This window comes from Antechinus flavipes, chromosome 2 (assembly GCF_016432865.1).
Source record: "Antechinus flavipes isolate AdamAnt ecotype Samford, QLD, Australia chromosome 2, AdamAnt_v2, whole genome shotgun sequence".
In the NCBI taxonomy this organism is placed as follows: domain Eukaryota; kingdom Metazoa; phylum Chordata; class Mammalia; order Dasyuromorphia; family Dasyuridae; genus Antechinus; species Antechinus flavipes.
The window spans coordinates 235,820,163-236,108,520 of record NC_067399.1 but is presented as its reverse complement, the minus strand read 5'-3'; the positions used below and the strand labels follow the sequence as shown (position 1 = coordinate 236,108,520).

Below are 288,358 nucleotides of genomic sequence, written 5' to 3'. Positions count from 1 at the left end.
GGAGACCTTGTCCCAGGGAAAAAGTACCAATCTCCTGGGACAAGCTTGTGCCTTTTCTAGTATTTCTATCAACACGCCCTCTTCAAAGAATCACAGCATCTCGGGATTGAAAGCATCCAGCCCAAACCCCTGGTTTTACATATGAGGAAACTGAGACTGAGAGGGAAGTGACTCATCCAACATAGTAAGTAACCAAGTTAGGGTTTGAAGGCTTGACCCCCCAAATCCAAGACTCCACTACAGAAAACTATGGGTTCAACTCCACTACCCCCCTAAAAATAATTACCACCATCATTTGTATAGCAATTCAAGGTGTACAAAGTACTTTCCTGAACCTTATGAGTCTGTGAATACGATTCATCCCCCTTGTGTAGCTGAGAAATCTAAGACCAGAATGGGGAAATCCCACAACCATTAGTCGGCAGAGCCAGGACTCCAGGCCTGTCCCTGGCCTTCCCAGCATCCCTTCAGCCTACAGGCAGGTAGTCAAGGAGGAAGGACAGCAGGAGGAGGAGGAAGAGGCACCAATATTAATAGACTTAACTTAAAGGAAACTCCTCCATCCCTTGCTGTCCAGTTCGAGTCCCTAGTTCCCATAGCCAGGAAATGGCAAATGATTTCGAAGCTTGATGAGCGTCATGGCCTCCCGTCAATGGAGGGGAGATGTGGAAACTCCACGGTGCTGTGGTTTGGCAGCCTTCCTAGTGTGAGAAGCAGGTATGTTGTGCAAGACACAATAGGGAGAGGCAGTGATGGAGCAACCCGAGGAACTTGCCCACTCGATGTTCCATATTCCAAGGACCCTTCCAGCTTGGACATTCTGTGCTCTAGATTCCAGCTCTTTTGCTGCAGTTGTCTTTCCCACATTCTGAGGTTCTTACTAACTCTAGCATTCTACAGCTGAGGACTCCTTGCAGATCTGACCGTGTCACTTTTTTGCACAAAAATCCTCACTGGCTCCCTATGACCTTTAGGATAAAATACAAAACCCTTTTTGGCATTTAAAGCTCCTCTGAGCTCATCCTACATTTCCTGGCTGATTATGGATTACTCCCCCACACATAGTCTGTGTTCCAACTGAACTGCCTCCCACCTGCTGTTCCCCTTACATGATGTTCCACAAATGTCCACTATACCTGGAAGGCTCTCTCTCTCTCCACCTCTGCCTTGTTCCCTCCAAGTGCCTTCTATAAGAGCTCCTACCAAATTCCCCAAATTGCTTCCTCTCCTCCCTTAAAACAAAATTTTATTAGTAAGGTTTTTGTGTTTATAGTTAGTGTTCATATAGTGCTTTAATGTTTATAAAGTGCTTTACAAATATGATCTCATTTTACCCTCATTACAATATTGGGAGATAGGTATTATTTATGCCCATTTTACAGCTAAGAAAACTGAGGCAGATAGGGATGAAGTGACTTGTCCCAGATCACACAGCTAGTCCATGTCTAAGGCAGGATTTACACTCGGGAATTGTTGACTCCTGGTCCAACACTTTACCCCTTGTGTTACCAGATACCTCCCTATTTACCTGCATAAATGTTGTTTTTCTGCAGTAGAATGAAAGTAAGCTCTCTGAAAGCATAAATTGTTTCATGTTCATCAATTCCCCAGCACCTAGCACAATGCCTGGCACACAGAGGTGTTTAATAAATGCCTGTCTAATTTGGTTGGATGAAATGTAATATATTATGCTCTATGTTCTAAGGTTCCTTCCAGTTCTGATTGCTGGTCAATCAACAAGCATTTACTAAGGGCGTGCGATGGGTCAGGCGGGTGGGAGATACAAAGAAAGGCAAAAACCGTCCTCTCTGACCTTGAGTCATGTTTAAAGGAAGAGACAACAGGTGAGTGTGGGGTTCCTGTTCGGGCCGCCAAAATGTGGTGTTTCTTTTTCTTCTAAATAAGTAGAATAGCTCTCTCTGGGGGAGAGGTGCAGGTTTCTCGGGGACGTTTTCTTGGAGGCAGCTTTAGTATCAGTTGAAAGTAATAATCATCTCAAAACGTAGCCAGGTGATAAAAGTTCAGATGTTTTATTGCCTCCAATATAGCCCGGTTAGCTTAGAGGTCTATCTCTCTGCTTGGTTCCAAGAGCTCCCTCCGAATGTCTCCAAATTCAAAGGTTCTGTCCTTCAGCCTCTGCCTCTGCTTTCTTCAGCCTCCAGCCAGCTCCACTCATCATGTAATTCTGGTGAAATCTCGACTCGTAGCTTCTTCCTCTGAAAACTCTTCTTCCACCACCAGCCAGCCAAGTGGAAAATATTCTCGATCTCTTCACTGGCCTTATATGTGACTCTTCTGAGAGAATGGGATTATGGGTTTTCTCCCAGAGTGCTCTCTGGCCCTAAGAGCTTCAAGGGAGGGGTGAATTCACAAAGTTGCAAAGTTTACTTTGTGAATCCCCCATACTTGTGAACTCCAATGAGTAAAGGTGTGAACACAAGCATTGTACTAATTAGTTCCACTTAGTATCTTGTTTCAGGTTCTGGCCCAAAACATCTTCTTGTAAGATCAGATCAATAATCTATAGCTCTAATGAGTTAGCAGTTTGTAAGGATTCCAACATCTCCCCCTTTCTTTTATTTTAGAACATAGGGTGGTCATGACCTCCCTGATTTCTCAAGGAGGTGAGAACCCCCAAAAAAGGTGATCACGCCTTCCCTGACACTTCAGGAAGGGAGATGAAAACACCAAAGGAAATAGGAAGTCAAATCAGATTAGCGGGTTTCTGAAGGGGCTCACTTGAAACAGGTACACATAAATCCATGAATATGGGCCAGAACTTTGAAACAGATATACATGGTATATGTAAATCCATCAATATGGGAGGCATTTACAAAGTTCACTCTGTGAAGCTGGCATACTTGTGAACTCCGATGAGTAAAGGTGTAAACACAAGCATTGTACTAATTAGTTCTACTTAGTACCTTGTTTCAGGTTCTGGCCCAAAACATCTTCTTGTAAGATCAGATCAATAATCTATCAACTCTAATGAGTTAGCAGTTTGTAAGGATTCCAACATACTGAATACACCCCAAACCTATGAGGTAGATGGGAGGCAGGCTGAGAAGGGAGGGCATTTTTAACGGGGAAGCCTGGGAACAGCCTCCTGCAGAAGGTGTAATTCGAGCTAAGTCTTGAAGAAACTCAGGAAACAGAAGGCAGGGGGTAGGGCCTTCCGGGCAGAGGGTCTAACACCCCGTTACAAGGGTTAGCTCATTTTAAATCGAAGGGCAATATAATGATCCCTAAGGTCCACTTGCTTTCTTTCTATTTGGTCATGGGCAGTTTATTGTAGATGAAAAATTCTGAGTTCAGTCACAATCACTCAGGAATCCTCAGATAGGAAAAATCCCCAACACCTAAAAAACACTCATCCCTCATTTACAATCCTCTGTAATGAATCCTCAATCTCCTTCTGGTCAAGACAAAATTTGGTTTACTGGGAACATTTGGGCAGTGAGACAGATCATGTTATAGTATCTGTGGGATAGATGAGCAATAGGGGAGAAGTGAGGGAAATTTTCTTGGAGCTTCACTCAACCCAGATCCTCCTGAAGGGTGGCCATAGAACCAAGGACTTTGGGACATCTTTCTCCGGCACAGTTCAGACGAGCCTCTCAAATCCAGATGCTCAAAACCCCTTCTTCCCAGATGCTGAGATATCCTGTCCCTTTCATTACAAAATAATGAGGAAGGGGCAGCTGGATGGCACAGTGGTTAGAATATAGGGCCTGAGGTCAGGAGGCCCTGAGTTCAAATTTGAGTTCAGACACTTAACACCTACTACCTGTGGGACCCTGGGCAAGTCATTTAACCCTAATTGTTTTGCCACCAAAAAAAAAAAAAAAAAAAAAAAATCCAACAACTAGGAAGTGACCCAGTTTACCAACAAATGGAGTAAGTGATTCAAAGAAATATACCAGCCATGTTCCCATTCAGTTCTAATTTTCTGATCTAATTATTTTAAAGTATTTGTACTAAAGTACCAAACCAAATATAGTGATTGTATCTAACCCTTTCAAGGGATGGTCAATGCAAAGGCTTGAAGGATGAAGATAGGGAAATGGAAAGTCATATTTGGGGAACTACAAGTAGAATTGTGCAGCTAAGGAGAGTCAAATGTAAGAAGACTAGAAAAGTAATCATAATAACAGCTAACATGTATATAGTGCTTACTAGTCAGTGGGCTAAATACTCTACAGATATGATCTTATTTCACCCTCATCCTATTGTTCCCATTTTACAGACAACGAAACTTAGGCAAACTGAGGTTAAGTGATTTGCCCAGTGTCATACAGCAAGTAAGTATGTGAGGTCTTCCTGAATTCTAAACCCAGCAATATATAGAGATACATTGTACCATCTCACTACCAAATAAAGGAAGAATCTGTGTTATAACGAGCTTTAAATGCCAAAAAAATAAATTTGGTTTTGATCCTAAAGGAATAGGGAGCCACAGGAACTCACTGAACAAGGAGACGACGTGGCCAGAACTTTACTTTAAAATTATCACTTTGTCAGATAAATGGAGGATGGATTGGAAGAGGAAGAGATTTAAAGCAAGGAGGATAGCTAGAAGACTATTACTATAGTCAAGAGGAGGAGTACCTGAACTAGATAATTATGGTTATGTGAATGAAGAAAAGAGACAATTTATGAGAGATGTTAACAAGATAAGAATGACAAAATTAATTCTAATATGTTCTAGTGCCTTCCTACTATTCATTCTTTCCTGTTTATCCTGTATATTCGTTGTTTTGCATATATTTGTTTGCATGTTGTAAGCAGGGTCTATCTTTTGCCTCTTTTTAAAAATCCCCAGTGCTTAGCCCAGTAACTGGCATTTAGTAGGTGCTTAACAGTTCATTTTTAATAGTATTTTATTTTTCCAAATACATGTAGATAGTTTTCAACATTCATTTTTTGCAAGACTTTGTATTCCAAATTTTTCTCCCTCTGTCCTTTATCTCCCCCCTCCCAAGACAGCAAGCAATCTGATATAGAATAAACATGTGTGTGATCCTTTTAAACATATTTCCATATTTGTCATGTTGTACAAGAAAAATTGGAAAAGGGGAAAACCACAAGAAAAAAAAATAAACACACAAAAAAAGTGAAAATACTATGCTTCAATCCACATTGTCTGTAGTTCTTTCTCTGGATGCAGATGGCATTTTTCCATCCCAAATCTATTGGAATTGTCCTGAATCACCTCATGGCTGAGAAGAGCCAACTCCATCACAGTTAATCTTGCTGTAACTGTGTACAATGTTCTCCTGGTTCTGCTCACTTCACTCAGTGTCAGTTCATGTAAATCTTTCCTGGCTTTTCTGAAATCAGCCTGCTCCTCATTTCTTATAGAACAATAATATAAACATACCATCACTTTAATAAATGTTTATTGATTGACAACAGATTGAGTTGGGGAAGAAATGAGTACAAATAAGGTGTTGATCCTGGTTGGATGGCAATGTCCTCAGTAGCAATAAGAAAGTTTGGAAGAAGGAAGGACTGAGGGAAAAAGATAATAAGTTTGGTTTAGAACATTTTGAGTTTCAGAAGTCTATGAGATGTCTACTTCTCTTGAGGCCATTGATAGTGTGGGATTGGTGTTGAGAATGGAGACTAAGATTGGATATATACATGCAGGAATTATCTACCTAAAGATGATAATTGAATCCAGAAGAACTTATGGAATCACCAAGGGACATAGTATAGAGGGAGAAGAGACAGTTCCGACGCTGGAGAGAGACTCACAGTAAGTGGGCATGAATAATATGAATGAAGAATCAGTTAAGTTAGCTAAGAAGGAGCATAAGATAAGATAAGATAATAATAATAGATACTAACATTTAGGATAGATAAGAAAACCAGAAGAGAGGATCAAAAAAAAAAAAAAAAAAAAAAGATGGTCAACAAAGCTGCAAACAGGTTAAGAATCCAGATTGAGGGAAAGTCCATTTGTTCTGGCAGTTAAGAGATCTTTGGTAATTTGGGAGATGACAGTCATTTCTAAGACATTTTATGTTCTAAATCAATAGCATTAAACTCAAATAGAAACAGGGGTCAATAAAGCTTGGATAACAATCTTTGCAAACTAAGTATTGACTTAGGAAACAACACATTAATATTATCTGTGTCTTATAGTATTTTTATTTATTTCATTAAATACTTCCCAATTACATTTTAAGCTGGTTTGGTCTACATTCCAGGAGTATTGCAGGCCTTATGTTTGACAAATCTGTGTGAAGCCACGGTCTCCCAGCAGCCGATGCTCTTATGCCCTAAAGTCCCATTTAGTTTCAACAATTCTATTTTTTTTAATAAATCAAATTATTTTTATTTCAGATGCACAAGTTGATCAGAGCTGTGATTTATTAAAGATTCAGAGTCCTTAGGGACATCAGGAACTGAATATCCCATAGATATCTTAAATTCAACACGTCCCAAACTGAACTTGTTATCCACTACCCCCACTCGCACCCCTTTCTCCTCCCTAACTTCCCTATGCCTGTGAAGGGTACCAATATGGTAGCCACAAGGATCCCCTCCGGCTCCCCAGCCTCCCCTCCAAGTCCAATCATTAGCTCTATTCCATCCTTTCTGCCTTCTCATCCTCTCTTCCCTCTTCTCCCATTGTCAGTGCCGTGAAACAGGTCCTCGTCACTTCTCACTCAGGTTATCGCTGGTGGGTCTCTGCCTCCAGTCTCTCCCCACTCCAGTCCATCTCTCTGCAGTTCTTGAATTAATCTTCCTGAAGCACAAGTCTGACTGTGTCCCTCCCCTTCTACTTTCCCTGTTCTATAAATTCCGCTGGCTCCTCCACATTCTGTTTTTTAAGGACCTTTCCAAGTTGAAGATTCTGCGGCCTGTGTTCTCAAGTCCTTAACAACTCTGCCATTTGACGTAGTTTCTAGGTTCTCCAGGGCTTTCACCGAGGGACTAGGATTAGAATCTCCCATATGGAAGCAACAGACCTGATAGTTTAGAAAGAGGCCCCCTGCCATAGGGCTGGAGAAAGGAGCCAAGACAGGGCTGGAGCGTTCTGGCTCTCCTGGGAAGAGGGTGTGGGGAACAGACCCTGGCCCGTGCAGCCTTAAAAGCATCCCAGTTTATAAGACACTGTGCTGCAGCCAGCTGATGAAATGAGACAGAACTGGTGGGAGCAGAGCCTGTTGAAATAACTCCAAGACAGAGCCAAGAGTGTAAACATAGGGAGGAAGTTTGGCTGCAATTAAAGCAAGTTTTTTTTTTTTTTCTCTCTTTTCATTTTTTCCCCCATATCACTTCTAGTCACAAGCTGGAATCCTTCTCTCTGTCTCTCTCTTTCTCTCTTTCTCTCTGTCTGTCTGTCTGTCTGTCTCTGTCTCTGTCTCTGTCTCTCTCTCTCTTTCTTTCTCTCTCTCTCTCTCCCCCCCTTCCTCCCTCTCTCCCCTCCCCCCCTCCTTCTCTCCCTTCTTCTCTTTCTCCCTCCATTCTCTCCTTCCTTCCCTCCTTCCCTCCCTCTATCCTTCTGTCTCTGTCTCTGTCTGTGACTCTCTGTCTTTCTCTGTCTCTGTTTCTGTCCCCCTGTCTCTGTCTGTCTCTCCCTCTCTGTCTCTCTCCTTATAAAAACACAGCAAAGATGGAAACCCTTCTCCTGGGGGCCCTGGAGTTGTTTTCTCTCTGGCTGATGTTCTCGGGTCCTGCTGTGGAAGGCAGGAAACATTCCATATGTCCTCAGAGCTACGTTGTCCCTGGAGGAAGGCCAGAACTATCAAAGCCCTCGGATCCCAGGGAGGAACAATTTGGGAAGGGAGAGAGGTGCTCCAGGAGCCCAGGAGGCTCTGTCCTGCTGGGTCGGGCGGCTTCCCTCTTTCCCAGTTTTCTCATTCTGACCCTTCTAACTACTGTGGAGGAAGGCAGCCCGACCTAGAGGGAGAAAGGAGGAAACAGCAGACACAGAGCAGAGTGAGGTCTTTAGTAGAGTGGGCCTTTTTCTAAGGAAAACACAGTTTCAGAATGAATACCTCTGGGAGGCGCGGGAGCCAGAATGCCTGGATTCACAAGGTGTAATGGAAAGGGGGGAACAGGAGGGCTGGTCTGTAGCCCTGGCTCTGCCATAGCCCTCCACCAGATCCCTCTTATCTAGAAACGAAGGGTGTAAACCGCCGCCTCCTACATTCTAGAACCTAAGTCCTCCAGCATTCCAAATTCTTTCAGCTCCGCCATGGGAACGAAGGGTCTCTGTGTCCTAGGGTCTCTCCCAGCTTTTTGCATTCAGGGAGTGCGGGCTGAGGAGGAGAGGGGATCCTGGCAAGAGATCTCATTTCCTGTCTCAGATAAAGCCCTGGGCAGGAGGAATTAGGGGTGTGGGGCCCCAGGAGCCTTTGCCAGATTTGTAGTTGAAGAGGATTTTTTTGTCCCTGAGAGCTCTTCCTCCCCCACCACTTTCTCCTCTCTGCCCACCCCCCCAGGCTTTTTTCTTCCCTCCTTCCTTCTCCCTCTAAGGCTTTATTCTTAACTTATTAAAATAGGCCCAGAGCTTTGGTGCAACTTCCTGTAAGAACCATCCATCCTGCTCCTTATCTCTCTGCACTGACAATTCCCACCAGGGTCTAAGGAGAGGGTGTTTGAGAAGAAGCAGAGGGAGTGCTCTCTCCCTGGGGGAGGAAAGGAAATGGAAGGTGACTGGGCAGGAGGGTGGGGGAAAGCCCCACTGAAAGGAGGGGGGCCGGGGTACCATAGAACAAGCAGGACCCTGGCCCAAAGCATCAGCAGTCTAGTTAGGGAGACAAACTCAGAGCCAGGATCTCAAGTCCAGTGCCCAGAACCGGAACGAGGTCAGTCCTGCTCTGCTCTGCTCAGTTTGGACCTCATCTACAGAACTTCGTCCGGGTCTGAGACCCATATTTTAGGAAGGACACTGGCAAGCCAGGGGACAGCTGGCTAGAGCACTGGACGGAGTCAGGAGGACTCATCTTCCTGAAGAAGTTCAAATCCAGCCCCAGACACTTACTAGCCATGTGACCCTGAGGAAGGCACTTCACCCTGCTTGCCTCAGTTTCCCCAATTGTAAAATGAGCTAGAGAAGGAAAGGACAAACCACTCCAGTATCTCTGGATAACCCCAGGAAAACCCCAAATAGGGTCACAAGTTAGACACAACTAAAAAACAATTGAATAATAATTGAGATGGGGAAGGTGAGAAAAGGGAATAAACATTCATACTCAACAAGTAGACAATATTATTATTATCCCCGTTTTACAGGTGAGAAAACTGAGGTACAGATAGAAAGTGATTTGTCCAGGGTCCGGGCAAATAAGTATCTGAGACTGGATTTCAACTTGGTTCTTCTTGAACCCAGAGCCAGAACACTGTTCTCTGTGTCGCTGCCTCAGGAGCTGAAGTTGCTTTGAGATTATATAATAGTATATATATGAGATTATATATATTTATATAGCATATGTTATAGTATATGGTCATATAATGTAATATTAATCCTCATATAATATTAAAGAATTAGGAATGTTGAGCTTGAAGAAGACAAAACTGTAAATTCACATCCCCGAGCTTCTTCATTTGAGATCTCACTGCAGACCCAGAGCACCAAGAACATGCCCTGGATCCTTGGGCAGCTGATTGACCTCACCCTTTATTTCTAGCCTCCCTCCCCCCATTCCCCAAGTGTCTTCCCACCATGTTTTCCCATGTGCAGCCTGTGAAACCCACTCCCAGTTTCTCTCCTTCCCTTCCATTTCTCAGTTTGGGAACAGCAATCCTCTGACACTGCCATTCTGGAAAAGCATGTGTCAGCTAATCAGCTCTGTGACTCCTGACTAAAACACCTCTCGCTACCCGCACATGTATCATCTTCTATTGAAATGGATGTTCCTTGAAGATAGGAACTATTTTGCTTGTTTCTGGTTGTACCCCCAGCACTTAGCAAAGTCTGGGGCAAATCATTTCACCAAACCCATCTGCCTCTGTTTCCTCTTCTCTAAAATGGAGATGATAATCATAGCACCTGCCTCCCATGGCTGTTAAAAGGACCCAATAAGATAGCTTTGCCAATAGTTAAATGCTAGCTAGTATTGTTATTGCTCATAATTCCAAGAAGCTCGTCCTAAGGTTACAGAAAACAGGACAAATAGTTAGGATTCAAAGTCTTTTTCTCCTGCATCTGACCTCCCCATAAAAAATACAAAAACCAAAGCCATCATCCCTTCCACCCAATGAAGTTCATCTCACCTGGATGTTGTAATTGGCAGTTGCCTAAAATGAATCAACAACAAAGTTTGCATTAGCCCACAGACTTTGCCCTTATAGAGGCTATCGACTTTTTACTAGAATTTCTAATTGGTAAAATACAAGCAGGGAGGTTGAAAAGGCTGGTCCTTTTCCTTGTTATTCCAAAGAGCACCTTTCAATCCACAAAGCAGTGGGTTTTGAGCCAAAGATTTGATTTTAGCTTTTTACCTGTGGGTCTGTGGGCAGCTTCATTTTCCTCATTTTGACCTCATTTTTCTCATTAGCAAAATGAAGGAATTTGAGTAAATTAAATTATCTCTCAGGTGCTTTCCAGCTGTGAAAGTTTATTAACGCGACCCTCTCTGGCCCAGGAGCTTGGAGGAGGGGGATCTCTGGGAGACCAGGTTCGGTCAGGGTAGGCTTCCCAGAGAAGGAAAATGAGGTATGCCTTAAGAAATGGAGACGATTTGGGTCAACACTAAGGAAGGGAGATGGAGATCAAGGCTGAAGAAAGCAGTATGTTGGGGGGACAGGGAGAAGCTCAGTCTGGCTAAAATGGGGAGGACACCAGAAGGGTAAATACCATAATAAATTCTCCAGTTACTTCTTATCCTTGGATTTCAAGCCTGGGCTAGCTGCACAGGAAGGTGTGAGCCCTTTTTATTGGGAGATGAAACAGAGGTGTCACACAATTAATATAATTAAATATTAATTATTATAATTAATGTTTATAATTTATGGTGCTATGTTTATATTATTTATAAATTATAAAGTTTATAATGAATATAATTAAATAATAGAGTAGGAACCAAAGTCTGGTGGAAGTGAAAAATCATATGTGAACTCATTAGAATCCTGTGACATAAGTAAGGTGAGAAGAGAGAATGAGGGCCCTGTTGGGTCCTTGGGAAAATCCATTGCCGGCTGGAAGAGAGGAGTTGGAGGGGACGAGCCCTTCCACCCAGCTCTGACACAGAGAGGTCCATCCGAGCGATCCCCTAAGATCCTAAGGGGCCAAGGACGCAGGAGGCCTTCCTCGTTCGCAGCTCCCTGGGATACAGGCCCTCCCAGCTCTGCTAGGCAAATGCATACCATTTGTCTGATATACACAGAGCCCTTAGAGAATCACAGAGTGTTGTTGCAGGCAGACTGAGCAAGGCAAGGGCTGCAAGGAAACTTAGAGGTCCCTCCACAGCCCCTAGTGTTACATGTGGGGAAACCGAGGCCCAGGAACAAGTGAGGTGTCCAAGGTCCTGCAGGTGGTCAGGCTCTCGGGAGGAGGCTCTGCCCACCGGGCCTCCCTTGAAGCCCTCCAGCTTGTGAGGGAGGAGGGGGTGGGGGGCCCCCTCCTCCTGGCTCCGTGGTGACTGCGGGCACATTTGTTATTGCTGTTAAGTCTCCCGGCTCCTCTGGCTCCTGCTGCTGCTGGGGGCTGTGGCTGGGGGGGGCGGGGGGTGTTGGGATTTAGGGGGAGGCAGAGTCCTGCTTCCTGTTAGCCTGAAAGGCCTGTTTGCAGAGAGGAATGTCTCCTCTCTTCCCTCTCCTCCCTTCCCCCTCCTTCCCATATGGGCTCAATCAGAAACCATCTGCTTTCCATTCCCATGTTTAAAAGCCAGTTTCCCTGGGCAGCCTCCCTCCTGCTAGGGTGTTAATTTTATATACCCCAGCCTGGAGCCGGCCGGCCTCCCTCTCCCCCTCCCTGCTGCTCCCCTTCCCTCAGCTCCCCAACTTCTCCCAGCTACTTATTTGATAAGGGATATTCCCAGGATTTCCAGCTTGGAAGAAGCACCTCAGCAACCAGTCTGCTCCCGTCCCCTCTTTTCTGCAAATGGAGAAACTGAGGCACTGAGGAAGGGCAGTGACCATTCCAAATCAAAACCAGGTCCTCTGGGGCTGGCAGCACACTGACCAACTCTGGTGGGTCACAGAATCTTGATGCCCTGAGAAATATGGATTAAGGGGATGCCTTGGGGAGAAGAAAAGGATGAGGGATTGCAGGCTGGGAGATGGGAAATAAGGAAGCAAAGATGGGCAGGGGGTCCTCCTCCCTTTCCCCGCTTCTCAGCCCCTCGCTAGGGCCTGCTGGGCCATCTGGCCTTCACCTGAGACCCCTGGACATCCGGGGGGATTTGGGCCTCCTGGCAGGGATGCAGGGGGCCTCTTTGCATGGCCCCTACCTGGGGAGCAGAAGGTGCCTTCTGAGGGACCAACCAACCCAGCCAACTTCTGGAAAGGGTCCTTGGCTCTGCGGGAGATGGCCTGGCTATGGAATCCTGAGCAAGATGACAATCCACCCCCTCGGTCTATTTTATCCATATGACAATCCCTGCCCTACTTTGTTCATAGGGATCAGATGAGGCAATGGAGGGAATCATAAAGCCTTTAAAAACATCAGCTACTATTGTGCACGTGCAATGGATAGAGCCCCGGATGGAAAGTCAAAAAGAAAAGTTTGAAACCCATCTCAGACACTTAGTAACTAGGCAAGTCACTTAATCTCCACCTTGATCTTCTCCCCTGTAAAATGGGAGTAATAATGGCACTTAACTCAAAGGGTAGTCCTAAAAATCAAACTCTAAATAAAACCACCCAAAAAGATAGGTAACATGCTTTATAAACTTAATGCTATCATCACTGCCGATTGTTGTTATTATTATTATTATTTTGGAACTCTCAGTAGGCAGAATTCCAATCCTGTCTTTCTCACTCCAGGCCTTTCTGGCAACACCAGAGTTCACCCCCACTGGGGAAGGCAGAATAATGTAGAAATAGAGCATCAGCTCTGGAATCAGAGGGTATGGGTTCAAATCCTGTCCTTGAGTCTTATGTAGACTTGGGGCAAATCATTTAATCTCCCTGAATACCTCTGTCCCTTATCCATAAAATGAGAAGATTATACTCGATGACCTGGAAAGTACTATATATAAATAAATATAAATATAGTTCTATACATAAATATATAATTAAATATAAATATAGTCCTATATATAAATATAAATATAGACATATATACTTTGACATAAGTGTATAGATGTGTGTATATTTATATCTCTACCTCTATCTCTATTTATCTATGTATATATCTATCTACATATATATCTATATATAGAAACACACACACAATAATCCATGATTTCCAGCTGGCTCTGCCCTGGGCCCAGATCCTTTTTCCTTTCACATAATTCATGTACTTCTTTTGTGCACGTAGTAGAAACTCAGAGCCAGGTGACTCAGTGGATAGTGCCTTGGCTTTGGAGTCAGATTAGAACTGAGTTGAAATCCAGCCTTTGTCATTTATTGTGTGTGATCCCAGGCAAGTCCCTTGACTGTTTGCCTCAGTTTTCTTATCTATAAAGTGAGCTGGAAAAGGAAAAGGCAAACCCCTCCAGTATCTTTGGAAGATTATTGATTGAGTTAATCACTGAAAACTCCCTAAGTCATTTATACACACACACACACACACACACACACACACACACACACACAATTTTATTTTGTTATTTTTTCATACTGAAAAAGTAGTTTTATTGATATTCTTTTGCAACATTCAATCAAATCTATTTCTGTGTTCCATGGGTTATTTATGTCTTATGTTAAGTATCTTCCACCGAGTTATTTAGGCCTTCGGTCACCTCCGTATCAGCGTTACCTGTCCTGGGACCTACCTGACGTCTGCAGGTGACTGATCGCACACATGATAGGGCGGCTCATAAGGTGGATCGGAGGACCCTGAGCTACGTGGAAGCAGGAGACCAGCTCCTTCCCCAGTGAATCAGAGCCGCCGTCATCACCTCCAGCAGCAGCCATACACACACTGGCCCTGGGGTTTTCCCAGCTAATCCGGGCCAAACTCCCAGCCCTTCCCCCCAAACCCAGAAGTCAGAGAGCAGTTCCAGGCTCCAGTCCCAGGGCTTAAACCGAGGGCCCTGGGCCACAGGCTTTTACAATGTGAGAGATTTCTCACCCTTCTGGCTCCTAGTTGGCTCCGGTCTATTTCCCTGCACTCCCCTAGCAGAACTTTGGTTTTCCCATCAAATTGGAAATAAACTTCCCTCAGCACTGGAGCCTGCGTGGGGGGAAGGGGAGGGAAATCCAACTTCTGAGGTCCCTCTTCTCTCCCTTTCCTCCTCCCAGCTAACCTCTTCCCTACTCTGGCTCCCAGCCCTGTAATCCCCAACAAAATTTTAATTAACACCCCCCACGCCATCCCGTTCCTTAACATAACATTGCTTTCCCCCTTGTGGGTAGGTCCTAATTAGGATTCCCACATCACTGCTAACCTTCCCTACCTCTGCAGCCCAAAGTTTCTCGGAGGAAAGCTCGCTGGTCTATCTGCCCACATAAAACACCTTTCCAGGCTTCCAAAAGGCCTGCGGATCTCATTTCTTTCAGGTCTCCGCTTCTTTGATTACAGGGAGCCCTAGCGGATCTCAGGAACCTGGGTTCTGTTCCCTCCCTTTTGGGGAAGGGGCTTCAGTTTGTGAAATGACAATAACTCCCTTTTTCCCTTTCCTGCTACCCTGAGCGACCCTCTTCTCTCCCTTTCCTCCTCCCAGCTAACCTCTTCCCTACTCTGGCTCCCAGTCCTATAACAGAAGAGCTGTTCAAGAGCTCTTAAAACTGAAACATCATGATTCCTCTTCAGAATGGCCGTGGGCTGGACACTTCTCTGGCCTCCATTTATAAAGTGATGGGCCCAGGCTCTGTGGCTCCTACTCTAGTTCTAAAGCTCCCACGTTCTGTATCCTGTGTTCCACGGGGCTTTGCCACTCTGTGGTTCAACGACTCTTCCAGGGGTGAAAGGCATTTTCCCAAAGAAATGGGAGGAAATTGTGTTTTCCCAGGAAGAAAAGGGCATCAGTATCATTGGGCGGAGGCAAAAAGTCCAGAGGTTTGGGGGAGGTCCTTGGGCTTGGAAGGAAGCGGGGAGCTAATTGAGTCATGACATAGCCCAGGCCCTCGCCCAGCTCCCCCACCCCCAGCTCCAGCCTCCGGGCCCCCCGCCGCCCGCCGCCTGCCCGCCTCCATCCAAGCATGCTGTCAGCCAGCGAGACGAATGTTCAACACGGCCGTCTTTATGGAGGGTACAGACAGCATGTCGCCGGGCTAACCCTGCGTGGAAAATTTGGAGGTGGAAGGAGAGGCGGGATAATTAGGCCAGAGCCTCGCTCAGAAATGTGAGCTGCTTCATAGGGGGCAGCCAGCGGCCTTGCTAATTCCCCAGGCCCTTTTCCTCACAAAGCAGCCCGCTTAGACTTCTGGGGGGGCCTCTACCTGCGGGGACCCACCAAAGGAGGGGCTTGGGGGGCAGAAGGCACTACAGCTCAGCCCCTCCCCCCGACTCTTGGGCATGAAGGGAAGCAACATGGGGTCCTTTCCTCCCTCCTGTCCTGCCCCCTTGCAGGAGAGCCTGGATGATTCTGGGGGTGAAGACCTGCTGAGACTGGGGTGCTGGGGGGGAGGGGGGACTCATCGGACACCCTGATAGAAGCCTCAGGGGAGGTCCCCGTATTGGGTCCTCAGTCCCCTCTGCCATCTCTGGGCCCCATTTGGCGTTTTCTTGGCAAGGAGACTGGAGGAGCTGCCATTTCCTTCTCCAGTTCACTTTAAGTTAAGCAGCTTACCCAGGTGGGAGGCTGGATCTGAACTCATGAAGATGGGGCTCCCTGATCCAAGCGCCGCCTCGGAGAAACCTGAGCATGTCTCAAGACAGCATGCTTCTAGTAGAAAGGACACTGAACCTGATGTCAGAAAAGCCTGGGTTCAGATGCTTCCTCTTAGTAGCTATGTAGCAGTTATGGAACGCTTCTCTGCCTCAGTCTCCCCATTTGTAAAATCCAACAATCTCTTAAGGTGCCTTCTAACTCCAGACCTATGATTCTGTGAAACAGGGTCAGACGGACAGAGAAACCGAGACAGATATGTGGACAGTCTCGTATTCCTGATCAGAGATAACCATTCATCCTGCGGCAATATTCAGGGAGATGACAAATTAGAACACAGAAGCAAGTAAGCTCCCTTAGAGGGGAGATATTTATTAAGGCAGGGAGAAGGGGCTGACATTGTTGGGCTAGACCCTAGGGCCAAGAGCCTGGGATGCCCGATGGGGAGATGCAGACCCCCTCCAGGATCTCCCCATTCCCTCGCCAATGGAATCTTGGCCACGGGGAAGACAGGATAGGGTGGGTAGCTGCGCTCCAGCAATCTACTCTGAGCATCCTGTTCCCTGGAAAGAATTTAAAGGTGGGTCTCTGGGAGCTATCTGGGAGCAATTTCCTTAATATTCCAAGGAGCCTTACAAATTATGGATGGCCAGAGGGCAGCTTCTCCCAGGAGAATCCTTTAGGCATCAAACCCCCAAAATGTGTAGGTGCTTTTGGGGGCAGAAGCGGAGAAGTGAAGGAAGGCGAACAAAGATGAGCTCCCTATCCCAAAAAACTTCTAGACTGGGGGAACAGAATCTGGATGTGAATAAGATTTAGGAAACTTCCAAGTCCAGATTTATTGCTGCTGTTTGATTGTTTCAGTCATGTTCCACTTTCTTTAAGACCTCATTTGGAGTTTTCTTGGCAAAGATACTGGAGGGATTTGCCATTTCTTTTTCCAGCTCATTTTACAGATGAGAAAACTGAGGAAAACAGGGTGAAGTGACTTAGTAGGGCCATACAACTAGTAAGTGCCTGAGGCTGAATTTGGACTCATGAAGATGAGTCTTTCTGATCTCAAGCCGGGCTAGCTACTGTGCCACCTAAATGCCCTAAACCCTGATTGACAGGCACAAATAAACCAAAAAGCACGATGGTTCAGTAAAAAGATCTCTGCAAGAGGTCAGAAGGGTCAGGAGACATGGGTTAGCTCAACAGCCATTAACTTACTGTATGACCTTAAATAATAACCATGGTGATAATAGTAACACATTTCTATAGTGCTTTCCAGAGCATTTTCAACTTCTCTGGGGCTCAGTTTCCCCTTTGGAAAACAAGAAATTGGGCTAAATTGGGAAAGAAAGAAAAAAAAACCTTTATTAAATACTTACTGTATATTTGGCACTGTGCTTTGCTAATATTTTCTCATTTGATCCACACAATAACCCTGAGAACTACATGCGATTATGATCCCCATTTTACAGCTGAAGAAACTGAGACAGAAGTTAAATGTTTTGTCTAAAATCACTTAGTAAGTGTCAAAGGTCAAATTTGAACTCATATTTTCCTAACTCCAAGCCAAACACTATTTACTGAGCCACCTAGCTGTCAATGTCTAAGGAACCTTTCTGTTCTGATATTCTCTGTTCTGCAGGCCCTCCTGCCTCTTCCTCTGATATTCTGTTCTTAGTTCTAAGACCAGAGTGGAAATGGTCCACTCTGTTTTTCCATGTACTATTTCCTGAGGGCTTTTCCAGCTCAAACATGTCATATTCTCAGATTCCTTCCAGCTCTAATGTTCTATGGCCCAAGGTCCCTACCTTCCAATTCCTGCATTCTGCCGTATTCTCTAATGTCCTTCCAGCTCTAACATTCTATGACTACTGTAATGTGATTACATCTGGATATAATTATTACATCTTCTTCCAGGTAATAAGGTTTGCTTAGGCCTCAGCCCTAGGACATTGCCTTTTCTTCCTCCCATACCAGGATGTGTTCAACAACATTATTTGCATGAACAAAATCAATGCAGCTAGAAAAAGAAGAGTAGTAACTAATTAGGGAAAAAAATCTGCCAAAAATAGATACAGGTTTAATGCCAAAGATATACAGGGAACTAATTCATGTGCATATATGCATGTATTTTATGTGATTCATATTTTAAATAATATATGTATATCACATATTTTATATATGAACTATAGTTTCTACATATGTATAGTATATAGTATATGTAAATTATAGGATATATGAAACTATAGTATATTTATTTATGTATATATACACACAGAGAAGAATCATTGGATAAGTAGTTAAAGAATATGAAGAGCAAGAATTTTCAGAAAATGATATAAAAACTCTCAACAACAACTAATAATAATAAAAGAAATGTAAGTTAAAATAGCTCTGCAGTTTTACCTCATAATCATATGGTCAAAAATGAGAAAAGAAAAAAAAAAATGCTGTGTTGGAAGATCTGTGGAAAGATGGCCATACATATATTTGGACTATGGGTGCATCTGGGTCCAGGTCCAATTATTCTAGAAATCAACTTTGAATTATAAGAACCCAATACTCCACAGTGCAGGGTAAAACCCATAAGAAATAGAAACATCATGGGGAGATGTGGCTGTGGATGTGAGGAGGGTGTTGAGGGACCCCAACATCTGGCAACACTACCAGCCGCAACAAGCTTTAGCCTCAGAGTCAAGATGCCCTCAGGCAAAATAGCATCCAACTCCCTACTGCCAGACTGCCTCTTCTTTCGTCTGTCTCTTGATCCAATAGGAACAGTGTAGGAATATTATCTGAATATCTAAATATGCATATGCATTCTTGAAGATTTATAATCATAGCAAACATAGTCTTTTAGGCTCCTCTTCCATTCTGACTGTGCTTCTTTTTTTTAGATTTAAATTTTAAATTTAAGTTTAAATATCAATCTCATTCCACACATTCATCGGTGAATTCATGATAGATGAAGACCTAATTTTTCATGATAGTTTCATATAGCATAAAACCAAAAGTGAGCAAAGTAATGCAATATCCAAAATGCCTCGAGCTTTGAATGGTAGCCAGGGAACAAATTGCTTTCTCTCCCACTCTTCCTTCTGTCAGATTGAGGAGGAAATAGGAAATGAATAGTCAGACAGGTCAAGGAAAGCCTGTCCATCTCTTCAAGGATGAAGGGGGATAGCAGATGGCACTGCAGCCAGGACTTAGTTCATCTCACTCGCCACGCTCTTGTTTTGGCCAGATCTGCTTCCTATTCCTCCAGCTGAACCAGCTCGTCCACCTCCCCATCACATCTGGTTAACAACTCTCCTCTTCTCCCCATCTGGTCCCTAGCTTATAGCCATCAGAAGAACAATTCTCTCATAGGACATCTCTCTGAACGGTCCAGAATAGGAGTTCTGGAGGAGGTGCCATCCTCACTCCCCCATCAGTCCCTCCTGACTCTCACCCTCTGTGGAGATCATTCAAGATCAAATGCTCAAGAACTTGGAGACTTCTATCATGTCTGACTACCCACTGGTAGGTACCTTTGGACCACCCTATCTACATGGTTATGTCTGGGTGACATGTGTCCACCATAGGGACTGCAACATAAAAATCAACAAAAAAAATGACTAAAAATTAAATACTTTTTGGCGTAGCAATACCACTGCTAGATACATATGCCATGGAGGGAACAATAAAAAGAACTCTTATGGATAAAAATGTTTCCAGAAGCTGTTTTTGTAGTAGCAAAGACATGGAATCAGCAGGAATGGATTGGGGAGCAGCTAAGCAAACTACAGCATATGAATTCAATCTATTATTATTCTGCTGTGAGAAATAATAAATATAATAGCTAACATTTACATAGTCCTTTAAGGTTTGAAAAGTACTTGACAAATAGCACATTTGACCCTAACAACTACCCTGTGAAATAAGATCTCTTATTATTCCCATTTTACAGATGAGTAAACCGAGGCAGACAGTAATTAAGTGACTTGCCACCAAACCCACTTGTTCCATAGGTAGTATCAGAGGGAGGCTAGATTTAAAGTGAGGTTTACCTGATTCCAGATCTAGTTCACTATCTACTACTACAGAGAAACTGACTTTCTGAATGACTTCAGAGAAGCAGGAAAGCAATGTGTACAATGTCCACGAGAATGCAAAGGAAAACATCACTGAATGATGTCAGAATGCTGATCAATACAACCAGAGATCATTTAATAGTGAAGTGTGCTTCCTACTTCCCAGAAAAGAGTTGATGAATAGTAAGATGGAATTGGAGATGGAAATGGCAAACCCCTCCAGTATCTCTGCCAAGAAAACTTCAAATGAGGCCATGAAGAATCAGACATGACTGAAAAATGACTGAATAATAAGTATGGAATTAAACTTATATTTTCAGACATGGCCAATGTGTAGATTTATTATTCTTGACTGCACTTACTTGTTACAAGGAAGAATTTTATTCAAAGGATTTTTTCTTTCTTTTTTTTCCCCCAATAGAGAGAGAAAGTATGGAGAAGGAAGGGAAAACATCTATTTTTATTCATAAAAAAATAAAATCTAATTTTAAAAAAACAAGGAAAAGTACTATGGAGGGAGAAAAAACTATCTTTTTGGAAGTAAGAGTGATATTTTAAAAGAGCCAAGTATAAATAATGTGATTTTTAAAAATAAACCCCTTCACAGAGATTTATTAAACACTTAGTAAGTGCAGGTGCTGGGCAGACATTACATACCCCTCAAATTGGACTACATACAGCTACCAGAATAATCCATACTTTCCTACATGTGGATCTTTGCACCCATAGTCACTTTATCTACCAAGTTTCTCCCCATAATCTCACTCTGGGAAATCTTACCTATGCTTCAAAATAGAACTTTGTAGGGAAGTTGCTGAATTATGGGACTCCACCGAGAGGAAAGCCATCTTTGAGGTCTTCAGTGACTTTATAAATGAGCTTTTCTAATTTGGAACACAAGATTTTGCAGAGGTAAATGTTGAAATATAAATCACATAAATACATGTATTTAGAAAAATAAAATACTCTTAAAAAAAAAAGAAAAAAAGAAATGAGCTTTTCTTCCATGGATGTCACATAGCTCTTCCTTCTCCTCTGAAGCATTTACTTAATATTGCCTATCTTCAGTCTCTGTAGTGTGTTATCTACTTTTAATATTTGATTCATTGAGTTGGATTGATTTCGGAGTCAAGCCTGAATGGGTAAATGAGACCTGATTGAATCAATCAGAGAGAGGTTGACCCACTTCCTCAAGGGAACTGGGAACTCCAGGCCTTCTCTTCAAATAGAAGTAGGGCTAGAATTCAGATACTGTGATAAAGCAAGAATCCTAATGAGACCTGAAGCTTAGCTACTCTATAAATACCATCAGGGCATTCCCAAGGATTCTAGGTCCTCCGATCTGACCCTGTGGATTGCTCCAGACTCTTGTCCCTCTTGCCCTACTGCAATGTGACCTGGCCAGTTTCTAGCCAATGTAACACACATACCTGGTACTCTTTCCCAGCCCTAGCTAGCCCTATGCTTGTTCATTTATTTATATTGGTTTGTTTTTATTAGGTTAAACATGTGCAGTTCTTCTAAACGTATTTCCATATTTGTCATGTTGTGCAAAAAAAAAAAAAAAATCAGCTCAAAAGAGAAAAAAAAAACATAAAAGAGGGGAAAAAGGGAACAAAAAAAGGTGGAAATACTCTGTTCCACTCCACTTTCAGTGTCCATAACTCTCTCTGGATGTGGATGGCTCTCTCCATCACAATCTTTTGGAATTGACTTATATCACCCCATTGTTGGAAAGAGCCATCACAGTTGATCCCCACAGAATCTTGCTGCTATGTACAATGATCTCCTGGTTCTGCTCACTTCACTCAGCATCAGTTCATATTTAGAGTGCCCCCCTCTCTTTCCTTAGCTCCCAGCCATCCCAGAGCCCAGCTCAGGTCTCTGCTCCCTTCCTTGATCACGGCAGCCTTCAGCCATTCTCCAAAGCCTCTCTGCAGAGACAATATAAGATGAAGGAAAGCAGGTGTGACTTGGGACTTAAGACACCTGAGTTCACTCCAGGCTCGGCTTCCTGTCTGCTCTCTGACCTTAGGCAAGTACCTGACTCTCTGAAACTCAGTTTCCTCAGCTGTCAAATAAAGGTGTTGAGCCAGAAGTTCTCCAAGGTCCCTTCTAGAATCAAATCTTCTCTTCTGGCAATTATTTGGGTTACCTGCCTGACTTAATCCTCCAGTATCTCGTGACTATTGTTCTTTTTCTTATTCCTTTTTTGGGTTACTCTTATGTCCTTTGAGGTCCTTCAAGTATGTCTGAATCTGATTCTTTATGACCCTATTTGGGGTTTTCTTGGGGAGGACATTAGAGTGATTTGTCATTCCCTGCTCCCGCTCATTTTACATATGGGGAAACTGAGGCAAAGGGGAGTAAGTGACTCGCCCAGATTCAGACACTTAATTAGTGTCTCAGGTCAGACCTGATTCCAGACCTGGTACTCTATCCACTGAGCCCATGGGCAGGGGAGGTCTCCTTTCCTTCTCTCTGTGCTTACTTTCCTTAGCAAGAGAGTGGGGAGATTAATTCGGGACATCTCCAAATTACTCATAGCAATTGTCCTGGGCTCCTTCTTTGCACTCATCATGTTCTTCCTTGTATCTTAATCATATGAATGCCTTATTAGAAGCAACTAAGTGCCACAGGATAGAGAACACTAGGCCTGGAATGAGGAAAATATGAGTTCAAATCTGGCCCCAAATTTACCAGCCATGTGAGCGTAGGCTATTCATTTAACCTATGTTTGCCTGTTTCCTCTACTGAATGGGAACCTGCTAGGGTTGTTGTAATAAAGAAGTGACATAATATTTGTATTGTACTTAGTACAGTGCTTGGTACCATGTAGGAGCTTAATAATACTCATTTCCTTCCTTCTTTATTTCTTTTACCACACCCAACAGTTATACAGTAAGCTCCTTAATTATAAGTGAAATTTTTAAAATCTTTTTCCCCAGGCTCACCGAGGCTGACCCTTGAACATAGTAGGTGTTTAATCATTGTTTTATTTGATTCTTCATTTATTCTGCATCTACTGTATGCAGTGTTTGGGAGTGATAAGGGTTAGATAAGTTAAGGACTTTGCGCTAGAATTACAGAATAACAAATAAGTGGGTACCAGAGTATATCCCAGGGCAGCTAGATAACTTAGTGGCTAGAGCTCTGGATCTGGAGTCAGGAAGATCTGAATTCAAATCCTGCCTTTAATATTTACTAGTTATGGAGTAAGAATTTCTAGATCTGATCAAGGTCTTTGAAACTGTCTATCATGAGATCTTATAGAAAATTATGTTAAAATTTTATTGTCCAGAGAAGTTTTTTTAGTACCAATTTCATGATGGCATATTTGCCCAGATTCTGGACAATGGACAACGTTCTTGAGCTTTCCCAGTTTTCAGTGGAGTGACCCAAATCTGTGTACTTTTTAGCATGATGTTTGGTTCTTTTTTTCCAGCTATGTGATTCTAAGCAAGTCATTTAACATCAGTTTGCCTTAATCCACTGGAGAAATGACTTCATGGACAGTATGGCCCAAGGGGTCACAAAGAGTTGAATACCACTAAACAATAGACATACCCCAGAAGGGAGAAGTCTTTATGATTCATAAAAAAAAAAAAAAGTGTAAAAAGCCTTGGACAAGGGCAGTTCTTTGACAAGACACTATCTAATGTTATCTTGTACCTCAATTTAATTTTTCTAAATCCAGGCTGAGCATCATTACCTTGTAAAGGTCTTCATAGAACATAACTTTAAGGCCCTTTAAAACACTTAAATAGAAAGAATATCAACAAAACAATCAAAAGTGAATAATATAAAATTATAACGATCAATATACATCTCAAAAAAAGAGACATGGAAATCACCTTCTTATAAAGGATGGAGACTACATTCATAGAAAGTCAGTTTTTCAAAATGTTGGTTTTTTTGCTGAACTTTGCCCTCCTCTTTAAATTCTTTGTAATAAGGCTCTCTGGGAAGGGGAGAAGAAAATACTGTAACTCCTTGGGAAATGTAGGAGATATAAAAATAAAAGTTATCACCATTTCTGGATGTGTGAAGGTCAAAAGGGTGCTATCTGGATGTTCTGAGCCACTATAGTATACCTATCTCGCTTGCAATTCTCCAGTTTTCCAGTCTGAAGCTAAAGAAGCTCATTGCCTTTGGCAATGATGATGTAAATCCTGGTGATATCTTATTCTCTCATCGCCAGAAGAATAATTAATGATGCCATTGTGAAACCTCTCAGTGTTAGAGGTATGACAAATGAACAAGGAAGGCCAGTGATTTTCTTGCTTATCATTATCAAGGACAATATATTATGGAAAGATAGCATTCAGGTTCCAATTACAATGGGAGGTTTAGGTTTCGTAATCCTACTTTGCTCCAAAGCCTCAAACCAAAATTCAATAGATTTCTTCCTCTATTCATGAGTCTTATCTGCGTCCAATTGAGTTTCTTCTGGCTTAGAAAAAATCAAGTTCAGGATATCTGCTGGTATTAGAGCATCTTTTGTGAAGAAATCAACAGCAATTGCATTTTCTTCTTTTAACGTTTCAAAGGCTGAACTTGTCCCTCAAGATAAAACAAAGAGAAATTATTATATTTATGTTTGATACTATAAACTAGATATCTTGTCTTAAACTCAACATATATTAGAATGATATAAAGATCTGATGAAAAATACAAAAACTTTATTCCATCTTCACAAGAAATTTTCTTGGCACCATTAAAATAATGTTTTCCACAATGATATGCCATTCATGTAAAATCAACTCTTACTTCTTAGGATAATTTCTTTCTTTAATTTTAAGAGAAAAATTTTAGATATAATTAAAATAGTGAATAAAGTGATTGTTTTTCTTTCTTTCTTTTTTTTTAAACAACTGGTATTTGCAAATTTCCATTTTAGGAAAAGGCACTTCTAGTGAAGAGTTGTACATATAAATTCAGGAAGCTAGAATCTCTAAGCTGATAACCATTCCATCAAGGTGATGCTTTGAAACAATGCTGTAATTTAATTGTAGCTGTAACAGTCTGAGACTTTATGTAAGATTGTTTCCTAAATATGATTATGAAAAGAGTTGAAATAAATATTTTTCCTTCTAAAAAAAAAGCCATAACTTTTTAAAACAAGATAGGATGCTTTATAATGCCCCTTTATTGATCTCCTGATTTTGCATAATATTCATTTGTAAGATATCACTCTTTCCTTCTCTATCCAGCAAGCTATAATTTGTAACAAATATTTAAAAGGGGAAAAAATAGCAGCACAGTAAAACTAACCATTATCAATCCTTCATTTTTTTCCCTCCCTCTTACTTTCCCCTCTGCACTAGGGTGTGGGGGAGGGGGGAAAGATGATTTTTAAAATTAATTAATTACTCTAATTATTATCAAGCCCTATAAGCACAATCAGAAGGCAAAATAAATTCCTAATTGGTCCAATGTGTTTTCTTCTCTACATGCTGTTCCCATCACCTCTTCATTATCATGGTTGATTATTTAATTAATCATTTAATTCTCAAAAGTCTTTCAGAATTATTCTTTTTTTTACAATGATGTTATAGTAAAAATTGTTCTTCTGGCCTTGCTCACTTCCCTCTGTATTAGTTCATGCCGGTCTTTCCATTTTTCTTTGAAATCATCTTATTTCCTCATTTCTAATAGTATTACATCCCATTCAGATGGAGACAACCAGGTGGCAAAGTGAATAGGCCCCAGCAGGATCTGGAGTCAAGAAGACCTGAATTCAAAACTGGCCTTAGACACTAACTGGGCAACCACTAGGCAGATCATAGCTACAGCTTCCAAATCTGTAAATGAGGATAATAATAGCACTTGCCTCCCAGGTTTGTTCTATGAATCAGATGAGATAATATTTATAAAGGGCTTAGCTTGCCTAGCACATAGTGCTTACTCCTTTCCCTTCGTATAGAATTTGATCAGCCATTCCCCAGTGGATGAGTACTCCCTTAGTTTCCAGTTTTTTGCCATGATTTTTAAAAAATAAAGTAAAAAAGAACTGCTATAAATATTTTTATACAAAGGGGATTTTTTTCTTCTTCTTTTGAACTCTTTAAGGCATAGGGCTACCAATGGTACAGGGTAAAAGGGCATGTGGTTTTTTTTGTCATCTTTGCCAAGAAGATGAATATGGAATTGAACTTTAACATAACTTTATTCCACACGTCTCTAATTTGAAGCTATTGATAATCTGGGTTTCTTCCTTTAGGAAATGCCCATTCATAACCTTAAACTACTTGTCAATTGGGGAATGCCTCTTATTCCTATAAATTTGAATCAGGTTCCTTATATATTCAAGAAATGGGATCTCCGCAGAAAAATGTACTACAGATAACTTTCTTCCAATTTGGTTGTATTGGATTTTTTTTTTTTTTTGGTGCAAAAACTCTTTAATTTTACGTAATAGAAATTGTCCATTTTATTTTCTGTGATCCTATCTGTTCCTTGTTTGATCATATAGTCATTCCCTATGCATAGCCCTGAAAGATAATTTCTTCTCTGTTTCTCTAATTTATTGCTAATAGGACCTTGTATTTAGGTTGTGTATGCATTTGGAACCTTAGTCTAAGATCTTAGTATAAGATGTTCTAAAAGAAGAAATTAACATCATATGGGGAAAAGATAAAAGTACATTCCACCCCTTTAATTCTATCTGCTACTGGAGTTGCCTAAAAGATGGTTTGCAGTAATTCCTTGAATCCAAAACTTTTTTTCATTTCAGAAGCACTTTATCCACCTATGCAATAACATCATAGCAGCTTGTGCTCAGGATATTTCTATCTGAACTCTATAAAAAATGATGAGAACAAAATAATACATTATCCACTGGATTTTCAATCAATTAATCAACAAGCTCCTATAATGTGGCAAGCAATGTACAAAATAAAGACAAAAACAATGTCTGCTCTCGGGGAGTTTGTTTACATACTAATAGGATTGGAATCAAGAGTCCTAAAATCAAGGTCCTTAACTAACCATAATCCTGCATAATTTAATCACTAGTCTCAGTTTTTGGTAAAACCCCAGGAATTCTAAGTTCTCTCTTACCTCCAAATCTACTGAACTCTCAAGCAAGGCAAGAATTCTCAAGATAATGTATAAATTGAAAAGATGATGGACCAGAGAACTAAGTTATATGAGATTGATGATAAAGGGATTTTGAAAGCATCTGAATGGCAGGTGAACTTGGAGTTCAAATCCTAACTTGGTCATTAGCTGTGTGACTGACCATCACTTAACTGATTACCTCAGTTTTCTCATTTGTCAAATGGCAAACCACTCCAGAATCTTGCGGAGAAAATCCTCAATATCGTCACAAAGAGCGGTGACTGAAACAACTGAATAAAAACTACCTGGTAGGGTTATTTTGAGGATCAAATGAAATAACATTTGTAAAGTATTTTGCACAGTATCTGGCATGTAGCTTAATAAAACACCTGCTCCCTTCCCCTTCTCTGTAGCAATGTTATCAGGCAGGTAGCAATGAGAGTTGAGCCAATGGGATGGCAATGGGAATTAAAGGGGTGGATAGATTCCACAGCTATTATGGAGGAAGAAATGACAAGATAGGAGAGCTGATCGGATATAAAAAGTAAGGGAGGGTGTCTTGAGCCAAAGAAAATTAGTTGCATGAATGAATGCACTTACTAGATGCTAAGCATTGTACTCAATGTTGAGAGTATAAATACCAGATTGAAGACAGTTCTTGCCTTGGAAGAACTGAGCAGAAGATTCCCTTATAGGAGAGGGATGGTCTGGGAAGCATATTTTAGTTCACAAAGTTACAGGGATGAAAAGTAGAACAATAGGGGAATAGGGTGATACATCCTGAACCTTCTTGACTTCCCTGTAACCTTTAACATCCTCTTTTCTTTCAATTGCTATCTGGCTTTAATCACTGAATGGGGCAGTTTCAGTCAAACTGAGACCTGATAAAGATTTTAAATTTAAAAGGCTAAGGTCTCCCATTCTATCCAGGGCCATCTCCGGTATCCTGATCCCTATCTGGCCTTGGACCCAGATGGCTCTGAAGGGGAAACTGAGGAAGGGGACCTTGCCCAGCCCTCCCCGATTTAAGTCCAGCTCACTTGCAAGTCATGGCACCCCCTTTCCAATGTCATGCATAGAGAACAAAGGACAAACAACAATTCTTCTCTCTCTAGAGTTTCAGGAGGCTACTTTCTCCTGGTTCTTCTACCCCTCTGACTACTCCTTCTCAGTCTCCTTTGCTGGACCTTCAAGTACATTGGATTTAGCAGTAAAACTGGGCTCTGTTCTGGATTTTCTTCTCTCCCCCGTCTATGCTATTGCACTTGGTGGGATGCACGGAGTGCTCAGGGAGGGCTAGTACCTCGGGCGTGAGCCCTTTTTAGGACTGCTCATCCACCTTCGGAGTCCATCTCTCACTCAGCTTACACCTGTGTAAGCTGCAAGGGATATACTGAACCAGGTTAAGGGTAACTGGCTGTTGTTTTTTTAAGCTTTTAATTTACAGAACATGTGCATGGGTAATTCTTCAACATTAACTTTTGCAAAGCCTTCTGTTCCAAATTATCCCCTCCTTTTCCCCATCCCCTCTCCTACCTGGCAGATAGTCCAATATATTAAATATGTTAAAATATATTTTAAATCCAATATAAGTATGCATGTTTATACAGTTATCTTGCTGCATAAGAAAAATCAGATCAAGAAGGGAGAAAAACTGGGAAAGAAAACAAAATGCAAGAAAACATCAACAGAGGTAAGGGTGACTGTTAAGTGCCAGTTAGGGGGATGTTTACCCCAGGCGGGTGAAGCCTTCCGCTGACGGAATAAGCATTTGAGAATAATTTGTTCCATAGTCATGAGGGTGGTCGCCCTCGTGGGGGACTGAAGCAGGTGCTGAGGAGCTTGGTCAGACAGCAAAATCTTCCACTGCATCGTGGACCGTTTACACTTTCCTGATGACTCAGGAAAAGAGAGCAAGACTGCTGACTTTGCCCAACTCTTCCTCCCTTACAGCTAATTCACCCACAAGTCAAGACATCATCCATGAGGTCACTGATCTTCAAAAAAAAGCAAGGACAAACAACAATTTCACTTGGTCTTCCCATCAACTCCCATGGATTTGATTATTCTCTCAGTGCTGAGGACTCTCAGACTGCTTCTTTGATCAAGTCTCCCAAACATCTCAAACTAGAAGTCCCATAGAAGTCTTCAGCTCAGAATATAAAAATCTTAATTTTCGTTTCCTTCCAATGCACTTCTCTCAAGGGCACTGCCATGCTCACCACTAACTGCCCCCCTGGGCTCCTAACTCTCACCCCCACCCCTCCCCAGTTTTTACCTCTTCAAAACCTCTCATAAGCCCCCTTCTTTCTTTCCTCTGATACTTTCACCAGCCTGATAAAGGCCATAACCTCCTCACATCTAGACTATTGCAATAGCTCTGCCTGTCACAACTCTATTCCCATTCCTATCTATCCTTAACTCAGTGATTTTCCCAAAATGCAGGTCACCTCTCTCCTCAGTGGTTCCCTAGCCCTCTCCCAGGATCAAACACAGAATCCACTGTTGGACATTCAAAACCCTTCATAGCCTAGTCCTCCCACTCCCCACCTTTCTTGTCCTTTTGTGCCTTCTACCCCATCCCCTTATAATGTCTCTTGGATCCAATGATGCTGCTTTCCTTAGGGCTCCATTTTCTCTGGCTGCTGGTCCTGCCTGGATTGTTCTGCCTCCTCAACTTCCTCCAAGTACCACTTAGTCCAGGAAACCTTTTATATCCTATTCTTTTCTCTGCTGATTCCTTCCTATTTATCTTATCTATATTTATTTGTATGCCTTTGTCTCTATTAGACTGTGAATTCCTTCAAAGTAGGCAGTGTCTTTTGCCTTTCTTTGTAAACCCAGGCTTAAATACAGTATCCTAGGAGCTTAATAAATGACATCAATACTGGCTGATCCTTTCTAGGGGGAATGATGGTTAATTTGATCATGGGTCCAGAATGGAAGAAGAGGTGGAGGGCAGAGATTGATCAGGGTGGCGTGGCGGCCCGGAAGGGAAGTAAAAGGAACTAGCTTAGATGTACTCTGAGACTCACCATTCCCGACAACAAACAAGAGGGCCGGTGGCCAAAGAATGAGAGGGTCAAGTCCTGAATTAAAGACTAAACTAAGTGCTAATTAGTGATCTCGAGGCTGGAAATCAAGACAAAGTAGCCAAGTTACCAGTTTAACAGTCCTGGGATCTTGGGGGGCTGTGGCTGGGAATGGGAAATTACCTTCTACCAACCCGGTCCCTCAGTCCTTTCCTTGTAGAGTTTATACTCTCCAGTCCTGGGATCTTGGGGGGCTGTGGCTGGGAATGGGAAATTACCTTCTACCAACCCGGTCCCTCAGTCCTTTCCTTGTAGAGTTTATACTCTCCAGTCCTGGGATCTTGGGGGGCTGTGGCTGGGAATGGGAAATTACCTTCTACCAACCCGGTCCCTCAGTCCTTTCCTTGTAGAGTTTATACTCTCCAGAGCTGGGGGAGAATATATGGGGCTTGAGGGACTCCTGCTTGGAGGGAAGTCATATTTCCATCATCTCTGTTTCTCAGTACTCTCTGCCAAGTCCCTGGCATTCCAAGGCAGTGAGGTGACACGGGGGACTGGAAATAGGAAGATCTGACTTCAAATCTGGCTTCAGACACATATGAGCTGCGTCACTTAACCTCTGTTTGCCTCAGTTTCTGTAAAATGGGGATAATAATAGTACCTGCCCCGAAGGTTATTATGAAGATGAAATGATATAATATTGAGGATCAGATGAGATAATATTTTAAAGTGCTGAACATGGTATCTAGTATACAGTTGGAGCTTATTAAATTCTGTCTCTTCCTCCCTTCCAAAGTCAGAGTACCCCTACCCTCTTCCTACTTCCTTCATGTCCAGTCCCTAGGTTCATCAGCCCATTCTCTAGGAGGTCATTTGAAGAATTTCACCTTTGAGAGGGAATAGAATTCATGCAGGATCCGAACAGCCCCATTCCACTTTTGTGGATCTGATGGATAAGGCATCAGTTAGTGGTAATACGCTACTAAAAGTAGAGTTACCAGTTGGATAGGAGCCATCAAACTAGATGGTTTCTAAGGTCCATTGGGCCCTAAGCTTCTTTGTTCCAAGATTCTTTATAACGCTGATATTCCACGTTCTAGGGTCCCTTCCATCCCTCTCATTGCTTGAGTCTTTTTGTCCTGGTCTTTCTCCTGAGGTTCCCTTTGTTCCCTCTCCAAGGACCAACAGTAGCCTCTGGGCTGACTAGTCATTTTAATTAAATGCTTCAGTGGGGCCAGAGAAAGGTGGGGGTGGGGGGATTAGGACTTGGGGAGAGAGGAGGGATGCCCCTTTCCATTGGTCCTAGTTGTGCCTGGGACCTGGGGGAGAGATGTTTTGCTTAGCCCTGCAGACTCCAGGAGGCCCAGGCCCATCTTCCTCCTCCAGCCCCATTGAGTTTAGGGAACTGCAAGACCAAACAAAGCCATGGTGTGTCCCTAAGGTCACAGGATCCATCCCCCTCCTCCCCTTAGGGTCCAGGGCCCCTCCCTTTCTCTGGAGTCCAGCTGACTGAATGGGGGCTCGTGATTAGTGGGGCCGGCTAATCTGTTACAGATGTTCCCAGAGGTGGCCCACCACTCCAGCAAGGCAAGATTCCCCTCCTCTCTGCTCTGCTCCCAGCTCTACCTGCCTGGAACACCCAAGGATATGCTTTACAATCTGTTTATTTCCTGCACTTTTAAAAAGAAAAAGTAGGGAGGGGAAGAGAGGAGAGAGTGGCTATTTAATGGCCTCCCCCAGCCAGGACCCCCAACCTCTCCCCAGGCCCTTTGCCAAGACCATAGTCAGCCTTTAGCTATGAAAGACTCTTTAATAGGCTTCACCCTATTAAGTAATATTGGAAACTGCAGTCTAATTGCATTAAAAACCTGGATCCTGGGGTCAGAGAGAAAATAGGTTAGCTGTCAATAGGAACAGCTTATTAATTCCATGGTGGAAAATCCAGGACTGTATTTATTTATTTTTTAGTAAAGCATTTTATTTACAAAGCGTGTGCATGGGTAATTTTTCAGCACTGACAACTGCAAAAACCTTCTGTTCCAAATTTTCCCCTCCTTCCTCCACCCCCTTCCCTAGATGGCAGGTAGTCCCATACATGTTAAATATGTTAAAATATATAAGTATGCATATTTATAGTTATCTTGCTGCCCGAGGAATTCAGATCAAAAAGGAAGAAAAATGCAAAAGAAAACTAAATGCAAGCAAACAACAGCAGAAAGAGTGAAAAGACTATGTTGTGGCAGGACTGTAGTTATTGAAGGAATTGGGAATGTTCAACCTGGTGAAGAGAAGACCAAGAAGAAAATAATGACTGACTTTAAGTATCTGAAAGACTAACATGTGGAAGACGACTTATATTCTGTTTGACACAGGCAATGGGCAGAAGTTGCAAAGAGACAGATTTAGGCTTGATTACAGAAAAAGCTTCCTGTCTCAAACTGAAATGGTCTGCCCTGGGAGGTGGGGGAGACCCTAACTGCAGGCCTCAAAACAGAGTCCAAATAACGACTTGCTGAACACATCTTGGTGGTATTTTTCAGGCATGAATTGGACTCGATGGTTACAGAAGTTCCTTCCAACTTTAAAATTCTGTGATTCTGTGGTAGCCAAGAGCCCTTGGTTCTAGAGAGCTATTTATCAGCTGTGAGGCCATTTCTACTCTCTAGACTTTACTTTTTCCCATCTGTAACATGAGGGGACTTGGCCCAGAAATCAATGTTTTCAGCTGTTAACATTTTGTGTCCTATACTCTGGAATCCTTTCTAGATCTGAGTTTCAGTGTTCTAGAATCCCTCAAAGATTCTGTGTATTACAGATATAAAACCAAATGATAGAACATGGATCATAGAACTTTAGAGCTTAAACAAAATTGCTTTCTCCAAGGTAACCAAGTTTCCTTTTAATTGCTAAATCTAATGGTCTTTTTCTCAGTTTTCATGCTCTTGAATTCGTGTCAGCATCTGATATTGCCAAACACCATTTCCTCCTGGATATTCTCTCTTCCCATTTTTTTAAAAATATGAAACTGTGCTTTAAAAAAAATCAAGTCAATTTTTTTCAATTAGCGAAATTCTGTTTTTTCTTCCTTCCACTTTCATCTCTGTTATACACAAAAGAAAGGGAGAGAGAGAGAGAGAAGGAAGGAGGGAGAGAGGGAGGGAAAAGGGAGGAAGGAAGGGGAGAAAATCTTTGCAACAAATATATATAATGGAAGAAAACAAATTTCTCCATTGACCATATCCAAAAAATTTATGTCTCACTATGTATTCTAAATCCATCACCTCTGTGTCAGAAGGAAGATAACATTCTTAATCATCAGTCCTCTGTAATCATCTTAATTCTTTCGAAATTATTTGTTGTTTATGCTAATATGTTGTTGAATAACATAAATTATAAACATTAAATATTATAAACATATAAACATCAAAAATTAAACATTATAAATTGAAAACATTATAAATCGCTCTCCTAGTTCTGCTATTTTCATGATGTATCAGATAATGTGTCTTCTTAAGCCTCTCTAAAACTATTCATTCCATTAATTCATCATAATTTGTTCAGCCATTCTCCAAATAATTTATATTCCTTTAGTTTCTAGTTTTTACACACACATACATATAAAATATTTTTGTATGCATGGGTCCTTTCCCTCTTTCTTTGATTTTTTGTGTTATCATTGCATCAGAAGTTAATCACAGTTTAGTATCTTTTCAGGTATAGTTCCAAAATATTTTCCAAAATGGCCAGACCAATTTAATGATGAATGCACATTCATTAAAATGGTATTAATGTGCCTGATTTCCCCTATTCCCCCAATATTTGTTATTTTATTTTTTTTTTTTGGTCAATTTTTTTAACTTGATAATTATTTTCATTTCCATTTCTCTAATTATTGGGGATTTGAAGAATTTTTTTTCATATAGCTGAAGATAACATCCTTTGAAAGCTGCCTATTCATATTCACTTATCAATAAGAAAGTGACTCTTATTTTTGAGAAACTTGCTCCAAAGATTTTTTCCTGGTTACCTGTTTCCTTTCTCAGCTGCCCTGCCCACAGATTGCTGGTTAGTACAGTGAAAAGAACACTGGGCCTTCGAATCAGGAAATCTGGAATTCAAATTCAGCCTCAGATATTTAATATGTGATTTTAGGCAAGTTACTTAATCTCCGTTTCCTCAAATTTTAAATGGGGTTAATAGCAGCCCCTACCTCACAGAATTGTTGTATCAAATGAGGTCATATCTTTAAAGTAGTGCCTTAAAACATAGTGTTTTAAAATATTTGTTTTTTTCCTCCTAATTTCAACTGCATTGTTTTAATTTATTCAAGAATGTCATAATTTTATTATAACCAAAGTTGTCCATTTGATCTTCCTCAATTCTTTTAATCCCTTGTCTGGTCATGAATTTTTTTTCTCCTATTTTTGAATTAATAAGTAATTTTTTCCTTGCTTTTCTAATTTATTTAGGATGTATCCTTTATGTCAAAGTCACATATCCATTTGGAGACTTTCTTCATAGAAGAAACATAGATGTTTGTCTAGTTTCTGCATTGTGTATTTCCAGTTTTTTCTGCAGATTTTGTCAAATAGTGAGGTTTTATCCCAGTAACTGGAGTCTTTGTGTTTATCAAACACTAGAGCATTATGATATTTACTTCTATAAATTGTAAATCTAATCTGTTCCCCTCACATCCTCCAACTAGAGAGTTTGATTGGGTTATTGAAAGTTCTTGGAAGGGGATTGTGGAATAGAGGGCAGGGTAGGAAGATGATTTTGGCAGATTAGTGGAGGATTGGAGAAGAAAGCCTAAAAGAAGTAGGTAGGAGGAGGCTGAAGCAATAGTCCATGCAAGAGGTGATGGGGCAGTACAAATCACTTTGATGATTATTGCTTTGTAATTTAGGTTGGGATATGATATTTTTCTTTTTTTTTTTCATCATTCCCCTTGAGAATCATTAATCAAGATAAATGTCATTATCTTTCTAGGCCTATAAAGTAATCCTTTGATAGTTTAATTGGTATTGTACTAAATAAGTAAATCAATTTAGGTAGTATTGCCATTTTATTACATTGCCCTGACCCACTCATGAACAATTAATGTTTCTCCAATTATTTAAGCTTTAAATTTGTGTAAAGAGTATTTTGTAATTCATTTAGTTCTTATGTGTGTCTTAATAGACACCCAGGTATCTCATATATTTTGTGGTTATTTTAAATGGAATTTCTCTATCTGTACCTGATGAGCTTTATAGAGATACAAAGAAGTGCTGATGATAAATATGGGTTTATTTTGTAACCTACAACTTTCCTGAAATTGTTAATTATTCCAATTAATTTTTTAATTGACACTCTAGGTTTCTCTAACTAAAGTATCATTTAATCTACAAGTCTAGTTTTCTCTTTGCTATTACTTTTTCCTCTATTTCTTTTTTTAATGTTATTTCTAGAGTTAGCATTTCTAGCACTAAAAAATAGTAGTTGTTATAGTGATAATCCTTTATTCTTATTTCAAAAGTTTCTAGTTTATTTTGATTACATGTAATGCTAACTTTGTTTTTAGATAAGTACTACTTACATTAAGGTTCATTTATTCCTGTTTGTTTTTTAGCACTTTTAATAGGAATGAATTAATAGCTTTTTCTACATCTATTAATCATATGATTTTTGTTGGTTTTCTTATCAATGTTGTCTATTCCATCTGTAATTTTCCTAATATTGAACCAACCCTGCCTTTCAGGTATAAATGCAACTTGGTCATAGCATGACAATGTATTTTCCTAGTTCTCTTCCTACCTACATGATCGCTCTCAGTCTCCTTTACTGGATCATCATACATTTGCCATTTGCTTACCATGGTCAAGATTCTGTCCCTTGACGTCTTATCTTCTCCCTCACTCCAGTACTCTCACTTGATGATCTGTTGATTCAGTTATCATCTCTACTACATGTAACTCCCTAATATATTTATCCAGCTCTAACTTCCCACTTGAGCTTGAGTGTTGAACATTTCCCATTGGATGTCCCATAATCTTCTCAAATTGCATCTGTCCAAAACAGAATGCATCAGATTCCTTTTTACGAGCCCAAGTTCATAACCTTGGAGCCTTCCACTCTCCCCCTCTTTCATCTTCCAGATCCAAGCAGTTGCCAAGTCTTATTGCGGCTATCTTTCCAACATATCTCATACCCCTCCTCTTCTATCAAATCACATAGACAATTCCTCCATTTAGAGCCCCATCACCTCTTGCATGGACTATTGCTTCAGCCTCCTCCTACCTACTTCTTTTAGGCTTTCTTCTCCAATCCTCCACTAATCTGCCAAAATCATCTTCCTACCCTGCCCTCTATTCCACAATCCCCTTCCAAGAACTTTCAATAACCCAATCAAACTCTCTAGTTGGGCAATTAACACTCTTCATTGTCTAACTCTAACCTCATTTTCCAGGTTTATTTCACATTTCTTCCCTCTCCCTCCCTCCCCCCAACTCCCTGCCCTTTCAGATACACTATAATCCAGCCAAACCAGTGTTTTCTTTCCTATCTCTGTGTTTTTACATACCTACAAGGTGCTCCTCACCTTTGCCTCTTAGAATTCCTGTTCTACCACCTGCGAGGAGCCTGTCCAGATTTTCCTTTTGTCAATGATTTCAATCTCTCTCTCTCTCCTCTCTCCTCTCTCTCTCTTTCTCTCTCTCTTCTCTTCTCTTCTCTTCTCTTCTCTTCTCTTCTTTTCTCTTCTCTTCTCTTCTCTTCTCTTCTCTTCTCTTCTCTCTCTCTCTCTCTCTCTCTCTCTCTCTCTCTCTCTCTCTCTCCCTTTCCCTGCCCTCCCCCATCTCCATCTCTCTCTCCCTCCATCTCTCTCTTCTCTCTTTCTCCTCTCTCTCTCTCTTTCTCCTCAAATTACTATATATACTTATGTTGACTTGTTTCATTCATGAGACCATCTCAGGGTGTTTTTGACATTTCCTTCTCCGTCCCATTTTACAGATGAGGAAACTGAGGCAAACAGGATTAAGTGACTTGCCCAGGATCACAAGACTAGTATCTGAGACTAGATTTATCATGCTGACACCAAGCCCAGTGTTCTAGCCATTGTGCCGCATATCTGCCCACAAATATATACTTACCTATTTATGTATCCTATCCATTCAGTTTAATGTAAGTTCCTTGAGGGCAGTCCTGGAATTCATCTCCAATTTTTTAGCCCTTAATATTGTCTTATATGAAGCAGATACTTTCATTTTGTCTTTGTATCCCTAGCTCCCAGCTTAGTGTTTGTTACTTAGTAAATGTTTATTGATTGATAAATGCTTTTTGGATTGTTTTGGGTTGAAATGGATAGGACTTTGGATCATACAGTTTGAGAAATGATAGGGACCTTAATGATCATCTGATTTAATTATTTTAATTTGTAGCTGACCCAAATTATTTTGAATTGTCCCAGATCACAACAGGGAATTAGTGGTACAGTCAGAAGTATAAATCAGGACTCCTCACTGAATGTGTGACAAAATGAAAAGCATTTCTCTAATTATAAATTATTTAAAGCATTTTTTTCATATCATTATAGTTTGGGTTTCTTCCCTTAAGAACTGCCTATTTGTGTCTTTAAGTCATTTAACTTTTTTTTTAGGATATATATATGTATATTCATTCTTTATATGTTTCCATATGAGTCGTGTGGGAAGAAAAAAATCAGAACAAAAGGGAAAACACACAAGGGGGGAAAAAAAGAAAGAAAGGGCTAAAATAGTATATTTCGATCTGGATTCAATCTCCATAGTTCTCTCTCTGGATGCAGATCATATTTCACATCCAAAAATTATTGGAATTGCCTTGGATCGCTGAATTTCTTTATTCTTATTCTTATTATTATAGCTTTTTATTGACAAAACATATGCATGGGTAATTTTTCAACATTGATCCTTGCAAAAACTTCTGTTCCAACTTTTCCCTTCCTTCCCTCCATCCCCCTTCCCCTAGATGGCAGGTAGTCCAATACATGTTAAATATGTTAAAGTATATGTTAAATATAATATATGTATACATGTTTATACAGTTATCTTGTTGTACAGGAAAAATCAGATTTAGAAAGAAGGTAAAAATAACCTGGGAAGAAAAACAAAAAGGTAAGGGGACAAAAACAGAAAGAGTGTAAATGCTATGTAGTGGTCCACACTCATTTCCCAGTGTTCTTTCACTGGCTATAGCTGGTTCTGTTCATTATTGATCAATTGGAATTGATTTGGATCCTCTCATTGCCGAAAAGAGTCACTTCCATGAGAATTGGATCACTGAATTTCTGAGAAGAGCCTACTCTATCATAATTAATCATCACACAATCTTTCTGTTGCTGTGTCCAATGTTTTCCTGGTTCTGCTTTCTTCACTCAGCATCAGTTCATCTAAATCATTCCAGGCTTTTCTAAAATTAGCCTGTTCATCATTTCTTCTCCCTCCATCTCTCTCTTCTCTCTTTCTCCTCTCTCTCTCTCTTTCTCCTCAAATTACTATATATACTTATGTTGACTTGTTTCATTCATGAGACCATTTCAGGGTGTTTTTGACATTTCCTTCTCCGTCCCATTTTACAGATGAGGAAACTGAGGCAAACAGGATTAAGTGACTTGCCCAGGATCACAAGACTAGTATCTGAGACTAGATTTATCATGCTGACACCAAGCCCAGTGCTCTAGCCATTGTGCCGCATATCTGCCCACAAATATATACTTACCTATTTATGTATCCTATCCATTCAGTTTAATGTAAGTTCCTTGAGGGCAGTCCTGGAATTCATCTCCAATTTTTTAGCCCTTAATATTGTCTTATATGAAGCAGATACTTTCATTTTGTCTTTGTATCCCTAGCTCCCAGCTTAGTGTTTGTTACTTAGTAAATGTTTATTGATTGATAAATGCTTTTTGGATTGTTTTGGGTTGAAATGGATAGGACTTTGGATCATACAGTTTGAGAAATGATAGGGACCTTAATGATCATCTGATTTAATTATTTTAATTTGTAGCTGACCCAAATTATTTTGAATTGTCCCAGATCACAACAGGGAATTAGTGGTACAGTCAGAAGTATAAATCAGGACTCCTCACTGAATGTGTGACAAAATGAAAAGCATTTCTCTAATTATAAATTATTTAAAGCATTTTTTTCATATCATTATAGTTTGGGTTTCTTCCCTTAAGAACTGCCTATTTGTGTCTTTAAGTCATTTAACTTTTTTTTTAGGATATATATATGTATATTCATTCTTTATATGTTTCCATATGAGTCGTGTGGGAAGAAAAAAATCAGAACAAAAGGGAAAACACACAAGGGGGAAAAAAAAGAAAGAAAGGGCTAAAATAGTATATTTCGATCTGGATTCAATCTCCATAGTTCTCTCTCTGGATGCAGATCATATTTCACATCCAAAAATTATTGGAATTGCCTTGGATCGCTGAATTTCTTTATTCTTATTCTTATTCTTATTATTATTGCTTTTTATTGACAAAACATATGCATGGGTAATTTTTCAACATTGATCCTTGCAAAAACTTCTGTTCCAACTTTTCCCTTCCTTCCCTCCATCCCCCTTCCCCTAGATGGCAGGTAGTCCAATACATGTTAAATATGTTAAAGTATATGTTAAATATAATATATGTATACATGTTTATACAGTTATCTTGTTGTACAGGAAAAATCAGATTTAGAAAGAAGGTAAAAATAACCTGGGAAGAAAAACAAAAAGGTAAGGGGACAAAAACAGAAAGAGTGTAAATGCTATGTAGTGGTCCACACTCATTTCCCAGTGTTCTTTCACTGGCTATAGCTGGTTCTGTTCATTATTGATCAATTGGAATTGATTTGGATCCTCTCATTGCCGAAAAGAGTCACTTCCATGAGAATTGGATCACTGAATTTCTGAGAAGAGCCTACTCTATCATAATTAATCATCACACAATCTTTCTGTTGCTGTGTCCAATGTTTTCCTGGTTCTGCTTTCTTCACTCAGCATCAGTTCATTTAAATCATTCCAGGCTTTTCTAAAATTAGCCTGTTCATCATTTCTTATAAATCAATTCTATTTCATTACTTTCATATACCACATCTTATTCAGCCATTCCCCAACTGATTTTCCAATTCTTTGATTGGCTCTTATTCTTATTAATATGAATCAGTTCTTTATACACAGTATTCCCCAAAGTCTTACTACAGTTTTAAGCTACTAAAATTTAAAACTTTAGTAACCTTAGGAAACATTGTACATTTTGAAAATGAGACCTTTATCAGAGAAATTTGCTGCAAAGATTTTCCCCCTAGTTAATTGTTTCCCTTTAAACTTAGTTTGTTGGATTTGTTTATGTAAACCCTTTTGAACTTTAAGTAATTAAAATTATCTATTTTATTTTCTGTGATCTTTTCTATCTCTTGTTTGGTCATGATTTTTTCTTCAATACACAAATCTGGGAGGTAATTTTCTTTCACTTGTTTATCTAATTTGTTTATGAAATAACCATTTATTTCTAGGTCACAAAAATTAGAGTGACTGTGGGAAAACAGAAATAATGATGCACTCTTCATGCATATACCCAAGAAAGGAAGAAAAATTCCTATATTTGCTGAGTGAAATGAGCAGAACCAGGAGATCATTATACACTTCAACAACAATACTGTATAGGATGTATTCTGATGGAAGTGGATTTCTTTGACAAAGAGATCTAATTCAGTTCCAGTGGATCAGTGATAGACAGAAGCAGTTACACCCAAAGAAAGAATACTGGGAAATGAGTGTAAATTGTTTGCATTTTTGTTTTTCTTCCCAGGTTATTTTTACCTTCTGAATCCAATTCTTCCTGTGCAACAAGAGAACTGTTTGATTCTGAACACATATATTGTATCTAAGATATACTATAATATATTTAACATGTATAAGACTGCTTGCCATCTAGGGAAGGAGGTGGAGGGAGGAAAGGGAAAAGTTAGAACAGAAGTGAGTGCAAGGGATAATGTTGTAAAAAATTACCCATATGTACTATCAATAAAAAGTTATAATAAAAAAAGAAAAAATCATATATTACACAAATATCTATAGATCTTTTTGTGATGGCAAAAAGAAACAAAAATGGAAATGAATATGGGCCCATGCATTGGGAAATGTCAGAATAAATTGCAGTATATACATGTTATGGAATATTATTGTGCTACAAAAACTGGGGAAACACTTGATTTCAATAAGATATGAAAAGACATATATAAACTGATGCAGAGTGAAGTAAACAGAACCAGATTTTTTTCTAAACAAAAACAATGTAAAAACAAACAACTTTGAAAGCTGTAAGAATTCATATATGTATATTTATTACCAGGATTTGGGTTGTTTTTATTTTTCCAAATTAGGTATAGAATGGGAGAGAAAATAGATTTCTGTTAAATAAATTCTTTTTTTTTTTTTTTAAACACGAAGTCAGAGCATACGGTCATTTTTTTCTGTAAAACAAGTGCACTTCTCCCCAGTTGAACTTTAAGGTTTTTGAAGGACAATTAGGTAGTACAATGCATAGGGACTGGACCTAAAGTCAGGAAGACTCATTTTCCTGAATTGAAATCAGCTTCAGACACTTACTAGCTGTATGACCCTAGGCAAGTCATTTAATCCTGTTTACCTCAGTTTCTTCATCTGTAAAATGGGCCAGAGAAGGAAATGGCAAACCACTCTGATATATAAATTGCCAAGGAAACTCCAAATGGATCATGAAGAATTGGATGTGACCAAAAATATTGAATAACAACAAAAAGTCCTTGAAAGTTCTGACACCTTCTGGTTGAAAAACACTGATAGTGAAGTTTAATTTAGTTCAATTTAATGCAATCAGTAATATTTAATCATCTACCTACAGCTATGCATTGTTCTCAGGCGCTGGGGATAAAAGACAAGAGGAAAAAGTCTCTGCTGTCAGAGAATCTACATTCTAATAGGACTTTAGCAGACCTGTATAATTTGAGGAGGGAAAGAGTATGATTTATGAAGAGAAGCAATGGCTTCCAGTAGGAGGACTGACATTCTCCCTCCTCCGGGTTTGACGCTCTCTGTTCTAAGGTCCCAGGTAGCTTTGACCTTTTGGAGCAGGGACAGGATCTTGCTGGGCCTGCCCAGACTGGGCGCCCTGGACAGGAGGAAGTCACCTGAGCTCTTGGTCAGAGGTCCCCCTCAGCTCTCTCTCCTCCCTGGAGTGACTTCTCCCCAAAGAAGCTCGTTCACCAGTTGCCGGGGCTTGGGAATCAGGGGGCTTTAATGGATGAAATGTGCAAGTCATTAAGATCTACTTCTTCCCTTCGTTTCACCATTTCCTGTTTTAAGAAGGGGAAAAAAAAAAACATCTCCCCTCCCCTTTCTAAATACTAAAGGTTGGGGGATGGGAAAAGGAGACTCCCAGGAGAGGATTGGTTTGAACTGGGTGGGCCCTTCGTGAGCATTCCGGTTTCGTTGGTGCAGACTCTGAACCGAAAGGATACGGTACCTGGGCTTCTAGTTTCTAGAGTCGAAACAGACCTCAGCAAACGTGATCACAGATTTAGAAACCCTTAAAGAACCCCTCTAGCATTCTAGCAAAGCCTGTGAACCCCTTCTCGTGTTATGTTTTTCCATTCATAGAATAAAATGCATATAGGATGACAAAGGAAGCCAAACATATAGAAATTCAGTTATCCAAAATTTGTATTTTTTGTTTTACTTTTTGTATACAATCAGGGTTAATTGACTTGGCCAGGGTGTCTCACAGCTGGTAAGTGTCTGAGGCAAATTTGAATTCAGAGCCTCCTGACATTAGGGCTGATAGTCTGGCCACTGCATTACTTTGCTGCTCCCAAAATATTTTTTAGAAACAAATTCATGAATCCCAGGTTAAGAACTTCTGATCTTCAACTCTGATGGACGGGGCTCTTTTCAACAATGAGGTGGTTCAGACCAATTCTAATAGATTTGTGATGGAGAGGACCATGGGAACTGAATGGATTTTATAATGTTTGCTTGCTTGTTTTTTCCCTTCATTTTTCCTCTTTTGATCTGATTTTTTTTTGTGTGCAACATAATAATTGTGGAAATATGTATAGAGGATTTGTACATGTTTAACATATATTGGATTGTCTAGGGAAAGAAGGAGATGGGGAGGGAGGGAGAAAAATTTGGAACACAAGCTTTTGCAAGGATGAATGTTGAAAAATATCTTTGCATATATTTTTTTGGGAAAAAAACTATCATTAAAAAAATTAAAATAAAACCAGAAAAAGCTCCTGCTCTTTTCCAACTCCACTCATTTTACAATAGAAAAAAACAAAATCTGGGGCTGACCTAAGTTCAAGTGGTAATTAGATTTGAGATCTGAACCATATCCTCTAATTCCCAATAGGATGCTCCTTCCCCTGTGCCATATATGTCATTGCTTCTATTTCTCTCTGTCACTGACTTATGTAATCTCTGACAACAAGCCTTTCAGAGCCTAGATTTCTTCCTCTGTAAAATGGGAGATTAAGACCTCTCAGGTTTCTTTCAGTTAAAAAAGAAAAAAAAATCTTCATTCTAGATTCACCCACTGTCTAGGTGGCAATTGCCATGATGTGAGCCAAAGAAGTTCTGGGTTTGTGGTAGATCACCTGGACCTGAAGGGCAGCTAAATAGCACAATGGATCAAGTACAGCCTTGGGATCAAGAAGATTCATCTTTCTGAGTTCACATCTGTCAAATGAGCTGGAGCCGGAGATGGCAGACCACTCTAGTATCTCTTGCCAAGAAAACCCCAAATGGGGTCAGACATGATTACCCAACAAGATGAGAATCCTGGTTGGACCTCTTTAGGCCCCAGTTTCTTCATCTAATAAGATGAAGGTACTGAATTGGATGATCTTTTCTAGCTCAAAATCCTATGGATTTAAGGAAAGGAGAAGGTTCAAGTCTATTAAAGGTAGATGAGGAGAGACGGCAACAAGATTGAGTGGGGAAGCTCTTGCAAGAAGCCCTTCATTTCCAGCAAGGAACAGCACAATCCTGGTGAGGACTCTGTAAAGTTGCCTTCTATTAATAGTAGCTAACACTTAGAATAACACTTTTTGATTCCAACACCCCAGTGAAGTAGGTAGGCTCAAGAATCCATCACCCCCATTTTATGGATATGGAAACTGTGATGAAACAGCTTACCCAAAGTAACAGCTAAAAGGCCCAGAGACAGAATTCAAATAGAGGTCTTCTGATCCCCAAATCCAATGTTTTCCCCTCCAAATTCTGCTACTATTGAATATTGGGTTCAATAATCACATATTATTAGGTGCCTGCAGGTTGAAGCTAGTTGAAGCTGCAAGGCACTTTGTAAGAAATAGTTAATCAATCAATAAGTATTAAGTGCCTACTAGGGAATAAACACTGTACCAACTGCTAGGGATACAAAGAAAGGGGGACAAGCAATCCTTGCCCTCAAGAAGCTTACAATCTGATAGGTGAAAAGACATTTTAAACAACTACTTACAAACAAGTCACTCAGGATGAATCAGAAATTATCTGAGGGAGGGTACTAGACAAGAGGGAAGGGAAAAATTTCCTGTAAAAGGTGGGAGTTTATGATGCTAAGTGAAATGAGTAGAACCAAAAAAACATTATTGCACAGAGCAACAAGATTATACAATGATCAATTCTGACCGACATGATTCTTTTTAACAATGGGGTGTTTCAGGCCAGTTCCAATGGTCTTTTGATGGAAAAAACCATCTTCACTCAGAGAAGACTGTGGGAACTGAGTGTGGAACACAATACAGTATTTTCACTTTTTTTGTTGTTTGCTTGCTTTTTTTCCCCTCATTTTTCTTTTTGATCTGATTTTTTTTGTGTGCAGCATGCTAATTGTGGTAATATATATACAATAATTGCACATGTTTAACATATATCAGATTACTGGGGGAAGGAAGGAAAAAAAACAATTTAGAACACTAGGTTTTGCATGGATGAATGCTGAAAACTATCCATGTACATGTTTTGAAAATAAAAAGTTTTAAAATTAAAAAAAAAAAAAAGTAGAAAACTATCAGTGAGGGAAAAAAAATGGGAGTTTAGCTGGGACTTGAAAACAGGAGCCTGAGAGGAGAAAGGAAAGGGTTGTGGGGTAAGATGGATAGCCAGTGAAAATGTCCAGAACCAAGAGAGTCAGCATGAGTCAAAACTACCACTATGACCTCAACCACCATACTTCCCTTTACATCCCAGTGGAGATAACCCAGGATCCAGAGCCTTGGAAATAATAATTCCCAAATAATAGCCATCACTTGAAGAGAGCAATCACTGTGGAGAAAGGTTCCGTTTCCCTGCCACCACCACCATTAACTGATGACCAAATGCCACTAACTAGCAGATAAGTCCATTAGTCCTGAACTTGAGAAATCTCCCAGATTAACACTTTTGATTGCAGTCCACTTCTCAAAGCCATCAGAATGGAGCAGCCCCTGCAAAAAAAGTAGTCTGACGAGTTCTTCTGAGAATGCTGCAGTCACGGCTGCGAAGGACCTAGGACCCCAAAGTCCATGGCACTAATTGTTGCAGCATCAGAAATTAATGTCTCATTTTTGGGTATACCTAGTACTCACACTGCTTTTCACATAGTAGGTGCTTAATAGATGCTTTCTTTATTAATTCATGTGTTTTTAAAGAATTGGAGATATAAAGACAAAATGGAAAAAAAAAAAATACATTCCATTGGTAGAGATAACCCTTTTCTCTTGACTTTGGAGACAGGAAACTGGGAGACTCTAGCCTCTGTAACTCAACCTTACTTCCTCCAAGGCACAAATCTCATCCAGTTTCCTCCCATCAAAAGACATTTTATGCTTATCACCACCCAGGAGGTGGGTCAGCCAGAGTATCCCCACAAGGAGCTCTTTCTGTATATGGGGGGGGAGATGGCAAAGAAAGCTTTCTGTCTTCCTCCTTCCTGGAAGACCACATTTCTACCCTGGATTTCAGGGAATAATAGACCTTTCTTCCCATTCCACCCCCAACCAACTCCATGCCTTCTAAAGACAAATTCCAGAAGGCCCAGAGTGAGATGTGGGTGGGGGCTGGGGAAGGGAAACTTTCCTGTATCCCAAAAGTCAAAAGTCAACAAGTCCGCTTTCCTTTCAAGGTAGATTAAGCTTCCTAGGCTTGTTGTTCTGGAGTAAAAGGGGAGGGTGGGTAGGGGGAGAGCAAATCTACTATATCCCATTTGGGAAACATATGCATGCACACAAGGCTCCATCATTGCTGATCCCATTTCCCCAGCCAACAAGGGGTTTGGGGAATGGGGGGAAGGGGAGAGTAGGACTAGAAGGTTAATGAAATTTGAATTTGACTAGACTCTAAGGGCTAATAGAGCCCTTGATCTATCCCTCTCATTAACAACTTCAAATTGGAATCTCTGAAATCGGGAAAATGACTCGCCGAGTTTACACTAAACCAAAAACTTTTGGGTTTGGGTTTTGATTTTTTTCCTGATTCGCGGGCCAGAATTCTTTCCTTCACCCTTCTGACCATTTCCAAACCGACAGGAAACGACAGAGAGGCAATCGAGGAAAAGATTTCTTCCACCAGCTGTCTCCACCCCTGCCCCCTACCCCAGACAATCCACATTCACTTGTCTTTTTAATCCTTGAAAGCATATTTCGAAATCAAAGCCAGATCATCCACAGGATTACTTATTTTTATAAATTAGGCACTTTATTGAATATCAATAAATTGTGTGTATATAATTATAAAAATGTTTCATCAGTACAAAATGTGGCATAAAAATATAAATACCAGTGTACCTTTGAAATGTAAACATCTTCTGAGTATGTGAAAAAAAAAAAAATAACAGGCAGAGATGCCTATTTGGTGCACCTGTCTGGCACCATAAATAGCTGAGGACACACCTGTCAGTGGGCCAGGCCCTGCACAGCCCCCTTATTGTATGGCTTGACAAGTGCTTACTATTAGTCACAGTTCTCTTGAAAAGCAGTTAAGAGTCATATTAACAGGTGCTCCAGCTCAAAACTACCCTAGAAATAGGGATTCAACTTGAAATGGCTCCTCAAGCTTCCTGGGGAGGTTGTCAACTGCCCTGGTATCCCAAGGGTCCATCTTTGTGGCCGGCCAGGTTACACCTTAGACCACGCAGCGGCTTCCTCCAGAAAGGAGCAGACAGACACCCCCCCACCCCGGAACCTTCTGAGAAAGGTTCACCGGGCCGCCCCGCCCCCCGTGGCTTTTTTGTCCTTCATCTTGGTGGAAGGGGTGGGGTGTTGAAATTTGTAGGATTCTGAATAGGAATAGTGACCAGCAGACTTGGCTTAAAAGCACCAAAAGAAGAAAAAGGAAAAAAAAAAATCACTCCCCCCCTCCACTTCCCCCTCCTCGGGGAAGGAGGGGCCGACAACACCCCCGTGGGACTGACTGTAAGCGACATTTCAGACACCAGCTGCAACTGTCACGGTTCAAATTGTAAACTACAGTCAGGAAATGCCGGAACGGCCTTTAAAAAAAAAGAAAAAAAAAGGCAAAGTCCAAAAGGGGGTGGGGGAGGGTTCGGTGAAAATCGTCACCAGCTCCTTTCATTAAGATCTGAAGCAGCAAGTTGGGGAGGGGGAGGTTGGAGGGAGGGGGAGGTTGGGAGGGAGAGGGGATTTTGCTCCACAGCTGGAGTTAACACAGAGGGAGCTATTTCCTATAGAAACCTGTTTTTTTTCCCCTTGAAAATCATAATGGCAAATATTCACTTGGCTCCTTCGGACCCGGGAAGGGTTCCCGGCAGGGGAATCCCGGCGGCAGCGGGCACCTTCTGCTCGGGACCGCCCTCGATCCGCAGTCTTTAGCGGGAGCCTGAACAGCCCGTCTCCTCGTGCTTGTGGAGCAGGGACATTCGGGAGAAAGTCCGGGAGCAGCTTTTACACTGGTACTTCTTGACGTCCGAGTGGGTCTGCAGGTGGGCCCGGAGGTTGGAGCGGTCGGCAAAGGCGCGGCTGCAGTGCGTGCAGGAGAAGGGCTTCTCCCCTGCGGAGAGACGGGCAGGGTGAGAGTCGGCAGCGGCCCCTCCCCCCAAGCCTTCCCGGGACGTCCCAGCCCCCCCTTCGCCGGGGCCCAGATAACCTCGCATGACCACTAAGCCCAGGAATCCCAGCTATTGTGCCTCTCTGCACTATCTTTAAGACATTAGAGAAACACTGATTAAACTCGGAGCTTGGTTTTCCAGGACTGAGGGCTGGGAGGGGCTCGGGGACCCATCCAGGCCACAAAGAATGTGCCCGGATGTCGGAGACCCCGAGTTCCAGGCCCACTTCTGGGGCCGGGTCACAGCCTCTGGAGCCCAGTTTCCTCATCCACTGAAAGGAGAGAGCGTGGAAACAGATGGCGAGGAAGGCCCCACTACCTCGGGGAGTCGCACAGAGAAGGGAAGGGAGGTGTCCAAGCACAGAGGCAATGAATGGGAGAGCCAGAGAGGAAATGGAGAGTTCTGACCTCACATCCTGGGCCTCTGCACTGGGGCACCCCACCCGCTGGAGGTGGCCCCTCTCGCCTTTACTAAGTTACCAGAGGCCTTTCCCCTCCTGCTTAAAATGGGCACTTCCTAAATCTCAAAGTTCTCTAGAAAATGTATTGTCCATCATCAGAGAAACATAAAACAAGTGAAAGCCAGTGAAAAGTCTTGTAACCCAAAGAGGGTTTAAACTAGCCACCAAAGGAGGGGCAGCCATGATTTGGTGATAAGAGCCCGTGAGATTCTGTCCTGAGTTCAAGTTACTCCACCTGCTACTTTAAGCCCATCATCATCATCACTTGCTTAGACTATAATGACCTCCTTAATTGGTTTCCTTTGCCCAAAGTCTTGATCCCTTCTAATCTTTTACAAAGTACTTACTCGACCAAAGAACTGTAAGCTTTACACCTTCAAGGAGAAGATTCTACTAGGATAAAAATCTAACACTGCCCTTCCTATGGTACTCAAAAACTTTTAGTGGCTCCCTTTGACCCTTGAGATAAAAATACAGACTCCTAGCTCTTTGCCTTAGTACATTTTTGTGTTTTTTTTCCCTGGCCCTCCTTTGAGGGTCATTATCCTCATTCATTGCCAGATCAAGTGCCACCTCCCGTCTCAAAAACCTCTCCTAATCACCTTCATCAGAAGGTGTTCTCCTTATGAAAGATTCTGGAGTACTTTGTTTTGATTGTTTCCTTTGCCCCATCCCAACCCTGCTTTGAATTATACAGGTCTTTGTATATAAGTGCTTATCTTATCCCTTCACACCCCAGTAAAATGTGATTTCTATGCTATCCAATGCCAAATAAAGTGACTTGCACCCAAATTTTGTTGAATGAATGAATCCTAACAGAGCTGCTAACTTGAATTGATCAGACTCCAAGACTTTCCATCTCAGGAAAATGAAAGGGTTGGACTAAAAGATCTTTAAGGTCTCTTCTAGTTCTAAATTTTATAGGAGTATGGAATTTTCCAGGAATTAGGAGGGGATATAACTAGAATGAGAGAATATCTGGAGAGCCATAATAACAATCCAAGTGGCTCTTTTATAGTTGCCATGGACTTTCCTAAGCAAAATTCATTCTGAAAGACCTAAAAAAAAAAAAAAAGCCGCTTTTTTGGGGGAGAGGGAGGGAAGGAGAACCTTTTTGAGGCCTTCCAGCCTTATGCCCCAGTGGACTGTCTCCGCCTCTCTACCAACTTCCTTCAGACATCTTTATACCATGCTAAGCAAGTGTGAAATCAGCACCGGCAAGGCTGCCCCAGCCCTGTATTGGAGTATAAAGGCAGGGGAAGCCTGCATTGTATATGTGATACTTCTTGGATTAAAAGGGGAAGGCACCCTGGGCCCAGCAGCTGCCCGGCCCACAGTAACAGGTGCACAGACATTGCTCCATCACAGCACCTGCTCACCCTTCCTTCCACCAGCCCTCTCTGTTTCCCCCCCAAACACACACCCTCCTAAAGCTGCCATTAAAGGAGACAATGAAAATCAAGGTTTGAAACTGGGCATTTCAACAGCAGCTTTTGCAGTAAGATTTTTGGCTTCTAGCTTGCATTAATGTTTGTATACACATGTATATATGTATACATACACACTAACATATATACTCATGCATACAGACATCCACGTATAGGAGAAATCTGGGGGATGAATAGGCTCCATCAGAACTGACAGGCAGTGAGCAGGGGGCTTAGATTCTTTCCCAAGATACTTAATAGGATAGGGGGCCTTCTGAAGCCATCTGGTCCAACTGCCTCATTTTACAAGTTGAGGAATCTTGAGTCCCAGAGAAAGGAAAATTATTTATCCAAGGTCACTCTGCTACTAGATTTACAGATGCAATATCGGATTTGTATCCCAGATCAAGCAGCTCTTTCCCCTTCCCCAAGTGGGCCGATGCTGGAATGGGTGAGGCCTCTTTGCATATAAAAGCCCTAGTGAGGGGGATGGGTGAGAGAAGGGAGAAGCTGGAACAATGAGGGGAAACTTCCTGGTCTGGGCCTTGCACCTATACCGGAGTTTGGGCCAGGTGGCTAACAACTCAGTCTCCCTAAAAGAGCTCTCTCCCAATCCAAACCCCATTTTCCCATTTGGTTGGGATGGGAAGAGAATGTGGTTACCCAAAGGAGGTTTCTCCCAGAGCAAAATGGCAAATTAATCGATGATGCAATGAGACAATATCTCCCTAGCCACCAGCATGAAATTCAGTACACACTAAGTACTTCATAAGTGTTTGTTGTTGCTAACAATATCAAGCCTATTTTCAATAGCCTCTCTTCTCTCTAGGTACTTTAGCACAATGTTCTCTCAGAAGACCTGGATACTAGTCACATTACTAAAATCTGTCGTGATTGAATGAATGAATCAATGAGCATAATTGACTTAGGCATTAAGTTTCATGACCTTAGGCAAGCCATCCCCCACCCCATACACATTAATAGGGCTAACATCACCTGTTCCACTGGTAACAGCATGAAACTTGCCCCATATGTAAAAATTAAAAATGGAGTTATTAATGGATCTCTAAGAGTCCTCCTATTCCCAAGAATCTGGTTGTGTTTCAAGACTATCTGAAATCCTATAACCCAAAACATGCGTGTGAAGGAGAAGAATATGGGACTATATGGATCACTCACCTGTGTGGGTTCTGATGTGACCCTGCAACAGCCAGGGCCGGGAGAAGGCCTTCCCACAGATCTTGCAGACACAGGGAAGGGTATGGCTTCGGATGTGCATTTTGAGAGCACCGAGGCTCACATACTCCTTCTCACACACCTTGCAGATGAAGGACTTCCTAGGCTGGGTGTCTTCACTGTGCTGGAGCGGCTGGTGTTTGGAGGGACTAGGCAAAGTGGTGTAGGATTCAGGGCATTGGTCACAGGAGAACTTCTCTGTCTCCTCTTCTAAGGAGACTGGGCTTGGGGGATCCGATCCCTTGCCACTGTCATAATCATCACTGGACAGAGAAGTCAGGTCCAGGGCCTTGGGCTCTTCTGGGGGTCCAGGAGCAGCCACTGGCATGGGAGTAAAGAAGCTAGAGAGCAGCCCACTATCCCAGACCAGGGGAGGATAACATATTGCTGGACTGAGGACCTCTGGTGCTGGAATTGCCAACATCGGATAGGATTGGTCATACAAGTGGGGAGACACAATCACTGCAAGTGTGAGAAAGAAGAGGGTTAGACAGGACACATCCTCCCCAAATTAAAGGACCTTTCCTTCCAGATCTAGTTCCCATCTCTCTAGCTCTTCGCTGTCCTAGACTTCTCTTAAATGATCCTTCCCCCATAGGCTGAATGATACACTAGCTACAAAAATTTCAGGGAACCCATTGCCACTTGGTATTTTGGCAAAAACAAAAACCAACCCCCCCCAAAAAAAAGCCCTAATAACTCCAAACTCTCCTACTCCCAAGGCCCTTTTTCCCATTCCCAAATCACTCATCCCGCCCGGATCCAGAGCTCATTCAGCTGTGCCCCACTAGATTCAGGAGTTCCCGGGGGTTGGTCCTTCCTCCTCCCCAACCTCGCCCATTCCGTCTACCTAAGGTTGGTCCTATTCCTCTCCCACTGGCCACCGCAGCTGGGCTCTTACCTGTCTGACTCTCCAGTTCGCTGTAGTTGGGTTTCTTGCTGGTGGAGAAATGCTTTTTGACTAGAAAAGAACGAGGCATGGTGATTCCGGGGCTGGGGCTCGATCGCTGACCGCTGCGTCTGGGAGACGGCGCTGGAAACTCAAGCTACTCCGCTCTCGCACGCCAGTCTGAAATTGCCAGCCCCGGGAACTTCCTAATAAAGGGGATCTGAGCCCGGAGTGGCAGGAGGAGGGACCGCCCCACCCACTTGTCACCTCTAGGCCAATCAGCAACCGAGTCATCCCCAGGCCCCGCCCTCAGAGCCTCAGAGGCAGGTGATCAGTTGGGACTTTCAAGGGTCCGCGTGGCTCCTGACTCAACACCGGTCCTATAACCCGGGCCACATCCCAGCCTCTAACCAGACTGGACCTTGCGTGGTGGAACAGGTGCTCAATGAAAGCTTGGTTCTCTTAGTGCTCGTTCTTGGGGTAAAACTGCCTTCCGAGTTCACAAGTTTCCTGCGGGCCGGGACACGTGGCGGCTGTCTCTTCTCCCTCCTCCTCCCACCCCCAGCCGGCAACCTCTCTAGCACCTGAGGCCGGCAGGTGTAGGCGGAGGAAGGATGCGTGGGCCAGTTCTGCCCCGGGGTGTGGGAGGGGCGACTAGTCCGACTCGCACCTTCTGGGGGCTTCTTTTATCCCATAAACTGACTGCTAGGGACTCAGATCCGTGACCTAATTAAATATTGCAGCGGGAGCCGGCGGGAGTCCAGAAAAGTCCTCGCTGCCTTGCGTGGAGCCAGAGTTTAATTTTCAACGATTCGGGTGCGCCCTCTGGCGATTCTAGCTCAAGCCCGGGCGACTTCTTCGTTCTATTCGGCTTTTATTATAGCGCTTTGTTTTACAAAACACTTCCAGTGCAATTGCCGTAGTAAACAGTAAAAGTATGATGACTCCTTTTTACAGACGAAGAAACGAATATTCAGAGAAGTCAAAGTACAAGCTCCAGGTCACACAGCTAGTAAGTGTTAGGGCGGGGATACAAAGTCAGAGGCCCGGACTTCCAAGTCCAGGGAGCTTTCCCCCGACTCAAGTGAGTCATTACAATTCCATCCCTCCCTCAATCCACAGGGACCCCCCTCTCCTAGCCCTGGGGACTGACACCTGAAATTCCGGCTTCTGCTCTTAGCACCTCCTTAATTGGGCCTTTGATCTTCTCCGGGAGGGGAAGGAGAAAGGGGGGCCCAGAAGGTGGCAGGAAACTTTCCTTCCCCTCACCTCCCCACCCCCCTTACCTAAACACAAGCACACAGCACCCAGAATCTGAATGCTAAAGTCGAAGCTGGAAGGACCCTTGGAACATAGAGTCCCAGCCCCTCTGATAGTTATGGACGTGGGATAGAACAACCAGAAGCCGAGAATGGAAGTAACTTGTCCTAAGTCATGCATTTAGCCCCAATAACACGTTACGCTTGTATACTAATTGTTCAGGTGGGGAGCGCATCATATAGCGGAATAGTGAAAAGTGAAACAGGAGACTGACTGGGTTCAGAGTCTTAACTCTGACTCTTGCTTTCCTATGACTCCAGGGAAGTCACTTTCCTACCCCGTAAACGGAGATGATGATAATTGCCCTCCTTAAGAGTCAAGGGCTGCTGGGAGGGGATAACCTTAAAGGGCTATCAAAATGTGAGCGTTTCGTTTCCTATAGCCCCCTCACGTTTACAATGGTCTTTCTCACATCTGGTCTTCATCTTCACCACACACCGAGGAAGCCCGCAAGGAAGGATACACACATCCCATTCCCCACCCCACCCCCACCCCCTAGGGGAAGAAACAGGCTCAGAGAAATATCTAAAGGGAGTCCAAACTGGGAAGCGTACACTTCGAACTCTAAAGCCAAAGAGGTTTTTTGAGCTAACCTACCACGTCTTACTTGCGGAGGTTCGGGGGAGGGCACGGGTGACCTGATTAAGCAGGTCCTCTAACTGGGAAGTTAGACCAGATGACCTCCAAGGTCCTTTCCAGATTCCAAGAGTCTAAAATTCTAGGTTCTATAAGCTCGGGATTCACTGGATGGCCGTGAGGCGTGGGGGGAGTGGAGGAAATGAGTGGCAATTGTCCGGTGTCCCACACCCAGAAACAAGGCAGGTGCCAAACCGAGATTTCTCCAAACCCAGAGCAAGACTCCCTCTCACGTACTTCGCAGAAGTTTTCAGCGTCCTGGAAAGAGCAATCTGAGATTTGAAATCAGACCAAGTTGGTTCCGCTGCCGTTCGCATACACACACCCCACACCCCACACCCCACACATCCCAAGCCAAGTAACCTGAAAGGGCTCTTAGATGATCGATCAATCTCCGTCTTTTACAGAGGAAAGAGAGCTAGCAAGTAGCAAGGGTGGGATAACGTAACGAATAATTCATAATAATAATGTAATGGCTATGAATGGGCACTTGTAGAGTTCGGTAGCTTGAGGTATATTAACTATAATTAAATTATAAGCACTAGAACAAAATTTTATTCAGAATCCACACACATCCCCTTAAGATAACACTAAAGTTCCTTCCTTTTTAACCTATATATTTTTGGACAAACGACTCATGATAGTCCTATATAAATGTGAGAGGCTACTACTACTCCCTGTGTGATCTTGGCCAAGTGCTTCCCCAATCCCTGACCCCAATACCCTGTAAATTTTTTAGCTTAGAAAGGATCTTTTTGATCATCTCGAATATATTGGGGGGAGAGGGGAAGATGGATACTCAGAAAGAAAAATGATATTCCTAGAGCCACACAGGTGGGTGAGTGGGTGTGGGTAAAGTCTTTAATGCTTTCTACTATATTTCAGGTGGTGGGTCAGATTTCAAAGACTATCCTGTCCTTGGGATTACAAATGAGTTGTAAAGTCAGCACACCTCAAATTATCTGATAACTCTGAAAGAGTTCATTTATTAGTGCTTCCCTATCCCATTCTGGTCACTTACTAGCTGGGTGATCTTTAGCAAGTTGTTCAGCTTCTCTGGGCCTCAATTTACTCCTTTGCAAAAAGAGAAGGTTGGACTGGATGTTTTTGGAAGAGCCCTTTGGGATCCAGATCCATGAGCCCCTAATTAGTAGAACTCAGGTGTTACCAAATGTTAGGTGTAAATTCAAACTCTTTTAAAAACTAGCTGCGAGTACCCCCACACCCTCCTGGCTAACACTCCACCTTAGGAGCTCTTTGAAGTCTGGAACAGGAGATTCTCTTTTGATTGAATCATTGAAAAACCAATTATCTCCCCAAATGCTCTGAAGTTCACAAGACCTAGATCTAGGGAGTGGACAGCTTGTAAAGTAACCTTAGGGGCTGATAAGATTAGATACCTGAGCAAAAAGCTTAAGCCCCTTCGGTCTTTTGATTGAATACTTGTAAAGTAGCCCCTAACAAAGGACCTAGTTCACAACTTCCTGGGAAAAAGGAAAGGGCCATTTGACTTTCTTTCAAGGTGAATCCACTAGAGGGGGCGGGTCATTTGTCGTGGATGTCCAAGGACAGGAAATGAATTACTTCCCAGAGCTGGGGGAGGAGAAGGAGTCCAGCCACTAATTTTTAAGTTCTGACCTTGGTCCAATCTAGGCATATGTCAGTTCTTCCAACAACAATACGCTCCTGGAGCATCCTGAGAACCTAGTGGTCAAGGAGGCAGGTGTCTTTTAAGATAGGATCAGACTACCACCCAATCTCTACATATGGGATGGCTAAACATTCTCAGTAATGCTGTATTGCCCTCTGCTGGTTTTTCGGTATTCAACACCTTCAGGTCCTAAAATTAAAAAAAAAAAAATCAATAAAACATGTTTTATTTTATATACATGTTTTCTTGAAGTATTTTATGCCACTTATATTTCTCAATATGTCCCTCTTCCTTTCTATTTCCTAAGTCAAGCACTTATTAAGTACTTAGAAAATAGTTGGAAAAAATAAAAATAAAAAAAAGAAACATGATCTTCCTGAGTTCAAATTTGACTGGAGACACTTATCTACTAGTTCTGTGACCCCGGTCAAGTCACTATATCTGTTTGCCTCAGTTTCCTCGTCTGTAAAATGAGCTGGAAAAAGAAATGGCAAACCACTTCAGTATCTCTGCCAAGAAAATCCCAAATGGGGGTCACCACTAAAAACAACTGAACAACAACAAAGTAGTTGAGAATTACATACAAAGAAAAGTCTCTGTCCCCAAGAAACTGACATTCTAAAGGGAAAGATAAAAGGAAGATGAAAAGTGACTGGGGTTAGGAGGTGAGATACTACTATTCCCCCATGGTAAAGACCAGAGAGGTAAGAGGAGCTAGGAGAGGAGTGGGAAAGTAAGCAAGACTGGGCAGAGCACTTCCTCAAAATGGAGATTGTGGAAAGAAATTCACCCATCAGAGAGAGAACTGTTAAGGCAGAGAGATCTTGCAGAGTGAGAAGGCTGCTGAGAAATGATGGTGAGGTCTAAAGAATCAGGATGGGAACTTAAAAAGGAGAACCATAACTTATAACAAAGAATAAAAAAGTGGAAAACAATTCTTCAGCATAACTGAGATGGGAAGAAATTGATATTATGTGGGGTATCTTAGACCTATAGTCTCCCACCCCTACAAAGAAATGTCTTCTCATATCTCTTCTTTGGGGTCAAGCTTGTTCATTATAAATTCACAGCATTCAGTTTTTATTATAAAATATTCATCTGAAAGAGACATAGAGACAGAGTGTGAGTCTGGGGAGTTTACTCTCAATCTCTATTATCTTACTTGTAAAATGAAAAAAAAAAAAAAACCAGAATAGATTCCCTCCAACACTTCATTTTAATCTGACATTTTATGATATAAGATGCTTTCCAATTTTTGATTCCATGAGTTTCTCCACTGGAAGTCACTCCTCTAATTTTCATTTTTCATTTGAGATCCTTTCTAGGTCTCCTAGTCTGGTCATGCTTACCTGTCCCGGAAGAAAGATACATCATTGCAGTGCTCCTTCCACCTATCTGCCTGCTGGGAAGGACTGAAAAGCTAAACATACCTTTTATAGACAACCTGCCAAAATTTGCTTCATATGGATACCTCCTCTCCACCTTCCAGGTATTTAATACTGCCTAACCCTTAGGGATGTTAAAAATCTACCTGAATTCATTTTTTTCCTCAGTTTTCTTTTTATTTATTTAATATTATCCCCCAGTTACATTTAAAATAAAACTTTTTTACATTTGTTGTGTTTTTTTTTTTTTTTTTAACATTTTTGAGTTCTGGGTTCTCTTTCTTACTCCCACCCACACCTTCCACACATAGAACCAGCAGTCAAGCAAATGGAGAAATATTGAATACTATGGATAAATTCATTTATCTTGGAATATACTTTCCAGGGATATCCACATAGATGATGAGATTGAGATACACATTGCCAGAGCCAACTCAGTATTTGAAAAATAGCAAAGTAGGAGAGAGAAGAGGTATTAGATTGCCCATCAAAATGAAATTCTACAGAGGGATTGTGCTGACCTCATTGTTGTATGTTTATGAAACCTGTACAATCTACCACTGCCAGACCTGGAAATGAATCACCTCCATTTGATTTGGTTTAGGAAGATTCTGAAGATCATCTGGTAAGATAAGGTACCAGACACTGAGATCACTTCTTGAACTAAACTGCCAAGCATTTCAACTCTGCTGCAAAAAGTGCAACTCCAATGGGCTGGCCGTGTTGTGGGAATGCCGAATGTACATTTGGAGAACTCATACAAGGCAGGCACTCACATGGTAGTCAGAAGAAGCAACATAAGCACACTCTCAAGGTCTCTCTGAAGAAATTTGGAATAACTTGCATGACATAGGAGACACTGGCAAAGGATCATTCACTACCTCATGGCATCCCAACATCCAAAAAGCTCTGTAGTCTAAGCGAAGCAGAATTGCAGTAGCTCCAAAGAAACTTGAGATGTACAAATTTAAAGCCATCTCCAATCTTAATGTTTTTGTGGGCTACTTGTACCTGACCTGTGGTAGAGTGATCTGAGTTCATATGGGTCTGATTAGCCAAACTTGGATATACTGTACCTTGACTCCAACATAGTGATGTTGTTTTGGTCCTTTTCAGGAAGAAAGACAACAACCGAACAACCAGCCATTTACCATCCAATCAAGATTCTGGTAGCTGTTATCTACTGACATCCCAGACACTCCCCTTCTTTCCTCAATAAATTCAATACCTGATAGTTTTTTCTTCCTCCTGCCCTCATACTAGGGGACTTTCAACATATGCAATCATATTCCTTTATACACTCTCCCAAAAGTCTTGGTATATTGTCTCATTTTTGCAATTTTCTTTGATGAAATTATCCATAGTTTATATGATGTTTAGTTTGTTAACCTTTAGGATTAAATGATTTAGTCTCTACTTGTTTGAATTGTATCTTTAAATGTTTATTATTAATTTTTTTTTGTATTTTGGTCTTTAAAAGGTGTATTTGATATTTTTGTTTTTCTCCATTTGTTTATGAGGTTTTTATGCACTAGTACAGTCAATTTTTAAAGATACCCTACAAAGTTGAGAAATATGTATGTGTATTCCTTTTTTTTTCCCATTCAGTAATTATCAGAGTTCAATCATATCTAATTTTCTAAAATCCTCTTTAGATATTTAGTTTCTCATTCATCTTTTTGTTAATTTTGTCTGAGTCTGAAATGAGCACATTAAGATCCACAACTGTTATAAGTTTTCTATTTTTCCTTGCAATTTAATTAACCTTTGTTTCAAGACCTTAGATCCAAAGTCATTCAGTTTATATATGAAGTATTAATATTATTTCATTATCTATGTAGCTTTAAGCAAAGTTTTCCTGCTTGTGTCTTTTAATCGTGCTATTTTCATATTGTCTGAAATAATAATTGCTACTCCTTTTTTGAATCCTGATGCATAATTGACCCACACTTAACACTATATAGCAAGATAAGGTCGAAATGGGTTCATGATTTAGACATAAAGAGTGATATTATAATCAAATTAGAAGAACAAAGGATAGTTTCTCTCTCAGATCTGTGGAGATGGAAAGAATTTGTGGCCAAAGAACAATTGGAGTTCATTATTGAACACAAAATAAATAATTTTGATTATATTAAGTTAAAAAGTTTTTGTTCAAACAAAGCTAATGGAGACAAGATTAGAAGGGAAATAATAAACTGGGAAAACATTTTTACATTCAAAGGTTCTGATAAAGGCCTAATTTCTAAAATATAAAGAGAATTGAGTCCAATTCAAGCCATTCTCCAATTGATAAATGGACATGAACAGATATGAACCGACAATTTTCAGATGAAGAAATTGAAACTATCTCCAGTTTTATGAAAAGGTGTTCTAAATCACGATTGGTCAGAGAAGTGCAAATTAGACAACTCTGAGGTATCACTACACACCTCTCAGATTGACTAAAATAACAGGAAAAGATAATGACAAATGTTGGCGGAGTGTGGGACACTGATACATTGTTGGTGGAGTTGTGAACTGATCCAACCATTGTGGAGAGCAATTTGGAATGATGCCCAAAGGGCTATCAAACTGTTCATATTCTTTGATCCAGCAGGGTTCCTACTGGGCTTGTATTCCAAAGAGATCTTAAAGGAGAGAAAAGTACCCAAATGTATAAAAATGTTTGTGGCAGCCCTTTTTGTAATGGCAAGAAACTATAAACTGAGTGGATGCCCATCAATTGGACAATGGCTGAATAAATTGTGGTATATGAATGTTATGGAATATCATTTTTCTGTAAGAAATGACTAGTAGGATGATTTCAGAGAGGCCTGGAGAGACTTACAGGAACTGATGTAAAGTGAAATGAGCAGAACCAGATCATTGTATATGGCAACAAAACGATTATATGATGATCAATTCTGATGGCATGGTTCTTTTCAATAATGAGGTGATTCAGGCCAGTTCCAATGATCTTGTGATGAAGAGATCCATCTGCACCCAGAAAGAGATCTATGGGAACTGAGTGTGGATCACAACATAGCATTTTCACTTATTTTGTTGTTGTTTGCACTTTATTTTCTTTCCCATTTTTTTCTTTTGATCTGATTTTTATTGTGCAAGATAACTGTATAAATATGTGTGCATATATTGGATTTTACATACATTTTTACCATATTTAATATATATTGGATTACTTGCCATTGAGGGGAGGAGGTGGAGGGAAGGTGTGGGGGGAATTGGAACACAAGGTTTTGCAAGGATCAATGTTGAAAAATTATCTATGCATATGTTTTGAAAATAAAAGCTTTAATAAAAAAAATTCTGAGACATAATAAATTTTTCCATATGCCATCATGCCTGAGTGAACCTTTATGTTTTAAGTGTTTTTCTTATGAACAACTTACTGTTGAATTCTACTTTCAAATCCATTTTGATGCTTTCCATCATTTATAGGTACATTGATCCCATTTATATTCACAATTATGTGTATATTTCACTTTATCAATTATTTATTTTTGTATATTTCACTCTATCCTCGTATATTTTTTCTTTCCTCCTTTTTACAAAGAAGGGAATTATTCTGTGTCATGTCCAGTGATTTAGGCTCCAGGGTTAAAACTCAATGAGGAATCCATAGTTCATGAAATGCAATAAAAATCAACTTTTCAACAGTAAGAAATTAGAAGAACATAACTTTCAAGGCTAAAAGGGGTATATAAGATGTAACTCCTCTCTTCCTCCACAGTTCCCAGGTCAAAAACTCAGGAAACCATTCCTCATAAATAATAGAAGTTCAACCTCCCCTATAGACTAGGCTGAGATGTATCAAATGTTCAAGGAGGATTAACAACTCTGGTATAAGGGCTTGCCTTTAATCCTTTAAAGATCTGCTTATCTACCTTTGGTGAGTGGCACTTAGGTCTCACCTGTGGCTCCAAGAAGCTATAGCAAAAGTAATGGCCACATTCAGTAAAGACCATCTCAGCAAATGGGCTAAATCAGGTTAAGGGTAATTAATAGGTCTCAAAATCATCAGTGAATTAAGGGACAATCTACCCCAAGAATGTGAAGATCTGTTCTCAGAAAAATGGGTGGCTGAGAACAATTTGTTCCAAAGATTATGAAGTCTGCTAAAGCAAGTGCTATGTTGGCTAGAGCTTGGTCAGACAACAAAGATACCAAGGTCATCCACCATCCCAGGCTATTGCCAATCATCTTGACTTCTGTCTTGCCAGTAGACTTGAAAGACTCTGGAAGAGAGAAGGAGGAGGATGACTTTCTGAAACTCTCAGTTAAATCCATTTCTCAAAGGAGTTAAGACATCACTTTGTGATGTCTTTGGTCCTCTTCTAAAACAACATATATACATATATGTATATATATAAACTTATTAGTCACATTACTTGTGTAATTCAAAATTGCTTTTCAAGGTGGTTGTATTGACAGATCCACAAACAATTCTCTAGATTATCTATTTTCCTGTAACCCCTCCAAAATTGACCATTCTATGTTTTGTCATTTTTGCCAATTTATTAGGTGTAAGATAAAATCTCAAGGTTGTTTTAATTTTCAATTATTTTGTTCTTAGTTATTTAGACTATTATTTTATGTTTGCTTTGTTTTAACATGTTTTTATTTATATTTACTGTTTCTTATAATATCATCATCTCACTCCTATGATAAACAGTAATTTTCAGAAAGGAAAACAAAAGTTAGCACAACTGACCAATATACGGAAAAAAGTCTTTAAACATGTGCAATGTATAACACCTGTGGACTCCCCACCTCCAAGAAGGGATAGATTAGGGATATCTTTTCATATCTCCTCATATGTAAGTCTTACTTGGTCTGTATAATTGTGTTGTAGTTACTTTTGATTTCTTTGGTGTATCATTGTTTTTTCACTTACCTTATTGTAATATATATTGTTTTCTTGACTGTTTATGTTTTCCATTATATTCATTTAATTCCATTATATTCCATTATATTTACAATTTGTTTAGCCATTCCCCAACTGGTGAGCATCTGCTTTATTTCCAAGTCTTTAACTATTGTAGAAAATGCTGTTATATTTTGGCAAATATGGAGACTTTTTTCTTGTTAATGGCTTCCTTGGGGTATAAGCTTAGTAATGGAGTTTCTGGTTGAAAACATATGGACATTCTAATTACTTTATTTACATAATTTCTAATTTCTTTCCAAAATGATGTACCATTTCAAAGTTCCATCAACAATGTGTTAATGTACCACAACCCCTCCAATATTATTGCCATTTTTTGGTCATTTTTGCCAAATTATAAGGTGTGAGGTGAAACCCTCAGGACTGTTTTAATCTGCATTTCTCTTAATATTAGTGATTTGGAGCATTTTTTCAAATGATTGTGAATACTTTAGAGTTTTTTTGAAAAATGTTCATATCTGTTCACAATTTATCTATTATTAGCTAATGGCTATTAGTCTCTATTTATTTATTTAGGAAACCAAACAGGATCCTAACAGAGAAATCGGACACATTGTATATGGTTCTTAGTAGTTTGCTACCCTGGGGCAGCTAGGTGGTGTAGCGGATAGAGTACCAGCCTTGAAGTCAGGAGGACCTGAGTTCTAATGTGACCTCCGACACTTAACACTTCCTAGCTGTGAGACCCTGGGCAAGTTACTTAGCTTCAATTGCCTCAGGGGAAAAAAAATAGTTTGCTATTCTTTTGAGAGCAGTTTGACCATTTTACCTATGGGGGAGAGGGAGGGAGTGTCTGTGTGTGTGTAATGCCAAACTTGTCAGAAATTTTTCCAATTGCTTTTCTTTTTATTATAGAAGTGTTCATTTTGAAGTTTTCAGCTTCAGGTAGTCAAAGTTCTTATTTTACATTTTATAATTGAATCTACCCTTTTTGGAGGTAAGAATATATCTATAAATATACATGAAAGGTATGATTTGCTTCTCCTAATTACTTTCTACTAAGATCTTTAATATTAAGGCCATGTATCCCTTTAGAATGGATTATGAATTATGGTTTAAGATGTTGATTCAAGGTTAATTTCTGCCAGACTGCTTCTTAGTTTTCCAAGCAGTTTTTATTAAATAGGAAATCATTTCCTAATTCATTAGGAAATTCTGATTGATTGAAAACTCCATTGTTTCTGATTCTCTTTTCTTTAGTACATTTTCCATTTATCTTTTTCTCCATTTTTTCAAACATCAAATGCTTTTTCACTACTCAAACTATAGTTTGAGTTCCAGAAGTGCTATTCATTCTCCATCCCTATCTCTTTTCAACATTTCCCTAGATATTCTACATCTTTTATTTTTTCACACAAATTTTATAATTTTACAAGTTCTATAAGATATTTTTTCTTTTCTTTTCTTTTTTTAATTTAAATAACTTTTTATTGACAGAACCCATACCAGGGTAATTTTTTACAGCATTATCCCTTGCACTCACTTCTGTTCCGATTTTTCCCCTCCCTTCCTCCCTCCACCCCCTCCCCCAGATGGCAAGCAGTCCTTTACATGTTGAATAGGTTACAGTATATCCTAGATACAATATATGTGTGCAGAACCGAACAGTTTTCTTGTTACACAGGGAGAATTGGATTCAGAAGGTATAAATAACCTGAGAAGAAAAACAAAAATGCAGTTTATATTCATTTCCCAGTGTTCTTTCTTTGGATGTAGCTGCTTCTGTATAAGACATTTTCTTGATAATTTTATTGGTTTGACATCAAAACTGTAAATTAGTTTTGGTAATATTTTTATTATATTGGCCTAGTGTAGCTTGAATATTCCTCTAGCTATTTAAGTTGTTCTTTATGTCTTTAAGGAACACTCTATCATTGAACTTAGATAAAAATTTTGCATGATTTGATAGATTTATCCCCTGATATTTTATGTATTTTATACTTATGTAAAATGAGATTTCCTTTTCTATTATTGCTCTTGCGTTTTTTTTTTAATTATATAGAAATGCTTAAGATTTATTTTATAGCCTGAGACTTTGCTAAGCTAATGTTTGTTAGTATCTTTGCTGGATCCCTAGGACTTTCTATCTAAACCATCATATCATTATTAAATAGGAATTATTTTATCTCCTCCTTATCTATTTATACTTATTTCTTCTCTTGCCTTATTGCTTCACTTGAATTTTCAGAATTATATCTTATCTCCTCCTTATCTATTTATATTTTCTTTCTTTCTCTTGCCTTATTGCTTTGCTTGAATTTTCAGAATTATATCAAATAATATCAAACTATAAAAATTGCTTTATTCCTAAATATACTATGAAAGCTTCCAGTATATCTCCACTGCAAATGATGCTACTTTTGGTTTTAGGCAGATACTTATATTTTTAAAAGGCCCGTCTATGTCTATATTTTGTAGAATTTTTGCTGTAATTGGGTTTTGGTTTTTGTTCTGTTTTGCATTCATTATTATCAAAGGCTTTTTCTGCATCTATTGAGATAACCAAGGAGCTTGGGATGTTTTAATTTTTAATATGATGAATTATGTTTAATTTTTTTTAATACTGAATCATTTTTGCATCTGTAATATAAATCCAAAGTGGACTTTGTTTTTGTTTTGTTTTGGTTATAACTCACTATAGCCTGTCAAGATTTTATCACATTTTAAAAATCTATATTCATTGATAATATCAGTTCATAATTCTCCCATGCTTTCAGTTCCTTTGTTTATGTATTAAGATTGCATTTATCTCAAAAAAAGCAATCAGATTTTCTCAGTTTTGAAAAATATGTATAATATTGGTGCTAACTTCTTTAAAAAATGTGTTAGAATTGTCTTGTAAATCTATCAGATCCAGAAATTTTTTAATAGTAGTTTATTTTTCCATATACATGCGAAGTTAGTTTTCAACATTCACCTTTGCAAAACTGTATGTTCCAAATTTTTCTCCCTCTCTCCCCTCTTCCCCATTCCCCAATATAGCAAGCAATTGGATATAGGTTAAACATGTGCTGTTCTTCTAACATATTTCCACATCTATCATGCTGCACAAGAGAAATCAGATCTAAAGGGAGGAAAATACGAGAAAGAAAAAAACAAGCAAACAGCAACAAAGAGAAAATACTCTGCTTTGATCCACATTTAATCTTCATAGTTCTCTCTTTGGATATGAATGGTTCTTTACATCACAAATTTACTGGCATTGCCTTAAATCACCTCTTGTTGAAAAGAGCCGTGTCCATCAGAATTCTGATTTATCAGTTCTGATGGACAACATATAGTCTTGTTGCCGTACATAATGATTTCCTGGTTCTGCTCATTTCACTTTGCATCAGTTCCTGTACGTCTCTCCAGGCCTTTCTGAAAGCATCCTGCTGGTCATTTCTTATAGAACAATAACATTCCATAACATTCATATCCCATAACTTACTCAGCCATTCTCCAACTGATGAGCATCCATTCAGTTTCCAGTTCCTTTTCACTATAAAGAGGGCTGCCACAAACATTTTGCACATGTGGGTCCCTTTCTCTCTTTAAGATCTCTTTGGGATATAGCTCAGTAGAAACATTGCTGGGTCTTATCCTGGAAAACCTCACAAGGGATCATGAAGATTCAACAAAACCAAAAGGACTAGACAAGAAAGTTTTGGAGGTCTGCAAACATGTTACTAGACTGTACCAGAGTGCAGAGGCATGGCAGAAAGCACGCTGTGTGTCCAAGGGTGGAGCAGCCCCATCCAGAGGTGCTTCCTCCAGAAACACAAGAAGAGAGCACATTACACACAGCTCCTCAAAAATGGAAAGTCTCCAATTATGTGCAGAAGGAGAGAAGTAAACAATGTTGTACTTTATCAGTGGTATAAACAAGTGAAGATAGATTAATCCTATTTTAAATTGTTATTCTGTCAGTTCAGCTGTGTCCAACTCTTGGTGACTGACTACTCATGGGGTTTTCTTGGAAAATATGCTGAAATGGTTTTGCCATTTCCTTCTCCAGCTCATTTTACAGATGGGGAAACTGAGCCAAATAGTTAAATGACTGGCCCAGAGTCACACAAGTACTAACTGTCTGTGACCAGATTTGGATTCAGGAAGAAGAGACTTCCAGATTCCAGGCCTTGCATTCTACCACACCATTTTAGCACTGTTAAAAAGGATAATTCCCCCCTTCAATGCTTTAATCAATGCTTTAAAAATAAAATGTTTACTTTGGACTATTTTTTTCAGGTTTCTAATTTGTCTCTTATATCTCTCCTTGTTTTTACTTTTTAATGACAATCTGCCCTTTGAATAAGCAGATATAATTCACCCTACTTTTTAGGAAAAAGTGACCATATTAGAGCAGCATTCAGGAGGTAGAGTAGAAAGCTATCTCCTCCCTAGCTCAACTCCAGTTTTCATGACATTCTCTGTTAAGCATCATCTAATAACAAACTAGTTCAAGATTTCTCAGGTGAAGTGCTCAGAATATAGATGAAGGTAATAATTTTTGATTTTGGTAGGATTATGTTAGGTGCAAGGAGACGCAAAAGGACTGGAGTTGAAAGAGAAGAATTTGCTAAAGGAGGAAAAGGAGTTGTGAAGATATGGAGGCTTCAAGATGTCACAGTAGACACCGCACTGATTCTGGACTCACGAGCCTGAGTCACTTACTAGCTGTGTGACCCCAGGTCACTTAGCTTGAAGGAAGAGGAGGAGAAATGAAGAATACTGGAATTGTGAAAGGCTTGATTATGGGAGGGACTTGAGGAGATGAAGGAGAAAAAGAAAAAGAGGCTTAAATAAAAGGAAGAAAGAGATTAGAGGACACCCAGCATTAGAATCCAAGGGGAAGGAAATGGAAGAGGAAGATGATAAGACAGAGTGGAGAAGACACATTGGAAAGAGAAGATAAGAAATTATCAAAACAAGGGTGCTTGGCTATCAAGGAACTAATGAGGTAAGAAGGTGCTAACAAGATTAAGACAGTAACAATTTCAGAGTGGAAACCTTTAGAAGCAGGTTGACAAGGCATTTCTCCAGGGCCCATAAAATAATAGGACTTTGTGTTTCAAGTTGAAAGTGACTGAGACTTTATTTAGTCCAATTTTACTTTACAAATGAGAAAACTGATACCCAGAGAGTAGGAAAGCAAGGGAAAATTGTGCAATGATCTTGGCTAAATAAATCACGTACTGGCTCTTCAAATATGGAGAGCAAGGAAAAATTTTGCAATTGCCTATAAAATATTTGTGACAGCCAAGTGATTAATGTTTATGCTCAAAGGGCGAGTTGATGTCATTCTAAGAAGAAAATTTGGTAAAGGAACTCCAGGAATATCTCCTCACTTTCTGAGTAATCAGGAAGAAATGAAGTGGGGGGGGGGGGTGTTGATTTGGGTTTGCTTTTTAAACAAACAAGGATCTGAAGAGCAGAGGGGAAATCTAGCCTATGTCAGAAGCCTGGAGGACAGAAAAAAAAAAAAAAACACACACACACACACACACACACACACACAAATGAGGAAAAAGAAAAAGAGGACCACTGAACACTTAGAGGTAAACATCAGATACTAGGATCTTTCTGAGAAGTTTGTTATTGTTCATCCTTTGTTCTCAAAGAAGACCAATGACATTGGGAAGGAGATGGCTTGACTTGCAAGTAAATTGAATTTAAGCGAGGCAGGCCTGAGCAGTCACTGGACTGACAGAGCAAAAAGCAGCTATTTGTCCTCCAAGGAAGGAGATATGTATCCACAAGTACCATTAGGACTATACAATATTAGTCAGAGGAAGAAAATATATTCTTCCGTAACAATTTCCTCCTGAGAGATAGTGAAATAGTGATTTGTCCTTTAAACATTAATAATAGAGAATTCTACTGTATTCTTGGGACATGAATCCAGAACGGAGAATTTTCAAAGACTTGTGAAAACCACAGGATTTCTGAATACTTCCTAGTCATTAATGATAGGAATACCTGATGTTGTCAAAATTTAGAAATTATTGGCAAGGAGTACAAAATCTTGGGGGAAAATTAAAGGCCTTAGTGGAAAAAGTGATGTTTTCATTATTGCTGCCAATCCAGAAAAGAGAGGAAGATTTGAGAAACAGACAGCTTATTAAGAAGATAAGATCTTCAAAAGTAACATTCTGTTTTAGAGATAGGAGAAAGGGAGGGAGGAAAGGAGAAAATTTGGAACCCAAAATTTTATAAAAAATGAATGTCAAAAAATATCTTTAAATGTAACTGGAAAAAAAATTCTATTTAAAAAACCCAAAAAGATAGTACCTTACAATCAAATTGAGATTTCTGAACCATGGCTAAAAATATAAAAGTGAAACATTCTTAAAATTATCTAACAAGGATTAATAAAAATGTACAAACTATTCCACTAAAGCTTAAAACTACACTAAGCCTTTTGGGACACTCAATATTTGTCTTAAGTCTTGCAAATCTTAAACAGACTTTAAACCAAAAAATGGAACCCACCTTTGCCATGCCCATCAATCACATTGCAATGGAAAATTAGAACACAGGAACTATTTATGGCAGAAGAAACCATTCAACTTGTCCGAGGTTCCTGTTCCCTTGCCCTGACCTTGGAGGAACTTCTGGGATGAGGAAGAAGAAAAATCTCAAGCAATTGTGTAAGACTCACCTGAAGAAGGGTCAGAAAAGGTCATTTGAGCAGAATGATGGGAAGGTGAAGGCAACTGGATCAGGAACACAGGATGAAATGGGACTTTCCTTACTAACCAGGTTTGAATCAGGACAACAAGATTGCAGAGACCCTTTTACCCCTCCATTTCTCCCTCTAGGGAAAAGCTAGAATATGTTAGTTTTGTTTTTTTCTATTTGTCAGCCAATACCTTCATTTTATTTTTTCCCCGAACCTTTCTGTGTGTTCGTGGATGCTTCCGCCAGCACTAGGAGTTTTCAATTCCCTATTTAATTTTATATTTCGACTATCTAACTGGTTGGTATTTTAAAAATCGGTAGTCGGCAAGCCTAAGCTGTTTGCACTGGTTACTGACTTTCCCAGATCAGGGATGGAGAGAGAAAGAATTCCATTTTTTTCAAAGGGGAAGACTATTTTCCCCTCCAGCACAGGCTGGGGAGTGGAGGTGGAGCTAAAGATAGAGAATGTTGTTCTCATTATTTTTAGAGTTCTAAAAACTGCACAAGTCTGCATTCTAACCCCTTGACTTAATTTCCTTTTTCACTTGTGTATACTTGAGTCAGGGGAATACAAAAAGCAAAACCACTAACCAAAAAGCTAAGCTAGAAAGCCCTCCGGCTTACTTGGGAAAGCAACCTAGGCCAAAGAGAGGAAACGGTGACTTTGCATACATCCCTGAATCTCGCAGGTGCCGCCAGCCAGCTCGGGAGGCTCCCCAGGTGCACCGGGGGAAGGCGGCTGGCTCCCTCACGCTGTCAGTCTCCTTGGCGGTTGGAAACAGGAGGAAAAACAGAGAGAAAAGTGCCTCCACTCCCAGGGCAGGCTGGAAACAGGCAGACCACGGGAGCCGTGTCCGGATTCGCGCCAGAGGTAAGGATTCCAAAGCAAAGGGGCAAATTTAACTGCACAGGTATCTTCTGAGTTAACACAGCAGACCACCAGTAAGCATTCTATGAGTTTAGTAGACCTCGATTTAACTAACATTTACCGTCTGTTAAGGAGACTTTTCCACCTCCCTCTTTCCTACCCTGTCAATTTGAGTAAGGTACACCCTTCCACAGTCTTAGTAAAGTCAAGGTCCAACAAGCTTCACTCATACCCATGATGTCCAATTTCCTTCTTTACTTTCCAACAGTTAGGTGGCACAGTGGATAGATTTAACAGGCCTGGAGTCAGGAAGATCTGAGTTCAAATCCAGCCTCACTTACTAGCTATGTGACCCTGGGCAAGTCACTTAACTTTGCCTGTCTTTTCATCTGGAAAATGAACCACTCCAGTATCCAAGAAACCAAAAAGACTCAGATATGATTAAAAGCAACTCGACAAGATCTATTCATGGGAAATCAATGAAGACCATTGTCATCTTATCTTTGTCATATTATCTTTCACTTGAAGAAATAATTTTTCTATTATTTCTTTTCTGAAATTTGAGGAACAAAGGCAGAGGTATTTAGTACATCAGTAGTTAAGAGGACTTTCAACTATCCAAGTTTTTTGCCTTATTGTTCATTCAAAACAGCCAAGAAATTCATGTCTTAATGTAAATGTCATCCTCCAAAAGGCGGGGGAAGCAATGAAAGAAACTGCTTTTCCTAATGTGATTCACATTCACGAGAAAAAACTGGATGCTCAGACAAAAATAACAGAAATCTTGGGGAGATATTTTAGGAGAGAGAAGCTTGACATTTAACCTATTAGCCCTCAGCACAACAGATTTTAAAAGGTTCAGCACAAAGATAGGTAGGGCCTCATGAATTAAAATGAAAGTAGCCCAGCTGAAATAGAAAGTTCTCTATCATAAAATTCTGACAATTCAGTGACAGAAACAGAAAGTAATCTAATGAAAATTGTGAACACAGAGGAAAGGAATCAGTAATTTGGATTAGATTATTTTATTTTGACCTTTCTATTCTTATTTTTGTGGAATCTTTCAGAAGCCTTTTATTTTGATATCATTTCATGATATCATATTCCTTGGATATTCTTGTGACAAATCAAAATAGTAAATGCAGCAATAACATTTGGCAGTATTTGCAATATTCTATAACCATATTCTCTTATATCTCCACTAAACAATCAATTTAGTTTTTATTTTGTTTTATATAAGTAAATTATGCTTTAATTTTATTAACTATATATATATATTTTTTCCTTTCCCTTTTAACTTTCAAAAATATTTCTTGGTCACCATTTCCAAATAAATCCTTCCTCCAACTCTCTATCCACTGAGTCAATGCTTTGTAAAAGCAAAAACAAAAGAAATTAAGTAGCATAGAAAAGCTAACTGGCACATCAACTGAATATGACAATACAGACACTGTTCCCAGTCATAGTCTCCCATAATCTACATATAAAGAAGGAGGATATAACCCTTGGCTGAGGTCAACCTTGGTCATATAATTACATTGGATTCAGTTGTTTTTTGTTTTTTAATATTTACAGTTTTGTAATCATTGTGCATACTGTTTTACTGATTCTTATTTTAATTATTAGTTCATATAAGTTTTCCTATACTTCTCTAAATCCTTCGTATTTATTTCTTATGTTGCCATAATATTCCATTACATTAAAACACCAGTGTGTTTATATACTCATTTTATGAGTATATATTTTATTTCAAGTTTTTTCTTACAAGAGTTGCTATGAAGATTTTCTTGTATATGAGACTTTTATATTGTTTACCTCCATGAGGTATATTTCCAGTAGTGATATCTCTGGGTATGAACATTTTTCTCACTTTTTAAGGATAATTCCAAATTGATTTCCAGAATGATGGGATCAATTCTCAATTTCACCAGTAGCATATCTGGAGTCTATCTGCAGTTTCTCCAATATTGTCTATTCCCATCTTTTGTCATCTTTTAAAAGAATAGCTAAGGGGCACACTGAATGGGGCAGTGGGCTGGGAGAAAAAAAAAAACTGAGTTCAAATACAACCTTTAATATTTTGCTAGTTATATAACCCTAGACAAGTCACTTAAACTCTATTCCAGTTTTTTTAATGGTAAAATAAATACATATTTTTATCTTATATAAAAAAGATATTTTAAAATAAAGATATAAAGATAACCTCAGGATTTTGGTTTTTCTTTTTTTAAAAGAGGGGGATGGAAGGGATAACAAAAGTTTCACTTTAAAAAAGATCTTGATCAAAGGATATGGCCAATTTTCAGATGAAGAAATTAAAGCCCTATACTCATGAAAAAATGTTCTAAGATTATTGATTATTGATTAGAGAAATACAAATTAAGAGAACTCTGAAGTACCACCTCACATCTCTCAGATTGGTTAAGATGATAGGTAAAAATAATGATAACTATTGGAAGGGATGTGGGAAAACTGGGACACTAATTCATTGTTAATACTTGTGAAGTGATCCAGTCATTCTGAAGAGCAATTTGGAATTATGCCCAAAGGGCTATCAAACAACCAAACTGATCCAGCAGTGTCACTCCTGGGTCTGCATTCCAAAGATATCATAAAAGAGGGAAAAGGACCCACATATACAAAAATGTTTGTAATGAACCTTTTTGAAGTAGCAAGGAATTGGAAATGATAGTGAAGGGCTTTGAGATAACTATACGAAGACTGGTTGGACCACTTGGGAATATTAAACCTCAAGATTTAAGGGAAACAAACCTTTGTAAAATGAGATCAGATAAAATAGCCTCTGAGATTGTTTCCAGAACTACATCTAGGATCTTAAACATATCAATCTTTAAATATTTGAAGGGCTGTCATATGGAAGAAGGATTACACTGAACCTATCTGGTACCAAAGCACAAGGAAGCTTCAGAAGGTAAATTTTAGCAAGATATAAGGAAATATTTCCCAACAATTAGAGCTATCCTATAATGGGAAGAACTTCTTTCATATTTGCCTATGGATCAGAACACCTCAGGCTCATTGATAAAAGAAAAATCTAACTTGGAAATCAGTTATTATTATCATAGAATGTTATCAAAGTCATGAAATAGAGGTAGCATGATGTTATAGATATTGTTAGATTTGATAGTTAGGAGACCTGGATTTAGATCAAGAACCTAACATAAATTATAGGGAACAAATCAATTTCCCAGAATCTCAGTTTCTTCCTCTGTAAATCAATCAATTAATAAGTATCAACACAGTACTTCTAATGGATCAGGAACTATTGAGTGCTGAAACACAAAAATGGCAATAATAATTGAAATATTTCATTGGATAGTTATGAGGGAAGAGCATTTTATAAAACTAAAAGTATCAACAGAAATACAAGTTGTAATTATTAAAATTGAAATATGCTTAGAATTCATAGCTATAGAGAATCTTAGAATATTAGAACTGGGGATCTTATTAGATATTACCTATTCTAATCCCTGAGACAAATGAGATAGTGGGAGGAAAATTCACTTGTTCTCCTCCAAATTCAGTTTACTATGCAAATGTAAGCTAAAATGTTGCCCATTTTAATATCTTAAATTGGCAAAAAAGATTTTTATATTTTAAGGTGCTATCAATTTTATATTATAATCTCCTTGAGCCCTGGAACCTTGTCCCATTCATTTTTCCATCTCCAGGATCTAAAAAATCCAATATTTTGGTGCTTAATAAATGTTTGTTAAATTAAATAATGCTTACCCTTACTCTGTGAGACAAACAAGTTAAATTGTGTGTTACACCTAAATTCTTTTGGTATTCAAGATCTGTATATTTACTATGTATATCTCTATGGACAGTCAAAAATGAAAACTTTTAATTTGGTTGGGTTGATCAAATTATTTTCCACATAATCCAACAATTCTATATCTTATTCAGTTCAATTTATCAAATATTGTTGATAATGAGGAAGATGCCAAGATCTTGCCTTCAAAGATCTTAAAATCTAGTGAAGAATGCCTTATATACAAAAACCACATTTCCATTAATTTACTCCTACTGCTTTTCCAGCCAGAAATGCCACTCATTTTTTATAAGTATTAACAGCTACATTTCCAAAGCATTTTTAACATATTATCGCAATTGAATTTACAATAATACTTTAAAATACTTGTGATAGGCGCCTGTTGTCTCCATCTTCTTGATAAGAAAACAAGCTGGGGTAAATTAGTACAACTTGATTTTAGGTTTTCCAGATTCCACTTTTCTTGGTGATGGAAAGACCTGTCCAGCTATCAGTGCTAGTATTCTTCCCTCTCTTCCTATTCTGCTCCTTCTCCCTCCCAGCCCCCAAGTTCCAAAATTTAAGAACCCATCAGGGATGGCCAGATTGCAGGAAGAACTACCATCACCAGAAGCATCCTCCCCACTTCCCACGATTTCTACAGTGCAGGATAGCTCAAGTACAATGCCAGAACCCATTCAAGATCCAAGACTGAAACGATTTGCCACCACCAGACACCTTCCCTTTTTTTGCCTTGTCTCCTTTCCTTCCCAAACAATCCCAGAACCACTGTGGTCCCATTCTGAGACTCACTTAGCTCCACATTTGGAATGATGTGGTGCAGCCTTTAGAAAGGATGTAGCAATAACCCCAAGACCTTGGGAGTGATGTAGTTAGAAATGATGTATTTCTTCTCCTGGGCTATCCTACCAGTTTACTCTATATAACCAGGATGCTAAGGCCACATATATGCCCATTGGTCAGTGATAACAATTTCTGAAACTAATGAGCAACAATAATGAGGTGCTTAAAGTTAATACAGGTGCAAAACAAAATTTGAGTGTCCACCACTTGACCTAATGGTGTTTCAGGCCTAAAAACACCTTCAGGCCCCCCCCATTCTTCCAGCTCTGCCCAGAGAACTATGGGTGTTGCATCTATGCACAAAATCAGAAGAACCAGACCACTCCTCAACTCTACTTCTAAGTTATAAAATCACTATAAAACCACTGATTTGAAATGCTTGGTATCTCTCACTTTTACTCATAAATTTACTAATCTTGCTCCTGGTTCTTTGCTAATTTCTCTTGGAACTTAACCCATTTTGATTGGCATTACAATTATAGAAAACATTGCCCTTTGCCTTGGAGATGGGTACAAGCCTGCAAATTGATTTGAGACACTGGTCTGGAAACCCAAAATTTTTAGGGTCCCCCTTGAATCCCTAATGAGCCATCTGCCCCAATTAACATGTGAGTTCCTTTTGGGGAACTGCATCCCATTTTTCAATGTAAGACGACTTTCTTTTTTAAAAATCTCTTCCAGAATTAAACACTTAATGGTTACTGGAGTAAATTTTACAAGTTCTTAGCTGCCTCACGAATTTGCTTTTTACAAATACACAGCAAATCACTCTAAATCATTCTTCTGAAGCTTTGGCTCACTTTTTTTTTTCTTAATAACTTTTAATTGATAGAATTTTTTACAGCATTATCCCTTCATTCACTTCTGTTCCAATTTTTCCCCTCCCTCCCTCCACCCCCTCCCCCAGATGGCAAGCAGTCCTTTACATGTTGAATAGGTTACAGTATATCCTAGATACAATATATGTGTGCAGAATTGAACAGTTTTCTTGTTGCACAGGGAGAATTGGATTCAGAAGGTGTAAATAACCCAGGAAGAAAAAAAAATGCAAGCAGTTTATATTCATTTCCCAGTGTTCTTTCTTTGGGTGTAGCTGCTTCTGTCCATCTTTGATCAATTGAAACTGAATTAGCTCTCTTTATCGAAGAGATCCACTTCCATCAGAATACATCCTCATACACAGTATCATTGTTGAGGTATATAATGATCTCCTGGTTCTGCTCATTTCACTTAGCATCAGTTCATGTAAGTCTCGCCAGTCCTCTGTTTTCATCCCGCTGGTCATTTCTTACAGAACAATAATATTCCATAACGTTCATATACCACAGTTTACTCAACCATTCTCCAATTGATGGGCATCCATTCATTTTCTAGCTTCTAGCCACTACAAACAGGGCTGCCACAAACATTTTGGCACATACAAGTCCTTTTCCCTTCTTTAGTATCTCTTTGGGGTATAAGCCCAGTAGAAACACTGTTGGATCAAAGGGTATGCACAGTTTGATAACTTTTTGAGCATAGTTCCAAATTGCTTTCCATTGGTTCACTTTTAAATTTGTGCTATCCTGCAATTTTAGCACTTAATATATCAAAGTACAGTGATGAAGTGCTAGATTTGGCATCAGATAGTCCTCAGACAAATCTCTTTACTTGCTAAAGAAGGGCCTATTTTTTCATCTATGAAAAGAAGATAAAAAAACTTATACTGCTTGCTTCAAGGTATTAGTAGCATACACCACATGTAAATGTTAATTATTCTTTTAGCAGCTCAAATACTGGCTAAGTTAATTATGGCTCCTTAGAATATAATCAGTTTGCTGGGAAAACATCTTCACAGTTAAAGGTTCTGATAAAGGCATTTCCAAAATATATGGAGAATTAATTCTAATTTATAAGAAATCAAGCCATTCTCCAATTGATAAATGGTCAAAGGATATGAACAGACAATTTTCAGAGGATGAAATTGAAACTATTTCCACTCATATGAAAGTGTTCCATATCCAGCCATTCTGGAGAGCAATTTGGAACTAAGCTCAAAAAGTTATCAATCTGTGCATACCCTTTGATCCAGCAGTGTTTCTACTGGGCTTATACCCCAAAGAGATACTAAAGAAGGGAAAGGGACCTGGATGTGCCAAAATGTTTGTGGCTAGAAGCTGGAAAATGAATGGATGCCCATCAATTGGAGAATGGTTGAGTAAACTGTGGTATATGAACGTTATGGAATATTATTGTTCTGTAAGAAATGACCAGCAGAATGAATACAGAGAGGACTGGTGAGACTTACATGAACTGATGCTAAGTGAAATGAGAAGAACCAGGAAATCATTATATATCTCAACAACGATACTGTGTGAAGATGTATTCTGATGGAAGTGGATTTTTTGACAAAGAGAAGATCTAACTCAGTTTCAATTGATCAAGGATGGACAGAAGCAGCTACACCCAAAGAAAGAACACTGGGAAATGAATGTAAACTGTTTGCATTTTTGTTTTTCTTCCCAGGTTATTTATACCTTCTGAATCCAATTCTCCCTGTGCAACAAGAGAACTGTTCGGTTCTGCACACATATATTGTATCTAGGATATACTGCAACATATCTAACATATACAGGACTGCTTGCCATCTAGGGGAGGGGATGGAGGGAGGGAGGGGGAAAATCGGAACAAAAGTGAGTGCAAAGGATAATGTTGTAAAAAATTACCCTAGCATGGGTTCTGTCAATAAAAAGTTATTTAAAAAAAGAAAGAAAGAAAGAAAGAAATCCCCAAATGGGGTTGCAAAGATTGAAAAAAATGAAGGGAAAAAAAAAAGACTATAATCAGTTTGTACAACATATGTCCCAATTCCCTTGAGCCTACTTCTGATCATCCTGGGGCTAAATGAACTTTCAGCCACTTTTCTTGAAAAAGTATCAAAATAATAAGCTATTAAAATATGATTTTTAGTTATGTTGTTGAAGGAAGAATCCCAACAGTTTGTGATAAGGACTGTAGAATAAAGTCAAAGTTGGTTAGAATCTTAGAATTTATCTAATTCAATACTCACTGTATATATGGGAAATCTAAGGGTTGGAGAGAAGACCAGTGATTTGTCCAAAATCACAGTGCTAGTCTTGGGTAGAACTTAGTATTCCTCTCATTGCACAATGCCTTATTAAGCTGCTGGCAAGACTTCCTCCAGCGTTCAACCACGAATCATTGTCAAATTAAAAAATTCAAACCAAATGACAAGGACTTTAAGATTTACTTCATGCTAGTTATCTATGCACTATACCAGAAAGACCTCAAGGAACAGGCCTATTAGTTTACTGTAAACTATGTGCTATGAAAAAATGAAGTCTCTGAGCACAATTGTTTAAAAAGTCAGGTCAATAACTCCTAGGTATTACAGAGCCAGGACATTAACTCTTAATATATTCTGCTTTAAGTTTAGTGAGAGCATTACACTTGGAAGCAGTGACATTTGGGAATGAGGGAAGGGGAAGAAAATTAATCAGAGTTAAGCTATTTGCCCAGGATCATGCAAAGTGTCTGCCATTAGATCTGAACTCAAGTCCTTTGGATTCCACCACACATACCTAGCTGCTCAAAGAGCACTGGACTTAGAAGTCACCAGAACTGGGTTCAAGTATGGCTGAATCTCTTACTAGCTTTATAATTTGGGTAAAGTTACTTCCTTAGTTTGCATTTCTTAAATAACAAACTGGGGAAAAGACTAATCACATGATAATTAGAGGAGATATTTATAGCACATTTGGCTCAGTGCCTGGCATTCAGCAGGCACTTGATAAGTGCTTATTTCTTCCCTTCCCCACAAAGATCCATCATAGGTTTGTTATATGGAAGGTGTAAGTTGTGACTATTTCTTCAAAAGTAAGCTCTGCAGTTTCAGCACAGTACCTGAGTGCAATAGTTTTCTATTGCTGATAAATCATTCTATGAATTAAGAGATGGAAAGGAAGATGATTTACTCCTTGGAGGCCAACCTCCTAAAGACAAGCTTCTCTGACCAGGTAGCTCTACAGACAGGGTTGCCAGAGCCCTTCTGCTGTACTGATGAGACTTTTGAAAAGGTCACCGCCATGTGTGAGGCATCAGAGGAAGAATAAGGATTGTTAAATCTTGTGTGGTTGGACAGAAAAATGGCATTAAGGCAGTGACATGGGGAAGTGAGTGATGGTCAAGAAAGCTCCAGCCTACCAGATTTCTGCCCCAAGAACTCCAACCCATTAAGTCAAAACAGCAGGTTGAAAATTTAATAAATTATTAAATTTATTTATATTTTGACTTTTAAAAGTCAGAACAAGATAAAGTTCTCATTTTCTGAAAGGTCTTCTTACAAGAAATATATGAAGTGCACTTAAGATTAATACAAGAAAATAACTGGAATCAAGTTGATCCCTTTACCCAGTGAGTCTGATAGGCTCTAGTCAAAACTTTCAAATTCCAAAGTTTGGACACATTTATTTTTTGTTAACCTCTAGAGAGTATAGCTCGCTGCAGTATTAAAGTGAAATTTCTCTAGAACTTATATTAATGTGCTTGACTCTGGAATCCAACTATAGTAAAGAAAGCCTAAAAAGCTACAACTAAACCACTAGTACTTGGAGTTATATGGGCTTTCAGGGATCAACTAGCATGTACAGATGCTACTTAAGCCCATCAGAAAAGGTAGGATAGCAGCATACAGGCCCAAAACATGTCTGGTTACCTGGAACATCAGTCACTGACTAGACTAGATCCAGCAGTCAGACATGGAATCTAAAGAACAAGATCAAAACCTGATCTAATTCCATCCTCCTTTTGCTCATTAGGAGGCAAGCAGAGCTCAGCTCTTACAGAAGAGACTCAAAGCACTTTGGCCTTGTGCTTATTAATATTAGCAAAGTATGCTGAACTTCAAGTTCCCTGAACAGTTTCCAAAGCAAGTTTCCTGGAATAAAAAAAGAAATATAAATCTCGAAATCCAGATGATTAATAAAACAACATTTCTATTTTGTGCAAAGAACATCTATTTACAATGTTCTGAATATCAGGGAATTTTTTTGTGTTTTTGTTTTCTGGGGAGTTTTTTTGTTTTTGTTTGTTTTGGTGAGGATAATAACACTTTGCTTCTGTTACCTCCAGATAATAGCATCTTCCTAAGGCCACTCTGATTTCCTACATGTTACAATGAATTAAAGATGGTATTTTAAACATGGATTTCTCTGTTGAAACTGATTCCACAAACTATTCAAGAAACAAAAAATTTGTTTATACAATCTTCTTCTAGAAAAAGGACCCAAGTATTCTGCTGTCATAAATCATAACTTAAAAATCTCTTTCTACCTCAGTTAGTTCTGAAATTTTTATTTTAATCCTTTGCTACATGAGCTATTAAGTCAAGAATGTAAGAAGACCCCAAATAAGGAAAGTTAATATCAGGCGACAACACCTGAAACACTAGTAGTCTGGGGGAGAATATGTTCCTGACCATTTACAAAGATTTAAAATTTTACTCTTCAAATCTAGAAACATTTCCTTTTGCCAATAAAAATACATTACATTTCATACTAAACAGTACCAACGAGGCATTGAACTCAAGACTATGAATCAGTTGGCATTCTAGAGGTATGCTTGAATTACATGGGAATATAATCAGAAATTATCATTTGTAACCCTATCAACACTACTAAACATCCTTTAAAAGGTTTTTAAAACCTTTACTGGAGAATTAATTCCAGCCTTAAGTAACTAGAGCCAAGGACTAGGGGCCATTCTAGCTCAAAGTCAGATCAAATATGAAATGCTTTCTCATAGTTCCATGGGTAAGAAATAAAGAAATTAAGACTTTTTGCCATCTTAATTTTGCTACAATGCCCTAGGATATATGACTCTAGCTTATAGGAAGTAAACAGTAAATACTGGAAAGGATGAAAACAAAAGCAGGAGAAATGAAAGAAAAAATAAACCAGTTATCACTGCAGGAAAAAAGATGCAGAAATTAGAAGTGCAATACAACAAAACCTGCCAAAAAGGAGGGTGACAAGATAGGGTTTTAGAGTTTTAAGGGACGAAAAAGAAAGCGGGCTCTGACCATGATCCTTGTTATAATCATGCCCATTAAAAAAAAAAATGCTGCTTCTTCTTCTACTTCTACGTAAACCTTGCAACTCTCAAATACAAGTTTTGAGCTCATTTATCTATCAAGGAGCGTAGCAAAGCCTGGTTCATCATGTCATCTTCATCCACATCATAATCCTAAGGACAAAAAGAGAATATTATGCAACATAAAATCTCAGTAACAAGATGGTAATAATTATGTAGTACTGATGAGGGATAGGAGGATGGGCATGATTATACTTAAAATGAAAATTATACAAATTTCCCTCATAAAGAGGCAAGTGAAATTTAAGAGTGTATTAACCAATGCAAGCATTTGTTAAGTGTCTACTAGAAGCACTGAAGAGACAAAAACAAAAGTGAAATATTCCTTACCCTCAAGCAGCTTACATCCTTTTGAAGGAAATAAACACATAACACATGCAAAGTGCTAGGTTAAGGTAAGGGAAGGATGGTGGATGAAGATTGAAAAAACACTAACTAGCATCACAACTTTTATAGAATTAGTAACATTAGCATGGCTTGCTCTACATAAGGCAAGAAAGGAAACTGAGACTTGGACAGGCAAAATACCAGGCATTCATCTAGTAAGGGAAGAAGCTGGGACTCAAACCAAAGTTTGACTCCTTTTTCACCGCTTTTTTCATTGCACCAGACCACCTGTGCTTATCCCATCTCATACCCCAAGTTATTAGCATGTAGTATTATGACAAAACAAAAGGCAAGTTTGCATTCATCTGGCTGTGTAAGTGAAGTTTTCAAGTCATGTTAAGTTCTTTTTTAAAAATCCAAATTTGTTTTTCTTGGCAAAGGTACTGGAGTGGTTTGCCATTTACTTCTCCTGCTTGATTTAAGTGATTTCAAATTTTCCTCCAACCTCTTATTTTAATCTAAGTATGAATCTTTATGCTTCAAGTAAATTTTTTGTAAAGAATATATTCTTAAATTCTCCTTTCTAATCCATTCTACGATTCTCTTCTATTTTATGAATTCACCTCATTCACATTTACTATGGTGATCATTCATTGTATATTTTCTTTCATTCTATACTTTCTAGACTTTTTTTTTTTTGCCTTGCTCCCTGACCATCTCTTTACCTCCTTTGATAGCTTTAGATCAAAATGACATTCAAGTGATAGCCTGGTCCCAACCTTCTCCTCCTTTCTGTAATGTAGTCTTTTAAGTGGAAAACAGTAAGTTACTTTATCTCTCCTTCTTCCTTCTTTAGTGTTTCCCCCTTTCCTAATAAATATAACAACCTCCACCCTAACCTACCCCACACCCCACCCTCTCTGTAATTTTAAAATTCTTTCTTGCTTATATTGTTAAGTTCCTAAAATTTCCCAATTTGGCTCAATAGGAAGACAAAAATTACTTATGATAAAAGCCAATTAATCACCCTTAAAGGTGACCAAATTCTTCCAGACTAGGGTAGCAATGTTCACTTTCAGATATTAAAATCAATAGAAGCTTTGCATATCAAAGGCACTGGACACCCAACTATGGAAGAATCAAGGGCAATTAATTTTTTTAAACATTCTTCCTGTTAATTGATTATATATTTCAGGTTCTGCTTCTCCTTTCTGGACTTAACCTGCTTTGTAACAGTTTAAACCTGCACCATATGGAATTAAAAAGAAAATTCAAATAATGTATTATATGAACTACAATTCTTAAAAGAGACAATAACAGAATATTTTCAAGGAAAGACACTGAATATACAACAATTCTGATGAATTTCTTGATTGTTTTCCTCAAAGAATACAGATGAGTCTGTAGAAAAGTTTCCAGCTTGGAAATAACACTCACCACAAAAGTGTCATAAGAAAACTGATGTCTACGCTGAATGTGATCCATGAAGTTAGCACTCCGGTAATTGGGATCTCCCCAGGGCATTGAAGCACAAATTGGACAAACCTTTAAATCAAGAAAAAAAGCAAAAAGAATCATAAAATTCCAGACCAGAGTTTGAAATAATCTTATCTAGTCTAGTCACCCATTTTATAGATAAGGAAACAAGGTTTTTTAACTATCATTCCAGTGCTAAATTATATAAGCCTCTCAAAATGTAACTTCTAAAATGTAAATAGCCATTTTGTCATGCTACATAACCAACACACTTACTTCCAACATCTAGCTTGTCTGGTATATAAAAGGTGCTTAATAAATGTCTGCAGATTAAGTAGCAACACAAGACAAAAAAATAAAGGAGATGCTATAAAGTTCTATATAATAATCTGCCAAACTGAGTATACAGATACTATGCATTGAAGTCACAAAACCAAGAAAAAAATCTATAGCTAGCATAGTTTTGGAAAGCTCCACAGAGAAGGAATAAGAGTTGAGCTTTGAAACATAGACAAGACTAAAGAAAAGGGGAGACCATCGATGGAGGATTGAGAATATAAGCAAAGAACAATCCTCCCCCAATATAGCTACATTCAAGAGAACCAACCCATTGTGAATTCAAGATAAAGCTGATGACATCATTCAATTAAGAGGTAAATTATCAATTATAATTTTAAAAGAAAGACTAATCTATAATGTCAATTTATTGTTGTTCATTTATGTTCATTTTTTCATGACCCCATTTAGGGGTTTTCTTGGTCAAGACACAAGAATGATTTGCCATTGCTTTCTCCAGCTCATTTTACATATGAGGAAATTGAGACAAACAAGATTAAGTGATCTGCTTGGGGATACACAGCTAGAAGCTGTCTGAGGCCAAAGTTGAATTCAAGAAGAGTCTTCCTGATTCCAGGTCTTGACACCCCATCCTATTTATCACCCTGCTGCCCATTCTGTAAATAAGATGGAGCAAATATGGACATCTGAAAAAAACTCAAAGGAACAATAACTGTCAGGGCAGTCTAATCCCCTCTGAATTATCTTTTATTAGCAGTCTAAATATTCATAATTGAGCACCTTTTCTTTTCTGAGCAACTTTTCCATAAACATAAATGCAATTTAAAGAAAATCTATATTACCACTGATTTAGTATCCGTGCTGTGGTACATTTTGCAGTGTTCAGCTAGTCCTTCCTGATCAAAGTTCTTCTCAGGACAGTAAGGACATGGAAAGGTAAATCGATTTGGGATATTCCTACTGAAAAGGAGGGGAAAATCACCTATACAAATCAACAATCACACGAATGAAAACTAAATTACACTTTTTTTTAAAAATAGGATTTTATTTTTTCCAATTACATATAAAAATAGTTCTCAACATTCATTTCTATAAGATTCTGAGTTCCAAATTTTTTCCTCCCTCTCCTCTCCCCAAGAAAGCAAGCAATCAGATAGAGGTTACAGTAAAATTATTTAAAACATATTTCCATACTAAGTTACATTTCAATAAATATTTATTAAAGTGCATATCATGTGAAAAATTCTATGCTAAGCATTTCAGAAAAATCATGTGCTATGAAATTTATTGAGACATGACAAAGATGATTTTTGAGAAGCAGAATGATATAACACAAAGAGTGTTATATGCTTGAAATGAACAGACAAATTCAAATTCAGATTAAGCATCCATGAACAAGTCAATTAATTTCTCTAAGCTTCAATTCCTTCATCTATAAAATAGGGATTACAATTCTGGCACTACCTACTTCAAAGATCGGTAATGAGGAAAAGTGTTCTACAAGTCTTAACAGGTTCGCACAGAAAAAATCTTAACAGATTATGTAAATGTGAGTTGTAGTTATGATTTCTGATGCTAAACACAGAGTACTCAGATGAAGCTTAGAAACTGAGCTTTTCAAGATATGGGTATCAAATTAAAAACAATTTAATAAACTCCTAAAGCACTAAGCCATCTAACCCTTCCTTCCTAATTTATGGATGAGAAAACTGAGGTCCACCAAAGGCATTTTGCTTAGGGTCAGCCAATTAGCTAATGAGAGAGAAAAAGCTAGTACCTAGGTCTCCTAATTATCAGTCCAATACCAAGTAAAATAGAATGATCACCTAAAACTAATAAAATGCTTACACTTCTACCTTCTTGAAGTTATTTAGACATTTGAAAATATTAACTTTCTAATACCTTTGGTTCATTTAAAATAATTCCCAGATAGAATATAAGATTTATAGAAACTATAAGGAACCAGAACCCTAAAATAGAAAATCAATAGTTGAGTGGTAACATATTTACCTTGGCTGATATGTCATATCCTTAGTGGTAGCCTTAACACCCTCCATTAAGTAGCTCTGATATTTGGAACAGGAAGCCACATGGTTACGCATTTTTGATAGGGCCAGCTAAAGAACCAACATAAAGAAGCTAGTTAGTATACTTAAACAAAGAAAAGGCTCACTCTTGTCCAAGGGGTTGAGATGCTTTAAAAAAAAAAAAAAAAAAAAAGAAGAAGAAGAAGCAGTTGAAGCTAAAAAGTCAAAAATAAAGGTGTCAGACACAAGTTTGGGTAAGCAACTCTTGCTTTTGGCTTACTCACAATTTTTACATGTTACTCATCAATTGAAAGTGCCCACCCTAGAATCACCATCCAATAGACCTTAAGAGAGATGAATTAATCCAAACCCTTTTCATTACATAGAAGAAAGTGATACCAAGAGAAATTAACTAACTTGCCTGATATCACAAGTCTAAGTCTTCTCTCTTTAGAAAAACCTTATTTCTCTCTTTGGTTGAATTGACCAAGTGGGTGACTATAAAAGACCCTGAAATGCCCAGTTGGTTAGAAAGTCAAATGTATAGCTCATTACTAAAATATATAGCATAAAGTATTGTGTTAAGTGACAGGCAGGAGAGAAAGAGTTGTGTTTAATTCATTATTCAAAACCATTAAGCACCAATACTGTATGTGAGGAGTTGTACAAAGGTGCTAATATAAAGCCTACTATAAAGAAAATTAATCTAATGGGGATGAGAGACACACACATATAATTATGATCTAAGGGAGCAATAAAAAAAAAAAAGATTCCAGGCAAAATGCTATGAGAAATTTGAGAGAAAGATCACTTTGATAAGTACACATGGGTATGTCAGGAGGTGTTTCACGGAGAAGTTGGCATCCACAGTGGGCCTTTGGAAGGTATGAATTCACTCTCTTGGGGAAAGGGAGGAAAGTCTCTTCACATTTGGGAGTGATTTAAGAAAAGCTCAGGAAAGGCAAGGTCATGTCAGACTGTGTTCTCAAGGGTTTCTAATCTAAAATAGAAAAAAGAATGTAGGTTCAAGTAAAGAACTAGAAAGAAATTTGAAAACTGAGAGCTACTACAGGACATGTGAGCAAAGTTAGGCCTCAAGGAAGGGAGAAAATTTCAACAGATGAAAACAGGAAGAAAGAATTAATCTATTTTAGGTCCTCTTGACTTCAGGGCCAGTGCTCTATCTATTGTGCCTCCTAGCTGTCCCAATTAATCCATTTTAGGAAAGGAGTAGCAGTAGTAAAATTAAGTCATTGCAAGAAATCAATAGGGGTAACCTAATCTTGCTGGAATGATGAAGATATGAAGTAGTAAGAAATCATACTGGAAAGGTTGTTAGAAAAAACTGTATTTTTGTCATGCCAGAACCTAGAATCTATATTTTAATTCAGGAATCATGAGAATTAAAAATTTTTGAGGAAACATGACCAGGTAAAGATTATACAGGCAGCCATGTAAAAAATGGATGTAAGAAGGGACAAACTAAAGCTAAGAAGACTAGTTAGACAATGATAATCTAGCTATGAGGTGACGGGACCTGAACAAGGTTGGTTTCTGTCAAAGTGGAAAAGAGAAAGAAGTAAAATAGTTTACAAATCTTGGCAATTGTATGAATGCAAGGAGTTTAGAAGAGTTATGGCACTGGCAGCAACATCAACAGAAAGAGAAAGGGATTTATTACAGGAGTGAAGGTGATAAGGAACTAAAGGCAATGAATGTAGACTATTCTTTCTGGAAGTTTGGCAGTAAGTAGATAAAAAATTATCTTGAGATAGCAACAAATAAAAGGGGAGGGGGGGAATTAAGGATAAAGATCTAATCATTGCAGGCTTAAAGGAAGGCCTCAATGAAGAAAAAAGCTATAACTAATTAAAGTCACAGAAGAGAAGGATGGGACGGAGGATGTAGGTGGAAATGTTAGTCTTAGCAAAAAACAATCCTTTCCCTCTAACACTGAAAAGAAACTATGTTGGAAAAAACAGGTTTAGTGTAAAAGAATGAAGAATAACAAATACAGCAGAAGGTAAAATTAACTAAGTGAAAAGACAATAGAATTTGGGGACTAATAGTAGAAAGTGAGGCCAGATTATTGAGAATAGAGAATAGGGAGGAATCAAAAAATTGGAGATCATGAAAAGTGTGAAGAGCAAAGTCCCAGGGGCAACTAAGTGGCACAGTGGTTAGAGCACCAGCCCTGGAATCAGGAGGACCTGAGTTCAAATCTTAACACTTCCTAGCTGTGTGAGCCTGGGCAAGTCACTTAACCCCAATTGTGTCAGCAAAAAAGAAAAAGAAAAGGAAAGTCCCAGGAAGGCCTGTGAGATCTCTTTACCATTTAAGTTGATTATCCTCTTATTAAACTAAAAACCCTGCCAGCCATAGGAGCTAACTGTGTGAACTGCAAGTTTTGCTGCCTCTTAAGAGTTAGTTTCCTCCTTTGTAATATGAAAACATTAGACTAGTTTGTTTCTAATTCTGAAGGTCATTCCAACTCTAATATTCTGGGACTATGCCAGGCAACGAGGAAACAGATTTTAGTTTATTAAAAAGCTTCAATTAATCACAAAACTTAAGTTTTACTGGACTGAAGAATTTTATTTAAATAGTTACTATGACAATATCAACTTAAAGAGGCTGCCCTGAAGATTATTTTTTTATTTTTAGTAGTTTTTAACTTGTAGATATACAATCTGACTTGGTAAATCTTTTAACTTTTCTAAACTTGGCCACTAAACACAAGAGACTGTATAGTTTGTGAAGTTCAAATCTAATTCTGACCTGACTTAAGACAAGACTACAAACTTGTAAAAATAATATGCTGTCAAAAAGGCAGATCTACAAAAATAAGACTCAATGCCAAACTGCCCTTTCTATAAAATCTGGGCATTACACTAAGAAGCCTAGGGAGACTTGAAAATATTTAATTATTTATTATAAGAAACTAACAGAACCAAAGATTCAAAGTGGTAAAAGAAACTTGAGAGTAAGACCAATCTTCCATTTGTAGATGTAAAAACTATAGGTTTGAAAAGTTTAAATATACAGCTATTCAAAGTGGCAAGACCAAGACTCAAGGCAAAGACTATGAGCTCCAAATTCATTATTCTTTTCATTACATAGAGCAAGAAAGAAGCAAGCAGTATAATGTAATAGGAAAAAGTACTAGCCTTGGAATGAGGAGAGTAGTCAAAATTTCTATTCTCATACTTACTAGGTGCCTGACCCTGGGAATTTCTGTCTCCTCTGCTAGATCCTCTTCCAGATCATGCTCTCTAACCCCAGGTGAACCTTAGGGTTTTTCCCCGGGCCCTCTTCTCTTCTCTTTATATACTACTTTTCTTATTTTCTTATTCTATATACTACTTCTTCATTGAGAATTTACTTATTCTTGTTTTCTTAACTCATTTCTCAGCTGATGATTCTCATATTTATCACTCCCCAGCTTCTCTGCTGACCTACAATCTCCCATCTCCAAGTGCATGCCAGACATTGTGAACTGGATGTCTAAAAGGCATCTTAAACTCAACATGTCTAAAATGAAACTTATCTCCTTCTCCCTTCTTTTCTTCCTCTCTATTCCCGTCAAAGACATCATCATCTTCCAGTCTCCAAGATTTCCAAACCAGGAGCCATTTTAAACTTTTCACTATCTCTCACTCCATATATATATATATATAAGCTATTGTCAAGGATTGTTGACTTCACTTCTATAACATTTCTCAAATATACTCCTATTTATAGTAAGGATGGATATACCATGATACTGTCCTCATATTGCCACCACACTGGTGCATCTGGACTATTTTTGTTTGTTTTGCTGAGGCAACTAAGGTTAAATGACTTGCTCAGGGTCAGTTAGTGTTATGTGTCAGAAGCCAAATTTGAACATAGATTCTCCTAACTCTATCCACTGCACCACCTAACTGTCCCTGGAGTTTTGTTACTAGCCTGGTGATGGCCTGCTTTTGTAAAGTCTCTCTTCACTCTACTTCAGCCTCCTTTCAGTCACTACAGTGATTTTCCTAAAGCAAAGGCCCAATCATATCACTCCCTTACTCAATAAATTCCAATGGTTCCTATCACCTTCAGAATCAAATACAAAATCCTCTGTTTGGTATTCAAAGTTCTTCATAACTCTTTTTAATTCTCATAACTTTTCAGTTCTTACATCTTATTCTTATTTTCAGTTCTTACATCTTATTCTCTCAATGTGTACTTTTTGATCCAGTGACACTGACCTTCTGACTATTCCACTTCTCTCTTAGCTCTGCATATATTCATTAAATATCGTCATCAAGTGAGGATAATTAAACTAACTAAAATAACTAAACTAACTAAACCATCAAGTGCCATATAAATATCATATTTTATTGTAGCAAATACTACGAATAAATTCTCTCACTTATTTACCAAATGAATTTCAAAAAGGTACAAATGATACCAGTGGAATGAATACTTGTATGCTTCCATCTTGATTGTTGCGCATACCTTTTTTTTGCAGCCACTACAAGTTGCCTCAGTTGCTTCAATTTGCTTTTCTAAGTCTACAGCTTTGGTCCCCAGAGATAAAGCACTCCGACATACTCCACAGACAGGTTTCTTCGGCTTTAGACACTGCTGCAGGCAAACAGCACAAAAACTAAAATAGAAACAAAATGATTTGATAAGAATGCATTATAAGGAAGGTACTCTGTGAATGTCCTCATCAGACAACCATCATGTTGTCAGCAAATAAAGATCTGATGACAGAAAACTACTTGTTATAAACAACAAACATACCACCAATAAATAGCAATTTATTATTCAATTTAGTGATTTAAGGTATTTCCAATAGAATTTATCAGAAAGCCTGCAAAGGTAATGTATTATTGACATTCTAACAAGAAGTACATTCCATCTGTATCACTTGTTTTACTACCCAAAGTTCCCCATAATATTTGGTAAACTGTCATTACAATTGTCCCCAGGCTTACTAAAACAGGATAATGCTTTTATGGGAAGAATATGTTGGATTTACATCGGCAATAACGACCAAACATGCTCACTGATACATGGATAGGCCATCAAAATAGTAATTTAAGTAATCCCTAGAAAACTTAATGAAAATAAAGACAAGCAAAAAAAAGTTCAAACAATAGCTGAGACTAGTATAGCATTTCACTTTCACTTCTAATCTCTTAATCTTAACAAATCCTGGAAAGTAGAAAGAGTTGGAATCATGATACCCATTTTTCAGATGAGAAAGCTGAGGCTCAGATTCGAGTGCCTCTAACTTCCTCAAAAAAATACAAATGAATTAGTGGCAGAAATGGGATTAGAAACCAAATTTTCTGATTCATAGCCCTGGGTAATTTCTATGTAGCAAACTACCTCTTCAAATTAACACAAAATTGTGTTCCAAATTCTTCAATCACATAAGGAGATATAGATTACATCCCAACTGTTACCGAGCACTATGGATGACTGTTATAAATCATAAATAACTAAAGCTATTTTAATTCCACGGTTATTTTTAAATGCTTTCAGTTTCTAAATAGGCTTTTGGTTTCGATTTCCTATCTTTTCTTCTCCCAGGCTATATACGATATCCCGCCCACTTTTTCTATTTTGACTGTTCAAGTTAATTTTGTCTCTATGATACTGACTAAACTAGTAAATCCTAAACACCAAACTCCTTTACATCATAAGCATCAAAAAAAGGGTGGGGGGGGGGAAGAGATATACATGTCTTGTCCTCTGTTCTCAAAGTTTAAAAATCTGACAGTATGGCAACTGTCTAAATTCACACTCAAATTTCAATAAATTGCAATCGAATTTCAAGTCAATTTAGTGACTTGAGGGCCAAGTAGGCAGCACTACCTAACTCTCCAGAGTTCATTTTGTGAACTATGCGTAAAGCCCTCAGCTGTTATGCGTTCCCATCCCGTTCCCCACCATTCCTCCCTCCCAAAACGCTGACTGCCTGGGTTTGCATCCTTCTGTCCCCGCTTGTCTTTCCCTTTCACATTTCTTTTCTGAGAATCCCAGAATATTAGACAAGGGCCTTAATATCTCATCCCTTCCCGTTCTCACCTGAATCCCGTCTATTCCCATTCCCACTCAGATCTACAGCCCGCCCCTACCTTTCATCTTTTCTCCCTTTCTCTCCCGCCCCAAGTTCTTTTCCCCAAGAACCCCACTCCCACTCCCCCTCCTATGGACACCTCTTATTCTGATTCCACCACATAGGAGACCTGCCTCTGGGGCGAAACCCCTCCCCCCCAACCGTGTTTTCCTGCCCTGCACCATAAGATCATATAACTTTAAAACTGGGACAGTCTCTAGGAGTCAATGAGCTCAATCCCCTTATTTTATGGGAAAAGAAACGGAGACCACAGAAGTTAATTTGCCTTAGCCCCAGGTCCCACAGCGAAGACCGTCGGACCTTAAGACCCACTTCCCATCCCCCTCCCTCCCCTCCACACCTGGGTCCCATTATTTCTTCATTCTTGTTCTCCCTTCGTTCCCATATTCTCCCGGCGGCTCTCCTTCACCTCTCTCCAGAAACCATTGCCTCCCGCCCAGCAACTCCTCTCAAAGACCCTTTCTCCCAGGTTCGGGCACTTAGGTGCCTGCCGTCCCTCCCTTTTCCGGAGTCTGTCTCTCAGTTCACAACTCGGTCAAGGGCGCCCCCAGCCCCCCGATTCAGACCCCGCCCGCGCCCCCAGGCCCCTCCCCGCTTACACGTGTCCGCAGGGCGCCCGCTCCGGCTTCTCGTACACTTCCAGGCACACCGGGCACGTGAAGCGGGACAGGGGGTTCATCGCAGCCGCGGCCCCGACCAGTCCCGAGCCGCCGTCCAGCGCCATCTTGTCCTCCGCCAGCGCTCCGCCGAGAACTGAGCGACGGCGGACGGGAAGTAGGGGCGAGGCGGGGGCGGGGAGGGGGTTGGAACGGGACGGGGAGGAGGAAGAGCAGCCAAAGAACGCTGGGGAAGGCGGGGGAGAGGAGAAGGGGAGAGGAGGGGGGTAGAAAAGGGGCGGGGACAAGAGCAAAGGGGCGGGAAGAGAAGGAGGAACGGGGCTTAACAATAATAGTTTTAAACGGGGTGTCTTAATAGTCTCAGGTCCTTTTCAACTTTAATTGTTTTAAGCTTTAATAAGTTAAAACTGCTCTGACTTTTGGGACACTATAGTGCAAATATTGTTTCATTTTATTCTTACAACAACCCGGGATGATACGTGCCATTATTATCCCTATTTTACAGATGAAGCAACTGAGGTAAAAGTGACAAACATCTGAATTTAAAGCAGGTTCAGCTTTCTATCCACTATCATCTAGCTGCTTAGGAGAATAGCTAGGAAATGAGTTTCCAAACCAAGAATCAGTAGTTTGAACTCTTTCCCTCTCTCCCCTCTCCTCTCCCTCTCCCTCTCTTTCCTCTCTCTCCTTATCCCTTCTATTGTTAAATAGAAAATCCTCTATCCTTTAACATATTGAACATGTATAAGACTGCGGGACATCTAGGGGAGAGGGTGAAGGGAGGGAAGGGAAAAGTCGAACAGAAGTGAGTGCAAGGGATAAAGTTGTAAAAAATTACCCATGCATATGTTCTGTCAATAAAAAGTTATAATAATAATTTAAAAATGGAAAATCCTCTTCTGCCCTTTATTTCAAAGCCCCTAACCTCCAACACACACACATATCCCTTTCTAGTCTTCTTAATCTAGAAATCTTATCCACCCCTACATCCATGGCAATCCAGTGACACTGGCCTTATTGTTCTCTTGATTCTATTGCTTTCCCTCTGATGATTATTTCAAATTTATCAATTGTTCATATTTGTTTTCATGTTGTCTCCTCCATTTAACTGTGATCTCCTTGAGGGCAAGGATGGTCTTTTGCTTTTCTCTGTATTATCAATAATTAGCAGAGGTCCTAGTCCATAATAAGCACTTAACATACAAGCTTGTTGACAGACTGACTGACATACCAGCCCTGTGACCCAGGGCCAGTATTTAATCTCTCAGTGTTTTAGGCAGCTCTCCTAAAGACTAAGATTTTCTGAGAAACTACTGACTTTCATTTCTTCATTTTGGGATTTTCCTGTCCGCAGTGAAATCACAGGTATATTCCCTAGCCCTAGTTGACTATTAAAACAATTTTACTTACTTCAACAAATCTAAATGTTATTTTTAACTTTTCAAGAGACACGTGGCTTATTTTGTTCCAATTTCCATTGGTTATACAGTGTTTTCAAATGTTTTGGTCTCAGAACTCCTTTACAATCTAAGAATTATTGAGCATCTCTCAAAGAGCTTTTTTTTTTTTTATGTAGGTTGTATTTATCAATACTTGTTACATTAAAAATGAAAACATTATTATTATTATGAAAATAGGGGATATATTTTGTCCCAATTTAAAAAGAATATGGATTCTGTGAATTAGAGGCTTGTAAGTTTGACTTTGATTCCTGTGCAATTCTAGTAGGAATGATTAAAGACAGTGAAACTCTGGATTGTAGTTTGTTCTTCCTTATCAAAGACAACCATGACATCAGGAAGGTGATGCCATGCCATGAAATGAATTGGATTTCAGGAAGGGAGGGCTTTGCAAAGCCACCATCTTCACTTTCTCCTCCCAGTGGCAAGATATAGATCAGGGTGACTGGAGATGAGTATTGAAATTCTGGTTGAGGAGAATACAAAAGAACCAGCATGGCTTCATTAAGAACATATCATCCCAAAGTAATCTTGTTGCCATTTTTGCATGGAGTTACTAAACTATTAGAGGAAGGAAATGTAATTGACATAATTTACACCTATGTTTAAAAAAGTAATAAAATATTTCATGTAGTTCTTATTGAAAATATGGGGAGAGAGATGGGTTAGATGAGTGCAAATTTCAGATTCAATGAAATGGCTGAATTGTGCCATTCATTTTGGAAGGAAATAGCCACTGAAGTGCCCCAGGGATCTGTGATGGATCTCATGTTGTTTCACATTATTATCGATGACCTAGTTAAAGGTACAGATGGCATCAAATTTTCAGGTGACCCAAAGTCAGGAGACATAATTAACAAGGTGAGGGATAGCCAGACTCTAAAAAGATCCTGACAAGATAGAAAATTAGAAGATTAAATGTAACAGGCATTTTAAAAATAATTTGGCTTGGCACATGGGTTTGAGAAATTAACTTCAACTAATTTATTTGAGAAATTAGTTTCCAAGATGTGGGACACCTTTGGAAAAGATCTGAGAGCATTATATTTCCCTGGACTGTGAGAAAACTGAATTCTCCCCAAGAAATGTCTCCCCTAGTTTCTAGGGCTGAGATGCTGCAGAAGTGGAATGATAGAGAATATTTAGAGGAACTGGAAAGGAAGTTCCAGGGGAGAGCACAGAATAATTGGACCTGGAAGTTACCTTTCTACTAAGCAGTGAAATGAGAACAAAAGGATTTTTTCTAGTCTCTAATATGCTGCTACAGAAACATCAAAGTCATTTCAAAAGTTATAAATATTGTTTAATGGCTTCAGAAGATGTGGATTAGGTTACATGATCTATTCAGGTGTGATCAGAATTTTGCTCCAGAAGTGACCTGCAAACAAACAATACAATATGTATGTACGAGTGTGTTCCCAAAGGATCTCTGACAGCTGCATAGAACCACAGATTTCCTCCTTTATGAAGAAACTATACCCAAAGAGATCCCCCTAACCAGCAAGAGTTAACAGATTTCCAGAATGAACTAATCAATACGAGGCACTTCCCAAGAAAATGTACCGGTGAGGCTTATTGTGATAAATTCTGAAAAGTGATACAACCTCAAAGCAACTTAAAAGTAGAAGTTCCTATCTGCCTACCAGAGACAATTGAAAGAGGCCAATGGGGAGGAGTTCTGAAAGTCTATGACATAAACACATTTACAGAAAATCCTTAGCCTGCACTTCCCAAAGGAAGTTGTGGACTTTGTCAACTCAAAGTTTATCATCCCCAAGGCATATACAGTCTTGATAAAGAAGGAATTTGACAATCTCATAGATAAATCCAAAGAATTTCCTCATTGAGTACAAATCAGCCATGAAATGTTTAGCCAGTTGGCCTAATTATTCAGACAAAGCGGCCCATGTAGAGTGTGAAAAAGATGTTTTTAAAACTACAGAAGATTATTACTGTCATGTGAAGGAACATCTGCTCACATTTTAGTTTTTTGATGCCTTTGTCAATGTACTGGGTTTGTTTTGGAAACAGAAAATGTTTTTTAATTTACAAAATATATTCATAGGTAATTTTTCAACATTGACCCTTGCAAAACCTTCTGTTCCAACTTTTTCCCTCTTTCCCCCTACCCCCTCCCCTAGTTGGCAGGTAGTCCCATACATGTTAAATATGTTAAAGTATATGTTAACTCCAATATATGTATACATATTTATACAGTTATCTTGCACAAGAAAAATCGGATCTAGAAAGAAAGGAAAAAACCTGAGAAGGAAAACAAAAATGCAAGCAATATTAATAGAAAGAATGAAAATGCTATGTTGTAGTCCACACTCATTTCTTATAGTTCTCTTTTTGGGTGTAGCTGATTCTCTTCATTGAACAATTGGAATTGGTTTGAATCATCTCACTGTTGAAGAGCCCCATCCATCAGAGTTGATCATCGTATAATCTTGTTGTTGCCATGTATAATAATCTCTTGGTTCTGCTCATTTCACTTAGCATCAATTCATGTCTTTCCAAACCTTTCTAAAATTATCCCCCTCATCATTTCTTATAGAACAATAATATTCCATAACATTCATATATCATAACTTGTTTAGCCATTCCGCAACTGATGGGCATCCATTCAGTTTCCAGTTTCTAGCCATTACAAAAAGGGCTGCTACAAACATTTTTGCACACATGGGTCCCTTTCCCTTATTTAAGATCTCTTTGGGATAGAAAGTTAGTAGTAATATTGCTGAATCAAAGGGTATGCATAGAAACAGAAGATTGTTATTGTTATTGCATCCTAACTTCTAAAAATCAGAGAAAGCTATCATTATTGATGAGGAGAACAGTGAAGATTTACTTAAACAAGATGCCACTCTTCTGTGATAACCTCAACAACTGTACTCTGATGGTTCAGATATTTTCACGTTAACATCCTATACTTCAAGGATGAAGTAGATTTGGATAACCTGTTAGCTACTAGGCTAGTGGTGACATTTCTGGTGAACATTTCTGATTCTGATGAATCATCAGAAGATCTTCTTCTTTGAAGAATTTGATAGAGAAGGAAATAGCCCATCTACAAAGGGTCCAGAAAAAATATGCAGGAGCAGATACTGATGCGACTATCTCTGCAGATTATTTCAAAAGAATTTTAATACTAAACCCTTGGCAACAGTATTGGAGGAAATTATCATGGATACTAAATACCCAGTGAAGAATAAAATGTAAAAAAAACTGAAATAGTTTCAGAAATCCTATCCTAAAGTCTATCAAGAATGATTTCTGACACCAAAAAGTGAAGTACTGGTATTTCCAGAAACTGACACCGAAGCTGCTAATATGGATTTTGAAAAAGCCTTTTCAGTCTTTTCAAAGAACTAGACATTTTTTGAATGTAGAATGTACCTAATTCTAAAGTCATTAGTGATCTCTTTTTGAGTGCATGGGCTTGAGGGGAAGGAAAATATATATTTTGACTACTGAAATTATTAAAAAGCTTACCTGAATTTTAAAAAACTATCTCACTTTCTATTTGTCTTTTTATATATGCTTGGATCTACAATTATAAGTCAAGTATTTTGACTTTGTTGGTGTTTTAAAGCCATGTAGAATGAAACTGAAAAATTTAAAAGTGATATTTTTCCCCTTAAAATGAAACTGGAAAATTTAAAAGTGATATTTTTCCCCTTAAAAAAAAAAAAAAAGACCTAAACTATACCCTCAATATGCGTCAACAGTGTGGAAGAGTACTCAAAAAATCTTATGGGATCTTGATTAGGCTGAATTAAGAAAGGAACAGATTTCAGTAATTAGAAGCGATAAATTTGCTGTAATCTGCTTGGTCAAACTACTTCTAAAATATTCATGGGCATCCACAGAACATTTTATTTGGGTGTGTACCCTGGGAATTTTTAAAAATGTGAATATTTATGGAATATTCAATAAGGGGCATTTTAGTCATCAAACTAAAGAAACCAAAACTTTCTTATTTTAAAAGAATTAAAAGTAAATCTGTAGTTGAAACATAACATTTTGCTAAAGATTATTTTTTTGCATCCTTATCTTTAATACAAATATCCCTCCTTGTTCAAAAGGCAAGAGTTGGCAGCCTTCTTCCTAGAAGATTTGTGATTGACGTACAAGGGAAGTGCTATGTGGGGCATTCATAGACATTCTGTAACTTGTTCTAGTCTACTGACCAGTAGTTTAGAAAAAGCTTTTATTATTTATTTACTTATTTGCTTCACTTGTGGTGGATCTCTTGGACTCTTTTACTGATGACATCTGGTGATGAAGACAATATTATGAGAGAAAAGACCTTAGGCCCTTCCCACTGAGGCCAGCATAGGACTTGTGAATATAGGGCTGCCTCTTTCCATTTGTTCTTTTCTGTTTGAGGTTGTAATAGAAAGAGAGAGGAATGATATCCTGTGTGGAGAAGCCTTTGACTCTAAAGAAAAATGATAAACTTTAGGAGCAATCAGTAATGATACCACTCAGATCCCTAGCTTACAGCAAGGTCTCATCTCAAGCCTCTAATCTAGCCTGCAGAAATAGAACCAGAGCAAGTATCACAGATGGAAGAGAAATCTGCCCTTCTGTCTTTCTGAATCAGCTGAGATTTCCAGCTGGCTGAAAGGGGTAGAGAAGAGCAGCAGTCTACTCTATTCTACTGGGGCACCAAACAGATTTGTCCCTGGATCGAATCGCTTTGGAAACACTGGAAGCTTGCAGACCCCCAACCTATCCCCAAGATCCTGGAAATAAAAAAGAACTCCATCATAACAGAGATACTTAAGACACAAAGAAAATGATGGCTTTAAAACACCAACAAGCAACAACAACTCAGAGAAAAATAGCTTAGGCTCAAACTCAACTAGAATTCCTAGAAGAAATAAAGAGCTTAAAAGTTTAAAAATATTTTTAAAAGTGGAATGAGAGAATTGGGAGGAGAAAAAATGGAAAATAAATGAGAACTATTAAAAAATTGAAAAAACAATTAATAGTTTAGTACAAGAAGTACAAAACCTTGCCCAAATAATCGACTCCCTAATAATTGGAATGGGCCAAAAAAAAAAAAAAAAAAAAAAAAAAGCCAGTGACTTCATGAGACAACAAGAAATATTAAAATAAAGTTTAAAAAGCTAGGAAAAAAAAAGAAAATGGAACATATCTGATAAGAAAAACAACTGACTTGGAAAATAAGTAGAAGAAAAAAATTAAAAATCACTGAACTAATATGAAAAGGTGCTTTAAATCACTATTGATCAGAGAAATGCAAATTAAGACAGCTCTGAGATACTACTACACACCTTTCAAATTGGCTAACATGACAGGAAAAGATGATGATGAATATTGGAGGGAATGTGGGAAAACTGGGATCCTAATATATTGTTAGTGGCACTGTGAATGGATCTAACCATTCTGAAAAGCAATTTGGAACTATGCTTTAATTAAAAAAAAAAAAAAGAATCACTATCTGAATGCTATGTTCAAAAAAAAAAAAAAAAAGATTTCATTTGAAGACATCTTAAACTTCTCAGAGCTATTAGAACCAGAAGAAAAAGATGAAATAGAAAGAATCTGGTAGTCACCTTCTGAAAACTTCCTGAAACTTAAAAATGAAAATTCCTGTGAATATCACAGTCTAAATCCATAGCTTCCAGGTTTAAAAAAAAATTATTGCACATAATAAGAAAGGATTCAAGTACCAAAGAGCCACAATCAAGATCACATACGCTTTAGCAGCAGCACAATAAAGGAGCAGAGAACTTGGAATATGATATTCTAGTAGCCAAAAAACATGGGTTTATAGCAAAGAATAATTTAGTCAAATGATTAAATGTTTTGCATGATTTCACATATATAATTGATATCACATTGCTTGCCTTCTCAGTGGAAGGGGAGGGACTAGAGAGAGGAAGAGAATTCAGAATTCAAAATTTTAAAAATGAATGCTAAAAACAAATAATAAATCTCACAAAGAGGACCAATACAGCTCCCTTCCTTTGAGAATGAAGGATAAACAACAGTAATAACAATGAGCTTAACAAAGGAAAGAGAATGGAGAAAGGAAAAGAAAGTTAAGGAAATTTTTCTCACATCATCAGGGTGCATAAGTTGGTATCATTACAAACAATGTAGAGGGAATTGATGAGGAATGGCTGACACCTCACTTTTATCTGAACTAGTTAAAAGAAGGAAGAATACACACACACACACACACACACACACACACACACACACACACACATTACAATAAAATTTGAGTATAATGCTAAAGGGGGAAAATGGATTTTTAATGAAATAGGTGACTTTTAAGCATCCCTAATAAAAAGACTAGAGCTCATAGAAACTGAAATTCATATGCACAAAGGGCTATAAAACAGCATAGTCTTTGATCTAGCAGTACCACTACTGGGTCTGTATACCAAGAAAATCATAAAGGAGGGGAAAGCATTTACATGTGCAAAAATGTTTGTAGCTACTGTATGTGTAGTAGCAAGGAATTGGAAAATTGGGGAATGACTAAAGTTATGATATATGAAAGTAATGAAATATTATTCTATAAAAAATTATGAACAAGCTGATTTTAGAAAGGCTTGGGAAGATTTACTATGAACTGCTGCTGAATGAAACAAACATAACCAGGAATACATTGTATACAATAATAGCAAGAATGTGTTATAATCAACTCAGCAGTTTGGTGATCCAGGGCAATCCCAATAAACTTTGGACAGAAAATGCCATCTACATTCAGAAAAAAAACTATGGAGAATGAATGTGGATCAATATATACTATGTTCACTTTTTAAAAATCGTTCTACATTTTTTCTCTCAGTTTTCCCTTTTATTCTGATTTTTCTCTCCAATATGATTCATAAAGAAATGTGTATTTTAAAAGATTAATGTACATGTATAATCAGAAAAAAAAAAAGATAAAACAATTTAAAAAAAGAAACCAAAGTTCAAACATAGGTGCAAAGTGAAATATATATTAAAAAAGGAATAAATCATGATAAAGAACTAAACAAGAATAAACTGCTTATAATGTAGGAAAATTATACATGTCTCCTCAAAAACCTATCTTCATCAAAGTTCAAGGAAGGATTCCAATTATACAAGACCTAGAAGTGGTTCTGTTATATTTTTAATGGCTTACTTGGATTGTGGGGAGGAGGGCGGTGCAAAGCCTCGCTTTCTCCTCTAGAGCCATCTGAGTCCAGTAGCCAGATAGAGATCAAAATGATTGGAGATGGCCCTTGATGCCGTGGGAAACCTGGGCCTTTATAAGCTAAGGTCTTTAACAGGTCTGTTTGACTGAGGCCACACTTATTCTGTGCTTAAGGCTAGGCAAGAAAGAAATGAGGCAAAGAATGGTCTTTTTAATCTAGTCAAAAATCAAAGCAAAACAAAAACACCAAAAAACAAACAAAAAAATTTATTTGAATTCCTGGCCAAAACAACAATTTCTATTTACCTTCACTCTGAAGGAAGAGAGAGAAAGAAAAAAAGAAGGAGAGAGGGAAGGAGGGAAAGGAAGAAGTAAGGAAGGAAGGGAGGGAGGGAGGAATGGATAATGTCATGGCATCATCTCTGTGATGTCATATTCATCTTTAAGGACAACTAACCATCTCTGTGAGTGGAAGCTCCCCCAAAGGACCAATACAGCTTCTTTTCTTTGAAGGCCAACAACAACAATGAGTTTAATAAAGGAAAAAGAGTGGAAAAGAAATACTTGGAAGGGAAAGGAAAGGAAAGTTAAAGAGAATTATCTCATATAATTAGGGTGCTCAAGTAGACACCATTACAAAATGGAGGGGATTGATGAGGAGCTGACATCTCATTTTTATATGAACTAGTTAAAAGAAGAGAGAATACACAACCATATATATGAATAGTGATAGTTTTATTCAAGAGGGAAATAGGAAAGGGAAGAAGGGAAGAAAGGGAACTGGAGGAAGGTAAATTAAGGGGGGAAGTAGGAAATACCAAAATATTTATATTTCTTTATAATGTGTCAGAGAATAGGAATCTGGGGAGATACTCATAAAATATGAGGCAGAGTTTCCAGCCAAAGGGAAACAGAAGGGAAGGATATGAGATGTTTAAAGAGATAAAATGGTTCAAAGAACTGCTGTGGTAAGTAGGATTGTGAATTAATGGGGGCTGGGGATAGAGGTGAGTATAAAAGGATTGCTTAGAAGCAATGAAAATCCAGTTGAGGTTATGAAACAAACTTGTAATGGACCCGATCCAAACAGTTATGTGATTTTCTCCATTTTTGTTTAGCAGCATATACTTAGTTGGGAAGACAACAGATGATGGGTTATGATCCAAGGCTGAGGCTTGACAAGAACTTTAAAGGACAATGAAGGGTTGAAATAGTTTGCCAAAGTGTGGAGATGAGGAAAAGAGGGGAGTATAGCTAGTGCAGGCCTAGTATCTGGGGAAGAACTGAGAAATTGAGCAATTGGAGGTTACAATGTGAATGAAGAACTGGATTTGGAATTGGAATGGAGAAGGAGAAGTAGAATGTCAATAGACTGATCAAACAAGGGAATTTCAGAGTCCATGAACATGGAGGATGTGCATCTGTGGGTAATGGCAAAATCAAGGATATGACCATTTTGGGGGGATGGAGAGGTCATGGGAAATGACTATGTTGAGGAACTGGGAGGTTAGGGTTTTGGAGAGAGTATTAATATGTATGCTGAAGGTATGAGAAATGAGTAAATTAAGGAATTGAGGGAATATCATCAATACATATGTTGAAGTATGGGAAATTAGTAAGTTAAGGAATTGAGGGAGTTTGAGGTAGTATCAATATGTATGTTTAAGTGCCCTAATATGAGGGCAGCAATTAGGAAGAAAAGAACGACTGTCAGCTGGGTACTCAGTGAAGAAGGAAGGATAATGTTCTTGAGATCTGTAGCAGTAGTTACCAGGATTTTGACTGGGTGGTAGATATGGACTGTGTAAATCTCAAAGAAGGAGAGGTTAATGAGACATAGTGATATCAGGATAGCCTGGAAATGGCAATGGGGAATAGAGTTTTTCAGTTCCTCCATTTCTACCAATAAGTTGGGGGATATGAATAAAAGAGCAATTGGAAAGGGTAGCCAGGGAAAGTATGGCATTAGAAAGGAGACAGGTTTCAGTGAGAGCCATAAGATAGGAGCAGGAAAGGAAAAGATTTAATATGAAAGCTAATTTGTACCACTACACACCCGTCAGATTGGCTAAGATGACAGGAAAAAATAATGATAATGTTGGAGGGGATGCGGGAAAACTGGGACACTAATGCATTGTTGGTGGAGTTGTGAACGAATCCAACCATTCTGGAGAGCAATCTGGAATTATGCCCAAAAAATTATCAAATTGTGCATACCCTTTGATCCAGCAGTGTTTCTATTGGGCTTATATCCCAAAGAAATACTAAAGAAGGGAAAGGGACCTGTATGTGCCAAAATGTTTGTAGCAGCCCTATTTGTAGTGGCTAGAAACTGGAAAATGAATGGATGCCCATCAATTGGAGAATGGCTGAGTAAATTGTGGTATATGAATGTTATGGAATATTATTGTTCTGTAAGGAACGACCAGCAGGATGAATACAGAGAGGACTGGCGAGACTTACATGAACTGATGCTAAGTGAAATGAGCAGAACCACGAGATCATTATACACTTTGACAACGATATTGTATGAGGACATATTTTGATGGAAGTGGATTTCTTTGACAAAGAGACCTAACTGAGTTTCAATTGATAAATGATGGACAAAAGCAGCTACACCCAAAGAAAGAACACTGGGAAACGAATGTGAACTATCTGCATTTTTGTTTTTCTTCCCGGATTATTTATACCTTCTGAATCCAATTCTCCCTACGCAACAAGAGAACTGTTCGGTTCTGCAAACATATATTGTATCTAGGATATACTGCAACATATCCAACATATAAAGGACTGCTTGCTATCTAGGGGAGGGGGTGGAGGGAGGAAGGGGAAAAAAAATTGGAACAGAAACGAGTGCAAAGGATAATGTTGTAAAAAAAAAAAAATTACCCTGGCATGGATTCTGTCAATATAAAATAATTATTAAATAAAAATTAAAAAAAAAAAAGAACCATGCCTTAAGCCCCCCCCCCCCAAAAAAAAAGAAAGCTAATTTGTTACCTATGGAGTACACATTCCAGAGGCACAATATAAAGGATGGACAGCTTTAGAATGGGATGTTGGAGATGATGATGAGAATGGGAACAAAGGAATGGGTGGACAGATGAGCAATAACAGTTGAAAGTATAGCTTTTTCTAGAAAGGGAGGCCAAAGAGGCTATCATCAAGAGGAAGCTGGGTCTTAGTGAAAGTCAAAAGATGAAAAGAGGAGAAAAAGAAAAGATTTAAGATGAAAACAAGTTTATTGTTTAAGGAACAATCATTCCAGAGGTCACACACTGAAGGATTGTGTAGTTTTGCGTTGGGACATTGTAGAGATCGTTGGGTGAAAGAGATAAATTGGGTTGAAAGGAATGGGAACAAAGAATTGGGCAAGAGGGAATGGGGTTTAAATGGTGATCTATGGTGTTCAGAATCACTAAAATGGGAAAAGTATAAGCAAGGGGAATGATGTTAGTCATTACTGGAAAATTTTAGAAAGATTTTCAATGTCAATGATGTTATGACTTCAGGATAGAGTCCTTTCAAATATTAGGGAAGTTCAGGTGAGGGAGCAAGAATTAAGAGTAAAAGGACTCTTCTTCCCCCAAAGCAGGGAATCAGTCTGGAAACTTAATGGAATGATTCCATTTCTCCTCACATCATCTGCAGGAGACAAGTATGATGAAATGATACTTTCCCTCTTCCCACAGGAAGCTTTAGATTCTATTAATAAAGTCCTAAACCCTTTGCATTTATGAGTGATAGCAACCATGTCCTTTGCAAACTTTAGCAGAAGAATTACAAAAGAACCACTAAGGTTTTGGCCAGTTCAGTTCCCAATGAGATAAATACTACTTCTATAGAATCTAAGAGAGAGTGGTTTCCTTGCCAATAATAATCAGATTATGAGAAGATCTCACAATGAATTGTGAGTTTTAAGAACCAGATCAGTTCCTGAGCTTCCCTAGTTTAAAGACAATGGAAAGGCAAACTCTTCTAGCACAAGAATATGATCACTGCAGGAAAAGTCCTTCCAAGACATGGAAATAAGTGCTATTGGTTACAAAATCTAGGGAGTCCATTCAGTAAATCATTTAAAATTTTTGCTTTGTGGAAGATACTGTGCTACTAATACTCTTTAATGAATACAAGGAATCCCAACTATTCTCTGCTTTCAAAGAACCTCTATTAAATTACAAACAATAAGTGAAAATCTTGTTTTCCAGAAAATACCACTCTTATTAATTGCCCAATTGCATATTCTTTCCAATATTTCAATTGAAGTTATTAACCTAAGCTTCTAGATTTGAAGTTTACAAAGAAAGGAAACAAGTATTTACTGAGTACCTTCTATGAGTCAAGAACTATGTACTAAGCACTTAAGATCTCATTTGATCCTCCCAATTACTCCAAGAAGTAGGTGCTATTATTACCCTCATTTTACAGTTGAGGAAACTAAGGCTAACTACAACTAAGCAAGTTGGGGCATGCACTCAGCTAGTAAGTATCTGAGCCCAGATTTGAAGTCATCTTCCTGATTCTAGGTCCAGCACCACACCAGCTGCCTCTAAGCAAGGGTCTAATTGCTCAGTAGCTATATAGTTACAGTAGTATCTCCATTTAGACAACTTTGTACTTCATCCTTCTTCAGAATACTGTTTGTAAGTGTAGAGCTTTTGAAGTACCGCTGATACATTATCTCTTTAAACAATGGTTTCATAAATAGGTCTTTCTTCTCCGTCCTCAGGTCGCCCCTCAGGTCCCCCCAAACAAATAAGGAATAAACTAATAGCTAAGTTTTTATTAAAAGTATGTAGATTTTTCATTTTATCAACTATACTAGGTAGGGGTACATAATTAGCATTGTGTGATAATTATATAATTTACTATTTGTAGTGTAATATATTGAGATGACTATATGGCTGAAAATTCATTTCTCAAAAAAGGAAATTACAGGTTTCTTTCCTTACTAGAGTTTCATAGATTGTACACATAGTTCTTGTTTTGTATACTATAGAAAACAATAAGAGGTGAGAAAATGCCATAATAATAACTCATTTTTTAAGTTATATTTTGAAACACAATCCATTACTGTATTTGATTCTTACAACTATGTGAAGTAGACATCAGAAATTTTTGTAAGAAGTCACATATTTAAAGCTACTTTAATACTTAAAAAGTCTGTGATTTTGTGGGTTTGGTGCTCTACCCACCTTGCAGATCACACCTATATAACTTGAAATATAATCTTTCTTGTGGCCTAAATATTACCTGATAGGCTACCTTCTGGAAGTGAGTATCACTAAAGGTAGGTTGGTCCACAGATGACAGTCATTGTCATCCATAAGTGGGTCTTTGCATATTGTGCTACACTGGCACAGCCTTCAAAAGTCCATGGCTATTCAACAATAGAGCATCAGAAGAGGTCTTCACTAGATGTCCAATGTCATGTGGCTGGTAAATCCTTATCACTTGAGGTATCATAGTATGGACTTAAATCTTAATTTTTTTTTTTTTTTTACTTATTAGCTATTGTATCTTTGAGCCCTCTCTCACTTTACCTTAGTTTCTTCAAACTCTAAAATGAGAACATAATACATTCACTGTTTACCTCATAAGGATGCTGTGAGGAAAGCACTTGTTAAATTAGAAATTTCTGTGTATATAAGTGCAATGATAATAATACCCTTTGGTTTGGCAGTCCAGAATGGAAATGCTACACACTTAATTCTGTTTCTGTCTGGTAAGTGCCAAGAATGAATGGTTGTAGAATCAGAATTTCAGAGATAGAAAGGATCTTAGAAGATCATCTAGACTTCAGTCCCTTCCCTTTACAGGGTAGTTAATTGAGACTAAGAGAAGGGAAATGGCTTCAATGATAATTTATTGAAATGGATAAATTTAGCTTCAGGGAAAATGTTTGTCCTATCTGGAATTTTTCTTTGAGCATTATTAATATAGGAAATCATATTACAAGAGTTTAAATCAAACTCTTTTTGAGTCAAAAGCACAACAATAATGAAAAGTTTGATTGCATAGCTCATTAGAGAAGCATCACTTGTTCTGAACTTTATGAATAGAAAAGCAACATGGTATATGTAGTAGAATGAAAATTTGATTTAGAATTGAGCTGGGTTTGAAATCTGAATACCACTTATAGAATCTATAACTTGTAGAAGGCTGGACTAGACCAAAAGTTCTTAATCTGGGTTCTATAAACTTAGTTTTCAAAAAAAAAAAAAATTCAGCAACTTGTATTTCAATATAATTGTTTTTCTTTGCAATCTCCTCCATGTTCTTTTATACATTTAAAAACATCACTCTGAAAGGAGGTGAATAGGCTTCTCCAGACTGCTCAAAGAGTCCATCACACAGAAAGAGTTGTAAACTCCTCATAATACTGATATAAAAAAAATCTCTTGCAGCTCTAAATCTAAGATCCTTACATGATACCAGAGGTGTCAGACAGGGAAGCATGTGACCTACAGCACTTCAAGTGGTTTCCATTTTTATTTGATTTTGACACAATTATCTTATACCATTCAGATGAGAATACACACAAGAAAACCATTTTGATAACTAGAATACAGTGGGTTCCTGTTTTTTACCAGTGTTCCCAGAAACCACTCAATAAAGAAAACAGGGATTTTCCCACAGGATCTCTTGGCTGGCCATTGTGTTCCTACCCTAAGCTTCAATATCAAATAAACCAGTAGGCCTCAACCTATAAAAGTATGAGGAATTCCCTTTAACTGAGTATTTTTTGATTTAGAAGAGACAACTATTATAAATTCAGTAATGTTTTAAAATAAATCTATTATTCACAATAGCACTTATATACATTTAAAATGTTTGAGACAGATATTCATTAAATACCTTATTTATTAATTTGTGGTTTTCTTAAGAAATTTAATAAAATGAATCTCTTGTAATAACACCATGACTACCATCCCCAAACCCATGGCCCATGGATTGGAAACCATTAAAAAAAAAAAAACTGATAAAATCAACAAAAATACAATGTGAAATCCAGGATATAACAAATATTTAAATTTTAGTTAGCATCCTATCAAGATCTTGGGAAATACAATAAAAAATATCAGAATTAGTAGGGAACTTTAGAAATTATCTAGTTCAATTACTCTAAACTCATTTTACAGAGGGGGCAAATGAACCCCAGAAGCCTCATTAGTAAGTTCCCATTATTAAATGTTAACATAGACTTATGTGCCAGGCAGAGAGGTAGTTTAGGGCTGTGAATAGTCTCTGAGCCAAAACGATTTACTGGTTGTTTGACTTTGAATACAAATCACTCAACTCTTCCACCATCTAGGCAACTCTAAAATCTAAGTTGCAGAGAAGGGGTCAACTTGAATTTGTAGATGGAGGGATATACCAATTTCATATTCCAATGAAATCACTGGTCTAGTTCCTATCTCTCTGGCACCTAAATTCCAGAGTAACCTCTTAAGGGCTAAAGGCATAAATGTAAAATGACAATGCCTGCTCTCAAAGATCATAATTGTTTTATATGTCAGTTTTAGGTGGATCATTTCATGTTTATTTGGAACTTTTGATATAATCATTTTAAAGAGTATCTAGAAGTAGATATGTGTGCATATACATATTATGTATATGCTTATCCTATCCTGTATTCTGAAGATTTTAAGGAAAATAGCTGCAATTTAGGGGAAAGAGCCCAAAACAGATCAGAAGATCTTTTTTTTTTTTTTTTTGCTGAGACAATCGGGGTTACGTGGCTTGCCCAGGGTCACACAGCTAGAATGTTAAGTGTTTGAGGTTACATTTGAATTCAGCTCTTCCTGCCTTCAGGGCTGGTGCTCTGTTCACTGCGCCACCTAGCGGCCCCTCTGAAGTAAACACTTTAAGATCTTATGCAAGCAGCATTCCCTCTCTAGGACCTAGTAACCCTGTGTGTGCAAGCAGGAACATACATTTAAAGCAGAAAGGGACTTTTACAGGCCATTACTTTCGATCTTTTCATTTTACAGACGAGGAAACGGAGGCACTGAGAAGTTGTTGTTGTTGTTTTTTTAATCTCTAAGATGCTGTCCTATCATATGAAATGAATTTTAATGTTCAGTGGAAGCCCTGGCAAAGGGATATAGAGAACAGTCGTGGACCCCATGGATCCAACATGGGAAATGGAACCAGGAGGACACTACTTCTTATTGACCCTGAGCCTGCTGTCTGGGGGAATCCTAAAGTGTCCGGTTTCCTTCCTGTCAGAGACAAATGGACATAAAAATGTCGACCAAGACATTTGCAAAAACTGAAATTATTTGCCGCAAGCAATGAATGGGAAAAGCTCCGCGGGTAGAAATAAATGTTGTGTTAAAAGAATAACCTAAGCTTCTGAGCTCCCCTCTTTAGGGCACAACCATCTGGGCTCCCCTCCTTAGGGCACCAAACCTTCGCCCTGCCTCACTCCGGCCGGTTTCCAAGGCAACTCATATAGCCACTACCTTAGGTCATCTCTCATAAACGTCACTTCCTTTCCATTGACTTCCGGGTCGTCACCCAGGCTCCCTGTCTCTTTGCCCCTTAGGACCCGACGGGCAAAAGGCCGCCGTTGTCTTCGCCTCATCTCCCATTTCCCAAGAGGGTGTGTTCGCCCCACTCCGGGCGGGGCTCAGGCCTTCCCCCTTTCTCCTATACACGCAGCCGCAGCCGCAGTAGCAGCTGATTTTTTTATCACTTCCGGTCTGTGTATTTCCGGGTCGTCTCCGTTCCTCAGGGTACGGGTCTCTCTCCTTTTGGGGTGGCTGGAGCAGCGAACGCCCCTGGCTCCGCTCCAGCTTTTCCACCACTTGCTATCTTCATGCCGGTTCTCGGGGCAGCAGCGGCTTCCTCTGTAAGTGTTACCCCTTGGCGTGAAGTGGCTTCAGGCGGAAATTCCCTTCTCGGAAAGCGGGGCTTCCTGGGGCTCGGGGCTTCGACCAGACCGGGCCCTGTAGAAAGGCCGGGTCTGGACGATCTGAGGAAGGGGCGGCCGTGAGCGAAGATCGGGGCGTGAGAGGAGAGTCGGACTCGACGACCTCTAAGATCTCTTTCGGAGCCAAGGAGATCTTAAGGTGGTCCTGAGAGGAGGAATGGTCTGGACTTCTGAGCAGGAGACCGAGGAGCGCGGCTTGGAGAAAGGAGGAATGGGAGCCGGGCCGGGAAGCTAGTGAGGGGAGAGAGGGAGAGAAGAGAGAGACCTGGGTGTAGAGGGGGAAGCTGAGGGGGAGGGGGAAAGGACCAGTCATTTACTTTGGTGATGCTGGATTTGAACCCTAAAATGAAGAGACAAATAGGAGTGAACTGAGATCTAGTCCCTGAGAAGTTCTGGAGCTGAAATTGCTGCAATGGGAGCTGGAGGGAGGAAAGGAGGGATGGCGGCGAGGAAAAGAGAAGTTTTTTTGAGGAAGATACTTGTGGGTCTGAGAGAACGTACCGGGACTTGGTTTTGTAAATCTTTTAGGTATGTATGAAAATTAGGATATGTGTCTGTATATCTCTGCCATACTTCAGTCGTTGGCGATCCTTTTACGTTGTACTCAATTGGCCTTGGAAGGTGCTTCATCTCATTTTTGTGGTTTTGTCTAAGTATAATTTTTCCGGAAGCGCCAGCAGTTAGTATCTTCTGGAGGGGAGATAAGGATGGTATAGAAAAACAAAGAAGTAAATAGAGGGGTATGCCTGTGGGTGAAAATGTAATACTAGGTGGCAAGATAAACTCCTACTCTGTGAGAAGAAGTAGATGAGGAATCTTTTTTGATCCCCATAGTTTGAAAGATATAACAGCATTGTAAACAACAAGGTGGTTTCCTTTTAAAGCAGGAAAACCAGAGATCTTGAGGTCTGAGACGTGGAAACCTTTGTATACATTATTAAGGCTGCTCTCTAAGGTCTGAAGGTTGGAGACGGAGATACCTTAGGCAATTTTTTCTCTTCTTTTCCATTCAAAGTGGCTTCAGGATCCCTCCAGTCTCACAAGGAGATAGCTGCTGTTAAAAAGGAAAAGGCCAACTTTTAGCAATGTAGATGTCATTCTGAGATTCTGAAATTTGGATGCTAGTACTTTGGATTCATTTTGAAAAGAAGTGAAATTGATGGGCTAAGATAAATTCAATCAACAGTGGAAAGGGCCTGTGGATTTTCTTGAGTTGTACTAGTTTCCTTTAGAGAATCTTATCCAAAAATGTAAGAACTGGTCCTTCTTCCATTGCATCTGTACTAAAGAAATGCCAATATGAAGTTGTTCTATCCTGTGGGCTTAGGGTGAAATGTAATAGAAATAACTATTCTCTTTTCTCTGTGGTTAATGATGTGTTTTCACCATGCTGCTTTGAAAATGTTTGTACTTGAATGAGCCTACTGAGCTGAAGGTGAGCTAATGCTTATTTGACCAGGATAATTACTTGAATTCATTTTGGCTTTTAACCAACATACCTTTCCATTGAGGTAATTTAAAAATCCTGGTAGAGCTGCTGAACCTCTAATTGGCATTTTGCTTTTTCAAAAGGAGATCTTATTTTGAAAAATTGTTTATGCTGACTGGGCACTTTACCTTCTTGCAGCTGTCTGCTTTAGGGATATTTACAGTTGAAGCTTTTGGGAAAGTGACAAGTGCTTGCATCCTGATGCTCAAATTGCTTTGATAAATTAACTGCTTACTGCAGCTGGGCTGCTTTAGTTTTCTATAAGTGTGCTGCATAGAGTATAATTTTGTTCTATTCTCAAAGTGCTGGGAATGAATAAAATGCAAACATTATGCTCAGAAAAAGCTTTTGCTATGACCAGGGACAATAATACAATCTTTATTCCCTTCATGATATGGAGGAACTAGCTGCCCAGTATAAATTCTGAATTAGTCTTAATAGTTCTCCTCTCATTGAGAAGAAGTACTAAAGGAATTTGGGAGGGGGGGGTTATTTTTCTACTTTTGTTCTGTGCCAGAAGGCAGAAATACTTTCATAAGGAATTTGGTTTTGGAATTTGACCATACCTGGGACTTTTCCAACGTAATAGACAGCTAAAACTTTGTAACCAGTATTGAATAGAATTACTAACTATAGAATCATAGCTTTGGAGCCAGACAGGGACTTTAAAAAATTCATATTCTCTCACTTGGTAGAAGAAAAAAGCTGCGGGGATGAGAAGAGTATATTTATGTTTATAGTGCCTTCTATGTGCCAGGAACTGTGTTAAAGGCTTTTTACAAATATTATCTTATTTGATCTTCATAACAACGCTGAGAAGGGGGGTGCAATTATTATCCTCCACTTACATTTGAGGAAACTGAAGCGTACAGAGTTAAGTGACTTGCTCAGGGTCACACACCTAAATGTCTGGGGCCAGATTTGAACTCCAAGGTGCAGGATATTATTATGCCACAAGCTGTCAGTTTCCTTCTTTGGCTCCAAATCTATACGTATTATAGTGTTCATGGACTGTTAAAATGAATTCACCTTAAATGGTAGATCTGTAAGAGCTCTTAGATTATCTCATCTAACTCTTTCATTTTATAGATAAGGAAATGGATCTAAAAAGGTTGCTCAAAGTCTCATAGCTAAATTAATAGCAGAAATAGTACTGGAATTCTGCTGCCCAGTCCAGCTTTTCTACTACTTTTTTTTTTTTTTAAACTCTCCCAAGGTATCTTGGGGTATACTGGCTAGACTTCTTTCTTAAGGATCATGCCTTGAACCAAAACAAACTGATTTTCATTGATTGGCCACCAGTATGTCTCATTTGGTCATTGTTTGGCTCCTGATTGATTCACATTGAATGTAAACAGCAATCATTTCTGCTTTGGCCAAAAACCCAAAGAGTCTTCCCCTCCTAGATTCATTCGTTCATTCATTTATTTTTTTAGATTTTTTTTTTTTTTTTTGGACTAGGTTAAAGAAAGGAGATTCTTTGCCTCTGTTGTTATCTATCCTTAATCACTGAATCACTCAAACTGAGCCCTGTTGAAGATCTCAGCTTAAAAAGGCCAAGGTCTCCCACTGCAGCCAGGGACATCTCCAGTCATCCTGATCTCTATCTGGCCACTGGACCCAGATGGCTCAGGAGAGGAAACTGAGGCAGGTGACCTTACACAGCCCTCCCTCATTTAAATCACTTGCATGTCACGGCATCACCCCCTCATATCATGGTCCTCTTCAAGAATGAAGGACAAACACGAAATCATGAATTATATGATTAAAAATGATAGTCAAAGACTGTGTTGTATGCTTTTGTATTATTATTTTTGATGTATATTATCTATAAATGTGGAATTAGCCTATGTAAAAAGCACAGATTTGTGAACTCAATTTGAAGAAGTCTGAGATTTTGCTTTTGGTTTTTTAAGCTATTTGGTTGAGTAAATAAAGCTTTAAGAAGAGGCTTAAGTGACTCTAGTAGGTTTTCAGTCCTCTAGTTAAAATGTATATAAATATATCAGAAAAAGTTGTCTGTTGGAGTTACTAATAGGCAGTTTATGACAACTTTTTTTAGATAAACTATTTAAATAAATAATTGCATTAATAGATTAATGTAATGTTTATGTCCTTTGGTAAATTTCATTCCAGAGGGCTTCCCAATGAGCTTTTTTTTGTTCTTTTGATGAATGAATTGTCAGTTATATCTTCCTATGGTTATCTGACCAGCCCTTCCTTTTTTTTCCCCCCCTTTCCCTTTTGGACTTGTATTTCTCTTATGACATTCTTTTAGGTCACTTCTCCTGAAATTGTTTTCAATCCCTTTGCAGTCTGGTTTCTGACTTCACTATTTATCTAAAGCCTCTTTCAATCTAATGGCCTTTTCTCAGTCCTCATTTTATTTTTACTTTTGTAGTTTTTTATATTGTCTACAACTTCCTTCTGAACACTTTCTCTTATGTTGGCATCAATGTCACTACTCTGTTCTTCTCTTAATCTATTCCACTTCTCCATCTCAGCATCCTTTGTTGCATCATCCACATTCTATCGCTTTACTGTGGATGTTCAGTATTTATCATAGTACTTACATAGCCTGTAACATACTAAAGTTCAATGTTTTTTGAATTGTAATGTCACAAGCCTGCTCATGCCTCTCATATATAATTGGGCAATTTCCATTGCCCTTTGGGGGTGATTCTTAACTCTTAGTTCACCAAAAATTGCAGCTGTCTAGCATCACAGAAGGACTATTGGTGTTAAAAAAAAGATGGACTGTTTCAGAAAGAGGCTTGGGCTTCATTAAAAGAAAGATGTAAAGTGCTTTGAGAAATTATTTTGATTGTTTAATTTTCTGAGATGAGGTCATTTTGTCCATTTGTTTTATCTGTCCAAGAAATGTACAGAGAGACAAGCTATATAAGTGGCCCATCCACCTGTATAGTATATAATCTGAACATTAGACATGTGTATTTATGTTTCAAATCTTATTTAGGATATTCTGCTTTTTTCTAGTTCATCCTGCAAAACCAGCACAGTGTCAGTTTAGGCTCTGTGCTAAGCATTGGGGATACAAAGAAAGGCAAAATTCAGTCCCTGCCCTCGAGGATTTTGCAATCTAATCAGGAAGACAACCACATATATAAGAGATATATATATATATAGAATAAATTTCAGATATTTCAGAGGGAAGGCACCAAGATTAAAGAGGAGACTGAGTAAAACAGGCTTCAAAAGGTTGGCTTCTAGCTGAGGATGAAATATTTGAGGAATCCCAAGAAGGCTGGTGTCATCGGATTACAGAGAATATAGAGGGGTATAAATAAGTGCAAGACCACCAGAAACATAAGAAAGATTACTAATGGCCTTGAAAGCTAAACAAATGATCTTATAGTTATCATCCTGGAGTTAATGGGGAGCCAGTGGAGTTTATCCAATAGAAGATTATTTAGTAAAATTTGCATTTTAGACTGGTTGGTTTGACAGCTGAGTGGAGGATGGATTAGGATTGGGAGAGACAAGGCAAGAGTACCAATCAGCAAACTATTACAGTAGTCCAGGCATGAGGCAGTGAAAGTCTATATAAGAGTAATAGAAATGTCAAAGTATAAAAGGAGGTATATATGAAAAATGTTGACTACTTGTTGTTCTTTACTGTTGCTGTTTGTCCTTCATTCTTGAAGAGAACCATGATATCAGGAGGGTGATGCCTGACCTGCAAGTGAATTGGATTTAAGGGAGGGAGGGCTGGGAAAGGTCTCCTGCCTCACTTTCCCCTCTAGAACCATCTGGGTCTAGGACCAGATAGAGATCAGGACAACTGGAGAGGCCCTGGATAGAATGGGAAACCTTGGCCTTTTTTAAGCTAAGGTTTTCAGCAGGTCTCAATTTGACTGAGGGCTGTACCCATTCATTGATTAAAGTTAGGTAGTAATTAAGGCAAAAATCTTCTCTTTAACCTAGTCCAAAAAAAAAAAAAAAAATGAATGAATGAATGAATCTGGGAGGGGAAGACTCTGGGTTTCTGGCCAAAGCAGAAATGTTTGCTATTTAACATTCAATCCGAGTCAAATCAGGATCTACACAATGACCAAATGGCATTTGGCCTGGGGGACATATTGGTGGTCAATCAATGAAAATCAGAGGTTGTTGGTTTAAGACATGATCCTTAAGAAAGAAATCTAGCCACTAACTCCAAGATATTTTGGGAGGAGGGTCAGAGATCCAACGAAGTAGAAAAGCTAAACTGAGCAGCAGGATTTCAGTACTCTTTCTGCTATTGATTTAACTATGTAACTGTGAACAACCTTTCTAGATCTACTGACACAATGGACAGAGCACTTGCCCTAAAGTCAGGAGGACCTGAGTTCAAATCCAAACTCAAGACACCTAATACTTTCTAGCCATGTGACCCTGGGCAAGTCATTTAAACCCAATTGTCCCCAAAATCAAACAGGTCACACTCATCTTCTATGCTACTAGGCTACTTAGACTAATTGGATATAGAAAGTGAGAGAGAAATTTTGGATGACATCCAAATAACTGGGAGAATTGTAGTAATAATTGTCAGTAATAACGAAGTTAGACATATATATTTTAACACAGTTAATGTATTGGATTACCTGCCATCCAGAGGAAGGAATGGGGGGAAGGAGGGGAAAATTTGGAACAGAATGTTTTTGCAAGGATCAGTGTTGAAAAATTATCCATGTCTTTGTTTTGTAAATATTTTAAAAGCTTTAATTTTAAAAAAAGTTGGGATTAGGGAAGGGTTGGTGAGATGAGTTCAGTTTTTCGCCATGTTGAATTTTTGAATCTGAGATATCCAACTCTAGATTTCTAATAGGAAAATGGAGATGTGATGGAGGTCTGGAGAGAGATTAGGGCTGGACAGTTAGATCTGAGAAACATTTGCGTAGAGATATTAACTGAATCATGGGAGTTTATGACAGATCATCAGTTGAAATAATAGAGATGAGAAGGGAACCCCCAGCACAGAACCTTGAAGGGACCTCCACCCTGATTAGTAAACATGACATGTATGCTAGATCCAGCAAAGAAGAAAGAGAAATAAGTAGAACTAGAAGAGAACAATGTCAAGAAAACAAGAGAAGAGAATATTAAGAAGAGCTTGATCAACAGGATCAGAGAATGCAGAAAGGTCAAGGATGAGAATTAAGAAAAGGCCACTAGATTTGGCTCTCTCCAACAATGAGATGATTCAGGTCAATTCCAATAGAGTTGTGATGAAGAGAGCCATCTACACCCAGAGAGAGGATTATGGGAACTGAGTGTGGACCACAACATAGTATTGTCACCTTTGTTGTTGTTTGCTTGCTTGGTTTTTTTTTTCCTTTTTGATCTTGTTTTTCTTGTACAGCATGATAAATGTAGAAATATGTTTAGAAGATTTGCACATGTTTAACCTATAGTGGATTGTTTACTATCTAGGGGAAGGGATAAGAGGGAGGGAGGGAGAAAGAAAAATTGGAACTCAAGATTTTGTAGGGCGGAATTGTTGAAAACTTATCTTTGCATATTTTGTTGTTGTTTGTTTGTTTTTGTTGAGGCAATTGGGATTAAGTGACTTCCCCAGGGTCACATACCTAAGAAGTATTAAGTGTCTGAGACCAGGTTTGAACTCAAGTCAGATTTCAGGGCTGGTACTCTTAACTACTGCACCACCTAACTGCCTGGTCTTTGCATGCATTTTGAAAAATAAAAAGCTTTTTTTTTTTTTAAAGAAAGAGAGAAAAGGACATTAGATTTGGCCATGAAAAGATCCTTGATAAGGAGCAGTTTAAGTTAAATGATGAGTTTGGAAGCCAAACTGTTAAGTCCTTTAAAGCAAGAAAGGAAATGGGAACATCAACTGTAGAAGGCCTTCTCAAGGAGTTTAACCAAAAAGGAGTTAGGATGATAGCTAGCGAGAATAGGCGGATGAAGGGAGGTTTTTTGTTTCTTTGTTTGTTTTGGAAAATGGGGAAGATAAGATGTTGGGCAGCCCATAGACAGAGAGAGATTGGAAATAAATGAGTGGTGATGGTAGAAAGGGTGACTTATTGAGGAAGATAGTATACAATAGAATCACTTGTGAATGCTGAGAGGTTTACCTGGGCAAGAAGGTCACCTTTTAATGTTAAACAGGTGAAGGAGAAACAGTGGCAGAAGGCATCTGAATGATGTGTGAGATAAGGAATGAGAGGAAAAAGGCCTCCATTTTTTTCAGTGAAAGAGGAAAGGCAAAGTTTTCAGCTTGAGGGACGCCCTCCGAAATCAAAGGACTTAAATTTAAATTCTCTGTAAATTGGGCAAGTCATTTATCCACACTGCCCCCATTTCCAGAGCTTTAGAATGAGGGGCTTGAAAGATTTATTTGACGGTGAACTGTGATGGACTTGGTTCTTTCCAATGAGATGATTCAGGTCAATTCCACTAGACTTATGATGGAGAGAACCAACTGCATACAGAAAGAAGATTATGGGGGCTGATCCCATATGTGGATCCCACCATAATATTTTCACCTTTGTTGTTATTTGCTTGTGTTTTTATTTTCTCATTTTTTCCCCATTTTGATCTGATTTTTCTTGTGCAGCATGATAAATGTGGAAATATGTTTAAAAGAATTGCACATAACAAGATTAGAAGGGAAGCAACAAACTGGGAAAACATCTTCACAGTTAAAGGTTCTGATAAAGGCCTCATTTCCAAAATATATAGAGAACTGACTCAAATTTATAAGAAATCAAGCCATTCTCCAATTGATAAATGGTCAAAGGATATGAACAGACAATTTTCAGAGGATGAAATTGAAACTATTACCACTCATATGAAAGAGTGTTCCAAATCATTATTGATCAGAGAAATGCAAATTAAGACAACTCTGAGATACCACTACACAACTAAGATGACTGGAAAAAATAATGATGAATGTTGGAGGGGATGAGGGAAAACTGGTTCACTGCTGCATTGTTGGTGGAGTTGTGAACGAATCCAACCATTCTGGAGAGCAATCTGGAATTATGCCCAAAAAATTATCAAATTGTGCATACCCTTTGATCCAGCAGTGTTTCTATTGGGCTTATATCCCAAAGAAATACTAAAGAAGGGAAAGGGACCTGTATGTGCCAAAATGTTTGTAGCAGCCCTGTTTGTAGTGGCTAGAAACTGGAAAATGAATGGATGCCCATCAATTGGAGAATGGCTGGGTAAATTGTGGTATATGAATATTATGGAATATTATTGTTCTGTAAGAAATGACCAGCAGGATGAATACAGAGAGGATTGGCGAGACTTACATGAACTGATGCTAAGTGAAATGAGAAGAACCAGGAGATCATTATACACTTCGACAAGGATATTGTATGAGGACATATTTTGATGGAAGTGGATTTCTTTGACAAAGAGATCTGAGTTTCAATTGATAAATGATGGACAGAAGCAGCTACACCCAAAGAAAGAACACTGGGAAACGAATGTGAACTATCTGCATTTTTGTTTTTCTTCCCGGGTTATTCGGTTCTGCAAACATATATTGTATCTAGGATATACTGCAACATATCTAACATATATAGGACTGCTTGCCATCTAGGGGAGGGGGTGGAAGGAGGGAGGAGAAAAATCGGAACAGAAATGAGTGCAAGGGATAATGTTGTAAAAAAATTACCCTGGCATGGATTCTGTCAATATAAAGTAATTATTAAATAAAAATTTAAAAGAATAAAAAAAAAAGAATTGCACATGGTTAACTTTTATTGGATTAGTTACTCTCTAGGGGAGGAGGGGCAGGAGGAGGAAAAATTTGGAACATGAGGTTTTGCAAGGGTAAATTTTGAAAAATAAAAATACTATTGAGAAAAAAAAGAATGAGAGGGTTGAGTCTAGTTAGCTCTAAGATCCCTTCTAGCTCTAGATCTGTGGGATATATGCGAAACTAATAAGGCTTGACAAGTGATTGGATTTAGTTGGGTGAATAATGACAGTATTAGAACCTCAGTAACAAGCAAAGTTGAAAACCCAAGTGACCTGGAGAATAGGGGTATCCTTTACCATAGGTAAATTTGGAAGAAAGTCAGGTATAGGAATGAATAATCTGTTTTGGTTTTGTACATACTATTTCAGATACAGGGGACCCAGTTGGAAATGTTAAAGGATACTTGGTGATAAAATAGAACTGAAACTCAAGGAGAGATTAGAAATGGACAGATAATCTGAGGTTTACCTGTGGAGATATGATAATTTAAACAATGGAAGGTGTTGAGATCAATGAGAGAATTTATATAAAGAGGAAATTAAGAGAGTCCAGGATAGAGACCCATAGTTAAAAGTAGGATATTAATTCATTATGAGCCAGTGAGAGGGACTGGCAAGCACAAGAACATCTATCTGAAGGTCCTTATCATCCAGAATTCCACTTTGACTTTTATTTCATAACTGTGATGAAAACTTTTGAAGAATATGCATTTCCCTGTTTTATGTCTTTCTTGAAATTAATAATAGGTTTGCTGAACAGAGTTATGTTATATTTTACAAGGAATATTATAGTATTTTGACATTGATAGACGATACTTTGCTTGGAAGCAACCCTGCAAAGTAGTACTCCATCAATTTTGATGTCTTTTTTTTTTTTTTTTTTTTTTTAAACTGTCTGTAAACAGTAATCATGGTGGAATTTTGTATTCGCTATACTTTTCAGTCAAATGTATGACTAAAAATTGACAGTTTTGGAATATTGTCAAAACCTGCCTATTCCCTTCTCATAGTTTTACCTAGGATGTGCTTGATGAATGTTTATTCTCACAAAAATTTTATACAGATGGAGGAAAAAAGAAGTATTTGAGTTGTTAGTTACTGATAATCTTTTTCTCCCAATCCTTCCCTCCTCCCTTCTTTTTGGTAATAGTCTATTATACCCACCCACCCAAAATTCTGGTGTCTTTTAGATCAGAATTGATCTCTTAACACCTTTATCAGTATGTCACTATTATGGATGGCAATATATACTTGTTTTTTCTAGCAGTTTTTCCCATCTTTATTTCTCTCGATGCCATTTCCATTTCTCTACTATATCTAGGATTGTGGTGTCAAAGTTCAGATATGGTGGCTTCATAGTCTATGACAGTGAAATGAGTTCATTATAAAAATTTTCACAGGTTTTTTTGTTTTCCCTCTTTCCCCCTGCCCTTCCCATTTCATGCTTTAGTGCCATTGGGATTGACTTTGCATAATTTAGGCTTTCTTTAAACTTTATTTTTTTCCTTTTATTAATATTTTTTATGAGTTGCTGCTGCATGTATCATCCTCCCTCCATAAGATTGGGGGCTGGGGAGCAGGGCAAAGCAGTCAGGGTTAAGTGACTTGCCTAGTGTCACAGTAAGTGTCAGGTGTCAGATGTCTGGGGAGGCTATATGTGAATTTAGATCCTCCTGATTCTGGGGCCAGTATTTTACCCACTACACCCTCTAACTGCCCATCTTCCATAAGATTTAAAAAATAATTTATATTCTAAACCTCCTTTCTCTCCACCCAATAAATCAAATATATGTAGGCTGAAGTGGGATTGTTTTTTGGCTTTTTGTTTCCTTATTATGACAATTGGTTAAATTGTTAGTTCTTTACAAAAATGGTTATAATTTGTGTCAATGGTCATTCATTTCTTCATTTGGGTCCCTAATATTTACATCCCATCTGGAGCTAATTTCAGTACTCAGATTAGAAATATTTTAATTGTATTTCATTTTTTGATATTTACTTGGGTGCTTGCCATGTTCAATGCCATTTGATACTTTTCTTGAAGAAAATACTTGAGGCTTCTATGTATATTATAAACTATTTATACTCTCATTTCTTATTCATCTAATTTACTTTCTTGCCATTTATTTTGGCTGTCTTTTTAGTGACCACTTTAGCATTAGACATCAAGTATCAAAGTAAGTTGATATTAATTTACAAGGTCTTAAGTTCTTTGTAGAAATTTTCTTTGTGTTCACCTTCAGCAAAAGAAAATGGCATGTGAAATGTGGTTATTTTTCTATGTATCTTTTTACAGATCCTAGTACAAGCATTCCAGCCAGAGATCATGACCAAATATCCCATGACATTTTCTTACTGATTCTGGATATGAGGCAAAACCAACTTCATCAATTTCTTTATTTGCTATCTTTGCATTTAGCTAATAACTTCATTTTAATGAGAATGACACAATTGATATGATTCAGTTCCTCTAGTAATTAAGTGTATTCATTGATTAGTGTATATGTTTCATATTTTCTATAGAAGTCAAGCTAATATCTCTAAAAATTATATTATTCTTAGAACCCTGTGCTCCATTTTCTGTTGCTGATAGTGTCTCTTTTTACTAATTGAAAGGAGGGGATCCACATAGGACAGACTTCCATTGTGTATTTTAGCTTTGAGTGGTCAGTCTCTTGCCAGTGAGCCTTTCTATCTTTGTCCAGACTGAACATTCAAATGGTCTGTTTAAACCATCCTTGAAGTCTTTGTAGCATGGAAGAGCCTGCCACAGAGCCTGGACTTCTTGATAAAGCCTTTGAGAACCTAAAACTATTTCTTATTACACAGTGTAACATTTCAATGTTACACAATTTCATTTCAGTGGAATAAATAAAAATAAGGAAATATAAACTTTTTTAAGTGATGTTGCTTTGAAGAATAAGAAAATTGGTATTGCATGGAAATTCAGAAAATAGGATTGGTTTGGTTAGGTTCTGCAGCAAATTAGGTTTGATTCTTATATTTATCCACTGTAAGACTATTTAATATACTTATTAAACCCAGTATAATTTTTAAAGTGTTTTGTAGTTCCCATCAAGGCAAGAAACCATTGGATTTGGAATTAGATCACTTATTTAGCTGTATAACTTTGGATAAGTCAGTTAGTTGAAATGATATATTTATATATTACTTTATGGTTAACAAACCACTTATAGGAAGAAAAAATAATTTATATTTGGATCAAATGCTATAATTTTAATTTTTAAGCAAAATAATTGTCTTAAATTATTTTAGAGATTTATTGCTTGGAATATAATTTTTGAAATTGTTTTCAAATTATTAAATTTTAAGTTTCATGAGGTAGCAGTAACTGATTAGAACTTTCTGCATTTCCTAGCAATATGCTGTATATAGAAGATACTTATAAATGTTTAAGTGAATATTATTATTAGCCATAATAACAATAGCTGATGTTGGAACAGGATGAGGGGAATCTTGGATTTATGAATGATCATATGGAAATAATACTAATATCTTTTTTTTTCTCTTCCAGAAACCATAATTGTTCAAGACAGGTAACATGCTAGTGCCCTTTAAGATTGCTATGCCCCCTGGAGAAAAGCCATGGAAGAGATGAGGTAGCTGCTACCTGGAAATATTTTAGGAAAGCTGATTTCAATGGATACAAAATATAAAGACGACTTATTTAGGAAGTACGTGCAGTTTCACGAGTCCAAAGTGGATGCTTCCAGCACTAAGCAACGACCTGTCAATGATGAGTACCTCCGGGTGGCGGCCTCGGCTGTACTCAGTCTACATAAGATCGAGCCCTTTTATAGATTCCGGTTGATCAAATTTTATGAAGTGGTTGAGAGTTCTCTTCGCTCACTGAGGTCCTCTAACTTGCGGGCTCTCCACAGCGCATTCAGCACACTGGAGACAATGGGAATCAACCTCTTCCTTTACCCTTGGAAGAAGGAATTCAAAAGTATTAAAGTAAGGCATACAGAAGTACTTTTCTATAGTTTTTAAATAAAGTAGGCTATAGAGAAGTTTCTTTTCTGGAACTACTTCTGTCTGTCCACTAATGTTTCACTAAAGCTATAGAGGCCTAGTATAGTGGAATATGGTTTAGGCTAGAAATCAGACAACCTAAATACTTGCCATAACCAGCATGGTGACCTTTTAGGTTACTTCCTCTCTCTGGGTCTCACTTATCAGTAAAATAAGTGTATTGGAATAGATAATCTCTTTCCAGCTCTAATGTTCTAGGTTTGCCATCCAAAGAATAGATTGCTTGAGGTTTTCTCTTTTTCTCCTTAGGCCCAATGATATGTAGTGAATGGAACTCTAGGTTTTTAATCAAGGGAACTGAGTTTGAATCTCACCTGTGTTATTTGTGTGATTTTAGGTAAGCCCCTTCCCTCTGTAGGACTTAAGTTTTCCCTCAATTTTTCAATAAGGGATTTAAACTAGTTGCCAGGCCCAATCCCCTGCAAGCTCTAATGAACATAAACTACATAGTCTAATAAACATAGATTACAAAGAATAAATAACTTTCAAATGTTTTCTCTTCCACTAGCCTTAAAGCCTGGCATAGATGTAGAACTAGCAATCATGGTATCCAGTGATTAGTATCATCTATATACTTTATGCCTTAGAATCTTTGTTGCTCTTAAACTAAAACTTTTGAATGGATGATTTAACTGGCATTGCTATAGTGCTTTAAGAATAACAGCAACTCTTTTGAGGTAAATAATGATGTAAGTACTATTATCCTCATTTTATAGATGAGGAAACTGAATATATGTATATATATATAGAGAGAGAGAGACAGAGAGAGAGAGAGAAATGACTTTTGAACTCAGAACTGCTTACTTCAAATAAAGTGTTCCACTTCTCCATGTTGTGATATCTATGATGGTGTACTGTACCAGATGGTTGGAATTCTGGGAGGAGAACTTAACTGGCCTGGCTAAGTAAAAGTTTGTGCCAGGGGCTTCTATGATTTGGATATTTGAAGGGGAGAATGAGGCATTTGTTTGTGGTAGTGGAGAAATTCTTTATGTCCCAATTCATTCAGGTTACTTAAAAGATTTATAGGAGGATAAAATTTAGTAATCTAGTCCCTACCCTCTCCTTTAACAGAAGAAAGTAACAGATTCCTAGAGGTTAAGTGTTTACACAGTAAAAAGAGCCAGGACTAAGAACTAAATTTTAATACGATATTCTGTCTATTGAACCAGATTTCTCAATTATAAAGGGCCCTAGTTCTCAAGAAATCTTCCTGAAGTGTAGCCCTAAGTTAGATGGTAATTCAGGTTCAAGGGAAGGTATTAAGGTATTCTATGAGATTATTCAGATAATTTTACCAGATGAATGGGTTAATTGTACTATTTCATATTAATGGAAACCAAGAAAGAATTGTCATTGGATTTTGTTCTCTGAATCTTTTCCTCTTTGTCATTCACCATGTGTTTTTCCTATTGGTAGAAAATCCCAGCACCACAAAATCATCAGCTTCCTTTCTGAGTTTTCAGAGTGGATGTAAAATTTAGTAAGCATTAATGTCAAGTCTGCTAGAGTGCGAGTTTAGTGAAGTAATTTTCCCCATATGATCTATATTATACCTAAATGGGAATTGTTTTCCATTTTGTGTATACTAAAGGGAAAATAATGGATTTTTTCTTCTGTTTTCTAGACCTACACAGGACCTTTTGTTTATTATGTGAAATCAACATTACTAGAAGAGGACATCAGAGTCATCCTAAATTACATGGGCTATGTCCAGGATCTTGGAAGTGCATATAGGCTCAAAGAACTAGTGGAAACTTTGCAGGTGAAAATGGTCTCTTTTGAGCTTTTTTTGGCCAAAGTAGAATGTGAGCAGTTGCTTGAAATACACTCCCAGGTAAAGGACAAAGGTTACTCAGAGCTGGACGTGGTGAATGAGCGTAAGCACAGCAGTGAAGATGTGAGGGGCTGTTCCGATGCCATGAAGCGACGGGTAGAGTGTAAAGAGAACCTCACGGCTTCTATGGCACGCATGGCTCTTCAGAAATCAGCCAGTGAGAGAGCAGCAAAAGAGTACTTCAAGCCCAAAGTGAATAAGCCTTCCAAGTCCATGGACACTTATGATAGTTACTGGGAAAGTAAGAAGCCACCACTGATGACTTCACTCAGCCTCAGGAAAGAGCCTGTAGTGATAGATGTGGAAGATGACATCAAAGATGAAATTATTCGACCATCTCCCTCTCTCTTGACCATGTCCAGCTCCCCACACAGCTGCTCTGATGATTTTGTGCCCCTTTCCTCAAATCCCAATGGCATGTTAAGAACCATCCCCCCTTATAACACCTATTTTTCTCCTCAAGATGACCTAGACCTTTACACAGATCCAGATTCCAGGGGTACATATAGGAGACCAGATTCTCTCAAGCCAGATGTGTGGCTCTTCCGAAATGACTCCACTCCCCTTTACCATAAGCGTACGCATCCCGCCAAAGAGACCGCCTCATCCAAGTGCCAAAGCTGTGGCCTCATGTGTGGCTCCTCGCTCTGCCAGCGGTGTGAAACTGTGCTCACTTGTCGGCAGGACTATCCCGTCACCAAACAGAACAGCTTCCCCGTCAAGTCAGGCTCCCATGACAGTTTGTCCCATGGGGCTGCTCTGAGGGAGAAGTCTCTGTACACAGCACAGACTCAGATGATCCCTGACAGGTCATCTCATCTCCACTCAAAATCCAAGGCTACAGCTGTATCTCGATGCGGTTTCTGCAACCGGTCAGGGGCCTCTAATACATGTGCAATCTGTTCAAAAGTCTCATGCGATACCTGCCTCACTGCTTACCACTACGACCCGTGCTGCAAAAAGAGTGAGCAACACAAATTCATGCCTAACAGTCAACTCAACTATAAGTCAACCCAGTTCTCCCATCTTGTGTATAGATAGACTCAGACTTGCATATTCTGCACAAAGGGCTAAAACTATACTTTGTGACTTCCTTGGTGAAGTCTTATGCTGACCTCGGAAGTGGAGCTATGCTTTCCTATGGGGAATGACATTTCACACCCTCCCCCTCTTGCTGGTGTGTTTGTGTCTTCATCCATGTTACACACACCTTGGGATCCACCCTGTCAGATCTTTCCAGCAACAGACACTTTGTGATTTAATAAGGGGGGGAGGACTAACCAGGCTTCCTTTTGAGTCCGACACTCAGACTTGCTGGTCTTCTTATCCAGCCCACCCCCACCCTCACTCAGTTTTGTTTTCTAAAGGAGTTTGATCCCTGGGGTTTCCAAACAATTCCCCAGATGCCCCACTGATGAGCTGCAGTGGACTGAGTAGGGACAGTCACAAAGACCCGTGGTTCCCAGTACGAGGACTAGTGAAAGATTTGTGAAAGGGAGTATTCTTTCACAGCAGCATCTCCTAGGAGTTCTAGTGCTGCCCACAGAGGTTTTGTTCTCCAAGTGCTTCCTGAACTATCCAACAACCTTCCCCTTTCCCCCTCCCCCACCATAGACACTGTTTTCAGTCATCACCGTGGCCTCTGAGGGGGTTCTCCTGGGCCCCTCACAGCTGGCTCTCTAGGTTTTAAAGTTTGAACAGAAGACAGTCTTATGCTTGATTTTTGTAGTGCTGCCGGTAGCTTCTTCTAGTGTACTGTACAGTATTAGTGGACTTGTTGACATGACATTTGCGTTGCATCCATCCAAAAGAGGCCCGATTTTAATTCCTTTCTGTTGCACACGTATTGACTTTCTTCTTTGTACTGTAAATAGGTGATTTGAAAAGTTTTATTTTTTAATAAATATATTCCTTGTTGTGTGCTTAAAGGTGGTAAAAATCATTATGTAGCTATTTATAACTTCTCGAGTTTTTGATTGTTTTTATCTTGAGGGAGGGGCTAGTGGTAATGGAAGCTTTTGTGTTGGTTTAGTTTGCCATTTAATTCTTAGCTTCATAAAGTTCCCTGCGTGAAGTAGGTAGTTAGTAGTGGGAAGGAACAATGAAAATGGGTTCCTTTTTTGAGTCAGTAGAGGTAACTAAGCTGTTGTTTTCCCTTTGAAAAACATATATACTGTGTACATATAGATACCTACCTCCCATTTGCACTTCTTGGGGGTTAGTGCAGACTTAGCAGTGAGGCTCTGCCCCTGTAGATGACTAGTACTACCCTCAAATTTAGAGGCCACACTAAGGGCCTTATCCTCAGGACTTCACTCACTATGCCCCTATAGTCTCTCTCTGGCACAAAAGTTGGATCTGACCCTCCTAATTGTCTAGGCCTTGTTTCCGAAGGAAATGTAACTTACTTAGTCATTCCTTTTAATTCTCTCTCCTCCTGCTTACCCCACTTATACTTCTACCATATCTTTATCCTCAATTTTCAGAAAATGAGAGAGTTTGAGATATCTTTTGCACTTAAAGTGGCCAGAAACTGACTACTTACTAGATATTTCTATGTATGCTTGGCCTGTCCTAAAAATTCTCTTCAACTGAAGGACACCTTTTACTCCAGATTCATGCAGTGATTGACCAACTAACTTACCTTTAAATTCTGCTTTGAGGTGAGGAGAGGGAATAGGGAAAGAGTAAGATATTTCAAATGGCTTATTTATGAACATGCAAAATTATTTTAGCCATAAGTATGTCAAATGTACAAATCTTTTGGGATTTTACCAAAAATATTTCTAAGAGCAAAGCAAAAAAGAAATGTTTAGCTTTTTTTTTTTTTTAAAGGGGGAAGGAAGCAAATTTGAATTTGACTGGATATATGTATATGGTGGTCACTGTTAACTTGCTGATCTCCAAGCTCAACTGGATGATTTTTTTCCCCCAATTGTTTGACTTTTGAAAAATCTTTCTACACACACACACACACACACACACACACACACACACACACACACTGTGTAGATCATGTAGTAGATAACACTGTATATAAAGCTGAATTTTAAAGAATTTCAATACTGAAATTAGTTACTTCATTCTGGAGTGTCTTGCCTATCCTACTTCTGAAGTCTCTATTTCTCTTATCCCCTGTCCAAACTGCCTACTGCAAATTTTGTAACAAGCTGTGAAGCCATGTGACTTAGAAGGTAAACCTTGGTCTGGATGACTGCATTAATAAAAGTCTGGTGTATAATACATATTGTCCTTGAAATACTGTTGTTCAAAGCTATTGAATTGCAAGTGCTCTGACCATGCACTCTTGGTGTATATCTTATTGTACCAGGTTGCTGTGTTTGAGACGACAGTAAAAATATATATCTGACTTTTAAATGGAGGTGTTCTGCATTTGATTTCTACCAAGATAGGTGAAGTGATAAGAGATGATTTTAAAAATAAAATGTCTTCCACTATTGTTAATGGAGGTTTCCCTCCTTTTTGGCTGGTTTTTTTTGTTTGTTTATTTTTTTGAGGGGGTTGGGAAAGATTGCTCCAGTTTAGATGTAGTTATAAAATCCCAGGGCACTATAAGTCAGTTTAACAAGCATTTATTTAAAGTGCAGTAGGACGTGGGGATACAAAAATAACAACAGTTCTGCCCCTTACAGTGCTTACATTTTGGGGAAGGGGGAAGAATAACAAATTAAATATAAATTCTTATACAAATTGGGGGAGTGGCAAAGGAACACTAATGGAGTGGGGCTTGAAAGGATCAGAAAATGTCTTTTTATAGAAGATAGGACTCCCAAGAGGCAGATGAAGAGGTTGGACATTCCAGAATTAAGGGACAGCCTAGGCAAAAGCAGAGGCACCAGATGGAATGTTTATAGAGATCAGCAAATAAATTAGGTTGTCAGGATCATTTAATTCAAAGGCAGCATTTAGATTAGTGTCAGAGGAAGTGCTGGATCTTAGGATCTGCAGTCAGGAAGACAGGTTCAAATCCCATTGACCTGAATGCCTCAGCTCACCTGTAAAAAGAGGGGATTGGACTTCCAAGGTCCCTTCCAGCTTTAAATCTGTGCCTACAATGAAGGAATATGAAATCTGTCTGGAAAATTAAATTAGAACCATGTTGGTTTTACATGCCAAACAAGAAGGCAATAAGAGACTACTGAAGCTTCTTGAGCAAAAAATTTTGTGACATGGTCAGGCCTGTGTTTTAGCAATATCAATTTGGTAACTGGAAGAGACAGAATGGAAGAGAGACAAAGCAAGGAGACCCATAAACACCTCAAATGGAATGATAGCTTTGTGAATGGAGAGAAGATGTAGAGGATGAAAGAGATGGTGGAAGTTCAGTTGATAAAACTTGGCAAATCGGAGTGAAGGAGACCAAAGAGTAAAGAACTGACTTGAGTGATTATTTGGATAGGGAACAGAGATGCTGTCAGTCCTGTGTAAGATGATCAGCTACAAGAAAAGGAAGAATGTTGAATTCTGTTTTGAATATTTAGGACACCGATGGGACATGCAAACAGAGAGGTACACTGCTAGCTGGGAGATGGCAGACTGAAGTTTTGGTGAGTTGGCTATGTAGATTTGGTTGAACCTGGTAAGAATTGATGAGATTGACAGAGAAAGCGAAAATGAGCCCAGAGGTATTCCTTCACAGAAGGGTAGGACATGGATGATAATCTTGCAAAAGAGATTGAGGAAGGCTCAGGTAGAACCACCAGGGAATGTCTTGAAAATCCACATAGGAAAGTATATGGAATGACAATGAGAAGTGTCAACACTGCAAGTTATTTTATTGTGCAGTTGTTTAAATCATGTATGGCTGTTTTCTTGGCAAAAATTCAGGAGTGGTTTTCCATTTCCTTCTCCAGGTCATATTAAAGATGAGGAACTGAGGCTGACTGGATTAAGTGACTAGTTCAAGGGTTATACTAGCCAGTAAGTATCTAAGGCCAGATATGAACTCAAGATAAGCTTTCCTGACTTCAGGCCCAGCAAACTTATCCACTTGGACACACCTAGTTCCCCGAGTACTGCATAGACATCAAGAAAAATGAGGCCTGAAAAAAGAATATTCAGCAAGAAGGGCCTGGATAACAAGGACCTGAGAGAGAAAGTGGCTTGCCCCAGGTCAGTGGCAGCATTGGGTTAATAATTCCTGCTTACCTAACTCAAGGTGAGGTTATTAGAATCAAATGATACCATGGATGTATATGAAAGGGCTTTGGAGGAGAAAAAAGGAATAAATGTGAAAGTGTTATTAATAAGACTTGTAAAATCAAAATATTAAAGCTGAAAGGAATTTTAAAAAAATTTTTTTTACACCACTCGCTTTCCAGTGACTCCTTTCCTCCAAAAGAGAACTCAGTATAAAGTCAGTATAAACAAAATGCACTGCCCATGTCTGAAATTATATGTAAAACACAATGAAGAAGGTAGGAATTCTTCACCATCAGGTCTCTAAAGTCACAGTGGGCATTGCAATGATTAAAGTTTTGAAGTTTTTAATTGTTTAGCTTTACTGTTGTGATTCTTATAAATTATTCCCCTAGCTGTTTATTTTGTTCATATAATTGCCTTCCCAATTTTCTCTCAATTCTTCATGTTCATCATTTCTCAGGGTGGAATACTCCATTATACTTATACCATTGTTTGTTCAACCCTTCCCCAACTGATGGTCACCTACTGTCTTCCTTCCTGCTATATTTTATACACATGGGACCTTTCCTGCCAATTTCTCTTTCTAGGCTATATGCCTATTAAATAGCATGAATGGAGAAATTGGTTTTTGTTTGTTTTGTGGTGTTTTTGAAGTATAATTTTAAATTCATTTTCCAGATTGGTTGGACCAATTTACCCTGAGAAACCTACTCCCTCATTTTCCTGATGAGAAAGCCAACATCCAGAGAGGATGAGTTACCTATTATTAGTAGGGGGCCATCAGTATGAGCCAGGTCTCCACACTCCTAGCCCAGTAATCTTTCCCTTCCCCTATGCTGCCTCTTTTCAGTGTCCAGGGTTCTGCCTTCATCCTACTTACTGATAGACTGTGTATCTTTAGCTCTTCTCCCTAGACAGGACTCTCCCTGAACCAACTTCCTCTAATCCTTTCTAGGACCATTTGCTTTATGTGGCTTTTGTAGTTCTATTCATGTAGCCCAGTAGGCCATCTTCAAGAAGATTTGCTTTGGGAGTTTGTGATGGAAAGCCCAGCAAATCCCACTGCTATCCTGTGGATATCAAGGCATGGCTTGTTGGATGCCTTTGCACCAGTTCAAAAGCAGATTGCTTGGTTTACATGTTTGAGATCTCAAAAAAACGCTAAAAGACCTGCATATTTAAACACTCTAGGGATTCAACAGCATAACATTTCCCTCTTCTGCCAGCTCATCTTTTCTGCCCATCTGTGAACTACATAGTAATGTGTGAACAAGAATTATTGGAGTTTAAGTCAAAAAGACCAAGGCTCAGCATCCAGCTCTTTCTACACCAGAGAAAATCAGTTCTGAGCTTTTTTCTTCATGTGAAATAAGAGATTGAATTGTGTGACCTTAAAAGTCCCATTTTTTTGGCAAGGTGGCTCCAGGTAAGTCATTTTGCCTTTCTGAGATTATTCCTTCATCTGTAAAATGGGGCTGTTAGAAATGATATAATAAGCCCTTTTGAAAAAAATGGCACAATCCCTTGAGCTTCCTCCCTTTCTCCCTTTTTTTAAACAAAATTTTATTAATATAGTTTCTTCCTACATTGCCTAAATTTCTTCCTCTTCCATTCCCCCAAAACCATCCCATATAACATTTTTAAAAGGAAAAAAAAAATAGTAAGAGAAAAAATCCTCAAAACTGATTATTACTATCAAAAAAGATCAAAGATAAATGCAGTGTTGCATACTTATGAACATCCCACTTCTGCAGAGGAATTAAGAGAGATTTATTTTCTCATATGTCTTCTTTGGGACCAAGCTTATTCTTTGAAATTTTGCAATATTTGCTTTACATTATTTCATGATGGGAGGTAGTTCTTTCAATTTACAATGTTGTACTTGTGATATTGTTTTCCTGGCCCTGCTTACTTCCCCAGTTCATTTAAATCTTTCCATGCTTTTCTATATTCATCATATGGTCTTTTTCCTCTTTAAATCATACTTTTTGGCTGCTGTTACTCAGCTGGTTGTCATCTTACAGGAAGCACAAAGTTGTCTGTAACATGGGTTATACCATGGCAGCCCAAGAGCTAGTTAAATCAGTGGGACAAAAGGTTCTTTTAAGGGTAAGGAAACTTGTAGTCAAGGCCCTGTCAACAGAAGGCCTCTGGTACAATACAACCAGGCAGTCTGAACTGAAAAGAATGCTGAATTTGGAAGTCAGGATACTTGCATATCAAACACTGGTTGTGCCAATTCCTTGCCTTGTGACTGTGAGCAAGTCACTTACGAACTATGAGTTGGAGTTTACTTACATGAAAAGAGGGAATAATAATACTTGTATTATCTAGCTCAGAATTAGTGGGGAAGGGGAAGCAGAGGAGAGACATTTTATAAATCTTAAAGTTCTATGCAAATGTTAACATGCTTATGTGGGCAGATTTATAGCTCATTGGCTGTCATGGGTCTCTGTGGTCTATACTGGATCATCTCTGGAGAAATTAACTTAATAGTACCAAATTTTGCAGAATTCCAAATAGGGAATGCTTGCCAAATAATTTGCAAATCACCCATGCAATTAGAATCCAGTAATGCACCTTACAGTTTGCCAACATTCAATTTTATTTCAAAATAAATAATCAGGCTCCTACACCATTGTTTCCTATATATTTCTGCAATATAAGGTGCATGGAAAAATTACAGCATAATGGCTATACAGCATATATATCTCCAACTTTCCTCCCATTTCAATCCCTCTTCACAAATCAATAATAAACAGACCCATAGTTTTACAGAAATCAGTTACTAATAACAAACAAAATCTATCACAGCTTATTTATTTGTAGGAAAGGAGGAAAGATAGGGAAAATAAACATAACTTTTACTTAGTTCCATATCCTTGTTTAAAATGTGTTACAAGAATTGAAAAGCAAACCACGACCTCCTTCCCTATACATTTAGAAAGCAAAGGACTAAAAATAATGAAAATAATAATCAAACCCCAAGAGAATCTAGCAGCCCTGGGCATGAAATACAACAGTGAAAATTTTGCAAAAGCTATCATGTAGAAGAAATAAAATTACTTTGGTATCAACAACAAACCAACCCAAACATGCAGATGGCAGCAAGGTGGTCAGGCCCTCATCATCAGAGAATTTCCCTCAGTGCCCAGAAAAGAATGCTAAAGAGCACCTTTCTTTGCATGTGAAATAATACAGGAAGGAATTCAGCATTGCATGCATTTGTTTTATAGCTACTGATCTAGATCTCGCTATTCTACTAGACTGTAAGTTTCATGAATGTGAAGACAACAAATTATCCAAATTACATCCTTCCCTAGCATCAGTATGAAGCTTTGTACAAAGCAAGTTGTTAACAAGTGGCAGCTCGATGTTTCCTTGTTGAATTCAGCTAAGTATCTTTTGTGAGACAACTCAAAGGTGCCATCTAATTGGCTGCACTTTTTTTTTTTTTTTTGGCTGAGTCTGTCATCAACCTTTCCATGTGAATATTGAAGACGCACTATGTCCAGCCCTGGCTGGCACTCCTGTGAAATGAAGTGCACTGAGCAGCTTTGCAGGCAGCTGCCAGACAAGGCCAACAGCAACTGATGGATATAAACCAGGGAGAACGGCTAACTTCCTTTCCACTTCTCTTGGGGAAGCCACAGATAGCAAACAGGAGAAGGGATGGGCCGGAATTGGGAAAGCCTCACTTGCTTAAACCTCCATTCACCACCACATCCAAAACTCAAGGAAGAGGATGTTTCTCCTTTCACTTCCTCGTCATGCTTCATACAAATTGTTATATTTGTGCCTTAATTCTGAGTGATTTCCCCCCCATTCTGAGTGATGTCACTCAACTCAAAGATACAGACCACAAGTTTCATTGGCATTAGTCATTGGTTAAAAAAGAGAAAAAAAATCCAGTTGGCAAGTTTCCTATATTGACAGCTGGCCAATGGTGATCTTGCTCTTGTTTCAAACTTCATTAGCATTTTTTATAAGTGACATTTTCTGCTTGTGAGGCTAACATTACTTGCTTAAGTTATTCCTATTCTATGGCACATAATTTCTCCTCTGTAAAATTAAGTGGTAGAAAGATCATCTTGAAGGCTACTTCTAGTTCTGAAAATTCTTTGAAAAAAGGCTTCCCAATTTTAAACTTCTCTCATTCCCTTAAGAAAAAGTTCAATCTTTTGTTTTATGGCTCTATTTAGTACACCGAATATAAGTAAGTCAGTTAGGAAAGTTGCATTCAGATTCATATTTATAATCTCCAATGTATTAACCTTTTCAAGAGCACTGCTTTCTGCATATTTTTGGTTATATATAAATATTTACATATATATAAAGAAATATATATTTTTTAAAATCCAACAAAAACTTGTCACTCTTTCCTTTTATATATGTAAGAAAATTCATTTTCTTCAAATAACTCACTTGCACGATCATTGCTTAAACTCTATGCAAATACTCTTCATAGTTGGAGCTAAATCTGTATTCCTCCAGCAGAGGGCAGGAAAGCTCCAATGGTGTTATATACAGATGTCCTCTTAGCTTTTAACAAAGGCTGCCTCTTATTAAATAAAAGGCTTTTAGAGCCTCTCCATTGGGCTTTATGTACATGAATTTGCTCCAGTATATATAATTTCCATTTAACAATAATGAAAGGTAGAGAATGGCTCAGTTACAGAATAGAGTTCTGGTGACTGAGGCAGGATTAGAATGGAGACATGGCTATCTCCTGGTATGCATGCAATCCTGATCATCATCACTGAAGCAACTAAATCTTTGTTTTTATTTTATTTATTTATTTTTTTAAATCTTTGTTTTTAAATGTTGCTATTACTCATAAACTTCAAAGTAGTACATGGTCAATAATGTTGGCAAGCTTTTAAAGTCAGCTAAATTTAGGACCAGGCAAATTCTGGGAGTAAAATTAAATAGCAAATCAGAGTAAGAAAATGTAGATAAAATTGTTTGCCAACTTCTGTATCATATAAATGTCAACCAAAATCATTATCAGAACTTATAATTCAAGGTCCCCAGCCATTACTCTGAGAATATCTCATAGACCATTTCTCATGGATTCAAATTCTACAGTAGTGAAGACAGTATAAAGTCATTAATTATTGATTCATCTCATTGTTAAAAAAAAAAATAAGAAAATGCCAGTATAATGGGATTTCAATCTTCAATATGCCAATCTTCCTTACTGGTGTACACCTTCTTACCTCTCTCCACCCCCATGCCCATGCCTCAGCTATTTTACCATTGTCATAAAAGTTAAAGCATGATGCTGGAATACTTGGTGTAATTTTGTGTAGGAAAAGTAAATCTTCGTTAAAAGCATAATTTAACTTTTCAATAATCAAAAAAAAAAAAAAAGATATGTAAAGCATTTCCTGGTTAAACTTTAAACTTGACAGTGTCAAGTACCAAGTCTAACTCTTTCCAGTACTACTTGATAATCATTAATATTCCCTCCTAATAAAGTGATCAATACAAAAAAGATCTAATTGTTCTTAATCAATCAATAGGATGAGTGTACCTGCCATTCCTTTTTGCACACTACCCTGAGTAAAGGACATTAATATGAACCAATCATCCCACTTGTGATAAATGTTTTGTTTTGTTTTTTTTTTTTTTTCCTAAAAAGCTAAATTAAATTAAATTGTGCTCAAGGCAACTAAGATATTAGTGACAAAGTAAGGCTTGTAAAGTGAGTTCCAGGCTAGTCTATAGGGGGAGCTTTGGGAATCTCACTTCACATTGATATGATTTATTTCTCCAAAGTGCAGAGGGTAATATGAAAGATTAACTGGTCACTGCCCCTGAAATTCAGAATACTGTGGTGTCAGAAGCTTTATTTAATATTTTATACTATTTTGAGAAAATAGGTGCAGGCCTGAGATTTCATCAGTAAAAAAGGACCCCCTGTGTAGAAATTCCTCCAACACCTGCAATCTGTAATGTTAGGGAGTTACTGGCTGGGACATTAAGTGGACACTTAGCAGTTCCATAACTTAACCCATGATCACACAGTTACTATGTATCAAAGGAAGGGCTTGACTCCAAATCTTCCTAAACCAGCTCTTTACCTACTCTGTCATGCAGCTTCTCACTATATAATAGATATTTTTTAAATGGATTACTGACCTTTTTATTTCTCAAGTGTAAGGATACCATAAGTAGAACACAGATTTCAAAAATATTTTAAATGCTTGTCTCTTTAAAGAACTACTTTTTGCATGAATTATAACACATCTATAGTGACTAGAAGAGGTGAGGTAATGCCCAGAACCTGTATGTACAGATGTTTGTTCAAGTCATGACTGCCCACACAGGTGGCAGGAAGGAAAGGGCACAGAGTGGTCCCAACAGCCTAGAGAAGATTTTCAGGTCCTCCTTCTTACAGGAATCTCAAGGTTATCAGAGTAGTGACCTTGGGATTTAAGTAAAGATTTGTACTGTTCAAATGCTCTTTTCAAGAGGAACCAGGTTCTGGATGTTACTTTCATTCACCAGATGATGATGATAATAAAAATGGTCATGGCTGTGATCACAGCGGTACTGGCTAAAGAGGGTTGATGGGAACAGCGATGAGAGTGGTGCTGTGATAGCCAGAAGCTTGTGACAGTAAGGCTTGGAAGAGCTTTGGTGAATTAGGAAAGAGCAGGAGGAGAAACGTGCAACAGAAGTGGCCAGAGGCCACACCGGCAAAATGACCAGAGAGCTGCCCTCCGGCACATCACCTCTGTCAGAAGTCGGTTATGAGGACTGGAAGGTTCTTTTTGCTTTTTAAAAGCATACATACATCAAAATATAGATGTTGGCCAATGATATCAGTCTGTCTGTTTGGCACTCTACAGAGGCAAAAACTAGAATTTCACTTTGACTCAGCTATATGAACAGCGTAGGAGAGGCACACTTCCTAATCCCATGTGAAGTAATGGGACTTGCATCTGGCTAAGGGTTTAAATGTAAACATTCAAAGTTTCCTGGGGAAACTAGCTGCCTGTTACTCTAAGATTCTGTACATGGTGTCAACATATGTTAAATAAAAAAGACATCGCCAATTTTTCTTTGGAGTGCTGAAAAAAATAGGTATCAAAACTAATATACTTGTGCTTTGTCTTTTCAACTAAAACTATCTTTTGGGGGATTGGAATACCTTAATATTTTGTAGTTTTGAGTTTTTGGTTGTTGTTGTTTTGAAGGGGAGGCCATCCAGTCTTACATGTGCAGATGTCTGCTCATGTCAGGACTCTGCCTGCCAACTCGGCAAGCACAATGAAAACACTTGTCCAGGAAAGGCTGAGACCATTTAAAAGTTACAGCCACACACTATTATCTATTCCTACCACTGTTTGCTGGTCACTTCTAATGTTCAGGGTCAGAAATGACAGATTCTTCTTTACAAAAAGTCACACAATTCACAGCTTGATCTATGAAAGTTCACAGCAGAGAAGCAATAATGAAAAATTCTACAGAGAATGTGCTACTCACTCTTGTAGAGTTATCAAACAAATAAGTATTGATGCAAAACATTTATGGCAGACATGTAAAATGGAAAATAAGAGGGAAAAAAACACATATTTCAAAGCAACCATCTTGGCTTGGAGGTCTGGGAAATTCTAGCTTAAAATCCATCATTCACTTTTTTTAAGCCACTTAGCTATTCTTACATACCACAGCAATTATAAACAAAACTAGTTCATCTAGAGGAGGTCATACTTAACAGTATCTGTATGTGCAGCATACTTACATACAGGGCTGCCTCCGGGGAGGCATAAGCTTCAAGGTTTCTTACAGCTTTTAGCATCAGACCTTGTACATGACTAAAAATCTCAATGGTGGTAATCTCATTTGTAATTGTCCTAGAGCCTCTTCTGCATTAGAGCAGTTCCTGCTCATCATCCTCTGAGCCAGATGGTCCCTGGCGCACTTCTTCATACCATTTGTTGGTAAGAGTTTTCATCTGAATTCGTCCATGATGCAAATCCTGAGAGAGAAAACAAAAGAACTGCTATAATAGCAGGATCAAATGCAGCAAATAAAACATTTTCCAGTTTTACAACTTAATGACTACATATGGTCATATTTGACCTCATGTTTGTGATGGGAAAAAATGACAAGGTACTGTTCAAAATTAAAATGGGGCCCTCAGGATTCAAGAAAATTGGAAAATACAGAAAAATACACACATCTCACCTAATGTCAACTTAACACAGTGCCTATTATACAGTAGGTGCTTAATACATATATAATTGACTGATTAACTGGTTTTATGAAAACACAATTATTAGGGAAAACAGTCTTATACAGGCATATTTATGCACACAGAGCAAAGGCAGTGACTGGTAAGATAGTAAGAATGGCCAAAACTAGCTCATATGGAGAGTGATAAGGCAAATGCTACTTACTATGTTGAAACTCAAATGATAATTTTGATCATTACCAACTATTCAATTTTTGCTTTGATGCTGACCCACAACTATAACTGATGAGGTTTTGAAGTGGTGTTTGTGTATGATATATTAAAGCCACTTATAAAATGAGATTAGTTGGAATAATGTTAGGCACGGTATGCCCGTATGATTTTTAAGTGTTACCAGGTCTTTATTTGAAAGCTTTTTTAGTTTAGTCTGAAGCTTGTCTGAAAGCAGGAAAAATCTAACTAGACTTTGCACTGTCTGTCATGATCAAGTGGTAGAGAAACTAAGATCCAAAAAGCTCTGGATCAATCTACTGTCAAGACTCCTGCATAACTGTTATATTAATATATATCTCCAGAGCTCAGATTTTACAATCAATTCATTACATTCTTTGCTAACTAAAAACAAAGTTAGCAAGTAAGATTGTCTATTATTAGCCCAGTAAAAAAACAGAAGTTAGAAAAAAATAGCAGATGCTGAATCTAACAAGCATTTCACACGATACCTTACAATCTTTCAAGTTCACTGTAAGAAAAAAACAAAATGAAAGTTGCTTGTTTTTCTACAGTTCAACTATAAACAGTCTACTTGAATGATCTCCAACTGCATCTCCATGCTGAGAAAGTACATGTGGGATAACCTCATGCCTAAGGGGAATGCTGGCCCAGCACATGTGGCTGAGTCACTCACACAAGCACAGAGCAGTGGAACTCACCTCTTGGGTGAGCCTCCGGGTGAGAAAAGGATTTAGGTATTTTGCATCAAACCACATGAAGCCCTTGAGATCCTGACGCTTGATGTAGTGAGCTTCATACTCTTCTTCTGTGAGCTCTGAAAGATGTTCAGACTCAATGGTGTTACCCTGGAAAAAAGGCAGCGCGCATTCTTCTTTAGATATCTTAATTAAAAGGACATCACAAAGAAAGGCACTATCACGTAGTCAGAAGAGTCCTGGAATTATAAGATCTGGTTCTAAGTGCTTTACCACTTTTTAGTTGTGGCATCCTAGACAAACTAATTCCCCTATGATCTGTAACATAAGGATAAGGATGCCCCCTGGCTATGTCACAGACTTTGGTGAGGGTCAAATGAAATAAATTCATGCAAAGAGTTTTATAAGTCTTGATATAGCTGTGGGAGAGTATGTCTTAGACTTTTGGGGATCAATATTTGAGCCAACCATTGTTACAAATCTACCTTACTAAATAACCATTTCTTTAGCTAAAAAAAAGTGCTTTATCAGTTATAAACCAATACATGAATCTAAGTTATGATACAACATAACATAAAGCTGGTCTGGAATAGGAGAGATTATAAGGGGAAATAGTATTGTACACTAAAACAATATTCCTCAGTGATTCCATTTAGATTCTCAATACAAACCATTTTTTCTGTTTTACTGAGATTGATATCCTTCTTATTTCTTTTTCGGGCTTTTGAATCTTCAATGTCAATCAGTCTAATAAGGGGCATTGTCCCTCCTCCGAGCAGCAGAATGGTGAAGAGCACAATGATAATGGTAGTTGTCCCAATGAGTTGCCGTTTCTCTATGGGTTCCAGGTCCAAATGAAGACTCAGGGCATATGGAATTGCTCCGCGTAAACCTATCCACAAATGATAAAACAATTTTAAAAAGAGAGGGAAAAACCCAAAGACTATCTTAGGTCTAAGATAGAGAGGCAATCTGCTATCATGGTGAAAGTACTAGGCTGCCAAAGGGCTATCAAACTGTGCACACCCTTTGATCCAGCAACGTTGCTATTGGGCTTGTATCCAAAGAGATTATAAAGAAGGGAAAGACAAGTACAAAAATATTTGTAGCACCTCTTTTTTATAGTGGCAAGGAACTGGAAACTGAGTGGATACCCATTAGTTGAGGAATGACTAAGTTATATATAGTATATGAATGTTATGGAATATAATTGTTCTACAAGAAATGATCAGCAGGATGATTTCAGAGAGACCTGAAGAGACATACGTGAATGATGCTAAGTGAAATGAGTAGAACCAGGAGATCGTTATTCACAGCAACAAGAAGGTTATGTGATGATCAATTCTGATGGACGTGGCTTTTCCCAATAATGAGATTACTCAAGCCAACTCCAATATACTTCTTTTTTTTTTTTAATAACTTTTTATTGATAGAACCCATGCCAGGGTAATTTTTTACAGCAGTATCCCTTGCACTCACTTCTGTTCCGATTTTTCCCCTCCCTCCCTCCACCCCCTCCCCTAGATGGCAAGCAGTCCTTTATATGTTAAATAGGTTACAGTATATCCTAGATACAATATATTTATGCAGAACTGAACAGTTTTCTTGTTGCACAGGGAGAATTGGATTCAGAAGGTAAAAATAACCCGAGAAGAAAAACAAAAATGCAAGCAGTTTATATTCATTTCCCAGTGTTCTTTCTCTGGGTGTAGCTGCTTCTGGCCATCTTTGATCAATTAAAGCTCTCTTTATCGAAGAGATCCACTTCCATCAGAATACATCCTCAAACAGTATCGTTGTTGAGGTATATTATGATCTCCTGGTTCTGCTCATTTCACTCAGCATCAATTCATGTAAGTCTCGCCAGTCCTCTCTGTATTCATCCTGCTGGTCATTCCTTACAGAACAATAATATTCCATAACGTTCATATACCACAATTTACCCAACCATTCTCCAATTGATGGGCATCCATTTATTTTCCAGCTTCTAGCCACTACAAACAGGGCTGCCCACAAACATTTTGGCACATACAAGTCCCTTTCCCTTCTTTAGTATCTCTTTGGGGTATAAGCCCAGTAGAAACACTCCTGGATCAAAAAGTATGCACAGTTTGATAACTTTTTGAGCATAGTTCCAAATTGCTCTCCAGAATGGCTGTTCCACCAACAATGTATCAGTGTCCCTGTTTTCCCATGTCCCCTCCAACATTCCACATTATCTTTCCCTGTCACTCTAGCCAATCCGACAGGTGTGTAGTGGTATCTCATAGTTGTCTTAATTTGCATTTCTCTGATTAATAATGATTTGGAGCATATTTTCATATGTCTATAAATAGTTTCAATTTCTTCATCTGAGAATTGTCTGTTCATATCCTTTGACCATTTATCAATCAGAGAATGGTTTGATTTCTTATAAATTAGAGTCAATTCTCTATATATTTTGGAAATGAGGCCTTTATCAGAACCAATGATTGTAAAGATGTTTTCGCAGTTTATTGTTTCCCTTCTAATCTTGTCTGCATTTGTTTTGTTTGTACAAAAACTTTTCACTCTGATATAATCAAAATTTTCTATTTTGTGGTCAATAGTGATCTCTAGTTCTTCTTTGGTCATAAATTCCTCCCTCTTCCACAGGTCTGAGAGGTAAACTATCCTATGCTCTTCCAATTTATTTATAATCTCATTCTTTATGCCTAGGTCATGAACCCATTTTGACCTTATCTTGGTGTACAGTGTTAAGTGTGGGTCAATGCCTAGTTTCTGCCATACTAATTTCCAATTTTTCCAGCAATTTTTGTCAAATAATGCATTCTTATCCCAAAAACTGGGGTCTTTGGGTTTGTCAAACACTATATTATTAAAGTTATTGGCTGTTTTGTCCTTTGAACCTAACTTATTCCATTGATCAACTAGTCTATTTCTTAGCCAATACCAGATGGTTTTAGTAACTGCTGCTTTATAATATAATTTTAGATCTGGTACAGCTAGGCCACCTTCATTTGATTTTTTTTTCATTAATTCCCTTGAAATTCTTGACCTTTTGTTTTTCCATATGAACTTTGTGGTTATTTTTTCTAGTTCATCAAAGTAGTTTTTTGGGAGTCTGGTATAGCGCTAAATAAATAGATTAATTTAGGTAGCATTGTCATCTTTATTATATTTGCTCGCCCAATCCAAGAGCATTTAATATTTTTCCAGTTGGTTAGATCAGACTTAATTTGTGTGGAAAGTATTTTGTTTTGCTCATAAAGTTTCTGATTTTCCCTTGGCAGATAGATTCCTAAATATTTTATACAATCAATAGTTACTTTAAATGGAATTTCTTTTTGTAACTCTAACTGTTGGGTTTTGTTAGTGACATATAAGAATGCTGATGACTTATGTGGGTTTATTTTGTATCCTGCAACTTTGCTGAAGGTGTGGATTGTTTCTACTAACTTTTTAGTAGAGTCTCTGGGGTTCTCTAAGTATACCATCATATCATCAGCAAAGAGTGATAATTTGGTTCCTCATTGCCTATTCTTATTCCATTCCAATATACTTCTAAAGGAGAGAACCGAGAGCAGCTAGAAAGAGGACTGTGGGGACTGAATGTAAACCACAACATAATATTTTCACCTTTTTTGTTGTTTGCTTACATTTTTTTCTTTCTTATTTCCTCCCCTTTTTGTGCTGATTTTTCTTGCGCTGTGTGATAAATGTGGAAATATGTATACAAGAATTGTACATGTTTAACCTATATTGGATTACTTGCTATCTGGGAGGAGGGGCAAAAGGGAAGGGAGAAAGAAAAATTTGGAACACAAGGTTTTGCAAGAGTAAATGTTGATTATTTTGTATTTAATTTATACTTTAATATATTTAACATGTACTGGTCATCCTGCCATCTAGGGGAGGGAGTGGGGGGAAGGAGGGGAAAAATGGGAACAAAAGGTTTGGCAATTGTCAATGCTGTAAAATTACACATGCATATAACTTGTAAATAAAAAGCTATAATTTAAAAAAAAAAGAGTAAATGTTGAAAACTATCTTGAAATGTATTTTGGAAATGAAGAGTTATTATTTTTAAGTGCTAAATAAACTTTAAAATTTTATAGAAAAGGAAAAAAGAGAATTGGTGAATAGCCTGTATTATATTACTTGTCTGGGGAGGATGGAGGAAGAAAAATTTGGAACACAAGATTTTGCAAGGGTGAATGTTGAAAACTATATATTTACATGGATTTTGAAAATTAAAACCATTATTATTATTTTTTTTATAATCTTTTTTTTTCTTTTTTAAATGTTTATTTAATAATTACTTTATATTGACACTCGTTTCTGTTCCGATTTTTTTTTTTTCCCTCCCTCCCTCTACCCCCTCCCCTAGATGGCAGGCAGTCCTTTATATGTTGGATATGTTGCAGTATATCCTAGATAAAATATATGTTTGCAGAACCGAACAGTTCTCTTGTTGCATAGGGAGAATTGGATTCAGAAGGTATAAATAACCCGGGAAGAAAAACAAAAATGCAGATAGTTCACATTCGTTTCCCAGTGTTCTTTCTTTGGGTGTAGCTGCTTTTGTCCATCGTTTATCAATTGAAACTCAGGTTTCTTTGTCAAAGAAATCCACTTCCATCAAAATATGTCCTCATACAATATCGTTGTCGAAGTGTATAATGATCTCCTGGTTCTGCTCATTTCACTTAGCATCAGTTCATGTAAGTCTCGCCAGTCCTCTCTGTATTCATCCTGCTGGTCATTTCTTACAGAACAATAATATTCCATAACATTCATATACCACAATTTACCCAGCCATTCTCCAATTGATGGGCATCCATTCATTTTCCAAAAACCATTATTATTAAAAAAAAAAAAGAAAAAAAAGAAAAAAGAAAAAAGAAAAAGAAAAAGAAAGTCAGGAGGCTCAGGTTCAAATCCTTGATCTGCCACTACTCACTGTGAGATCTAAGACAGCTCACTTCATTTTGATGGTAACTTGTCTTATTTATCTTTAAAAAACCAGGATAAAACTAGACAATCTCTAAAGAGCTAATCTTCCCAGTTCTTCTGACATCTCTGTTTCACCTTTCCAAGATGTATCATCCTAATAATGGCAACTCAGGGACTCAGTGCCTATCAGAAATAGAAAGAGGGAATATTTGTAATTATTCCCATTTTGTAATTAACAAAATTGAGACAGATTAAATGACTTTTTCAAGGTCACACAAGTAATAAGTCTCTGAGACCAAATTTGAACTCAAATCTTCCTGACTTCAGGCTCAGAGCTCCATCTGCTAAGCCACCTAGCTGCCTCTAGAGAATGAAGGTTTTCTGGTGCAGGTGATAATTGAGATGGACCTTAAAGTACAGATAAGATTTTAATTGATGAAAATGCTATACCATTAGAAAGACATTGAGTTGATATTAAAGTACAACCATAAACTTTTAGAACCAGAAGGAACCTTAGAATATAAGAAAAATTTTTGAGAAATATATGACACCTCAAAGAATGTCAGATACAGAAGAGATCTTAAAATCCATAATTCATAAAGTTAAGAGAGAGAGAATTAGTCTATTTATTTTGCAGATGAGGAAATTAAAGCACAGAGAAAAGCTATGACCTCTTCAAAAAAATAGTGGCAGGGCTTGGACTAGAACTCAAGTATTCTAATTCTTGACTAGTATTCTTTTTTATTATTAAAGCTTTTTATTTTCAAAACATGTACATAGATAATTTTCAACATTCACCTTTGCAAAATCTTGTGTTCCAATTTTTTCCCATCCCTTGCTACCATCCTCTACCCTAGATAGCAAATAATCCAATAAAGGTTAAACATGTGCCTTTCTTCTAGACTTATTTCCACAATTATGCTGCATAAGAAAAATCAGATCAAAAAGGAAAAAATGAGAAAGAAAACAAAATGTAAGCAAACAACAACAAAAAAGTGAAAATATTATGTTGTGATCTATACTCAGTCCACTCAGTCCCCTCAGTCAAGAGGGAAGCAGATGGTTCTCTTCATCAAAAGACCATTGGAACTGGCCTAAATCACACTGCTGTTGTAAAAAGCCATGTGCATCAGGATTGATCATCATATAATCTTGCTGTTGCTGTGAACACTGTTCTCTCAGTCCTCCTCACTTCACTTAGCATCAGTTCATATAAGTATCTCCAAGCCTTTCTGAAAATCATCCTGCTCATCATTTCTTATAGAACAATAATATTCCATAACATTCATATACCACAATTTATTCAGCCATTCTCCAACCGATGAGCATCCATTCAGTTTCCAGTTTCTTGACACTACAAAGAGGGCTGCCACAAACATTTTTGCACATGTGGATCCCTTTCCTTCCTTTAAGATCTCTTTGAGATATAAGCCTAGTAGAAATACTACTGGATCAAAGGGTATGCACAGTTTGAAAGCCCTTTGGGCATAGTTCCAAATTGCTCTCTAGAAAGGTTGAATCAGTTTACAACTCCACCAACAATGTATTAGTGTTATGGTTTTCCCATATCCCCTCCAACATTCACCATTATATTTTCCTTTGATTAATATTCTTTCTACTACACCATGGACTTCCTAGTTAACCTGTCATATTTTTTAAATTATTTTTTCAAATGCACTTATCTTCCCTCCCTACTATAAAAAAAGAGCAAAGCCCTTGAAAAATATGCATAGTCAAATAAAACTAATTTCTACATTGGTCATGCCCCCAAATGCCTACTACTTTGTTTTAGAAACAAAGAATTTCCAAAAGGCATTATGTACAAACTCTCTGAATCTTCTTAAAATACAGCAGAAGTGATATTTTTACAAGTAGTAGTTCTATGGAACATTAAGATATCACATTCTCTTCCTCAGAAGTAATAACAGCTAGTACTTTACAGAGATTATCTCCTTAGCTGTTATCCCCAATTTACAGATGAGGAAATTTAGAGTCAAAGACATTAAGTGACTTTTTCAAGGTTATGGAACTAGTAATTATCAGAGGCAATATCTGTAACTAGATTTTCCTGATGGTGCATTTCAGCACTCATATGAAAATCTTTAAAAACCAGGCTGAAGAGTTTTAATTAATTCAAGAGGCAATAGGGAGCCAATGAAGATTCTGTGTTTTAGGAATATCATTTGGCAGTTGTGTGAAAGACACATCAAAGAAATAAAAGACCAGAAAACTAATTAGGAAGCACATCTGATATGTTATTATGGAAAAACTATTCAAAAAACATTTACGAAGAACATATGTGCTAGGTACTGACAATACAAGGAAAAAAAAAGAAACAAACACTGCCTATGGCATTTATATTCTTCTACTACAGAATAAAACTTGAAAATTAATAAATATTTAATAAATGTTTGTAGTGGCCAGAAACTGGAAACTGAGTGGATGCCCATCAATTGGAAAATGGCTGAATAAACTGTGGTATATGAACGTTATGGAATATTATTGTTCTGTAAGGAATGACCAGCAGGATGAATACAGAGAGGACTGGCGAGACTTACATGAACTGATGCTAAGTGAAATGAGCAGAACCAGGAGATCATTATATACCTCAACAACGATACTGTATGAGGATGTATTCTGATGGAAGTGGATTTCTTCGACAAAGAGAAGATTTAATTCAGTCCCAGTTGATCAATGATAGACAGAAGCACCCAAAGAAAGAACACTGGGAAATGAATGTAAACTGCTTGCATTTTTGTTTTTCTTCCCAAGTTATTTTTACCTTTTGGATCCAACTCTTCCTGTGCAACAAGAGAACTGTTCAGTTCTGCACACATATATTGTATCTAGGATATACTGTGACATATTTAACATGTATAGGACTGCTTGCCATCTAGGGGAGGGAGGGGGTAGAGGAAGGGAAGGGAAAAATCGGAACAGAAGTGAGTGCAAGGGATAATGTTGTAAAAAATCACCCAGGTATATGTTCTGTCAATAAAAAGGTATAATTATTTAAAAAAAAAAAAAAAGAAAGAAAGAAAGAAAAATTACCCATGCATATGTACTGCCAATAAAAAAATTATAATTATTAAAAAAAGAAAAATTATCCATGCATATGTTTGAAAATAAAAAGTTTTAATAAAAAAAGAATGAATATCTTGGAAGTTTTGATTGCAAGAGGAATAAAGAGAAAAAAGAGAGAGAGAGAGAGAATGAGAACTGGTGATTAAAGAGGTCATTAATCAGAAAATAAGGGCCTAAGAGTAAACAAAAAGACAAGATAATGAGAGTGAGAGAAATCTTTTTTTGGAAAGGAATGTAAAAAAATTAAATTAAAAAAGCCTAATAAACAAGACTAGCTTACAGGAAAGAGAGAAAGGGGAAATTTACTTGATAAGAGAAAAAAAGAGGGAGAAGAAATATATAACCAGATAAAAGCAGGAGAGAAAAAGGAATTAATAAACAAAATCCTAAAGGGAAAAGAGTAACAAACAAGATGGAGGTATCAGAGATGAGAAGAATAGAGCCAATGTGAACAGGGAATAATGGGAACCTTAAAAAAAATTAAAGTTCCTTTAGTTGTTTCAGCAGAAGAAGAAAAAAACATAATCTGAAAAATATTTTAGAGACAGATGGAGGAAAATAAAAACCTAAATTTTATAACTTTAAATATGAATGCACCAAACAACCTAATAAAAATGAAAAAGAAACAGCTTGGCTGAGAAAACAAAATCTTACAACCTGTAGCTTATGAGAGATATATGTAAAAAATAAGGACATAAATAAAATAAAACTGAAAGGATGGGGGAAAAAATTACTATGTATCAAATGAATCCAAAAAAGTAAGAGTGGACAATCATGCTGTTAAGAAAGTAAAAATGAACATCTAAAAAAATAAAATGGGATAAACAAGGAAACTGTATTATGTTGAAAGGAATTATAGGCAGCAATCCAATATCAACAATAAATGTATATGTTTTAAGTGCTTTAATTTATAAAAAAAAATCTGAATTCTTCAAGAAGACATAGACAGCAACAGAATAATGACAGGAGACTTTAATGCTTCTATCAGTTTTGCATAAGTCTAACAGCAAATTAAACATAAGGGAAAATATGGAATTAATAAAATTACTGGAGAAACTGAAATTAAAAGACTTAGGGCATCTAAATAGAATGACAAAAGAATATAACTATTTCTCTGTACTACATGGAACTTTTATAAAAAAATGACTATGAATTTTCATTCCTTTTGTTGTTGCTTGCTGGCATTTTATTTTGCTTTTGCTTTTTACTGGTTTGATTTGATTTTTCTTGTGCAGCACAATAATTGTATAAATATGTATGCATACCTTAGATTTAACATAGATTTCTACCATGTTTAACATATATTGGACTACTTGCCATCTAGGGGATAGTGTGGGAGAGGGAGGGAAAATTGGAACACAAGGTTTTGCAAGGGCTAATGTTGAAGAACTGTCCACACATATGTTTTGAAAAACAAAAAGTTTTAATTTAAAAAAAAAGAAAAGAAAAAAATGATTATGTGCTGGGGCTAGATATATTGCAAACAAGTGTATAAAAAAAACAAACAATAGTTTAACATATCTTTTATAGCCCATAATGCGAAAAAAACAAAAACAAAAACAGAAATTGATTCAGGGACCATTACTAAAGATACAGACTCAAATGGAAACTTAATAATGAAATTTTAAATATTAAGTAGATCAAAGAACAAATCATAAAAACAATTAAGAACTATGTAAAAGAAAATATAATGATGAGACAACATCAAAATTTCTGAAACATACCTAAAGCCTCAGGGAGAAAATCATATACTTACAACTATACATTTAACAAAATAGAAAAAGAGACAACTAATGAACTAGATATTTTTTAAAATTAGAAAAGAAGTCCAAATAAACACAAAAGAGAAGATATTAAAAATTAAAGGAAAAATAGATGTTAGAAATAAGCAAAAAAAAAAAAAAACCTTAGAAATAATAAGTAAAACAACAAGTTTAGCTAATTTGATTAAAAAGAGAACAGAAAATTGAATCAGTAAAATAGCAAATGAGCAAGGTGAAATCACAACAAAACTAGAAGAAATAAAAAGAATAACTGGAATAAAAAGGGAAAGCTGCTCTAATTCTTAGTTTGTTTCTGTGGGTTTTGTTTCTTTGTTTGCCAAGGAAACAAACCTCTGAACTGGAAAGGCAAAATCAAAACAGCTAAAGAGGATTTGATGCCCATGAAAATTCAATAGTACTTTCTTTACTATTTATTTAGTTAAGTATTTAGTAATAAAGTATTTAGTTAGTATACTACCTTTGATAAATTCAAGTCACTTGGTCTGGATGAATTACATCCGCAGCTACTAAAAAAACTGTGATTACTGAGCTACTGTCAATGTTAAATGTAAGATTGTAGAAATGGTACATGGAGCAGAGAGTAGTATATGGAAGAGAGCTAGAAAAGGGAAAATCTCTTGATTTTCAAAACAGAGAACAGAAAAGGTTCTACAAACTATAGGCCAAAAAGTTTGACTTCAAGGACCAGCAAAATTCTAGAATGAATTATTAATGAGATAGTGAATGAAGAGAAAAGACAATGATTACAAAGAGGCAGCGCAATTTTAACAAGATCAGGTCTTGCTAGACTAACCGTATATTTTTTTAAAACAGAACTACTAAATTTTGGTAGATTAGAGAAATACTGTAAATTTCATTAATCTAAATTATAAAAGAAATATTCAAAGAAGTATCTTGTGCTCTTCTTGGAGAAAAGATGTGGGCTAGATGCTAGTACAACTAGTAGGATTCAGAATTGGTAGAACATCCTTACTCACAAATACTCATCAATGGTTAAATGATAACCAGGGTCATGGAGACCCTGCAGAGTCCTGTGTTTGGTCCTGTGCTATTAACATTTCTGTTAATAGTGAAGGTATTTGGCGAAGGTATATACTACATGCTCACCAAATATGCAGTTGGCACAAAGCTGAAAAGAAAAATCCAACATACTGCATCAAAAAAAATCTGACAGGCTACAACATGGGCTGAGTCTTATGACAGGATGAATTTAACAGAGATAAATATGAAATCTTATACTTATAAAAGCACCCAGGACAGAATCTTGGAGAACACATAATGCTACTGGATATAATTTGGATAAGAATCCAGCAGAGGAGACTGAGGAGTAGTTAGGTGGGAGAACCAGGGGAAACTAGTGTTGTGAAAACCTAGACAGAAGCAACTATCAAATAGAAAAGAATAGGTCAGTGGGGGACAGGGAACTGGGTTTGTACAGAGGACAGAAGAGAGGGGTGGTTCAGAATAACTGGGAATATGCCACTTATGGAGAAATTAATTCATGAGGTAATTAATACCTCATCTTCAAGTAGGAGTGGCAGTGAGGCTGGGCCGTTTCATAACACAGAGATTCCAGGCAGGGCCAATTCATTTGGCTTCAAGGTAGAATTGTGCCAAGGAGATCAGGAAGCAGAAAAGTTACTTTTCAAGCATATTGTGATAGAGATTCTTTTTGACTAAATGATCACTGAGGCCAAATCTAAAACTATGATAATGGTAATGTATTTACTGCCTTCGTAACAGTTATCATATCTCTCCCCTTCTGTCCATTCACACAGTTGTCATTCTTATTCAGACCCTCATAACCTATCACTTGGAACTACAAAATAGCTTCTTAATTGATGTTCCTACTTTTAGTATTTCCCCTCTCCAGTCTATTTTCTACACAGCTTTCCAAATAATCTTCCTAAAATACAGGTCTGTGTATATTATTCTCTATTCAATAAGAGCTAATGAAAAAATCTCAGAGGCAGGATATAGATGGTTGAGTGCAAAAAACAGCTAGTAGGCTACACCCAGATTTTACAATAGCCTCCTAATTAGTTTTCCTGCCTCTATTTTTTTACCTTTTCAATTTATCTTCCATCTAGCTGCCAAAATGATATCCCTAAAACAGAAATCTGACCATGTCATCTCCACTATTTTAAAATCTTCAGTGGCTCCTTATTGGAATACCAAAATATAACACTCGTTCCTATTTAAAACACTTGAAAGCATAAATAATAAGTGGAATTTTCCTTTAAAAAAAGCATAATTGATCAAGGATGGACAGAAGCAGCTACACCCAAAGAAAGAACACTGGGAAATTAATGTAAACTGTTTGCATTTTTGTTTTTCTTTCCAGGTTATTTTTTACCTTCTGAATCCAATTCTTCCTGTGCAACAAGAAAACTGTTCGGTTCTGCAAACATATATTGTATCTAGGATATGCGGTGACATATTCAACATGTATAGGACTGCTTGCCATCTTGCAGAGGAGATGAAGGGAAGGAGGGGAAAAGTCAGAATAGAAGTGAGTGCAAGGGATAATGTTGTTAAAAAAAATTACCCACGCATGGGTTCTGTCAATAAAAGTTATAATAATAAAAAAAATGATAAGAAGCATCTATCTAAAAGCATCAGCAAGTATTATCTGTAATATAACCTAGAAGCCTTCCCAATAAGACCAAGAATGAAAGAAGAATGCCCATCATCATCAATAACATTCAGTATTATATTAGAATTGCTAGCAAGAGCAATAAAAGAAATTAAAAGCATAAGAATGGGGAATGAGGTAATAGAATTATCTTTTTCCAAATGACATGATTTATAGTTGGAAAATCCTAGAGATTCAATTTAAAAGTTAATTGAAACAACTAATATTTTTAGCAAAGCAGAAGGATATAAAATAAACTCATCTGTACCTTGCATAACACATAAGTAATGTTATTCTTCCAAATTGCTTCCTTAAAGGAGGTTACTTACCACTAAACCACATGATAAACATCATTTTGGGAGTGATTTTATGATCACGGAAGAAATTTAGGAGGTAGGACAGAGGAAAAATGTTCACAGCTCTACCAAACAGCACAAGTACCTGTATATAAAGCAAGAAAATCATCTAAGTCTCCATTCAACATATCTGCTTCTAGCTTTAACTTGTTCATAGTTAATATAGCTCCTAGAACACATCCATTATAAATATAGCTTTTTCTTTGTAACAGTAGACCCTGACCAAACAATATTAATCAGCATCTAAGCATTATCTAAAACATAGGTGTATAATTTCCTATGTTCCTGGAAAAAAATATTAAAACAAATTTCAGAAGATGTTTATATAAAACAAGGATATTATTAATAACTTTTATTTTATTAATGACCACAGAATTGGAAGTCAAAAGAACATTCTGAAGTACCCAGAGACTAATCTAGGAGCCAGTTTTATTTATTTATATTATTCTCGTCTAGAGGATATACACAAATGGGAATAATTTTATTAGCAGAGCTCTGGGGGACAAATAAGTTGTTTCCACTTTCTAATAGGTCTAAAGGGGAGATCTAAAAGTCAAACAACTGATTCTCTATATATGGTGCCTATAAGCTGCTCTGCTTGGTTTGGACTCCACATATACCATACTTTCCCAAGATAAATAAAAAATCTCATCATCATGGAGACTGCTTTAACTGTTTCAACAGTCCTTCAGTACCCTCAGCTGCTGATCCATTCTGATCAAACGGCTGGAGGGTAAAGCAAAATACTCCTGGTTACTACTGAGGGGTGAGAAATTGCACTCTTCATTCTTAAGAGCTGGTCTGCTGTTTTAATTCCAGAAACATCATAACTAAGAAGGTACTTCTGACATCTCCCTCCACTACCTACCCCAATGGTTTTTTGTGTATAGTCTTCCCCCATTAGATTGCAAGCTCCTTGAGAGCAGAGACTTTCTTTTCTTCTTTGTAATCCTAGTCTTTAGATCAATACCTGGAATATAGTACACACCTAATAAATGTTTAATGACTGATATGCAAATGTCTTTCAAGTGTCCAAAGTCATGAAACCAAAACACAACCTGCCTAATAAATTTGCCATGGCTCACATGCAAACAATGGCTAAATGAATTTAAAGACAATGATCTTAACTAAAAATGTGCTATAAAGGCTAAATATCCTAAAGTACACTTCAGTTAGTTCTTAGGCCCATTCATTAGCTTAATTTTACTCTTTCTTCTGATCAAAAACTAACCTTCAAGAGGAATGTATGGTCCTTTTTACTAGAGAGAATACCAAATGGGAAGATCTATTGAAAATTTTAGGTGGTGTGTCCCAAATCACATTATCACAAGCACAGAACTTTTCAGAATCAAATAATTTTAGAATTGCAAAGGAACTAAGAAATCATCTAGTTTAACTTTCTTGTCCTAAGATATTGAAACTCACAAAGGGGAGATATACATGTTCAAGGCAACAATAATAGTGAGTGGCAAAACCTAAATTTAAACCCAGGTCATCTGAATCTTTTGTTTCACATACAAGGATATTTCCAATATTTCAAATTTCCTTGTACTACAAAGAAAGTTTTGTTCTTTGTGGAGGAAATGAGATTAAAGTAATAGCTATCTTTTGAATATCTCTTCTTATTCCATCCCCAAATACATTTCAAGATATTTAAATTTTACATAAGAATATTCAAAAATTTAATTCAACAAACATGTAGTAAGAGTCTAGGAATGTCTGCAAGTTATTATTTATATTCTAGCTCTGATTACTGACTAGTTATGTGAATGCTGAGAAGTACCTTTCACTGACCTGAGGTCCTCATTTTACAAATGGTGATGATAATATCTTTTGCTGACCACTAATATGAACAGTTCTGAGAAAAATGCTTTGTAAAATTAAACTGCTATAGAAATGCAAATAAATATTATTATGATGACTGTATGCCAGAAGAGAAATCTAGATTTTTCTTATTAAATGACTTTTACTTGCTCACAATCCAGAACACCCAGCCATCCATAAAGGATTTTGTTCTTTTAAAAGAAAAATGACAAGCAGCTATATAAAACATGATTATATACATTTTACTTATAATCAAGAATTTTAAAAGGAAAAATACTTACTATGCACCAGATGACAAAAGAAATTTCAAACTTGTGAGGAAAACTAAAAATGGACAGGCCAAGAAATGCGAACACACATGTTTCTGAAACAAGCAAAAAAGAAAAAAATTCAAAACTAACTTTTTAAAAACAGTATTAAATAGTTAAGCCACTGAATATATGCTCTCTGAGTAGGATAATAATCTTTGAGTAGAATAAAAACCAACAAAATAGTTTATCACTAGCACCAGCCCTGAAGTCAGGAGGACCTGAGTTCAAATCTAGCCTCAGACACTTAACATTTCCTGTGTGACCATGAGCAAGTCACTTAACCCCAACTGTCTAAGAAAAAAGAAAAAAAGTTTATCACTGAGCATGTTCTTCCTTACTTCATTCTGTGATGATGTATGTGATTTTATCCCTACAGATGTTCCCTTCATAGATACAAATTACAATTCTTTTTTCCCTTTCTCCCTAAAAAAAGGACATTTTTAATTGGTTTACTGAATTGGCATGGCCAAACCTCTTGGTGATGCCCTTCTTTGAACTTGATTAGGCTGGCCTTCAAAACTATAGATACATTGACCACTGCTGGCCTTATATAAGAAGCTTCCCAGGTATATGGTTTCTTCCAGAGTTTGTACTCCACTGACACAATCAACATTATATTGAAGTCTTGAAGGAAAATTAATAGAGGTTGTCATTAAGTCTTCTCTCATTACCTCTTTTACAACCTTGAACTCCAATCTACTAAACACACAAGAAACATGTATTTGCCATCCAGAGTATTCTAATTTGAAGAATCAGTTGTCTAAAAGGATATGTTTAAATGGCACTATATAAACCCAGGAAAAACAATAACTATATATAAATCTGTCATTTTACTGAACATGGGCCCTCATTTCAACAAGGCAATCCTTTTATTCCTTCTATATTGATTACCTATCTCACCCCCCAAGGAACTCTTTTAAAACTTCTTTTCCCTCACAAGACCCTCATATACCCCTCAGTTTTACTAAGAAAATTGAAGCAATTTGATCCCCCTCTTTCCTTTCTCTTTATCTCAAAACCCCTCAACATCATCCCCACTTTTTTCTTTTTTTCCAGACTCTGTCAAAGAGGTCATTTTTCTCCTTACCAACACCAGTCCCTTGTATGTGCCCTTGATCCCATCCTCTCCTGTCTACTCCAGTGGATTGCAGCCTCAATCATCTCCTCCCTCTTAAAGCTTCAATCTCTCCCTATCTATCAATTCCTTCTCTCTTGCCTTCAAACATCTCTCCCACCCTTAAAAAACTTTCATTAGACATGGTTATCCTCCTAAATCACTCCTCCATTTCTTGGACAAATGCCTACAAGATGTCTGCTCTTGCTGCCACCACTTCCTCTCCTCTCGCTCCTTAATTCTTGTCATCTGGCTTTTTACCTCATTATTCAACTAAATCTGCTCTCTCTATGTTGCATTCAACACTTGTAAAGGCCTTCTCTGGGACACTCCCTCTCTTTCCCTTTTCACCCAAATCTTACCCTCTTCCATGGAGGATATTCCCTCTATTTGTCAAAGAAACGACCACCTTTCCATCATCTGGGGTTCAAAACACAGGCATCATCCTTTGCTATTATTTCCCTTCACACCACGTTGCCAGTTCTTGCCATTTCTATCTTTATATCTCTTGCAAATGACAACTGACTTATACAACTACTACTTTAGTTCAATCCTTTATCTTCTCTTACCTGAACTTTTATAACATTCTGATCAGCCTTCTTCCCTCAAATCTCTCCCACATCAATCCAACCAAATCACTGATGTCAGAATGAGTTTCCGTAAGTAGGGGAGTGACATTATTAAATCTGATCATAAGAAAAAAGGATCTGAGCCTAAGGAAACCTCCCATGGAATATTTTCCTCCAAATTCTTCTAGGCTAAAACATAAATCTCTCAGTTTATTTTTAAGCCCTTTATCCTGGCTCCAAACTCTCTTTCCTGCCTCACTGGACATTACTTCCTTTCTCACATTCTGGGATCCAGCCAAACTGGCCTTTTTCTTTCTCACACATGACTCTCCATCTCATTTCTCCATGCCTTTATATTAACCAACTCTCATTCCTTTAACACATTCCATCCTCACCTCTACCACAAAATTTTTCTCTTCCCTTCATGAGTTCAAGTCTTATCTTCTAGATGAAACTTTTACTGATTTCCCTTAACTATCAGTGCCTTCCCTCTCAAACGACCTTATATTTAATTACTTTGTGCTTATTCTGTATATACTTATATATGTATTTATTATCTTCCCATTAGAGGACAAGATCCTTGAGAATTGGGATTATTTTATTCTTTTTATTTGCTCCAAGCAACTAGCAAAATGATTGGCATTTAATAGGGATTTAATAAATGTTTCTGAGTGACTGACAGATTGTAAAGTAACTGTCCCAAAGAACTCAACACTTTAATGGACACATTCATGCTCTACAAATGTGCAACTTACCACACATGAAGGCAACAGTTCGTAGGGTTTGCTGCATTAGGATCTGTGTAACTGGGGAAAGGTTGTGGTGTGTATAATGTGACATCACAATACCAGAGAATAGGATGGCCATGATACCTACAGAGAAATAACGAGGAACAGAACCAATAAATGAATATAACAATCATTCAATGGATTCAACAACCATTTATTGAATGCTATAGAAAGATGAATAGCACTCAAGTACCTGCCTTCAGGAAATTATAATTTGTATGAAAAATGAAGAATAAAAAAATTAATTAATCCCTGCCAAACAGATGATTAGTTCCAGAAATGAGTATATAACTGGTTCCTATAACATTGGATAATATAATAGGGAAAGTAAGACAAAAATAATCACAAGAAAGTAAGGCAACAAAAATTAAAAGTCTTCAGACATGGAAGGGTTTGTGGAGGGAATGGCACTTCAGCAAAGCTTTAAATGATCGATGAATGAAATTTAGATAGACAGAGGAATAAATATTATTTCTGTAGACAGTCGAATGAGATCCTGCAATCTCTCAAAAATTTAATTCTACTATGTAGCAATTCTTATTTCTAGAAAATTCTTCCTAAATCCCCCACATCCCAGTTTAAACTTATTTTCTCTTCTATCCAGAAAGGTGCAAGTAGTTAGGTGGTATAATTGATAGAACACTGGTAAGGAAGACCTAAGTTAAAATTTGGTCTGAGATACTAGAAATATGACCCCTGGCCAAGTCATTTAACTTTGATCTATTTCCTATTTCTCTGTAAAATGAAGATAACTATCTCCCAGCATTGTTGTGAGAATAAGATTATACATCTGTACTATGTATATGTACATATATATATATATATAGTACTCGGCAAAATTTATGGCACTCCATAAATACTAGTTTTTACCACTAAATTCTATTAACTGATCTTTGTTGTCTTTTGTGCAAAATTCAGACAAGAAATACCATAAAACTTTCTAATTTCCTAATGGGAATTTATAGCAGAGGATCAGAGAAACTTTGATAATAGAGTTGTAAGAAACACTAGAGATTAGTCATCTGGGCTAACCTTTGTTGTTCAATTGTTTTACAGTTGGTCTGACTCTCCATAACCCCACTTGTGGTTTTCTTGGCAAAGATATATGAGTGTTTTGCCATTTCCTTCTCCAACTCATTTTATAGATGAGAAAATTAAGGGCTAACCCTAACATTTTACAAATGAGGAAACTGAGACCCAGACATTAAGTAACTTGCCCAGAGTCACAAGGGTGGTAATTATCTGAGTTAAGTCAAACCAACAAGCATTTATACAGCTAATAATAATGATGATAATAAACATTTATGTGGTACTTACTATGTGCCAAGTATTGTGTTAATCATTAGTGAATACAAAGCAACCCCAAAACAGTCTGTTTTCAGGAAGCTCACAGTCTAATGGAAGAGATAACATGCAAATAACTATGAACAAATAAGATAAATACAGGGTAAATTGGAGATACTTAGAGGGAAAGCACTAGGAAAGGGATCAGGAAAGGACTTTTGCAGAAATGGGGTTTTAGTTGCTACTTAAAAGAAACCAGTTTCAATGGAGCAGTAATGAACTGAACCAGCTACACGCAGCGAAAGAACTCTGGGAGATGACTAAGAACCATTACATTGAATTCCCAATCCCTATATTTTTGCCTGCCTGCATTTTGGATTTCCTTCACAGGCTAATTGTACACTATTTCAGAGTCCGATTCTTTTTGTACAACAAAATAACGGTTTGGTCATGTATACTTATTGTGTATCTAATTTATACTTTAATATATTTAACACCTACTGGTCATCCTGCCATCTAGGGAGGAGGGAGTGGGGGGAAGAAGGGGAAAAATTGGAACAAAAGGTTTGGCAACTGTCAATGCTGTAAAATTACCCATTCATATAACTTGTAAATAAAAAGCTATTAAAAAAAAGAAGAAGGAACTATGCCTAACTTTATCCTGCTGTTCCCAGCAGCTGACATAAGGTTTTGTATGCAGTAGTTATAAATTCATATTTGTTTAATTATTTATACATTAAAAGAAATAAGAATGAAATAAAATATAGTCGGTGATCCAAAAAGAAAAAAGAAAAAAAGAAACCAGGAAGAATCATTTTAGGCATGGGGACAGCTTGTGAAAATGCCCAGAGTCTGAAATCAGTGTTTTGTGGGAGGAACAACATGGTTGTCAAAAGATTGTAAAGTACATGGAGGGGAGTAAGGTGAAAAAATAGAAAGGGGCCCAATTACAAAAACTTTAAAAGCCGAATAGGATTTTCTATTTGATCCAGGAGTTGAAAAGGCATTTACTGAATTGGGATAACATGGTCAAACTTTTGCTTTAGGAATATCATTTTTTCAGAAAGATGACCTGGAGTAGAGAGTGGAGAGAAATTTGAAGCAGAGAGGTCAACCAGAACTTTACTGCAATAGTCCAGAAATGAAGTGGAAAAGGACTACACTAGGATAGTTGCAGTATTAGAGAGAGAGAAGTGTACACCCATGAGGTTTTGTGAAGCTCAAATGAGATAATAGATATAAAGTACTTTGCAAACCTTAAAATACTGTAAAAGTTCTAGTTATTCTTATTACCATTATTAGCTTCTAGTTACCAAGTCTCCAGTCAGATAATGACTTAATTCCCTGAGTCTTCTGAAGCATTCCTGCTGAACTAAGCAATATTTTAGAGCATAACAGGGTTGTACAGGTAAATGTTTAACAATGGTGCTGAGAAGAGGGTAAAATTTATGTGCATGAATTTTAAGTTCAGTTTTCATTTTTAATACTTTCTTAAGTCTAGGTAATCAACAAAACAACAAATCAAGCCCTGCTTTGTAATGAATGCATTTCTGAAGTGTGATGCTCACACTGAAAATTTAAAAGCTGGTTAGCATTATCTCCAGCACATTCCTAGATGTACAAAAGATGTTGCCACAGAAGAATCAACAAGACTTAACAACAGATTGGATATGAGGATGAGAGAGAGTGGGAGAAAGATAAGGAGTTCAAATTTAGACATAGTGAATTTAGTATGTTTATAAAAGACATCTAATTTCACATCCAAAACTAGAGTTGTTTTTTTAAAGAAAGAAAGAAAGAAAGGAGAAAAAAAGAAGTTAGGACTACCTAAACAGATCTGAGATTCAAATGAATAAAAGTGCTAACTAAATCCATGAGAGATGGTAAGATCATCAAACTAAATAGTACATTACAAAAAGAACTCTTGGCAAATGATTCCAATTTTTTTTCAATTTAATATGAAGCAAGGTTCTCTTGAGAGAATAGTGGGAAGGGAAACATGGAAGACTTAAGGATGAAAAGATTTCAAAAATCCACTTTGATAGATGAATCAATTAAGGACATAAAAAAGATTGCCTTACAACAATGAGGACACCAACAATGAGAACCCAGAGCTGTGCCTTGAACTCAGATCCTCTGACTCCAATTGATTTTCTTTCCACTACACCATGCTGCTTCCAATATAGAAAATTTTCTACAAAGCTGCTGAGTTATATCCCTGTTGATATCATCAAAAACACATATGACCAGAAAAAGAAATAGTCTGGTTATAAAAGGAAGGTAAGGAATATAGAGGAATGGCCTGAATACTATGTTGGTATCCTATTGTGCTATTTAAAAACAAAACAAAACAAAACAAAACAGAAGAAATACTCTACCACGTTCAGTGGATAATTTATGAAAGATTTGTGGCAAAATATAGACTAGAATTATATAAAAAGGACATCATGGATTGTTGATGATCTGTATTGGCAGAGAGAACATTCACACTCATGCAACAACTGATTCATAGAATTATTAAGGTTAAGTTAGTGAATTAAAAAATCACAAGAAAAGGCAATAGCATAGAAAACAATACAGTTGCAGCTGGAATGTCTGTTTTTAAGATTTAATGATTTATGTTGGTTCTTTTTGCCATTCATAGGAATTCATTTTCCTTAACCTCTGTAATTTTGACTGCTGTTTTTCCCCCACACACTGTCACTTAGTGATCTCACTAACTTCTACTTATTAGCACTTCTAAGAAGATAATTCTTAGATGTATATATATCCAGTCCTAGTCTCTCTTGAGTTCCAGGATTATATCACTAAAAGCCTATTAGATATCCCTGAGGGATCTCAACCTCAACATTTCCAAAAGTGACTACACTACTTTTTTCCCTCTTGTATTTTCCTCTTACTGCTGTGGACACCAACATCCTTAGTCATCTAGGTTGGGTTCACATTTCACTGTCATCTTTGACTATTCATTCTCACTTACCCTATATAGCCAAGCAATTACCAAATCTTGTGACTCCTATATCCCTAATATGTCTTTCATATAGCCCCTCTTGTCTACTAATACAACTACTACCTTAACCTCACAGTAAGTGGAACCTCATCACTTTTTGCCTCCACTACTGCAAGCACCTTTTGCTTGCTCTTTCTGCTCCAAGGCCCTCTGTCCACATTGTAATGCACTTCTCACACAGCCACCAAAGTAATTTTCCAGAATCACGGGTCTGATCATGTTACCTGCTTTGCCCACTTCCACTGGACTCTAATGACTCATTGTTGCCTCAAATATCAAATTATCCATTTCTTTCTACATATCATCAAAGCTCTTTACAACCTGAACCTTCCAACCTTTCCAGTCTTCTTACACATTATTCCTCCCCATGAACTCTATAGTCCAACCGACATTCCATCTCCTGCCAATATGCACTTTCACTAGCTACTCACCATGCCTGGAATGCATGCCCTTTTCACCTAGATCTCTTGGAATCTGTTGGGTTTTTTTGGGTTTTTTTTCCCAAGACTGCTCCAGTGTTATGCTCCACATGAAATTTCTTCCTGATCCCCTCAGATGCCCTCAAATAACCCCAGGGGTCAGTATAAGCCAGTGTCCAAATTTTTTGATCTCTATTGTTTTGTTACATGATACTTTTAAATTGATACTATGTATAGAACTATGGTCTATAACTTTAAAATGGCTGAGTTACTCAGATTTGCCATTAGAATGCATTGAATGCATTTTCTAAGTTCAGGAAAATGGGGCATATTTTAGTACCTTTTTAAACCCAAAGGCATTTTCCTTGCCTGGGTAAAATACTTTCTAATAACCTTATATAGTCAACAAGAAAGAAACTAAAGGAGTTTTTAATTTTGTATCATTATTAATATTGTCTTTACTCATTTGTCCTAATTCATCATACATGCTAAAAGAATGAGAACTATTGGAACTCATCTTGATACAATAGGAACTGTGTCCCCTGATCAGGGAGGGGGGGTAGCCCTGGGTTGGAAAAACCCTAAATCTCAACCCCTTCCAACCTTTGGGAACACCCCCCACCTTCCTACTTGACTCCTAGGGGAAACTCCCACAATGATCCCCACCTACAATTCATTTGGAGATCTTGGCCTAATTACCACCCATAGTTGAATTCCTCAATTCATCTGGAGATCACTCCCTAGCCCCAGGCCATAGAAGGCTAAATAAAAATCAAAGCCCTGTATCCCAATTTGCTAATTCCTAATTAGGAACTGGCCCAGAGAGACTTCTAGTGTAAATAAACCCATTTCTGCCAAAGACCTCACTTTCAAACTGGGACTGCTAATTCTTTCCCAAAACCTGCAACATTGGCCTGGGGACCCCATTGCTGTTAGGGTATCCCCACCCCTCAACATTTGGTGGCCCATATGGGGATTCCTGAGGTTTTACATCTTCCTGGGCTAGGTAAGCCTCCTCTTGCCTCTGTTGTCTCTATTCTATACCAAAGGACGCCCAAATACCCGGGAAGGTTTGGGGCCATTGGGAGCTCTACACTAAGCAGAGCTGACTTCCTTGACTGGGGTTGCCTAGACTCAAGAGTTCCTGCATCTTTTAGCATAAGTACCCTTAACTAGGGGATTTCTGTCACCCTGTCTCCCTCTCAGGAACACCTGAGAAGCTGAGGTGCTATAGAATCTGGAAAATTTAAGACTTGTGACAAAATGGGACGATTCACCTCTGTGTCTCTCCCTAAGGATTCTCCTATAGGGTATCTCTTTAAAAAAGAGACACATTTGGCCTAAAATATCTCAAAATTAAGAAACTCATCTTCTTTTGCAATGCTTCCTGACCGCAATATATTTTGGGGAACCAGGAAAAATGGTCCATCAATGGCTCAATTAATACAGCACTATTCAGCAGCTTGATTTGTTTTGCCAAAGTTAAGGCAAGTAGAATGAAGTTCCCTATGTCCAAGTCTTCGTGGCCTTGTCTCCAGATGCTAAATTAACATAGCACTGCAGGATGCTGCTGGTAAAATTTACTGGAGGGAAATCAAAATTAGATACTAACCTTTTAAATAACCCCTTCCTTTCCACTCCTCTAGGGACAAAGAATGCCTCCTCTGCACCCCCAAGCAGTCCTTATCAGGAGGCCTGTGAATCCCTTTCAGAATCATCTCCTTATCAAAGACAGGACCTTGGGTCCAACAATATTTCTTTAACTCTGTCCCCCTCACTTCTTGAACCCGACCCTGAGACTTCCCAGCCCCCACTCCTCAATCCCTCTGATACAAGGAATGGGTCCCCTTTTTCTCCTCCTCAGGATCCCGATTCAGCCACCACTTCTAACCTCTGCCCCCTTAGAGAAGCAGCAGACTCTCGGGGGAGGCACTCAGGGTACAGGTGCCTTTTTCAATGCCAAATCTCTCCCAGATTTAGGAAAAATCTGGCTATTACTCTGAGGAGGCCACCAAGTTTATAGAGGGGTTTAAGGCCAATGCCCTCCAACTTGATCCTTCCTGGGGAGATGTTAATATTAAATAATATGCCCCAGATATGCGGAGGAAGCTGCAGAAGCCAGCTTTGAGCCCTCGAACTTCTCGGACTCAGCTGTTAGAAACAGCTTTTGGAGTCTTTAATAATAGGGAACAAACTGCAGCAGAGGAAAAAGACTGCAGAGTTAAAGCAAGAAATGGAGAACAGACCCATATCTGGGAACCACAGGAGTTTGTGCTTCATGTGTAATGGACAAGGCCATCAGGTCCAAATCTGTCCTTGGAGGAAATCCCTTGGTCCTTGCCCCAACTGCAACCAGGAGGGGCACTGGAAGAAAGACTGCTCACAGGGGACAAGCTGCCCCTCTCCCAATGCCCTGCCCTCCAATAGGAGTTTGGAGCTTGGTCAAGCTCCCCTTGGATCCACCAGGACAGCCTAATACCCGGATGTGGCCGGTAAGACCACGGAACTTCTTCTGTCTCACTTCAACACTATGGTCTTAACCACCCTTCCCCCATAGAATAATGGGATTAGAAGGGAAATTTAAGAAATGTTTTGAGACCTCTCCTCTGTCCTGTTTGGTGACCTCTTGTTTAAACATTCATTATTCCCTCCTGTCCTGTTCTCTTATTGGTGATTTAATGAAATTGGGAACCCAATTTTTTCTTCTCAGACCTCCAGATGATTTTTTTGTGTTGCTCTCAAAGCCCTCCCATATTCCCTCTGAAATCTGGGAGAAAATAAGATTCCTCTGTCTGGGATCAAGGAATCCCTGGACCCTTAAGTCCTTGTATTCCCTCATAAATGCCAATATCCAATAAAGGCAGAGATTAGGGAGGGATTACAACCCCTGATTGAGAAATGTCTTAAACACACACTTTTAGCATTAGTTAAATATTTAAGGGATTTTTTTGCTGCTTAACAGCAGTCTCATGTATGTGGATGCTATCTTGATCTACAGCCCCACCCAAGAGGCTTCCCTAGATGAAGCCATAAAAACTCTTAATTTTCTGGTCTCTAGAAGCTACAGGGTCTCCTTATCCAAAGCCCACATTGCCTGCCAGTCTGTCAAATATTTGGGCCATCACTTTACCCTCACTTCTCATTCTCTGACCCAGGAGAGAAAACAGACCATTTTATGCCTCCCAGGCGCTTCAAAGAAGCAGCTGAGCACTTTCCTGGGCATGGATGGTTTCTGCAGAATTTGGATACCTAATTTTGGGATTATTGCCAAGTCTCTCTACAATTCTATTCAAGCCCCTAACAATCCTCCCCTTGACCAGCCCTGATTAGGTCAAAGCTTTTAAGACCCTGAAAGCCAAACTGATTTCTGCCCCTGCCCTGGCTCTACCTAACTACATACTCTGTATGTAGATGAAAGGCAGGACCAGGCCCTGTCCTAATTCAGGCTCTTGGACCTGATCCCAGACTGGTTGCCTACTTCTCAAAGAAAATGGACTCAGTTTCCCTAGGATGGCCCTCGTGCCTTAAAGCAGTGGCTGCTACAACCCTTCTACTTGAAGAAGCCTCAAAACTCACCTTAGGGCAGCCACTGGAGGTTCTATCCCCTCACCAGGTTCAGAGCATTTTAGAAGCCAAACGGCATCAATGGCTGCTAGTACGAGGCTTACTAGATAACAGGCTCTCCTACTAGACACTCCTGGCCTGACTCTCTGGGTGTGTCACACTCTTAACCCTGCCACTCTGCTCCCTGACAGCACTCAGTCAGGTGACATCATTCATAATTGTGAGGAAGCTTTAGATTCTGTCTACTCTAGTGGACCTGACTTAAAGGACATTCCCTTTGACAACCCAGATGGTGAATGGTTTACAGATGGGTCGAGTTTTCTTGAAAATGGGGAAAGAAAGGCAGGTATTCTGTGGTGACTCTCAATAGCACCCTAGAAGCTAAGCCATTGCCCCCTGGAACTTCTGCCCAGAAAGCTGAACTCATTGCCCTAACCAGAGGTTTGGAACTAAGAAAGGGAATGAAAGTGAATATGCTTTTCATGTTTTGCATGCTCATGGGACTATATGGAAAGAAAAGGGACTTTTGACAGCAAAGAATAAATATAAGTATATTATATTATTTTATTATACTGTATTATATTATATATAATATTACATATGTAAAATATGTATTATTATATTAAATATACAGGAGAAATTCCACAGCTATTGTAAGTTATCCACAAACCCAGATAAGTTTCAGTCATATTTTGTAAAGGACATTGGAAGAAAGATTCACTTCAGGCCAAGGGGAATAGGTTTGCAGATTCAGCTGCTCGAGCACCTGCTGCCCATTTACCCCTGACTATGGCACCTTTAATCCCCCAGAACCCCAATCATGTAGCTCACATGAACAAGCCCTTGTAGAAGAAAGGGGATACACCCTTTCTCCTTCTGGCTGGTTTCAAACACCCTCAAGCCAACTTCTAATCCCAGAGGCAAGTCAGTGGAAACTTATTTTTGGTCTTCACCAAGCTACCCACTTGGGAAGAACTTCACAATCCCCTGTGAAACACATTTTCACTGGTCACAAACTGGGAGAAATGATTAGACAAGTCTGCCAGGCCTGCCCAGTTTGTCCCCAAGTAAATCCTGAAGGAGCTGTTAGACTTCCTCCACTCTTGAAGCCTGTTCAGAGAAGGGGCACATACCCAGAGTAAGACTGGCAAATAGACTTTACACAAATACCCCCCTGCAGAGGCTTCAAGTTGCTTTTAGTCTTCACTTCTCAGGTAACCCAAAATGTCGCCAAAGCACTCAAAATTACCTACCACCTCCACTCTGCCTGGCATCCTCAGGTCGAGAAAGTGGAGATGAATCACTCTCGCAAGTGAGCCCTTACTAACCTGTACAGAGACTAAAGAGCAGTGGGTGAAGAATCTCCCTTTAGGGCTTCTGAGAGCCTGCCTTGCACCTCAGAAGAACATTTAGATGAGCCCCTTTGAATTTCTGTATGGGAGGCCATTCCTAACCTCTGACATTCTTGTGAATCCAAAACAGCATTGGGTCACTCAGTTTGCCACATAGCTCAATGCAGTCCAGAAGGCCCTTTCTGAATACGCAACTGAGCATCTCCCTAAACCTACAAGGTGCTCATACCATGGCCTCCCCTGTAAAGCCAGGGAACATGGTAGAAAGGACCATATAAGGTCACCCTGACTTCTCCAATGTCAGTCAAACTGGAAGGGTTCCCCAGCTGGACTCATATTTCTAGGATTAAAAGTGCCCTTCTGTTACTTCTCTTTCAGATATTTCAGAATATTCCTGTGAACCCCTAGAGGACCTGAAACTCCTCTTCCGCAGGTCCCCTGAAACCACTCTGGAGAAAGAAGAGTGAAATTGTCTGTGTTCTTCTTTCTCTCACTCTAGTATTCTTCCTTTTTCCCACTCCAAGAATGAGAACTTTGCTCCTAGCTTTTTCTCTGGCTTTTCTGGATGTCATTCTGTGACCCCTGCCACTAAGGTGTTAACTCCTTCTTAGCCTTTCAGACTAGAGAGCTCCGTGGGCAGGATTTTTGGGCCAGCCATCAGCATCCTCAGGGGAGCCCACAGATGAGAGCCGATGCATTGTTTGCAAAGGCCCCATTTCCAAATGTCACCATCTCCACCCTGGATGTCACCCCACTTTTAACCTGCTCCTGAGATTTGTTTCCTCCAGGCTCCTAGTTACGAACTTCCAAGTACTTGTTCAGTCTGAAGATCATAGGACAAATGACTTGGACACTCAGCATCCCCTGGATGTTGCTCCTGCCACCTTCAGATCTCACACTTGCCTTCCCGGCCTGAACCCCATTGAGCATAGGGACAGCGCTATGATACTTGTCAGCTTGAAGCAGCTCCAGAAGATGAGACTTCCATCCCTTTGCTCCAAATGAATTTGGGGATGACAGCTCGAGGGAGTGAATGATGCAATAGGAACTGTCCCTATTACCACCCATTATTGAGTCCCTCAATTCCTAGCCCCAGGCCATAGAATTCTTTTGCAAAACCTGTGACACTAGCCTTGAACCCCTACTGCTGTTAGGGTATCCTCCTCACCCCTCAATCTTAGTCAGAAAGTGTTTATTAAATACTATGTACCAGATACTGTGCTAAGTATAAGGAATATAATAACAGAAAAATTGAAATGTATCAACTTAAGATTTTCAAAGTACTTTATATGTGTTTTATCATTTCATCTCCAAGAACCTTGAGAGGTAGGTGCTACAGTAACTTAGTTATCTTTTTTTCAAAATAAGAAAATCATAGAAATTAGGAAAAACTAAAAAAAAAAAAAAAAAGTGTAAGCATTTACACAGAACACCTACTTTATACCAGATACTATAACTAAGTACTTTTACAAATATTATCTCATTTGGTCCTCACAACAATCTTGCAAGGTGTTTTAGGACTGCCTAGCTGAAAAATACCTTAAAGAGCTTGAAAACTGTCTAATGTAATTTTCTAAGGATATATAAGCACTTTGAGGGCTGGGATTATTTGTTTCTTGACTAAGTCCACGTTTTCTACTGTATCATTCTACCGTACTTTAAAGTAGGTAATAAATATGATTATCCACAATTAAAGAAATTGAGATTAAGGGTTCAATTCAATAAATATTAAATGCTGATTTGGTATAAGACACTGTGCTCAGCACAAAAAAATTTAAGTGAGGGAAGTACTAATTATAAGGGGATGAGTAAAGTCTTATAGTATCTGCAATCAATGTTGAAGGAAGAAATTACATTCCAGAAAAAGATTGCAACTGAACGAGATGGAGTGAGATCTCTCAGACAATTGTGAAAATTGAGTAAGGCTTCATCTACCTCAGAATTGGAGTAGGCCTGAGATGGTCCTTGGGCATTGACCCCAGAACATACCTACTTCCTCTTCCTGATATTCTTCCGTGACATCATTATCTCCTTACCTCAATTAAATATGGACAGCTATGTACTTATTGGCCAAAGTTCAATTTCCTGGGTAGGTCTAGAATGTGAGACCCTCAGCCAATGAGGATGAGGGTCAGTGGTGGGAGGGGTATTTTTGTTAGGGACTATTTAAACTGTAAAACCTGTCCCAAAAGATGCCTCCTCTTTTAGATTGTTTGTTCAACTGGAGCAGGGGTCCTCAAACTATGTGGGCCAGATGCGACAGCTGAGGATGATTATCCCCCTCACCCAGGACTATGAAGTTTCTTTATTTAAAGGCCCACAAAACAAAGTTTTTGTTTTTACTATAGTCTGGCCCTCCAACAGTCTGAGGGACAGTGAACTGGCCCCCTATTTTAAAAGTTTGAGGACCCCTGAACTGGAGGAACATCTGCTTCTCATGAAAAAATATAATAAACCTTCATTTTGCTCCTAGAGATATCTCTAGCTTTTAACAAATTAATATGGTAGTTACTCACCATTCCGAGCCACACACAACCAATACAAGGGTACAGAAATGGGAGATGAAATAAATGCTGAATTTGGGGACCAGTTAGTAGGTCAATTTGGCTGGATTAAAGAGTATATGAAGAAAAGTAACATGAAATATCTAGACAGGTAATCAGCTGTTTTTGATGAGATTTGGGAGAACAATTAGCATCAAATGATGAGATTGGTGTAGGCATCAAATGATGAAATTTAGGAAAGGCACCCATCAGTAGCAAATTATATGAGAAGAATTCACAAGGGCCTTCTCATTGCCAAAAGGTACATTTATTTATGAGAAGACATTACAGACAAAATGAAGAGGTAAAATAGGTACCATGAATGGTAAATATGAAATAGATTTGGGAGAGCATATAAATAGCAAGGAAAGTTAAAGGAAGATTAATTGTTAACAATGGAAAAGATAAGTTCCCTAAAGGAAAGCACAATTAGCCAGGAGAAAGGGAGTATGCTACTGATGAGTAGAATAAATCCATAGAGGAGTTTAACTCTCTAAAACAGTTACTTATAGGAGGGAGAAAGATACCATGAGGGATGGGGGAGGAATGAGGGTAAAGAGAAAGACACCATGAGACAGAACACTGTGACAAACTAACCCAAAGCAATGGTGCAGCAATGATGGTGTAGGCTGGACAGATTTCTGGGGAAATTTACCCTTGGGGTTCGACATCTGATTGGATACAGTAGGACTGTAATTACCTAAGACCTCCACAGGGGATGGGAGCTGATCCCCATCATGCCCTTCCCTGCTTGCCTCAGGGGGCAATCTTATCAATATCTTAGGCTTTCTCTGCTAACCCTAGTGACTCCACCTAGTGATTTTAGAGCTGGCAGGGGCTTTAGAGGCCACTAAGTTCTATTCTCTCGTTTTTTACAGGTGGGAAAATTGAGGCACTAAAAGGCCCTCATCCCTTTTTATTTCTTTTTGTTACAAAGGATGGTTTAAATTGGGGGAGGGAATCATATGCAGCAAAATTTGTGCTCTACAATCAAAGGCATAAGTTGAAGCCAGATATATATGGCTTTACATGCTAAGTTGAAGAGTTCGTATTTTAGTTTGGAGGCAATAGGGAGTCCTCAAAGTTTAATTAGCAAGGGAATTTCATGGTGAAATTTGTACTTAGGAAAATTATTTGGGCATTTATGTGGAGGATGTTTTAGAGAAGCAAGCTTAGGATTAGAAGCAAGGAGATCAATTAAAAGGCTAATGAAATAGGCTAGTCACAAATGTTAATGAATGTGTGAATTAATGTGTTAGCAGTATACAGAATCACCAAGACTTGATAAGTGAGGGCAGTAATTAGGAAGAGTCAATAGTTTAGGATGGCTGTCAGTTGTAAACCAGAATGACTAGAAGGACAGTGATCCCTCACAAAAAATAGGGATGTTTAGACAAACATGTTTTGAGATACATATGGGACATTCAAATGAGGACATCTAGCAAGACAATAATGATACAGAATTATAGTTAAGGATAGAAATTAGGCATTTATATAGCTAAACATATGACAGAGCCTAGAGAGAGGGTATAACAGGAAAAAAGAGAACTCAAGTCAAGAGACTTAGAGGATATGCCTATGGCCAAAAAGAGGGACATGTAAGATGATGATATACAGGGCTTTGCACAAGTACCTGTATAGGCATAATAAAAATGTATCGATTGAATGATCTAGCAAAGAAGAATAAAAAGGGCAGATAGATTAAAAACAAACAAACAAACAAAAAAAAGATCTAGGAGATAGAAAATCAGAAAAGCTAAAGAAAAAAAAGAACATGCAGAAAAAGGGATGGTCAACAGTATCAAAAGCTCATACGCAGAGTTAAAATAAAACGCTGAAACAGACTCTATTATGCTTTAGTTGGAATAAAAAATACAGGAGTGGCAGTCATGATCTCAGACAAAGCAACAGCTGAAAGAAATCTAATTAAAAAAGATAATCAGGGAAACTATATTTTTCCAAAAGGTGCCACAGACAATAGAAAAAAAAATTACAGCAAATTTCTTTCATAAAGACCTCATTTCTCACATACAAAGAGAATTGAGCCAGATATCCAAAAATAAAAGCCATTCTCCATTTGATAATAGATTAAAGCAGTTTTCAGAAGAAATCAAAGTTACTAATAGTCATGTGAAGAAATGTTCTAAATTATTTCTGATTAAATAAATGCAAATTAAAACAACTCTGAGGTACCATGTAGATTGGCTTATAAAATGACAAAAAAGAAAAAAAGAAAATGATAAATGTTAGAGAGGATGTGGGAAAATAAAAAAACTGCTATATTTTTGTACATAAATGTCCTTTTCTTTTTGTTGGATCTCTTTGTGATACAGATCTAGCAGTGGTAATGTTGGATTAAACAGTACACAGTTTTATAGCCCTTTGGCATAGTTCCAAACAGTTCTCCAGAATGGAAAGCTAGAAATATGTCAAATAGAGTGAGGACTAAAAAATGGCCATTGAGATTTGTAATTAAAATATGCATAAGGATTCTGGCTTTCACATATTTACACAGCTATTAAGTGTTAAAACTAAAATTCAAACCTATATCTCTTGACCGCTAATTCTGTGATTTTTTCCACTGTAATGTATTCAACATATTTTATATTTCAGTGTTTGATGGATTTATTGTCAGTCTGTAAACACAGGATCATTGATTTAGAGACGGCAGGGGTTTTAGAAGCCACTAAGTCCAATTCTCTCATTTTTACAGAAGAGAAAACTGAGGCACCAAAAAAATGGCATGACCTGTCCAGGGTCACATAGCTAAAAAGTGTCTGATACAACCTAGAACTTTCTTACTCCAAGTGATGTGAACCCTAAACTAACAAGTCCAACCAGCTCCTTTACCAATTCTGTTAAGCACAGAATGATGAAAAGCTGGAGTTCATTCAGCTTTTCACTGTTAGTACTTCAATTTCTGAAGTCTTAGACAATTATGGGACCTGGTCAGCAAGTGGATTTCATCTAGTCTTTTCTTAATCTCTCCCAGATCCCTCTCCAACTCCTCCTTTATTTCTCCCCTTAGTCCTTAAATCCTGCCTCTGCTTCCCTGAGACTTTAAAGATTGGTTTCTTAAAAGCAAATTGCTTATTTATTTGACTCTGCCTTGCCTAATTGTATTTTCCTGAATCCAAGTGCTATTCACATAAAATAGCAAACCTTTGTAATTTGTGATTAATGTCTCAACATAATTTCTTTGTGTTGATTGAACAATATTATGTTCTCCCAAGTCTATTTTATATTACCTCTTATAACTTTGCATGTCCAGTGCCCTATCCTCTAAGTCAAATGCCTCTTCATCTTTTGCTTCTTTAAGTCTGTGAAAATATGAGCTTGAATGCCAAGAGACTTGGCTTTAAGTTTCAGTTCTGCCATTTACTAGCTCTGTGAGTATGAAAAAGTCATTTCACATCTCTGAACCTCAGTTTCCTCATATATAAAATGGAGATAATAATTTATCTATTATTTAATCCACAGGGCTATTTTGAAAATAGAACTTTGTAAACTTCAAATCACTACTAAGCAACTATTCCTACATTGTGCAGGTCCCCAAATCCATGAACCCCATAAGAAATTAGAAAGCACTGCTGCTCTGACTCAAGAAAAGCCAAAGACAGAACTCTCAAGTCACTATGAGAAAATCCAAACTGATATATATATTTTTCATGAAGTATCAATACTCATTCATAAATAAAAAATGAAATTGCTCAGAAAGAACCGTGGATTGGTTGGTTGGTTGGTTTTGTATCTTTAGCACTTTGCACATTGCATTTTGCATAAAGGTTTGATAAACATTTGCTATTGATGATAATAATGATGAGAGTGGTAGTGATGAACAGAAGCAAAAACAGCTAAGATGAAATTCAATGTTTTTGAACATCTGAGGGGCAAAGTACTTAAGTACTAAAATCTGGAAGGACAATATAGAAGGGCAGAAACTAGAATGAAAAAAATATATAGCAATGCCCAAAATAATAGAAATTTTGCAATCCTAATATGAAGTTAAAATATAAAATTTACAGTTTCCCAGTTTACTAAAATTAATACCTTTTATTTTTTTCCTTTGTAATAATAACAAATATGATGATGATGATGATGATGATGATGATGATGATAGCTAATATTTACATGATACTATGTGCCAGGCACTGTGCCAGACTAAGCAATTTTTCAAATATCTAATTTCATCTTCACTATAACCCTATGATGTGGTATAGGAGGGCAATTTCTGGTTCCAAATGATGTGTTTGAGGTTTAGCACCGAATGATGAGATCCCAGGCACCAGGCACCAAATGTTGGAGTTCAATCATGTGAAGCATTCACAATGGCCATTCTCTTTGGCAAAAGGTAGATTTATTTAGGAGAAGAGGTCACAGGCAAAATGAAGAGATACAATAGATATCAGGAATAGAAAATATGAAAGAACTGGGAGAGCATATAGTTAGCAATGAAAGGATTTTTAAGCATGAGGGGAGGGGGAATGGGAGGAGAGACAGCATGTGGCATGAGGGAAGGGTGAAGGGAAAAACACCACAAGGCAGTGTCATGGTGGACTACCCAAAAGGGGTTCAGCTAAGATGGCGTGAATCATGGACACATGTATTGGGGAAATTTAACCTCAGGGGTTTGACATAATTCTTATTTCTGACTGGACATAGCAAGGTAGGCTTGCCCAGACCTCCAGAGAGTGGAACTATGAAGTTAAAACTGATCCCATCATACCCTTCCCTCTCACCCAAGGGAGGGAAGAATTCCATCAATATTCTAATCCTCATATTTATCATTTCTGTTATCTATTATCTCTCCATTTTGTCTGTAATCTCTTCTAAAAAATCCATCTTTTGTCAAAGAGAATGGTCACCGTGAATTCTTCACATGATTGAACCAATGTTTGATGCTTACAATTTCATCACTTGGGGTGCTAAACCCCAAACACATCATTTGAAATTGGCAATGTTCTCCTAAATCACCATCACCTGGGAGGTAGATGCTATCATTAGTCCCATTTTACAGATATGGAAAAAGAAGCAAACATAAGTGACTTGCCCAGAGACTGATTTTTGAGCTCATGTTTTCCTGACTCCAGGCACAGTGTTCCATCTACTCTACCACTTAGCTGCCCAAACAGAATCCACATAACTATTCCCCTACTGCTTTTTGTCTTCATGCTTTCTGTATTTCTCTAATGAATTTACAAAGCCATATGTTATCTAGGTAATCATTAGACAATAAGCTTCACAAGATACAGTACTCTGCCCATAGTAGACATTTTCTGACTAATTTAATTGTTGAGAACTGTTGAAAGAGAGAAATTTGTTCATTATTATCTAAATGTGGCCCATGATCATCATGGAGCAGAATAAAAATCTCAAATGTCTGGCAATTGTAATAAAATAACCCTTATACACTTAACATTGGCACTTAATATTTTTTATGTGCTTTCTTTACAACCCTGTAAGATAGATGAGGAAGTTAAACTCTAGAAATACTAAGTAAATTGTCCATTGCACAGAGTTGGTAGGTGTCTAAGCAGAACTTAGGCCCAAATCCTCTAAACCCTAAGCCGAGTTAGTACTTTTTCCATAACATTAAATTATCCCACAAAATGACCAAAAAAAAAAAAAATATATATATATATATATATACATACACACACACACACACACACACACACACACACACACACACACAGAGCACTATGTTTGACACTCTCTAAAGTACATATAAAGTCATATTTGTTTTATATTATGTGTGTTCCATGAAGGCAGAAAAACAGTATCTTCCCTAGGCTCTCGTCAAAGAAGGCCCTAAATAGATAAAATTGTATTTTGTTGTACCTATCACCAATACTACTGAGAAAGGCAAAATAAGAGAATGATACAAATAGAGATTTACAGAAATTATATTCTGTTAAAATTCCTAAAATTATTTGGACTAGATCAAATTCTGGAATCCAAAATCTGGCTTTTAATCAGTTTTCTCTCATTAAGCTTGTCAATGATGACAGGAGCTCATTTGTTTTTGTATCACTTAGTAAACTTCTATCTAGACATAGTAAGAACATACTTAATGTATCCTAAGTGATTGTATGATCATGAGCAAGTTAATTAATCTCATTGAGCCTCAATTCACAACTTAGATGATCCCTAATATCTCTTTCCTGCTTAGATAGCTAAGTAGTTCTAGGTCTCAGGTCGAAATCTTATTAACCTTGTACAAAGCTCCCAACTATGCTCCAAATCCTAAAGGAGAATTATATAATCATCATTTGATGAAAAGGATGATAATTCTATTCCACCACCCCCTAGAAAGTCAATTCAGAGCTCATATGGTACTGACATGGGACCAGCACATTCTTATCATTTAATTTTCATTCATTCTAAAACCTACCTGAGAGGGAGATGCCTTCTGCAAGCCCATAAGGAAGATATGCAAAGATAATCATCATCCCAAACTCCAAGGAAGGTGTCTTCCTTAAATCAATATGCTTCAATACTTGAAACACCAAACATTATGGAAAAAGAACCCAGGAATAATGTATTACAATTTCAGAAAAGGTATAAAACTGTTCTTTTTCTCCACTGATAACTAGAAATTAAAGGTTTCAAAATATCCCTAGGTTACAGGTGAAAATGAGTGACTAACAATCATTTAATTTTGAAAGGAAACTAAATGTTAGAGAAAAGAATATAGAGAATACTGTTTATAAAACACTGGGATGTTTGAGAGGAAAGAAAGAGGGAGAGAGAGAAAAAGAAAGAAAGAAGAAAAGAGAAAGAAAAAGAAAAAAGAAAAAAAGAGAAAGGAAGGAAGGAGGAAGGAAGGAAGGAAGGAAGGAAGGAAGGAAGGAAGGAAGGAAGGAAGGAAGGAAAGAAGGAAGGAAGGAAGGGGAAAGAGAAAGGGAAGGGAAGGGAAGGAGGAAGGGAAGGGAAGGAGGAAGGAAGAAAGGAAGGAAAGAAATAAAGAAAAAAGTAAAGAAGGAAGGGAGAGGGAGGGAGGGAGAGAGGAAGCAAGTTAGGAAGGAAGAAAGGAGGGGAGGGAGGAAGCAAGGAAGGAAGGAAGAAAGGGAGGGAAGGAGGAGAGAGGAAGAGAGGGAGGGAAGAAGGAAGGGAGGAAAGGACGGACGGAGGGAGGATGGAAGAAAGGAAGGGAGAGAAGAAGAAAGGGAGAAAGGAAGGAAGGGAGGGAGGGAAGGAAGAAAGGGAGGGAGGGAGGAAGGAAAGAAAGGAGGGAGGAAGAGAGGGAGGGAGGAAATCTTATGAAATAAATAAGGCAGGCATTATTATTCCCTGCTTTACCAAAAAAAATACTGAGGCTCTGAGGAGTTAAGGGACAGAATTGGGTTTTTCTCACATAATTCATAGTTTGATATTCAACAATGGCTTTTCTCCTTATTCTTGGATATACTCTAAAACTAATCCTTTCTGATGGGATGGGGCTCATCTACATTAAAATACTCCATAGCCCCTATTCATACACATCTCTTTCTCTTTTTTTCCTTCCCACTTAACTCTTTTGGTTTCCATTTCTCTTCTCAAGTCTCTTTTTTTCCTCTGTCTTTTAGACACACAAATCCCCTTTAAATTTCTTTTATCTCCTAACATCCGGTTACTTAGCTTTAAAACAAATTTAGCTTTTTATCAAAAACAGTATGAAGAGAAGTATAGGAAGCTGGAAAAACTTTCTTTTTATCCATCTACTTCTACAGGTCCCAGGTCAGAAAAGAGTTGTGATCTATGTTGGTGGATGGCCTATCTACACTAACAAAATAACATAAACTTGAAATGATGAATTAAATTCAGACAATAGAAAATTTTCTAGATTTTTTTTAAAATTTCAAATTCATAGAAAAAAGCATAGGCATAATTATCTATGATGAAACAATCTGTTTCAACTACAAAACAAACTGGTAAGATGGCCTAAGTATCAGGAAGGTCTAGAAATGGACTGCCAATTGATTCTATTTTCAACACAATAAGCTTTATGTAAAGCAATGAAAGGACAAAAAAATGTCTTTTGTAAACAAATATCTCTCCTTCTCTGGACAGAACCCCAACAGTTTGTTTCTTAACCAAAATAATGAAAATGGTTTAAATATAATTTATTTTACAAACCCATTTCCATAGCTTAAAAGAGAGTATCACTTATTTAAAAAATAAACATAATATTTATTTTTAACTTTTTTTTTAATGTTGAGTTTCAAAGTGAGAGAATATTTCCAATGTAATGATTACTGAAAGAAATGACATTTTCAAGTAAGTTTAATTTTCTTTTTTATGGATATGAAAACTGGGATACATAAAAATTAATCATATCCCAAAGAGATCTTAAAAGAGAGAAAGGGACCCACATATGCAAAAATGTTTGTGGCAGCCCTTTTTTGTAGTGGCAAGAAACTGGAAATTGAATGGATGCCATCAATTGGAGAAGGGCTGAATAAATAAGAGTATATGAATGTTATGGAATATTATTGTTCTGTAAGAAATGACCAACAGGATGATTTCAGAGAGGTCTGGAGAAGCTTACACGAACTGATGCTAAATGAAATGAGAACCAGAAGATCATTATACATGGCAACAAGACTATAAGATGATCAAATCTGACGAATGGGGATCTCTTCAACACTAAGATGATTCAAACCAGTTCCAATTGTTCAGTGATAAAGAAAGCCATATACACCCAGAGAAAGGCCTGTGGGAACTGAGTGTGGAATACAAAATAGCATTTTCATACTTTCTATTGATGTTTTCCATCTCAGGATCTTTTTTCTCTATCTAGATCTGATTTTTCTTGTGCAGCAAGACAACTGTATAAATATGTATGCATATATTTGATTTAACACATATTTTAACATATCTAACATGTATTGGACTATCTGCCATCGAGGGGAGGGAGTGGGGGGAAGAAGGGAAAAATTTGGAAGACAAAGTTTTGCAAGGGTTAATGTTGAAAAATTACCCATGCATATGTTTTGTAAATAAAAAGCTTTAATAAAAATTAAAAAATTAATTACATCTAAAATGTAACAAGAATTGGGGTTTTATAATTTTCATAATTTCTAAATGGCATCCTAATTACGTTATAACTATTATCATACCATTTTTATACATCAATTTGTGGTTTATAAAGTACTTTACAACTACTGTCAATTTGATGCTCACAACTCCTCTATGTTGTATGTAGTACACATGTTATCTTCCCCATTTTATAGATGACAAAATTAAGTCTCAGAAAACTAAAGTGGCTTGCCCATAGTCACATTTCCTTTTTTTTTCACCTTAAAAGATCATTTATTCCAATGGCTTCATTATACAAATCAGAAAACTAAGATCTGTATTTGGAAAGTGACTCGTCCAGGATCACACAAGTAGTAAATATCAGAAATGTGATTTGAATGTGAGATCCCGACTTCATATTCAGTTTCCTTGCCACTGGACAAATAAGGCCAGCATCACACAGCACTTGGAACAAACCATGAAGTCACAAATGGATAAATGGAGATGTAGCAATCCCAACTGAAGGAGGGCCTTAAAAATCAGAAGATGTGGGGTAAAGTCCTGGCTTTGATAACATTGTGTCCTCACCTACTTCAGTGATCTAAGCAACCTTCAAACCACAATTTGTAGAAGAGCTGTAATCAGCATCAAAGAAGTAAGTTCTTACACTCTTGAAGTCCTCATAAATGACAGAATCACACATGTGGATCAAATAAAAATTTAGACATCAACATCTACTGGACTAATTTAGGAGTAGTCTCTTTTTTGGGGAGGAGGCTAGATTGGTGGAAAGGACCAAAGAAGGTAGAGTTGAAGTGGCAGAGACCAGGGTAACTACAAAGTTTGGAGCTGAATTTGCTGTTTGTCCTTTTTTCACGGATTCTCTGTGCTGAGCACACTGCGTGGCACACAGTAAGTACTTAATTAGGGTTGCTGGAGGGGAGGTAGATACACTCAGTAGGAAGAGCCTTTTGGAGGAGACTAAATGTAGCAATCATCTGTCCCACATCCTTTGGAGACAAGAAAGGTTTTGCTATCTGAAGTTGGCACCCGTTTCTTAGCACCAGAAACTGTTTCCTCTGGTTTGGCACAGGTTTCACCTAGCAGACATTGTGAAACACCGTGCAATGTAGGAACTGTCCCCACCTCCCTTACTTGTACATGAGGGCTCCTCTACTATGAGGAATTCTCTTCATTTGCAAGAGACACAGCAAAAGGCCTGTGTGCATCCTTCATGGCCATCCCTCAGGAGCCATTCATAAAAGAACTTGTAGTAAGACACAAGTCTGCCCAACTTCTCAGAAGCTCTGGTCTTTAACATAATTGCCAATCCCAAACCCAAGTACAGAAGTGAGCAGAGCTGCCTCATTGAGGGGGGGTGACTCCCTACCCTCTGTAATACCCCAGGGGCAGAGAATATCATAAAATTCAGTGTTCCTCCTACAGGCAAGGAAAGGGATCTGCAAAGAGTTCTGTTTCCTTTTGGAAGATCTGGAGAGAATTGCTCCAGCACCACAAAGTTCTAGGATTAGCCTTTGGAGGCATCCACTTACACATCTCCAAAAGTGTAGATGAACTGGACGATAAAACCTGGAGTTCTTCTAAAACCGCACTGGAGAACTTAAGTGGAAATAGGAGGAATCAGTGCGAAGTCCAGGGCAGAGGTTTAATCCTGACTGTGCCACTTGGGGCAGATTACCTTCCCCTGGGTCTGTTTCCAATTTCTAAAACATTAGTACTCAGAGTCCTTAGGGATCAGCTACTGACCAGGGTTGACTTTTGGGGGTATCACGAGCCCCATTAGCATTCCGATAAAACCTGTAGATCCCTTCTCAGAATATTTCCAGATGCACAAAGGGAAATAGTCATATTGAAATGCATTTCCCACGACATTCATGAAGACCCCAAGTTAGGAACCCCTGATCCAACTGGCCCCTTTCATTTTCCAATGCAGTGCGTGAAATTCAGAGAGGGGAAGGGAATTTCCCAAAGTTAGCCAGTGGCATGAATAAGCTGTCTAGACTTTGGGGGTACTTTTACTGATACCTCTCCCCCTCCTCTAGTGAGTCTGAGAATGGCTATAAAAATGCTGTCAACAGTTCAATGCTGTCCAGATGAATGGAAGATATTATTAAACCTGCTTTGCATTCTTGATTTTTCTTGCCCCACTTGGGGCCATCTAATGAGCTCGCGGTAAAGAGCAGGAGTTCCTTCAGCAGATCTGTCCAATGGTAAAGGGAGAAGGGAATTGACTGGAAAATGATATGACATACTGAGCTCCAATGAGTTGCAAGGTTTGTTTTATTTTCAGAAGGAGCTATTGTCACCATCTAAGGTACTATTTCTGAAGTCCCAGGGAATGAGTACCAAGTTCTCCTGGGCTTGGGTTGAACAGTAGGATTTAAAATCTTTCTTTAGCTCTCTCCTCCTATGGTTAAGTACTGAAGTCCTTTCTTCTACAGATTTGGAAGATTGAAGTGGGAAGGAGAGGACTTGACATCATTCTCCTTAATAGGTTCAATGATATGGCCCAGCTTGGTCACCACTTGGGGTGCAGTCAGCTTCTGAAAGGCCCTCTGTGTGTTCCATGTGGTTCCCACTGGTGTCTTGATGGTCTGTTCAAACTCATTTGGGTGGGTGAACGGGAATGGAAGCACATTAACCTGGTGGGCTGCTGCATGGATGTTCCGCTTCTCGGTGATGACCACATTTGGCAAGCACTTGTCTTTTCTTGGAGAAACTTTAGGGGCTTTGATAAGAAACCGGCGTCTCTTCCTGGCACTGATCACCAGGCCTGGACCACCCCACTGTCCCCAGCCTGGCAGACTCAGGTCAATATCTTTTGGTTCACTTGCTTTCTCAGTTTCTTGTTTCTCCCTCTGGAAGTCAGTGATGACATCGTCCCCAGCAAAGGCCTCCTTTATGAGCTGCTTTTGGGTTACGTCCTCATCACAGTCCTCCTGTTCTACAAAGGTAGGGATTGATAAAAAGGAGTTCTCAATGTGGGCCTTCATACTGATGATAGTGTGCAGGCCAGTCATGAGCTCCTCATTCATCTTCTGAGGATTCTTTTGGTTAAAGTGAGTCCAATGCTGCCTTTCCATTACCGGCTTCAGGAGCTCCTGTTCTTGGCCAACTTCCTCTGAAACCAAAGCCCCCAGATCCTCCTCCAATGTCCTGGCTGGCCTCTCATTTAGCAAGGCCTGCTCTTCTCTCTGGACACTTGGCTTACTGTGGGCAGCTGAAGGTGGGCTCACAGGCTGTATTCTATTTTGCCTCGTTTTCTTGACCTTCTGATTTAGCTGCTTAGAGAGGTCCCTCAATTGAACTAACACCTCCTCATCTTCCTCCATCTTCCTAGGTGCTGTTGTCATGGTCGTCATCTGTTTCTGCTTCTGTGACTCCTGTTCAACTTTTTTCGAGAAGGCCCGTCTCTCTTCTGCTTCTTGCAGCAGCAGCTCGTCTTCTGCCATGGCCTCTTCCATCTCAGACTCAGCCACTTCATTGGCAGCAGGCTTCTTCTGGGTGAGAGAATTCTTGGTGTCATTCAAATGCTGCTTCTGCACCCAGGGGTTTGGTCTGTCAATGCTCAGCTGCACTTCATTCACAATGGCAGGGATGAGCCCAGCATCTTCCTCATCCTCTTCATTGTGCTCACTGTCAGAAGGTACCTTCAGTTTCTGGGTCAATTCCCGGTTCTTGATCAACTGCTCCTGCATTGCCTTACGGGCCCCCAGATTATATTTGGCCATAACAGCCTTTGACTTGGCCCATTTGCCACTGTTCTGGTGCTTGAGGGTCATTCGTTCCTGTATTCTGGCATTTTCAATTTTTTTTAGCTTTTCCAAAGCCGCAGTGGGACTGATCTTATGCAATTGTTCAAACTGCTTCAGAACCTCTTTGGTTTTCTTTTTCTTTAGCATTTTGTGAAACCTTTTGCTTTTGACTTTCTTCTCTCTTCGAGCCCTGGCCTCATAGTAGGATTGCAGGGCCCGGGCTTTCTGGAGCTCTGCTCGGCGCTGCTTGGCTTCCTCCAGACTCATGGCTTTCAAAGAGGCCTTTTCCTCCGATGTCAAGAAAGCATTGGTCACAGGCCACTTGTTCTTGTGGAGGAGGCTAAAAATTTTCTTTTCTAGAGGAGTTGATACCTTCCAGCTCTCAAGCACCTCTTCGATAGGACTATCTAGAACTTGCTCCTGCTCCAGAGGAAAGACTAGCTGTGCTGCTTTTCGGTTCTTCATGACTATTGGGTCCCACTTGTTCATGTCTTGGGAAATTTTGTTGTAGGCAGCTTCCCTGAGACTCCGTTCATTCTCTTCTTTGCTAAGGGGTAACTCCACAGTCTTCTTGTTTTTGACATTCTTCAATTGCTTCTTCACAGTGCCCAGTGAGGAAGAAATCTTGATGGGTGCCAACAACTCTGTGAGTTCCAGCTTCTCCCTTGTCCCTTCAGTGCTGACATTGAACTCCGACACCTGTGGACTGGCCTCTGACCGCTCAGCTAATGTCAGCCTCTTCTTTTCACCCAGGCCACAAATAACATTCAGGAGCTTTTGATGTTTCCTCTCTTTGTTGTTGTCATCTTCATTGTTACCATTGTCACCGTCAATTCTGTCTACTTTGCTATCAACTTCACCCTCATATGCATCATTGTTGTTCTCATCTTCACTGGTACTCAGCTGGCAGTCTGTAAGTAAATCCACCACTTCTTCCTCATGGCTCAGTACCCGAAGGCTGCTATTTTCAGGAATCTTCCTCATAATGGTAAGCAGCTGGTATTCTCCCATAGTCACATTTCAAGGAAATCTCAGAGATGAATTTTGAACCAATGCTCTATTCATGATACCATGCCGCTTCTAGGTGACAAATTTAAAACAGCTCAGTCATTAATTTAAATCTTAATAAAACCATATAAAAGTATACCAAATATATCCCTTAAACAAAACTTTGATTTTTTTTTAAAAAAAGGCACACTTAAGGAACATTAAAAGATGGCTAAAGAAAATGAAAAAGAATTTATCTAATTATGCAATACACTGCTTTCAAAGGATATTAGTGCAGAAATTAGCCCTGTTAGAGTGCCAAGTGCAGCTGAGCCAAAGAACATCTTAAGGAAGTAACCAAGGGCTTGTAGAAAAGTCTGCCACCCACTGACATCGGACATATTTTTTCTTGTCAAGCCTTCGGCTGTGCTAGGAATTCAAAGGAAATGGGGAAAAAAAAGAAAGAAAGAAATTAGAAAGGTACTTTCCACAGGCACTAATGGAAAAAAAAAAAAGAATCTATAACAACATTTTAAAGCAAAATTTCAGAATTTCATAGAGTGGCAGGGATGAGGGAGACTTTAGGACTCTAAAATGACCTTTTTAAAAAGCTAAAAGCAGCATTAGAGGCCTAGTCTAACACTATTACTTTAAAGCTCAACTAGGTCACGTAATTTGCCCAAGATCAAAAAGATAATTACAAACTTTTCTTAATATAAATAAAATTCCTACATGGTACAAATTTACCTGGACAGGCCATCTCCTTACCCTTTCTGAGCCAATTTTTTTCCTACATTTATTTAATAATATTAGGATTCTCAATGCTTGAAGAATAAATCACAAGTCTGGAACAAAATTCATTCCAACATACTTAAATTGAGCTTTGGCTAGAGAATGAACCTTCATAATAACAAATCAAGGTTGGAAGGAATTTAATGATGAATTAATAAAAAAAAAAACCCTTGACATATCAATTAATTAAATACTACAAAGGAAACAAATATTGGCAACTTAATACTATCCAATGACATTTCATGTCAAAATTCAGCTTCGTATGAAATTAAATAACATCACTTGCCAGATTGCTATTTTATGAAATGTCCCTCTTAAAAGTAAGCAAATGGGCATACTTCCTCAAAAATAGGGGACATGCTGAGCTTTGTTGCAAAAGCCTTTGAAACAAGTCTATCATTGAAACAGTGACTGAATCTTAGCTTCTAATAGGCCTTTGAAATTTTTAAAATTAAATTAACCTTGACTGCCTATAGCCCTATTTCCCAAAAGTAGAAGAAAAGGAAGAAGAACTTCCTGATCTTTGCTTTTGCTCTCCTTTCCACACACACACTAAACAAAGCAAAGAGGCCATTATATCTTAGATATGGAAAGGAACTTGGAGGTTAAGTCCAATATCACCACCACAAATACCAAGGCCTCCCTCATTTTACAGATTTAAAACATAAATACTTATGAACCAAAGAGACTAAGGGCTTTCTTTAAGTCATACAGCAAGTTAGTGGCAAAACAGACTCTTCAATTTAAGTACTCGACTCCCAGTATTTCTTCTATAATATGTTAAGCTGAGGCTAAAATGAGCAAACCAATATTTGGGTAGTAAATTTGAAATGATCCACGATTTGTTTCCTTTTCCTGGTAACTCCTCCATTTTCCCTATAGCAAGTTTTGTGAATTACATTTAGTAGATATTAACAGATATGATTCTATGAACTGCTATAGCAAAATTTTATCATTCTACTTAAGACTACTTTTCTCATGAGTGTCACTACAAACTTCTGGTTTATTTTTAACACCTTTCTTTTGTAAAACCTATTAACTTTAAGGCTGATTACAATAAGAAACCAAAGTGCTAATTTACTTAGCAAACAATCCTATAAGTAAAACAACTATACATGTAATGACTTGAAAATATCAACTGTTTGGTTATTTGATACTTTTCAGTTCAATAACTTTAGTTTTTCTCCTACACATATAAAAACTTACTTGGTCAGAACAATAGAAACTGCATCATTGAGAATGCTTTCTCCGAAAACTAACATGTTAAGAACTGGATCCACATTAAGTGCATTGAAAATAGCAATAGTAGCTACTGGGTCAACAGCAGATATCAATGAGCCAAATGCAAAGCTGTAAGAAAAAAGAGACATAAAAGGAAATTGTAACAATACTTTTCACAAGGTACACAATACCTAAAGTATGACAATTAGTGTTCTTAAGGAAAAAAAGCCAAACTATCAAATCCAAATGAAAGTGTAACCAAAAAAAAAGAAAAAAAAGATAACATTATGAATAGCTGCATTATTTATAGCATTTGTTCAAGTGCCACAGAGACTAAAGCCCTGGGCATTCAGAGTAATGAGGAGCAGCTCTGGACAGAATCAGAATCCACAAATATTTATCAAGCATCTATCTAATATGTACAAGTTTCTGTGCTAGTCAGAGATACGTAAGGTTTTTATCCTCAAGACGATTATAGTCTAAATGGATAAGAGTGGTATAAAGGAGAATATATACAAATATGCAAAACCCACACAAGTCTTTTTCTTTTGTCACACAAATTCTTCAATCCCACCTAATATTAAGGACTTGGGGCATCAGAAAATCAAGGATCTGGGAGAAGATTCTGGGAAGATGGTGGAGGTCAGTAAAATTTCAAGCTCTCTAGATTTCCCCCATAAATGGAACAAATTTGGGCCTCGAACATAAATGTTTAAAGATCAACAGAGGCAGAACAGAGGTCTTCCAGCTACAACTCAAGAAGATCCAAAGAAAGACCTCTAGGGGAGCTGGAAATAACCCACATGAAATACAAACACCTCCAGGCTAGCGCCATACAAATAGCAGATGAGGACCACTAGGACTAGCTGGACCCTCAGCAGGAACCACAGAAACTTTCATCTCTCAGACTGCATGCAGAGCTAGGGGTCTGAGTCTGGGAAGACTGTGTAAACTTCAGCTGATTAGGAATGTCAGACCCTGCTATGTTGCAGAGAGGGGCCATGGTTAAGAAAAAACCAGCAACCTGGTTAATGTAGAAGTAGTGGGGCAGGGATGCTACTGACTGTAGGCACTTGCAAGAATGGGGAGCTCTTGGTTTGGGATTCTAGGTCAGAGGGGAGAGCTGAAGTGAAGCTGGAGGGACCAACCCCTCGCCCCATGATTAAAAGTATTTAAACTAAAAAAATAAAAATAAAATGAAAGTATTTAAACTTCTCATTTTTAAAAAATGAAAAAAAAAAAAACCAAACAACTATAGAAACTTACTATGGGAATAGGGAAGACCAGAGTTCATCTTCAGAGAACACCGAAGCAAAAAAAGCTTCTTCTACCCCAAAGAGTAATGTTAAATGGTTCCCTGCCCAAAGAGAATTTATAGAACTCAAAAAAGAATTTCAAAATCAAATGAGACATTGAGGAAAAAATAAAAAAATTAAAACTAAGAATAGTTTTCTAAGTTTTATAAGGAAAAAAATTATCCAACTAGAAAAGGAGATAGAGTTTTAAAAACAAAAATTATGTTGAAAATTCAAATTGGGGAAGGAGAAGTCAGTGAAACTATAAGAGACCAAGAAATAACAAAACAGAATATAAAGAATGAAAAAATACAACAGAAGGTAAAACATAAAAACAAAACAAAGCAAAACCCTACAGATTTGGAGAACAGACCAAGAAAAGAAAATATAAGACTGAAAATCTATGACCAAAAAAATAATCTTGACACAATAATATAAAAAATAACCCAAGAAAATTGCCCTAGAGTGACAGAACATGAGGGGAAAATAGAAACAGAAAAAATCCATCGATCACTATCTCAAAGACATCCTTTATGGAAAGAAACACATAGAAATATTATTGCCAAATTCCAAAACTTCCACATCAAATAAAATTTTGCAAGAAACAAGGAAAAAAACAATTTGAATATGTTGGAGCTACAATTAGAATCATGCAGAACTTAGCAGCAGTCACAATGAAAAACCACAGGTCCTGGAATCATACATAACAACAATTATAAGAACTAGGCCTGTGGCCAAAAATATCATATTCAGCAAAGTTATCCATAATATTGAATGAAAAAAATAGACATTCAACAAACTTGTCATTTTCAAGATTTTCAACCAAACCCAAACTCAATAGAAAATTTAACACATAAGAGCCAATATCCAGGATTAACTTCAAGGAATCTAATATGGACAAATTATTTATGTTTTTTATATGAAAATGTTTAAGACTGGCATCAGTAATTGAGTAGCTCAAAAGAAAGATTTATACAAATGAAGCACAGAGGAAGAATAGACACAAAGGTATTAGGGGTGAAGGAGAGTTCTATAAATCTACTCACATCAAGAATGGGTTAAATAGGCAACTCTACAAATATACCATGAAGGGAAGAGCACCCTTCAAAATTTATAAAGAAATAAGGGGGGAGGGATGGGCAGAGGGAGAAACAAAAGTTTGGGGAGAAGAAGATAAGGGAAGGATTCATGGTTGAAGGGAGGTCAAAAGCAAAGCAAGTTAAAGAACAATTAGTTAAGCTAACTTCTTAATTTAAAGATAAACTTCTAGCTTATTTTCTAGCTAGGATAGGGAAGAAGAGATATATACAAACACTACAATAAGGATTAGGAGTAGAATTCATTAGCAAAAAAAGTTAGTAATCACTGATCATAGACAAAGTCAAAATTAGAGATTCAATCAAGAGAAAAATATATAGTATATGTTAATCATATTAAATGTTGTTTTAGAAGAATGTTTACATATGAGTAAATGTGTGTGTCTATATATATATATATATATATATATACACATACACATACATATATATGTATGTACGTATAGACACACACACACATACATAAATGCAACTGAGTATCCATAGATAGGTATGCATGTCACTATGTATGTATGTATGTACATAGATATATGTATATCCTGTGGGCGTGTGGGTAGGTGTGAATGTATATGTATATGTGTGGTGTGTGTGTGTGTATGATATATCTATTAATTATATAATCAATTTACAAGGAAGAAAAGATGAAAACTCATTAGTATAATTTTTTTTTATTCTTTATCTTTTCTTGAATTTTTATGTATTTTGAATCCTTCCACATATTCTGCTAGGTAAAAGACAATGTTCTGTTTTGTTTTGTTTTATTTTCCTTTTGTGTCTTTTCTTTTTACTATTCTGTTAGGCTTTTGAAAGATTTAAAGCAAAACAAGTGATGTTTACAGAACTCAAAAAAGAATTTTAAAATCAAACAAGACATTGAGGAAAAAATAAAAACTAAGAAATTACCATGAATTACCTGGAGCAACAAGAGGTTAAGTGACAAGGTCAAATCTCTAATGAGAAGTTGATATTATTCAATATTATACTAGAGATGTTAGCTTTGGCAATATGAGAAGAAAAAGACATTGAAGGAATTAAGAATAGGCAACAAGAAGACAAAAAAGATGATATGGTGGCATAATTAGAGAATCCTAGAGAATCAACTAAAAACTACTTATAAACAATTAACAACTTTTACAAAGTTGCAGGATATAAAATAAATCCACATACATAATCAGCATTTCTATATGTTATCAACAAAGCCCAGAAGTAAAAGATAGAAAGAGAAATCCCATTTAAAATAATTGCAGACAACATAAAATATCTGGGAATCTACCTGTCAAGACAAAGTCAGGAATTGCATGAAACAATTACAAAATACTTTTTACACAGAATTGGAAAAATATCAATTATTCAAGGGAAGGCTGAGCTGTGAGAATTGGATGAGGGTTTAGTTTCCACAAAGTTATGAAACTTAAATCAGAAGAATGAAATTGAAACCTAAGAAATGAACAAGGAAAGAAAAACTTATGGAGAGAATATGTAATCAGGGGTGGAGACTCAAGCTTGCAAATGGAGGGAAAACATAATCAAAGGTGGGAATTTAAAAATGTAATTAGAGATGGAAACACTCACAAGTGGAAAGGAAACTGTAATTAAGGACCTACACTGTGGGGAGAAGATGTAATGATGTAATCAGAGGTAGAAAATTAAGAATTAGGTGCTTTGGATAAACTATAACCTCTGTAGTACCCAGCCAATGGGGGAAACAGAAGAACTTGCTTTTCTGGATAGGGAGTAAAAGACTGTGCTTTTGTGCTCCAAGGGTGCCTATTCTATAGGACACTCATTTCAGCAGTTACGTAATAAAATGGACTTGTAACTTCACTCCCTCTCAAGTCCAATGGAGTTATTTCGCATCAAGCTAATATAATAAAAATGACAATTCTACCTAATCTACTTATTCAGTGCCATACCAATCAAGCTGTCAAAAAATTACTTTATAGAGCTAGAAAAAAACGATAAAATTTATTTGAAAGAACAAAAGGTCAAGAATATCAAGGGAATTAATGAAAAAAATGCAAAGGAAGGTAGCCTACTCATGCCAGACCTAAAACTGTATTATAAAGCAGTATTGCTAAAAAAAAAATTGATACTGGCTAAGAAATAAAAGTAGTGGAGCAGTGGAATAGGTTTAGTACCCAAGATACAACAGTCAATGACTACAGTAATCTACTGTTTGATAAATCCAAAAATTCCAACTTCTGGAATAAGAATTCACTATTTGACAAAAATTGCTGGGAAAATTGGGAAAGAGTATACCAATATCTCACATGCTATGCAAGATAAGGTCAAAATAAGTTCATGATTCAGACATAAATAGTGATACTATAAGTACATTAGTAGAGCAAGGGATAGTCTACCTACCAGATCTGTGGAGAAGGAATGAACGTACGGGCAAAGAAAAACTAGAAAACATTATAAAATGCAAAATGACAATTTTTATTGTATTAAATTAAGGTTTCGTACAAACAATACCAATGCTGTCAAGATTAGTAAGGAAGCAGAAAGCTAGGAAACAATTTTTACAGCTAGTATTTCTGATAAAGGCCTCATTTCTAAAATATATATAGAGCTGAGTCAAATTTGTAAGAACATGTGAGAAGTTGGACTTGAAAAATCTTCCTCAGAAGCTGAGAATACAAAAACAAAAACAAAAAGTTCTGTCCTCATTCAAACATGTATTCAAAAGGCATTAATAATTGTCTATTACCCTTTAGGGATTTTACCAGGCAATTCAAAGACAAAAATAATCTCCTCTTAAGAAGCTTTTCTTTGGCGAGGAATATAACATGTACACACATAAGTAAATAAAAAAGAATGCTTGAGGATTTAATAATTGGCACAGGAAGTGAACTATGAAGGCTCAAGCTAAAACTTCTGATAAGATGAGGTCACATTTTGGGGAAGGGATGGACAGACAACCTGTGCAAAGGTATGGAGCAAAGAAAAGAAAGGTTGAGTGTGCATTTTTAGAAATTTTTGGAATCATCTACCTAGAAATGATCATTAAATCCATGGGAGATGATTAAATTACTGAGAATTTAAGAAGAAAAGAGAGCATCTTGAGAACATGAACTATTTTGCTTTTCTCTTCTTATTATAGCTTTTGTTCTAGAGTAAGCACTTAATAAATGTTTATTCATTTACTGATTCTCTCACTCAACAGCAAAAGTCCTGTGCCACCACTTCCTCATTCCTACTTTTCAGTCCCTGGCAATTCCACTTCCTTTAATATCTTATATAGGAGCAGCAAGACAGTATTCTGGGTAAATACTCTAGGTCAAGTGAAAGTACACAGGATGAAAAAAATTACCCTGGCATGGATTCTGTCAATATAAAGTAATTATTAAATAAAAATTTAAAAAAAAAAAAAAGAAAGTACACAGGATGATAGTCATTTGAACATGGTTTAAATAGGTAGCCAGGGATGTGAGATAGAGATGAGCAGGGTGAAAGGATGGGCAGAAGGCAGAGAAGAAAATGTTCAGAAGAATAAGTTCTAAGTAGAGGGGGGTTAACATTGTTTTAATTTTTAAATTTTTTTTTCAGTTAAAATTTTATTTTCTTTCCTACCCCATTCTTCCAAAGGAGACTGGAGGGAGAAAATAAAGAATTAATGTTTGCAAGGAGAAGGGCCACTTCTTTCTCAAAGACTGGGGTGATAGAAGAGACTGTCAAAAGATAAGTTTTATGAAATAAGAAGTAGATTGTGGCAGATAGCCTCCATTTTTTTAGTAAATTAAAAATTGAGGTCGTCTGCTAAAAGAGGGTGAAAATACTTGTGGAAAGAGGACAAAGGTCTGTAACAGTCCTAACAGGGAATATAAATCAATTAGGGGAAAATATGATTACCATGCAGAGTGGGGATCTAGACCCAGATGGTGAGGTTATATGATTACTTCTAGCAGGGTTAAACAGCACCAGAAAACAGAGAAAGAAGGATGATAGTGAATGAAGTGAACTGTGAAAGTTATCTCACAAGATGGAGACAGTATTCTGAAGACTGAGTGAAAGTCAGCTGCGCCAGGTTTCTTTCTCCAGAAATCACAAGGTTTACAAAGAGTGAGACCACACACAGCCCTTTCCTTTGTGAGACTAAGTTGGGGCCACCTTGACATTGAAACTCCCATATAAGGTAATGTAGTAATCTTAAAGATGTAGTTAGAAGTTTTTCATCATTTATGACTTAGAATGTGAGGTCATTTGTCCTGGCTAATCAGGACAAAGATCCAGCCTATAGGGAGTGTTAGCCCAGACCTCTAATTCTTGTCTGTTAATTGGGCCTTGCCTATCTGCTTATGATCGTAATAAAATTCCTTTAGCTTTTGCCTTGAGAAATCTCCTTAATTTATTTAAGCCGGGGGTCTTGTACCACACAATGGTACAGCTAACCCAGGTTTGAGGTTTGACTAGCTATAAGTAGCAACAAGGTAAAAAACTCAAGAGTAAAGGACATTACTGGTAAACTGCAAGGTCAAGTTTGTGAAGTGAGCAAAGCGAAGCTATAAGTAACAGACTGGGAGAATAGGGTAGGAGTGGAGAGATTAGAGGTCACAGTGAATACAAAGAATATATTTAGGAGGATCACAGGAGTGGGGAAGAGTGGGAAATGGAAGGATAGAAGGTTATGATCAAAGAGGAATTTCAGAGTTCAGAATCATGGAAAGCAATAGGGAGGTTTAAAGTGTGAACATCTCAATGCCTGTGCAAGTGGAGGAGGTGGATTTACTGAGGAGATAAGATTAAGGAAATACCACCACATATACTGAAGTCACTAAATGTGAGGCAGGAATTGAGGTACAGGGAATAACTGTGAGTTCCTTGAGACATGAGGGGTAATGACTCTATCAACGATCTGGGGGATAAAATAAATTCAATCCAACAAATCTTTCAAATTAACCTCTAAGGAGCAGGGGTTGTTAAGAATTGTCAGCAAAAGAAACAGGTTTTGAGCAGATGACACTGAATCACAAGGACAAAAGAATCCTGTCCAGCCATAGAATGAGCAAAGAACCAAATGACCAGGATACACATTCTCTAGGCACTTGGATGACTGCACATGGCATTCAAGTAAGACAGTAATGTTTGCTTACAAGATTTGTCACTTCATATATTAGATGTAAGTACAAACAGCAGACATATTCAACGAGGAATTTTAAATATGCCTCTAGGTCACTATGTACCTTGCATGTAGGTTCCTGGACGAAATGCATCCAAATTACGCCATGCAATCTCCTCCCAAAATGGCAGGAGATGAGACATACTCAAATGATATTCTATCAGCCCCCAATCTCTAAGTCTCAGAAGGATAAGCCTTATCTTTGGCACCCATAAGCCTGAGATTTGTGAAAGATTTGGTCTGAAAGTGCAACCCTTCATGTAGGTCCTTTGGAACCACTGGCTTTATAAGATCATTGAAGGATGTGAGTTCCTTTAAGTTTGGCTCTCACCTTCAGTTTGGTCTTTGACTCCTTGTGGCTAGGAATTCTTATCAGGTTATTATTACTATAATGAGTGGGTTCTTAGGAGTTAGACTGAATTTGTGCTTGATGCCAGCTCTACAGTCTCTTCTCAAGTGTACTAGAGATAAGGTATCCTCAAACAATGACCTATTTCTTTATCCCTAGAAGCACAGGGTACCTTTGGTGACTAGAGGCACCAGATCTCTGATAAATGTAGCAACCCCTTTAACATAGTCCCTCTATCTATCTGCCAATTAATATTTTAGTTCCCATTATATCTTGGATAGCACAAGTATCTCACCTACACTTCCAAACCAATCAACAAAAAAATTCAGGATTGCAGAGACATAAATGGCATTGCTTTTTAATGAATAATTCACTCTAAGATGGCTGAGTATCCACTCTGATTCACTTCCATTGAATGCAGGTGAAAGACATGATTTCTATCACATCTTTTATGATTATATTATTTATAGCATAAGTTTCAAGAGGCAGAAACTGAAACATTTGCTTAATTTTTCTCTGAATTTCTTTCTAGCAGAGTAATTTGTAGACATTCCTATTACAAAAATAAATATATAAAAATAATGCCCTCAAAATTACTGAAGCAGTAGTCAAATTCTATTCCTTCCTGGGCTATCAATATGCAATATTACCAGATGCCAAGTGCAATAAAGTGGGCACCAGTGAAATAAGTTAATACTTGCTGTAAACTGGGAAAATCTCGGGCTAATTTATCGGGAATAGGCTAGGAATATAAGCAGTTGGCCTAGTTTCATTGCTCTTTGGCAGAGTGCCACAACTGATAACTAGAATGGAAGTGGGACAGTCACACAATTGAGAGCAATCTGCTCCTCCTGGTTCCATCCAAGGGCTAGGAGGTCTGGGCTAAAATAGACACAGTTTGCCTATGGCACAAAAAAACTGTAGTTAAGTTCAAAGTATTGTTGTTACCAAGAGGGGAAGTTCAGTGAATACAGGAAGAACCAGTAGGGTTATTGGAGAAGTAATCTAAGAAATATAAGCTTGGGGACAGAATCAAGAATCTAGAGGACAAAGGGGTCATGTAAAAATAGTACATAGAGCAATCATGAAGTATTGTTCATTCAGCTTCCAATTTTCTTATGTGTTTCATGCTGACCCACGTTTTTAAACAAGGGAATCAATTTCCCTTGTTTCCCAAATATAATTATAAAAATATTTTTAAAAATAAGTTCAGGTACCCAACCCCTTAGTTTAGAAGAATGGGGAAATAGCAGAGTACAGAAAGTTCTATAATAAGTGGAGGAGAAAAAGACAGATAATTAGATTAATAAAAGCCTTAAAATAATAGGCAAAGAGAGAGATGGAAGGATAAAGTGGTCAGCTTTAATATTTCAATACTATCAATAACTTTGATATTTATTTCAGTAGAAACTAAAGAGAAAAATACCCTTTGTCCATCTCAATAAAAACTCTTTATATATTCTTTAATTAACATAGCAGGTATAGATTTTGATAGTTTGTCATAGGAATCATTACAAACAGAAAAGCCTATCAGCTTTGATATTTTACCTTTGCTGGACAAACAGGTATTTAGCTAAAACTGCTCACATTTTTCAAATGTTACATAGTTCTTGCGACAATTGAATTTGAAACTCAATTTAATGAATATTTACTAAGTGGATATTATATGCAGAGAACACTGGGAGCTGACATCAGAATGTTCTGTTTTTATGACCTTTTGTAGCACACACCGATGAAAATTCCAGAAATCAGATCAATTTATTGTAAAGAATTAATTTCTTTACAAAATTAATTCTTTATAAGGCATTATAAAGACATGATGTGACTGGCTCCTAGAAAGAAGCTTTGTTATAGCCATCAAAGCAAAATGGAATGAAAATGGAAGCTTTCAAAAAAGTCCAAAAGAGAAACCTAGCATCTCTCCTCTGAAAAGGAAAGGACTTCCAAAGTGGAAACTATTTAGCTAGATGGACCCTAAGTTACAACTATAGATACTGAGAAGTACTTATAAGTTAGTTGAAAATGATCAATACTTTTTCACCTAAAAACATTTTAGCTGTCATTTCAATGGGAAAAAAAATAAACAAACCTATAGATAGTTTTGAATTTTTTCTGTTATTTTTATTTTAAATTACAATATTAGGTAATGACAACAAGGAAAATGAATTTTTTATGGTTCATAAAATCTAACTACATTAATATTAAGTAAATTGCAAAAACAAGTCAAATATATATCAAATATATATACACAATACAATGTACAACAACACATTGTCACACTGGTGAATTCAAACTGATTATTGATTTATAGCTAAAAAGAACTGAAACTGGAAGGAAGTATGAAAGACATTTTGTAATTACCTCCAGGGCAGATCAACATATATTCGAACTTTTCAAAATAAATAACACATCTTGTTTCATTTTACTCTGAGGTCAAATCATATAAACATCTAGCAAACATATGACTTTTGACTTCTGAAAAGTCTGTCATAAGTATCAACTGCTTGCCTATATACCTACTCACATCTTGGCTATTTTGAAACCTCATTTTAGCAAGGAAGGATCCAAATTTAGCAAGTCCTACACCAAGCTAGTCCACATATGAGATTGGTGACAAATAACAATATATGTTGTCTGAAGACCAGCCTACCTAACTTCATAAAGGTTCTTTAATAAGTTGACCATAATGTGATGAGTTTTTTAGACAGTCAAGTCTTAGAGACAATCTAAGTTGTAGATCTGTGTTAGCCAAGTCTTAGAGACAATCTAAGTTGTAGATCTGTGTTAGTGGTTATCTACAACAATGAAATTATGATTCCTTTAAGCATTAAATATCTGATAGCTATCCAGATAGCTCTTTCTAAAATACCTTGAATAGGATAAGGGAGAGTGAGGAAATGGAATGACTCTAAGTTTAAAAACCTGAATAAGTGAAAAGATCATGATACCCTCAACAGAAATATGGAAGTTCAGAAGGTAGGTAGAACAGATAAGTTTTCTTTGGGAACATACTAAGTTTGAATTGCCTATGAAATATCCACTTAAAAATGTCTAATAGGCTACTGATGATGTGGGACTGGAGCTTAGGAGAGAGAATATCACTGGATATACAGATGTGGGAGCCATGTCCATAGGGATGATAATCAACCACTTAGGAGCAAAGTCACTGAGAAAGAAAGTATACTGAAAAAAGAAGAAAGTGGAAGACTGAGCTTTGGGAAATACTCATAATTAGAAAGTATGATATGGATGATAATCTAGCCAAGGAGACTAAGAAGAAGCATACAGTAAGAAGAAAAACATGAATATATAATAATTGTTAAAATAAACATGAATCTGTATATTGTTAAGGATACACCTCAGATAACACCTGTCACATAACAAGTACTTAATAAATTCTAGGGGATGATTATGTATAATAAATGACAAAAATATGGTTTAAAAAAAAAAAGGAAAATAGCTCCATTTTCTAAAGAGTTTTGTTTGATCCGAATGCCAAAGTAATAATTTGCATTAAAATACTGTCAAATGATCCTGAAAAGATACCAAATAAATTTTAAGGAAAGGGGTAGTGAATATACAAAAATTATTTTTATTCATGCTTCAAAAAAACAAATTAACTTAGATTGCTGCATTTTCTAGCAGAAATATATTATATATGAATATTCTACCTATGTTAGTATGATGAAGGTAATTTCCCCAGAGTGCAAAGAAATTAAATATATGTTATGTTAGGAAGGATTTACCTGTCTGTCATGTTGAGTTTAGAAATGACATCAGCCTATTTAAAACAAACAAACAAACAAACAACAACAACAAAAAAAAAAAAAAACACAAAGAAAAATTAATGAAGAATAAAGAGAAAAAATACTTTTTTGTTTGCTTACAAAGTAAATAGAATATTGTTGTGCTGCAGTTCCCTTTTAATGTCCTGACCCAGTTTCCCAATTGTCCTATTTAATTATTCTGCCTCAGGTTATAATCATTCCCTCTTAAAGGTTTGATAAGATAAAGGTTTTATGTAATGGGCTGTGGCTTGAGTTGATGCACTGAGGTCCCAAGCACGTGAGGGTAAATAGTAATTGGACCATACTCTTTTAATATATATGCTTGGAGAAAGAATGGCCCCCACCCACTCTTTGTGCAAGTCCTGATGTGTGTATAGGAAATGATGTTTTTGGTGGGTGGAGGCAGGGGAATGGAAAAGGAAGCGGAAAGAGAGACTGCTGGCTGGCATCTTGACACAGCTACTCGCATTGCTATCGCTACAGCCCTTCATCTCCAAATCCCCTCTGCTAGCTGGCTTCCTGTCGCAGCTGCCCATATTGCTATAGCAATCCTTTTTCACCTCTTCACTTCAATAAAGATTGAAGATTTTTCCCTTAACCTGAATTCCTAACTCCGGCTGATTTTAAATATGTGGTCATCACATTTCAACTCAAGCCTCAACCCATTAGTTTTATATCTTTAGGCTATAATCATTCCTTCTTAATGTTTGACAGGATAAAGATCTATCCATTTTAGACATCATTAGAATATCAGTAACCCCTCCAGCACCTTCCTCCATTATGTCATCCTAAATGCCTCCCCCTCATTAGGTTATCCCCATCAGGTATCTCCCCCATTATGTCATTGTTCTTATTAGCCTATAAAAAAATCTTGCTGTCTGATACTCAAGGCTGGATTCTTTGAGAGAATAGTCTCATTCAGCCCTGGGACCAACCATGGATCCATTTGGTCCCAGTATATCTCTCCATTTAATAAATTATTAAATTGTTCTTTAATCTCTGTCTTGCTCAGTTTCTCCGGCATTACAATATGAATATCTTAGTAATTTTAATAATAACAAACCACAAAATTCCCAAATTTTCCTCTGAACCTGAAGCAGAACTTGATGTTTAAAAAGCATGAGATAAAAGGGCAGTTAGGTTAAAACACCAGCTGCCCTGGAGTTAGGAGGACCCAAGTACAAATCTGTACTCAGACTCTTACTAGCTGTGTGACTTTGGGCAAGTTACTTAACCCTGATTGCCTCAAAAAAAAAAAGTATAGGACCATATATTAAAACAAAAAACTAACTGATCAAAGCTCTTTGCTATAAAATTTATTTTCTAATTGACTATTCAAAGTGAAATAATGATTACAGCGACAGGAACAGACAGATATACTAATGCTATGTAGCATAAAGTGCTAAGGATAAGAATAAAGTAACATGATTTTGGCCATTGTTATCAAAAAAAAAGGAAAAAGGATTCTGATTTGCTGAGAAATTTATCATTCTCAGGTACTTTTTCTTATATGTAGCTTAATAGTGAGAGTTAACATCTCTATTATTCACAATGAAAGAAAGGAATACCAATATGTATAATGCAAAGTAACATATCTTTATATTTGATTATAAATGATTTATTTTTTTTGAAGACTTTATTAATTATGTTTTAAGTAGACTAATTAAGATGAGTTTCAATTCCCTGGCAACATGCCAAGTAAGAGTGATTACGTCTTCAGTCTTCAATGTTAACTATAGTTAACAGAGGAATTGATAAAAATTAATCCCTGAGGCAGGCAGGGAAAAGGCTCTAATAAAGATCAGTTTAGCTCCATAGTCCCACCTTCTGAAGAGATAAGTCCAGTATTGTCCCTGAGATTAAATTTTCTATAAAATCTACTTATGGGCCATCCCCTGGCTGCTGTCTTCCTTTGAGTCAGTCTCCATGGCACTCTGCTTTGGGGTGTCTTTACCCTTCCCGATAGCCACTTGATATCTATCCCAGCTCCACTTTATTTCCCAAGCCCACTTCTCCTTCTTACAGTTGACTCACTCTTTTAGGGTGCTAAGCCCCTTTCAGGATTTAGTCTGACAGCTAGGGGCATACGTAATTGAGAGTTCCACTGAGGAACTTGTCTTTCTTATTCTCCCACTCTATTTAGTATTTACTATTCCTGGAGTCTTTTAAATCTCTTCATTTTGTCTGTAACCTCTTCCCTAAATGAATCTATTTTGCCAAAGAAAATGGCCATGGTGAATTCTTCACATGACTGAACCTCAACATTTGATGCCTACCATCACCTGATGTCCACATCACCCATATAAACAGACTACTAGTTGGCCAACACCACATTAGAAAATGCACGTAACTTATGTGTAGTAATTCAAACCTTTGGATAATTTAGAATTGACAATAATTGAAAGTGAAATTAGAAAGGATAATCTTTTAAACATAAACTGTTTAAATTTATTATTTACGTTGTTCAACGTAACAAGGTATTTACCTTCATCACAATTCACAAAAATATATATTTTTAAAGACTGATCTTTCCTTGCAACAGTCACTCATGGGCTCAATCTCATTGTAACAGGTATGTAATCTTTGAATAACTCCTTTTCTGACCTGGGTTGATTCACTCCTCCTTTGGCACTCCCTACTCCCAAGCAGGTTCCCATATTGGTACTGGACTTAGCTTGGATACTTGATGAGTTTAGTACATTGTGGCTCAGAACTTCTGGGCTCAACTGTTCCACCAACCTCTGCATCCACAACAGCAGGGATTATAAGCATTTACCACTGTACTATGTTCCTTTTCACAGTTTTATAGATTCCCCAAAATTAAATGTAAGAGCTTTTTTTTTTTTTTTTAATAAGACTTTTGTTTTCCAAATTACAGAGAATGCCCAGTAAGAAATTTAAAAACTCACAGAGAATTTTCTACGGACACCAAGACGTTATATGACTTAAGAGCCCATATAATTAGAAGTGGGACTTGAAAAAAATCTTCTCACCTTCTAGTCTGGCTATCTAATGTGAACTGACAAATTCTATTCATATAGAATAATGTGAAGTCAGAGTGTATTGTTAATTCATGCATCCTGTCTCTAATATATTCAGCATCTTTAAAGACATTCACAACAACCTTTAAGACAATCTTGATAGAACTTAGCTCTCCCAGACTGTCTTAACCATTAATTGCATATAAAAAGGAAGTTATCTTTCCCAGACTATCTTAATTGGCCTATCTTTAAGACAGGTCTGAAGACCTGGTCTGCCAGGTGCAGACCATTTAACTCTAATACTCCCCCTGTCTTCCTGCCTTTACACCTGAGAAACCTCCAAGGCTACATTTTCCTATAAAAGAATCGCTTATGATGAAGATTTTTGCTAAGTTCTCTTCAAAACTAAGCCCCTCCCTCATAGTGCCTTCCTTTTAATGGTGCCTCTTTCCTTTCTCCAGCCAACTCTGGTCAGTCTAACCTGCCAGTCAATGGCTTTCTCCCACTCCAAGGTGTATTTCCTTTCTTCTAGTTAATTCACCAGGGGAATCTGTCTTTTTCTCTGCTAACTGTAAACTCTCCCAACTCTATTTCATATTTGCCACTCCTGATGCCTAATTTATCTCTTATTTTGTCTGTAGCCTGTTCTCCTAAATAAACTTTTCTTTTGACAAAGAGAATAGTCATTGTGAATTAGTAACATGTTTATTTCGAACTAGGTAATGCTACCTGGACCTCATCATATATACATCTTACATACACACACACACACACACACACACACACACACATTATTTCTATGCTGTACTTAGTTCTGTCAAGACCAACTTAATGTGCTAAGAAGGAATGTTTATTACTTCATCTAGTAAGCTAGATGAAATTCATTCTTCTACACATAAGTCTTATAGTATTAATTCTATGAATACAAGTGTTTCAAAATCTTCTCTCAAATTTTTCTCTTACCTGACCTAGAAAATATATTCCTCCACCTACAATAAAAGCTGAAATTGCTGTGCCAAATACAGCAAACAGGGTGATGGAACCAATATTCTGAAAGAAGTTACCCTAAAAAAAAAAAAAAAAAGTAAAGAAAAATGAACAAGATAAACTAAAAATAAATTCAACTAATATAGAAACATCTCTTTTTCACATATATACAACTTACTCCTCTGTTATATATTTAGTAAAAGCAGTGGGTTCTGGAGTCATAAGACCCTCACATTCCTAAACCCTTGAGAAACTCATTGGCTATAAGCCTTATTTTCATAATACAAAAAATGATAGTGCTGGACTAACTTACTTTTCAGTTCTAATTTTAATAATTAGCACTGAACACATTAAACCTAGTCCACTCAATTATTCGATACATTTATTTAACCAAGAAATCATTTCTTTTAATCCTCAGGGTTTTAAAAAAATTCCATTAAATGCGTATTCCATTTCATTACATTATTTTCATAAAGTATTCAAGTACAATACTTAAGAAATTATTTAAATTACAAATACATTCTTTAATTGATACAGTCTTCAAAATTTCCATATGATCTTGAAAACTGTGTGATAGGATATAGTTTCTAGGGGAAATGTGGCAGTAGCCTTGAGGCCACTAGGCCTTGGCAGTGCCTAGTTCCATAAACAATGCTAGCTGTCAGATAACCATCTTTTGTTCAGTAATAAAGTTTCTGAGACAATAATGAGGTGCATACCAGATCACTCTTCAACTCTACCTCTAACACCTCTCCTCAATTCTGCCTCTAAGACTTACATTAGCTTATCAGTGATATGAAGCACTGATCTCTCAATATATTTTTTAATTTATTTTTTATTTATATAGTTTTTTATTTACAAGATATATGCATGGGTAATTTTTTTCAGCATTGACAATTGCCAAATCTTTTGTTCCAATTTTTCCCCTTCTTCTCCCCACCTCCTCCCCCAGATAGCAGATAGACCAATACATGTTAAATATATTAAAGTATATGTTAAATACAATATATGTATACATATCCATACAGTTATTTTGCTGCACAAAAAGAATTGGACTTTAAAATAATGTACAATTAACCTGTGAAGGAAATCAAAAATGCAAGTAGACAAAAACAGAGGGATTGGAAATGCTATATAGTGGTTCACACTCATTTCCCAGAGTTTTTTTGCTGGTTATAGTTGGTTCTATTCATTATTGAACAAATGGAACCAATTTGGTTCATCTTATTGTTGAAGAGAGCCACGTCCATCAGAATTGATCATCATATAGTATTGTTGTTGAAGTATATAACGGATATCCTGGTCCTGCTCATTTCACTCATCATCAGTTCATGTAGTCTCTCCAGGTCTTTCTGAAATCCTCCTGCTAGTCATTTCTTACAGAACAATAATATTCCATAACATTCATATACCACAATTTATTTAGCCATTCTTCAATTGAGGCGCATCCACTCAAGTTTCCAGTTTTGGGCCACTACAAAGAGTACTGCCACAAAACATTTTTGCACATATAGGTCCCTCTCCCTTCTTTAACATCTCTTTGGGATATAAGCCCATTAGTAATACTGGATCAAAGGATATGCATAGTTTGATAGCTTTTCTCTAAATATTTTTTCTATAAATTTGTCTTCTTGCTACTGATTCTTTGCTAAATTCTTTTGGAACTTAGCCCACTTCAATTGGCATTATAATTACAATAAACTTTGTCCCTTGACTTGGAGATGGGTTCAAACTTGCAAATTCTTTTGCGATACCTCCTGACACTGATCTGTGACCCAAACCTTTGGAGATCTCCCTTTGAACCTCAACATTTGGTGGCCCTGTATGGGGACAGTCTGGCCTCCCCTGGCTTCATCCCTTCTTGTCAAGGTAAGCCCCCATTCTTTTCTCCCTTGATCCTACAGCTGAGATATCCCAAGCAATTGGGAGAAGGCTTGTCTGGGTGATCGTGAGCTCAGCAGATTTTCTTTGACTGGGAACACCCAGACTTGGAAAGTCTTGCAATGCTCGTCAAACTAACCTTTGTCACCTTTTTCACATACAAAGAGAAATTTTGTGGCTTTTGGCAAAGATGGAACAGTCCTCTTCCACATCATTTTATCTATGTCTGTGTATGCATCTCTGTGCAGAATGTCTGTGTCATCTTTGTTCTGTGAGCTAGATTTTGTTACCTGGAAAGATTTAAAATGCAGCCAACAAGAAAAAACAAACAAACTTTTTTCTGTTAATTAGAATTCTGGGAAAGATTTCTAAATATTCTTGACTCTTACCTTAAAAGAGGGAAAAGCCTTTTTTTCCTGTGGACCCCAGCTCTGGCGAAGCTGGGGGCTACAGAAATAAAGTTAGCGAATTAAAATTATAGAACTGCTAAAATAACATCTTAGCAGATTCTCATGGTTTTGAGAGCAATGCTTAAGGAGTTTGGAAATTAAAAATTCCTGAAATATTGTGAATAATTCCAGGAATTTACCCCATTCTGAAACAAGGGAGTGAAAAAGAAAAAGAAAAAATTAGATAAATAGCAACTTTTTGTTAATCCTTACTTGAATCCTATCCTGTCCAGAGTCCCCTTTCTGCTCTATTGGGAAAGCAACCCAGAAAGTACTAAGGGATGCTCTCTACAATCCTGATCACTCAGCATGCTCCACTCCCCAGAATCCTGACTGCATTTCACTTGTGGGGATTGCTAACAAGATCAATGTAGCCCAAGTCCCTCTGTTTGCTAACTCCTCTCATCTCAGATCAGATTAAGAAAAGAGAATGCTAAAGTAGTATAGACAAACTCAAATGCTGCCTCAGCAACAGCTATGAGGACCCCACACAACTTTGCCCAAACGCCTCCCTAATTTAGCTTGGGGGAATGAAAATGGAGTGGGGATAAGGCCCCATGATCAACATTTCCTGAGCCCTGGCATCAGTCAACCAGCTTTCAGCAGGTTCTGTCCAGGAACTACCTGGGAAGAATTTGGGTGCCCCTGACACCACCCAGAATGGCACTGTGAGATGAGAAAGCCAGTCAGCCTTTGCATTGGGTAAGACCACCATTCTCTGTTTCAGCTGCAGATATGTATTAGCTATGTAGTTTATGGCAAATGATTTTCTCTCTACAGTTTTCTGATTTGTAAAGAGAAATAATAGTTGTTGTGAAGACCACATGATTGCAAAAAGTGCTTAACATAAGACAAATACCATATGAATGTTAACTGCTTTTTTGGATATAATTGCTTCATATTTGATAACTTTACATGGATTTTTAGATGATTTCTCAGAGACTGTAAAGTAGGTCAAATCCTAGGCCTAAGTTTCAGGAAGTCATATGATCTCTATGAAATAGAAATCATTGTTGTCCACTGGTCAATAGCCACTTCCTTGTTCATGAAGAATTCAGTCCATAAAATGAATTTAAAAATCAACAGGATAAGGTTTTTTTTTACTATATAATAAAGTTTCAGCTTCTGTGATGGACCTTGCTGAACTGCCCAGTTAGTGTGCTGGCCCAATTCTAGAAAGACTCGAATAAAGGTTTTCTGTTTTTGTCTAGAGAGGGTATCTGACTAGTCAATTTGGGTAAAGCAGGGGGAAGAGGAGGTCTAGTACTCCATCCCACACATGACGAACATACAATGTCAATATGGAGATAGATGGTGATGTGTGTGTGTATATAAAGTCATTTGGAAGCAAATTTAACTAAATTAATCAAATTCAAATAAATTAAGGCCAGGCGAATAGTGCATAGAAGAAAGAGTCTCTTTCTCTTTCTTCCTTCTTCTTTCCCTTCCCTGACTCAGCAGGGATACATAGACTAAGGATGAAACAGAGAAAAATAAAAACATATTCAGTTCAGTGAAATTTGTTATTTGAGATATAATAGTAAAAGCACTTTTAAAGGAGCTCTAATAGAAGCCCACTAAAGGAATATGTAAATTGTAATCTATTTGTATTGATAGTGTTAACAGAAGACTTAAGAGTTAGGGACTTTAAGAAAACAGAAAAGCAAATTCAGTGCTACTTTAAAAACTCTGGTAACAAACAGCCTTCTTTTGAGTTATCAAAAGTCAAGACTTCTGAGGGTCCTGTCAGTAAAAACTGGCATTTAACTCTTTTCCAGCTTACAAAAGAGAAATGGTTTGTGTGAATTAGAAAATAACCAAATGGCAATTCAGTTTGTCTGGAACATTTAATTAGAATTTAGGGAATCTCATGAATTAAAGTTAAATCAATTTAAAAATCTGTTCTATCTCAATTTTAAGAACTGTCTTGTTTTTCCCTAAAACAAAAAGGAAACTTATTTAAGGGAATGGAAATCCTCTCAGAGAACTTCCAAAAGCTGCAACAGTTTGGAGACAGAAAAAAATTGAATAACTAAAAGAAGGTGGAAAGATTATTTAGCCTTGCTAATCCCATTTTTATAATGCTTTGTAAATATAATCTAAGGAATTAAATGAAGAGGAAATTACAATCAAAACTATTTGGCTATTACAAAAAATCTAAAATTGTTGATTAAGTTATTTGAAATTATTGTCAATATGTTAAACCTAAAATTGGTTAACTGCTGTGTGTGGAACAAGGGTGATGAAGGTCACTTTCAAATATGAGGGGTGTGTAGCACCTTATTCCCCTTTCACAGAGTCGGAGGAGGGACCAAACAGTACAGCACTCTGAAAACACTAAGAATAATTGGGGTGGGCAACTGCAAGCCCAGCTCCTCCCCTGGGGTCTCAGTCAACTCCTCTTAATTTGTAAACTTGCCTGTTTAATTCTGAAACTATCTAAGTAAATAAGGTCATCAGCCCTGAGAAATGAGCCAGTTTAGGATGTATAGTTCCTAAAGAAAGAATCTGTTTATTGAGAATCTATAAGCTTGTTTAATGATTGGTTCTTGCACCAGGATGAATTTAAACTCAAGAAAAAAAAAAAAGAAAAACACATTAAAATCTCCTGTGTGTGCAAGTCCTTGTAAACTTTCAAAAATAATGTATCTAGCCCTAAGCTGTAATTAGTAGAATTTGCTGTTAGAGATAAATCTTTTGGGCCTGTAATTGATATTCTTTTGAGCTTTGAATTTGGGTATAATTGTCTGATGGATCTTTAAGTCAGTAACATACCATTTGAGAGAAAAGGCATAAGTTAAGAGATGCCTTCCTGAAATGTCACAGGTAGACATCTTACCTGGGCAAGAGTTGGGAGGACAACCTTTAGTCTCTGCTCAAGGTCTAATCCTTCTGGCTCAGTTTTCCAGTTCTGTTTCTTTGTTTCTCACCTGATTATTCCTCAGTCTGGCTATGAGGGGGGAACTGTTACTGCATGATCCGCTGTCAAATAAATCTAAGGATGCTTTATGCTGTCATGTATGTGCTCTCAGGCTGAGGTTTGTTTTGATGTTATTATAATCATGTCCTTGCTTTTTCCCCTTATAGCAAATTTCTATAATCAGAGCAAATGATCAGTAGAAGCCATGAGCTCAGTACAAGTATGTAGATGATAGTACAAGATGTAGATAGATCTGCCACCCAATCCAAGAAGCTTCTCTGGCTTCTGCCATAAAAACCCTTAACTTTCTGGCTTCCTGAGGTGATAGTTTTTTTGTCTAAAGGTCCATGTTGCTTACTGTCTGGTAAGTATTTTGTCCATGAATTAACTCCCACCTCCAGTTTGCTCACAGCTGAGTGGAAGCAATCTTATCATTCCCTGAACCTTCCTCAAAGAAACAGCTGTGTACTTTCCTGGGTATGGCTGATTTTTGTAGACTTCTCAAATAAACTTGGTATCTTTGGGGTGACTCTCCTGCCTTACAATGTGGCTTCCATAGCCCTTCTATTTGAGGAAGCCTCTAAACTCACACTAGATCAATGGAAGTTCCAACTTGCCACCAGTTTCAGAACATTTTTGCCCTCAGCAGAATTTTAGAATTGGAGAAAGGAATGCGAGTGAACATTTATACTGACTGCAAATGTGCCTTTCATGTTTTCCATGCTCATAGGACTAAATGGAAAAAAAGGGGGACTTCTGACAGCAAAAAAAATTAAAATCCCTCATTAAGTACGCAAGGGAAATTCTACAATCATTGCAAGGTCCATGGACCTAGAGAGGTTTCTGTTTTGTTTTGTAAAGGATACCAGAAAGGGAATTCACTTCAGACCACGGGAAACAGCTTGCAAATTCAGCTGCCCATGTTGCTGCCTATTTCCCCTGACCATGGCACCTTTAATCCTCCAACTTCCCAACTCCTACACTCCCTCATAAAGCTCCCAGGAACAAGTCCTTGCTAAAGAAAAAAAAAAAAAAAAAAAAAAAGGGGGGGGGGGCGAGGGGGGGGGGGGAGGGGGAAATACATCCTTTCAACTTTTGGGTGGTTTCAAACACTTTCAGACCAACTCCTAATCCGAGAAGTCAATCAATGGAAACTTCTTTTTTGGCCTACACCAAGCTACCTACTTGGGGAAAAAATGCTCTCCAATCCCTCATGAAACCTATTTTCACTGGTCACAAGCTAGGAGAAACAATTAAACAGGTTTGTCAGGCCTGCCCAGTTTGTGCCCAAGTAAATCTTGAAGCCCATCAGGAGAAGGGGTACATATTTAGGGGAGGACTGGCAGACAGATTTTACACACATGACTCTTGCAGGGGTTTCAAACTGCTTTTTGTTTTTGGTGACACCTTTACTAATTGGGTAAAAGCCTTCCCTTATAAGACTGAAAAGGTTCAGAGTTTTTGCTAAAGGAGATTATGCCCATTTTAAGATTATTATCTTGATCCTGTATGTCATCCTTTATATCCAATGCTTTTCAACATCAACCCTTGCAAAACCTTGTGTTCCAATTTTTTTTTTCCTCCCTCCCTTCTTCCCCACTCCTCCCTTAGATGGTAAAAATGTTAAAGATATACAATTCTTCTATACAAATTTCCTCAATTGTCATGCTGCAGAAAATCAGATCAAAAAGAAAAAAAATCAGAAAGAAAACAAAATGCAAACAAAAACCAAAAAAAGTGAAAATGCTACGTTGTGATCCACACTCAGTTCCCATAGTTCTCTCTCTGGGTGTAGATGGCTTTCTCCATCACAAGACCATTGGAACTGGCCTGAATCACCTGGCTGTTGAATAGAGCTCTGTCCATCAGAACTGATCATTGTCTAATCTTGTTGTCACATATAAGGATCTCATGATTCTACTCACTTCATTTAGCATCAGTTCATGAAAGTCTCCCCAAGCCTCTCTAAAATTATCCTCCTGATCATTTCTTATAGAACAATAATATTCCATAACATTCATATACCATAACTTACTCAGCCATTCCCTAACTGATGGGCATCCACTCAGTTTCCAGTCCCTTGACATAGAAGGGCTGCCATAAACATTTTTCTCTGCTTAAATCAGGAATTGTTCATTGTTTAAATATCAAGACCTCTACTAATAAATACTAAAAATATTAGACATTATCCATGGATCTGTACAAAGATTATACTGTCATATTCTAGTATTATTATCAGATCATGGATTTTTTAAAATCTACTTTAGGAAAGTGCACCAGCTAAGGAAATGAAAGCAAGATTATAAAACCAAAATCAAAAGGATAATTTGGATAGTATGCCTGATTTTACTTTACATTTACTTGTTTTAGTTATTTTGTTCTATAATGTGTCTTCTGGTTTTTCTTGGTTAGTATTATTAATCTTTAAAGGAAACAAAACTACTACTGAAGTCCAGTTCTAATACTTCAGTGTAGTATTGTAGGATATTTACTCCAGAAAATTACTCTAGCAGAGCTTATTCTCCTACCTAGATCTAAAAGACTGAGTATGGGCCTGGAGGCAGATTATTTGTCTGTGATCAAAGGTTAAACTTGGCTAAATGCAAAGAAGCTCAATTATTTCAGGGCTAGTTATCTCCAGGTAATAAATTTTTTAAGTTATACAAGTCAAGAAGATAGTCTGCTAAAGAAGTAGATATTTGCTAAATCACAAGAATACATGGATTAAATTATAGATCTCTTAAATATTAGGGTATTAAAGGAACAAAGAATTTTAAAATAACTCATTAAAAGCAACACATTTTATTTTTCTAAAAAAGCATTTCCATCTGTGATTTCCTTTCATCTCAAAATAGCTGCATTTCTTTAAAATCTTAAATAGAATAAACAAATCACTCCTAATATGGCCTTTCAGATATGAAAATCCCTGGCCAATATTAATTTGGGAATTTTAAATGTACACTAAAGTTAAGTATAGAGGTAAACAGTTGCTGATGTTACTTCCTCCTCCGAATGTACCACAGTTCCTTTTTATTGTCCTGCCTCAGTTTCCCTAATTATCCTGCCTCAGCTTCCCTAAATTGTCCTGTCTCAGTTTCCCTAAATTGTTCTGCCTCAATCCCCCTGATTACAATCCCCCTTTCCTAATCATTAGGACTGAGATAATTAAGGCTTGGAGATCTGTTCACTTCAACATTCCAAAAGAGTCATAAAACTCCAAATGTCTTATCTCAGACACCTAATTGGTATCCTCTATCTCTGAGTTCAGACTTCAAAGTTATCAAGAATTTACGATCCTACCCTCCAACCTGTCAGAATCAGATTGATGGTCCCCTTCCTGGAAATTCTCACTCATCAGAGTTTGGACTTTCCCCCACCCTCACTTCCTCTACCCCAAGCTTAGAGCCACATTGCTGACTCAACCAGGGTCACACAACTAGGAAGTGTTAAGTGTCTGAGCCCAGATTTGAATTCAGGTCCTCCTGATTTCAGGGCTGGTACTCTATCCACTGCACCACCTATCTGCTGTCCCTGTGCCCCATCCCCAGCCATATATCTTTCATTGAGAACTCACATTCATGGCTGGATACTTCGAGACAAGAGTCCAATTCAGTCCTGGGGCAACATGGACCCTGTTTTGCCCCTGCATAATCTCTCCCTCTCAAATAAAATATTAAAAACTCTCTAATCTCTATCTTGCGTCAGTTTCTCTAGCATTACACTAAAGGATATAAATCCATTTATTTCTTTATGACAGATTTAACTTTTTTCTTTATATGAAATTTATCAGCTTATATTATAGAAATAGAGGCTACTATACCCTGTAGAAGCATTCTGACTTAGAAAAGCATCTTATTAACATTATCTATGTGAGAACTGCATGGGAATTTAGTTTCCAAATGAATTGGAGAAATGAAAGTTAAATTTGAAAACTGAAACCTAAGAAATGGGAGGCTGAATCTGAAACAAGGAAATAAAAGGATGAAATCAGCTAAGTTTAATGGTAAGTTTAAATTTGAAAAGGAATCCTCTGAATTTTGCCCCCCATTCTTTAATTTCTCCAAATATTATCTTCCTCCATTAAGCTCCCTGAGGACAAGAATATTTGTAATCTAGGGTGGAGAATTAGTATAGGAGATACTTTAGTATAGGAGATACTAGTAAGATAATAAGAGGGGTGGACATTCACACTTTGTAACTTCAGTCACCCAGTTAATGGGAAAATCTGGGGAGGGACTTGCACTTGAGAATAGGAAATAAAAAGACTGGCTTAGAAGTTTCAAAAACATTCTTGCAAAAATGTAAAATATAATATTTTCAGCATTCACCAGTAAGATAATGAAATTCTTAGTAAAATATTTTGTTTCTTAAGTCAATGTTTTACTGTATTTTTTTTTTATTGTTAAATAATTCTCAATTACATTTTAACCTGGTTGAGGTTGCTCTTGGGAGGGTTGATGGTCACAATCAGGAACATATTTGATACCTCTTAAGAGAATTCATATTATAAACTGATTGCATTTTTGTTTTTCTTCCCGGATTATTTATACCTTCTGAATTCAATTCTCCCTGTGCAACAAGAAAACTGTTCGGTTCTGCACACGTATATTGTATCCAGGATATACTGTAACCTATTCAACATGTAAAGGATTACTTGCCTCATCTGGGGGAGGGGGTGGAGGGAGGGAGGGGAAAAATCGGAACAGAAGTGAATGCAAGGGATAATGTTGTAAAAAATTACCCTGGCATGAGTTCTATCAATAAAAAGTTATTGAAAAAAAAAAAGAGAGAGAATTCATATTAGTAGAGCACTTCATTATTTTCAAAATACTTAAAAGAAACTAGCAGGAGTTGTAGCAATGAATGATAATTTCATTTAGACCTGACCTTAAACCTCAAATTACATGAATAAATCAAAATTAAAATTCACATACAAACAAGAAATTTAAAGTGATTCAATCTTAGGAGAAAAAAGTACCACTTAATCAAAAAATGTCCAAGAAAGGATCTAGGAGTATCTAACAGAGTGTCTTTGTTTTATGGGGAAGGAAACAAACCCAGAAAGAAAAAAGATTTTTGAACTGACATTCCTCTGAATCATTTTAATAATCAGGTATTGCTCTATGTGCTTGAAAAACTTTTCTAGGAAATTAAAATTTTTTCCCTAAAATTCTATCTAAACTACTTTGTTCTCTCCAAAGTTTATATGCTCTATTTTAAAATTAAATTTTATACTTTACTCCCCTCCATGTACTGCCCTAGACTGAACTGGAACTGGCTTCCTTGACTTTCAAAAAAAGAAATCTTCACTCCTGAGTCTTCATTTCCACAAGTTGTCCTTCATGCCTAGAATGCTCTTCTTCCTAGCTTCCTTATTTCTTCAAAAAAATACTATCTTCTAGAAGAAGCTTTTCCCAAGTCCTTTTAATGCAAATAGCTTCCTTCTGAAATTATCTTGATATATTTAGTATGTACATAGTTGTTTAAAGGTTGTCTCTCTCTGATTAGAATAGGAACTTCCTTTTTGTATTTCTTTGTATTCTCATAGTTTAGTGCTAAGACTGAAAACATCAATTTTAAAAATTAAAATCATGCACATATTTCTAAGTTCCATAATAATCTATTTATAGTTCCGTTACAGAGTTTTAGAAAATAAAATCCTTTTTTTTTTTTTTTGAAAGGAAAGAACCTTTATTAATTACTCCCTATGTGTTGGTCCTGTGTTAAATGCTGGGGTTTACAAATACAAGCAAAAAAGACAGCCCCCGCACTAAAGAAACTTATATTCTAATTGAGGGAAACAGCACATAAGAGGGATTTGAAAAGCAGGAGTAGAGTAAGGAGAGATGTCTTTTTTTTTGTTTTAATTCTTTTTTTTTTTTTTTAGGTTATCTATGTACATTCACATTTTTTACATATTTCCATAAGAGTCATATTGTAAAAAAAAAAAATTAGAACAAAAGTGAAAAACCACTGGTAGAAATAACACTCTGAACCCTAAAAAGGGTGCAGCAAATGAACAGACTCAGGATAAGTGAAACAGTTAAAACTTTTAATATGCTCCTGCAGGAACTGATATGAAAATACCATATGAGTTTAGCCCCTCCAAATCCCACCTCTTCCTCCTGAGTTTTCACTGGAGAAGAATCTTCAGAAGTCTCACAAGTCATTCTACTACAACTACATACACTCCTTAATATGTCCCCCTTCCCTGATCATACAGCTCATTTCCAAAGCTAGTGATTAATACCACTCTCAAGATGAGTCACTGAATATGTATGAAATTCATTAAGAGTGAATGCCTATAAAAAGCTTGTGTCCTGTCATTGACCCCAGTCAGTTTTAGCCAGTTTTAAGCTGTGTGATCCCTTATCAGAAACTTATCCCTTCTCCTCATCCTGAGTTCTTTATAAACACTACCTCTGACCAAAATAGTATAGACCACAAATTTGATTATTCCTCCAGTTCCTTATTTTTATAACCAAGTTACAACATCTATGGAAACAGAATATTGTTCTCTCATTAGTTCTCACACAAGAAAGGAAAAAAAAGGGAAGAAAAAAAGGTGAAAATAGTGTATGTTCATCCACATTCAGTCTACAGGTCTCTAGATGTGGATAGCATTTTCTATCCAAAGTTTAATGGGACTGCTTTGTATCACTGAATTGCTGAGAAAAACCAAGCCTATCATAGTTGATCATCACATAATCTTGTTGCTGTATATAATGTTTTCCTGGTTCTGCTTGCTTCATTCAAAATTAGTTTATTAGTAAATCTTTCCAGACTTTTCTAAAATCAGCCTGTTGATCATTTTTTATAGAAATATAATATTTCATTACTTTCCTATACCAGCCATTCCCCAATTGATGGACATGAGGATGATATTCTTTAATTCATTTCTCTTTTGTTTCATTTTGAACAATGCTTGATATTGATTATGGTTTATAACATTTGGGATTTTTGTTTAGACATGAAACTTCCTGAATCTTGTTCAGACCCTATTTCCTTGGCAGCTTTACTAAACCCAGCAAGTTTGACATTTAATCATTAATAAGTAAAACAAATTGCTTTTATTCAGAAATCTAAATAATTAGCACAACCTTTCCAATCTATGTAATCCACAAAAAAAAAGATAAATGAAACTTAGGTGAAGACAATGCTCTTAAATCAAATTATAACTTTTAAATAATTTGCTTTCCTAAACATAAGGATTATGTCAAGATGGAAAATATCTTACCTTATGTAATGAATATCCTGATTCAAATATGATAGGAGGAAGCAAGAGAAGAAAGAACATATTTGGCCGAAACATTTCTTCTTCCTATAAATAAAAAAATCTATATGTTAGAAGCAGACAGTGGACAGGATTCTGGAAAGATGGAGGAATACATCAAAAAAATTTTAGCTCCCCAAATTTCATCCACGAAAAAAAGAAATTATGACTCAGAGCATCAGAAATAAATGGATAAAACACTTTCCCTCCTAAGACAATTTCAAAAGACCCCAGAAAAGGCCCAACTTCCAAGGGCAATGGTTTTGCCTGAGTGAAGTGTAAACATCTAAAGGAAGACTGCACAATCACAAACAAGTCCTGAGGACAGCTGGATAGAGAAACAAACCTCAACCTTCAGAAACTTTCATCTCTTATAGACAGTTGGGAGGATGGGGGTGTCTGACAGCCAAGAAAAAGACTGAAGGAGCTTTCACTATGAAGGGACACCTAGCACAGCTGTGCTGACCTGATGCATTCTGAACTGATGCTATAGGGGAAAGGAGTTACTAGACATCTGGTAAGTTCAGTAGTGAGGGACAGGGACCCTGCTGGCTTTGGGCATTTGTAGGAGATCAGAGTTCCTGGTTTCAATTCCAAGACAACTATAGAGGACAGCTTGGTTGACAGCCACTGGAGGGACCCCAAGGAGCAAGATCATTTGTATGGCTGTGGGAGTCCTAGCTGTGGCTTAGCAGTGGAGGAGAGCCCAAGGTGGGCCCTAAGAGAGAGACCTCAGAAAATTCATTCTCCATACCTGGGGACTACAACTTGGTAACACTAATAGCTGCTGAAACAAAATAAATAATGAGTAAGCAAAGGAGAAAGAACACAAACCATAGATATTACTATGGGAATGGAGAAGATCTGGCTTCATATTCAAAGAAAAATACTGGAACTTCAAAAGCCACTCCTTTTTCAATGAGAAAGGTCAAATGTTCCCAAACACGAGAAAAGTTCTTAGAACTTAAAACATCAAATAAGAGAAATCAAGAAAAAATTAGGGGAAAAAATAAGAGCAATTCAAGAAAATTATGAAAAGAAAGTCACCCAACTAGAAAACAGATAATCAAAAACTTAAGAAAAAAAATAATTCCTTGAAAACTACAATTGAACAAGGGAATGCTAATGATATTCTGACACACCAAGAAATCATAAAGCAAAAATAAAGAATGAAAAAATTAAAGACAAAGTGAGACACCTCATCAGAAAATCTAGAGAACAGATTGAGGAGAAATAATAAGAATTTTTGTATTACCTGAAAATTACCTGACACCTGATACAATATTACAAGAAATTATCAAGGAAAATTGTCCTGAAGTAGAAATAGAAAAACCCACTGATTACTTGAAAGAGATCCCAAAAGGAAAACTTACAGGAATATAATAACTAAGTTTCAAAGCCCCCAGGTTAAGGAGAAAATATTGGAAACAACAAGAAAAAAAAAAGATTTTTAATATCATAGAGCTAAAATAAGTATTATATAAGACCTAGCAGCTACTATTCAAAAGGACTATAGATCTTGGAATATTATGTACCATTGAGTAAAAGAGATTGAGAAATAGGTTGGAGAACAAAGGAAAGATCATGACAACTTAGAAGAGAATATCAAGAAGAGGGTGATTAACAGTTTTATAGAGGGTGATTAACAGTTTTATAGACTACAGAGTGGAAGATGATGAAGGTAAACAAGGATAATTTATCCAGCAAAGTTTAAGTATAATCCTGAAAGGAAAAAAAAAAAAGACATTTAACAAAGTCAAAGACTTTCAGGTTTCTGAGACAAAACTCCCAGAATTTAAGAGAAAATTCAACATAAAATATCCAGGAAACATATAAGGTAAACGATAAAGATTAATTATAAAAGAATCAGTAAGATTGAATTGTTTACTTTGTCTATATGAAAACATCAGCAGTACTCATGATTATCACCATTAATTGAGTTGTTTGAAAGAAAGGTGTACAATAAGGAATAAGAAGTAGCAGATAGAAGTAAAGCAGAGAAGTGAGGAGGATTAGGGTAAAATATGGTGAGAAGGATAGTGAGGAAAAATAGAAAAGAGGAAAATACACAAGTAATTTTAGCTTAGAATATGAATGGGATAAATTTACTCACAAAATAGAAATGAAAAATCTGCTATCTATTGATGCTTTCAGGAAATCTGTCATATCATTCTAATGCCTTCCATCACTAACTCCTCTTTTTCCCATCTCATATAACAGAGGGTGGCCCTTCTTACTTGCCAAGACAAACCCATCTACATATACAAGTGATCCTATTCTATCCCATCTTTTGTAACATTTTCACTTACCTTCAATTTTTGTCTACTAGCTGCTTCCCTACTGCTACAAACATACTCATGACTTTCCCATCTTCAAAAAAAAAAAAGGCATAATTTGATCCATTTATCCTAATCCTCAAAATTTTGACCTGTATCTCAACTTTGAGACTAAACACTTTGAAAACACTGTTTACAATTGGTGCCTATATATTAACTCTATTGACCATATTATTCAATTGAAACACTCTTCTCCAAAATTAACAATGATCTTTTAATTGCCAAATCTAATGGCTTTTCTCAATCATCATCATCTTCCATACTCTGTAGTCTCTGAAAAAGTTCATCAATCACCCTCTTCTCCTTGATAACCTCTTCTAGGTTGCTATGGCACTACTCTCTCCTAGTTCTCCAATCTGTCTGCCTACTTCACAGTCTTCTTTACTGGTTCCTTAACCAGTTTAAGGCTTATAACCATGGATGACCACCCGTCTCATGCCGCACCCCCAACCTCCCCACACGTCCAAAGCTGACCTCATTTTTCCTCCCAAATGTCCACTCTTCCTAATTTTTTTATACTGTCAAGGACATTATTCCCCGAAGTCACTCAAGCCTGAAACCTTGACTCCTCACTGTCATTCATAATGTCCCAAGTTTAATTTACAAAAGATAAGCTAGGATAAGAAAGGAAAGAGTCAATTAAGAAAAGAAAATCTTTGCATTGGGTGTAATATCCAAAACTGTGCTAAAATAAGTTTCCCGAAGAGCTTCCCATACCCTGAAAGTTTCCTCCTCAGAATGCAACTGCACACATACTTCTTTCAGCCCCAGATTACCTAGTGAAGCTTCCTCCCCTTTTTACTCTGCCATGAAACCTGATTGGCTCCTGCTTCTCTGACACTGCTTCCTGTTTCAGGGCCAATAAAAAATCCAAGCCAGACTGTGCTTCCTAGATTAAGTGAGTGCCTGAGACTGTAAGAGTCATTGTACCCTAATGGTTGCCTGACTAGACGCATTTCCACATTTCCACACAGAGAGGAGAGCTGTATCCAGGGAAACCAAGATCCACTGTATTCTTGTTGCATATTTTTGCTCTATTAAGACAAAGTAACCTTTCTCATTCTTAAGTGCTGAGTGCATTGTGAATACATAATTTTCTCCAAGTATTGAACCTGAACCTACAACAAAGATATATAGATAACAAATATAAAAACATAAGACCAGGAGCCATTCCATATTGGGATAAGCTTGTCAAAGAATATGAACAATTCTCAAAAAAATTACAAACTATTAACAACCATATGAAAGACTACTGCAAATAGTAAGAAGAAGAATGTAAATGAAAATTAAGATCCTACTTCATATGTCCAACAAATTAGAAAATGTGACAAAGTCTGAAAACATTCAGTGCAAAAAAGAAAAACATTCATCTGTGGAAAGAGAAGCACACTGAAACTGAAGTAGCCCAACAATTCTGGAAAGCTATTTGAAAACGTACTAAGGGGCAACTAGGTGGTGCAGTGGATAGAGAACCAGCCCTGAAGTCAGGAGGACCTGAGTTCAAATTTGACTCAGACACTTAACACTTCCTAGCTGTGTGACCCCTGACCCAACTGCCTCAGGAAAAAAAAAAAAAAAAGACTAATGCTTCTTCACTCTTTGAAGTCAGTCACTGAGCAGGCATTAATAGGAATAAGAGAGAAGAAAGTAAAAGACAGAAAGGCCCTATATTCACCAAGATATGCATAACACTTTTTGTAGTTAGCAAACAACTGAAAACAAAGTAATTTAGGATTAAACAAATTGTTTTACATGGACGTATTAGAATATTACTGGGTCATAAATAATGAAGGTGAAAACTGAAGGAAACATGAGAACTTGTATCAACTGAAGAATAAAATAAGGAGAACCAGAAAAACCACATACACAACTATAACAATATAAATGAAAATGAGGATTTTCAAATCCTCAAGTCCTCAAAAACTACAATCCTCAAAAATCCTCAAAAAACTACAATAGTAAGAACAAAAATGAATGCTAAAACCAAGCTTGGCTTCAAAGTGGGAAAATGTACTTGCATGCCTGAGTGACAGAGGGCTTTAGGTGATGAATACTGTCATACAGTCAATGTGGAAATTAGTTTTGAATTTGTTTTCTTTCTTTTAAAATTTCTGTTAAAAGAGATGATATATTGGGAAGAAGGAATGATAAAAAAACAAAAGATGCTCAGTAAAAATTAAAAATAAAATAAAAATAGAAATAGTCAATAAGGGGGTAGTAAAACGCTAGAGCTAGAGTTGGGATCAGAAGACATGGCTTTTGCCACTAACTGGACCTATGTGACTTTGAGGAAATCACTCACAGATCTGGGCTATGTTTTTGTCTGTAATGAAGAGGATGGGCTAGATAAATTTCGATGATTCTGACAAAGTATGACATATATTTGTCCAATAAAGTGGATCTTTCTTTTAACAAATTAATAAATCAATAAACATTTAGTAAATGCCTACTGTGTGCCAGAAATGGTACAAAGTAATATGGATGGACATAGAATTCTAATGAGAAAAGACAACATGTAAAAGGATGCTAGGAGAAAACATATTTGTGTGAAGTCATGGTAGCAAAGTCTAGAGAATGAAAGATAGCTAATCTGGGCCCTTCCTCACATGGAGGTCCTGGGAGAAATTCATGAAGTATCAATAAGTCAATCACTTTGTACTCAATGCTCTTCCTCAGCCTTTATCAATCACACTAATTTTTTTTTTTTTCCAGCATGAAGCTGTTGCTGAAACAGTACTTCTTACCACCAGTCCTTTCTGTTCTGAAGGCCCAGCACTCTTCAGACTCATCTCATTATGTAACATACATATCTTTACATATCTATATCTATAAATATGTATATATGTATGTGGGTATATACAAATATACATATGTATATATCTTTATGTTAGTCATTATTACTATTATAACATAAATACAAGGTAATTTCAAAGAAGAATTAGCCTTGGAAGATCAGGGAAAAAATGATTTGGGAAGTAGCACTTGAGAGAAGTTTTGAGGGAAGTTAGGGGATTCTAAGAGTCAGAGTTAAGGAAGTAGATATAGGAGAAAAGAAAAGAAGAGAAGAGAAGAGAAGAAAAGAGAAGAGAAGAGAAGAGAAGAGAAAGAAAATGAAATGTATGTGAAGGGGAGTACTATAGAATCAGTTGATAAAGGCAGATTGATAACAAGTTGTGAAGAACTTTAAATGCCAGACAGTTTCTATTTGGTCCTTGAAGCAATAAAGAACCACTAGAGTTTACTGAGAAGGTGAGTGAAATGCTAAAAGTTGGGCTTTAAAAACCTTGGCAGCTTTATGGAAGATGGATTGTTTCTGATACTATCTGTATGATATTGGGACACACTATTATATGAGCTTATTACTTGTTATCTGAGGTCTGCTAGGTAGCCTCAGTAGGGACTGTTAGAATGAAGTCTGGAAAAGCTGGAAAATTGCCTCAAAAACTGACCAAGTCATTTTGCCCTGTTTGCTCAATATTCTTTATCAAGAGCTGGAGAAGGAAGTGGCAGACCTAGATCTTTGCCACAAAAATCCAAATGGAGTCACAAAGAATTGGACACAACTATTTGCTGTTACATTCAAGTCTTTTAAAAATTTAAATTGTTCTGTAAGTTTCCTGTGCTTCCATTTAAGCCTCTTTAGGGACATTTATCCCTTTTCCTCATCAGAATTATTTCTCTTTGAATCTTCAAAATTTCATTCTTAAAAAGTTTCATATCCCTCCTGAAATGCCATATCCTATAGAATTAATGTTTAATCCACTGTATTCTACCTTTTCTTTCTCTGAACTTTCTGACATCTACTTTTCCAAAATTCATAGGCTGTATGTCAGTTAGGCCTGGCCTTCCTTCTCTATTGTAAGTTCTAAAATGGAGTGGTTACTTCCCCACAAGGTTCCCGTTATTTCCATCTCAGGAACCAGTTCCTTCCTGTTAGTGAGAATTAGGTCTAGCATAGCAGCTCCATCCATTGATTTCTTTCTTTTTTTGAAGCATAAAATTATCATGAAAGTGGGGCAAGAAAACAAATGTCAACCAATTTCTATAGAAATTGAAGTCTTCTCATCATTCCCATATCATGCCTGTGTGCTATGTATATGATTTATATGTTCATATTTCTCATCTTCTGTCCAAATAGACTGTGAGGGACAGCTAGATAGAGTAGTGGATAGAGTACCAGTCCTGGAGTCAGGAGGAATTAAGTTCAAATCCAACCTCAGACATTTAATACTTGGTAGCTGTGTGACCCTGGGAAATTCACTTAACCCCAATTGCCTTGTCAAAAAAACAGACCATAGATTGTAGTATACTGCAGTGACAGCCTTTCCAATTTCTAATTTTGTTTTTCTTCCTTATGCATTCCAACCTCACTTCCTAAATTTCCTTTTATGAGCATATTCTCTTAATAGACAATGGACTCTAAAGTTTTAGTGATACCTATGTTAAATTTGTCTTCTTGCAATGAAGTCTCTAATTCATCTTGATTATTGCTTGTATTTTGTGATTTTTACTTAGATATCTGACATCACAGACCCCTTTCTTGGAGATCTGAATGTTGATAACATGGTCTTGTAATAGAAGACTTATAGAATAGTAGGTCACTGCTCTCTCTAAAAATGTTAAGTTCCTTCACAGTAAAGACTGCTTCAGTCTTTGTATCTATATCCCCAGAGCCATCTCTATGGGCTCTAACTTAGTGAATAGATATCCTCTCTTTTCATTTTGAAGTCCTTTGGATTAAATTGCAAGCCCATGGACAAACATTCTTGTTAGTTCTTCTTATATGCACTACAAATCTGGCCATTCCTATAATGTAGCTCTCTAAGTTCTCTTAAATTTTCAGATTCAGAGCACTAGTTTTCATGGGTAGAATTAAGTTCCTAATCAGGAGCTCTCCATGTGGATGAAATCAGAGGTCTGATTGAAACAACAACAAAAACAACTAGATCGTTTTCAAATACTTCTATTACAAGATTACACACACACACATATACTTTCTCCTAGATTTTGAGTTCCTTAAAAGCATAAAGCATATCTTATTTCTCTTCCCTAATTCCTAGCAATATAATAAATATCCTAGCACTTATAAGTATTCAGTGAATGAACAAGAATATAAGAATGTATGAAAAAGAATTTTAGCTGCTAAGTCCCCTCCAGCTCTAAACTTAGAACAATATAAGATAGGTGAATATTCATAATATATTTATTTCTCAACGTTTTGAATATGTCCATATTAAAATAGTTTTTAAACCTAGAGTTATTCATCTAGTATTCTTACACTTGAGGCAGCACTGGAACTACAATTTAAAATGCTTAGATCTGAAGACATCAATATAAAAATGAAGCTTAATATCATGTCTCCAAAATCAACAGTACTATAAATATCTTGATTAACAGAATGTAGAAGAAATATTAATCACCAGAATACAATTTTCACCAGTATTACCTTTAAAAACAAAATAACTAAGGGCAACAAATATCCAAAACTATGTAAAAAATAATTATAAACATTACCTTCCAATTTGCCAATTTCTGAGATTCTATGATTTTTATAACTGCTCCCATGAGAATACCTATAAGAAAAGAAGATAGCCAACTTTAATTTGAAGAAATTCATGAAAATGTAGTCACTGTTAATTTAAAAAAAAAACTTCTTTCAGGAAGCTTATATTCTAATGGGGGAAATAAGTTCATACAGAAACAGAGAGTAAATACAAAGGAGTTAATTAAATTCAAGGTAGTTTTATTTTTAAAAAAATAAAATATCAAAATTTATCTTTTGAAAAAAGGTTTAAGATCTTAATTATTAAATTTTCAATATTAAGCAAGGTTTGTTTAATAGTACTCTTTATTTTCTGCAACAGGATGACTTACAGTAGAAATAGGATGGGGAATTAGAAAACCTAGGTTAATGAATAAATAGCTAAATAGGCTCTACTGATTACCATAAATAATCACAAAAATGAAGAATGTAAGAAATATAGGAAAGTTCTAAATGAAATAAGGCAAAGGTGAGAAGAGCTAAGAGTATTATGTATATAATATATATGCACATATATATTTACACATATACATACTAAAAATTCTGAACATAATCATAAGGAAAGGGAGAAATTATGGTGTTAATGATAAATTCACTGATATCTATATGTATAGGGGTTTTTATGGTAAAGGTGACTAAATACAAAATGTAAAGTTAAATTATAAATTTTGCAAAGGTTTTTTCTAATACTTGTAATACCTGATATTATCTTATACTAACAGAATTCTGACTGCTAGCAGTTGTACCACTTCCATGGAAATTAGAACACTAATCTTCAGTAGAATTTTCCTAATATGTGAGGGATTTGAAAGCTGATTGGTATTCTGGAGTTTAGAGAACAGAGTGATAAACCTTCCCTTCTCAGCCCTGAGACTATCTCAATATTTGTGCTAGAAATGTAGACTTGATTCATGCTAAGGAATTCTAAAAGAGACACATATAGACATAATCTGCAAGGCATTCACTGAAAAGAATAAGAACTTCCAGGAATTGAACAGCCATAGCAATCACTATCCCCAGTCTCACCCAGAACTTAACTAGCTAAATCAGAAGGAATTGGTGGTACAGATGCAACATGCAAAAGAGAAAGCAAGAAAAGTGAAAAGTGGGCTGAACTATAGTAGAGAAAGAGATATCTAGGAAAGCCATTAGCTCCTTTTAGGCATCTTGCAAAATAAGACTTGCGCTGAAATTTTTTGAAAGTTTTTTAAAGTGATAACTCAGTTCTTCTTAATGAGGGAATACTTTATCAAGAACTACTCTTTTTGCCTTCTTTCCTTCTCTATCTGTTCTGCTCATATCTCCTAAACATCTCCTGTATCCTGATTTTTGCTTCAAACATAAAAGAAACCAGAGGTTAGCTAAAGATAAAACATTCATTTAAATCAGTGAAGAGCAATAAATCTCTGCCTTAATATTGGGAATTTTACTAACCGGAGTCTCTGAACTATTATGATTATATTACTTTTTGTCTGATATAAATTCAATAAAATAGAATGAGATTGGAGGGAAGGAAGAAACCTCATGGACCTAATCAGCTCCCACATAGATTCTAGGCTAAAAGACAAGCTTAACTGTTCTTACAGGGTACAGCTAATAAATTTTAGGAGAAAGAGGAGAGGAAGTAGAAATTGAAGAGGAAAAAAAATATATCTTAAACGATCCATCAAATAAAGGCACAGGAAAGGTTTCAGCTCAGCCCCAATGCAGCAGGGAGAAGGAAACAGAACTACTTAGCCCAGTGAGAGGCCTATATTCATCAATGTTACACTAATTCTAAGGTTTCCCCTCAATCATTGGCTACTCTGAATACTAAGAGTTTCTTCAAGGTTTGATAAGTTATTTTTTAGTTGTGTCCAACTCTCATGACCCCATTTTGGGGTTTCCTTGACAGAGATAATGGAGTGGTTTGCCATTCCCTTCTCTAGCTCATTTTACAGATGAGGAACTAAAGCCAGATTTGATCCATAAAGTTAAGTCTTCCTGATTTCAGACCTAGCATCCTAACCACTTCTGAAACTAAATCTTGCTCCCCTCTCCAAATCAGATACAAGAAGTATTCCTTCCTTGAGTGGTGGTGACCAAATAAAGACAAGGAGCTAAATTTACCTTGTTCATGATTCCTGTAAATGTTCCTCCAAATGTTCTTGAGTGAGAAAGAATCATTGTAGGTTATAAATGGTCTCTGCCAACTTAAGACACTGTGGTACTAATTTAGACTAGGAATGCTTGGATTTAGAATAATGATAAATAAAAATTGTTTTTGGTTAATTTATGCCTAAAATGCAGAATACATTTTTCCAACACTTTTTACAACTTCTCGATGTCATATTTTCACCATTAAGTGTTTACTTGTAATAATGGGTTGTGGCTTAGAACTTTTAGTTGATGGCTTAAAGTTATATATAACAATTTCATCACTTCATATCTCTCAGATTGACTAAGATGACAGGAAAAGATAAATGTTGGAGGAGATATGGGAAAACTTTATTGATGGAATTGTGAATGGATCCAGCCATTCTGGAGAGCAATTTAGAACTATGCTCAAAAAGTTATCAAATTGTGCACACCCTTTGATCCAGCAGTGTCTCTACTAGGTCTGTATCCCAAAGAGATCATAAAAAAGGGAAAAGGACCCACATGTGTAAAAATGTTTATGGCAGCCCTTTTTGTAGTGGCAAGAAACTGGAAAATGAGTGGATGCCCATCAATTGTGGAAAGGCTGAATATATGAATGTAATAGAATATTACTGTTCTATAAGAAATGATGAGCAGACTGATTTCAGAAGACTTACATGAACTGATGCTTAGTGAAGTGAGCAGAGCCACAACAACATTGTTTAACAATAACATTATGTAATTATTAACTGTCTTGGACTTGACTCTTCAACAATGAGGTGATTTAATTCCAATAGACTTGAAAAATGCCACTCCCAGAAAGAGAACTATGGAGACTACATGTGGATCAAAGCACAGTATTTTCACTTATTTTTTTTTTTTAATTGGCTTGTCTGCTTTTTCTTTTCTTTCTCATGATCCACCCCCCCTCCCCCCCCCCCCGCCTTTTGGTCTAATTTTTCTTGTAAAACATGACAAATGTAGAAATGTTTGTAAGGATTGTCCATCTATAAACTATATCAGATTGCTCACCGTCTTGGGGAGGAGGGCGAGAAAAAAAACTTTGAAACACAAGATCTTACTGAAATAAATGTTGAAAACAATTTTTACAAGTATTTGGAAAGGTACAATAATACTGAGAAAATAAATTAAAAATAAAAATTATGTTAGTACACAAGTATTTAACTTAAGAAATGCAAATGCTCAAAATGTCTACCATTGTGGCTCTTTTCAAAAATGAGATGATTCAGGACAATTCCAATGATCTTGTGATGATGAGAGTCATCTACATCCAGAGAGAGGACTGGGGGAACTGAATTTGGATCACAACATAGCATTTTTACTCTTTTTGTTGTAATTTGCTTGAATTTTATTTCCTTTCTGATTTTTTTTCCTTTTTGATCTGATTTTTCTTGTGCAGCAAGGTAATTGTATAAATATGTATGCCTATATTGAATTTAACATATTTTTACCACATTTAACATATATTAGATAACTTGCCATTTAGGGGAGAGGGGGAGGAGGGAAGAGGGAAAATTGGAACACAAGGTTTTGCAAGGGTAAATGTTGAAAAATTATCCTTGCATACGTTTTGAAAACAAAAAACTTCAATTAAAAAAAAAGTTTAGACTTAAAAAAAATAATCAAAATGTCCACCACAAGCTTAAGCAATTTTTCAAGAAAATATTCCTGGAAACATATATAAACCCATATTTCTAAATTATATCTACTCACCTTTCCAGATTAATACTAATAAATAAATTTGTTGAATTGAATAAATAAATATGTTAAACAGAATTGATGTTGCAATACTAACTCTAAAATAAATTTTTATGTTTTAGAAAAGATAAGGAGATCCCCAAAGAGATGAGGCACTATATTTCCCTCTTTCTTTGAATAGTGAGAGCTAAAGATATAGAACAATATGTGCTACCCTCAATGGACTACAGCATTATAAAATTCTGCTTACTTCCTTTTTTCTCTAAAGGAAGGTGGAAAAGAGGAAAAGATATGTCTGGAAATGACGGATATAAAGGCAAAATCAGTTGGTAAAATTATAAGAGAAGATGAAAGATCCTAAAAATCTCTTGAGGAAAAGTTAGAAATAAATGCAGTAGTATTCAGGAGGACTCTAAATGAATAAGTACACTATAGGTACTATAGTTTCATTTCACTATATCTCAGTAAAATTTTATATTTTCCCATAACATTTAAAATCCATTTATTAAAAAAATTAGATATAATTATACTGTTTGGAATTTCTGCCCACATTATGTCTTTGATTATATGACAAATATCACTATTAGCAATTACTGCCCTAATCATATAATATTTATGCATTATTACTGAAACTTTCATCTGGTAGTAACAAGCATTATACAGATCTTTTTACATGAAGATAGGTGTTTTAATGTATAGTTTTTTTAAAAGTAATTTTTATACTATCTAGCAAACTTTATTACTTTTATAAATAGTTAAGATGAATATACTATTATAATGCAAAATTATTTGTTAGAGAAGAATAAATCCAATCAATCTATATTTATACCTACCTTAATCTTCTTTTTAGGGATTTTTAAGATCTTTCTCCTCATCTTTTTTAAGCTTTTCAATTTTTATTTTAAAGCTGGAAGTCTTTTTATTGTTACTACAAACTTCTTTCACATAATCTATTACTAAGCAATTATTAAGTGCTAATTACAGTCCAGATATTGTGCTGGCATTGGAGATGCAAAGAAATAAATGAAACAGTTCTGAGTTTAAGGAACTTACATTCTATCTAAAGACACAACAAATAAATATTGTTTGAGTGTGTGTGTGTAGGTAAAGGGTAGTTTTGGAGGGGAAGCATTAGCAGCCAGGGGATACAGAAAAAGTTTCTTGTAGAAGGTAGTACCTGAGCTTACTTTTGAAAGAAACTAGGTATTCTAAAATAAAGAGATAAGATGAAGAAAGAAATATCTCACAGAGGTGGGGGGCAGATAATCTCTACAATGTCACAAAGGGGAAGATGAAATATTGAGTATGAGGAATACCAAGGAATAATGAAGAATATGTGAAGGATAGTACTGTATAATAAACTCACTATCGTTTCCTGAACAAGAGAACAGCACAGTCAGACCTATGCTTTCAGAATATCAACTTGGCAACAACTGAGAGAATTCAGATTCAAGGCCAAGCTCATTTCTAAAATATATGTAAAACCAAGTTAAATTTATTAGAATACAAATCATGCCCCAGTTCATAAATGGCCAAAAGATATGAAGTTTTCAAAGAAATTAAAGCTATTTATAGTCATATGAAAAAATGTTATAAACCACTACTGATTATAGAAATGCAAATTAAAACAATTCTGGTACTACCCACACTTATCAGATTAGCTAATATGACAGAAAAGGAAAATAATATTGGAAAATTGGAATATTAATGCATTATTGATGGGCTTGTGAACTGATCTAACCATTCTAGAGAACAATTTGGAATTCTGCCCAAAGGCATACTCTGTGACCCAGCAGTATCACTACTGGGTCTGTGTCTCAAAGAGATCATAAAAATGGGAAAAGGACCTTCATATACAAAAATGTTTATAACAGCTCTCTTTGTGGTGGCAAATAACTAAAAATCAAGGGAATGCCCATCAATTAGGGAATATCTGACAAAGTTGTAGTGGAATACTATTGTTCTGTAAGAAATGATGAGTAGCAAATTTCAGAAAAGCCGAAAGACTCACTTAGCTCTTCTCAGCAATACAGAGATCCAATTCCAATAGATTTGTGATGGCAAATGTCAACCAGATCTACAGAAAGAAATATGGAGTCTGAATGCAGATGGAAACTTACTATTCCCACTTTTGTTGTTTTTTTCTTATGGTTTTTCCCATTCTGATTTCTCTTTCACAACATGTCTAATGCAGAAATATATTTAATAAGATTTCACATGTATAATCTTTATCAGCTTGCTGTCTTGGGGAGGGAAGAGGGGAAAGAGGGAGGAAGGAAGAAAAAATACAAATTAAAATCTTATAAATATTGATGAAACATTAATGTTGGTTGTAAACTGATCCAACTATTCTGGAGAGCAATTTGTCACCATGCCCAAAGAGCTATGTGCATACCCTTTGACCCAGCAATACAGAGGTCTGCATCCTAAAGAGATCATTAAAAAAGGCAAAAATTCAAAAGGGAGAGAAAAAAATTAGAACTCAAAATCTTACAAAAATACAAAATCTTATAAAAAATTATCTTTTTATGTAATTAGAAAAATAAAATACTATTAAGTGAGCGGGGAAAACATAAAAAAAAAAAAATGTTGCTATCTTTACATGTAATTGGAGAAAATTAAATCCTGATAAGTGGGGGGGAAAATTCAAGGCAGTGAGAATAATTAGAAGGCTACTGCAACAGATAAAGCAAAAAGGGATGAGGGCCTGAACTAAAGTGGTACTCATATTCGTACACATAAATTAATGAAAGAGATACTGTTAAAGCAGAATCATTAAAAAGTCCATTTTTTTCTCCCCATAGAAATAATTCAACTTTTCTACATAAATAGGTGCAAGCCAACCAAGAAAAGCTATATCAGTCAACCCTCAATATTCATGCATTTAATTTTCATGACTTCAATCATTCCCATTATTTAATTGGTAGCTTCATTTTCACTTTCATGTTGGCAACTGTGTACTTTCATAACTATGTACAAGAGAGACAAAAAACAAGAAATTCAATACATGCAAGTATGTGGAATGGCTGATAATCCTTACTAGGTGCTTCATTGGTCTAATTTATCTCACCATTGTGAAGAGCTCCCTATGCATTCAGAATGTTGGTAGTGATGTTAAGATCTTGTCAAGTCTCAGTCTCTTCCAATACCAGTGATTAAAGTCCCACCAATCACTCCCTTCTTTTTCAGAGGGTAGCCAAGGTAGAGAAATTTATAGCATTTTTCTGAAATAATTTTCTTTTTAAACTGAGTTAGCATAACATGTCACAGAATTCTAGGGAATTACTAGTAAAAAAAAAATGTTTTGTATGTTACTGATTTTATATTGCATCCTGCATTCTATGGGTTATTTCATGGTTACTGTGTTAAGAAAAGTACCTATTATTAAAATTAATGTTTTGTTATAAAGAGTTACATACAGAAAAATATATTTTCAGCAATCTCTAGCAAAAGATCAGTTTTTGGTGGCTATAGGAACCAAATCACTACTTCCCAAAAATTTCATTTTTATTTTCACACTATTTTCTAGGAATGTTACTTCGACAAAAGTTGAGGATTGACTATATTTTGCCTTTTGAGATATTGTATTCCAAACTTTCCTCTTCTTTAAAGTGGCAGCTGCCTTATCTTGTGTGAACCTCACTGTGACTCACTGTATCTCTTTCTTTCTAGATGCTTAGTTTTTTTCTTACCTGGAAGTTCTAGTCATTTTTTTCCTCAAGAAATCTCATTTTATTTATAATGATTTTTTTAACTCTTGCCTCATTTCTTGCAGCAATTCTAGAAGACTTTGTAAGTAAGATATGTATTTGTCCAAGGCTTTTGGTTTTAGATGTTATCAAGTTCTTCTAGGTTTGTATCTTGGGTGCCCTTGGCTCCATAACAATTTTCTTATTATAAGTGTCTTGTTATTTAATCATTATTTATTTATTTGATTTATAATTGTATATACTTATATATTCGTATATATAATTATAAATTATAAAAATTATAATAATTAATAGTTATTTAATCATTCCTTCCACCTTACTTTCCAAATTGGTACTCTGTAAGGATCAAGCTCTGCACACTTTTTTTTTTGTCTTTGTCTACATTTTCCAGAGTCTTGCTGTTGCTTCTTCCAGGTACTGAAGGCTGGTTTCTTCAAAGGATTCAGGCTTAGAACATACAAATTTTCAGTGTATTCTAAGCAGTTTGACCTAGTCTGATCACTTTGCAAGATTCTGATCTTGCTTTGAATCTAAGCAATACAACTCTAACTTGCCCCTGACTGGAGATCCAGTAGACTTCTACTGACCCTACCCCTTCAGTTAGCTGGAAGGCATTTAATAAGGTCAAAAATTACAGAACTGCAGGCTCAATCTTGGCCCAGGTGATTCAGGTGAAGATCCCAGCACAGAACCTGCAATTCCTACCAGGATCAGACACCTAGCTCCAAAGCGCTTCAACTCCTGCTCGCTCCCAAGTATGCATGGTAGATCTGCAATCTAGCCCAGGGTCAGAGACCATAGCTGATGGTTGGCTTCTTTTACTGCTCTCTGCATAATACACAGTCTCACATTTTGTTTCCCTGAATCCAAAACCTGATTTCTCATTCTGATACAATCGAAGGCCCAATCCAGTACCAGTGCTAGATCATCTCTACAATGGCCAAAAAACTCTAGGCAATTATGCTAGAAAAATAATTAACTATGATTTCTCCTTGGTTTTTCTAATCACTACTTGGTCTGGTAGCCTTGCTTGATCTTTGCTAGAATAATTATGAAAGAAAACTAGACTTTATTGCTTCCTCCTAGTCCATCTTTGTGGAGGTAGAATCAATAAGATTTGGCAATTGATTTGGATATATATATCGAGGGGCATGGAACTCCTAAATTTAGAACTAGAAGAAAATAAAGACTCAGCAAAAATAGAGAAGTTCTGAAGAGGAACAGTTTAAAAAACAATGAGTTCTGGTTTCTTATATGTTGTGAGATATTCCAAGACATCCAAATGGAAATGTACAGAGGCCACTGGTACTATAGGAATAGAACTCAGGAATAGATTAGGATGAGATATGAAGATCTTAGACTTTTCCTCAGATAATAAATGCACCCATGTAAGTTAATGAAGACAGACTGATTGTAGCAAGGGGTCCAGGACAGAGTTTTGGAATACATATACTTTTTTTTTAATAGCTTTTTATTTACAAGTTATATGCATGGGTAATTTTACAGCATTGACAACTGCAAACCTTTTGTTCCAATTTTTTCCCTCCTTCCCCCCACCCCCTCCCCTAGATGGCAGGGTGACCAGTAGATGTTAAATATATTAAAGTATAAATTAGATATACAATAAGTATACATGACCAAACCATTATTTTGCTGTACAAAAAGAATCAGACTCTGAAATATTGTACAATTAGCCTGTGAAGGAAATCCAAAATGCAGGCAGGCAAAAATATAGGGATTGGGAATTCAATGGGAATACATACACTTTTAGGAGGCAAAATATGGAAGATGATCAAACAAAAAAGAATAAAAATGAATGGACAGACATGTAAAAAGAGAACTAAGAGAGGAAAGCATTACAAAAATTCAGAAAGGAAAATTATCTAGAAGGGCAGAATGGTAAAGTGTCAAATGCCTCAGAAATATCAAGAAGGATACAGCTTGAAGGGCCATAGGATTTGACAATTTAAAAAGTATTAATAACTTTAGAGTCAGCAGTCTTAATCAAGTGATCAGGTCAGAAGCTAAACTGAAAAGGATTGAGAAGTGAGTGGAAAGAGAGATTTAAGGTATTAGTTGAGTAGAAGGTTTGGTTAAGTAAAGGTTTTTTTAAGGGTAAGGGAGACCTAGACATGTTTTTAAGCAGCAGGGAAGTCAGTAGAAAAAGAGATAAAAGATTAGGAAAAGAATATGTACGATAGTAAAAGTAATTCATCAGAGAAAAAAGGAGAAATTGAGGATACTATGTAGAGTAGCTGGCAAACTTGGCAAAAAGAGTCACTATTTTATCAGAGGCTAGAATAAAGGGGAAGAGAGTGGAGATAGCATCAAAGAGTTTTGAGATGTAGAGAAGAAAGGAAACTATTTATTAAGTGTCTGTGCAATGCATTGTGCTAATTGTTTTCTTCTCCATATAAAATTCTAACCAAGCTTCATTATAGTAATATAGTCTCTGTAGCTGTTTTATAATGCTATAATTATATTTTTAATCAGTAATTACTGTATTGCCTAAGACTATAACTAACTATATTATTGCTTCACATGAAACATTATGAAATTCTATGCACAACAATGTAGTAATGAAATACTTAGAAAGAGATATATAATGTTTTCTAGTAGCTGTGGAGAATCATTAGGCAGTAATCAAACTATTTGTTCACATCTAGAGAGAGAGGTTCAAATTGAGGTCAGAGAAGTGGAAAACTAGAAAAATCAAATCACCTACAAGTTAGAAGTGGAGTTTCAACATTTTTGAGGAACAATGAGTAAGGAAATAAAATGAGACCATTCCAATGACAAACAAATGATTTGGTTTTATGGTTCATGACTGCATAAATGTCAAGACAGAGATTAAAAGTATTCCCAAATATACCAATATGTTTGCCTCAATTAGAAATAGACCATTCAAGAAGAGGGATGATCTATTCTGTTTCTATCAAAGCAAGAAAAAAAAATATTGTATCTGCTTCATTAACAATTTCTTTTTGATACTTCTATTTTGCTCCTCAAGTCTATAAAAAAGTTCATTTAAACATTTGCCATCAATCCCACAATTATTTTCAATTACTTCCATTTAATTCCTTCTTTACTTCTTTCTCCACTAGAGCTATTCCCCTAAAGAATGCAACATGAAATACAGACCTAAATCCATATTAACACTTCAATTATATAGTTTCATTAACTACTGAGAATTATGTTTACATTTTAATTTTAAAGATTCAGGTTTTCTTCTTTAAAACATCTAATTTTTAGAAATCTTTAGATACAATTGGTTTAAAATCTATAAAACAAATCCTTTCCTTCTGATAAAAAAAAAAAAGTGAAAATTAGCATCTACTATCAGATGTAATTTTTTTTAGGCAACTTGGAAACTATTTCAGAGAATATAATTTATGGAAAAGTTTTTTTTTATTTCCTGGTTTGAATGTGTTACATCAAAAATTATATGTAAAATTAATTTTTAGCAAAATCTACAAAATAGAAAATGATGACTTTAAAACTTCTTGCAGGAAGAAACTATCTTTTTTTTTCTTTTTTTTTATTATAGTGAATTTATTTTTAATACACATTACTTTTTGTATCATGTTGGGAGAGAAAAATCAGAGCAAAAGAGAAAAGCCATGGGAGAGAGATTAAAAGAAAAAAAACAGAAAAAAGTAAACAAAGCATGTGTTGATTTACATTCAGGCTCCTTAGATCTTTTTCTATTCTGATAAAGGCCTCATTTCCAAAATATAGAGAGAATTGACTCTAATTTATAAGAAATCAAGCCATTCTCCAATTGATAAATGGTCAAAGTCTATGAACAGACAATTCTCAGATGAAGAAATTGAAACTATTTATAGACATGTGAAAATATGCTCCAAATCCTTATTAATCAGAGAAATGCAAATTAAAATAACTCTGAGATACCACTACACACCTGTCAGATTGGCTAGAATGACAGGGAAAGATAATGCGGAATGTTGGAGGGGATGTGGGAAAACAGGGACACTGATACATTGTTGGTGGAATTATGAACACATCCAGTCATTCTGGAGAGCAATTTGGAGCTATGCTCAAAAAGTTATCAAACTGCGCATACCCTTTGATCCAGCAGTATTACTACTGGGCTTATACCCCAAAGAGATACTAAAGAAGGGAAAGGGACCTGTATGTGCCAAAATGTTTATGGCAGCCCTGTTTGTAGTGGCTAGAAGCTGGAAAATGAATGGATGCCCATCAATTGGAAAATGGTTGAGTAAATTGTGGTATATGAATGTTATGGAATATTATTGTTCTGTAAGGAATGACCAGCAGGATGAATACAGAAAGGACTGGCAAGACTTACATGAACTGATGCTAAGTGAAAAGAGCAGAACCAGGAGATCATTATATACCTCAACAATAATACTGTTTGAGGATGTATTCTGATGGAAGTGGATCTCTTCAATAAAGAGAGCTAATTCAGTTTCAATTGATCAAGGATGGACAGAAGCAGCTACACCCAAAGAAAGAACACTGGGAAATGAATATAAATTGCTTGCATTTTTGTCTTTCTTCCTGGATTATTTATACTTTCTGAATCCAATTCTTCCTGTGCAACAAGAAAACTGTTCGGTTCTGCACCCATATATCTAGAATATACTGTAACCTATTTGACATGCAAAGGACTGCTTGCCATCTGGGGGAGAGAGTGAAGGGAGGGAGGGGAAAAATCGGAACAGAAGTGAGTGCAAGGGATAATGTTGTAAAAAATTAGCCTGGCATGGGTTCTGTCAATAAAAAGTTATTAAAAAAAAAAAAAAGAAAGAAAGAAAGATCTTTTTCTAGATGCAGATCACTGAACCAATTCTTCCTGTGCAACAAGAAAACTGTTCAGTTCTGCACCCATATATCTAGGATATACTGTAACCTATTTAACATGTAAAGGACTGCTTGCCATCTGGGGGAGAGAGTGGAGGGAGGGAGGGGAAAAATCGGAACAGAAGTGAGTGCAAGGGATAATGCTGTAAAAAATTAGCCTGGCATGGGTTCTGTCAATAAAAAGTTATTAAAAAAAAAAAAAAAAAGAAAAAAAGAAAGATCTTTTTCTAGATGCAGATCACTGAACCACTGAACCACCATAATTGATTATCACATAGTCTTGCTGCTATTGCGTACAATGTATTCCTAGTTCTGCTTGTTTCATTCAGCAGCAATTCATGCAAATATTTTCAAGGCCATTCTAAAATCAGCTTGTTCATCATTTTTTATAGAATAGTAGCATTCCATTACCTTCATGTAACAGCTTGTTTAGCGATTTCCCAACTGATGGGCATCCACTCCTTTTCCAACTCTTTGCTATTACAAACATTTTAGCATACGTGAGTCCTTTCCCTTCCTTTATGATTTCATTGGGAAACAGATCCAGTCATGGCACTGCTGGATCAAAGATGATATGCAGTTTTAAAGCCCTTTGGGCATAGTTCCAGATTGCCCTGCAGAATGGGTGAATTGTTTCACAATTCCACCAAAAATGTATTAGTGTCCCAGTTTTCCCATATCCCCTCCAATATTCATATTATCTTTTCCTATCATCTTAGCCAATCTGAGAGGTATGATGTGGTACCTCAAATTTGTTCTAATTTTCATTTCTCTAATCAATAGTGATTTAGAGCATTTTTTCATATAAATATAAATGGCTTTAATTTCATCATCTGAAAATTGCCTGTTCATATCCTTTGATTATTTATCAATTGGGGAATGACTTATATTCTTATAAATTAGACATAATTCTTTATATATTTTAGAAATGAGTCCTTTATCAGAAATAGTGTATGTATCTGCACACATATATTATATCTAGGATATACTGCAACATATTTAACATATATAGGACTGCTTGGGGAGGGGGTGGTGGGAGGGAGGGGAAAAATCGGAACAGAAGCGAGTACAAGGGATAATGCTGTAAAAAAAAAAAATTACCCTGGCATGGATTCTGTCAATATAAAGTTATTATAAAATAAAAAAAAGAAAAGAAAAAAAAATACTGTATGTAAAGATTTTTTCCCAGATTTGTACTTCCCTTTTAATCTTCTTTCTGTTGGTTTTATTTGTGCAAAACCTTTTTAATTTAATGTAATCAGTTGTCCATTTTGCCTTTCATAATGTTCTCTAGTTTTTCTTTGGTCATAAATTCCCCTCTTCTCCAAAGATCTGATAGGTAAACTATCTCTTCTTCTGCTAATTTATAGTATCATCTTTTATGTTCAAATCATGTATCTATTTTCACCTTATTTTGGTATGGGGTATGAGATGTAGGTCTATGCTAATTTTATGATATATTATTTTCCAATTTTTCCAGTAATTTTTGTCAAACAACTTGTATTCCAGAAGTTGGAGTATGGAGATTTATCAAATATTAGATTGCTATAGGTTTTGATTATTTTATTGTATATTTTATGTATTGTGTATATCTAATTTATTCCACTGATTCAACACTGTTTCTTAGCCAATACCAAATAGTTCTGATTACTGCTGCTTTGTAATATAATTTTAGGTTTGGTACTGCTAAGCCATCATTCTTTGTATTTTTTTTATATTAATTCTCTGGGTATTATTGACCTTTTATTCTTCCAGATAAATTTTGTTATTATTTTTTTCTAGTTCTATAAAATAATATTTTAGCAGTTTGATTGGTACGGCATTGATTACAAGTAGACCAATTTAGGCAGAATTGTTATTTTTATTATATTAGCTTGGCCTAGCCATGAACAATTGATACTTTTCCAACTGTTTAAATCTGATTTTATTGTGTAAGAAGTGTTTTGTAATTGTGTTTATATAGTTCTTGGGTTTGTCTTGGTAGGTAGACTCCAAGTATTTTATTTTGTCTACAGTAATTTTAAATGGAATTTCTCTCTCTCTTCCTGATGAGATTTGTCGATAATATATAGAAATACTGATGATTTGTATGGGTTTATTCTATATCCTGCAACTTTGCTAAAGCTGTGAATTGTTTCCAGTAGGTTTCTAGATGATTTTCTAGGATTCTCTATCATCATTATCATCTGCAAAGAATGATAGTTTTATTTCCTCATTGCCTATTCTAATTCCTTTAATTTTTTTTTCTTTTCTTATTGCTAAAGCCAACATTTCTAGTACCTTTTTTTAAATCTTTGCAGCCCTAGCATCCAACACAGCATGTTGAACAGCAATGTAGTAATTCAAGAAAACTTCAATAAATTAGAGATAGAAAATGCCATCTGCATCCAGAGAGAGAATTATAGAGACTGAATATGGATTGAAGTATAATATTGTCACCTTTTTTGTTTGTTTGTTTGCTTGCTTTTTCCTTCTCATGGTTTACTCATGACTTTACTAGCATAACATGATAAATATGGTAATATGTTTAAAAGAATTTTATATGTTTAACCTGTATCAGATTGCTTGATGTCTCGGGGATTTGAGTGAGGGAGGGAGAAAAAGTTGGAACACAAAATTTTACAAAATTGAATGTTGAAAACTCTATGTATATTTAGAAAAATAAAAGACTATTAAGAAAAAAAATTTTTAATTAAAAAGTAGTTGAAATAATTTATACCTTTAGCAAAATTTAGGATATAAATAAACTCAAATAAATCATCAGCATTTCTACATATTACCAACAAAATCCAGCAGGAAGAGACAGAAAGAAAAAATTCATTCAAAATAATGGCAGGTAATATAAAATACTTGGAAATATACTTGCTAAGACAGACCCAAAAACTATGTGAACAAAATTACAAAACACTTTTTATATAAATAGAGTTAAACAACTGTAGAAATATTATTCTCGAGTAGGTCTAGCCAATATAATAAAATTGACAATTCCATAAAACTTACTTTTTCAGTGTCTTACAAAACTACCAGTAATTATTGTATAGAGCTAGAAGACAATAACAATAAATTTTATCTGGAAAAACAAAAAGTTTAAAATATCAAGAAAATTAATAAAAAAATGTGAAAGAAGGTAGCCTAGCAGTAGCAGATCTCATACGATATTACAAAGAGTAAGCATGAAAACAATCTGATACTAGCTAAGAGATAGAATGGTAGATCAGTGAAATAGATGAGACACACAATACACAGTACTAAAATGACCACAGCAATCTAGTGTTTGATAAAACTCAAAGATCTAAGCTTTTTTCCCCAAAAAATTTATTTTAAAGAAACAAGAAAAAAAGAAAAACAAAAAAGGAATACAAAACAAAATGATTTTTTTCTTTTGTTTACCAAATTTATTTTATTTGAAGAAAGAGAATAAGAAAAATAGAAAAGCAATACAAAACAAAATAAAACAAAACAAAACACAAGAGAAAACATTGTCATATGCCCAGCAGAATATCAGGGAGAATTAAAAATATACAACAAAAAAAAACCAATTTAAAAAACTATATATTAGTAGAAGAAATTATATTCCCAAATGTCCATGTTTTCTTTATTTCCTTGTAAACTGTTCTTTTCTCTACTGCGCACTTTTACATTATTCTTTTTTTCTATCTTTCACCTCCCCCCCACATCCAAGCAAGCTATACTTAAGATACATTTATGTATACAAATGTAGATACACACATACACATACACACACACACACACACACACACCCCTTACCATCCCATCCCAGAAATCTCTCCCTTAATGTTCTTCCTTCAACCTTTGTTTCCTGGTCAGCCCATCCCTCTCCTTTTGTTTCTTTATAGATTTTGAAGGATGCTATACCCTTTATAGTATATATGTAGTGTTGCCTATTGAACCCATTCCTGATGTGAGTAGATTTTCAGATCTATGAGCTCTCTTCTAATTCTGTGTCTATTTTTCCTCTGCACCTCATTTATATAACATGATTACTATTTCTACCTTAACTCTGCCAATTTTTCTTTTGAGCTACCCTAATTTTGATGTAATTTTTTTCCCCCTGAGGCAATTGGGGTTAAGTGACTTGTCAGAGTCACACAACTAGGAAGTGTTAAGTGTCTAAGGCCACATTTGAACTCAGGTCCTCCTGACTTCAGAGCTGATGCTCTATATACTGGGCCACCTAGCTGCCCCACTGTAAATTTTAAAGTATATATTTCCCTAGATCTCTTCGATAAAGAGAGCTAATTCAGTTTCAATTGATCAAAGACGGACAGAAGCAGCTACACCCAAAGAAAGAATATTGGGAAATGAATATAAACTGCTTGCATTTTTGTTTTTCTTCCCGGGTTATTTATACCTTCTGAATTCAATTCTCCCTATGCAACAAGAAAACTGTTCGGTTCTGCACACGTATATTGTATCCAGGATATACTGTAACCTATTCAATATGTAAAGGACTGCTTGCCATCTTGGGGAGGGGGTGGAGGTGGGGAGGAGAAAAATCAGAACAGAAGTGAATGCAAGGGATAATGCTGTAAAAAATTACTCTGGCATGGGTTCTATCAATAAAAAGTTATTTTAAATAAAAAAAGTATACATTTCCCATGTAAAAAAATAAACAATTTGTCAATGTTTAAACAGCTTATCTTTGATACTGGCTCTCTATATATTAAATTTTCTGTTAAGTTCATGTTTTGGTGATAGAAGTTTCTGAAAATCTGCAAGTGCACTGAATGTCTATTTTTTTTCTTATTAAAAATTATAAATAATTTTGTTGAATATGATATTTTTTACTTCAGACCTAGTTCTTTTGCTTGTTTGTAGATATGTTTCCAGAACCTGCAGTCTTTTATTGTGGCAACTGCTTATAGAATTCTAAATGTAGCTCAAAACAATTTGAATTGTTTTCCACAAAGGATCTCATTTAGGTGGTGATTGGTGGTTTTTTTCTATTTCTATTTTCCCTTCACATTCTATCACTCCAGGACAATTTTCTAGAATTATTTCCTACATTATTGTATCAAGCTTCTCTTTTTGGTCCCAACTTTCTGGTAGTCCAATTATTCTCATATTTTTTCTTTTTGATATGTTCTCCAGATCTATCGTTTTTCTTATAAGATATTTCACATTCTGTTCTATTTTCTCATTTCTTAGCCAATACCACATAGTTTTATTATACAGTTTAAAACCTGGTACAGCTAAACCTCCTCCCTTTAGATTTTCCCCATTAATTCCTTTGATATTCTTAACCTTTTGTTCTATCCAATTTTCTATTTCTTAGACTGTACCTATCTAGTAAACTATCTAGTTTTGATAATTAGCACTGTATAATACAGTTGTAATAATGTTTTGGTAATTTAATTGGAATGGCATTGAATAAGTAAATTAGCTTAGATAAAATTGTCATTTTTATTATATTGTCCCTGTTCACCCATGAACAATTACTAATTCTCCATTTATTTAAATCTGACTTTATATAAAAAGTGTTTTATAATTATGTTCATGTACTTCCTGGATTTGTCTTGGCAAATAGTATACTCCCAGTATTTTATACTGTTATTTATTTTATATAATTATTTTGAATGGGGTATCTCTTACTATCCCTTCTTTCAGGATTTTGTTGGTGATATGTAGAAATGGTGGTGAATAATAGAAAATAATAAAATCCTATTCACCTATAGAGAAAGAATTGATGGGAAAAAAAAAAGAACTGATGAAGTCTGAATGCAAATGGAAGCATAATTTTTTCATCTGATTTTTCTTGCCTTTTTTTTTTTTGCAATATAGCTAAAAATAAAAATGTTTTGCATAATTTCATATATATAAAAATGATATCACATTTCTTGCCTTTTCAAATGGATAGGTAAAGATTGAGGGGGAAGAAGAGAATTCAAAGCTCAAATGAATGCTAAAAATAATAAATTTTTAAAAGAAAAAAGCAAAATAAGAGTTTATATTTTTATCTTAGGACTAAGAGGAATCTGCTAGAACTAATTAAGTAAAGAGTCACAATGAGAAAAATTACTTTGACAACAGTATAAAGGATGTACAGAAGTGTTAAGAGACTTGAAAAAGAAAAATTAAGAGATTGTTGCAATATCTAGGCAAGAGATGATGAGGGAGTGGTAATATGTGAGTAGAGAGAAAAGGACAGATTTAAGAGATGTTATAAAGATATAAATGGCAAGATTTTAAAACTGATTGGATATATAGTATAAGAAAGAAAGAAAAGTTTAGGATTTTATGAATTTTTTGAATCTTATGAATGTGAAGAACTGAAAGGAAGGTGTTACCTTCAACCAGAAATGGGGAACATTGGGAAAAAGAAGTTTTTCACAGGAAAAATAATGAATTTAATTTTAGAGAAGTTAAATTTAATATATCTCCAGGATATCTATATTTGAAATGTTCAAGAGGTAACTGGTGTTATGGAATTAAAGCAAGGAGGAAGAGATTGGAGCTATATATATACACACAGGTCTGAGAGTCTCCTCCAAAGAGATCATAGTTAAACCCATGGGAATTGATTAGTTTCCTAAAGAGTATAAAGGAAGAAAAGGACCCAGGACAGAATCTTGGGGAGGATCCACAATTAAGGGGTATGATATGGATAATAAATAAACTAAGAAAGGATTAGAGACACAAATTAAGAGGGAGTTAGTGTTACAAAAACCCAAAGATAATATGATATCCAGGAGAAGTATCAAATGCAATAGCTAAGCAATAGGAGTTGGACTAAAACTATCAAAAATCTGGAAATAATCAAATAAATACATAAATATGTATATATACTCCCACAGATATATAGTTAATGATTAAAATATATAAATAGAAAGTAATAACCAAAAAGTATTCAAAAATGAATGTTGCAATATTAAAAAGAATAAGCTTAGCCACAAAGAAGAGACTTTTGTGGAGATGAAGGGTCTAAGGTGTAATACATTGCATGCAGATTTGTCAATTTATATTTTGGTTTTGCTGAATTTGTTTTCTCTTCTTCCTCTTTACTTTTTAAATCCTTTGTTAAAGAGGATAACTCTCATTAATAGCTTTAATTTAATCAAATTTTAACCACTTACCTAGAGAGACAACTGCAACACTCTCTGGCAGAAAATGTAGTCTGTATCTGATCAATAAATGCACCAATATGATGCAAATTGCTGTGCAAAGGAAGAAAAAAAAAGTTAAAATAGGCAATTTCCTAACAACCATTTAAATGCAAATAAAAATCTGATAGAATATCTTTAAAATAATTTTTTTCATATTCTTTTAATCCCTTGATATGGATGAAACCATTTTGGTTTCAATATAGGTTGTACTTTTCCATAAAATCTGGCTTATTTGAAATCTAACTAAAGCTTAAGTCAATGATATTTTTCAATGTGCATAGATTTTTTTTCTCTTTTCAAAGTAATCCTAATTTAGAGAGATTTAGAAATAACAAATGACAGATTACGAATCAACCAATGGAATGGTAATTTTTAAAAGCTATAAACATATTTAGTCCTTAATTTTAAAATATTTGGCCCTTAAGTAAATACAGCTGTAGTAGAATAAAGAGAAGCAAAGAAATTCTTCTATCACATATCTTATTATGGCATCTTATTAGAAATAATCCTACTTTGTTCTCCCCATTTTTAATTAAGACAAACTGAAATGATCAATAAATTGGTTCCTGACATCCACATCAAAAAACATTTTTGCAATTTTAATACCCAAGGAAAAGAAGAGGGAAAATAAGTCAGCATGCTTGTTATATATCCCACAAGTTAACATTGGTGATTCTCAAAGTGCAATCCTCCCAATGTTTAAAAAAGTAATTACAATTCTCCTTTGGTTTAGTTGACCACATTAATGATCAAACCTGTATCATTATAGTTTTATGGCATTGATGTTGATGTTATTTTCAAATTAGTAAGATAGAGCTAGATTTTTTGGTTCATTTGCATTCTGGTAAATATCTCGTTTTAGTAAAACAAAATGTAATGCCAGTGCTCAATGGGTTTTAATGAAATGGCTGATAAACACATTTGGCATGTCATGGCATTATCTATGCTTTTTTCATTATGTTAAAAATTAATTGTTATAGTCTAAATCAGCATCATCAATTTAATAAATCCAATGTAAAACCAATATTATCCCATGTTACGTCATAAACACTATATCATCAACTGTCAATTTCCCAAAGCTACTTAATAAACACAAACTTTTTTATTACAGCATGAACTCGTCAATTCCAACAATCTCCATTACTTTTTATCCATTCAAAATAAAATACTTTCTATAGGAAAAAATGTTTTGTATGCATACACAGCTTTGGTCTAAGTTTGTCAGTATAAAGTGCTAACCAAATGATTTCAAATGTCAAAGAACATATTCATAAATTGGAATTATGACACTTAAGAAAACTTACAAGCACCCAATCTTATTGGACAATTCTTCAATCCCTAGAAACAAGTTATAAACTAGTGGAAAGCACATACTATGCATGCTAATTGTACTTTCATCTGTTAAAAGCTCTGACTCACAATCAAATTAGCTCCATTTTCTTGTGACCCACAGTGATCAAAGACACCAAAAATCTTACAATTTCTTTTCTGGCCCAATTTAAATTGTAGGAATAAAGGCAAGGAGGTGACATACAATGTGAGACTTATCTATATTCTGTAATAAAACGACTCACTCTCTGCTGCCTGTCCTAAAATGTCCTAATTTCTTTCTACTCATTATGGTTCATAAATTTTAGTGCAATGGTATATCACTTCATATTAGGACTTTTTTTTAAGACCTTAGATGCATATCATTTGAATCTCTGATCAGAAATAAATAGGTATATTGTGCAAATAGAAACCAAAGATAAAAGTCTCCTTCACTTAAAAAGTTTTAATCTATTCTACTGGTACCTACTAATATTCCAGAAAACAGCTACAGAGACACAAATTCATAAATCAATTGTGGAGAACACAAATAAAAAGAAGCTGAACTCAAAAAGAAACAAACACAAAAAACCAAAATCCAGCCGATATTAAATGTGATCCTGGAATTATATTGGAAGAGTTACTCAAGGGAGAAAAGTAGCACCATATAAATTAGACCCAAACACTTTTTTTTGGCTCAAGGAAACTATAAAATCTAACATTTTTGTGCTGATTCATCAGCAGGCTGTAGAAACCTGTTTTGTACTCTTTGACATAAGCTCATCTTAAATATTCAATGCAACAAATCCAATTCAAAAAACAGGTATAAAACACTATAAATAAAGCCTATCTTAAAATTCTACCTCCTTTTCCCACCTTCATCTCTTTATAGGGGAATAATGAGAGATGTATATAATATTTACAAAAAAATTTCTTCTTTTGTTCTGATTCCTCTTTTATATTCTTTAATGTAATTAAGTTACTGAAATATTAAATAAAATAAAGACCCTCCTTTAGCCTCAAAAGAAGATTTCAGGTAATAAAGATTTTCTAATCAAGAAAAGAATTGTTTTTCATCTGCAGGTTGCATTGCAACAAAAATATTCTCCTGAATTACTTTAATTATTACCCAAAGAATTTTATCTTAACAGATTTGCAAAATAAATCCAAAGAGAATACAGAAAGACAATTTATATTTGTATTCTAAAGCTTTCAAATAAAACTACTATATTACAAACACTCAAACCATTTCTGACATAATTATGATGAACAAAAAGACACTGCATATTTATTTGAAATGTAGCACCCAGAGCACAGCTGGACAAAAAATGTTCATTCTGGTCTTGCACTCTCCTAAAAAATTGTGAGCTAGCCAGAAATATAAATGAAGCACTAAAAAAAAGGGAAATAATTTAAAATTTTGCCTTTCCTCAGTCAACAAAATTTTGGTCATGACATTTTCTCTTTAGTTCAGGGTCATTTGTGTCCATTATCTAACCAAAGTTGTTATGTACTTTCCATCAACTCTCCCACTCTTTATTCTTGATGCTAAAGAATCATGTCATGTTTCAATAAGTATTTTGAATCCTCTCTTCCTACCTATGCTTCAAGATACCCTGTAAGTATACATTTAAAAATACCTTTAAGAAGGCTAAAAAGTATTTTATAAAGGCAGTAACAGGTTATGAATGGATCATTGTTCTTCAGTGATATTAGCAGAGAAAACTGGGCAAAGGAAAACAAACATGAGTGTACTCCATAGAGGCACAATATACGATATTTCAAACAAGTAAATGATAGCATTTCAATTCACCTAAAACAAGCAGACTAAAGAATATAGTCATGCCACTGGACTGCTCCTCTTGCTGAGCCTGCTCTCCAGTCTGAACTGGGAGGATGGGTTTGGCAGGAGTTGGAAGCACCAGCTTGGTGGTGATGGCCAGAGTGGTATGTAAAGTTATATTGGGACCCTCATGGGTTGTATTGAGGAACCTGTCAGAAGACACAAATGAAGCAGTTAGATAAAGAGAGAATGCCTCTCTAAGGCAGAAATACATATGGTGACAAACTATTAAATAAGCAATTAAAAGAACAAGCTTTATTCACTGTCCAGCTCTAACACAATGACCTACTACAACATCCCAGGGTCAGAGACTTAGAACTGGAAGGGGCCTTAGAGGTCATCTAGCCCAAATTTCTCATTTTAAAGTTAAAGAAACTGAGATTTAGAGAGATTAAGTGACTTGTGGAGTGATGCCATTCTATCATTATAGCCAAGGTACATTTGGGAATACCTCAAAATTAGAAGAGAGAAACAACTGGTGGCACAGAAGACAGATCATCAGGGCTGGAGTCAGTTACATCCTAGTTTAAATTCAGCCTCGAGAAATTATTTGTATAAGACTCTTGGGCAAGTTACTTAACCTCTCAGCCGGTTTCTTCATCAGCAAAATGGGAATTTTTAAAAGGCACCTACCAGCTAGAGCTGATGTAAACATAACATGGGATATTTGCAAAGTACTACATGAATGTCAGTACCACTATTACTAAAGTTGCAAAAAAATTTAATCAACCTATTATCATTATGCCATAGGCTATAATTACTACAAAGTCTATAACCAAAACCCTTTCCACTTTTGAGGAGAAAAGCAAAGAAAACCAAAGTGTTTTGATTTCCTAAGTCTATTCAGACTCCCCAAAGAATGTCTCCACCCTACAGAGACAATATGAAAAGCTATGATATAAAAAATGACTTCCGTGTTGTATTTGTGGATGTTTCAGAAAGTCATCTCATAAACTGAGTCATGTTGTCAGCAATGTATATACTGTCTATTGGCAAGTACCCGAAGTGGCTTGGAAATATAGGGGATGTAGTGAAATGGAAAGAATTCTGTCCCTTTGAGGAAGGAAACTTGGTTCAATCCCATAGGGAAATTAATAGCCAAGTTATCATGCCCAAATCTTAATTTCCTCACCTATTAAAAAAAAAAAAAAAAAGGGTTAACACTACACTTTGAGTTACAGTCATACAACTTGGAGCAGCAAAGGACCTTAGAAATCAACCTCTTTTTTACAGATGAGGTAAATGAAGTGATCTGTCCAAGAGCACAACTTGGACACTGCAAAAGAATCCAAATTTCTAGAACTCCAAATCGACTAGGTGGCAGCAGTGTATAAGAGTGCTGAGCCCAGAGTCAGGAATACCCAAAATTCAATCCCAGACATTTACTAGCTGTGTGGCCCAGTGGGCAAATCAGCAACTGTCTCAAGTCTTAAAATGGGAATAGCAACAGCACCCATTTTCTAGGATTGTGGAGAAGATAAAATGAGCCAAGTCGAGGGAGTACCAGACTTAATGAACGAGCTTGCCTCTTTCATTATTCCTTCCAATAACTCTCTACAAACAACTCTCACTCCAAGTGAAGAGTGGCAAGGAAAGGACTTTTTAAACCTTATCACGCTTTTGTTGCTGCTTTTCTCCAACCCTCAGTTTTCATCTGTAAAAAGAGAATTTACCTCGTTCTGGTAGCAACAGGAAGAGCCGTACTGATCTCCGTAGTTTTAAGATTTCCAAAACACTTTTGCACACATTATCACATTGAAATCTGATAAAAAATGCTCAAAGATGAGTGCTATTATTGTGCTCATTTTACAGAAAAGGAAACGGATGTTATTAAGTTAGTGACTTGTCCAAGGTCACACAGCTAGTAAGTGTCCAAAACTGGATTTGAACTGGATCTTGCCGACATCAAATTCAACATTTCTAATCAGACTGAGATAGAACTCGGGGTCTACTCCCATCTTGGCCAGGGTACGACCTTGGGCACATCACTTTCTACCCTGGGTCAGACCCCCCTCAGAACAAATGTGGTCAAGAGGACTTTCGGGAGAATGTCCATCTTAAGTGCTCTTCATTCCCAACATCAGGCCTAGAGTCTTTCCCCCCCCACCACCAAAAAAAAAAAAAAAAAATCCCTCGGGAAAGGGGCGGGGCCTTCTGAAGTGGGGGGCGGAACCGAGTTGCGGGAAAATTTTTTCTCAGTAATGGACCTCAGTTTTCCACATTTGTCAAAAGTCGGCGAGGGAAGAGGTAACCTAGACCCTACCCTCGGGGGCTGACTACCTTAAGGCCGCGGCGGGGGGCGGGATCGCTGCCTGCAGGCCCCAAGTCGCAGCTCAAGAGCCAAGGTTGGAGGCGGGGAAGCTGCTCGGAGATGCTACCGAACCGCCCCGCCCCGGCAAGGGCCCCCCCCACCCTCAGGGGCCCACAGCCCCACCGCTGCCCGGAAATCCCACTCACTCCTCTTCCGCCATCTTGTCCCCCATCCTGCGGCTCTGCCACAGCCACCGAGAGCCCGCTAGAGCGCGGGGCTAGCGGGCCGCTTCGGGCTTCCGGTAGGGGGGCGGGGGAACCGGGCGAGAAGCCGGATATGGGAGGGCGCATGGCCGGGAGAACGCGGCTTCTCCTTCCGTTTGTCTCTCCAGACCATACTGTGGGGGCGGGGAGAGGAAGGTGGGGAGGAGGAGAGAGCCTTGGGCAATGGAGAAAAAAGAAGAGCATGTGACTATCGGGTATTACGTGGCTGCCAGGAAGGCTTCCTGGGGCGTGGGTTAATTCGTTCTTTCTTCGTCCTTACTGACCTGGCGACAGTATGAAGTCCCTGAAGTGATACTAAAGAGAAACTCGAGCGGGGGCGGGGAAGAGGGAAAAGGCATGTTCGAGCACTTGTGATTCATTCATTTTGTCCTTGACGTCCAACCCTTCCACCCAAATATCCTCAAGCCTCGACTAGTTTATAAACGTTATATAACGCATGGCGTTATTTGAGCCAGATCTTGTTCGCTGCGAAATGCAGAGCTTCTTTGCTTGTGATCACCGTCCGCCTGGTCCACGCTACCCGCTCCTACAGTCTCTGGTTAACCCGGCCCCTGGGGGGAAAAACACTTCCGGGGGTCTTCCCACACCTGGCCTCTGAAGCCTGCGGCTGTAAAGTGAGGGACGTTTGGAGGCTCACAGACAGTTAATTTAGATAGACCCCCGATCCTGGGGCCACTGACCTTGACCCTGACCTTTCCCAATCTCAACTCATTGGAAATGGAAAACATCTTAAAAGCAATTCTTTTTGCCCACCCATTAACTTACAAATAAATTAAAGCTTGGAAAAAGAAAAAAAGTATCTGAGGTCACACAGGTATTTAGGATTACAAAACCCCTTACCATTGGTACCAGGCAATTAGGTTAGGTGACAGAGCGAATGGAGAATTCTCACTTCAGCACTTACTAGCTTTGAGAGTAATTTATTAAGCCTTTGCTTCGGCTTCCTCATTTGTAAATGGGAATAACCAATAAAATAAGATTTAAAAAATAACTTCCTGCTGCTCCCAGTGGAGGATGTGCCTTTCCACTTAAACCTTAAAGAGAATTTTTCATGTTGAATTAAAGTGAACTGCACCCCTATAAATCATAGCAATAGTGCCTGACATTTTATAGCTCCTACCATGTCTCTTTGCTAAGCATTTTACAAATATATTATTTGATCCTCACAAGTAATTGCTTGGGAGGTAATCACTATTCTATTTAACAGATGAGGACTATGGGATACATACAAAGGTTAAGTGATTTGTACCCCAGAACTAGTAAGTGTGAGGCTGAATTTGAACTCAGTTCTTCTAACTATAGACTACACTCTGTACCACCTAGCTCTTTTTCCTTTAATGTACTTATCGTGTAATACAGTGTCGTGGGATGCTAATAATGATTTTCCTTACTAGCAAGAGACAATTCTGCCACAAATCCAAATATCCCATAAATCTTGGGAACCCTGGTAGCTGAGAGGATTATGTCATCCCATCATTTCAGATTCTGAATGGATAGGGTTGTTTGCAGCAAGCCTAGAAATAGGAATCTTCTAGGGAGAAGGTTAGAAAGATGCAAAGGAAACTGGGGAGGGATTGGGTAGGAAAGGCATAGTACAGTTGAAGAATCAGAGGAAGGAAGACAGGAATTTTTACTAGGGCTATCACTTCCTCCTGCTAATGCAGTATTATTAGTACTTTCAGATGTTGAAATGGCACCTTTTAGACCTCCTTACTTTACCACTTCCCATTCAGGAAATGCAGTTATATTACCCCAGAGCTTAATTGTACACAAGTCAAAAGATTCCCTCCCAGACATTCAAATTTCACCATGTCCATTGAGCAAGTGCTGGTCTGGGAAAAAAAAAAAAAAAAAAAGTGGATTAAGAACAGAAATGAGTGGATTCCAAGGGCTGAAGTAATAGAAGGTATTTTGAGGTTTGGGGAGACAAATGATGGAGTATGGGCTGCTTATTTTAATTTCTTGATATTTATCTTGCATTCTTTTTCAAATCTAATAAGGAACTGGTAATAATAGCCCAATTTTGACCTTTGGAAATTCCATCATAGACTCATAGAATATGTTTCTGGTCTGATAACTAGAAGAAATGCTGAGCTCTTTCCTACCTGTCTGAGCAAGAAAGCAAGGACTACTACAATGTAATACATTGTCTTTTTGTCTATGATGTTATGTTTAAATGTTTGGAACTTGAATAGATTCAGTGTAAAAAGGAAAGAGAGGATAACTCATGGTTTTGAAGGAATGAGGATAAACAACTTTTGACCCTATTAGCCACTACCTTCTGCTAAATATTTTCTTATCTCTTGGTTTTTGTGACACAGTTTATTCTTTCTTCTATCCTGACCACTTGTCAGCCTATTTTGCAGAATAGCCTTCTTACTCACATTCACTATATGTGGATATTCTCCAACCCCTCTTCTCTCCCTATCTTTTCATTTCCTCATCAGTCTCCTTGGGTTCATTTATGCTAAGATTCATATACATATATACAGCTCTTATCTCTCTCCTAAATTCTAATGCTGTATTATCAATTACCTGCTAGATATCTCTACATGGATATCCCAAAGACATTTCAAAAGAAAACTGGATATGTAAAGGGAAGAATCACATTATATGGAAAATATACTTATATGAGGAAATTTGGAAAACAGGAAAGCATGTTAGAGCATTTCCTCAATGAAGTGCCTAGCACATAATAAGCACTTAATAAATGTTTATTGACTCACTAGAGGAGGAAAAAGACAACATATACATCTACATATACAACAGACAACTTGGTCAAAAAAGAAAAAGAAAAATGGGTTTAAGAAACATCATAAGAGGTACAGAGATATGATATGGTAGTGATGGGAGACTTCAATTATACAGATATTTATTGGATGTTTTAACAATGATGTGTTATTTATGTTAGTGATCATTTCTTCCTTCAAAACACTGAAGAACTGAAAAGGGGAAATTCTCTGGATCTGATTCTCCCTATCGAAGAGGAACAGATTGCTGTGGTTTCTATGATAGAAGGGACTACTCCCTCCTATAGAGTTTGTAATAGAAAAGGAAATCCATTCAGACTCTAATTTTTGGAAAATCAAGTTTCATTGGGTTCAAAGGAAATTAAATAAAATCTATGGTCACAAATAAAGCTTTCCTAGGAGGGGTGAAAGATGTTCAAGAATGAAATTCTAGGGCCAGCTAGATAGCACAGTGGATAGATAGAGCACCAGGCCTGAGGTCAGAAGGACCTGAGTTCAAATTTGATCTCAAACAGGTAACACTTCCTGGCTATGTGACCCTTGGGCAAGTCCCTTAACCTCAATTGCCTCAGCCAAAAAAAAAAAAAAAAAATGAAATTCTGAAGACAATTTTAAAAGTAACAGTTGCAGTGAAGGGGGAAATGAAATTTGACTGAAGAGACAAATGTAGATGCACAAGGAGTCTCCAACTAACTTAAATTTTAAAAATAAATATATAGTAGATAGAAACAGGGAATTGAAGATGAATATCCCCAGTTAACATCATATTATCCTATAAAAATAGTGCTAAAGCATAGAATGAGCTGAGACTTGCAAGAGAAGATAAAGATAACAGTAATTTAAAAAAAAAAAAAAAAAGCTTTATTGGGAGAAAAGAAGGATTCAAAAAGGACCTAGATCTTTGCTTGGGAAAGATGGGAAAATAATAACTGACAACAACGAGAAGGTAGGGCTGCTCCATTCTTCTATTTTCTCTGCCAAGTGTAAGGTTTTTTTGCACTGGAAATAACAGAACAAAAATGACTAAATGACATAATTAAGGATATAAAAGAATATTTTGTTGCCCTTGATAAATTCAAGTCACCTGGCCCAGGTGAAATCCTCAAGTATTGGGGAAAAGATTAGATTAACCAAGATAGTATCAATAATACAAGAGAGATGATAAAAAATAAGAGTTTTAATGGGATTGGAGAAGGACAAGTCTAGACTTTCAGAAGAGAAGAGAACAGAGAATACAAAGTATAGGAGAGTGAGCTTGATCTTAATATCAAAGAAATCATTAAAAAAAAAAAAGATCAGTGAATTTCTTGAAAATGATGGTTATTACACAGAATCAGCATTGCTTTTTAAATTTTTATTTTTTTTTATTATAGCTTTTTATTTACAAAACATATGCATGGATAATTTTTCAGCATTGACCCTTGCGAAACCTTCTGTTCCAACTTTTCCCTTCCTTTCCCCCACCTCTTCCTCTAGATGGCAGGTAGTCCAATACATATTAATTGTGTTAAAGTATATGTTAAATACAATATATGTATTTATATTTATACAGTTATCTTGCTGCACAAGAAAAATCAGATTTAGAAAGAATGTAAAAATAACCTGAAAAGGAAAATTAAAATTCAGCATTGCTTTTTTTAGAAAAGAGTCATGACAAACTAATTTTCTTTTTAGGTAGGATTACTAAATTAATAAATGGCAGATACTTATTCTCTAGAAATTATTGAGATTTTAGCAAAGATGTTGATAAAAATGTTTTATACCATTGAGTAGGAGATGAAGAAAAGTGAACTGGTTAATAATGCAAATAGACCTAGAACTCATTAGTTTGGATGGAATTAAATGTTCCTGTTAATGATTCAGTACCAAAATAACTAGAATTGGAATAATCCCCAAATATCTGTAGATAGCCATGTTCTATTCAGCATTTTATCAATGCCTTGGATGAAAGCAATATATGGCATGCTCATAAAATTCAATACAAAACTGGGAGAAATAGTGAATGTACTAGATCATCCCAAAATATCTTGGCTGGGCTGGATTTAATATGATAAAATTCAATAGGGATAAGGGTAAAGTCTTGCATTTGGGTATAAAAAAAATCAACTTCACAAGATTGGAAATATCTTTAGATATCTCTGTTTCTTCACAGTTCTGAAGAACACCTAGGGGGGATTGTGAAATGCAAGCATAATCTGCGGTAAGTATATTATGTGTCAGCCAAAAAAAGCTAATGAAATCTTAGCATGCCTTTCTTTGAAAGACATTGCCAAGAGAGGCAGAACCTAAAGGGATAGGATAGGATGATCCTTTTGTACTTATCTCTAGTCAGTTAATAGTCCAGATCTTATCTAGAATACCGTGTTCAGTTCTGGGCAGCAGAACAGTTTGATAAACAAAAGAGTATTAAAAAGAGAGTAGCCAGTATGATAGAGTCTTCAGTCTTTGTCAAATATTTGAAGGAGAAAGGATTCTGTGTGACCTTAGAGAACAGATGGAGATGTATAGAAGCTGAAGAGAAACCAATTTAGGATTGATGTCTGGGAAAACTTCCTAACAATTATAGCTATCAAATATGGGGCAGTTGTCTTGAGAGATGGTGGGTTCCTCTTCATTGGAGTTCTTCAAGCTAAAATTGGATGACCATTTGGCCAGTATATTATAGTCATTATTCCTTTCATGTATGAGTTGTGCTAGATGGTCCCTCCAATTCTCAAATTTTTATTCCATGTCCAAAGTAAAACTCATCAGATTTCCTCCCAAAGCTAGCATCTCTCCTCCAAACTTTCCTAATTCTGTTATGGGTACTACAATTCTCCCAGTCACCCCCCCAAAAAGCTAAAGGAACAGCTTTTAAACTTGGAAGCCATTCTTGACTCTTTTCTCTCCCTGAACCCATATCTAATCAATTGTCATATTTAGTCCATTCTACTTTAACAAAATCTCTCACATCCATCCCATCTCTACTCACAAGTCCTCGTGACTTTTTGTCATGGGCTCTTTTAAGAGCATCTAAATGACCCCCCCTGCTTCTAGTCTCTTCTCTTTTCAAGCCATGTTTCACATAGGTGTTAAATTGAGACTCTTAACACACAGATCTGACCATGCCATCCAACTCAACAAAATCCCGAATGATTCCCAAAGGATATGTCTAGAGTAAAATGTAAACTCTCAAATTTTCAATGCTTATTACATTCAGTCATTCAAGCTTCAACAGAGTTTATAATATTTAAATATTCAATTTAGACTACAAAGGAATCCCAACAAAGCATTCATAACAACCTACTGCCATCAGCTAGAACCCATCATCTATAAAGTCCATCAACTAACTGGCTAGTTTTTGTGGAATAAGAATATTTCATAAGCATGACTTTAATTGTCAACAGATGAGTAAAACACATTTGAAAGGACCAATCAATGAGTGTTTTAAAATGCTTACTATGGACAACACACTGGGATGAACACTGGGGATGGAAGAAAAAATACTGTTCCTTTCTCTAAGGAGTTTAAGGTATACAACATATGAGCTAAATACTCAACACCCTCACTTTGAACTCATTCTCCTAACTCCCACTTAGATTTCACATATTGAGTCTCCAGTGGATGATTGCCTGTTCCTCCACACCCCCAGAAATTGTGACTTTAGGTATATTGCTTGTGAGCTCCCATCTAATATGTCTACAATATCAAACAGTGAGCATCAATTAGCTTTTACAAAGAGATCTTTATTGAAAAGGTATAGAAAGGACATATTTTATAAAAATAAAATGGGAGACACTCCATGTACACACAGAATTCCTGGGAAAAGTGGACTTACACTTAAAGTACAAAGGCAGTGAGGTACATACATATGAAACAAATAGGGTAGTAGGAGATGTTCTTCCTGACTTTTGATCCTTGGTTGGAGTTTTTGTTTTACTTCAAGAAATCCCCATTAGTTTCATTTCAGAGAGAGTGCTCCATGCTTTGGTGAAACTGGCTCTTCCTGAGGCTAGGTGTCTTGGCTGGCAGGTCAGTCTACTAGTAGAATTGGTCAATTACTTGGCTGCCATACTGGTTTCTAGGGGAACTTGGTTGCCATTGCTATGGACTCCAGGGATGTTTGCTTTCAAATTCAGTTTCTGAGAGGACCTCTTCTGCAAGGATATAACCTAGTCAATTCCTTTTCCAAATACCCATTCACCTAAGCTCAGGAAAAAATAAACACCAAAGGGACAAAACAAACAGAGCCCTATGCTTTCATGGTCAGGTGTTGGCAAGGTGGGTCATAAGACAGTCATTGTCCTTCCCCCATTCAGTGGCTCAAAACAGATCTTGCTTAATACCAGGAAGGAAAAGGATAAAGTAGCTAAAGGAGGGGCATAAAGTTCCTTTTGTATTGGAACTAAATTTTGGCTTCATGCCTCCTGAGTCATGAGTCTTTCTGACTTTTCAAACAGCCAGAAAAATCACCCGATAAAACTAGCCTGGAAGTCACTCATGGCTAGGAGTAGGTACACTAAAACTCCATGTATTTGATTAGAATCAGGAAGAGGCACCCAGCAGGAAGAGCAAATCTGAGCATGCTCCAAGGACTGGACCCTCACTATCCAAAAATTATACAAGATAATTTGAGGAGAGAGAGCATAAATATCTAGGGGATAGAGGGAAAAGTTCCTATTGTAAGCCAAAAACTGTTTTTTAAAGGAAATGAGGATTCTAAGAGACAGAGGTGAAGAAAAAACTATATCCAAGGTAAGAGGACTATAGGCTTGGAGGCAGGAGAGAGAATTTGAATTCAGGAAACAAAGTAACATGGTGGGAAGGGGGGAGGGGAGTATCTGTAATTGTAAACACTGTGAAGGTGTATTACAGGCATGTTGTGAAGAGACAGTGAAAATTCTCAAGCTAGAGAACGGTAAAGTCAAACCTGTTCTTTAAGAGCATTTTGGCAAATTCACGGAAAGAAGAAATTGAAGAAAAGAAAAATTAGAAGCAAAGAGAAAGAGCAATTAAAAAGTGATTACAATAGTTAATCGGGGAGGTGATAACTAGGATAATGGGTAGGAATTGGAGGGAGGAAAGAAAAGTTGACAATGACTCCAAGATTTACATCCAGGGTCACTAAAAGCATACAGAAACAGGAGAAGTTTTAGTGGTAGAACATGTCAATATCCAAGATCATCCCCTCTTTTTTTTTTTTTTAAGACATCCTGTTTTTCAGAGCTAAGGCCCAGCAAGTAAATTGTGCTCTGAGCTTGGCATAACAACAACCCTTTGCATTCTAGATGAATTTTGCTGCAACTAAATCACAGAATTGATGGTCCCTGCGCTTGGGCACACACCAGTAGGTGCAAAAAAGAAGCCTGGCTATGAATGGACATTTTGTCACTAGACAACTTGCCTCACTATTTAGTCCCACTGTTGCTATTGTGCCAGATCATTACTATTGCCAAACTAAACTGTTTGATTCTTTGTCTAACCACAAATATATGTCAATATTTAGCCCCACTGCCTCAGGTGTCCTGAGAGGAGGTCCCAATATATATGTCTAATTTCTTTGCCCCATTGGAATAAAAAAAGCTTTAGCTGTTAATCTGTTTGAGCTCTTTGATATTTTTAGAGTTAAAGTGATTGCAAAACCTCTGTGGCTCTTTGGTCATTTGTTAACAGAGTTGACAAACATCACAAGTCAAATACCAAGTAAGAGGTTCCACAAGAATTCAGATGTGAGAGAGGCCACTTAGAATGAAACATTCAAAAATTAAAAGGATGCATACTTATGACTGGAATAGTCAGTGGAAATCCCTTTCAATCAAATAATAAACTATTATTAAGTGCCTCTTATATGCCAGACATTTGTGCTAATCACTAGGGATTCTATTGTTCATCCTTCAATCTCAAAGAGGACATGACCTCAGGGAGGTGATGCTGTGACATAGCAATGAATTGAATTGAAGAGAAGAAGGGCTGTGCAAAGTCACCTGCTTCACTTTCCCCTTCAGAGCCATCTGGCTCCAGTGGCCAGATACAAATCAAGATAACTAGAGATGGATTTGGGTGCAGTGGGAGACCTTGGTCTTTTTAAGCTAAGGTCTTTAACAGGTCTTAGCTTGATTGGGCTTGCACTCATTCAATGATTCAGGCTAGCTAGCAATTGAGGCAAGAAATGGTTACTTTAACCTACTCAAAAAAAAAAAAAAAGTTAATAAATTCTATACAACAGAAGAGACCCTTGCCATCTTTCAGGGCTTTCAGTCTAACAACAATAACAACAGAACATCACAATGTCATCATTACAGCTCACACTTACACAATTCTTTCAAGTTTGCAAAGAACTTAAAACAGTCCCTATTCTCAAGGAGTTTACCATCTACTGGGGGAAACTACATGGAAACAAATATATACAAAGCAAGCTATAGAAAAGATAAATATGAAATAAGTAAAAGAGAGAAAGCACAAAAATTAAGAACTGGGGAAGGCTTGCTATAGAATATAGCAAATAGTGTGGTGTTCTCTTCTTTTTTATAATATAAGTGATGGTAATCTGAAAGCAGGTTTCTTGGGGAGGTTTTCTGGAGGTAGTCTTAGTTTAAGTAAAAGTAATAATCACCTCAAATGCAGCCAGCTGATAAAATCCAAACGTTTATTTTCTCCTTCCAAAATAGCCCGGTTAGTTTTTCTTAGAGGTCTATCTTTCTGCTTGGTTCCAAGAGATCTTGCAGTTAATCTTTTGCCTCTGCCAGCTTCGGCTTCTCTTCTTCCAAATATCTCCAGCCAGCACCAAGGTGAAAGTTGGAATGAATCTGACTTCACCTCCAAGAGTGGGCTTGTGGACTTCCCCCAGAGTGCTCTGTGTCTGGCTCTGAGAGCTTCTTGCTTATATGAGCTTTCTAAAGGTGTGAACACAAGCATTGTTTCTACCAGTTCCACTTAGTACCTTGTTTCAAGTTCTGGCCCATAACATCTCCTTGTAAGATCAGATCAATCATACTGAACCATGCTAAATTAGATAATTCTTGTCTTTATCAATTCTAATGACTTAACAGCTTGTAAGGATTCTAACACATATGAATTTTAGTTGACACTTAAAAGAAAGCCAGGGAAGCTGATAGTCAAATCAGAGAAGGAAGCAGCATTCCAAGTGTTTGAGAAACAACCATAAAACTAGTCACTAGATTAAAGAATATACATCTCTCTCAGATATCTGCGCTGCTTCCACTTTGCCTAAACAGAATAACCTTTAGCTCTATTAGTCAAATCAAGTCAGAAATGCAACATGGCGAAAAATGAGACATTGCCGGCCCAAGAGGTACCCTTCTTAAGAGTAGGTTGCAGGAAGAGACATCCATCAGGAGAGGTAGAAGGATATTTCCAATGAGTGACTTCCAAAATAGCCTCAGGGCAAGAACAAGGGCATGGGAAAGAAAGTTCCAGATTTCTATTTCCAAAGTAAATACATTAATGGGGATAAACTAGAAACATTCCCAATAAGATCAGGGGTGAAACCACAAGGTTATCCATTATTACCACCATTATTCAATATTGTACTAGAAATGTTAGCTTTTACAATAAGAGAAGAAAAAGAAATTTAAGGAATTGGAAACAAAATTAACACTCTTTGCAGATGATATGATGATATACTTAGAGGATCCTAGAGAATCAATTAAAAAACTATTAGAAATAATGAACAACTTTAGCCAAGTTGCAGGATAAAAAATAAATGGAATCACTGGCATTTCTATATGTTACCAACAAAGTCCAACAACAAGAGATAGAAAAGAGAACTCCCATTTAAAATAACTGTAGATAATATAAATTATTGGGGAACCTACCTGTTAAGACAAAGCCAGGAACTATATGAACATAATTACAAAACATTTTTCACACAAATAAAGATCTAAACAATTGGAAGAATTTCAAGTGCTCATGGGTAAACTGAGCTAATATAATAAAAATGGCAATTATACCTAAATTAATCTATTTATTCAGTACCATGTCAATTAAAACTAGCAAGAAATTACGTTATAGAACTAGAAAACAATAATAACAAAATTCATCTGGAAGAAAAAAGGTCAAGAATTTAAAGGGAATTTTTTAAAAAATGCAAAGGAAGGTGGCCTAACTGTACCAGACCTAAAACTATATTATAAAGTGGCAATCATCAAAACCATATGGAACTGGCTAAGAAATAGAGTAGTGGATCATTGAAATAGGCTAAATTCAAGACACAATAGTCAATGATTATAATAATCTAGTGTTTGATAAATTCAAAGACTCCAGCTTCTGGGATAAAAACTCACTATTTGACAAAAACTGCTGGGAAAACTGAAAAATAGTATGGCAGAAACTAGGCATAGACCAACATCTCACACCCCATACCAAGATAAGGTCAAAATGGGTTCATGATGGAGGGGCAGCTCGGTGGCCCAGTAGACAGAGCACTAACCCTGAATTCAGGAAGATCTGAGTTCAAATCTGTCCTCAGATACTTAACATGTCCTGGCTGTGTGACCCTAGGCAAATCACTTAACCCCAATTGCCTCAGGAAAAAAAAAAAAAATGGTTCATGATTTAGACATAAAGGGTGATATTATAAGCAAGTTAGGTGAACAAGAGATAGTCTATCTTTCAGGTCTGTGGAAAAGGAAAGAATTTATGGCCAAAGAAAAACTGGAGAGCATTATGAAATACAAAATGTATAACTTTGATTACATTAAATTTTAAAAAATTTTATACAAATAAAACTAATGCAGCCAAAATTAGAAGATAAGCAGAAAACTAGGAAACATTTTTACATATAATGTTTCTGATAGAGGCCTCATTTTTTTTATTATGGCTTTTTATTTACAAGATATATGCATGGGTAATTTTTCAATATTGACAATTGCAAAACCTTTTGTTCCAATTTTTCCCCTTCTTCCCCCATCCTTCCCCCCAAATGGCAGGTTGACCAATACATGTAAAATATGTTAAAGTATAAGTTAAATACAATATATGCATACATGTCCATCCAGTTATTTTATTGTACAAAAAGAATCGGACTTTGAAATAGTGTACAATTAGCCTGTGAAGGAAATCAAAAATGCAGGCAGACAAAAATAAAGGGATTGAGAATTCTATGTAGTGGTTCATAGTCATCCCCCAGAGTTCTTTCGCTGGGTGTAGCTGGTTCATTCATTACTGCTCTATTGGAACTAATTTGGTTCATCTCATTGCTGGAGATGGCTACATCCATCAGAATTGATCATCATATAGTATTAAAGGCCTCATTTTTAAAATACATAGAGAATTGACTTAAATTTATGAGAATACAAACCATTCCCCAAATGATAAATGGTCAAAGGATATGAACACACAATTTTCAGATGAAAAAATTAAAGCCATTTCTATTCATATGAAAAAATACTATTGATTAGACAAATACAAATTAAGACAACTCTGAGGTACTACTTCACATCTCTCAGATTGAATAAGATGACAGGAAAAGAGAATGATAAATGCTAGAGAGGATATTGGAAAACTGGGGCATTAATACATTGTTGGTAGAGCTATAAATAGTTCCAGCCATTCTGGAGAACAATTTGGAACTATCACCAAAGGGCTATCAAGCTGTGCATACCCTTTGATTTAGCAGTGTCTCTATTGAGATCATAAAAAGGGGAAAAGAACCCACATGTGCAAAAATGTTTGTAGCAATCCTTTTTGTAGTAGCAAGGAAATGGAAACTAAGTGGACACTCATCAGTTGGAGAATGGCTGAATAAGTATATGAAGGTAATGAAATATTATTGTTCTGGGAGAAACAATCAGCAAGATTCTTCCAAAAAGACCTGAAGAGACTTGCATGAACTGATGCTAATTTAAGTGAACAGAACCAAGAGAATATTGTATACACCAACAACAAGATTATGTGATGATCAACTGATGAACTTGGCTCCTTTCAATAATGAAGGGATTCAAGGCAATTCCAATAGACTTGTGATAGAAAGGGCCATCCTCATCCAGAAAGAGAGATCTTTGGAGACTGAATATGGATCAAAGCATAGTATTTCATCTTTGTTGTTGTTTTTGGTTTGCTTTTTTCTTGTGTTTTTTTCTTTCCCCTTTTGATATGATTTTTCTTGTGCAACATGATAGATATGAAAATAAGTTTAGAAGAATTGAACATGTTTAACCTCTATTGGATGGCTTACTGCCTATGAGAGTGGGTCAGGAGGAGAGAAGTAGAAAAAGTTGAAACAAGCTTTTGCAAAAGTGAATGTTAAAAACAATCTTTGCATGTATTTGGTGAAATAAAAAGCATTTTAAAATAAATAAATACATGTTTAAAAAAAAAAAACAAAGAAAAAACATTTACAAAAAATGTTGTCTACAGGCCCAATAGGGAACATAAAGATATTCATCTATTTGGAGAGCTTTCCTCTTTAGTTTTTACTTCAGACTGTCAGCCTAGACCTGCAAGTTAATTACTGAGAACCAGGTGTGTGTGTGCTTCTGTCAATGGGAATTGTGAGGAAACAAGCACTAGCTGTGGAGAGATGCTCCTAGCTATGATCCTCAAAGTAATAGAGGTAATCCATCAACCCAGTCAAAAGTATTAAGGATTCTCCATCAAAGGAAGCTTTTTATCTGATTAGACATGATTTCACTAAAGAGACTGGTCAAATTTCACCTTCTGATTACTTGGTTTCCAAACAAGAAATTCCTCAAAAATGAAACTTGTAAACAGTCATCTTATCCCTATCAGAATATATCAGATCAAAATACTTCCTCTCTCTGAAGGTGTTATTTTTTATAAATTGATACATCTCATTTCAACACAGCAGACAAATCTAAGCAAACAAACCACCTCCTGAGCAAGGCACTTAATGTCTCTGGGACTCTGAGACTTTAGAACTTAATACTGTCCAAATTTGTTCATTTCTAAGGTCCTTTCCTGTTCTAGCTTAAGCATGTATACCTCCCCACCAAATACATTCTCTTCGAAAGCAACAGAGCATAAAACCATGATTGATACTGGCAGTCTGCTAAGTATAGGCATTGTACTTTAATTAATCATTTGCTAAAAAGAAAGGTTACAGACTTTAACTTTAATAAGTTGGTACAAACATGTCTATTGTGTTTAGCCTGAGACTTGTAGCTATTTAATGTTTTCTTCATTTACAAAATTGCATATATGAAATACAGCATGGAGTGCATGGGGGGAAATATAGAAAGAAAGGTAGTCTCACAGTCAGTAATATCTGAGTTCAAATCTCACTTTTGACAAATCCTGGCTATGTAAATTTAGGCAAGTCCTTTACCTTCCGTAATTTCCCAAGAATATAAATAATAGGGAAAGGCAGATCTGTACTAATAAAGTCCTCCCAATGGAATCTTTCCTACATTTAGGACATCATAGATCTCATAAAAAAAATCACTATATAGTCTTTTCTAGTTTCTTCTCTATATCATCTCATGCAAGTCTTCCCATATTTCTTTGCATTTTTCACCTTTGTCTCTACTTATTACACAATAATATTTCTTAACAATCATATACCAAAAAAATTGTTCTTCTGTTTTCCTTTGTTTCTAATGTTCTGCTATAACAAATAAATCTGTTATGGCTATTTTTTATAAATGGTCTTTTCTTTCTTTTGTAATCCCTTTGGGGCAAAAGTTTAACAGTTAAGATTATTAGATTAAAAAATCTGACAAATTTTGTAACTTGTCTCATATACTTCCAAGTTTTCCTCCAAAATGGTCAAACAGTTTAACAATTCCTCTCCTCAAGGAATTAACATTCCTGTTTTCTCACAGTCCTTCCAACATAAAACTTTTTCCTTCTTTGAGAATCTGAGGGTAACAAGCTCTTTTAGATTGAAATCAAGGGTTCTCATATACAGATTCTCAGATTCTATTTCCCAGAATATAAAATTATTATGAATATTAGAACTCAAAATGGACTTTAGGGATAATCCAAGAGAAGTAAGCATTAGACCCATTTTACAAAAGTCTTTTAGGGCCTTAAAATAGGACATATTAGTGCATGAAATGCATTTCATCATAATGAAGTTCATCAGAATGTGTTTCAGTAAAATAGAAGTTCCTTGAAAATAGGGACTATTTCTTTTCATTTGTTAATTTTCAGCACTAAGAAAAATGTCTTGTGTATGGAAGGTACAGGACCTAGAACTAGTGTGATGGCTTTGCCCCAGCCAGAACATTCAGAAGAGCTATACTCTCTCCTCTTCCTGCTTCTATTTCCTGAAGGTACATTTCCTTTCCTGTTAGAAAACTGGCTATCTGAATTACCCATTTTCCTCTATAATCTTATCCCCTGCACTACCTGGTCCAGGATATGTGGGATGCCCAAATGAACAGGGAATCACCAGGAGGATCAGTGGCATTCTTCCTCCTTTCCCTCACTCACCGAAATTTTGTTGTTCAATAGTAGGTTTCCTTTACAAAGTTATTGGAGTGGTTTGCTGTTCTCCATCATATCGCAGAAGAGACACTGAAGCAAATAGGAGTAAGTGTCTTGTTTAGTTATTCAGCTAATAATGTCTGAGCCTACATTCGAACTCAGGAAGATTTATCTTCCTGAATCAATGCACTCTGTGCACTATGGTGTCCCTAGCTTTTTCCTAAGACATCTCTTAATACCCTCTCCAAAAATGCATGTTTTTCTCCTACCCCTTGGAACACAGAACCAAGAAGAGAAATTCACCTATTAACTAAATGCCCATTACAAGTCTCTTCCTCTTTCAGTCCCTGCAACTCCTTTAAAGTTCCACCTATCTAGATTTTTGTCGTTGTCTGTGAACCTTCTGGTTACTCTCTATATGTACTAATAAGTTTAGTTTATCCCAAGTACCAGAGTTCTTTGTGTCTCTGCTAAGTGCTTGATCAATGCTCATTGAATTCATTGTATTGGGAAGTGAGCTATCTTTGGAGTCAGATGGGACATGTTTAAAATCTTGCTCTATGTCTGATTGTGTGAGTTTTATCTTACGGTAGACTGCTAAATGTTTAACAACAAAATGAGGAAAAATGTGTAGACACACTTTCAAATTTAATTTGTACTATTAACACTTCATCACTTTCTTAAAGATTATCAGTGAAACAATAACTCTAACTTTGATTTTGTGGCATTTTACATTTTTCCAAGATGTAAATGGTGACATTGAAAATTTAATAATAAGCTCTGGAGAACCAGCATGAGCTGTTTCCAACATACCCCTGCTCCTCCCACTTAATTTTATTAATTCTGTAAATTTCAATTCCATATCTCCAACTGTGTATTCAGTGTTCTGTTTCAATCTTATCATGTTCAAAACTACTCTTATTGCTTCTTCCCTTAAATTGGCTCTCCTCCAAACTTCCTTATTATTTTTTTTAATAGCACCCATATCTCCATGGTCACCCATGCTGGAAATCTCAGAACTCCCTTGACTCTTCCCTCTTCCTCATACCCAATATTCAGCCAATCAGTAAACAAATCTTGTTGACTCTTGCTCCATAACATCTCCTAAATCTATTTCACATGGCTACCACCTTTTTCAGGCCTTCATAGCTTCTGACCTGAATTATTGAAATAGTTCCCAACTGGTTGAAAGGAATCTTATTGAGTAAGACATCATAAGTAAGTTTTGGCCATGATTTTGTCTAACTTTTTTGCTAAGAACATGAGAATATGCTTGTAGTTATCTGATGGAATGCTAAGGAAGCACACAAGTCAGCCATCTTTCTGGTGCTTTAATGAATATTCTTTATTACAGACTAGTGTTTCCCCTGGAAACCTGGCCAGTTCCTGGAGTAAACATAATCCTCATAAAGGAATAAACAAATATTCTCCTTGGTGCGCCTCTTGTAATGGAGCACTCTGGGAGGCTGCTATGTCTCCACTCACCTATCAAAAGAGAATACTTAACGTAGTGTCTTCTTTATTCTTAGCCTATAAAGCCCCCTTAGTGGAAAGGGACTTTGAGAATTCAGCCACAAGTATTTGTATAGTTACTTGTCTAGCAATGGCTCCCACTTGAGATTTTGAATAGATGTGATCGTGGATTTTCCCAGTCAAGGAATTCAGATGCTGGTGATTCTTCAGAGTAGTGATGATGTATGTTGTATGTTATTTGTTATAGTGTTTATTGTTATTGTGGCCTCTGTGTTTGTTAATTGTGTATTACTTTTGTGCTATGAGTTTCCTCTTCCCTTATGTCTTATTTAAATCAAAGTTCAGAGCAGCAATAAACTTGTACCCATTTTATAAATGAAGAAACTGAAATTCAGGAAGGCTACATGAGAGAACACGTATTGGGGGGAGGGGGGAATGATGAATTCTGAATGCAAGAGACCTGGTATTTAGTCACAGTTCAATTATTTACTGATTTTCTAATCGAAGACAAGACACTGAGCCTTTCTTTATCTATAAAATAGAAATAATCATCCTTCTACTATTTATCTCAAACAGTATTTGTGAGAAAGGTATCTTTAAAACTAAAAAATTTTATAGCTACACGCAGCTCGTGATTTCAAAGTCCACTAAACATCCCACAAAAGGTTACAGAAAAACTCCCTCACTTTGTTTTATATGATCCTTAATATATTCAGTGCTCTGGGGAAAATGGACTAGACTACTTAATATGATTGCTATCAACTGATTTCACACTTTCCTTTCTCCATATCTTTGTTCACATTGTTCCCTATGTCTGGATGACCATCTTAGAACAGATTGGGAACACAACTAAGTGGCACAATGGATAGAGCATTGGACCTGGAGTAAGGAAGACCTGAGTTCAAGGGAACCCTCACATGATTATCTAGACCAGGGGAAAACCACATAGCCACTATCTGCCTCAGTTTCTTCCTCTGTTAAATAGGGATAACGATAGCACCACCATCTCCAGGATTGTTGAGAAGAAAACAAAATAGTATATGTAAATACATTGTAAACTGCATTTTATAGATGAAGAAACTGAAACTGAAAGAGATCTTGCTACTCACTAGTTCTTCCCCTCCACTTGTTGAAATCCTATACTATACTTCAAGGCCCAGCCAAATTCTGTCTCTAAGGTACTTCATAGAAAGAGTCCTATGATCCTTCCAAGAGCCTTCTCTGACTTCCCCATACCATTTCTCCTCAGATCTCACATGTTTTGTAATTCATATATACTTAATACTTATTGTTTTGTAGTATAACATATCTAGATTAGTAAGCTGTAAATTCCCAAAAGTCAGGGTTCAATTCTTAAACATTTATATATTCAACAAATGTGGTATAATTTTTGTTAATAACAATAGGCATTTGTCTGTTATAGTCTAATATGTCTATTAAAGACACCTTTAAAGTGTACAAAGTATTTACAAACTACAGAGTGGGTTGAAGAGGATAAAAAAAGAAAAAAAAAGCCATCTGTTTCTACAATCTGCCTGTCACTGTTGACCTCTAAAAGGTATTTCCAGTAGAGTGGTGACAGTAAAAACCAAATTGAGAACAGGGGAATAAGAAAGTAGAAACTTCAGATATAAGCAAAATTTCAAATAAATTTACCAAGAAAACAGCAGAGAAGAGATTAAATGTAACTAAAAGGAGTAAAAGCATAAAGGGAAGATATTAAGAGTAGTGAAAATGAGTGAATATGAAGGACTCGTTGGAAAAAAAAAAAAGCAGAAACTGCATGAGAGAAAGGGGATAACCACTTGAGTGAGATTCTACAGAAGGGCAAGGATTTGTCAATCAATAAATATTAAATAAGTACCTACTATATGCCAGATACTGTGATAAGTATTAGTGATGTATAGAAATGCAAAATACAGTCCCTGCACTAATGGAGCTCATAATCTAATGTGACCTTTGGAATCTCTGTTATATTATTAACCAACTTCTCTTCATCTTAAAACTCATTCTTTCTCTTATATTCTTTCTACTTTCTTACACTCATAGAAACCTGGCTATCCCTTCAAAGCACTGTATTTTTGGTTATATTCTCCATTGCAGGACATACCTTCTAACTTTTTCTTAGAAACATTGGATTTGCAGTTCCAATAGAACAGTAATGAATTGAACCAGCTACACCCAGCGAAAGAATTCTGGGAGATGACTATGAACCACTACATAGAATCCCCAATCCCTCTATTTTTGTCTTCCTGCATTTTTTATTTCCTTCATAGGCTAATTGTACACTATTTCAAAGTCCGATTCTTTTTGTACAGCAAAATAACTGTTAGGATATGTATACTTATATTGTATTTAATTTATACTTGTTTAACATGTATTGGTGAACATGCCATCTGGGGGAGGGGATGGGGAAAAGGAGGGGAAAAATTGGAACAAAGGTTTGGTAATTTTCAATGCTGTAAAATTACCCATGCATATAACTTGTTGTTTGTTGTTGTTGTTGTTGTTGTTGTTGTTGTCGTTTTAATAATTATAACTTTTTATTGAAAGAACCCATGCCTGGGTAATTTTTTTTTTTTTTTGCTGTACAAATGCCTTTCTTTGTGTGTGTGTGTGTGTAAAAATATTTTATTTTATTTTATAATAACTTTATATTGACAGAATCCATGCCAGGATAATTTTTTTTACAACATTATCCCTTGCACTCGCTTCTGTTCCGATTTTTCCCCTCCCTCCCTCCACCCCCTCCCCTAGATGGCAAGCGGTCCTATATATGTTAGATATGTTGCAGTATATCCTAGATACAATATATGGGTGCAGAACCGAACAGTTCTCTTGTTGCACAGATAGAATTGGATTCAGAAAGTAAAAAATAACCTGGGAAGAAAAACAAAAGTGCAAATAGTTTACATTCATTTCCCAGTGTTCTTTCTTTGGGGCTGCTTCTGTCCATCATTGATCAATTGAAACTGAGTTAGATCTTCTCTTTGTTGAAGAAATCCACTTCCATCAGAATACATCCTCAAACAGTATCGTTGTTGAGATATATAATGATCCCCTGGTTCTGCTCATTTCACTTAGCATCTGTTCATGTAAGTCTCTCCAAGGTCTCTGTTTTCATCCTGCTGGTCATTCCTTACAGAACAATAATATTCCATAACATTCATATACCACAATTTACCCAACCATTCTCCAATTGATGGGCATCCATTCATTTTCCAGTTTCTAGGCACTACAAACAGAGCTGCCACAAACATTTTGGCACATACTGGTCCCTTTTCCTTCTTTAGTATCTCTTTGGGGTATAAGCCCAGTAGTAGCACTGCTGGATCAAAGGATATGCCATGCATATAATTTGTAAATAAAAAGCTATAATTAAAAAAAAAAAGAAAGAAACATTGGATTTGGAGGATCATAGAATTTAGATTCAAAGCTGGAAAAAACCTCAGAGGTCATCTGTTTTTAAAAGAAAAACTGTGCTTTCAGCACAAATCTGCAGGAGAAAAAAATTATTAACTAAATTATTTTATTCTTCTCTACTTAGAGAAAGAAAATTCAAAAAGAATAGGAATTCATCTGGCCTTAAAAGACAAAATTCTATAATAACATAAAACAGTTATAATGTTCTGATAACAATTTTGATTTATCAAACAACAATCACCTACCTTTTGGCTGAATCTGAAGAATCATTTTCCTAAAACCTATCCAATCCCTCTTAAACTCCTCCTTCTATCCCTACAGCCTGGTCAAAAAGAATCTGAAGAGATCATTCTATTAATTGAATTAATCAAAGACTTCTCTTATTCTGATCACTACTTTAATCAACTTCAAACCTCCTCTTTTAGAAAATGATTTGGCCTTTGATAAGAATGATATAAAAAAATTTCTGTGCCTTATTTCAAAATTGATAGTTAAAGAATAAACATTTATTATGTGTCAGACTGTATGAAGGCTAGGGTTACAAAGAAAGACCAAAAAACAGTATTGCTCTCAGATTCACAATTTAATGGGAGAGACAACATGCAAACAGGTATGTACAAAATATATAAAGAATAAATTAGAAATGTGCAACAGAGAGAAGACTCTAGAGTTAAAATAAATGAGGAAAGGCTTCTCTGGAAAGATAGAATTTTAGGCAGGACCTGAAGGAAGCCCAGGGAATGGAGATGAGGAAGGAGAGAATTCCAGATATGAAGGACTGACAGTGAAAAGAATGCTTCAAGTCATATTTTGAGGAAAAGGAGGAAAAGATCATAGAGTGCTTACTTAAGATTTAGGAGGTATGAGAGATAAGAATATTAAAAAAGGGGGAGGTGATATGAGGTTTTGAAGGACTTTGAATACAAAACAGGAGATTTTCTATTTTTTAGAAATGATAGGAGCCACTGAAATTCATTGAATAGGAGAGAGACATATTCTAACATATTTATTTTTTGCTTTTATAAAGGAGTATTTACTTCAAGTGTATAATTATAAATATACAAACTTATTCCCTCAACACATGGGAGGCATAATCCACCCTACCCCCAACTACTTTACTCTTTGAAGAGAGGAAAAGGATTAGGATCATAGTTTAATTTGATTCTTATAGAGTACAGTTCTAGTTCCAGATTTTAATCTTGAATTCCAGGATCCTTTGTTTCTCATGATTGCGGCACCAGCCTAGCTTGGCCCCCACCACCCACCTAGCTCCAAGGTTACTGTGATTTAAACTCCTGGTCTTATGAGAATCATCTCTTGCACCTAAATGAGAAATGCAAATAAAACAGAACAGAAACAAACACTGATATTTCTTTCAATCTTGGAATCTTTCAGATCTGCTATTTAAGATGACTTAGTTACCTTAGTGAAGGATTTACCAAAGTGGGAAGAGACTTGTGGCAGAGGCAATTATTGCTATAGTCTAGGCATAAAGTCTAGTGGTATACTAAAATGGGAAGTAGTGTCAGACCAAAAGAAGGGAGTACATATAGGAATATAGCAAGTAGTATCTATAAAACTTGACAATTGATTGAATACAGGGAGTAAGAGAGTTAGAAATTAAGAATGAAATTTTTGCTGCGAATTTGGAAAACTGAGAGAAAGGACGAGCCCTTGACATTAATGGGGAAATTAGGGAAAGGGTAGGATTTGGAAGGAAAGATAAGTTCAATTTTCAATATATTGATATTAAGACAATTATGAGACATTCAGCTTGATATGTTCAATAAGCAGTTGGAGATGTTAGACTAGAGGTTCTGGAGAGAGGTTTGAGCTAGAAAAGTACATTGGAGAATTATCAGCATAGAGACAATTTTTGAATCCAAGACAGCTGATGTAATCATCAAGTGAAATAATGTGGCAGAACTGATGAATATCCACAAAAAAAACTGAGAAAATGGGATCAGATAAGTAGGAGGAAAACCAGGAGTAGTATCAGGAACACATAGAGAAAAGGAAGTCTCCAAGAGAAAAAGGGACACTGGCTGTCAAAGGCTGCAGGTTTCTCATTCAGATTAGACTTCAGACTAATATTATTTTGTAATATGTAATATGTAACCTAAAGAGAGAATGATGGTAGCGGCCTCCCATGCTCTCATTTTAGGCATCTGAGTGCTACAATTGATAAAGCGTTTCAGTGCTTCAGTTTTTCTCATCCATAAGATGGGGACTAATAATAGCACCTGCCTCACAGGATTGTTGCGAAGGTTAAAGTTGATAAAATGTAAACAATGCTTTGCAAACTATAAAATAATATTATTATTTTATCAATGAGTAAAAAAAATTTTTTTACCTCATTATACCAATGAGGAAGTTGAAGCACAGAAAGGTTAAGTAATTTGCTCAGGATCCCACAGCTGGTAAATGTTTGGACGCAAGCCCTTCCTGATTGCAAGTCCATTTCCCTAATCTGAGGCACCTCTGCTCTCTGGGTGGGTATATACCTCCCTCTGACTTTGCTGGTCTCCCTCTCTGGCCATCATTCAGCAACCCTTATCCAACCCCGGCTGCAGTTATCTCTGGATATTCCCCAGCATCTGGGTCACAACCTATATCTCCTCCCTAATCCATGACTAACAGTCCTAGGCCAAGCCCCATTTGGTTATAGTTTGGGTCCTGACAGACTCAGATTGAATATAAATAGCCACCATTTCTGCTTTGGCCAGAAACCCTTAAGGTCTTCCCCCCCTCAAAGTCACTCATTCATTTATTTAGATTTTTTTTTTTAGACTGGGGAAAGAGGAGATTCTTTGCCTCAGTTGCTATCTAGCTGTCATCACGGAATGTGAGTTCAGTCTCAGTCAAACTGAGACCTGATAAAAACCTTAGCTTAGAAAGCTCAAGGTCTCCCAGGGCATCCAGGGACAGCTCCAGTCCTCCTGATCTATACGGCCCCAGAGGGTTCTGGCGGAGAAAGGGAGGCAGGGGACCTTACCCAGCCTCCCTCACTGAAATCCAACTTACTTGCAAGTCATGGCATCCCCTCCCTGATGTCAGGCCCTCTTCCAGAAAGAAGGACAAGCAACAGCAACAATCCTTGTGCTTATACAAGGGAATTTCAATGGGTGTGGTAATGTTTCCACATGTACCCTGTCTTCCCAGGACATCAGTCTTTCTAACTCCTAATGCCTATAACTTCTCTGCACCTCATGTGGAAATGGTGTTTGTTTGTTTGTTTGTTTTTTTGTAGTAAGTTTATTTATTTTTAACACACATTGCTTTATGAATCATATTAGGAGAGCAAAATCAAAGTAAAAGGGAAAAACTATGGTAGACATAAAAAAAAAAAAAAAAAAACAGAAAAAAGAAGTGAACATTGCATGTGTTGATTTACATTCAGTTTCCTTAGTTCTTTCTCTGGTTACAGATGGCATTTTCTGTTCAAAGTCCATTGGGATTGCTTTGGATCACTGAGACACTGAGAAGAACCAAGTCTTTCATAGTTGATCATCATACATTCTTGCTGTTATTGTGTACAAAGTATTCCTGGTTCTGCTTGTTTCACTCAGCATCAGTTCATGTAAATCTTTCCAGGCCATTTTAAAATCAGCTTGTTCATCATTTCTTATAGAACAATAATATTCCATAACATTCATATACCATAATTTATTCAGCCATTTTCCAATTGATGGGCATCCATTTAATTTCCAGTTTCTGGTCACTATAAACAGGGCTGCCACAAACATTTTGTCACATACAGGTCCCTTTCCCTCCTTTAAAATTTCTTTGGGATATAAGCCCAGTAGTAACACTCCTGGGTTAAAGGAATGCAGAGTTTAACAGCCTTTTGGGCACAGTTCCAGATTGCTCTCCAGAATGGCTGGATTTCTTCACAACTCCAAAATGGTGGCCTTCTTGAGTTTGCTTTCACCATCATCTTCTATTGTCATGTTCCAGAACTCTGAGATTCTTCTGTGGGGCACAGCCTCCTACCCTTCCTTTCTTTTTAGCTCAGGTTTTCTAAACCTCTCTCTGTTTTTACGATCTCCTATCAATCCACATCTCCCTCCTCTCTCAGACCTCCTTACTCCCTTCACTTTAGTCATCTTGACCTAATAACCAAATCAACCATATTCTGTTTTCTCTTCTTGAAAGTTCCTGTCTTATTGCCACTCCTCTCTTTTTAGACCCCATCTCTGCATTACCCTCACCTTTCTGCCTTCTCTATTTTCTTGAATATTGCTGAATATTGAATTCTTGAATATTGAATACATAAAGATAGAGCAAGGTCAATTTTTGTAGGTGACCTAGAAAAGTTCCATTTGTGTAAGTAGACCAAGAGAACATTGTACACAGCAACAACAAGATTATACAATGATCATTTCTGATGGACATGGCTCTTTTCAACACTGAGGTGATTCAGGCCAGTTCCAATGGTCTTGTGATGGAGAGAGCCATCTGCACCCAGAGGGAGGTCTGTGGGATTTAGTATGGACCACAACATAGTTTTTTCACCTTTTTTTGTTATGGTTTGCTTACTTTTTGTTTTTGTTCTCATTTTTTTTCCTTTTTTGATCTGATTTCTCTTGTACTGCATGATAAATGGAAGTACTTGGCTGCCTTGGGGGGACTGGGGAGAGGGAGAAAAATTTGTAATGCAAGGGTTTACAAGGGTGAATGTTGAAAACTATCTTTGCCTATATTTTGAAAATAAAAAGATACCAAAAAATTTCCATTTGTAGTTTTCTGATCTATGTCAAAAGAGAATCTGTGAGTAACTGACCAGCTTTTTACTATAAACCCAAGAAATTTACCCCTACAGAAGACTTTCATAGGGTGACAAAAGGTAGGGAAAATCTCCTCCAAAATCTCTATCCAGCTACCAACCTTTCTAGTGTGAAAATGGAGTGGATAGTGATTTTACTAATCACCTTGATTTGTTGGAGCTCCTTACTAGCCAGAAGAGGCCAGGTTGACCTGGGAAATCAGAACCAAAAAAAAAGATAAAACAAAGCATTCCTTTTTTTGGAGGGGGGAGGGGTTGTGGTAAATTTATTTATTTTTAATACACATTACCTTATGAATCATGGGAAAGATTTTTTAAAAAATGGAAAAAAAAAGTAAACTCAGCATGTGTTGATCTACCTTTCAGTCTCCTTTATTCTTTTTCTGAATGCAGATGGCATTTTCTGTCCAAAGTCTATTGTAATTGTTTTGGATTACTGAACCACTGAGAAGAATCAAGTCTTTCACAGTTGATCACCGCACATTCTTGCTTTTACTGTGTACAATGAATTCCTGGTTCTGAAAACCAAGCATTCCTTAAGCTGGGTGTATGAATGAAACATGTCACTCAAACATTAGTTCCTTGTGGTATTACTGAACCTACAACTTTTTCTGCTACATTGGACAATCAACTCAGCCCAATTCATGTCAGCTCTGAGTACAACGTGGCCTAGAGATGACCCAAGACCCACTACGTTCCTCCCCTCTGTGCTTTTTATCTTTATAGCCCTTGCTGCCTAAGTACCTTGAGCTCAGTTCTAACTGTGCTCCCTTGTATAGCATGTCTACTTACTCTGGAGGAATTAATCCATGAAAAACCTAACTGTACTTGTAATGGCAAAGAAACTGAGCAAGATAGAGGTTAGAGACCAATTTAGTAGCTTATTGAATGGAGAGAGATACTGGGACCAGATGGATCTTCATCCCAGGGATGGACGAGACTATCATCTCAAAGAGTCCAGCCCTGAGTATGGGACAGCAAGCTTTTTTATAGGATAACAAGAACAAGGACATAATGGGGGAGGTACCTAGGTGGGGATAATTTAATGGTGGGGGAAGCCCCTAGGATGACACAATGGAGGGAGGTTACTGATATTCTAATGACATCTAAAATGGATAAACCTTTATCTTGTCAAACATTAAGAAGGAATGTCTATAACCTAAAGATATAAAACCTTCATCTCATCAACCATTTAAGAGGGAATGATTATACATATATAGATATACAATACACATACATATATGTGTATATTTATATATCTATTCACAGAGACATATAATTTATAATCATTTTCCCAATAGATAAATGATCAAAGGAATGTTTGAAGGGGAAAGAACACTTCGGGAAAGAACAATAAACAATTCACAACCACATGAAAAAGTGCTCTAATGCCTTTATGGTACAACCATTTTAGAGAACAGTTTGGAAATACATAAAAAAATGTTGAAAATATTCATACCCTTTGAACCAGACTCCATTATTAGACTTATATCCTGAGTATATCAGTCCTCATATACTTAATATTTATGGAAGCACTTTTGTGATAAGAAAAATTGCGAAGAAAATTGGAAAATGGTTAAACATATTGCAGGTGGAAGGGTTGTTATTGGGAGAAATATCAAAAATCTCAGATGTGAAGATAATACTACTCTAATGGCAGAAAATGAAAAAAAAATTAAGAAACCTCTTGATATGGGTGAAACAGGAGAGTGTGAAAACTCGTTTGAAGCTTTACGTTAACAAAATAAGATTTGGGCATCTTATCCCATCATTTCATGAAAAGCAGAGGGAGAAAAAATGGGAACAGTGTCAGATTTTATGTTCTTGGACTGAAAGATCACTGCACACAGGAACTACAGCCATGAAATTAAAAGCCGCATGCTCCTTGGAAGGAAAGGTATGGCAAATGTGGACAGCATACTAAAGAGCAAAGATACTTTTCCAACAAAGGTTTGGATCATCAAAACTGTCTTTTTTCTAGGAGTAATAAATGATAAGAAGTGGACTATAAAGAAAGCTAAGTGCCACGGGATCAATGTTTTCAATTGGTGGTGCTGGGAGAAAACTCTTGAGAGTCCCTTGAACAGCAAGGAAATCAAATCATTTGATACTTAAAGAACTTAATTCAGTCTATTTACTGAAAGGTCAAAGACTAAAGCTGAAGCTTAAATATTTTGATCAGATAATGAGAAGAAGAGGTTCCCTGGAAAAGATTGTGATGTTGAGGAAGGCAAAAAGAAAAGAGGGCAGCAGAGGATGAGATGGATTGATAGCATCTTGGAAACAAAGAATATGAACTTGCACAGACTTTGAGAAATAGTAGAATATAAAAGGTCCTGCTATAATCCACAGGGGTCATGAAGAGTCAGAATGAACAACCTATATGCACACATGCAGTGTGTGTATGTGTCTGTGTATGTGTGTGTGTGTGTGTGTGTGTGTGTATGTGCATCTTGAGAATTGTTCCTCCAAAAAAACTTTCCTTCAAGTATTTATCTATTGGATATATACTATAAGATATAGATATACACATATGTTTATATACATACACATATTCATGCATGTATGTATATGTGCATGTGTATATGCATATACATAAATATACACATTTACATGTGTGTATATGTATGTACATATATATGTCTTGGAAACAAAACCCTTAGATGAATTTAATAAAAATAATTTTTTTCCTATTCAAAAAAAAAAAGAGGGAATGATTATAGCCTGGGGTTTGGGGGCAGAGCAACTGAGGTAGACCTTTATCTCATCAAACATTAAAAGGGAAAGGTTATAACTTGAGGCAGAATAACTAAATGGGACAAATGGAGAAACTGGGTCAGGATATTAAAAACTTTGGTACAACATACTGTCTTTGTCAGAACTCTGGGGAAAAAAAGTTAAAAGAATAAGAAAGGGAATTCAGAGCAAATCTTTGGGGACTTTAGCTGGATGTGGGCTGTTCTACCTGCCCTCCTGTGGTTTCCAGGGACACAATGAGGAATCACTTAGAATCATAGAATGGGGGAGACCTTGGAGACCAGCCAATCCATGCTCTTTGTTTTGAGATTGTGTGGGTCAGAAACCAATATAAAACAACTGGATAGATCTCTAGAAGCAAAGTTTATTATACTTCTTGCGAGAATCAGGGGTCCCACCCATTGATCAGTTGATAGAAGGGAGGAAGCACTGTAGGGGGCAGGGTCGACGCTTTTATCCCTAACGCAAATTCCCCTCCCACCACTGACCTTCATCCTTATTGACTGAGGATCTTACATTCTAAACTCGGGAACTATCCAAGAAATTGAACTTGACCAATAAGTGCATAGGTGCCCAGATTTGGCTGAAATAAGGAGGATAACAAGAAGGGAACTTAAATATGCCCTTAGGGGATAACAGGGAGGGGATAGTAGGGAGGATACTTAAGTATGTCCTTAAGATAGCAGGGAGGAGACACTTTAAGTATGCCCTTGACTTAATACTTAAAAGTCCTTCAGGCTTTGAAATAGATGAAGCCTTACTCGATTTTCACAACAGTCTTGAAAGAGCTCACTTTATCTCATTCAAGATGAAAAATCAGATCTAGAGAAGCATTAACTTGCCCAGTTACACAGCCACAGAAATCAGTGGGGCTGAGACAGCAAGTAGGAGTTCTGACTTCCCCTCTCATTATCCTGTTTCCTCATTTGTAAAACAAGATAAATCCAAGGAGATTCTCTCAAAGGTTTCTTCCTGCTCCATCATTCCATCTTTTCTGATAAAAAGAACCATTTAATTCTCATTCTATCCACCTCTGAAAACCTCTGTTGTAAGCTTCTCAAACATTCAGAGGATCATAGAGTTTGAACTGGAAGGGGCCATAGAGATGCTCCAATCCAACACAGTATTTTCACTTTTATAGAAGAGGAAACTTGGGCCCAAGGGGATTAAAGGAGCTGCCAAGGGTCATACAGGCAGATTTGAAAACAAGTCGCCCCACTCCAGGATATTCATCCTTGCCATTCTATGGCCTGGCCTCTTCCCTCAGTCCCATTTAACTGAATATAGCAAACTGGTGTAGGGCCTTTGCACTCCCATTCCCACTTTCACTGATTATGTCCCTATGATAGGTCTAGAAATGGGGTATCTAAATGAAATTAGGGTTTAATTGAGGTCTAGTGGCAGGTTCAGGGTATAGGAAATCAAACAGAACTCCCTTGCAACCCCCCTGGATTCGGCCCAAGGATAAGGAGTTAAACAAGGTCTAGTGGCGGCACGCGTCCCCAATAAAAGCATTTATTGGCCCGAAAAGCTAGATTGATAAAAAGAGGTTTATTATGGGGTTTGGAAGTAAGCTTAAAGTATTTAAGAAAATAAGTAGAGGTAGAGGTAGAGATAAGAAGGGCAGAAGAAGGATTCCAATGGACAGAAGGGCCAGGCATATGACTGGCATGTTTAGGACCTCTCTGCAAAGAGGGGGTCCCAGCTTGGTTCTTTTATAATGGGAGAGTTAGCTAGAGGGGCCCATGGGTGCAGTCCCAAATTGGCTCAGATGCAGATCTTCTATTGGAATTCAAAGGGACCAAGATTTGTAAATCAAAAGGTCCTTGACTGATAATTACATCAATTAGGAGGGATTGGGAATCAGAAGGAAAGGAATAAGTCAATTCTTAAAGAGACCACACCCGAATCACCTACAACCTGCTTTCCTGAAGGTAGCTACAGCCCAGGAGGTGCTTTGCCTCTGGTCCCTGTAAAAATCTGTTTTAATTAGCCCTTTTGTCAGCTCCCCAGCTCTGCTTCTCCTTTAGCTGGCACTTGACTCGTGGTAATTACTACCCCCTGAGATGTTACTGCTAGCATTTAGGACAAAGGTAGCAAGGAATGGTAGAAAGAGCACTGAATTTACTATCTCAAGAAGGTTCAAATCCTGCTTCAACCATGTGCTTTTTTTTTTTTTTTTTTTTTTTTACTGAGGCAATGCAATTGGCATTAAGTGACTTGCCCAGGGTCACACAGCTAGGAAGTGCTAAGTGTCTGAGATCAGACAGATTTGAACTCAGGTCCTCCTGACTTCAGGGCTGGTGCTCTATATCCACTGCACTACCTAGATACCCCTCAAACACTTACTCTTTTGTGTGATCTTGAGTAAATCACTTTTCACCCATGAGATTAAAGGGATAGAACCAAATGATTCCCAGGTCTCTTTCTATTTTAGAGCCAATTTTCTATTCTTACTCCAACTCAACATATAAAAGTTACATGAATTTAATGTTAATTCTTGAGTTTATCTCTATTTCAATTTTATCTCTATTATTTATTTACATTTCTAAAGCCACTATTCTGATCCAGATCCTTGTGACCTCCTACTCTGGCTTCATAAAACTTATTAATAGATCTTATTGTTCTTTCAAACTACAGTTCTACTCCTCAGGTCCATCCCCTCCATTGAGATATAAATCTTCTTAAGGAGAAGCTAAACTCAAATCCTCCCCAAATCCCCAACAATAATTCATCTTTACTTCCCTTTTGTTCATCAAATTGAATCCAAATTCCTTATCCTGGCTTTCAAATCTCGTGCCTCCAAATCTCCCTTTCCTGCCTTATCATCTGACTTTTCAGGAACCTTATCCTTCTGTCAAACCTGTTTACCCTCTGTTCCTTCTGCAAGACTTGGAAAGCCTTATCCTTGTAAAAATTCTACTGGTTCTTTATTTAAGACCCAGTTCAATAGGTAATCTTTTATTGCTAGTAGCTCACATTTACTTAGATCTTTAAAGTTAAGAATCCAGGCCTTCAAGATAATCTGGTGACCTCTCTTTCCTCCACCCCAGCCAAAGTGTCATATTTGAGGCACCCAGTTGAACGCTCTCAACATTCTTCTATCCAAACAACTTTAATGCATCAAATCAAATTTTGAAGAGCCAGAACCCACAGAAGATCAAAGGAGACATTTTTCCAGGTAAGAAAACATAGGAGGTCAGCAGACATTTGGGACACCTGAATGGAGGTCCATCCAGAGGGCAGTGTCCAGAGCAGCAGCTTTATGAGCTCTGTGTCCAGAGAGACTAAGGGGTTCAGACAACCTGTCAGAAGGAGGTTACAGAGGATCTTTTGCTGCCGCTGGGTAGCAAATTAGTGCTAATTGGCACTAATTGGCACTAATTGGCAACTCTTATTACTCATATGCAGTTCATGATGGAGAGGAGCACTAGGGTTTCGTTACAAGGGAGCAGGGGCCCTGGTCAAATTTTCAAAGCAGAGAGCATTAGGGTTTGCATTAGGGTTTATGGGTGCAAAGGAGGAAGGAATCTGGTCTCAGTTGCAGGGCCAAGAGAAGTGCTATGGCTTATGGCAGCTCTTCTTGGATAAAGACCAGAATGCAGATCAGAAGAGCAGTTATCACACTTCTCCTGATGTCACACAGGAGAACTTCAGAACCAGCTCTGAAAATAACCACAAAAAAACTTAAAGTTTGGGACAGTGTCTTCTTATCTCCCTTCTTCTCCCCCATGAGCAGAACCCAACTTTAACATAAATTTCAAAGTCAAGAAACAGGCTGGAAAAATGTACAAACAACAAAAACAGAAATTAACCATAAAAAGGTATTGTGATGGCAGGGAAGACCAAGACACAAACTCAAAGGAAGACAACAATGTGAAAACAGCTACTTACAAATTTTCAGTGAAAAAATATTCATTAGACCGAAGCCCAACAAGAATTTCTGAGAAAGTTAAAGAGATAAGAATGATAGAGAAAAAAATTAGGGAAAGAAATAAAACTAATGTGAGAAAATTATGAAAAGAGAACTAACAGTGTAATATAAGAAGCAAATAATAAAATATTTTTACAACAAGTTTCTCTGATATAGGCTTCATTTCTCAAATACATATTGAATATAGATCTGAATCAACTTTATAAAAATAATAGCAATTCCCCAGTTGATAGCCAAAAAATATCAACAGGCAGTTTTCAGAAGAAATCAAGTTTGTCTTTAGTCATATGAAAAAAAATGCTCTAAATCATTACTGATTAGAAAAAAATGCAAATTGAAATATCTCTGAGATACCACCTCACACATATCAGAAATGACAAATGCTGAAGGGGATGAGGGAAAAACAATAGAATAGTGAACTGGTCCAACCATTCTCAAGAAGAATTTAAATACCCTTTTATATTGATATTAAGTACTCTTGTGCATATCTTTTGAGCCAGCAATACCACTACTAGATTTGTTTCTCAAAGAGATCAAAGGAAATGGAAAAGGACCTATCTATGCAAAAATATTAATGTCAGTTGTTTTTGTGGTGGCAAATAATTGGAAATTGAGCGGATGCTCATCAATTGGGGAATAACTAAACAAGTTGTAGCATATAATTGTGATGGAGTACAATTATGCTCTGAGAAATAATGAGGAAAATGGTTTCAGAAAAATATGACAAGACCTATATAATCTGATGCAAAGTGAAGGGAGAAGAATGAGGAGAACATTGTGCACAGTAACAGTAACACTGTAATGATAATCAGTTGTGAAAGTCTTGACTACTCTGATTAGTACAATGATCCAAGATGATTCCAATGGACTCATGATAAAAAAAATTCTATCTACCTCCAGAGAGATGATGATGAGCTCTGAGTGCAGATTAAAGTATAATTTTCTCACTTTTTTGTTTTTCATCTTTTTTTTTAATGGCTAATATGGAAATATGTTTTGCATGATTTCACATGTATAATTGATATATTGCTTGCCTTCTCAGTGGGTGGGAGAGGAATGGGCAGGAGGGAGAGAATTTGATACCCAAAATTTAAAAAGAAAATAATATTAAAATAAATAAACAATAAATTTAAAATAAATTAATTCAGAAAGCTGGCTCCAAATCCAGGGATCTTTCCATTAGACCAATTTATTTTATCTTGCTTAAGCTTGTCTAAGCTCCTTAAATATAAACTCCTCTGTTTGGCTTTTAAAGCCTCTCACAATCTGGTGTCAGCCTATCTTTCCTGACATTCTTTATTAATACATACACAATATACTCTATCCAAAATGTTTTTTTTTTCCTTTCACTGACAAAGGGCATTCTATCTCTTTCAAAGCTTTTGCCCTTGCAACTCTCCTCCACCTGAGAATCCCTCAGTTACTTCAAAGCTCAGATCAAAGACCACTTGAAGTCTTTCTTAATTCTATCAGCTGCTACTGCCTTCCCCTCCCCACAAATTACTTTTTATACACTTTGAATCTACTTAGATGGGGACATGTTCCCTTTTGTAGATTGTAATTCTCTGAAGGTGGGCACTTTAAGAAATTTTTTCTTTTTATTATCTCCAGAAACTAGCACAGTGCCTAGAGCATAGTAGGTCTTTAATAAATGTTTACTAAGGGCAGAATTGGGCCAGTTCATTTGGCTCAGGAATGAGGGGCCCAGGCTCCAGTCCCAGTACTTACAAATTAATTGTATGATTTTGAGCAAATTACATCCCTTCTTCTAGGAAATAGTGATCATAATACTTGCTCTATTTACCTCAAGGCATTTTTTGAAAGACAGGGCTGTGCAAATTTTTATCCATTCATTTTTATTTTATTGGTAACTGAGTTTTGTAATGTGTTCTTCCTCTCTTTCTCTCTCCCAACCAGAGAGCCATTCTATTTATAACAAAGGATAAAAAAAAGAGAGAGAAAAAAAAAAAAAGTTGTTCAGCAAAACTAACAACCATGACATCAACTAAGCCTGACATTATAAGCAGTGTTTCACTTCCATCCCTCCCTCCTCTTTTGGAAAGAGGAGGTCTATTCTCTTATCTTTTTTTTTTTTTTTTCATGGCCAAGCCCCATTATTAAAGTCACACAGCATTCCATTTCAATATTTGTGGTTATTCTTTTCATTGATATTGTTGTAATCAGTTTTCCTGGTTCTCTACAAACTTTCAAAGCAATGGGACTTACTATTTTTATTTGTAACCTAAGAAAGTCTTAAATATTTGTCAAATAAATGAAGAAATGACTACTGGGCACATACCACAAGGAAATTAAAACCAGAAAGAAAATGTAATATATGCCAAAATGTTCATATGAATACTATTTGTGGAACAAAAACAGGAAATAAAGTATATGCTGATTAATTTGTCGATGTTTGAACAATTTGTTGTGAATTGATGTAATAAAATATCATTGTACTATAAGTTGATGAATTTAAAGAATTCAGAGTAGACATGTAGGAATTAAAGCAGAAGGAAAACATTAATAGAACCAAGAGAACAAAGACCACATATGCAAAGACCACAATAGTGTAAATGAAAATAACATTAAAAGGCAGTTAAATATAATTTAAATATAATGACCATGTTCCAAAGAACAATGATAAAACATATCTTCTTCCTTAGAAGAAGTGAAGTAGGCTATAGATGCTAAATCACCATATATTTGCTAATAATTGTTGCAAAAAAATAAAAGCCTTGATAAAATATCTTTTAAAAATGATTTAGGGACTAGATATAGTGGATATGGTCATCCCAGCTACCAAGGAAGCTTGGGAGTTCTGAGCTGCAATATGGTAAGCCAAGGTCAACTTGTCACTCATTCTCACTCCCCAGCCTAAGGAAAAAAATTTGGGGAAGATACTTAAATTGTATATATGTATATTTGTAAAAGAAAGGTATTTCGGTCAATGGGAAAAACATAGAACAGTAGAACTAAAACAGATTTTTAAAATAATTTAATATAATCCTAATTTTATAGATGAGGAAGCTGATGTCCAGAGAAAGTTATGTGCCTGTTACACAGCTAATAATAGATGACATTTAAATAATCCTTGAAAATTTGCCAAGTGTTTGACAAATGCATTTTCTCATTTCACAAAAATCCTATATGAGAGGAAATAAGATGCTATTATTCCCATTTTATAGAGGATCAGACTTGGAAAGAGACTTATCTAGGGTCATATAGTTAATATGTAACAGAAATAAGATATGAATCAATATCTTATTCTCCCAGATCTGGTCTCAGACACTTAACACTTCCTAGCCTGGGCAAGTCACTTAACCCCAATTGCCTTAGCTAAAAAATTAATCAATAAATAAATAATATATGGAAAAAACAACCAATAAGTCAGATTTTCCTTTTAAGCCCCAAAAAAGTCTCCTTTAAAAAGCTTGGTAGTAAGATTTCTTTATATCTCTCTCTCTCTCTCTCTCTCTCTCTCTCTCTCTCTTTCTCTTTTTTTCTTTCTTTCCCTGTGTGTGTTTTCTACATAAAACACACAATATACATATACATATATATACACATATGTGTATTTTGTGTATGTGCCCATACATATATGTATATGTGCATTGTATATTGAGAGAAATTATTTCTTTCATACATTAATAACAAATTATTGAAATAAGACCAAGATTTTCTCTTTTCTATTTTCTCATCCAGAAATCAACCAGTGTGGGGAATCTTGTACAATGACTTACTCAGGCTAAGATCTAATCAAAGATAGTAAAGAAATTCTAAATTTAAACTAATGGATGGATTTCTGCTCATTATGTTTACTCAGACAGGTCTGGGTAACCTTTTGTCAAATGGTTAATATGGAAATTGATGAGTCTCTTTGACCAAGTTTTGGATATTCAGTGTCACTTACTTCAAGACCCTCATTGCAATAAATCCACCCTCCTCATTGTAGTATTCATTCTCTGCCATTACTTGTTACCACCCAGAATTGATTGCTGCTTTCAAGAACAACCACTCTTCCAAGGGCATATAAATATAGAGAGCGTTCCATGAGGGATCTTTGGCATTTGAGAGTCTCACTAACCTATTTTATTAATAAAATGCTAGCATTATTAATAAAATGATGAATTACCCAGAAACTCTCTTGAACTTTTTAAACATCTCAGTATGTATACACACACACACACACACACACACACACATACACACACATGCTTACACATGCACACACATATATGAAACAACTTTATCCAGAATCCCTCTCCTATATTTGTACTACTGAAACGTATTTCTTTTTAATCCCCTGGACTTGTCAATACTGAATTTAAAAACCATAATATGTTAAGTATATTGTTATGACCGAATTTGTATTTGGTTCCTAACAAGAGAGAAACAAAGAACACTGAGTTCTTAAGGAGAGGAAGGGGCCCTAACCTAATAGCAAGGAGGGGGTTGCAGAAAGAACAAAGAAAAATAGAAAAGATAAACTTGACATTTTAAAATCTTGCCTCAGACTCACCCTGTGTCCAGATTCAGTGATGGAAATCTTTCTACCTTGATTTCCATTTATTGCTAAGAATTTTTCAGCACCCTTTCCAGTAGCCCAGAGTCATCTTAGACCTTCTCTTCCTTATAGGTAGGGTGAGCATTATCACAAAGTTCTATACCAAAAGTCTGACTCAATACAGGTTCAAATCCTAGCTCTACCATTTAATAACTATGTGACCATGGATAAGATTCTTTGGGTCTTTTTTTTCATCTAGAAAGTAAAAAATATTGGACTAGAGCAGGGATTCTTACCCTTTGGCAATCTGAATGAAGCTTATATACCCCTTCTCAGAATATTTTTTAAAATTCGTAATTGAAGGAAGTGCCAAATTCTAATACAAAGCTAGGATAACAATAGAGATATAAGTTCTTTGTTTATTTTTCTCCATCCAAGGTCTATCCAATTCTCAGAAGTCTATGTGGACCCCAGGTTAAAAATTCCTGTATTAGACAATATCTAAACGCTATCCCAGGGTAGCCCAGTGGATAGAGCACTGGGTCTGGAGTCAGAAAGACTAAAATTCAAATCTGACCTCAAACACTTACTAATTTTGTGACTTTGAGCAAGTCACTTAACTCCTGCCTGCATAAAACTGGAGAAAAAATGGACAATTGGTTTACTGGGTCATGAAGAGTTAAACATAACTGAACAACAATCCAAGTTCTATAGTTCTATATTCTATATATGTTCTATAGAAGCTTGCAGCTCTAGCATTCTAATTTCAAATTCTTTTCACTAACTTTACACTTAAGCATAAATTCAGATGGCAAAGGGAGATATAAGTCCAAGGTATCATTTCCTCAAAAGTCAATAACAAGAAAGAATTATGGATTGCTCTTATCCTTTACCAAAACTGTTTGGAACATCCTGACCTTAAAAGCAGAGTCTGAATATGAAAGCAAAAGACTAGGAAGGGAATTGGGACCTCTTTCTTAGAAAATTGGTACAAGGACATAGAAAAAAATTTATCTTGGAAATCACTGTTACAAGTTTGGAAGAATGGATTAGGAGAGTAAGAAGTGGCTTGGATGAGGAACATGATGACATCACAATCTTTACAGGGCTTTTCTGATCCAAAAAAACAAAGTTAATTGATCCAACAGCTCCTAGTTTTATATCCTTATTATCTTCCCAGCTTTGGCATCCTATGTTCCAGAGCCTTTTCTACCTCTAATATTCTAAATTTGGAATTCTCAAGATCTTCAAACATCTAGCAGAGCAAGACAAAAGTCAAGACAACTGTCAATGGCCCCAGAAGCAGCAGTGGATGACCTTGCCTTTTCTAAATTAAGCTCTTTTTGAGGTCTCATTTTGTCTGAGGCAATGCCCATTCAATGACTAAAGGCTAGGAAGAGAAATTAAGAAACCTTTTGAAGAGGTGAAAAAGGAGAGTCCAAAAATGTCTTTGAAGCTTAACATCAAAAAAACTAAGATCTTGGCAACTGGTCCCATCACTTCCTGGCAAACAGGGAGAAAAAATGGAAGCAGAGTCAGATTTTATATTCTTGGGTTCAAAGATCCCTGCAGATGATAACTACAGCCATGAAATTAAAATATGCTTGCTTTATAGGATAGCTATGGCAAATCTGGACAGCACACTAACAAGCAGAGAGAGACATTACCTTTCTAGCGAAGGTCAGTATAGTCAAGATGGTTTGGGTTTTTTTTTTCCCTGTGGCAATGTATGACTATGAGAGTTGAAACATAAGGAAAGCTGAGCATTGTGGAATCCATATTTTCAAATTGTGGAGCTAGAGAAGACTTTTGAGGGTCCCTGGGATAACAAGGAGATTAAATCTTTCAGTGCTTAAAGAAATTAATTCAGGCTATTCACTGGAAGGTCAAATACTGAAACTGAACCCTAAATATTTTGGTCATATAATGAGAAAACAAAATTCATTGGAAGAGACACTGATGTTAGGAAACATTGAAAGCAAAAGAAAAAGGGGATGGCAGAGGATGAAATAAATAGCATTGTAGAAACAAAGAACATAAACTTGGACAGACTTCAAGAGATACTAGAGAATAGAAGAACTTGGCTTGCGATGGTCCATAGAGTCATGAAGAGTACAAGAGAAGTAAACAATTGAACAACGAAGAATTGAGACAAAAGATGACTAATTTACCAAAACAAAAAAATTAATCTTGAAGTGGAAAACCCTTAAAATTTCTGGCCTGAACAGAAAACACTTGCTATTTATACTTATTCTAAGCCATCAAAACCCATATAACGAGCCACTAAGGCTTGGACTAGGAGTTGTTATTGGCTATATGATGAAAGCCAGAGCAATTTGGCTTTAAAAGCAGGCCAAATAGTTCCATTTGAAGTACAAAGGGCTTTTTTAAAGCCTGTTTTTCTAGAGATATAGTTTAAAAAATTACTCAGGTCAAAAAGTAAATTGTCTCAGCTTTTTGAAAAAATATAAAATAAATTTAAATTTAAAAAACAATCTAACCCCTCAAATTCCAAAATATAAGCAATCAAAAACTATATTCCATAGGAATAGCACCCCATGTAAGGACATGGCACGCTAAGAGGAAAAAAGGACCATATGTGTCGAGGACAGGGAGGAGGAGAGTAACAAAGCAATCAGTGGAAGCTATGTGATCCACTGAAAAATAAAAATTCTCTTTTCCCTGCTCCAACATTCCCATAGCTCCTGTAATAGTGTCTCCCTCAGTAGTTGTTAATGTTGATCCTTGTTACTACAACAGCACCATGATTTGGACTTCATCAGCTCCTCTTACAGAGAGTAAAATGTTATGGATTTGGAGTCCAAGATTGAAGAGATCTAGAAAGTCTGGATTCTTCACTGAAAGAAGGGGAGTAAATTTTCTTCTTAAACTTATTTTTGACTCCTTCCTTAAACCTTGATTCTCTATTGTTTAATATATAAGAGATCCAAACCTCTTAGTTTGTCTTTGAAGGTTGTCTGGAATATCAAATACTTTCTTGAAGTAAAGAAGAACTGAATTTAAATCTGGCTTCAGACACTTACTAGCTGTGTGCTCTAGAGCAGGTCACTGAATCTGTCTCAGTTTACTCAAATGTAAATGGGGAGAATAATAGCACCTACCTTGCAGGATTATTGTAAGGATCAAATAAGAGAACATCTGTAAAACACTTAGCATGATACCTGGAGTACAGTAGGTGCTTAATACTTTTTCCTGTCTCCACTCTCCTTCCAGGTGCTCATGGGCTTTTTAATTTGATATTTCTTCTTTAGAACCAGGACCTGCCTTGGATCACAGTTTTATCAATGCTAAACTACAGAGTTGTATCAGTCTTAAAGAACCAGAGTGGGGGAGTTGCAACTAAGGGGTTTGAGACAGAACAAGTAAGGAAACTGAGACAGGACCAATTAGGGAAACTGAGGCAGAACAATTTCGGGAAACTGAGGCAGGACAATTAGGGAAACTGAGTCAGGACAATAAAAGAAAACTGTGGCACAACATTTTGTGATCCTTTTTTGGGGTTATCTTGAAAAAAATACCGGAGTATTGTGTTTTTCATGAAAGAGGAGGGAAGGGGAGGAAGCAAGGAGAGAGAATTTGGAACTCAAAATTAAAATAAAATAAAATAAAATAAAAACATTAAAAAAATTTTTTTAATTATATGTAAGTGAAGGGAAAATAAAAAAGTTTTTGGACAGATTTGAACTCAGGATGATTAGACCTGGCAATCTTTCCACTGAGCCATCTAGTTGCCCAAGCAACTAGGTAAAACTAGGTAAATAGTTAAAAAGCTATTTATCTTAGCTATTTAAGGTCTCTGCAAATTCTGACAAACTGTGTCCTGTTTTATAAGGTCTCTGCCAATCTTGACATTCTCTGTTCTCTATTCTGGTCTCATTTTGTCCTAATGTCTTACATTTGCATCTTTTTGTGTTTTTTACATTCTATTTTCTAACGTCCCTTTCAGCTCTAACATTCTATGTCCTATACTCCAGGTCAGAATGTTTTCTACTGACGCTTTTTTCCCTGAAGCAAGATGAACTCATCAGACCCAGACCAGTCACATAAGTACAAGAGCCTTAGGATGTTGCAAACTCTGTTTCTGGGAAATTTTGTGCAAATGATTTTTCAAGAAACATATTGATTCATGCAAACAGTTATAAATTGTGTTTTAACTCTGTCTTATCCCCTGGATATCTAGGTGTGAAAGAATTTAGCTTATACTTGGCCCTGGGCCATGCCCTCAAATGAAAAGAAGGCATGAGTTTGGAAACAAAGACCTGAATTCTGTTAATTATATCATTATAGCAAGAAGAGGGAAGGTAGCAGAGTATAATGTAAAGAAGGCCAGCCTTGCAGTCAAAGACTTGGATTCAAGTTCAGGCTTAGTCACTGACAAGCAGTATGACTTTGGACATATTACCACTTCAAGGGCTCTTGGTTTTCTCATCTGTAAAATGGGTATAATACCTGAATTACTCCCCTCCCAAAACGGTTGTGAGAAAAGCACTCACACCAATGAAATCACAGATGCTTGTTGATGGATTGAACCCATTTTGCAAATGTAAATTGTAGAAGGATGAATAAATGAGAGCTATTGGAGAGAGAACTTGTTGTTACTGTTGTTATCATATGCATTATGTTTAGAGGGGTAGTGTCTATATGGATAGGATTGATGTGACTAAAATGTTTGGGCTTGAGAGAATACTTCTCCCAATGAGGGAAATTTGGGCTCTAAATTCCAGAAGGCAAGTTTAGAAGCAAGGCAACATATCTTTTGGGGAATGATTAAATTATGGCATATGAATGTTATAGAATGTTATTATTGTTCTATAAGAAATGATGAGCAGAATGATTTCAGAAAGGCCTGGAGAGACTTACATGAAGTGAAGCTAAATGAAGTGAGTAGAATCAAGAGAACACTGTACAGAGCAATAACAAGATTATATGATGATCAACTGGATTTGGTTCTTTTCAGCAATCTCCTCAACAATGAGGTGATTCAAGAGAATTCCAATAGACTTAGGATGGAAAATATCACCCACATCCAGAGAGAAAACTATGGAGACTAAATGTGGATTGAAACACTTTCACCTTTTTGTTTGTTTTCTTTCTTGTGTGTGTGTGTGGTTTTTTTTTTTTCTCTCAGGGTTTTGGTCTATTTTTTTTTTTGCACAACATGACAAATACGGAAATATGTTTAAAAGAATTGCACATGTTTAACCTGTATCAGACTGCTTGCTGTCTTAGGGAGGGGAAAGGTAAGTGAGAGGGAGAAAAAATTGGAACATAAAGTCTTAAAAAATGAATGCTAAACATTTTCTTTATATGTATTTGGGGAAAAAATAGTATTGGGGAAAAAAGAATAAAAAGCAAAAGCATGGTAACATCACCCACATCAACTCTGATTAAATTGATGTGCTTCAAATATACCTCATTTGAAGAGGACAGGAGTCTTTAAGATTGGGTAGAAAAAGGTAATATCTGAAAAGTGAAAGTATATCCACAGGCAACATCAGAAATGGCAGCTGTATTGTGAATTTCACTATCCTATTTAGACCCCAACATTGAAAGTGAGAATTGTGGTTTGAGGTTTTAGTGTTCTAGAACACTAAAGAGTTCTGCTCTGAGAAAGCACCAAAATAGTAAGGGAAGTGATTAGAAAGATCTTGCTTTATCTGCTAGTCACAATACTTTGATTACTCATCTTTTTCTCCCAGTGTTAGGGAGATTGTTGCCATTCAATTATTTCATATTCTTTATGACCATCCCCATTTGGGTTTTCTTGTCAGCTAATACTCCCAAGAGATACGTGGATTGACAGCTATTTGGGAATAGTGCCAGGATTACAATATTCCATCTAATTCTTTGTATTTATTACATTGTATTTATTTAATTATACTATTTTATTAATTTTTTTTGCTTCAATTTATTAAATCATCTAGGTTAGCTTGTCCCACATTCATTAGTTGGGGGACTCAAATTTGATAATTTGAATAGGCAAAAATTCCAAACACCTGATAAACCTGGGCATGACTGAGCATGGGGGAGAAGGGCTGTGAGAATTCTATAATGTAAATACATGTACACAGATACACATACATAGATACACGTATATATATATATATGCATTCACTCATGTATCCCAAAAATTTTGCTGCAAGCTTAAAACTTTAATTGCTTGAAACTGCACTAAAACTTTTAGGACATTCTATAAATATCCCTTGTGTTCAGTGTAGGGATTAAGTGTAAGAAAGGGAAGACAAAAGGCACAGCCCCTGAACTCAGAGAACCTACAGGCTATCCAGAAATAAGATCTGCCTATATAAAATGGAACAACTAACTAAATTGCTATTTCTATTAATGACCTAAATATAGAGCCTCATTTTCAGAGAAAGATCTATGGTTCGAGTACATGTTTTACTAGCAAAGATCCTCTATTTCTCACTTAGTAAATGGTCTTTGTGAGTTATGAAGACAAAACAAAAACATTTTATCATAACCGACCAAGCTGATGATGACTTTTGTGTCATGATTTTTATTGAGTCTCACAGTCCTCCTCACTAAGAGATTGGACTATGTGGTCCTGAAGATTTAACATCTCGGTCTAAGACAGCTTCTACCTTTAATAGTCACTGTTTTATCATAGAACCATAGAATGTTAGAGTCCATCATTTCATCAGACTCTCCTTTTTTATAAGAAACTGTGATCTAGAACAATGGAGCTGTCAGGTCACTCCTAATAGAGCTTCCCATCTCTGCTCTCTCTCCCTTCCAATCTGGCCTTGATTTAACAGGAAAGACTAAAAACTTCTTCATGCAAAGAGTTACACTCCACTCTTTCACAGAAAAATCTCCAGGTATTCCTTGACTGCCCATCAAGAAAAGTCCAAAAGAAATGTCTCAAAGCATACCTGCCATTCAAAGTGCTCCATCATCTGTTGCCATCTTGTTTTTCCAGCTTTATCTCATCTTACTATCTTTCACATCTTCCCTTGTCAAATGGTATTTATGACTTTCTATATTCAGAGAATATCCTGTGTACTCTGACCTCTCACACCCTGCCTTAGGTTAGCTTCCTTGACTGGAATGTCATCCATTACCCTTTTGTCAGAGATAGCGACTGGAATGTCATCCATTCCCTTTTTGTCAGAATAGCTAACTGGTGCAGTGGATAGAGAGTTGGACCTAGTCAGGAAATCCTGACTTTAAATTTGACCTCAGATACTGGCTAGCTGTGGGATCCTGTTTTAATTTCTTCAACTCTAAAATAAGGATGATAATAATAACATTTACCTCCTAGAGTTTCTGTGATGATCAAATGAGATAATATTTATAAAACAGTACAGTATCTGGCACATAGTAGGTATTTAATAAAGGCTTGTTTCCTTCCTTCTTATTTGATTTCTAGATGTCATTCAAATGCCACCTTTCCTGTCTCCAATTAGTTATGACTTTCCTTCACAGACATTTTATACCATTTTACCTTGTAACTAAAAAAATTTATGA

General features: G+C 37.1%; 5 protein-coding genes, 1 long non-coding RNA gene and 1 pseudogene across 11 annotated transcripts; 3 read left to right on the top strand and 4 right to left on the bottom strand.

Annotated features, from left to right (window-relative positions):
- Positions 1–46,760: 46,760 nt before the first annotated feature.
- Positions 46,761–52,340, bottom strand: SNAI1 (snail family transcriptional repressor 1). The gene is made up of 3 exons (XM_051976570.1): positions 52,176–52,340; positions 51,218–51,736; positions 46,761–48,093 (listed from the first exon to the last, which is right to left on the bottom strand). The coding sequence occupies exons 1-3, from the start codon at positions 52,252–52,254 to the stop codon at positions 47,912–47,914; spliced, it is 780 nt and encodes a 259-aa protein (XP_051832530.1). The 5' UTR covers positions 52,255–52,340; the 3' UTR covers positions 46,761–47,911.
- Positions 52,341–52,490: 150 nt separating this feature from the next.
- On the top strand, positions 52,491–58,789 carry LOC127548904 (uncharacterized). The gene is made up of 3 exons (XR_007950481.1): positions 52,491–52,601; positions 57,096–57,259; positions 58,272–58,789. It is a non-coding gene; the product is annotated as an uncharacterized LOC127548904 (long non-coding RNA).
- On the bottom strand, positions 54,630–91,489 carry RNF114 (ring finger protein 114). Of its 2 annotated transcripts, none has more exons than XM_051976572.1 (6): positions 91,012–91,243; positions 89,036–89,186; positions 84,531–84,637; positions 83,363–83,480; positions 82,185–82,292; positions 54,630–55,959 (listed from the first exon to the last, which is right to left on the bottom strand). In XM_051976572.1, exons 1-6 carry the CDS (start codon positions 91,020–91,022, stop codon positions 55,861–55,863), a joined length of 594 nt encoding a protein of 197 aa, XP_051832532.1. In that variant the 5' UTR covers positions 91,023–91,243; the 3' UTR covers positions 54,630–55,860. The 2 variants fall into 2 exon arrangements, with proteins under 2 accessions (XP_051832532.1, XP_051832531.1); XM_051976571.1 differs by lacking the exons at positions 54,630–55,959; positions 91,012–91,243 and adding exons at positions 78,521–80,513; positions 91,271–91,489 and having other exon boundaries at positions 83,363–83,477.
- A 2,816-nt stretch (positions 91,490–94,305) lies between these two features.
- Positions 94,306–96,897, top strand: LOC127546559 (DEP domain-containing protein 1B-like; annotated as a pseudogene).
- Positions 96,898–105,227: 8,330 nt separating this feature from the next.
- Positions 105,228–127,435, top strand: SPATA2 (spermatogenesis associated 2). Of its 5 annotated transcripts, none has more exons than XM_051976568.1 (3): positions 105,228–105,375; positions 121,613–122,055; positions 123,761–127,435. In XM_051976568.1, the coding sequence occupies exons 2-3, from the start codon at positions 121,738–121,740 to the stop codon at positions 125,009–125,011; spliced, it is 1,569 nt and encodes a 522-aa protein (XP_051832528.1). In that variant the 5' UTR covers positions 105,228–105,375; positions 121,613–121,737; the 3' UTR covers positions 125,012–127,435. The 5 variants fall into 5 exon arrangements, with proteins under 5 accessions (XP_051832528.1, XP_051832527.1, XP_051832526.1 ...); XM_051976567.1 differs by lacking the exon at positions 105,228–105,375 and adding an exon at positions 105,559–105,641; XM_051976566.1 differs by lacking the exon at positions 105,228–105,375 and adding an exon at positions 107,048–108,773.
- A 112-nt stretch (positions 127,436–127,547) lies between these two features.
- On the bottom strand, positions 127,548–245,663 carry SLC9A8 (solute carrier family 9 member A8). The gene is made up of 16 exons (XM_051976573.1): positions 244,758–245,663; positions 242,271–242,449; positions 239,120–239,200; positions 219,606–219,664; positions 211,720–211,803; positions 199,209–199,310; positions 195,223–195,257; positions 183,602–183,745; positions 181,878–182,032; positions 174,235–174,339; positions 155,636–155,752; positions 153,168–153,250; positions 151,036–151,147; positions 138,940–139,160; positions 138,272–138,418; positions 127,548–137,123 (listed from the first exon to the last, which is right to left on the bottom strand). The coding sequence occupies exons 1-16, from the start codon at positions 244,781–244,783 to the stop codon at positions 137,016–137,018; spliced, it is 1,758 nt and encodes a 585-aa protein (XP_051832533.1). The 5' UTR covers positions 244,784–245,663; the 3' UTR covers positions 127,548–137,015.
- Positions 176,814–181,848, bottom strand: LOC127548898 (U3 small nucleolar RNA-associated protein 14 homolog A-like). Its single transcript, XM_051976564.1, has one exon. The coding sequence runs from the start codon at positions 181,625–181,627 to the stop codon at positions 179,297–179,299; it is 2,331 nt and encodes a 776-aa protein (XP_051832524.1). The 5' UTR covers positions 181,628–181,848; the 3' UTR covers positions 176,814–179,296.
- Positions 245,664–288,358: the final 42,695 nt, after the last annotated feature.

Bases quoted from the DNA above. Each gene is read 5' to 3' on its own strand.
- RNF114 (XM_051976571.1), bottom strand. From the start codon at position 91,395: ATGGCGCTGGACGGCGGCTCGGGACTGGTCGGGGCCGCGGCTGCGATG. The intron at 84,638-89,035 runs GTATGCGCAACA...TTGGTTCTTTAG, and splicing joins GTAGTGGCTGCAAAAAAAAG to CTGGCCCTATCAAAAATGCG. The intron at 83,478-84,530 runs GTAAATATGTTA...CCTTTTCAGTAG, and splicing joins GATATGACATATCAGCCAAG to GAATATCCCAAATCGATTTA.
- SLC9A8 (XM_051976573.1), bottom strand. From the start codon at position 244,783: ATGGGGGACAAGATGGCGGAAGAGGA. The intron at 219,665-239,119 runs GTAAGTGGTTAA...CTTTTCTTATAG, and splicing joins TGTTGCAGTTGTCTCTCTAG to GTATTCTCATGGGAGCAGTT. The intron at 151,148-153,167 runs GTAAGTATTTTT...CTTTATATACAG, and splicing joins CTTTTGTCATCTGGTGCATA to GTACTTGTGCTGTTTGGTAG.
- LOC127548898 (XM_051976564.1), bottom strand. From the start codon at position 181,627: ATGGGAGAATACCAGCTGCTTACCATTATGAGGAAGATTCCTGAAAAT.
- SNAI1 (XM_051976570.1), bottom strand. From the start codon at position 52,254: ATGCCTCGTTCTTTTCTAGTCAAAAAGCATTTCTCCACCAGCAAGAAA. The intron at 51,737-52,175 runs GTAAGAGCCCAG...TCACACTTGCAG, and splicing joins CGAACTGGAGAGTCAGACAG to TGATTGTGTCTCCCCACTTG. The intron at 48,094-51,217 runs GTGAGTGATCCA...GTCTCTCCGCAG, and splicing joins TCACATCAGAACCCACACAG to GGGAGAAGCCCTTCTCCTGC.
- SPATA2 (XM_051976568.1), top strand. From the start codon at position 121,738: ATGGATACAAAATATAAAGACGACTTATTTAGGAAGTACGTGCAGTTT. The intron at 122,056-123,760 runs GTAAGGCATACA...TCTGTTTTCTAG, and splicing joins AGGAATTCAAAAGTATTAAA to ACCTACACAGGACCTTTTGT.